The sequence below is a fragment of the Coenobita brevimanus genome, chromosome 57 (assembly GCF_032717465.1).
Source record: "Coenobita brevimanus isolate Jiangsu-jjx chromosome 57, ASM3271746v2, whole genome shotgun sequence".
Taxonomy (NCBI): Eukaryota; Metazoa; Arthropoda; class Malacostraca; order Decapoda; family Coenobitidae; genus Coenobita; species Coenobita brevimanus.
This window is the reverse complement of record NC_137010.1, coordinates 16462674-16737274: the sequence shown is the minus strand read 5'-3', so window position 1 is coordinate 16737274 and position 274601 is coordinate 16462674. Positions and strand designations below refer to the sequence as shown.

The 274601-nt window shown below is 42.0% G+C and overlaps 3 protein-coding genes and 1 non-coding gene across 5 annotated transcripts in view; 3 read left to right on the top strand and 1 right to left on the bottom strand.

Moving 5' to 3' along the window:
- Window positions 1–19268, top strand: part of LOC145402106 (uncharacterized) — a 34226-nt gene extending 14958 nt beyond the window's left edge. Inside the window, exons 2-3 of the mRNA XM_080274223.1 lie at window positions 6545–6657; window positions 19132–19268. Coding sequence (XP_080130349.1) covers window positions 6545–6657; window positions 19132–19255 — 237 coding nt within the window. The 3' untranslated portion in view covers window positions 19256–19268. The remainder of the gene's footprint in view (window positions 1–6544; window positions 6658–19131) is intronic.
- Window positions 19269–32686: 13418 nt separating this feature from the next.
- LOC145402391 (5S ribosomal RNA) lies at window positions 32687–32805 on the top strand. Its single transcript, XR_013897748.1, has one exon. It is a non-coding gene; the product is annotated as a 5S ribosomal RNA (ribosomal RNA).
- Window positions 32806–34085: 1280 nt separating this feature from the next.
- LOC145402103 (E3 ubiquitin-protein ligase TRIM23-like) lies at window positions 34086–109402 on the top strand. 2 transcript variants are annotated; one of them, XM_080274221.1, is made up of 11 exons: window positions 34086–34313; window positions 53121–53283; window positions 53842–53960; window positions 55719–55860; window positions 56591–56724; window positions 78135–78243; window positions 84881–85113; window positions 86682–86855; window positions 100714–100881; window positions 108211–108408; window positions 108827–109402. In XM_080274221.1, exons 1-11 carry the CDS (start codon window positions 34215–34217, stop codon window positions 109007–109009), a joined length of 1722 nt encoding a protein of 573 aa, XP_080130347.1. In that variant the 5' UTR covers window positions 34086–34214; the 3' UTR covers window positions 109010–109402. The 2 variants fall into 2 exon arrangements, with proteins under 2 accessions (XP_080130347.1, XP_080130346.1); XM_080274220.1 differs by having other exon boundaries at window positions 55716–55860.
- A 32526-nt stretch (window positions 109403–141928) lies between these two features.
- Rnmt (RNA guanine-7 methyltransferase) lies at window positions 141929–255122 on the bottom strand. The gene is made up of 9 exons (XM_080274426.1): window positions 254959–255122; window positions 234462–234682; window positions 210589–210729; window positions 199475–199656; window positions 187760–187930; window positions 169102–169219; window positions 160588–160717; window positions 153585–153671; window positions 141929–141970 (listed from the first exon to the last, which is right to left on the bottom strand). The coding sequence occupies exons 1-8, from the start codon at window positions 255014–255016 to the stop codon at window positions 153634–153636; spliced, it is 1059 nt and encodes a 352-aa protein (XP_080130552.1). The 5' UTR covers window positions 255017–255122; the 3' UTR covers window positions 141929–141970; window positions 153585–153633.
- Window positions 255123–274601: the final 19479 nt, after the last annotated feature.

Here is a 274601-nt window from a genome sequence, read left to right as displayed (position 1 = left end):
CGTACTCTCTGCCAGGTCTTCATATTTTCAGATGTGTTAATCTCAAATGCAATCATTTCTACTTGTGAGGGTGTATCTAGTTCTATATCTTTGACTCGTGGATTTTTCTTTGTTAATATTATAATTCCTTCTCCTTTTCGTAAATTTCTGTCTCTTCTCCATATATTGTATGCCACTAAGTTTAAGGTATCGTTTGATATCTTTGGGGTTAATTTTGTTTCAGTTAGGCAAACAATATGCGGTTCCTTTTCTTTAGTACAGTCTTTCATCTCTAATAATTTAGATACCATTCCATATACATCTGAGTACATCAACTTAATCATCCTGTTTACATTTGTCATAGCTTGAGTCTATTACCTTCCTTCTTTTTATTCCCTGCTGGTTATGTACCACTTTCATACCTGCAATCCAATTCTATCTATCTATCTATCTATAGCCCGACGCCCTAATCCCGCAAAGGGTGGCCGCAGACAAAACGCCTCCAAGTCACTCTGTCACCCACCATTTGACTCCCCTCCCCCCAACTCACCCCCCCCTCCCTCATATACCTCTCAACTCCATCCCTCCACCTCATCCTCGGTCTAGACCGAGTAGCAATCCAATTGCTGTGTAAAAAAATTTACCCTTCTTTTCCTCTGATCTTTCCTAGTTCTTTGTTTTTGCTTCCTCCCTCTTCTCCTTTAGTGTTCCCAATTCCTTTTGAGTTAGGCATATTTTTGTCCATACCTCTTTAAATTCCTCTTTTTCCATGAGTTTGTTGGCACTTTTTAATATTTCCTCTACTGTGTTTGTACTTTGGAAGGTTACTTTCAGGGGCCTTGACTTCTCTCATATTTTTCTAGCCTTTTATGTTCTTCTATATCTTTATCATAGATATCCTCTGATACTTGCTTCAGTATGTTCATTATATTTTCCATCTCCTTTTTTGTTCCCTGTGATTGTTTTTTTCTTTCTTCTTCACCTATGCCACTGATTACTATAGATGTGTTAATCTCTGCAGCTTCCCTGACTAGTTTTGGGTTGTTTTTTATTATTTCTTTCACTTCCTTACACATTTTTCTTTTACCTTTGTATCAAAATCATTCTTTACTTTCACCATTTCAGCATACGTAGTTTGTACCTCATCTTTGCAGTTTCTCACCACTTCATTTACCTGTGTTATTTTCTCTTCAGTATTACTACTTTGGTCTATCAGATTGCTTGCTTGCCTGATTTTTTCCATATCGTTTCTGAAATCATCCATAATTCTCTTATGTGTGTGTGTGTTCTTACCTAATTGTTCTTACCTAATTGTATCTTAACAGGAATGAGTCAAGCTCGTACTGTCCCGTGTCTTAAACCATATTTATCGTACATATCCTTAAATTTGTGAATTGTTTTGGCACACACTATTTCATTCGGTAGTGCATTCCATTGATCAACTGCTCTGTTTGGGAAACTTAATGTCCTTACGTCTTTATCACCTCTCTTCTTATGCAGTTTTTTGCAGTGTCCTCTTGCTGATGCTTCTCCATATGTTAAGTAATCATTTATGTCTATTTTCTCCTTTCCTGATATGCATTTATATAGCATTATCATGTCACCTCTTTTCCTTCTCTCCTGTAGTGTTGGTAGATTCAGTTTATTTAGTCTTTCTTCGTAGATTAGGTCCCTTAAGCTTGGTATCCATCTTGTAGCGGCCCTTTGAACTTTTTCAATCTTGTCTATATGCTTTTTGAGATGAGGACTCCTGACTACTGATGCATTATCCAGGGTTGGTCTAATGAATGATGTTATTATCCTTCTTAGCATGTCTTCATTTATGTATGTGAATGCTATTCTCATATTTGCAAGCAGTGTATACATGTTCCGTACCTTCTCGCTGATGTGGTCAGCCAGAGATAGTCTGTTATTGATAATCACACCTAGGTCTTTCTCTCTTTCTGATGTGTATAGGGTTTTATTTCCTAACTTATAATCCCAATCAGGTCTTTTTCCACTTTTACCAAACTTGATTACATGACACTTGTGTGTGTGTGTGTGTGTGTGTACCTATTTTGTATTTACCTATTTGTAGTATACAGGAATTGAGCTAAGCTCATGTTGTACTGTCTCCATATCTACATTTATCTAGTCTACTTTTAAACACATGATTTTTTTTTTGCCTGTACCACCTCTTCGTCTGAGTCATTCCAAATACTTATGCTTCTATTCAGGAAACTGAACCTTTTAAGATCATTAAGACATCTACATTTCCTCAACTTGAAGTCATGACCTCTTGTTCTTCCATCATCCATCACAAAAAGATCCTCTCTATCCACCCTTTCCAATTCTCTTACATTTCTAAATATCGTGATCAAGTCACCTCTTTCTCTTCCCTCGCACAGTGTTGGTAACTTCAGTTTTTCCAATTTCTCCTTACAGGTGAGTTCCCTTAAGTTTGGTATCACCCTCGCTGCCATCCGCTGAACCCTTTCTAGTTTATCAATATGTTTCTTCAAATGAGGTGACCATACCACACCCGCATACTCCAGTCTTGGTCTTATCACGGTCACTATCAACTCCCTCAGCATTCCCTCGTCCATATAATTAAAAGCCATTCTCATGTTGGTCAGTAATCCATAAGTGTCTCCAATGATTTTGTTTATGCTTTTCTGGTGACAAGTCATCCTGAATAATCACTCCCAACTCTTTCTCATCTTTTCTTTTACTAATTATCTCATTGCCCATTTTATATGTCCAGTGTGGTCTTTTTTCACTCATCCCCATTTCTAATACATGACACTTCTTGGCGTTAAAATCCATTTTCCAAGTCTCTTTCCAGCTGTGGAGTTTGTCCAAGTCCTCTTGCAGTTTTTTACAACTATCAATACCTTTAATATGTTTCATGATTTTAGCATCATCTGCGAACATACTCATGTAAGTATTCAAGTCCTCTGGCAAATCATTTACATGTACATATATCAGAAACATTATTGGGGCTAAAACAGAGCCCTGGGGTACTCCACTAGTCACGCTTCTCCATTGTGACACCTTGTCTCTTATGACTGTTCTCATCTGCCTTCCTATCAGATAATCACCCATCCACTCTAATAGTTTCCCATGCACCCCTCCAAAGGTCTTCAACATCCACAGGAGTCTCCTATTGGGCACCCTGTTAAATGCTTTCTTGAGGTCAAGATAGACACAATCTGCCCATCCCTCCCTCTCTTGTATGACATCTATTACCCTACTGTAGAAACTTAATAGGTTAGTAACACATGATTTTCCTTCCCTAAAACCAAATTGTCTTGGTGTTATCACTTCATTTTCTTCTAAATGCTTTATCCATCTTTTTCTAATAATTTTCTCGCAGATTTTACAAACAATACTAGTAAACGATACAGGTCTGTAATTAAGTGGATCTTCCCTATCTTCTCCCTTGAAGATTGGCACAAAACTTGCTCTTTTCCAATCTTTAGGTAACTGTCCATTTTCCAGTGAGGTCTTGATGATGATATAAACAGGCCACACTAACTGGTCTGCACATTCATTCAGATTCCATCCACCCACACCATCTGGTTCCGTTGCTTTTCTCACATCCAAATCCCTCATCAGCTCCAGCACCTCATTCACATCAACTGTAATTTCTGCTATTCCTGTCATCCTGGGTTCCATTTCAGGTTCCCTAAAATCCTCTTCCAACACATAAACTGACTGCAGCTTGTTCATTATTTCACACAATTCTTTTCTTTTGTAAGTTTCATATCCATCCCTCAGTCGTATTATACTGTCCTTAACTTTCATTTTACCATTTACAAACCTATAAAATAGTTACGGCTCTTTTTCATATTTAGTTACAATATCTTATTTGTATTTCCATTCTTCTCCTCTCCGCATCCTTACATATTCATTTCTTACCTGCTTGTACTCCTCCCAAGCCCTTTCATGATACCTTTTTCTCACTTTATTCGATGCTCCTCTTCTTGCCTCATGTGCCAATCTACATCTGTTATTAAATCACTGTTTCTTCCTTTCCACAGCTGCGGAAAATTTTATACACTTCTATCAAAAACTCATATTTCTCGTCCACATTTGTGATTGTATTCATTTTACTCCAGTCTACATTTTGGAAAAAGTTCCTCAGGGAAGCAAAGTCTGCCTTCCCATAACTGTATCTATTTTCTCTGTGTTTTTCATCTCTTTCTCCTTCCCTTACACCCACTACTTCCATCTCAATAACCAGGTGATCACTTTTACCAAAGGGGCAATGGTAGGTTATGTTCCTCACATCATTTGGGTCCTTAGTGAATACTAAGTCAGCCTTGATGGTTCGTCGTCACCCCTAATTCTTGTATTTTCTTTAATCAATGGGTTAGCATATTTTTCATCACCAAATCCATTAATTTATTTCCCCATGATTCCTCATTGTTCCCAGCATCCACACTTTCCCAGTCAACTTCTCTACAGTTAAAATCTCCCATTATTACTATTTTATTTCTTCGTTCAATTAACAGCTTTAGTTTAACAATGGATTCTCTTATTAACTGTTCATAATCTTTTGTCCATGCCCTAGTTTTGGGGGGCATATAAAATACTATTACATCTATTTTTGCTCCATAAATGTCCTCTATTTCAATTCCCAAAAGTTCAGCCTTGGTATTTTCAATTTCTATATTTTTTGTTCTTATGTCATTATGGGTTAAAATCATTATACCTCCCCTAAACTTGCTTTCTCTATCCTTCCTCCAGATATTATAATTGTTCCATCCAAACAACTTTGTATCAACATCTTGGGGCAATTTAGTTTCCACCGAGCAAACAATTTCAGTTTTATTTTCATTTATATAATCTCCAGTTTCCCCTTTCTTAGATACTAACCCATCTACATTACTATACATGATACTTAGATTTACTGCCCTGGTTTTATCTTTACTCATTCTTCCCTTTTTCGTATTCATATCCATTCCCCTTGTTTCCTTCACTTCTAGTTCCTCACATTCTATTTCCTTACTTTCATATCCATCACTCATCAAAAAAAGTTTTATATTCTTCCTCTGTCCTCTTGTCATTTTTTTCCTTTACTTGTTTCTTCAAAGATTTTAAAACTTCTCTTTTTCTTCATTCAAATCGTTTCCTACTATAATATTTTCCATCCCTGCCTCTGCTTAGTTTCCAGGTCACTTTGAGTATATCATTTACTACACTTTCTGATGACAACTTAACTCTCATTGATCTTGCATCCCCTTTCTTATATGGCCCTATCCTCCTTACTTCTTCAATTTCTTTTTCCCACTTGCTTCCTTCAGGATCGATTTTGCCCAATATTTTTCTCACCAGATTTGTGTCTCTCTCGAGTCTCATGGATCTAACCTTTCCTTCCTCCTCCCTGTTTCCAAATATTACCATACATCTGTTCCTTTCTACAGTTTCTCTCACTATTTTCTCTTTTTTCTTCAGTATTTTCACAACATTTACTTCCATTTTTTCTTCTTGTTCACTTCCCTTTCTTCCTGAAAGATTTCTCTTAAGCTGACCACTTCTTTCTGTTCTTCTTCCACATGTGCCCACTTTGCCTTTTGCTCTTCTAACACACTCCTCACCTTCTCTGTTTTGTTACTGCTCTCGTTTAGTTTTCTCCTTAATTCGATATTTTCTTGCTTCAAATTTTCGATCTCCTGGTTCGCCGTCTCACTGGCCTGTGTATGTGTGTGTGTGTAAGAACACTGAAAACTCTTTTTTGGACATCGTAATTGTGTGTGTGTGTGTGTGTGTGTGTGTGTGTAAGAACACTGAAAACTCTTTTTTGGACATCGTAATAACAACTGGCCAATTTGATATTCACATAAAACTTCTTGCAAATTTTATTCTTGGCAGTTATTTTTTATTATATTCATTTCATTATATTTGTCACTACTATTACTGCTGCTGCTGCTGCTGCTGTTGCTGTTGTTGCTACTACTACTATTACTGCTGCTGCCATTACTACTACTGCTATAACAACTACCACTGCTACTCCTGCCATAATTATCCTCCACAATGTTGCTCCTTCTTGATATTAGATCCTACTAGAACTAACATTGTTGTTATTATTATTATTATTATTATTATTATAATTATGGTGGTAGGTGGTGGAGACCCATCATCACTCACTTGATGTAATGCTGCCTACTTCTTCCTTAACTTTTATCATTCTTTACTGTGTCTGCCCTCCTCTCTTCCTGTACCTCACATCTTTCCTCTCATTTTCATTAGTCTTCATTCCTTATCAGGTGGCTTTACATTGAGTGACAAGCCAGATGGTTTCCTATAAGCCAGGAAATCATTAACAGCACTGAGTGGTAACCACAAAACCAACCCATACGTGTTCCCTACGTGTCAACACGTGGGTTGGCAGAGAGTTAGTGCCACTCCGAGTAAAACAATTGACTCAGTCAAACAGCCACTCCTTATGGGATTGTGGCATCTGGCTACTGATAGATAGATTAGTAGTAGTATTAGTAGTACCATCAGTATGATCATCAGAATTATTACCACTGTCACCTCTGCAAACTATCACAACACCTTATCATTTTACTTTTGGCAGGTGTGGGCGGCCTGGCTGTGTGTGTGGGTGGGGCGGGCCGAGAAAAATGCTGCCGAAATCTCTGATCCCAAGCTGAGAATGGTGTATGAGCTTATCTACCCTTATTATCAGAGGTGAGACTGTGTGTGTGTGTGTGTGTGTGTGTAATTCACCGGGTCGGTCAGGATCACTTGATGGTCGTGATCGTCAGCTTTTACCCTACCGGAAGGGAGCTGAGAGCTCATATAGTCCGATCTAAGGGCAAGGCTGTGACTTTCACACATGCACACACCCGTCCCCTTGCTCAAGGGGGACAGTAACCACCCACTTCATCAGTGAAACTTTTCGCAACCTGAGCGAGGCGCGAACTCCTGTCTACCAGTTGGCAAGCAAGAACGTTACCACTGCACCAGTGAGCGGTGTGTGTGTGTTTTTACCTAACTGTATCTTTACAGGAATGAGTCAAGCTCGTACTGTCCCGTATATTACTGTAAACCATTTTTATGATGCATATTAAATTGATGAATTGTTTTGGCACACACTATTTTGTTCGGTGATAATTACTCCTATGTCCTTCTCCCTTTCTGATATGTGTAGGGTTGACCTTCCTACAAGATAACTTATAATCCCACACTGGTCTTTTCTCATTTTTATGAAACTTAATTACGTGACACTGTTGTACACATTAAATTCCATTTGCCATTTATTGATCCATTTATGAATTTTATTAAATTCTTCTTCTAGCTCTCTGCAAGAATCTGCATTAGTAATTTTCTTTCGTATTTTTGCATCATCAGCAAACATATTTAGACAGCTTCCATTTCCAGTGTTACTGTCTGTGTCATTTCTATATACTAAAAACATACTGTAATTGGTGCCAGCACTGACCCCAGTGGAACTCTGGTAATCACTTCCCTCCGTGATGAAGAATTACCCCTTAATACTGTTCTCATTTCCCTTTTTCTGAGAAAATCCTGCATCCAACAGTACAGGTTGCCTTGGATTCCTCCTTGATGGTACAGTTTCCATTAAAGTCTTTGGTGCAGTGCTCTGTCAAATGCTTTCTTGAAATCTTGATAGATACTGTCCACCAATCCTTCTCTTTTCTGTAAGGTTTCTATAACTCTATCATAGTAGCTTAATGGATTAGTAACACATGATTTTCCAAGAGAAGGGAAAGAAGTTGTATGTGGCTTTCATGGATTTGGAGAAAGCATATGACAGGGTGGATAGACAAGGATTGTGGAAAGTATTAAGAATATATAGAGTAGATGGGAAGTTGTTGAATGCTGTCAAGAGTATGTATGATGGTGCTAAGGCTGCAGTGCTTGTGGATGGTGAACTAAGTGAATTTTTCTCTCTGAAGGTTGGGTTGAAACAGGGATGTGTCATGTCTCCATGGTTGTTCAATCTGTACATGGATGGGGTAATAAAAGAGGTACAAGGTAGGGTAGTGGATGTTGGAGTGGCCCTGGTGAGAGAGGATAGTGTTTGGAAACTCTCTGTACTGTTGTTTGCAGATGATACTGTGTTGTTGAGTGAAGACGAAGGGGAGCTGCAAGGCTTGGTGGATGAGTTTGGGAGAGTGTGTAAGAAACGGAATCTAAAGGTAAATGTAGGGAAGAGTAAAGTGATGGTCTTTGAGAGAGGTGAAGTCAGTGAATGTACAGCGAGGTTGGGTGGTGTGGAATTGGAAAATGTGAGTACGTTTAAGTACTTGGGTACTGCGATGAGCAAGGATGAAGGTTTGGAGGGTGAAGTGCTTGAAAGGGTACAGCAGGGAAGAAAGGTTGCTGGTTCTTTGAAAGCAGTGATAAGAAACAGGGAAGTGAGTATGGAAGTGAAAAAGTTACTACATGACAGTATTGTGATACCAACTCAAACGTAAGGAAATGAAGCTTGGACGTTGTTGGAAGGACACAAGTCAAGAGTGAGAGCAATGGAAAAGAGTTATTTAAGAGGAGCCTGTGGAGTCATATGGAGAGACAGGCTGACGAATGAGGATATAAAGGAGCGTTGTGGTGTGGATGTGGATGTGATAGGAAGTGTTATGAGGAACACACTGTGGTGGTTTGGCCATGTGGAGAGGATGGAGGGTGAAAGACTGATGAAGAGAGTGTATGTGAGTGAGGTGGAGGGGGGAAGAGGGAGGGGGAGGCCGAGGATGAGATGGAGGGATAGGGTGAAGAGGTATATGAGAGAGGGGGGTGTGAGTTGGGAGCAGGGCAGTGAAATGAAGGGGGACAGGGCGATGTGGAGGCGATTTGTTTGTGGCCACCCCAAACGGGATTGAGGCATCTGGCAATAGATAGATAGATAGATTTTCCCATTCTGAAACTGAACAACCTTTCTGTTATCATACTGTACTCATCTAGATAGTTTACCCAAACTTTTCTTATCAGCTTTTCTGGTATATTACAGCACTGGTCAGTGATACTGGTCAGTAGTTGAGTGGATTCTGTTTATTCCCTTTCTTGAATAGGGGAACAATGCTTGCTTTCTTCCAAATATCAGGTAGTTTATCTCTTCTGCACATTCATATAGCACCCAACCTGAAACTTCATTTCCTTAGTCTGATTTACTTAACTCTTCCTGTACTTCTTTTTCTGATATTTGTATATCTGGTAATATGTATGGACATGCATGTTCCAAATCCTCTCTCACAAAATTATTTTCATCTATAAAAACTGATTGGAAATTTTTATTTAGTGACTAACAAATATCTTTCTCTTGTGTATAGATGATCCTCTCATCTGTTATGGACTGTATTTCGTCTTTAACTTTGGCTTTGCTTTAGATCTAGATGTAACATAGCTTAGGTTGATCACTACATTTACTTATAATGTCTTCTTCCTCAAACTGTCTTTGAGCATCTCTCCTTATTCTTGTATCATCATTCTTTGCCTGTTTATAGTTGCTATATGCCCCCTCACTATTGTGTCTGTTGTATCAGTTGCACAGCAAATCTCTTTTTTTCTATTGATTTTTTTTTACATTCTTTATTTAACCATTTCTTTATTTTCATTTCTGTTTGTTTGTGCTAAGGGATGTAATCTTAGACTCCTATTTAATAAAATTCACAGAAGTTTCTATATACAACAATTAAATCTTGTCCTCTAAGCTCCTTTTCCCTTTCTTTTGATACTTTTTAACATTCTGTATTTAACGATTTCTTTATTTTCAATTCTGTTTGTTTGTGCTGAGGGATGTAATCTTAGACTCCAGTTTCATAAAATTCACAGAATTCTCTATATATAACAATTAGTGTTTGGAAACTCCCTGTACCGTTGTTTGCAGATGATACTGTGTTGTTAAGTGAAGATGAAGGGGAGCTGCAAGGCTTGTTTTTTTTTGTGAGGAAGTAGGAACCAAAGGCCGCAAGCCTGCAAAATTGTTCCTTCCAACAAAAAAACAAAATACAAGAGAGAGCCAAATTCAAGATCCAATCATTTTGAGATGCCTGGACACACTGCGTTTGAAAGACTGGAGATCACAGGAAGCAGGAAATACAGACAGAGGGTGACAGTTCCAGAATTGACCTGTTGCATAAATCAAGGACTGGGAGTAACAGTTAACTCTTGCATTTGAGAGCTGGACAGAAGAGGGATGAGAGTTTGTTGCTAGACGGGTGCTACTCGCTGGTCGTAGAGTTGGAGGAATGAATGCAGAGTGTTCAGAGGAGCAGTCACCATTGATGCAGCGATAGAAAAGAGATAAAGATGTAACAGTGCGGCGAAGAGACAAAGGTTGAAGGGAGTCAGTAAGAGGAGGAGTTAATGAGACAAAAAGCCTTTGATTCCACCCTACTGAGAAGAGCTGTATGTAGGGAGCCTCCCCACACGAGAGTTGTACTCCACACAGGGGCGGATAACACCCCTGCATAGAGTCAACAATTGTGCAGGGGTAAAGAAGGAACGAAGTCGATTTAGCACACCTAATCTCTTGGAAGCAGATTTTACAAGAGATGTAATATGATCTTTCCAAGATAAGTCCTGAGTAAATGAAATCCCAAGCATGTTCAAGGATGATGCAGGATTAAGCTGAATATTATTAAACATTAGTGGGTACTCCTGTAGAAGATTTTGTCAGGTTGACAGGTGTAAAAACCAAGTCTTTGATGCATTCAAAACTACCAGATTGTTTTTACCCCAGTCAGAGATATGAGCCAAGTCAGACATTAGGTGTGCCATAACCTCATCCCTTGTTTGCTGGAGTAACTGTTGCGATGGACGTTGCGGGAACCGAATGGAAAGGTGAAGGGTGGAACATCAGCGTCTGAGTGGATAGGGTTAGATGTACAGCTTAGGTCATTGATGAATAAAAAGAAGAGAGTTGGTGATAGGACAGAGCCCTGAGGAACACCACTGTTAATAGATCTAGGAGAAGAATGATGGCCGTCTACAACACCGGCTACAGAATGACAAGAAAGGAATCTAGAGATGAAGGCACAGATAGAAGGATAGAAACCGTAAGAGGGCAGCTTTGAAATTAAAGATTTATGCCAGATTTGATCAAAAGCCTTTGAGATGTCAAGTGCAATGGCAAAGCTTTCGCCAAAGTCCCGAAAGGAGGATGACCAAGAGTCGGAAAAGTAGATGAGAAGATTGCCAGTGGAGTATCCCTGATGGAACCCATACTGACGATCAGAAAAGATAGAAAAGATGCCTTAAAATTTTTCTATTAGGAATTGACTCAAAAACTTTTGAGATACAGGATGTTAAAGCATCCTGTATCTCAAAGGGCTGGGAATAGTCACCCTTCTTTGGGACTGGCTGAATGAGAGCAAACTTCCAGCAAAAAGGAAAGGTACAAGTTGATAGACAAAGACAAAAGAGTTTGCCTAGGCAGGGTGTATGCACAGAAGCTCAGTTCTTGAGGACAACAGGAGGGACTCCATCAGGCCCATATGCCTTGTTAGTATTGAGGCCTGTGATGGCGGAAAATACATCAGCTGAAGAAATTTTAATGTCAGCCATGAGGAAGTCAGAGGGGAGAAGTGATGGAGGAACAGCACCGGAATTGTCTAAGGTGGAACTGGAGGAGAAACTCTGAGTGAAGAGATCTGCTTTATCAGTAGAAGAAATAGCTACAGAGCCATCAGAGTAGAAAAGAGAGGAGAGGATGATGAGTTGAAGTTGTTAGAAAGGTTTTTGGCAAGGTGCCAGAAGGAGCTGGAAGAATTCGAGTTGGAGAGTTGAGAGCATTTAGTACGGATGAAATTATTTATAGCAGAAAGAAGAACAGACTTAGCACGATTCCAGGCAGAAACGTATGATAGATGTGATTCAGGGGTGTGTTGGCTCTGGTACCTTTTATAGGCCCTCTCCCTGTTGCGGACAGCATTAGAACAAGCGTGATTAAACCAGAGCTTTCTTACATTAGTCAAAGGATATGAGAAAGGAATGTATGCTTCCATACCTGACAGAATAACCTCCATAATGTGCAAGGCACACTCAGATAGCTCCCGGCCATGGAAGCAATAATCATTCCAGGGAAAATCAAAGAAGTACTGCCTGAGGGCCTCCCAATCTGCAGCTCCAAAGTGCCACAGACGAAGTTTCTTTGGAGGGTCCACAGGCCGTACTGGAGCGATAGGACAGGTTAAGGTGATAAGGTTGTGATCGGAGGAGCCCAACGGAGAGAAAAGATTAACAGTGTAAGAAGAAGGACTAGTTGTAAGGAAGAGGTCAAGTATGTTGGAGCTCTCTCCAAGGCAGTCAGGAATACGGGTAGGGTGCTGTACAAGCTGCTCTAGGTCATTAAGGATAGAAAAGGTGTAGGCTTGTTCACCAGGTGGATCAGTGAAAGGAGAGGAGAGCCAAAGGTGGTGGTGAACATCAAAATTTCCTAGGATGGAGATTTCAGAGAAAGGAGAAATGGATAGAATGCATTCCATCGTAGAAGTAAGATAGTCATAGAAATTTTGATAGTAGAATTAGGAGATAAGTAAACAGCATAGATATATTTAGTCAGAGAATGACAGGAAAGCCAAAGCCAGAGTGTAGCTACTTCAGAAGAATCGAGTTCAGGAACACGAGAGCAAGATAAGTCGTTGCGTATATATACACAACAGCCACCTTTGGTTCGAAATGAGTATAGAGAAAGTAGGAGGATACAGAAAGGGTCTGCCGTCAGTTGCCTCAGACAGCTGAGTCTCAGTTAGAAAAAGAAGGTGAGGTTTAGAGAAGGAGAGGTGGTGCTCAACAGAGCGAAAGTTAGAGGAAAGGCCGCGAATGTTGCGGAAATGAAAGAGTCTGACAGTGGTTCCGGGCAGCTTGAGTCGTCACTGGGAGAGGGACGGAAGGTGGGGGCATTTATGGTCCCCCCCCCCCCCCGGGAATCCAAGGCCACATGTTGTGCTGCTATGATTTTTTTTTTTTTTTTTTTTTTTTTTTTAAAGGAAGTGTGGCGTGTACTGTGCATGTAGTTTGGTGTTGATAGTTAGAGAAACTTGTATTGGAGAGCATGCTAGCCTACTCTCTGTGTTACTGAGACACTGAAAAAGTTCACCAAAGGGGGATGGTCAGGACCTAGTCCCAAGGGCTGATGAAACGGGAGCTCCAGCTCTTCCTGTCATCAGCTTTCCATCCACCTTGGGAGTAGGCCTACTGCCCTGCTCAACGGGTGCTACAGTCTACTCCTCCTAATGCTTCCCATCACATCCACATCCAGCGTGTAAGAAATGGAATCTAAAGGTGAATGTAGGGAAGAGTAAAGTGATGGTCTTTGAGAGAGGAGAAGCCAGTGAATGTACAGTGAGGTTGGATGGTGAGGAAATGGAAAATGTGAGTACATTTAAGTACTTGGGGAGTGTGATAAGTAAGGATGGAAGTTTGGAGGGTGAAGTGCTTGAAAGGGTACAACAAGGAAGAAAGGTTGCTGGTTCCTTGAAAGCAGTGATAAAAAACAGGGAAGTAAGCATGGAAGTGAAAAAGTTACTGCATGACAGTATTGTGATACCAACTCTAACATATGGAAGTGAAGCTTGGACGTTGTTGGAAGGACACAAGTCAAGTGTGAGAGCAGTGGAAATGAGTTATTTAAGAGGGGCCTGTGGAGTCACATGGAGAGACAGGCTGACAAATGAGGATATAAAGGAGCGTTGTGATGTGGATGTGGATGTGATAGGAAGTGTAAGGAGGAATACACTGAGGTGGTTTGGCCATGTGGAGAGGATGGAGGGTGAGAGACTGACTAGGAGAGTGTATGTGAGTGATGTGGAGGGAGGGAGAGGGAGGGGGAGGCCGAGGATGAGATGGAGGGATGGAGTGCAGAGAGAAGGGGGTTTGAGTTGGGAGCAGGGTAGTGAAATGGCGGGGGACAGGGCGATGTGGAGGCGACTTGTCTGTGGCCACCCAGTGAGTGATTAGGGCATCTGGCAATAGATCTATCTATCTATCTATCTATCTATAGCCCGACGCCCTAATCCTGCAAAGGGTGGCCACAGACAAAACACCTCCAAGTCACTGTCACCCACCATTTGACTACCCTCCCCTCAACTCACCCCCCCCTCCCTGATATACCTCTCAACTCCATCCCTCCACCTCATCCTCGGTCTACCCCTCCCTCTCCCTCCCTCCACCTCACCTACATACACCCTCTTAGTCAGTCTTTCATTCTCCATTCTCTCCACATGTCCAAACCACCTCAGTGTATTTCTCCTAATCTTTTCAACGATATCCACATCTACCCCACAACGTTCCTTCACTTCTTCATTCGTCAACCTGTCCCTCCATGTCACTCCACATGCTCCTCTCAAGTAACCCATTTCCACTGCTCTCACTCTTGACTTGTTCCTCTCTTGCAAGGTCCATGCCTCGCTTCCACACGTCAGGGTAGGGATCACAATACCATCATGCAGTGACTTCTTAAATTCCATACTCACCTCCCTATTTCTCATCACTGCTTTCAGCGTACCAACAACCTTCCTTCCCTGCTGTACCCTCTCACGTACTTCATCCCCCAAAGTACCATCCTTACTCATCACACTACCCAAGTACTTGAATGCACTCACATTCTCCATATCCTCACCATCCAACCTCACTGCACACTCTGTGACTTCATTCCTCTCAAACACCATAACTTTACTTTTGTTTATATTAACTTTCAGCTTCCTCCTCCTACACACTGTCCCAAATTCATTCACCAAACCTTGCAACTCCTATTCATCTTCACTCAACAATACTGTATCATCAGCAAACAGCAACACAGGAAGCTTCTAAATCTCACCCTCATTCATTAGGGCCAGCCCCACATCCACTGCCCTACCTTGCACCTCCTTTACAACCCCATCCATATATATATTTAACAGCCATGATAGATAAATAGCCATGATAGATAAAACAGTTAAATCATGTCCTCTAAGCTTCTTTTCCCAATCTGTTTCTAAGTACTTCTTTAGGTCATGGTAGTTGCCCTTTTTGTAGTTTAGGCTCATTTTGTAACTCTCTTTACTGTTAACTATGTCATATGCAATCCTGATGTTGCAATTTCATACTGCATGGTCACTTTTGCCGAAGATGGAAGGTGATACATTATACTGTCAATATCATTCTCTTGCCTAATAAATATAAGATCTAATACTGATGGATCATCAAGTCCTCTTTTTCTGGTGTTTTCCTTTACATGTTGTGTTAGGAAAAACTCCTGCACAAGATCCAGAAGCTTTTGATCCCAACAGTGTGTGTGTAATTCACCGTGTCGGTCGGTCAGGATCACTTGATGGTCGTGATCATCAGCTTTTACCCTCCCGGAAGGGAGCTGAGAGCTCATATAGTCCGATCTAAGGGCAAGGATGTGACCTTCACACATGCACACACCCGTCCCCTTGCTCAAGGGGGACAGTAATCACCCACTTTGTCAGTGAAACTTTTCGCAACCTGAGCGAGGCGCGAACTCCTGTCCACCAGTTGGCAAGCGAGAACGTTACCACTACACCAGCGAGCGTGTGTGTGTGTGGTGTGTGTGTGTGTGTGTGTGTGTGTGTGTGTGTGTGTGTGTGAACTCATCTACCTGTACTGGATAAAAGAGTTACCAGTACTCTCAGACAGCGTTGCCAGATTCCCAAGCCCATATTATCGTACAAGGCATGTTAAAATGTTTTTTTTTTTTTTTTTTTTTTTTCAAAATTATCGTTCACTGTGAACTACAGCTTTTTCACCAAATTTATCTTGTCTGGCCATATTACCACTACATATACACACATGAATAATGCACACTGGCTATGTAAATTTACTTAAGGTCTAAATCATATAGGTTAATGACCTATGCTTAGCCTGCAACTTAAGGCAGTACCTATTCCTCCTCAAGAGGCTAACCCATCTTGAATAACTACAGTTGCACACTGGTTATAAGTATTCATTATATGCAAATTAGCCTTTCTTTCACATGAATGAAATAAATAATAGCATACATTAGGCCTGCCAAAACACTTGAAAGCATATCCCCACAAAGAAAAAAAAAAAAAAAAAGCCGTGGACTAGAGAACAATTCAGTATCTCTGAAAAGGAAACAAACTTCAGAAAATGACAAGAGGGAAGGTGAGTGCACAGTGATGTAATGGAGAAGACAAGAAGTCAGTGGAAGCTAATAAATAAGCCTCGACTTGAATCGGCCATGGTAAAACAGCCCTTATAGACATGACTCACGGAGCCCAGTGCTCCCACAAGACGCGGGCCAATGGGAACTGAACAGAGGTAGAACTATGATGCTTACACAGAGAACGATACACAGACAGGAACTCGACGTGATTTGTGTCTGTAGTACACGACACATTTGGCAGTTACCCTCATCGGGATCTCGTCATATGTTTATGAAATGTTAGACAAATAAATAATTTTATGAAAATCCTCCAAAGTCTTAATTAATTAAACAATATTGCATTATTTGAATGAACTATTGCACAAATAAAAAGATTATCACATTATCGTATGCACATATCGTATATCGTACACAGTGCCAAATTATTGTATAAGATAATTATCATATATCTGGCAAAGCTGCTGAGAGAGAGAGAGAGAGAGAGAGAGAGAGAGAGAAAGAATAATAAAAAATCAAAATATTAAAGTGCCTGAACCAGAAAAGATAAATTAAATTTTTTAATTATAAAATCAGAAATACTACCAAGGTTTGACTTAAGTTACTAAAATACCCGCTGCCGGACCACCCACCCCGCCACCCCCCACCCCACCACCGGCCCACTACCACACCATCACCCCAGGAGGACACAACGGTGGGGCTAGTGACCCAGGTCAAGAGGGTCACCAGGACACTACTGTCCTGAGTCCCTTTTCCCCGCAACTACCCCAACACCAGGTGACCGGAAAAAGGCAACGACCTTGCGGGCGGGACAGCCATCGCCAGAATTGGGGTGGGACTGAACAAGATTCAGTCCCAGGTAACACCGTGTCGACAGCTATTGTTACCACCTCAAGGGCAGGAGGCCCAAGGGCAGGACGCCCAAGGGCAGGAGGCCCAAGGCTACAGCCAGAAGTGTGCACCAGGGTAAGGGGACCCTCGGCTATGGCCTTAGTGTACACTGGGGAGGGTGTTGCCTCTGTGCATCCCTCTCCTGCTGTTCTATCCTAAGGGAGCAACACCGCGCCGACGGCCACTGTACATGGTGGAGAAGGAGCGGCCACTGTACGCCCTTCGGTTGCTTCTCTAAGGGAAGATCAGCTCCTGGCTACGGCCAAAGTACGTACCAGGGTAGAGAGGCCCTTGGCTACGGCCTCAGTACGTACCGGAGAGGGCGCGGCCTCTGTGCACCCCTCCCCTGCTTTTGCCTACTACGGGAGCAACACCGTGCCGACAGCCACTGTACGTGGCGGGGAAGGAGCGGCCACTGTACGCCCTTCAGTTGCTCCTCGTACGACGGGTAGGCTTACGGCCACAGCCGCAGTACGTACCAGGGTAAGGCGACCCGAGGCTACGGCTTCAGTACGTACCAGAGAGGACACGGACTCCGTGTATCCTTCTTCTGCCTTTTCCCCCTGTGGGAGCCCTTCGTCACCATCCGGGAGTGTTGCCCTGGAGGTGTCGCCAGAGTGCTGGCAAGGCCCGATACCGGACCTACCTCCTACCCCTGGGAAATCTCTGTTCCTGCCAGACACCAGACAGAGACGGTGCCGCAGCCCAACCCTGTCGGCGCCTCTCCCTATAGGCAACCGCAGTCCCAGGACCCCCAGGCCTGACCAGCAGACTCCAGACGAGGGCAATCCAGGCCCCCTCACCCCACGGAGCCAGAGGCGACAGGCCTGCCTCCTCCAGCTGTTTGGCCCCAGTCCCGAGGGCCACCTCTCAGGTCGAGGCCCCCAGACAGGAGGGCCTTCCTGCACCCCACCAACGAGGCTCCAGTACGAGGGCCTCCTCTCAGGTCGAGGCCCCCAGACAGGAGGGCCTCCCTGCACCTCACCGACGACCAGGACCCGGGCAGTGTATTGCCCTTTGCAGGCAGGGTCCCCCTAGGGCCCTCTCCTCACGCCCGTACTACAGAGTGATCTCTACCCAGGAAACACGGGTAAATGGTGACACCCCTTGTACCGAGAACAAACCAAGGGAAATAACAGTGAACAGTGGCCGAGTGAAGACCAGTGTAAAGCCAGTGACAGTTACTATTAGTCTATAAGAACCTGATACCCGGCAGAACAGAAAATAACTTAAACCCTCGGTAAGAGAACTTATAGTAATTGTGCGAGTCCCAAATAAAAGAACTTTCAGTAACTGTGAACGGAGACTAGGGTGCGCAGGCGAGTCAAAAGTCTGTGTATAAGTGCCGCTGCGACTAAGTTACTAGATCAAGTGTCGCGATCCGCACCCTGTCCTATTTATAGTAGCATTCCCCCCACGGACTCTTAATCTTGTTCATTCCCCTTGCATCCAACTAAATATATATTCTCCCTAAAGATGAAATACGGGTATCGATACATATAGTTCATAACATTAGTGTACATGCATTATACCGTGTGTTAAGTGTGACTGTGCATTGTGGTGTCAAAGGCTAACTCTGTGTCCCTGTCTCCTGTATATCAAATATCACTCTGTGTTGTATTGTAACAGTGTAGAATTAAGGCAATAGATGTGTTAAGGTATACTGCCTGGTTTTTATGTCCTGTTCCTTTGTGGGTGCTTTACTTCCGGTCCGGAAAGAGGATCCCGCTCAGTCGCTAGTGTTTTTAGGACGAGAAGTCGACCTAAAAACACTCAGCATAACGGTTACCCTTGAAAATTCTTCAGTAATATTGCAAATTTAACTCTAAATCCAGGATAACAATTTTAATATTTTATCCTTGCTACTATCAAAGTTTTATTTAGATGAGATTATTCGAACTGGGCTGGCTGGAAATATCCGTCACTCTCTTCACTGCAACAGGTCCCTCCCTAAGTTGAATAAAACTGGTTGTAGAATGCTCAACCGTAGTGAAGGGGTTAAATTTAAACTGGCAGCGGACCTAAGTGTGGGTACGTGCAGGTAGTTAGGATGTAACTTCTACTTCATTTGGCTTACATGCTCAGCAACAGTTATTTGAAATGCATAGGTGGTGATGTGCAGTCTTTGTTTACATGGTATTTTAAGCTCTTTGGATTTACATATCTGTTCTCTTCCTCAGACCGCGCTATCGTTATCCCTTCTACGATCACCATGGCAACGGAGAGCTCCTGTACGGTTATGGAGGGAAGAAACTCTACAAATATTCTGTTTTTAAGCCAGTGGAGGGTTATCTTAGGAGGTAGAGAGAGAGAGAGAGAGAGATGCAATAACTTCCTCACTCTGGAAAACCTTACACTAACAAAGAATGAAAAAGTACAAAGACTCATGAGATCTGATAGACCCAAGGGAAAAGAAAAGAAGACAAAAGGAAAACAAAAGGAAAGAAGAGGGAAGTTAAAAGTAAGGGAGTGTGTGTGTGTGTGTGTGTGTGTGTGTGTGTGTGTGTGTGTGTATATATATAATATATATATATATATATATATATATATATATATATATATATATATATACAGTAAATGTCCATTAATCCGAATGGCAGTGGACTAAGAATCATTCAGACTTTCAGATTTTTCGGATTTTGGGGTGGGACCCCTAAGACACTTAATTCCAGGCTTAAACTGAAATTTTACCAAATGGATCACTTTTCATTCATTCATAATACAATATGGCACATATTAACATTACGTATTACACATTTTTTTTTTATTTAATAATGTATTACTGAAGACACAAACTGTAACTGGTAAATTATGAGATGTTATGGGTTGTTTAACTCACCAGTAATGCACTGTGTTGAAAACAGCAGTTGCAGGCAGGTAAATCCAATTAGAGAGAGTAAGTCCAGTGTTAATAATATGCACGTACAGTATTGTAAAAGCACAATTCACTATCAAACAATTTGCCATCAAAATATGGACAATTCCCCTTCATTTATTTACACACCAGTTTATTTAGCAAGTACACTAGTTTTCTAATACTTGTACCTCCTCAAAGTCACTTTAAAATATACCCAGGATGTTGCAGTCCCAATGGAAATTAATGAAGACAGCTATGGGTAACACTAGAATATAATTCAAAGTCAACTACAGCAAGGTAGAAACAAGTTAATTATTGTATAAAAGTGCAACTTATAAATGATATCCAAAGCCTACGCTATTGAATGAATATAGACTTTGATTGATCCTCCTGAAAATTAGTTATTAAAGTATCAATTAATCAATAATAATGTTATGCTGAGTGTTTTTAGGTCGACTTCTCGTCCTAAAAACACTAGCGACTGAGCGGGGTCCTCTTTCCGGACCGGAAGTAAAGCACCAACAAAGGAACAGGACATAAAAACCAGGCAGTATACCTTAACACATCTATTGCCTTAATTCTACACCGTTACAATATAACACAGAGTGATATTTAAGATACAGGAGACAGGGACACAGAGTTAGACTTTGACACCACAAGATACAGTTACACTTAATACACGATATGATACATGTACACTAATGTCCTGAATGATGTATGTGGATACCCGTATTTCACTTGAAGGCAAAACATATACTCAATTGGAAACAAGGGGAATAAACAAGATTAAGAGTCCTTGGGGGAAATACTACTATAAATAAGACAGGGTGCTGATCGCGACGCTTGACGCATTCACTTAGTCGCGGTGGCACTTCACACAGGCTTTTGATTCTCCCGCGCACCATAGTCTCCATTCACAGTCACTGAAAGTTCTTTTACTTGGGGCTTCGTACAATTACTCTAAATTCTCTTACTGGGGGTTCAAGTAATTTTCTGTTCTGCCGGGTATTGAGTTCTTTTAGACTAATAGCAACTGTCACTGGTTTTACACTGGTCTTTACTCAGTCACTGTTCACTGTTCTTTCCCCTGGTTTGTTCTCGGTACGAGGGGCGTCACTTATTTACCCGTGTTTCCTGGGTGGGGTACACTCTGTCGTCGGGGCGTGAGGAGAGGGCCCTAGTGGGACTCTGCCTGCAAGAGGCAACACACTTTAACACACTACCCGCAGGGGAGTTACTGCCTGGGTCCTGGTCGTCGGTGAGGTGCATGGAGGCCCTCCTGTCTGGGGGGCCTCGACCTGAGAGGAGGCCCTTGTCTTGGGGCCTCGTTGGTGGGGTGCAGGGAGGCCCTCCTGTTTGGGGGCCTCGACCTGAGAGGTGGCCCTCGCCTTGGGGCCTCGTTGGTGGGGTGCAAGGAGGCCCTCCTGTCTGGGGGCCTCGACCTGAAAGGTGGCCCTCGGGACTGGGGCCAAACAGCTGGAGGAGGCGGGCCTGTCGTCTACGGCTCCGCAGGGTGAGGGAGCCTGGGTTACCCTCGTCTGTAGTATGCTGGTCACGCCTGGGGGTCCTGGGGTTGTGGTAGCCTGCTGGGAGAGGCGCCGACAGGGTTGGGCTGCGGCCTCGTCTCTGTCTGGTGTCTGGAAAGAACAGAGATTTCCCAGGCGTGGGAGGTAGGCCCGGTTTCGGGCCTTGCCACCACTCTGGCGACACCTCCAGGGCAACACTCTGCATGGTGACGAAGGGTTCCCACAGGGGTACAAGGTAGGAAAAGGATTCACGGAGTCTGTGTCCTCTCCGATACGTGGGGAGGGAAGCACAGAGGCGACTCTTTTCCTGGGTTTTCTACAGCCGTGGCTAAGGGTCCTCTCACCCTGGTGCACACCTCTGGCTGTAGTCTTGGGCCTCCTGCCCTTGGAGTGGCTAAGGGCCCCCTCGCCCTGGTGCACACTTCTGGCCGTAGCCTTGGGCCTCTTGCCCTTGGAGTGGCTAAGGGCACAGCCGCCCTGGTGCACACTTCTGGCCATAGCCTTTGGCCTCTTGCCCATGGAGTGGCTAAGGGCACAACCGCCCTGGTGCACATGTCTGGCCGTAGCCTTGGGCCTCCTGCCCTTGAGGTTGTAACAATGGCCGTCGCCAAGACATTACTTGGGACTGAAACTTGTTCAGTCCCACCCCAATTCTGGCGATGGTTGTCCCGCCCGCAAGGTCGTTGGCGTTTTCTGGTCACCTGGTGTTGGGGTAGTTGCGGGGAAAAGGGACTCAGGACAGTAGTGTCCCGGTGACCCTCTTGACCTGGGTCACTAGCCCCACCGTTGTGTCCTCCTGGGGTGGTGGTGTGGTAGCGGCACGGTGGTGGGGTGGGGGGTGGCGGGGTGGGTGGTCCGGTGGCGGGCATTTTAAATAAGTATATTTATAGAATAACAGGGAATCGTCCAGGGTGCAAATTGTCCTGACAGCGAATTGTCTTGTTATTGTTGTGATGGCAAATTGTCCTGAAACCATCAGTGGATTTACCTGCCTGGTTGCTCATGCACTTCAGCCAGTCACGGATATCAGCCTGACTGACAGCCTGCGCACATTTCTTGTAGCGTTTCGCAAAATATGGAAATTGATCACCTCAGCCCCATTGTAATGATTATTTTGTTCAACGAAATGCACCATTTCATCAAAGCATACAGAAGCTTCCTTCCATGAAACTTCCATGACCACACCGCTCAGCACTTCGGTGCATTTGGAGCCCAGTTTGAATGTTTTAATTTTGATTTTTTTAACTTTTGGAGTTTTTGTCAGCCTTCTTCAAAATTTCGGATTATTGGGATTTTCGAATTATTAGTGTTCGGATTAATGGACTTCTACTGTATAGAGAGACAGAGACAGAGACAGAGAAAGAGAGTGAGAGTTTTAAATATGAGTGCAATATTTGATGTAATGGATATAAGTGGACAGTTTAACTTATACATGAAGAAAAAGTGACAATTAGATCAAAATTAATGTACAAGGGAAAATGGAGATAAGGCTATTGGAAAATGGAAGTGTACATTTATTAAAACAAAAGGAAGGTGGAAGATAAGAAATTACAACTGGTGTAGAGTACATGGAGATATTTAACTTCAGGGACAATATACAATAACAGCTGAAAGATTAAAGGGTTTTTGTTGCTATGGTTTGATTTCTCACCAACACTGCATTATACCACTGACATTTATGGAAAACCAAAATCTATCTATCTACTGACAAACGTATTAATCCAATACGGGGTGATCACAAACAAATCGCCTCCATGATGCCCTGTCCTCTACAATTTGGAGAAGAACATGGAGGCTTTAGGAAGGGAAGAGGTTGTGTATATCAGATATTCATTCTTAGATCTTTAGTGGAAAAGTTTCTAGAGAAGGGAAAGAAGTTGTACGCGGCTTTCATGGATTTGGAGAAAGCATATGACAGGATGGATAGACAAGGATTGTGGAAAGTATTAAGAATATATGGAGTAGATGGGAAGTTGTTGAATGCTGTGAAGAGTATGTACGATATGTGCGAAGGCTGCAGTGCGTGTAGATGGTGAACTAAGTGAATTATTCTCTTTGAAAGTTGGGTTGAAACAGGGATGTGTCATGTCTCCATGGTTGTTCAATCTGTACATGGATGGGGTAATAAAAGAGGTACAAGGTAGGGTAGTGGATGTTGGAGTAACCCTGGTGAGAGAGGATAGTGTTTGGAAACTCCCTGTACTGTTGTTTGCAGATGATACTGTGTTGTTGAGTGAAGACGAAGGGGAGCTGCAAGGCTTGGTGGATGAGTTTGGGAGAGTGTGTAAGAAACGGAATCTAAAGGTGAATGTAGGGAAGAGTAAAGTGATGGTCTTAGAGAGAGGTGAAGTCAGTGAATGTACAGCAGGGTTGGATGGTAAGGAATTGGATAATGTGAGTATGTTTAAGTACTTGGGTAGTGTGATGAGTAAGCATGGAGGTTTGGAGGGTGAAGTGCATGAAAGGGTACAGCAGAAAAGAAAGGTTGCTGGTTCTTTGAAAGCAGTGATAAGAAACAGGGAAGTGAGCATGGAAGTGAAAAAGTTACTACATGACAGTATTGTGATACCAACTCTAACGTATGGAAGTGAAGCTTGGACACTGTTGGAATGACACAAGTCAAGAGTGAGAGCAGTGGAAATGAGTTATTTAAGAGGAGCCAGTGGAGTCACATGGAGAGACAGGCTGACGAATGAGGATATAAAGGAGCGTTGTGGTGTGGATGTGGATGTGATAGGAAGCGTTATGAGGAACACACTGAGGTGGTTTGGCCATGTGGAGAGGATGGAGGGTGAAAGACTGACGAAGAGAGTGTATGTGAGTGAGATGGAGGGGGGAAGAGGGAGGGGGAGGCCGAGGATGAGATGGAGGGATGGGGTGGAGAGGTATATGAGAGAGGGGGGTGTGAGTTGGGAGCAGGGCAGTGAAATGGCGGGGGACAGGGCGACTTGGAGGCGATTTGTTTGTGGCCACCCCAAATGGGATTGAGGCGTCTGGCAGTAGATAGATAGATAGTCATAGCACTTCTTTATGATCATCCCAAGCGTCTGAGAAAAACCGCGCCAGCATTGGTAACTGTCTTCTGAGTCACCCAGAATGGGTGAAGCGATCTGGTAGGCCTGTGTCATACACCCTAGGAAATGGACAGTATATGTTAAATGGAAAATAGTGCCCAAAGGGCCAAGAGTTGTCCGGTAGGCCCATGTGGTTTTTCCCATTTACCAGACGGTATCCGATATGTACAACGGTTTGTCCGGGGGTCCTTAAAGTGTTTGTTAAATTTGATATTCAGTCTAGCTGGGTACAGTAAGGCAAGAGTTTACTGTATAAGTCTTTCCAATAAGCATGGGTCTCTCATGTAAGCAGAAACTTCAAATAACACTCCAGCATAGTTTTAACTACCTAGCTACAATATATACTGTATAGCCTTAGTTACATGTCATTATATCTGAAAATTTTCTCACACAAATAAAATAACAAATAAGATTCATATAACAAGAGATTATACAAAGTTTACTAAAGGCAGTAAAATAATCATAACAATTCTAAATATAGTTTTTGTTTTGACTGCGGGGTTCAAGATAGCAGATGATGCAAACTACTCAGACAACCAGGGATAAACTACTGTATATAGCAAAAAAGGAGACTCTGGAATTTGGACAGTGAAGGTAAGCGTGGATGTCCACAAATGGGTTTGGTAGCGGAACATGACTCATCCACATGTGACAGTGAAAAGTGGTCATGTTGTGGAAAGCAGTGGTATAATGGCATTGCCAGAAGAGATTATTATTCATAATGTTCCTGTCTATTGGGTGATGTAGGATCTTGAAATTCCTGAAAATGTCCTGTGGATGAAGAGAGGTATGGTTGGTAAAGGTACAGCTTATTGCTCTGTTATCAGTGGAGATTCCAGACAGAACAGTGGGGCCTCCAAATATGTGGAGTCTCAATATGCGAAACATCTAATATGCAAGTCTGACTCAGGAAAAAAAAATAGATGTTTTAATATGTGAAATGAGATTCTAAAATGTGAATCCACTGTCTGAATGCACGGGAAAAACGGCGTTCCAACTCAAAATTGTACTATATGAAGCCACCACCAGATGGCTGGTCATTTTCCCGTCCTTTCCCTCCCTCATGGCATCTCCCAAGCCAAGTCTCAAGACTCTCAGTCTGTGTCTGCCTATGCCATGATCGTACACTATGGTGTTTTCAGCACTGTACAAGAACTGCTCTTGCTCACCTGTTACATCATGGCCCCACCGCTTCAATCCAGTAATAAGAGGATCACTTTGGAGCTGAAAATGAAGGTTACAGAGTTGAATAAGCAAGGTAAAAGGAACTCAAACATTGGACGTGAACATGGCTTAGGTGAATCAACAATGAGGAACATTTTCAAGGACATAAGGCAAATTTTATGAACTGTCAAGACTTATGGGGCTTAGCGAGTAGATGGGTGCAGTAAGATTGCTATCCCCTCAGTTATTAAAATGGAGTGCTACCTGGCACAGTACATTCACAGTTCTATTATCTTTCTTTGAGCGAAAATCTTTCTTAAAATGATAGTCAATAATGGGGAAGTACTGTTAAATGACAAAGACAGGGTGAGGTGTTGACCATATACATTTATTTCTATTGATTCAATGGTCTCTAATATGAGAAATTTCCAATATGAGGCATAGTTTGTTGACCATATTCTCGCATATTGGGTGATCCCACTGTATTCATCACATCATGGGATATTGGAAGGATGCATGCTGTTTTGGAGGCTGATCTCTGCTACCACTGTAGCAGGTTGGGACACCTGGCACTGAAGTGTAGTGCAGCACACAGGTGTCATTTTTGCGTCGGGGAGCACAATGCAAACATCTGTTGAGGAAAACATCAAAAGATGCAAAAATTTCACACCCAAGTGTTGCAGCTGTGGAAGGGAACATAAGGCCCACTCATCCATGTCTCCCCTTCCCAAACCACAGTTGATCCTGGCACCATGACACACTGCAGACCAGGCCCCAGTAGCACAACCACAACTGCCACCACAACAAATGTCTGAGAGGTCTGTTTACAGGCTTCAGACTTCCCACAGCTGGGGAAAGTACCAAGTCTACTGCTGCATCTGTGCACTCAGCCACCAGTATGACCAGCTGAATCCCTGGCAAGTCAGTCTCCAGGTTGCAATTACAGCCAGCTCAAAAACAATATACAGGACGTCCTTAGGGATCTTCATCTGACTGTTAAAGACCTTTCCCTGAGTCTCCAGCAAGTTAAGATGCAGTTGCAGCAACAGGAGGACTATATTATCGAGTCTGGCTTAAAAAGAGAAACTTCTGTAGTTATGTGCGAAACTGCTAGGGGTTCCACTCCAGAGAAGAGCCTGTAAATGGACACATGAACAAGGAGGAGACTTGCGCAAAGCAGAGCAAAGAGGAAGACTCTGATAACTTTCCACACTTGGGTTGACAAGATTATTGAAGGTAGGATTGATGACTACACCCTGAGCTGGCATGAGTTATAACTATACTGGGGAAGTTTAGGGAGAAATTGCCTTCCAATGGCTAGCTTCACTTATAACTTTCTGACCTGGAATGTCAATGGCTTGCAAACCAGACTTACTGACCTACCTTCTTACGTTATAGTACATAACCCAAACTCAGTCATCCTACAGGTGATAGGATGTGATATGCCACATCTAGAGTTTACAATGCTTTCACCTTTGATCAGGAGGAAGGTAGCTCAAGGGGCTTGGCAATGTATGTTAAGTCAGCGAATATTATGTCACATTACATTCCTTGAAAACATGTTCAAAATGAAACACGATATATAACTGTGTGCCTGCATCTTGATGATCTACTTGTTTATATTAAGAATATGTGTGTTCAAGCTAGCTGCTTTCATGATGTGTCACTTCCTGCCTGTATGTTTGAAGAACCATCTTACTTGGTGACCTTAATGACCAGTGTCTTATGCACAAAGTGACTTTATGCAGGAAGTTTCTGTTCCACTAAGTGCGCATGCACCAAGTGCCCTTTTAGTTGCTGTGCTAAAGGTATTTGCATGTAATCTCAAGTATTGTACCATTTATCAACAACAGTTTATGAAATATATGTGTCATGGAGATAGCCGGATGTCTTCTCGACCTGTATGTAACTACAGGTCGATATATAGATATATATAAATAAATATACACGTATGTTACAGGCAGACTGTGAAATCAGTCATTTCGTGAAGTATGGTTAGTTTAATTTAGGTTTATTTAGGTTAGGTTGATCTAGGATAAGGTTAGGTTAGGTGAGTTTAGGTTTGGTTAGGTTAGATTAATTTAGGCTAAATAGAGAAGGGAACGGTAACTTCCTGCATAAAGTCACTCTGTGCATATTGCACCCAAGGCGAGTATAAAGAGAGGTTTGTGCATGTGGGGCCCAAGGAAATTGACTTGGCAACTTTTGCTCAGGCCGCCCTGGCCACGCCCCCTTACCACAGCCTATCTGTACACACACACAGGTATAAAATGCCGGTAGCTTCCTGGGCAAAAAACCTGGCATAAAACTGATACTGCGCTTATATTAGCAAAGTTAATACCCAGTTTAGGAACCTATAGTAATCTGGTATGCTTAAAAACAAAACCAACCGAAACTAAGGGGGAGAAAAACGTCCTAAATAATCCTCACTCCAACATGCCCAATGGTCATGCCTTAATGTAATAAATACGAAGCGTAATCTGAAAGACTTTATCTTGTCAAACTTCGCGATAAGGAAGACAAAGGCTAAGGCATTACTGATATGAACCTTGATTATATAAGAATTTAAATGACAAAACCAACTGCTGTTAATTACACAGTAGCAAATCCATGTTACTATACAGGGTGTCCAGCGAGTTTGTCATTAGCAACTGGTTATGATTATTCAAGACTTTCTAAGCCAAAAAAAAAAAAAAAAAAGTTCTATTAACACATGTTTTTTTGCAAGTCATACACAATTCTTCCGTACTGTTATTCATAAAAAACTATCGTGTAAACAAAGAAAACTTAAATATATTAGAAAACTAATGTAATATTCCATAAGTACATTATTTCATACATTAATGACAAAACTTGCTAAACAACCTGTATATTCAGTAGCTCATTCTGTGCAATGAAAGCAATAATCTAGTCTGATGAAAATACTGCACTTCCACAGCAATGACAGCAAAATCTAGAAAACTATCAAGTAATGCTGAAACTAAAAGAAGTATTATCATAGCATCACTTAATGGATAACTGAAAAGGTACCGAAAGCTTAAATCCCTTATTTCCAATAAAAATCTAATGTTCTGAAAGCAAAAAGTCAGCATTGGTAAAATACTTACTTTATGTGATCCTCATACGACACAGGATTGCGAATGTTGTTTCCTAGTCCTGGTAGATTTAAGGCAGAGCACAAACTGTGCTTTAAAGAGAGCTTGACATTGTTACATGACAGGTGAAAGTTAAAACACTTGGGGGGAAAAGGCATGAGCAAATGAAATGCCATGGTTTGACTTGCTTGACGTGTGATAGATCTTTTCTTTTGCAGGCATCTATAGCCACTTTCATGTTGGTTTCGCGGAAAAACATAAAAAGATGCAAACTTCTTTCTCTTTCTCGAATTAACTCTGAATGTAGCAACAGCACAACACAAAACTGCAACAAATATGTAGATCGTAAATGCAAAAAAACCGCTTTCCCGGCAGGACACGTGTGGTAAGGGGGCGGAGCTAGTGACATCATATTAGCTAGCCAATCAGGACACAGATGGGACTGCCACATACTGCTATATAGAGAATTACTGTTATTATTTATTTGGTGTTAATAAAAGTATCAGGAATAACGAAGTGTTTAATCTACCACGGAAGAGATAGGCGCAGCGTGTGAGGCGGTTTGTGGTGTGAGGAGGAGATGCAAGGGTGTGCAAGGGACAGCATGGTGGAATGATGAGGTGAAACAAGCTGTGGAACAAAAGAAGAAGGCATATAGTGAATGGTTAGCGAGTAGAGGTAGGGGAGAAGATGAGAGAGAGAAGAGAGAGGTATATGTGAGCAGGAGAAGGGAGGTTAAGAGACTGGTGAAGGAGAGTAAAAAGAAAGTGGATGAAGAGTTTGGGAGGAATCTGAGTGTGAAATGGAGGGAGAGTAAGAAATTGATTTGGAAGGAGGTAAAGAAATTAAGGCAGTGTGAAAGGGGAAATAGTAGGGGAGTGAAAGATAGGAATAATAGATTGTTGGTGGAGAAGAGAGAGAAATTGAGGAGATGGAAGGAGCACTTTGAGGATTTGTTGAATGTAGAGAGTGAAAGCAGTGCGAGTATAAGTGGTTGGGGAATGGCTGGGAGAAGAAGAGATGAGAGGAGGGAGGAAGAGATCAGTAGGGCGGAAGTAGTGGAAGCGACGAAGAAGATTAAGTTGGGAAAGGCCCCAGGAATTGATGGAGTGTGTGGTGAAATGCTTAAGTATGGGGGTGAGATTGTTGTGGAGTGGATATGGAAGTTGTGTAGATTGGCTTGGGAAGAGGGAAGGGTTCCAGAGGACTGGAAATCAGGTATAATTGTTCCTTTATACAAAGGAAAAGGAGAGAGAGAAGTATGTGGTAACCATAGGGGTATTTGCCTACTTAGTGTGACTGTTAAAATATATGGTAGAATACTCATTGATAGGGTTAGGCATATGACAGAGGAGCTAGTTGGCGAAGAAGAAGGGGGATTTAGGAAGGGAAAAGGGTGTGTAGATCAGATATTTGTTCTAAGATGTTTAGTGGAGAAGTATCTAGAGAAGGGAAGGAAAGTGTATGCTGCCTTCATGGACTTGGAGAAAGCTTATGACAGAATAGATAGGCAAGGTATGTGGAAGGTATTAAGAATATATGGAGTGGAGGGGAAATTGTTGAGTGCTGTGAAGAGTATGTACGAGGGAGCTAGGGCTACGGTGCGAGTGGATGGTGAGCTGAGTGAGTTCTTTGATCTCAATGTGGGACTGAAACAGGGTTGTGTGATGTCTCCATGGCTGTTTAATATATACATGGATGGGGTTGTAAAGGAGGTGCAGGGTAGGGCAGTGGATGTGGGGGTGGCTCTAATGAATGAGGGTGAGATTTGGAAGCTTCCGGTGTTGCTGTTTGCTGATGATACAGTACTGTTGAGTGAAGATGAATGGGAGTTGCAAGGTTTGGTGAATGAATTTGGGACAGTGTGTAGGAGGAGGAATCTGAAAGTTAATGTAAACAAAAGTAAAGTTATGGTGTTTGAAAGGAATGAAGTCACAGAGTGTGCAGTGAGGTTGGATGGTGAGGATATGGAGAATGTGAGTGCATTCAAGTACTTGGGTAGTGTGATAAGTAAGGATGGAACTTTGGGGGATGAAGTGCGTGAAAAGGTACAGCAGGGAAGGAAGGTTGTTGGTACACTGAAAGCAGTGATGAGAAATAGGGAGGTGAGTATGGAAGTTAAGAAGTCACTGCATGATAGTATTGTGATCCCTACTCTGACGTATGGAAGCGAGGCATGAACCTTGCAAGAGGGGAACAAGTCAAGAGTGAGAGCAGTGGAAATGAGTTACTTGAGAGGAGCATGTGGAGTGACATGGAGGGACAGGTTGACGAATGAAGAAGTGAAGGAACGCTGTGGGGTGGATGTGGATGTGGTTGAGAAGATTAGGAGAAATACACTGAGGTGGTTTGGACATGTGAAGAGAATGGAGAATGAAAGACTGACTAAGAGGGTGTATGTAGGTGAGGTGGAGGGAGGGAGAGGGAGAGGTAGACCGAGGATGAGGTGGAGGGATGGAGTTGAGAAGTATATGAGGGAGGGGGGGGTGAGTTGGGGGGAGGGTAGTCAAATGGTGGGTGACAGAGCGACTTGGAGGCGTTTTGTCTGCGGCCACCCTTTGCGGGATTAGGGCGTCGGGCTATAGATAGATAGATAGATAGATTAATCTACCATTAAACCTTAAAAAGTCAATGGGAAAAAAGTAATTTTCAAAATGTGTTACTACAGAGCTCAATGAGAATGAAGACACCTCTCTTTATACACACCTTGATTGCACCGGTATACAGACCTTAGCAGTGTTAAAACATCAAATGGTAATGGTATACGTTGGAAGAATTTTCTTGATGCCTTCTTCATTATTATCCTTGTCTTATTCTACCGGTGTCATATTGACAGAGCGACTTATGCTGGAAGTTATCGTTCTGCTCAGTGCGCATGCGCCGAGTGCCCTTTTAGTTGCTGGCTAAAAGCATCCACATATTATCTCAAGTATTGTGCCATTTATCAACAATATTTTATGAAATACATGTGTTAGGGAAATAGCTGGATGTCTTATCGACCTATAGGTAACTATAGGTCGATATACAGATATATATTGCTTACTTGAATTACTTGAAGAAGTCTAGAGGCCAAGGCCTCACAGTCGTGGTGGTCCACCACTGCACCCCAGTCCTGTGTCCCTTTGTTTGAAGTCCAGTTGGTCTAGGATAGAGTTTGAGGCTGCCCTGCAGAGTTGGGTGTAACCAGGGACAGGAGGTTCGTCTGGTATCTCCCCCAGGAATCTGTCCAGAGCTCTCTTGAAGACCTCTACCGAGCAGCCCTTTTTTTCTCTCAGTTCTTTGGGGAGGCAGTTAAAGATTTTTGGTCCATTTATGTTGAAACTGTATCCTAAGAGGGTTTTAATCTTGTGTGGTGCCTGGCTGGGTGGTGCTCTTCTTGCACACTGCTGTCCAGCACGGTCACTTGGATGTAGAACTATTCCTGATGGATTTGGAACTAGTCCCTCCAGGATTTTCCAGACATAGATGGCCATATATCTCTCTCTCCTTCTCTGCTGAGAGTACATTTTCAGGGATTTTAGCCTGCTCCAATAATCAAGTGACTTCATTCCCCTGATCTGGCATGTGAAGAGATGCTGGACAGATTCTTGGGCTTGAATGTCAGCAACCTTATGGGGTGACCAGAGCTGGATGCAGCAATCCAGGATGGGTTGGACAAGTGCCTTCCATAGGATTACAAGGCATTCCGCTTCTCTTGTACCGAAAGTTCTTAGTATCCACCCAGCTACTTTGTTTTCTTTACTGTTTCTTGAATGTGGCGCTGAAAAATTCCATCTTCACTAAGATAAACTCCCAGGCATTTGACTTCACTGCTGGTGCTTATGGCTTGTCCATCTTCAGTGTAGATATCCGTAGAGCTTTTTAGATTTTCCAAGGGACCACATCTGAGCAGCTCAAATTTATCACTGTTAAAGACCATGTTGTTTTTCCTTGCCCAGCTATATACAGTATTCAGATCCTTTTGTAGTTCCTTCACATCCTCTAGTGATTTGACATTTTTACTAAGGTTTGTTTCATCAGCCAACGGCCATACCACGTTGAGTACACCGCTTCCCGTTCGATCAGCGAAGTTAAGCAACGTTGGGTCTGGTTAGTACTTGGATGGGTGACCGCCTGGGAACACCAGATGCTGTTGGCATCCCTACGTCAAGTGGGGTTGGTGGAGGATTAGTGCCCCTCCCTGTAAAACAATTAACTCTAAGCCCTTGGCCACCCTGTCTGAGATACATGGCGTCTGGCAATGAATGAATGAATGAATGAATGGTTTCATCAGCAAATGATGAGTGTAAGGTGCTGAATCTCTTCATCAATGTGCATCATCAGACAAGGAAAAGAAGTGGCCCCAATACTGAGCCCTGCGGTACTCTGCTAACTACTGGTCTTTCTGATGATGACACTCCATTTGCTTTGACAGTCTGGCTTCTGGAGGTCAAGAAGTCATGCAACCAGATGCCAAGATTACCAGTGATTCCCAAGGTTCTCAGCTTGTGGAGTATTCCATGATCAACTTTGTCAAAGGCCTTGGCAAAATCAAGGAATACCACATCAATGTTACTGCCAGCCGCCAGTTGGATTAATAGGTGATCGTGATGTAGCAGCTGAGTGACATGACCTCCCTTTACAAAAACCATGTTGACTATTGTTTATTAGCGTTTGGTCCTCTAGGTAGTCAACATGGTTCCTTACAATCTTTTCAAATATTTTGATTATGTGGGATGTTAAGGCCACTGGACGATAATTTTTGGAAAGACCTCTTTCTCCCCCATTTAAGTATTGGTGTCTGTTATACAGATTGTGAAATCAGTCATTTTGTGAAATAAATTTAGTTTAATTTAGTTAGGTTGATCTAGCATAAAGTTAGGTTAGTTTAGGTTTGGTTAGGTTAGATTAATTTAGGCTAAATACAGAAGGGAACGGTAACTTCCTGCATAAAGTCACTCCGTGCATACGACACCGGCAACTTTGGTATACCAGCTGCCTAGCATTGACCAACTCCAGTTATCCTCCGTAATGTTGTTGATATTGCTATACTTACAGGTGTTAATGTTTTATTCATGTTCAAGAAGGTGTTTCTTATCCTTGGGCTTGACTATGTTTAGTCGCATATCCCTCCTAAACAGACAGCCAATAGGCTTCATGCTTTTGTTTACGTTCCAGTCGATGACGTACAATACTTTCAACGACGTATAGTCTTGTAAAGTAAGGTACCTACTGTCTTCTCTGATATTAATTTTCTCACTTAAAATAGCAAATTGAAATAGAATTATTATATTACGTATATAATGGCAGACTGTGGTTAAAAATATAATTTAATAGTATACTGAACATGAGAAGAAAATACTCTGCCTCATAGGGTTCTAAAGTTGTTATTGTTGTCTGCGCAGCTGATGGGGTTGTGGGTTGGTGGGTGGGGGAAAGGCAGACTGAGGATGAGGGGGTAGGAGGGAAAGGGAAGAGGGTTAGGAGAGCAGAGAAGACGACGACCAGTCCCGTGGAGAAGAAACCCCAGGGTCGTATGAGAGGGAGAAGTGCAGTGAGACAGGCGTGATGGCAGACGAGGCCCTCATGTCAGCCGCCCCCGCCAGATCACAATCATTTCACACCTTTAATTCTCCACAGACTTCAGCCAGCAAGAATGGTAACAATGTAAGTAATTTTATATCAGGTAAACAGGCCTTTGTTCAGTTAATGTACAGAAAAGGCAAAAATACGACAGGCGTAGGCCTCTACACTGTTCTTGGTGAGAATAAGGTAAATTTTCGTATTTACACCCAACTCCCAAAGAAGCTTAAACTTATATTTTTCCGAAGGATTTTAGTGTTTTTCGTTTGAATCTAATAATAATTTCTGTCGGAAATCACTTTTTATTGCGGTCCCTCCCCCCACAAGAATAATGGGGACCTGTTGGGAAGCGGGGTTTTGGGTGAGGGAAACACACAAAAACGAGCAATTTCTGACTGAAACTGGTATCAGATTCAAACGAAAAACACTAAAGTCCTTTGGAAAAATATAATTTAAAGCTTCTTGGGGAGTTCACGTTTTCTAACTGGGGGGCTTTGCCCCCCAGCCCTGGCCCTGCTTCCTAACTAGGGGGCTTCACCTCCCATACCCCCTATGACATTAACCAAACCTCATCTAACCTAACCTAACCGGTAAATACGAAATAATGCCTTTACGTACCAGTTTAGAGTTCCTGAAGTAGTTAACTTTGCAGCCTTCACTGTTCATGGCTGGAGACGAACTGACTTTCAAATCCTGCGGGCCCTAGCGTGAGGCATTTGAAATCCTGCTTTGTGATTGGCCGAATCATGTGCGACGCATGCGCTTTATCCACCCACACAACGCACAAACAAACACACACAACTGTCTGACCACGGCAGGGGAAATATGGCTGTCTCCCATTGAAAATAATAACAATAGATATTGCATAATTCATCAACGGTTGATTTACGACGGAAGTCCCATAGAAGAAAAAAGGCTTAGAATTGCGTAATGTATAAGGTGAGTTAGCCCATTTTCTTGTCAGTGAGTGAAGTAGAGGGACTGTAAGAAAATGTTCAGGAAAGAGATGATGAGAGTAAGACAGGGCGGAAGTGAAATTAGCAGGGGAGTAAAAGATAAAAATGGTCGATTACTAGTGGAGAAGGGAGAATAAGTGAGCAGATGGAGAGAACACCTTAAAGAATTGTTGAACATAGAGGATGGAAGTAATGTGAGTATAAGTGGCTGGGAGAAGGAAGGAGGTGAGAAGACAGGAAGAAATCAGTAGGATAGAAGTTGTGGAAGCAATGAAGAAAGTTAAATTAGGGAAAGCCCCAGGAATTGATGGAGTGTGTGGTGAAATGCTGAAGTATGGGGGAGAGATAGTAGTAGAATGGATGTGGAAGATGTGCAAATTGGCCTGGGAGGAAGGTAGAGTCCTGGAGGATTGGAAGTGAGGTATAATTATTCCCTTGTACAAAGGAAAAGGGGAAAAAGAAGTGTGTGGTAATCATAGGGGCATTTGTCTTCTTAGTATAATAGGAAAAGTGTATAGTAGGATACTCATTGACAGAGTTAGAGAAAGAACAGAGGAATTAGTTGGAGAAGAACAGGGAGGCTTTAGGAAGAGAAGAGGTTGTGTAGATCAGATATTCCTTCCGAGATCTTAGGTGGAGAAGTTTCTAGAGAAGGGAAAGAAGTTGTATGCGACTTTCATGGATTTGGAGAAAGCATATGACAGGGTGGATAGCCAAGGATTGTGGAAAGTATTAAGAATATATGGAGTAGATGGGAAGTTGATGAATGCTGTGAAGAGTATGTGGGATGGTGCTATGGGTGCAGTGCGTGTGGATGGTGAACTGAGTGAATGTTTCTCTTTGAAGTTTGGGTTGAAACAGGGATGTGTCATGTCTCCATGGGTGTTCAGTCTGTACATGGATGGGGTAATAAAAGAGGTACAAGGTAGGGTAGTGAATGTTAGAGTGGCCCTGGTGAGAGATGGTAGTGTTTGGAAACTCCCTGTACTGTTGTTTGCAGATGATACTGTGTTGTTGAGTGAAGACGAAGGGGAGCTGCAGGGCTTGGTGGATGAGTTTGGGAGAGTGTGTAAGAAACAGAATCTAAAGGTGAATGTTGGGAAGAGTAGAGTGATGGTCTTTGAGAGAGGTGAAGTCAGTGAATGTACATCGAGGTTGGATGGTTAGGAATTGGAAAATGTGAGTACGGTACGTTTAAGTTCTTGGGTAGTGTGATGAGTAAGGATGGAGGTTTGGAGGGTGAAGTGCTTGAAAGAGTACAGGAGGGAAGAAGGGTTGCTGGTTCTTTGAAGGCAGTGATAAGAAACAGGGAAGTGAGCATGGAAGTGAAAAAGTTACTACATGACAGTACACTCAACCCTCGGCTATCACGGGTTCCGCTATAGCGTATCTCGCTATCATGCCTATATAAAAAACTACCCAAATACCTTTATCACGCACTAAATGCCTGCTATTGCGCACCGGAAATGCTCGAAATTTTCAAGAAGGCCTGGCTCCGGTGCTCCGCCCAGCCAACAAAAGCTTCACTCCGTGATTGGTCGTGTGACGTCAGCGCCAGCCAAGCGCTGACTGGCCGCCCGACCGAGTCTCCTGCCCGCCAAACCATTCAAGTGCCACCCTCAGACCGTGAACAGTGACAGCGAGAACAATAACCTTTTTTATGATATGGCCCTCCCTGTCCCACTACCATCACCCAACATAATGCTGCGGCACATGGCAGGGAAATAAAGAAAAGGAGGAACCTAAGTTATGCAGATAAACTGGAAATGTGAAACTTATAGACAATGGAGAGACCAAGCGAAGTGTGGGGAAGAAATATAACATCAGTGAATCAACTGTGAGGGGTATTTATAAGAATCATGATCACATCATAAAACATGCTCATTTTTGGACTGTTGTATGTTAATATGTGGTACAAAATGGGTATCTTAGGGGTAAAGATTGAGGTCATGGCACCAATTAGAATTATTTCCATAAGTTCTTCAATTCGGCTATCACGGTTTCGGCTATAGCGCAGCCATAGCAGGACCAATTGGGAGTGATAGCCGAGGGTTGAGTGTATTGTGATACCAACTCTAACGTATGGAAGTGAAGCTTGGACTTTGTTGGAAGGACACAAGTCAAGAGTGAGAGCAGTGGAAATGAGTTTTTTAAGAGGAGCCTGTGGAGTCACGTGGAGAGACAGGCCGACAAATGAGGATATAAAGGAACATTGTGGTGTGGATGTGGATGTGATAGGAAGCATTAGGAGGAACACACTGAGGTGGTTTGGCCATGTGGAGAGGCTGGAGGGTGAAAGACTGACGAAGAGAGTGTATGTGAGTGAGGTGGAGGGAGGGGGAGGCCGAGGATGAGATGGAGGGATGGGGTGGAGAGGTATATGAGAGGGGGGTGTGTGAGTTGGGAGCAGGGCAGTGAAATGGCGAGGGACAGGGCGACGTGGAGGCGATTTGTTTGTGGCCACCCCGAATGGGATTGAGGCATCTGGCAATAGATAGATAGATAGAGTTGGGTGTAAATAGGAAATATACCCAGAATAACAGGCTCCAACAAGTTATTTTTCATATTTTGTTTTGGTGAGTAGATTATACCTTATTTCTGCTATAGGTTTAGTTAGGTTATGTTGGAGTTACTTGCTTGGTTAAGCTAGATTCCAGTAATAGGATTAGTAGATTTGAATTGTTAAGCTGGTGAAGTTAGGTTTCGGGGGTTGGGGTTTGGATAGCTACAGTAATATTGGGAGATAGATTAGGGGAACAGTTTTCATGATAATTGGGAGTAACTCATCACTTGGTATCCTGATGTTGTTGCATAGCGTCACACATGGTTTAACCTGTATTGGCATATGTGTTGCTCGGCAATTACACAATCAGCATTGGAAAAAACAAAAACATACCATACCTATTTCACAGGACATATTCTTCATTGCAGATCTGTGTCTTAGTGTTTATATGTAAAAGCTGTTTAATTCTGTCTGTATGTATCTTGGTGTTGACTGTAGGGCTGTCACCACCTGGAGGCCTGGAGCCCACCCAGAGGCTGATGAAGAGAACTCGAGCTAAAAACGGTGGAGGAGTCCAGATCTCCTGAGGAAGACACATGTGGCGTAAAAGTGGGTGCCGTTGCTGATGGCTCAGGCCCACTTCACCAAGGAGTATTGGGAGAGAGAAGTCTGCGATTCCAAGGACAGCTAGATGATCTGTCAAATTGATGCAGGTGAAGTAGAAGTGAGGGCAGTACAGTGTGAAGTGGGCTGTGGTCTACTCTTGGTTTCAGCACCTCTGGCAATAAGGGTCCAGGACTAGTCTGAGTCAGTGGAGATGAGAAGCCAGGCCTACGTGCTCAGTGCACAGTAGGATAAGTGCGACATCCAGGACATAGGAAGATGCTCAGACCCAAGGGTGATTTGACGAGTCCGTACAATATGGCAGGAAGACAAACCTCCAGGTCAGCATCCCAGACTGCACTGCAGGCTGCTACCAGATGATGATGTGTAGCATTTGTGAGAGGCAGAGGCTCTGGGAATGAAGACAAGACCATCCATGCTGTGGTATCTGCGATCTCACTGCCCCTTATGCCGACTTGGGAGGGGACCTACTTAAAGTAGACCTCTCGGCCCCTGCTGAGAAGGATGCGAATTAAGGCGTGGATATCATGAATCAGATGTCTTGTCAAGTGAGGTCATGTGGAGACAGTGAAATAAAGAGCTGCCAAACAGTTGGTGTAGAATACCGCTTTCTGAGGTTGGAGGTGGGAGTTGAGGAAATCAAGGGCCTTAAGAAGAACGGACTTCTCATGGTGGATCCAACCACCAGGTTTGGCAAATGGGAGACTTTGCTACATAGGCTACACTGCTGCTGCTGATGCCACAGGGGCCAGGGAGTGGAAGCCGTCCGTGTAGATTTCCAGGTGTCCTGCATAGGTGGTGGATGCCAGCTCCTGGTAGACGTGGGAGGGTGAAATGTCCATTTTGAGACTTGAAGGACTTGCTGAGTTGAAATGAGACCATGGTTGAGAGGTCCCACCAAGGAGAGAGAGGAGGCACTGACACCAGAGGTTGATGAAGAGGTGGCTGGAGTGATAGTGTCTGGTATGCTTCGAGGGCTTGGACTAACAAGGGCCGTCTGGACCTGATGGGCCAAGTCAGGTTTGAAGAGTCAAGCACCGCAGCAGCATGGAGAGCTGGTAGTGGGTGGTGAGGGGTAGACTGTTGGATGACTAAGAAGTGTCTGCAGGTAAGTTTCACCCTCGTGAGAAGGGCAGAGGGAATACCACTTTCACCCATCAGAGACACAGCAGGGGAAGAATGAAATGCCCCAAGTGCTATCCTCAGTGCCATTTTTCAAATAGGATCTAGCTTCTGGAGTTGGATGTTGGAAGCCGAGCCATAGAGTGCAGATCCGTAGTTTAGCTTGGCTAGTATGGTGGTTCTCTAGTGGGCCAAGAACAGGTCACAACTGGCACTCTGGTGTGACCCTGCCCACCTCTTCTTAACATCCAGCCGCTTGATGCTAAAATTCCACAAATATATACTCTACATGTCAGCTCCAGGCATGTTCCCTGACCACTGGCACCACCTCTGATCTGATCTTGACAGCTGGTTGTGAAGGCAGGCGGCACAGCATAAATGCCATCATTGCACTTTTGGGGACAGTTACCTCCATATCCCACCTGTGGCTCTGTTCCTCGAAGCCAGACCTGCTAATTGCAGACATCACTCGGCCTGCCTCAGCAAGGGTGGCCACTTGCCTGACAGTGGTGACATCCTCAGAATAAATTGGGTGGCATCAGAAGAGCAAGGCAATTATGACATCAGGACTTTGAAGATGAGGGGATTGAGTGGTGATCCTTGAAATACCCCTTGGCCAATTGGGTGTGGACTGTAGGGGGCCCCACTAGTTAACACCCTAAAGCTGCATTTCGATAGGTAGTCACAGAACCATGCTAGAGGGGAGCCAGTGACCCCCAGTCATGAGAGCCTCAGGAGAATACCCAGGTTAGGGGCCAAGTCAAATGCCCCCTTCAAGTTTATAAAGATGGTGATCATAAATAACCCTCTGCATTGTCATGAATCAGGTGCTCCATTTGGCACGTGATGTCCATGGTATGATGATGAGGGTGAAATCCACACTGTTCCTCTAAGAGAAGTGACTGGGATTCCAGTCACCATGAGAGATGACACCACCATCTCCTCCAGCAGCTTCCCCACACAGGAAAGCAGAGCTATGTGCCTGTAGGATGATGGGGTAGTAGGGTCTCATCCTAGTTTGGGGATGGCAGCAGCAAGGTTTCTTTCCAGTCCCTTGGGAACACATCCTGACACCAGCTGTGGTTGAAGATGTCCGGGAGGCTGTCCAGTAGTTGAACTCAGTGGCCACTATGTCTTGACCCACAGCCCAACCAGAAGGTAGGGTGGCCAGCGCTCTGGCCAGCTTAAAAGTTTGGAATGGGCAACCTACATCAAAGGCAGTTGGTGTTGTGGTACTGTACTCCACTGAATTTCCTCTTCATAGGTGGATGGTGAGTGCAAGGCAGGCAGGAAGCTAAACCAAGTTCAGCATCCAGGCAGTGATACTGTTCCCTCAGAGTCTTGCATGGGTGTCAGCTCCAGGCTTGATGACAGGCTTTGACCGCGGCAGCACATGCCTTCGTCCACCATGGGACTCCCACTTGCTGAAGCAGTGACAAGATGACCACTGAAAGACCTACCCCCATGCCTCCACTAACAGTTGAGAAATTTCCTGGATAGTCAAACCTGGAGGGTCCCAGCTATCCAGGAAGCATCCAGATACCTTGGTCACATAAGCAGTCCATTTGTCACCCTGCAGCTTCCAGCAGGGCTGACTTGCCCTGGATAGCTTTGGCAACTATCTACACCAAACTACATGCACAGTACACACTACACTTCCTATTCAAAATTCAACAAAAATGGCGCCTCTTCATCAAGCCTCGGAGTCCCCAGGGGGGGGACCATAAATGCCCCCACCATCCGCCCCTCTCCCGGTGATGACTCGAGGTGCCTGGAACCACTGTCTGACTCTCTTCTTCTTCATTTCTGCAACATTCGCGGCCTTTCCTCTAACTTTCGCTCTGTTGAGCACCACCTCTCCTCCTCTAAACTTCACCTTCTGTTTCTAACGGAGACTCAGCTGTCTGAGGCAACTGACAGCAATCCCTTTTCTGTATCCTCCTACTTTCTCTATACTCATTTCAAAGCCAAAGGTGGCTGTTGTGTATATATACGCAACGACTTATCTTGCTCTCGTGTTCTTGAACTCGATTCATCTGAATTCTCTACACTCTGGCTTCGGCTTTCCTGTCATTCTCTGACTAAATATATCTGTGCTGTTTACTTATCCCCTAATTCTACTGACTATCAAAAATTCTTCGACTATCTTACTTCTACGATGGAACACATTCTATCCATTTCTCCTTTCTCTGAAATCTCCATTCTAGGAGATTTCAATGTTCACCACCACCTTTGGCTCTCCTCTCCTTTCACGGATCCACTTGGTGAACAAGCCTACATCTTTTCTATCCTTAATGACCTAGAGCAGCTTGTACAGCACCCTACCCATATCCCTGACCACCTTGGAGAGAGCTCCAACATACTTGACCTCTTCCTCACAACTAATCCTTCTGCTTACTCTGTTAATCTTTTCTCTCCGTTGGGCTCCTCCGATCACAACCTTATTACCTTAACCTGTCCCATCACTCCGGTATGGCCTGTGGACCCTCCAGGGAAACGTCGTCTGTGACATTTTGGAGCCGCGGACTGGGAGGCCCTCAGGCAGTACTTCTTTGATTTTCCCTGGAATGATTATTGCTTCCATGGCCGGGAGCCATCTGAGTGTGCCTTGCGCATTACGGAGGTTATTCTCTCGGGCATGGAAGCATACATTCCTTTCTCATATCCTTTGACTAACGCAAGAAAGCCTTGGTTTAATCACGCTTGTTCTAATGATGTCCGCAACACGGAGAGGGCCTACAAAAGGTACCGTAGCCAACCCACCCCTGAATCACATCATCTTTACATTTCTGCTCGGAATCGTGCTAAGTCTGTTCTTCGCTCTACTAAAAATAATTTCATCCATACTAAATGCTCTCAACTCTCCAACTCAAATTCTTCCCGCTCCTTCTGGCACGTTGCCAAAAATTTTTCTAACAACTTTACCTCATCATCCTTCCGTCCTCTTTTCTACTGTGATGGTTCTGTAGCCACCCACCCACACATACACACTCACCCACACATGCACACGCTCACCCACACATGCACACGCTCACCCACACATGCACACGCTCACCCACACACACACACGCCCACCCACACACACACACACTCACACACTACATAACTCCTCATCTTCAAGTTACTTCCAGCATCTCAACACATCTGGAGGAAGTGAGTTATCCGTATTTTGTTGATCTGTATATTGGCCTATTTCTATAGTTCAATATTTTTACACAAATAAGTAGTGTTGTTTACATACATACATATGAGATGGAAGAAAGTTCACCTTCAGTATCAGAACCTAACAAAAAGACTAGTGGTCATGTCAAGTTTCTGACAGCACTATCAAAAACCTTATGATATTTTACATGTATACTTTGAGTAAAAAAAGAAAATAATAAAACATAACGAGCAAAAATATGTAGCCGTGGGTGAGGCAGGGAAAGAATGTTTTTTATCTCACGTGTGGGTGAGGAAGAGTATTCAACGTTTGTCGTCCAATTACTCCAAAACTATTGGATGTATCGATTTCCCGTAAGAATCATGATAAAGAGCAGTAAATTCTACGTATGTTCATTTGCATAATATAAGCCTCTGGGAGCATTTTCTGTTGGGAAAGTTGGGGGAACAGAATGTTTCGGTAAAGTCGAAAGCTCTCAGAGGTGTAATCTCACTTTGTCAGCCAATTACTTGAAAACTATTGGACGTATCGATTTCCTATAAGAACCATGATAAAGAGCAGTAAATTCTATGTATGTACAAGACATATCAATGTAATATCTGTGATAAGAATTCGTTGTTACGTAGGCGGGAATATTGCGCTGTGCACACATCACGAACGTGACATACGGACGTGAGTTCCCAGTTGTTTTTGGCGATTTACTCGAGAATTATGAGGTGTATCGAAACCAGTATTAGGTCATTAGAAAGTTAGTGAAATTCTGCATAATATTATGCAATAAAAACATAATGTGCGAGAAAAAATCAGTTTTAGATCTTGATTTTTTTCAAAAATGGCTTTCAGTTTTTGGCTATTTTCTCGAAAACTACAAATCGTATCACAACCGGATTTGTCTCTTCAGAAAACTGATGAAATTCTCTATCAAAAGTTCTAATTACATTTTCCTGTATGATGGAAAACATTCGAATGGTGATGTTGGGAAGTGAACGTGACGTAGCAAAAAGTTTATTCACGGCTGCCTAATGTTGTTTTATTCGTGTTTTCCTGTTTTTTGTGGTGCTTATCAGCTAACAAACATCGACGAATAAGATGATGTAGGTCTCATGGCAGTATATTGATGTTTGGGTGGCGAAAATAAGGAGAGAATACGTGTTATTTTGCCGTGCGCGGGCAGCTGGGCCAGGCAGCTTCGCAGAAAAAACCGTGCGCCGGAAAACTTACTGAAACTTTCCGTGCGCGAGAGGGTTAAGATTAGACTCCAAAACTTTGGGACACTGGATGTTAAAGCAATTGGGCAATAGCTAGAGGGTTGGGAATGGTCACCCCTTTTTGGGAGTGGCTGAATGAGAGCAAACTTCCAGCAAGAAGGAAAGGTACAGGTCGATAAACAAAGGCGAAGGAGTTTACCTAGGCAGGGTGTAAACCCAGAAGCACAGTTCTTGAGAACAACAGGAGGGACCCCTTCAGGTCCATATTCCTTGTTATTATTGAGGCCAGTGGTGGCAGAAAATACATCAGCTGAAGAAATTTTAATGTCAGCCATGAAGAAGTCAGAGGGGGGAAGTGATGGAGGAACAGCACCGGAATCATCTAAGGTGGAATTGGAGGAGAAAGTCTGAGTGAAGAGATCTGCTTTATCAATAGAAGAAATTGCTACAGAACCATCAGAGTAGAAAAGAGGGGGGAAGGATGATGAGGTAAAATTGTTAGAAGGGTTTTTGGCAAGGTGCCAGAAGAATTTGAGTTGGAGAGTTGAGAACATTTAGTATGGATGAAATTATTTTTAGGAGAGTGAAGAACAGACGTAGCACGATTCCGGCCAGAAACATAAAAAATATGTGATTCAGAGGTGGGTTGGCTCTGGTACCTTTTATAGGCCCTCTCCTTGTTGCGGACAGCATTAGAACAAGCGTGATTAAACCAAGTCTTTCTTGCGTTAGTCAAAGGATATGAGAAAGGAATGTATGCTTCCATGCTCGAGAGAATAACCTCTGTAATGCGCAAGGCACACTTAGATGGCTTCTGGTCATGGAAGCAATAATTATTCCAGGGAAAATCAAAGAAGTACTGCCTGAGGGCCTCCCAATCTGCTGCTCCAAAGTGCCACAGACGACATTTCTTTGGAGGGTCCACAGGCCGTACCGGAGCAATATGTGTGTGTTTGTGTGTGTGTGTGTGTGTTTTCAGGTTTCGACGGACATCATCTTGTGTACTAGAGAAGGACAGAGGCCATCTTACAATACCATTTTGGTGCTAATATACCTTCATCAGTGCTGGTTTTTCAAAATATAATCCAAATTATAGTGTATTATAACATAGCCTCATTTATTCTGGCCTTCCTATAGCTTACCTAATTTACCTAAAGCTTATAACCAAAATTTTCACAATTTAACCCATTTACCACAGCTGAACCTTATCTAACATAGCTTTGCTAATCTAACTACCTAACCAAACTTATACCCTAATCTAATTTGCCCTAATCTAACCTAACCTAATCCTAATCTGTTGGTTTCAGTATTTATAAATTTGTGATGCCATTACAGTGCAGAACAGGAGGTTAGGTCCTTTATCACTTTTATAAATCTTATTTTCCTTGTTTATCAAGGGAATCACCTTATACACAAAAACCCACTTCTGTACACATTCACAAAGTCACTGAATTTATCCAAAGGTTTGGTAGGTAAAAAATTTTGCAAATGATTAAGAGGTGGTCTCACATCTTGAAGTATACAGTACCATTAGAGGGAAATAGTTATACAGAACTTTGACAAATGTTACTTCGAATGACATGGCCTTCACAGCGGGTTAGGTAAGGTTGGTTCATTTTAATGATAAATGTAGGTACAATAAAAAACGGAGACAGGAGCTGAAGAAATACCCCCCACACACATAGTTTATTTGCTCAGTGCACTATGTTAAAAATCATTTGCAACAGAAGAGAAAGTGTTTAGAATCACTTAAGTTCCATAATGAGTATATTAATTTCAGTACCCATTAGTTGGGTGCAGTTCCAAAAATTTGCCCATTATTCAATGGTAATCCCACACAGGAGTGCTGCCTTGATTGCAGATTCATGTTTCATGGTCTCCACACATTTATCTGACTACCACTAATTTGAGTCGTATTTGAGTACTTGCTGTACATCTCCATCTCCTTCACCTGATGTTATTGTATAAGTAAAACAAGGTCTCAGTGGCCCAGTAATATAGAAATACATTTTGGAGGAGCTAGGAGAATGATTTTTTTATAATCCAGCTCAGCCCTGCTGAAGAGCTGGGTTCACAGGAGATCATGGATTCTGCTGAGTTTTGACCAACAAATTCATGATTCTGGGTTCAGTGGCCCAAATAGAACATCATGTGACTATAGATCTGTAGAGTGATTTATGATCTGAAACAGATCCTTGCAAATAGAAGAGGCTAGCTGATTTTACTTTTCATTTCTGTCAGCTACCCAGTATTGCTTTTGTAGGCTGTGGGTAAAGATGTAGTGTATGGGCATAACTTGCCTATTAGCCTTTGAATTGATTTTTTTGCCTGATTGTCTTATTTGTTTGTCTTTTTTTGTTTGTGATGAGTGTTTCTATTTGATATTATTATCCTGATCAGTTTTTACATACCGTGCATTCAAACAGAGAAAGCTGTTGTTGTGATGATGATGATGATGGAGCCCAACTAAAATCATCCAGAGAACCTGTACTCATCATTTGATTTAGGTTAGGATAAATTGGGTCTCTGCATGATTGATCTTATTTACAATAACATTTAAACCAATCATAGATAGATGGAAGGTTCTGAATTAGTCCTTTGTGTCTGTCCATCTATTGCCAGACGCCCCAATCCCTTAAGGGGTGGCCACAAACAAATCTTCTCCGTGTCGCCCTGTCCAATGCCATTTCACTTTCCTGCTCCCAGCTTGCACCCCCGTTTACCATATACCTCTCACTCCATCCCTCCATCTCATCTTCGGTCTCCCCTTTCCTCTTCCCCCCTCCACCTCACTCCCATACGCTATCCTCAATAGTCTCTCACCCTCCATCCTCTCCCCATGACCAAACCGCCTCAGTGTATTTCTCCTAACGCTTTCTATCACATCCACATCCACACCACAACGCTTCTTCACTTCCTCATTTGCCAGTGTCTCTCCATGTAACTCCACATGCTCCTCAAAAATAACTGATTTCCACTGCTCCCACTCTTGACTTGTGTCCCTCCAACAAGGTCCAAGCTTCTCTCCCAAACATTAGAGTTGGTTTCACAATACTGTCATGCAGTGGCTTTTATGTCCATGCTCACTTCCCTGTTCCTTATCACTGCTTTCAAAGAACCAGCAACCCTTCTTCCCCGTTGTATCCTTTCAAGCACTAAACCCTCTGAACTTTCATCCTTACTCATTATACTACCCAGATACTTAAATGCACTCACATTTTCCATTTCCTCACCATCCAACCTCAATGTACATTCAGTAGCTTCATTTCTCTCGATGACCATAACTTTACTCTTCCCTGCATTCATTTTTGGAGTCAGTTTCTTACTCACTTTCCCAAACTTATTCATCAAACCTTACAGTTCCTCTTTGTCTTCTTAACAATACAGTATCATCTGCAAACAACAGTACAGGGAGTTTCCAAACACAGCCCTTTCATCAGGGTCACTCCAACATCCTCAGCCCAACTCCATACCTCTTTTATAACCCCATCCATATACAGAGTGAACAACCATGGGGACATGACAAATCCCTGTTTCAATCCAACAGTAAAAAAATTCAGTCAGTTCACCATCCACACACACTGCAGCCTTAGCCCCCTCATACATACTTTTCAAGGCATTCAACAACTTTCCACTTACTTCATATATCTTTAATACTTTTCACATTCCTTCTCTATCCACCCTGTCATCTGCTTTCTCCAAATCCATGAAGGCTGCATACAACTTCTTATTCTTCCCTAGAAATTTTTCCACAATAGACCTAAGAATGAAATCTGATCTACACAATGTCTTTTCTTCCTAAAACCTGCCTTTTCTCCTCCAACTAGCTATTCCCTCTGTTATTTCCCTAACTCTGTCAATAGGTATCCTGCCATATACTTTTCTTATTACACTAAGAAGACAAATGCCCCTATGATTATCACACACTGCTTTTTCACCTTTTTCCTCTGTGCAGGGTAATAATTATACCTGACTTCCAATCCTCTAGGACTCTTCCTTCCTCCCAGGCCAATCTGCACATCTTCCATATCCATTCATCTAGTATCTCTCCCCCATGCTTCAGCATTTCACCACATACTTCATCAGTTCCTGGGGCTTTCCCCATTTTGACTTTCTTCATTACTTCCACTACTTCCTACTGATTTCTTCCTCTCTTCCCATCTCCTTCCTTCTCCCAGCCACTTATACTTGCATTACTTTCATTCTGAATGTTCAACAATTCCTTAAAGTGTTCTCTCCATCTGCTCACTTTTGCTCCTTTCACCACTAGCAATCTACCATTTTATCTTTCTTTCCCCAACTTTATTCTTTATCACCATGTCTAACCTCTTTACCTCTTTCCAGAACATTTTCTTACATTCCCTCCACTTTACACTCAGATTCCTTCCAAATTCCTCCTCCACTCTCTTCTTAATCTCTGTTACTAATCTTTTTACTTCTTTCATCCTCTCTTCATATATCTCTTTCTTCCCTCTCTCAACTTCTTCCACGCCCATCTGTCTCATCCACACACTATATGCTTTCTTCCTTTTCACCACAGCCTGTCTCACCTCTTCATTCCACTATGCTGTTCCTTGCACCCCCTTTCGTCATCTCTTCGCCCCACACACCACCTCACATGCTGCACAGATTTCTTCTGTGAATATCTTGCACACACCTTCCATGTCCCCCATCTGCTCTAAATCATATTTACCCAGTCACTCATCTGTTTCTTATATTTTCTGCCCTTTTTCCATCCTATTGCAACCATTCTACCCTCCTTGTAAGAACTACTTCCTTCTGTCCTTCCGTTCTCCTACTCTTACATTTCATTTGAACCTTGACTTTCACCACCACCAAGTGGTGGTCAGAAGGTCCACTCCTTCAACATCTGTATGCTCTTGCATCCATTACACAGCTTCTCATTCTGTCATCCACACACACATAATCAGTCATTGCCTTCCATTCTCAGTTCACCGGTATTTTTTGTGATCCCCTTAAATTTCAACGTTACCTCCTGTTGTTTGATGAGACTCAGACTAGTGTTCAAATCTGGTCACTTATCTAGTGTTCAGGTACAGTATGTGGATATCATTAGAAACCAAGGACATTATCCACAGTTGATGTACTGTGTCTGGAAGATATCAGACAAGCACTGTGTCACAATGATTGACTAGGAAGGTTCATTTTAAGTGTATGAAGTCTGTACATTATTATAGACTCAAAACTATACCTATTGCCTGGTAAGTTTTGCTTTAAAATAGATGTGTTTTTTGCCAGTCCCAGAAAGTTTCATGTACTGTAGGTAGATAAATTTTTATACTGTAAGTCGGTAAATTCTTAGAAGTAATAGGGTATGGATGTTATATATTACTAAATTTGAAATAAAAGGTACTGTATTAAGCTCATGTATTTTTGTGATGCCATGTTTATGTTATACAGTCTGGTCTCGTTGTACGATAGGGTTACATCAAGTGAAAACCTACTGTATAACAATTTATCATATAGTGCGGTTGATGAAACATTGGTTCAGTAGGGTTAGAGAGGGTGCTTTTGACCATGAAACCTAAAATGCCCCAAAAAACCTCTGCCATCCACCTGTTTCCCCCCCCCCCTCTGGGCAAAGGCTTCAGGGCCTATATCTCGGGGGCAGTAGCCTATCCCAAGGTCCAGTAGTCCTCCTACACCTCCACATGTCACCACTTTGGCACTTATGCCCACCATCCATATTGAATACATGCTAGGGCTCTCATACAGGACTGGCGTACTGGTATTAGCGGGGGTATTTTTACGACATGTCGGCGAATCATCTGGTAGATCAGGAAAGTCTGCTTTTTAGGAAATTCAAATCCTTAAACTGTTCCCTACCTCAGCTGGGATTTGAACCTGGGTCCATGAGGACTGCAGGCCGCCTCTCTACTGATTCAGCCACCGCCTCCCCAATTGCCCTAGACTGGCCCAAGTCATCTGTAAGGGTCCCCCTTCAGGCTGGGGAACAGCTGGAGGGCCTGGATGATCACTCCAGGTCCTCAGGAGGAGGTGAAGAGAGATGGGGAGAGCAATGTGGTGATGCCAAGGGAGAGTGATGCACTGAGGTCAATGGAGAGTAATGCAATGAGGCCGATGGAGAGTGATGCAATGATGCCAATGGAGAGTGATGCAGTGAGGGCAATGGGGAGCAGAGCAATGTGGGTGAGGGAGAGTGTGGCGGTGTGGTTTACAGGTGTCCCAGGCGACAATGAAGATGAGGCAGACATAACAGAGGCAGGTGGTGCAGGATGTTGCATTTACACACCACTTGTTGGCCTTGGCTTATCCTTGATGCTAATAGCAGGGGAGAAGGTGATGGTGGTCTGCCATGCTGCCTTTTTTCTTAGCTGCCAGGAGCTTCCTGAATGCCTTCAGGCATTGTTCGTTGCCATGTGTTGATGGATCACTTCTTCCCCAGTTTGGGTCCTTGTCCTGAATGAATCCATTGCTCTTGTCCATTATCGTAAGGAACTCCGTCAAGGTTTTAATATCGAGAACATGAAGATGCCTGTCCTCACCACCTTCCTGTGCCTCCCCCTGTCCTTCCCTGAGCTCAGTGGGCTCCTCTGTGGACACCTGCTTGGTGTGGCAGTCCAGGACCTTTTGCACATCTTCCTTGTCAACCTCTTCAAATCCCACCTAATGCGAGAGGTTGATGATGTCTCATTGGATGTTCTCAACTTCTGGGAACCCCTTGAAGGAGTACACACACTTTGCACCAGATGGCATTTTTCATTGTGCTCTCCTGCATCTCTTTGCATGCCACCGTTATTTTGTCGATGAGATGCATGATGCTGAATTTCCAAAAGTGCCACAATTTGTCGCTTGCCCCAAAGTCACTCACTCTCTTTAACTGCTTCATGATGTGGTGGAGGTAGTACTTCTTGAAGGATGCAATGATCCCCTGATCCATCAGTTGGAGCAGTGATGTTGTGTTGGGGACAGGTGCACCACTCTGATGTTATCCATCTAGTCCTCCATGCATTCAGGGTGGCTCAGGGCATTGTCGACGAGCAGGGTGAAATGGTTGGCAAGGTTGCTGACGCTGGCATAGTCATGTAGGCATGGGAACAGTTACCCTGCTATGTACGACTGGCAGAAGGCGAAGGTCAACCAGGTCGTGGAATTACTCCTCCAAACCCCAGGGTTCTCCTTTATGAACCCTGCCAGCTGTCAGAGGTTCTCCCAGTGGTGCACTAGTAGCAGATTGAGCTTCAGGTCTCTGTCTGCATTGACACCAAGGAGGATGGTGAGATGGTCCTTTGTGACCCTGAACCCTGGAACCTGTCGTTCTTCGTGGCTGATATAATATAGGCGTCTAGTGGCAGAGTGACGTATGCACCAGGGGGTTACTTTCGAGTAATTGAAGCTTAAATTTGAAGAATGTGTACATAAAAGGTATAAAGAAAAAACTAATGATGTTTTATATCAATGTAATGCTCTCAAAAAATGCAAGTTAATGAATCCATTGTTTAGAAAAAATAACAAAAAAAAAAAAAGACAAAACCAAACACACAAATGCACACACCCCTATTGGGGGTCATACACAGAATATTAACATGGGTTATAATTATGTCATCCAAATAAAAATAAACAAAAATTAATAAATTGTGAAAGTTTTATATTAATAGTGCAATTTCTTTATTTTTGATTAATTTTTATATTGTAAATTTTTAATTAAAAGCATTCAAAGCACTCAAAATAGGCAGAGGACAGTGCAGCCCATCAACCATGTGCGAGGTTTAGGGGGACACTGGTGGGGGACTGGCTGAGGCTGGGGGCTAGTACTGAGACGCGGCCTCCCAATGGCTAGCTGCTCGTGGCCTGTATGTCCTTCTGCCATGTGGGAGCAGACTTCCTCTATGGGTTTACAAGGCCTAAAACACGCAATGCTTCCCCATCTGCCAGCCAGCCATAAGAGTTCTGTTTGTATGTAGCTAAACAGGGAGGATCTAGAAGGCTCCACCTACATATTGGCGGGAATAACTCGCCATCAGCCATTTTGGCGCATACGTCACTCTGTCGCTAGACACCTCATATTTCTTCTTTGATATTCAGTTCTGAAACTGGCCTGTTTTGTCAAAGGTTAAGACCTTCTTTGGAGAGTATTCCCTCCCCTCTATAACTGCCTTCAGCTGCACAGAGAAGGCCACATGGTCTGCACTAGCATGGTCATTCTTAAGGCCAGCATGGGCCTTGAACCACTCAAACCATTTCATGCTGGCCTTGAACTTCTCCTTGGTCTCCAAACGTACCTTATCCGTGAGGTCATACTGAAGATCGAGAGCCTTACTGCAACTGAAGGAGTGGTGAAGAGGCTACATTGCTCATTTCAGGTCATTAATTCATAGAACCAGGAGAGGCTTCATTTCCTCCATGATAGGCTCCCTTGCTCTTGTTAGACATTTTGTGGTCAGGGAAGGGATGTTCTGCAATTCCGAAATTATAGCGTCTGAATGTGACTGATTTTGTGGACTGGGGTAGCTTTATGGCATCAGCAGTATTACTCAGGACCTGCCCCTCCTTATGATGTTTAACAGTGTCTTATTTATATCAAGGGAAAGGCTTTGCCTTTCCCTCGGCAGCATCAGTAGCACCACGCATTCCACAGGGGTCAGCACCTGAAATGATTTCCAAGTTCAGAGTTTCATTTATTTCACACACTTTCTCTCCCCACTTACTATCGCATGCAGTACTATTTTAGCATACTTACACTGTCATTTGGCAATAGTGATAGCATTGTGATGATCTTAAGCAAGTGAGGTTACTGGTAGGTAAGATGGAGAATGTAAGGGAGACGATCACAGACGAGAGACACATGAATGAGTAGGCGAGCGAGACTCAAAGGCTTGGCGCGAAGGCTGTTGCTTCAGACCTGGGATGGAGGTTCTGCACATGTAAATATTGGGTGGCCATGTTGGCTCAGACAGTTGACTGTTGACTTCCGTGTGTCACTGCGTCGGCATGAGATTCTTGGCGATGGCCATTGCAAATATTGTTATAGCAAAATCACGACCAATTTTTAACCATTCTTCTGAACAAGAGTATAACTTTTTCATTATCCCTGTAGCAGTTCATCACATAGCAAACAGTTGTATAATGAGACCTGACTGTATGTGCTTTGTTTAGCGTATGACAGTCTGTAAGAGAATGAAGGTGTTCTGATGATGCCATAGATACCCTATTTGCTATATACTGTATATGTTTTATTCAGCATATGAGAGACCTCAGCAGACAGAAAAGGTTAGGGTTTTAAAATAAGTTTGCACCATATTTTTTATTGTATGTTGGATGCGGTGTTAACAGCAGCTGGAATGTCGGGTGTGTGAGGACGGGTTCAGCTTGGGAGGAGACAAAGTACCGCGGCTGCTGTTCTGTGGCCATACCCTCTGCCACGCCTGCCTTCTCCGCCTCCCCACACATGACGACAACATCCACTGCCCCTTTGACAGACAGCCCACACCCATAGGTACCCAGTTGTTGTTGTAGGTGGTGGAGATGACAGTTGGTATGTTGACCACAGTGTTATCATATTTTTATCACAGTTACTTGTTAGTATTGGTTAACATACTTTAATTATGTTTGCCCTTACTGAAGCTTTTAACTTTTAGTTTTAGTTTAAATTCACTAGCTGTTGGCTTGTTATTGAGGTTGTTGTTATTGACGTTGTGTCCCAGGGCTATCTGGATGTAAACTTGTGGACTGTAGCATGCAGTTACCCTTCTCCTGTAGCCCACCATTCATTTATTTATTTATTTTATGCAGGGAAGAAGAAACTAGAGGCTTTTGAAATGAGGGATTTCCCCAACCATTGGATTCATAGGAAACAGAGTTACTGTGATGAAGGGCCTCAGGAACACTTTTATACTGTAGGATATATAGTCTGTGTTGTTTGCAGTAAGGAATTACTGCAAAAAGTTAGTACTGTACCATACACATACTGTTAGGATAGGTCTAAAGAGGAGTGAGGTGTCATGTATTGTACAGTTTTGCCCTACCCTGTCATGTAATTTCTGGTCCCTGTCAGGTGCATCTGGAGTGTGGGGGCTGAAAAAAAATTTTGCCTTGCTGGAGCTTCTGGAGCGACTGTCCCTGTCTCGCTCTGATGCTGTGCTCTTACCAGAAGTCCTCATCAAACAGCGTGAGGTTTGTTGTCTCACTTGCTGTATTACTGTGCAGGATTTATGTTGGAAGAAATATGCAAACCTTTTACTAGTCAGTGTTAATGGGTAGTAAATTCCTGGTAGTAGTATCACATTCTTATTATTCACACTAACCTCATGAGGCATTTTGACACTTGTAACAGAATATTTTCATACTTCACTAAAACCAATATTCTTAGTGCTTGTAGTCTTCTAACGGCTTACAGCTGTCTTTTTTTCTGTGAAAACATTATAAATTGAACAAGTTTGAAAGCTGAATTGTATGCTGTGAGTATAGGCTGCAGATCCCATCATATCCCTGACATAGTTTGTCATGGAATTTTCACCCCTTTAATAAAGCATACCTGTGCATGAAGGGGTTATTGTATGGATGCAAGGACATGGAAGGGTATGATTACACATTTCAAGAATGGAATGAGTGGAAATGGAAGTGTTAAGGAATGTATGTGAGGTGCATAGATTGGATAGGATATGAAATCTAGAAATTCATGAACGTTGTGGAACAAGTCAAAGCCCAGACGGAATTTCACACTGTCACAGTCTATTGAAACTTCTGAGATATATTTTCTGAAGTTTCTACCGGCTATTTGAAAGTCATTTGCTGGCTTGGGTACTTAGTTAAGCTTTCAGGACCAGGAAAACCTCACTTTTACCATGACTATAGTCCTTCCAAAATATCGAGATCGTTTGGGCGTTGTCCCTCATGGGAATTCCCCTATGCGCGACACTGCCGAATCTGTACCAAAACACACCTCTCTGTCTCATGTCAGCTATTTACTACTTCTAAATGAAATTTATTTACAGTACATGTATATATAATTCTCTATTAAGGCTATATAGTATAAGAAAATGCATATTGTTTTTAATAATAACAATGACTTTATAAATACCTCAACACTTGGCAACGTTGCTTTCCAACGCTGTCACGCTTGTAGGTGAGTCAGTGAGGGTAGGTCAGGTGTTAATCCGCAGATCACTTCCTCTGACAGCCTTTAAAAGATAAGCTCATACCCCTACTACTCGCCGTCGCCTGCTCCACAGTCGAGAAAAAGAGCTTATTTACAGAGTAAATAAGTATTTTTTAGAAGAGAAGGCAAACAGAGGACCTATCCTTCATAAAACCGTATAGACTTTTTACAGAAATAAATCTCCATAAAATGTTGATTTTTTATGCAGGCAGAGAGAGACAGACAGATAAACAGAGTCAGGAGGTTTTTCCTCAAATTCTAATAATTCATAAAACCGTATAGACTTTATAGAAATGAAACTCCATATAATGTTGATTTTATATGCAGAAAGAGAGAGAGAGAGAGAGAGAGAGAGAGAGGTAGTGAGCTGGGAATGTGGGTTATCCCTTGAAGTTTGTCTCTGATTCTACTGTATTTTGTACTCTTTATGACTGAAACCTGCATTTTTTTTTTTTTTTTTAACAAATGTCTGACGGGACTGCCACTCACACACTCATTCACGTAATCACAATAGGCTGGTCTCCTTTTCGCTGCTGATTCAGCGATTATTTCCCCCTGATCCAGGAAGGGCTCTGTCTCTGTCAGGAACCTGCGTGTGTGTGTGTGTGTGTATGTGCTAGAGGGAGAGAGATTTTGATAAGCTGATGGGAGGGTGGGATGAAAGAACAATGGACTTTGTGACTTGAGTTTGTAAAAATTTTAGCAATTTGTGGCTGCAACATTGGAAATGGAGATGACGATGATGTTTGTTTACATTGTGTGTTTGTCAGCAGCTGGGTATATCATGTGATGAGGATGAGGACCACCTGGCTGTGCTGTACTGTACTGTGTGCGCATCTCATCTATGTCTTGAGTGTTCTGAGCGCACACATGCCACACGCACACTTCATAAACATAAGCGCATCCCTCTCTCAGGTGTGTGGCCTTACTATTATATATTGCTGAGGTATGAATAACTTAAGCAGATTTTTTTTTCCCACTTGGATGGCATTGTTTTGTTCAGATCAGGCCAAGTTGGGTTAGGTTAAGTTCTGTTAGATGAGGATGGCTTGGGTTGGGTTGGGTTTGATTAAACAGAGTTGGCTCAGGATAGATTAAGTTGAATTATGATTAGGTTGGTCTCATCAGCACAGCAGTCTTGTCTGCTTTATTCTTTCTGTGGTCAGGTGAGTTTACTCAACTTAGGTTTTTAAAACTGGAGGGGCCAGACATTATATTTATTAACCTCCACATTACATGAGGTCCCCCCCTGTGTTAAATACATTTGTAGGTAACAAGAATTTTATAAAGGAAATGTCGCCTTACTGAAAGGGTTAAGTTATACTGTACTGGGTTGGGTTGGAGTATATTTGGTTGAATTAATTTGGATGCAGTTGGAGTGGGTTGGATAAGGCGAGGGTACTGAATCTTGGACTAAATTATATTTGACCAAGATGGATGAAGCTAGGTTAGAGTTGATTGATTGGCCTAGGTAAGTTTGGTTTGGAAACAGGATTAATCAGACATGGCTGCAATTTATTAGATTTGGATGGGGAAGGTTTGGTTGTATATCATTAGGCCATATTTAGTTAGAGTATCTAAAAATTAATTAGAAAGGACAATAAAGTAATAGTGTGAATAAAACTAACTTCCCACCTTACGATAGAGAAACCACGAGAGAAGCCAAGGTGTGCAGATCACTCCTCTCACCCGGTGGAGTTTGTGTGTCTGGAGGAAGGGTGTCAGTCGGCACCACTTATGTGTTTTATATGCAAGGACTACAAGCATACTAAGCATAAGGTGGGTATGTACACTCGTGTGCACATAATTATGTTCAGTAAATGTAGGTATGTATTTACCTAGTTGTAGTACACAGGATTTGAGCTCAGCTGAATTTGTCCTGTCTCCATATCTAATAATTATCCAGTTTATTAAAAAAAAAAAAATGTTCTTTGCATGTGCCACACCTCTTCCAAATTGTTCCAAGTGTCTGTGCATCTGTTTTGGAAACTAAATTGTTTTGCATCATTTAAGTTTCTACTTAAAGTGTTATGAATATATGGAGCAGATGGGAAGTTGTTGAATGCTGTGAAGAGTATGTACGATGGTGCGAAGGTTGCAGTGCGTGTGGATGGTGAACTAAGTGAATTTTTCTCTTTGAAAGTTGGGTTGAAACAGGGATGTGTCATGTCTCCATGGTTGTTCAATCTGTACATGGAAGGGGTAATAAAAGAGGTACAAGGTAGGGTAGTGGATGTTGGAGTGGCCCTGGTGAGAGAGGATAGTGTTTGGAAACTCCCTGTACTGTTGTTTGCAGATGATACTGTGTTGTTGAGTGAAGACGAAGGGGAGCTGCAAGGCTTGGTGGATGAGTTTGGGAGAGTGTGTCAGAAACGGAATCTAAAGGTGAATGTAGGGAAGAGTAAAGTGATGGTCTTTGAGAGAGGTGAAGTCAGTGAATGTACAGTGAGGTTGGATGGTGAGGAATTGGAAAATGTGAGTACGTTTAAGTACTTGGGTAGTGTGATGAGTAAGGATGGAGGTTTGGAGGGTGAAGTGCTTGAAAGGGTACAGCAGGGAAGACAGGTTGCTGGTTCTTTGAAAGCAGTGATAAGAAACAGGGAAGTGAGCATGGAAGTGAAAAAGTTACTACATGACAGTACAGTAAAAGTCCCATTATTCGGCAGCTGATTATTCGGTAGATCTGACATTTCGGCAATTTTGAGAAATAGTCCCATTTACGAAAATCTTTGATTGTTCGGCAGATGTCCGGAATCATCTCGGCAGTCCAGGAAGTGTTATCTGTGACTTGTAGGCCTAATGTTTCATTACACTTCTGTATGTTCACTAATTTCTATATTTTTTCAGACTCAGGTATAGTATTATATTGATTACAATATTGGATAGTATCATACAGTACAGTAACCACCCCCTCCAAATTAGCGAGGGTTACATTCCAAGCCCCCTCTCTAATTCTTGAAATTCGTTCATTCTTGACGCATTCCTGAAACTGTCATTTACTGGTAATTGCATAGCCCATGAACCACTGACACTGTAATGCATTACCCATAAATAATGGTGCTTGTTAAATTAGTTTCCCCATTGTTTTTAGCTGTAGGGCTGTGACAGCTCTAGTATTTTTATTCCTCAGCATAATGGAGGAAGGGACTGTCCTGTTTAACTAAACCTAATCTAACCGAGTTTAACTGTACCTAATAATTTAACAATACCTAACCTAACTTAAAGTCAGAAAAATACTTAAAAATAAACTGGAGGAATATGAATTGCTAAGGTCTCTCTGATGAAAGTTAAACGTACATTTAGCGCTCCTTCTTTTGTTCGTTTTTGTGTTTAATGTGAAAGAGTACTGATGCAAACAGTAATATATCCCATTAACCCCTTAATAACCTCCGGCACTGAACAACCCTTTACAGTACCGATGTCAGTGATATCAAGTCAGTGTGAGCTGTAAAGAAAATTGAACAATTATGGGGAGGGAACGAAGGTCACTGGTATGTTTACACGACTCTATGCTAAGATTCCAAGCAGTCAGGCGGTCGGTTAATCTCAGATGTTTTCGCCCATTTGGTAAATGCCCCGTAACTTTATAAGTTTTTCCGTGACTCATAGCGAATCATAGCATGGGTTTGGAAAGCTAAATAACATTGCTAGGTGAGCCAGACAATTATCTTCACGTCTTCAAGAAAAACATATTGATAGAAGAATGGAAGAAACTTACTCTATGTACTCAGAGGGATTAAATTTCTTCCATTTTCTTAAAGATGTGAAGATGATCATCTGGCGCACCTAACAATGTGTTATTTAGTTTCCTAAACCCATGCTATGATTCACCGGAGAAGTTACAAAGTTACGGTGCATTTACCAAATGGGCGAAAACATCTGAGATTAACCGACCCTCTGACTGCCTGGAATCGCATCGTAGAGTCGTGTAAACATGCCAGTGACCTTCGTTCCCTTCCCATAATTGTTCATAGTTTTTTACTGTAATGGGTTGTTCAATGCCGGAGGTTATTAAGGGGTTAATGGAGTACATTACTGTTTCCATCAATACTCTCCCTCTCACATGTAAACAAAAAAAAAAACGAAGAAAAAAATGAATGCTAAATGTACAATTAACTTTCATCAGAAAGACCTTACCAATTCATATTCCTTCACTTTATTTTATGCAATTTTCAGACTATTTTATTTTGTTTGGAAAAAATACTGTATACAGCACTCACTCCAAACATATTTGTAATAACATAAGTAGTGATGAGTTCACCAATACTAGCGATGTACTGAGCTGGTAGGTAATATTACTTATCATTTCGGCCATCCAGGAAGTGTTATCTGACTTGTATGCCTACTGTGTCATTACACTTGTATATGTTCACTAATTTTTATATATATATATATTTCAGATTCAGGTACAGTACTGTATTGATTGCAGTATTATACAGTATACTCTCTCCAAACAATTGTAATACCATAAGTGGTGATGACAGTGTTCACCAATATATTTAAGGTACTGAGTGGGTAGGTTTTTGATTATTCGGTAAATCCAATATCTCGGCATCATCCTGGTCCCATAGATGCCGAATAATGGGACTTCTACTGTATTGTGATACCAACTGTCAAGTGGGGTTGGTGGAGGATTAGTGCCCCTCCCTGTAAAACAATTAACTCTAAGCCCTTGGCCACCCCGTTTGGGATACATGGTGTCTGGCAATGAATGAATAAATGAATGATACCAACTCAAACGTATGGACGTGAAGCTTGGACGTTGTTGGAAGGACACAAGTCAAGAGTGAGAGCAGTGGAAATGAGTTATTTAAGAGGAGCCTGTGGAGTCACATGGAGAGACAGGCTGACGATTGAGGATATAAAGGAGCATTGTGGTGTGGATGTGAATGTGATAGGAAGCGTTATGAGGAACACACTGAGGTGGTTTGGCCATATGGAGAGGATTGAGGGTGAAAGACTGACGAAGAGAGTGTATGTAAGTGAGGTGGAGGGGGGAAGAGGGAGGGGGAGGCCGAGGATGAGATGGAGGGATGGGGTGGAGAGGTATATGAGAGAGGGGGGTGTGAGTTGGGAGCAGGGCAGTGAAATGGCGGGGGACAAGGCGACTTGGAGGCGATTTGTTTGTGGCCGCCCCAAACAGGATTGAGGCATCTGGCAATAGATAGATAGATAGATAGAAGTTTCTACTTTTCTTCATTTGATGTTCGTATCAACATCGTAATCAAATCTCTTTCTCTCTTCTCTTACACAACGTTGGTACCTTCAGCTTCTTCAGTCTCTCTTCACAAGACAGTTCTCTCAAACCTGATAGCATCCTAGTTGCCATCCTCTATAATTTTTGCAGTTTTCTTACCATACATGCTTCATTAAAATGCAGTGATCATATCACTGCCGCATATTCTAATTTCAGTCTTGTCATGGACCCAAATATTTCTCTCAACATCTCATCCACATAGCTGAAAGTCATTTTAATATTAGCCATCAGTCAATATGCTCCCCCAGTTATCTTCTTTATATGCATCTTTGGTGATGGATCATCCTGTATGGTCACTCCTAGATATTCTTCCTCCCTTGCTTTGGTGATCCCCTGTCTTCCTAGAACATGCCCCCCCCCCCACCATTAAACTCCATTTTCCAAGAGTGACTTCTGTTCTACAGCTTCCCTAAATCAGTTTGCAACTCCTCACAGTTGTCGCCATTCTGGATTTGCCTCTTAATTTTTGCATCATCGTTTTGTTTTGTTTTGTCATTTTGTTTCTGAAGGCTCCAACATGCGTGCTTGTGTCAGCCTTGGTCACCAGATGGCGGCTTTCCATGCTGCTTGAGCTCTGGCAGCTTCCCAGTTCACTCCCTCAATCAAAGAGGTCACACTCATTGACTTTGTCCGAGGTCTTTTTTTTGGTCAACCTCATGCAACCCTACCCCTAACATTAAACAACCCTGACACTGACAGAGGGCTGGTACTACAGTCCCAAACAGTTAATCTTTTCACCTTCAACAGTCTCCATCAACATACCCATATCCTACACCAAGCCCTCTTCCTCCCATTATCCCTAGATATCACCTTTTACTTCCCAAACCTCATCCCCACAACATCCTGGAAAGTGGCCAAAGCACTTGGCTCTGACCACCTCCTGATCATCATCACTACCAAAACCAGAATCACCCCAGCGGGCCACAGACACACATACACTAATTATAAGGAGGCTTTCACATCTGAAACAGAACAACACTTTGAAACATTAAACAGTACACTCATCACAAACATCAGCATCACTGTGCACACTTTCAGTACAATTATTCAAAACACAGACATATGACATCCCTAGAAGCAACAGAAAGAGACACAATCCCAACTTCACACCAGAAATTCAAGGCCTTATCAATCAACAAGATGCACTTCAACACTCCCCAACACCCCATACACAAGACACCGTACAACAAATACAAGCACTCAACACTAAAATCAACAATAACATATCCAAACAGCAAACACTAAATTGAAATAACTATCTCCAAACACGTGACCACAAAAAAAAACACCAGCAAACACTACAAAACTCCAAACAGCATCACACTCTCCAGCAGCAACACTATACAATCACATGCTGCCATCACAACAACAGACACCATACCCTCAAACAAACAAGCAAACACTGTCATCATTTACTTTTCACACATCAGTCAACTAAACCCCCCAAACACTCTCATCAATTACTTTTCACACATCTGTCTATCTGTCTATTGCTAGACGCCTTAATCCCATACAGGGTGGCCACAGACAAATCGCCTCCACGTCGCCGTGTCCCCCACCATTTCACTGCCCTGCTCCCAACTCACACCCCCCTCTCTCATATACCTCTCCACTCCATCCCTCCATCTCATCCTTGGCCTCCTCCTACCTCTCCCCCCCTCCACCTCACTCACATACACTCTCCTCGTCAGTCTCTCACCCTCCATCCTCTCCACATGGCCAAACCACCTCAGTGTGTTCCTCCTAATGCTTCCTATCACATCCACATCCACACCACAACACTTTTTGATATCCTCATTTGTCAGCCTGTCTCACCATGTGACTCCACAGGCTCCTCTTAAATAGCTCATTTCTACTGCTCTTCCTCTTGACTTGTGCCCTTCCAACAATGTCCAGGTTTCACTTCCATACATTAGAGTTGGTATCACAATACTGTCATGTAGTAACTTTTTCACTTCCATGTTCACTTCCCTGTTTCTTATCACTGCTTTCAAGGAACAAGCAACCTTTCTTCCTTGTTGTACCCTTTCAAGCACTTCACCTTCCAGACTTCCATCCTTACTCATCACACTCCCCAAGTACTTAAATGTACTCACATTTTTCATTTCCTCACCATCCAACCTCACTGTACATTCACTGACTTCACCTCTCTCAAAGACCATCACTTTGCTTTTCCCTACATTCACCTTTAAATTCCATTTCTAACACACTCTCCCAAACCCATCCACCAAGCCTTGCAGCTCCCCTTCGTCTTCACCTAACAACACATTATCATCTGCAAACAACAGTACAGGGAGTGTCCAAACACTGCCCTCTCTCACTAGGGCCACTCCAACATCCACTACCCTACCTTGTATCTCTTTTAATACCCCATCCATGTACAGATTGAACAACCATAGAGACATGACACATCCCTGTTTCAACCCAACCTTCAAAGAGAAAAATTCACTCAGTTCGCCATCCACACGCACTGCAGCCTTAGCACCATCATACATACTCTTCACAGCATTCAACAACTTCCCATCTACTCCATATATTCTTAATACTTTCCACAATCCTTGTCTATCCACCCTGTCATATGCTTGCTCCAAATCCATGAAGGCCGCATACAACTTCCTTCCCTTCTGTAGAAACTTTTCCACTAAAGATCTGAGAATGAATATCTGATCTACACAACCTTTTCCCTTCCTAAAACCTCCCTGTTCTTCTCCAACTAATTCCTCTGTTATTTCCCTAACTCTGTCAATAAGTATCCTAATATACACTTTTCCTTTTACACTTAAGAAGACAAATGCCCCTATGATTACCACACACTTCTTTTCCCCTTGTCCTTTGTAGAAGGGAATAATTATACCTGACTTCCAGTCCTTCGGGACTCTACCTGCCTTCCGAGCTAATCTGCACATCTTCCACATCCATTCTACTACTATCTCTCCCCCATGCTTCAGCATTTAACCACACACTCCATCAATTCCTGGGGCTTTCCCCAATTTGACTTTCTTCATTGCTTCCACAACTTCTATCCTACTGATTTCCTCCTGTCTTCTCACCTCCCTCCTTCTCCCAGCCATTCCCCAGCCACTTATACTCGCATTACTTTCATTCTCTATGTTCAACAATTCCTTAAAGTGTTCTCTTCATCTGCTCACTTTTTCTCCCTTCTCCACTAGTAATCTACCATTTTTATCTTTCACTCCCCTACTAACATCACTACCACTCTGTCTTACTCTCTTCACCTCTTTCCAGAACATTCTCTTACAGTCCCTCCACTTTACACTCAAATTCCTTCCAAACTCCTCATCCACTCTCTTGTTACTTTCTCCTACTAATCTTTCCGCCTCTCTCTTCCGCCTCCCAACTTCTTCCACGTCCCTATTTCTCATCCATTCATTGTATGCTTTCTTCTTTTGTGCAACAGCCTGTCTCACCTCTTCATTCCACCATGCTGTTCCTTGTACCCCCTTTTGTCTTCTCTTCACCCCACACACCACATCACATGCTGCACATATTTATTCTGTGAATATCTTGCACACACCTTCCATGTCCCCCATATGCTCCAATTCATATTTACCCAATCGTTCCTCCACTTCTCTCTTATATTCTACCTTTTTCTCATCCTCTTGCAACCTTTCCACTCTCCTTGCAACTACAGTACTCCTTCCTCTCATCCTTCCCTTCTTCTATTTCTCCATCTTACTTGGATCTTGATTCTGGCCACCACCAAGTAGTGGTCAGAAAGTCCACTCCCCCAACCTCTGTAAGCTCTTGCATCCATTACGCATCTTTGCATCCTCTCATCCACACACACATAATCAATCATTGCCTTCCTTTCATTCAGTTCACCACCTACCCTTCTTATCACTCGCCATGTATACCTGTGGATCATTTTGTGCGTCAAGAGGGCATTGGCTATCACCAACCCCCTCCCGGCACAAATGTCCACTAACGCGCTGCCATTCTCATCTGTCTCAGCAGGCACACCCCACTTACCAACTATTCCATCCACCTTCACATTACGTACTTTACCATTCATATCACCAATCAAAAACACTCACTCATTCCTTCCAAACTTTTCCAAGCACATTTCCACATTTGTCCAGAACTCTTCTCTCACTCTGCTCTCACGATCTTGCGTTGGCACATACTCGCACACAATCGCCCACATTTGTATTCCAACTTTCAATCTTACCCACACAATCCTTGAGTCAACTGATCCATACTCTCTTATGTTCCTCTTCCATCTTTTACTCACAACAATACACACTCCTTCTTTTGCCCTCTCATTCTCATCCACTCCTGCACATACCCCATCCATACTCCCATTCTCTCACACTCTCTCCTCTCCATTTAGTTTCAGTTACTCCACATACATCTACTTTTGCACCCTTAAACATCTGGGCAATCTCTCTCTCCTTCACCTCATCATTTGCACCCCTTACATTCTACCTCGCGATCCGTACCATGTCCTTTGTCCGGTCCTTGGTCGTCATCTTTTGGTCAGTTGTTGTCCGAGGCTTCTTGTTCACTATTTTAGTTAGCTGTTTTCAGGGGAGGGGCACTGACCCTCCTCCAACCCTTTTAGTCGCCTCATATGACAAGCAGGGATACTGGGGGAGTATTCTTGAAAACCCCCCTACCCCCCATCGCGATGACCAACGTGTCATCCGACGCAAGGGACAGTTCCCCACAGACCCAGACTTTGCACACTTCACTTACAACAAGACGAAGCACATCATTAGCATCCTTAAGCACTCATCGGCCTGTGGCCCAGACAGCATAAGCAACATACACCCTAAACATCTTGGGCCACAAGGCATACAAGGAATCACCAACATATCAAACCATAGCTACATACACAACATAATACCCAACATCTAGAAACATGGTGCTATCCCCAAACCTAACAAAGACCCCACTTTGCCTTCCTCACATCGCCTCATCACACTCCTCTGCACCCCTTTAAAGTCACTGAATGACTAGTATTGCAATTAGTAACACCTCACATCCCCCTAGCCCCACCACAACATGGTTTTAGGCTTCTACACTCCACAAACACCCTTCTTACATAGAGTTTTTGATGGCTGATGGCATCAGTTCAGCTAGGCCACCACACAGGACACTTCTAGTCACACCAGACATTAGCAAAACTTTTGATGCCGTCCCCTGCCATAACCTCACAGACAAAATATTCAACACAAACATGCACGATAACACAAAAAGATGGCTGGCAAACTATTTAGCAGGCAAGTGTGTGCACATGTAACATTTGCCGGTCAGTCACTGAACATCAGAAACTTCACAAACGGCGTCCCTCAAGGATCTGTTTTGTCCCCTACACTCTTTAGCCTGTATTACGTGCATGACATACCCACATCCCACACACCACAGATACACATAGCTTCCTATGCGGACAACACAACACTTGCATGTACACACCAAAATGCAAACAGCCACACATCCTCCAGCCATACCTCAATACATTAACCCCTTAACTGCAGGGCGTCACTTTCGTGACGCTTGGGAGCAAGGGATCATATCGCGGGGCGTCACTTATGTGATTCTGTGTTATTTTGAATTCACCCGGGCTTTCAAGTGGTAGCTTGTATCATCTATCAGTACTGCCAATGTCCAACACTAGTCAGCGCTCCTAATCTCATCTGTACTCCCATCCATTGTTGACAGTTTACCCATTTCTCCCCATTCTTGGCTCCCCTCTCTACCCCTCCTCCATTACCTATCCTCTCGCCTGCCCGGCCGTGCTACGCTAAGTAAATCATCCCTGGAATTTTTCACTGATTTCATCCATTGAAATAAGCCCTGTGCCCTATTCTTATACCAAATAATATATACAAGAAAGAAATAAGGTAAGTGAGAGTGCCATACACCTAGAATTGGCTAATTATCACCTGACAACACCTCACGTGCACTCGTTCGCTAATTTTCGCTGTTTATTTCGCCTTGAAATATGCCGTATAATCTATTTTCGTAATAAATATACATATAAGGAGGGAAGGGAGAAGCCTAAGTGATATTTACATTCACCTGGAACTACCTAATTTATAATGTATTGTCTAGATTTCCTGCCAATCATTTCACTGTTATATATTAGCTTCTGTCAAGAGGTTGATGTTGGCAGTAATGCATTTCCCTAGGTAGGCCACCACCCCGGCCCACCCTTATCAGTTCACTGTCATCTTCCAATGTGAAGGTATGTCTGTTTGCTCCTGCTAACTTCAGCCACTTTTCACCCCCATGCAAAGGGCCCTGTGACCTTTACCCCCTACTAAACCTCGTGTGGAAAGAGGTAAAGGGCTGACAATTGATAAAAGAGTGACTACGATCTTTCTATTGAGTAAAACAGTGCAAGTGGAATTGTAAATAATGTGTAAGCAGCAAGTGAAAGTAATGAATGTAATTTTACGTGAACAGTGGAAAATAGTTTTATAAGTTACTTCAAGTGACAGTGCATAACACAGTGTAAATAAAATAGAAATGTAAATAACGTAAATAAAATAGAGAACGTAAATAGAAATGTAAATGAGTAGTATTATAAGAATACGAGTATATACCCTAGGAGGAATGAAAGTGAAAGTTTCACTCTAGCATGTATGAATACTATGAGTTATGAGAGTGAAGGTGAAAGTGACATTCACTCTCAATGCTAGTATACAGGATGAGAAAGTGAATGCTACGCATTTTACTGAAAGAAATCGAATCCCTACAGTGACAATAAACTAATACTACTGAAGGAAACTTATGGATAAAAACTGTAGATATATGTAAGTGTTATATAGTAATAGAAATACAAAGTGTGAGGGGTTTTATGAATAATAAATGACAAAATACGAACAGCAAACTAGCACAAGTGGGAAGGTCATACGCGCTCGTAATTTTCATTGCTTTCACAGTGGGTTTTTTTTGGAGTATGGATCCCAAACTACTTGATAATCATAGAGTAGTGTTTATAGTGTTAATATCTGGGTGTGGTAATCATATTATGGGTTGTTGGGAAGTGTAAAGTGGAAACTTCATTACCCAACTTCAGAGGTCTCCACAAGTCCTACGGTAATCGACGAAGGCTCAACAAACATCCCAGGAGAAAGCTGAAGGTATGTGCCATATGCATATGTAATTTTAATATTCTAGGACTAATAACTGATTTTTGGCAAATATTTTTCGAGAGTCTGTCGGAGCCCGAATAACCCCGCGGGACACGCAAAACATTGGGAAACATGCCCGCAGTGTAAGGGTTAAACGAATGGTTCACCACAAACAGACTCAATATAGCCTCAGCCAAATCTACAGAGACCCTTCTCACAAACTGGACAGCAGAACATAGTCACATTCCACACCTCACCATAAACAACAACTACCTACCACACACACACACTCCCAAAATCTTTGGTGTGTCATACAATACATCAGTGTCATTTAAACAACACATCAGAGACGTTAACAATAAATTAACACCAAGACTCAGCACCCTAAGATCACATGCCCATACAACATTCGGACACAAGAAAGAAACCGCGATACTATACAGACTCCGTATATTCTTAACACTTTCCACAATCCTTGTCTATCCACCATGTCATATGCTTTCTCCAGATCCATGAAGGCCGCATACAACTTTTTTCCCTTCTCTAGAAAGTTTTCCACTAAAGATCTGAGAATGAATATCTGATTTATGCAACCTTTTCCCTTCCTAAAACCTCCCTGTTCTTCTCCAACTAATTCCTCTGTTATTTCCATAACTCTGTCAATAAGTATCCTACCATATACTTTTCTATTACACTAAGAAGACAAATGCCCCTATGATTACCACACACTTATCTTTCCCCTCTCCCTTCATGCAGAGGAATAATTATACCTGACTTCCAATCTCCGGATCTCTACCTTCATCCCAGGCCAATCTGCACATCTTCCATATCCATTCTGCTACTACCTCTCCCTCATGCTTCAGTGTTTCACCACACACACCATCAGTTCCTGGGGCTTTCCCCATCTTAACTTTCTTCATTGCTTCCACAACTTCCATCCTACTGATTTCTTCCTCTCTTCTCACATCCCTCCTTCTCCCAGCCATTACCCAGCGACTTATACTTGCATTACTTTCATTCTCTATGTTCAACAATTCCTAAAAGTGTTCTCTCCATCTTGTCTCTTTTTCTCCTGTCTCCCCTAGTAATCTTCCATTTTTATCTTTCACTCCCCAACTAACTTCTTTGGCACCCTGACTAACTCTCATTACCTATTTCCAGAACATTTTCTTACATTCCCTCCACTTTACACTCAAGTTCCTTCCTAATTCCTCATCCACACTCTTCTTACTCTCTCTTACTAATCTTTTCACCTCTCTTCCTCTCTACATATAACTGTCTCTTCCTTCTCTCTACATCTTCCACGCTCCTGTTTCTCATCCACGCACTGTATGCTCTCTTCTTTTGTAACACAGCCTCTCTCACCTTTTCATTCCACCATGCTGTTCCTTGCACCCTTTTTCGTCTTCTCTTCTCCCCGAACACCACCTCACATGCTGTACAAATTTCTTCAGTGAATATCTTGCACACACTTTCCATGTCCCCCATCTTCTCCATTCCATATTTACCTAATCGCTTCTCTACTTCCCTCCTATATTCTGTCTTTTCTCCATCCTCTTGTGCTTCTACTGCGTAAAGTAAAGCATATGTTTAGCCTCCTCAATTCCTGTGAGTTCAGAAATTTGCGTGCTCCCTTGGCTGACCTCTGGACCATTTTTTCAAAGTTCTAAAATCAGTGTCTTTTTCTTACAGATGTGAAAAGACTTGTCTGATGCACCTGGCTTTTTCTTCCCCTTCCCTAAACCCATCCTGTGATTTGCTATGATTCATGAAAGAATTATTAAATTAGGATGCATGTTACATTAGCATGTAAACATATGGGCGAAAACATCTGGGATGAAGTGACCATCTGACTGCTTGGGATGATAGAGTAGGATCATGTGAACGTGACCAGTGACCTTTGTTCCCTTCCCATAATTGTTCACAGTTTCTCATAGCTCACCCTAACTCAGTGTCACTGACACTGGTACAGTAAAGCGTTGTTCAAGGCCTGCAGCTGTGAAGGGGTTAATGGAATACATTATTGTTTTTATCAGTACTCTCATACACATAAGAATGAACAAAAGAATGAGCAGTAAATGTACACTTAAGGAGGAGAAATAACTGTATGGATAGTTTGTCTGAAATGTGTTGGGAATCACGATATTGAATGAAAAATATGGGACTGAATGCTAACTTACGAGAACACGTGGGACAAAAGGGTAATTTTGTTCGGATTAGCAAACATTTTTGTTCCATTTCGTCCCCGAAAATTGTGAAACCCACAAATTTTCATCTAAGCATACAGTCCAAAGACCTTAACAATTCAGTTCATATTCCTGTAGCTTGTTTTCTGACAATTTTTAGGGTGGTAAATTACCTTCTCTTGCTGAAAGATTTCCTCCCTCTTATCATCATCATGTTCCATAAGCTGTACCTACGATTGTTTCCGGCATAATGGAAGGAACTTACTCACCATACTTAAAGGTGGAGTTCGTTTCCCAATTTCCCATCTGGAGCCAAGGTTAGGGTAGGTTTAATTATTAGGTAGTTAAGCTAGTTTAGGTTAGGTTAGGTTGTCAGTCACCTCACCAAATTCCGCCCCATCAGCCTTGCAATCGAGTTGTGAGCAAGAGGCGTGAATGGGGGTAGACTCGTGCTCGTTTACCTGTGGCTCACTTGCTAGCAACCAGATGCTTGCTGTTTAAACTGGAACTATCGTATGGATAATTTTATGTATTGCCGTACCACTGAACCATTGTCATGACCTGGATATACCGAAACCTGGACTGAGCTTTCAGCTTCCAGTACCGCATCTTTGTAGACCTTCTACTTTCAATGTATTGATTCCTTCTTTGTGTTTGAATTTTGCCATTGACAAACCTCTAAAACAATTTAGGTTCCTCCTTACATTTGTCAATTATATAGTATCTCAGAGTTTCTTTCTTTCTCTCTTTGGATTCTTGTATATTCATTTCTAGTTCTTTTGTATTCATTCTTTGTTCTGTTGTTACCTCTTTCTCCATTTGTTCCATGCTACATCCATTTCTCCTTTTGCTATCACATACCTTCTGTTGAACCAGCCCTTTTTCCAGTTCTCTCTCCCACTTACTCTTGGCACATATTTTTCCACATCCGAGTTGTAAAAGCCTAGAAAGATACTGGGTATCCCTTTTTTTTGTGTCTCTCTTGTTTCTCTGATTTTTTGGTAATCGACTTCTTCAAGAAATTTCCTCAGTCCTATAAAGTTTACATTCCCAAAATTGTATCTTCCATCCCTGTATAGCTCATCTCTTGGCGCCACATTCTTCTGCCATTTGGAACTCAGTTACTACGTGATCACTTTTTCCTTCAGGACACAGATATTTCAGAGATTCAATTACATCAGATTCTTTGGTTAGCAGTAAATCTATTCTTGCTGGTGTGTCATTACCTCTAAATCTTGTCTCTTCTTTGATCCACTGGGTCATTACATTATTCATCCATCCATCATCCAATCCTACATTGCCCCGTGAGGAGCGTAGGAGCGCGGGGCTAGGCAGTTGGTCCCGACATTTAAAATGAGAATGACCAGCCTCACCTATCCCTGAGTGGCATTACATGAGCAATCAACCCCAACCATCCCTTGGATATAAACCTTCACCGACTCAATCCGATTGGAGTGCAATAATTACCCACTAAACCACCAGGCGCCCAAATTTGGTTATATGGTTACCACCCAGCGTAGTAAATGGTTTCCTGGTGCACAGGAAACCATTTGACTTGTCACTCAGTGTACAGTAGAGTCACCCACAGGCTGAAGGAAGTGGAAAGAATGAAGGAAAGAAAGACAGAAGTGGGAGTGTAAAGTCACCCATAGGCAGAAGGACAAGGAAAGAATGAAGGAAAGAAAGACAGAAGAGAATGGAAGGAAAGAAGGATGGAGAGGAAAGGGCAGACACCCGAGAGCAGCACTACGTCGAGTGAGTGGATGGTGAGCGCCCCCACCTACCACATATTCATTGCTATATTTAACTGTACTATGTAATGCTCCACGAATCTTCACTATTTCCTGAGGCCCACTCCTCCTAGTTCACCTCTTTACAATTAAAGTCACCCACCAGGATTATATTGTTGCTTTTCTCATTCACTTTACAGCTCTGTAGGTATTTCACCATGTCTGACAAAGTTTGGTATTCAGTCACATTCCATGCCCTTTTCTTAGGGGGGACATATGCTACTGTGATGTCTGTAATATGCTTTTTCACTATTATGTTGTCTGTATCTAATCCACAGCAAATCTCTTCTCTTTTGCTTTTTTACATTCGCAAATAAACCATTTATTTATCCGTATTTCTGTTTCTTTGTGCTGTGAGAAATAATTTTGGACTTCTGTTTTGCTAAAATCACAGAATTTTTTGTATATAACATTTGTATCTTGTCCTCTGAGCTCCTTTTCCCAATCTGTTTCTATAAAACATTTCTTTAGGTCATTATAGTTACCCTTTTTATAATTTAGCCTCATTTTGTAATTTTCATTATTGCTGATTATATCATATGCCATCCTGAAATTACAATATACAGTAAAACTGCATGGTCATATTTTGTGTGTGTGTGTGTGTGTGTGTGTGTGTGTGTGTGTGTGTGTACAGTGGTCTCTTGTCCAGTTCAGAACTGTAATTAGATGAGACATCACCACCATACTGGACTAATTCTGTGCTGAACAAATATTGAACCTTGTTGTGAAAATTATTTAGCTTTGATGAGACTGATTTAAAGCGCAAGACCCCCTAGAATATTGTAAATAATGGTAGGCAATCACACAAAATTGCAGTTTGGCATGATGAATAAGTGCAGGTATTAAAACACACACACACACACACACACACACACACACACACACACACACACACACACACACACACACTGGCACTGTGGAGCACAGTGTTTTCTCGTTAGCATGCCGACGAGCACGTGGAGACTGATGTCTCTGACACTCTGTAACATCACCTCTCCCAGCCAGTGCATGTTGTCATTGACTTTTGCACCTCTCATTTTCACAGAATAACAGACCCCTCACCAAAACTCCTCAGATTTCATACACATCCTTGTAAGCAAACCCTACTAATGTAAGGTTTCTGTACTAAACCTTATATATATATATATATATATATATATATATATATATATATATGTTGTTTGCAGATGATACTGTGTTGTTGAGTGAAGACAAAGGGGAGCTGCAAGGCTTGATGGATGAGTTTGGGAGAGTGTGTAAGAAATGGAATCTAAAGGTGAATGTAGGGAAGAGTAAAGTGATGGTCTTTGAGAGAGGTGAAGTCAGTGAATGTACAGTGAGGTTGGATAGTGAGGAATTGGAGAATGTGAGTACGTTTAAGTACTTGCGTAGTGTGATGAGTAAGGATGGAGGTTTGAAGGGTGAAGTGCATGATAAGGTACAGCAGGGAAGAAAGGTTGCTGGTTCTTTGAAAGCAGTGATAAGAAACGGAAGTGAGCATGGAAGTGAAAAAGTTACTACATGACAGTATTGTGATACCAACTCTAACGTACGGAAGTGAAGCTTGGATGTTGTTGGAAGGACACAAATCAAGAGTGAGAGCAGTGGAAATGAGTTATTTAAGAGGAGCCTGTGGAGTCACATGGAGAGACAGGCTGACGAATGAGGATATAAAGGAGCGTTGTGGTGTGGATGTGGATGTGATAGGAAGCGTTATGAGGAACACACTGAGGTGGTTTGGCTATGTGGAGAGGATGGAGGGTGAAAGACTGATGAAGAGAGTGTATGTGAGTGAGGTGGAGGAGGGAAGAGGGAGGGGGAGGCCGAGGATGAGATGGAGGGATGGGATGGAGAGGTATATGAGAGAGGGGGGTGTGAGTTGGGAGCAGGGCAGTGAGATGGCGGGGGACTGGGTGACTTGGAGGCGATTTGTTTGTGGCCACCCCAAACGGGATTGAGGCATCTGGCAATAGATAGATAGATAGATATACATACATATATATACTGTATATACAGTATATATATATATATATATATATATACACACAGTGGGCTCGCCTACTGTGCGAGCTCAGAGTGCGCGAATCGCATTGTGCACGAGTGACCAAAAGAGTGCACGAATCTCATTGTGCATGAGTGACCAAATATGATAACCAGCAAGCTTGATTGTGCAAGTTTACCTCACAAAATGCGAGGTAGAGGCAAGGAGTGACTCAAAAACGCCATTTTCCATGAGTATGCGACCCCCACCCCCACACAACGTCACAATAGTGACCTAGAGGCTTGTGGGGAAGGTGCTTAAGAGGGGTCCACAGTAAGATCTCGCCAGTAACAGCTTCGACAAAAACGTTTTCGGCAATAACAGTTAGTTAGAATAGATAACTAGTTTCTATAATAATGATAGTTATTTTGTGAATACCAAGTTGTTATACTGCCAATACGTCCATAACAAGATGACGAATGAAAAAAACAAGCCAGAAGAGATGAAGGAAATTGCCAAAGATGTGAGCAGTAGCGAGGAGGAGAGGGAGGATCCTCCCCTCACCACCTCCCCTGACTCGCCTGCCGCCATCCCCTCCTCCTCCACTGCCCCACTTGACTCACCAGCCGCCTCCCCCTCCACCACCACAGCCCCACCTGACTCACCTGCTTCACCTGGCATACCTGCAACCCTCACCATAATGACTGTTGCTGCATCCTGGAAGAAATGTAATATTCGACGGGCCGTAAATTTCTTCGTCCAAGCCAGGAATAATACAACATTGGCAACCGTTAAAAAAGCGTGGTGCGGCCCTGGTGGTGGTGGGGGGACTCTAAGTGTGTTGCCGTGCCTCGGAACCCCTGTTATTCAAGTCCATCAGGCCTGTTGTCTACTGTTGTTAAGGTGACTGCCCATAATTTTGTTATTGTTGCTATATCTGTAGTATAATGTCTGAAAAATTTGACCTTAATTATGTCTTTAAGGGCCAAAAAATGTCCAGGTATGAGGGGGTACTGCCCATATGTTATTTTTCCCATAAGGTTATGTATTCTCAGTGAGTGATTTCACACTGCACGAGGACCAGGACCACCCAATCTCTCACGTACTGTGTGAGCCCACTGTATATTGTTATGTCCTCACCTCACACTGCCACAAACTCCAACAGCAGTAGTTCAGTACAGGAAGGACATTGCCTAGTGAGTTGTTCTTCCTATGGTCAGCCTTAAGGTGTACAGTACACAAGATCAGCTGAGGCGTTATAAATAAACACATGCTACTTAAAGTTCACTGTCTTTATTTTCCAAATAATTCCACTTAAGGCTTTCCAGCTTCTCTTTACTACTCTCACAGGCACTGGAGCTATACACACTTTACTGATTGCAATTACACTTAATGTTTAACAACACTTTGCAGTTTTTCACAAGTACTGAAAATAATCTTCAGTGACAGTAATTGCACTTAATGCTTGCCAGCAACACTTCACAAACTTTATAACAACACTACACTCAAACTGGACCAAAACTGACTGAACTTCCCCCAAACTGAACTGAAAACCAACAAAACTTATTCTAGTCTCTTATCCATCCTTATATAAGCTTGCATTGTTCGAGAACCATCTACTTCTCCACAATTCTGGAATGTGCTGGTCTTGCATAACAGCTCCTAACAACAGTTACCCACCAGGAGACATCAAAACATGTCAGAGTTTTCCTAAATTACATAACACTCTAAATCATTTACCATATGAACCTGAATTACATAATTTAACAAGCAGTCACTTAAAACATTATAAAGAAAAAGAGCACAAAAATTAATGTACATCTTACGAAATAACCGCTCACAAACAGCAGGCTAACTGGCAACTCTGACTCATACCGGAACTAGCTACCATAAATATCAGGAAACATGAAGAAAGATCTTAGCAACTTAACTGGCAAATCTCGCTTCTGAACAATATATATAACCAGTATTATGAGTGTCTGCCATACTAAAGGCAATTAGTGCTAAGGAAATACATGTTGTAAGTGAGGCCACTCTGTATGTTCATTGTCACAGGCAGATGTGAAATTATGAATTAACAATGCTGGATGTTTCTTGAAAATAGAGACAAGGAATTGACTTGTGAAAACCAAGCAGTAAGTTTTAGTTTATGCCGGCTTACTTTGTCAATTCTCTAAAGATGAGAATTTATAAACTTTCTCAACAGTACACAGCAGAGACTAATTACTCACGAGTGCTGTTTGTAGTACCGTTAGCCTCTCGAGAAAGTGACTCCACCCCTGACAATCAATAACTAATGCTAATAATAATAAACAGGTTCTTGCCGGTGCTTAAATCCTGGCTGGCACAGTGGATTTAAATTTGATACAAAAGAACTGGCCTAAGTACCAGTTAAGGATAATGTAAAGAGTTTGTGCAAACTAGGAGCAGGAACTAAAATAAGCTTAATGTGGAGAAATAAAACACGAGTCTAATTACACTAAGCTCAAAGAAAAGAACTGTAAATTTATTGATTACAATGAAATAAATTTACGTTATATGAATCTCAAAAATGAATTCAGAATAACAAGGAGAATACACTTACTTGCTCATTCAAAAGCTAATTAAACTTAAGCCAAGAAAAACAAACAGAAATACTGGTCAGTGAAGGGGAGCCGAAACGATGGTGTGGGCGTCTGTGATGAACATCAAAACTCTGCTGTTCGCTGTAAGCCTGCTTCACCAATTCACTGTCTAGGTGGAGATTCAGGATCTCGCTGTACAACGGAGGCGCTGCTCTATGCTGGGCACAAACGGTCCTATTCTCGAGGCGACTCAAAGCTGACTAACTTCAAATTCGGAAGGGAGGTACGAGCTGGCCGTATTCGCAGGAAGTAGGCGTGGCCTAAGTTCAACGGTCAACGGAAAGAAGGTGAACGATAGAGGCTGACAATAAATCACTTGGTGAAAGCACTAATGTCGTGGATAAGAATGGTCACTTGTGAAACAGTGACAAATGTTCTGAAAACCATCCCGATCAAAGTGAATATGAGGACGGTTGAACTGAGTGATACCCAGTGGGAATTCCACTAGAGTTCGTGGTTTTCTGATTACAGTACAATGTCACGAATTTATTTGAATTCGCTCGCGCGAATTCGTGAAACTCCCTCCTTCCCTTCCTGCAGGTTACAAAACCCAAATACCACCATCATCATCATCATGAACATCATTATCATCACCATCCAGACTTCCTTTGCCACCGTAGGGCACGATGAGGAGTACCATCTGTGAATAAAACTATACAAGCATATTGCATCCATAAATGTGTAGTGTCTGGGGCATTTTGTTTTGTGCTTTTCTCTGTTTCTGTAACCCTTTGACCAACTGGATTTCTCTTGGGTGAACAGGATCATCTGGTTGTAGCTCTGATAAGATTCATATGTGTACCAGTAGCTGAGTGGGATTATTCAAAAAAAATTTTTTGAAGCTTTTAACCCGCCGTGTGCCAGTGCCGTTTTAAAACGGTCTGACATAATGCCGCGGCCAGTGCCAGTGCCGTTTTAAAACAGTCTAAAATAAAAAACTTCACTGTGACTGCATTTTTCAAGATTCGCGGGTAAAAATTGGCAGGCATGTAAGGTAACTGTTCCTCTGCCATCCCCCAGGCTGTCAAGGCCATACATTCACTTGCTCCCCCCCTCACGTTCGCTCTGCCTCACTCTACCTGTGTGCCTCACCCAGTGCTGTACATAGTGAAGGCATTTTGTAAATATTTTCATGTACAGTACGTGTAAGTTGTAAATATTTTCTTGTAAGTGTAAGGACTATATAGTGAAGTCAAGTTGTAAATACCTTCTTGTAAGTGCCAGGACTGTACGTAATGAAGTCAGGTTATACCTATCTTCAAGTAAGTATAAGATAGTGGATTCACAGTGAGAAAGACATACAAATTGTGATAGATGCTGAAGTAATAAGTAATCAGAAAAGTGTACTGAACATTGCTATACCTTCCCAGCATAAATACCTGAGTATACTTTACATAGAAAACGGCTTTCTCATGTACGTGGTGAGCGTGAGAGAGTGGCTATACCTGTACACGAGTATGCAGGACTCAATAAAACTCATTTTCGAGCCTCAGTGAGCATTTTAATGGCGATATTCATTGTTTCCACATCAAAATCTATCATTTTAGCCGAAAAAAAAAGGTCGATAAATGGCCAGCACTGGGGTGACCCAGAGGACTAAAAATAGCTGGCATGCAGTGGGTTAGTTGCCAGGATTTCTCTTAAGTTGAACAAAATATTTTAGGTGTTAGCCTGAATATAAGACCCTGATATACCAGCTGTAGTGAAAGGGGTAATATTCTAGCATTTTATTGTTTTGTCAGTGAGTTATGGTAATGATGTGTTTTATTGAAATGTTGACCAGTGTTAATACAGTCACTTCTTTCCATTAATTTGTAATAAACTACAGAGGAAGAGAGGGGTTCCATGGTCATTTAGGTATACTGTACTACTGAATGGGAGTGATCCTCATCCAGCCCTGATGATGTGCTGTGTACTACAAGGGGGTTCTGAATCACTACACAGTGTATGTACGGGGTAATGTACCGTACATATAAGACAACCCCACAGAAGCAGTTGCTTACTTGTATTTGGCAGATCTGCTCATCCAGACACTCGATGGGTTAAGCAGCAACAACTGTGTGATGAGTTCTTAATCACAGGCTTGGGGAATTTTTAGGAAAATGGGAGGTGTCAATTGAATGGAGCAGCTTTAATTATTTAACAGTTAACCATAGCTAATTCTGTATGCATGTGGCCACTTAACCTGCTTTTATTACCATGCTGTACTACTGATGCTATGGTAATGATTAATATTACCCACACCTTGCAGCACATGCTGTTGGAGCAAGAGGCAGAGCGTGTACGAGTGACAGTAACGACAGCACTCCAGCATATTAAGAGAGTGGCCCAGGACCTTACTGACTCTGCACACAAGCTAGGTCAGTCTTCATTCCACAGACGTATTCTGGAATCTTGTGTCAGGGTAAGATGAGGGTATTATGATCCAAGGGCTAATTGGGGTGTTCAAGGTGGTGGTGTTCTGACAGGGAGACAGTACTGTATAGTAAAGAGAAAATGAATGCCTGCCATATATATATATATATATATATATATATATATATATATATATATATATATATATTTAATAACAGAGGAAGGAAAAACATATGAATAACAAAAATAATCCATACACCAGACTACTGGCATCCTCCATTCATAAAATGTCTGTAACAGTTGGACTTGAACAGCTGTAGGTTGAAGTTTGGGGGGAAACAACTCAGGAAGTGAGTTCCAGAGAGATACAGTTTGGGGAATAAAAGAATTCTGTTAGGCGGATGTTCTGCAATATGGCTGAGTGACATTCCAGTCTTGAGTGCTACCAGATGTCCATGTAGCACTAGGGAAGGCATGGAGAGGTGGCACAATGGACGCAACTTCGTGTGAGCATTTGTCATAAAAGTATCTGTAAAATAATGCAAGGGTGGCAACATTCTTACTTGTAGGGGAGGTAGTTTATGTATAATATCAGGGTTATTAATAATTCCAGCAGCTTTGTTCTGAATTTCGTCTAGTTGTTTTAATGCAACCTCTCCACATCCATTCCACAAGGGTGAGCAATATTCAAGCTGAGAGTGCACATGACTCTTATAACTTATAGCTAACTGCTCATCAGTGAAGAAGTTACGGGCTCTGTACAATAATCCAAATTTCTTTGAGGTGGTTTTAGCAAGTGATCTGACATGAGAGGTCCAGCTGAGGGCACTGTTGAGACACCGAGAATTTCGGTACTTTTGGAGATGGGAATATTAGTAGCACTGAAGGTAATATACAAATCTGGCAATAACTGTCTATTATAGTCGCGACAGCGAGAGGTTGCGGAGAAGCTCATTCCACTCTCTTCCCACTGGAATGTCTGTGATTGGTGGATGGTGGGGTGGGAGGTGCGTGAGTGAGGTTAGGAGTCCATTTGATGACCAGTACAGGTGTACCATCTAATCTGGAAAGACATCTTCACCTGCCGGGCGCTACTCTCTCTCTGTCTCTGTCTCTCTCTCTCTCTCTCTCTATGTATGTATGTATGTATGTACGTTTTTTCTAACATTTCGTTGTGATGTGTTTTCATTATATTTTATAATCTCTTTTTTCATGGTCTTGAAATACAAAGGAAAATACTGTATTTATCATGCTGTACGTATGCAGTCAGTATCCCATTGTAAGGCTCATTAAGTCATCCGTAATTCATTGCCGTATTTAATAACCTTAAATGTACTGCACCAGCCTCCCCCCTTCAACCCATCTCTGTCTGTCTGTCTGTCTCTCTCGAGCGAGCGAGCGAGCGAGCGAAAAAAGGAAACATAAGAGGGGTATTGATAAAGGATTTGATGTAGAGATAAGTTTCATAATACATAAAGAAGAAGGAAGTTAAAATGAAATGCAGCCAAGAGTGTGTGTGACCTGAGGAGGGAGGCTAATTCTCAAGGGACAATATATTCTGGTGTGTGTGTGTGTGTGTGTGTGTGTGTGTGTGTGTGTGTGTGTGTGTGTGTGTGTGTGTGTGTGTGTGTGTTGTGTGTGTGCGTGCGCCCCTCTCTCACTATCATACTCCAGGACTTGTACACTTTGTTCCACGTCAATAAAGTCATTACCGGTATATGCAATCCCTCCACGTATATACTGTATATATATATATGTATATACGTTTTTGCTTACATTTTGTTGTGGTGTGTTGAGAGAGAGAGAGAGAGAGCAAGGGCAACATAGGGAAGAAAGGGTTAAGGAGTGGCAAGTATGGACAGGTGGATCTTGCGACCTGTGATTCCCTTCAGCCCTCCATGACAATCCCCAGGGACGTGAACGCAGTGTGAACCTCAGAGAATGTTTGTCTTTGTTTCCTCTGTATTTTGCATCATGACTCTTCACCTCACCTTCCAGCTGCTTTGTCTGCTTGTCTGACAGAATGCACTGCTTTTAGCTTGGGATTATATTGTATGGCCTTTCTAATGCTTTATTCTAAAATATAAACTTAGCATACCTGCGTTCAATCGATCAAAAAAAAAAAAAAAAAAATCTTGACACAGGTCAACAATGTTTTCACAGTGAGCGATGCTCCTGTTCGTGTTGGTTTAAGCCAGTTTATTCTCTCTCTCTCTCTCTCTCTGTACTGTATATATATATATATATATATATATATATATATATATATACACAGTAGAACCTCTCTCATTCCGACTATATGGGGGGAAGGGTTGTCCGAATTAGCAGATTGTCCGGACCATCAGGGTAATCTCCAGTTCGTACAAAACACTATCTACATATGGTATGTTTGTTAATTATTAACATATATGGCATATGTCAACCCTACGTAACTGCAAAAGATGAAAGGATACTAAAATAACCAAACTAATCATGTACAATAGTTTTGTGTTGCATAATTTACAGGTAAGGCATAATTTACAGGTAAGGCCATGACAAGAAACTAGCCTACATTTTAAATTGTAGTAAGTGACTAAGGCCCATGTAGGCAAAAAAATTAATTAATTAATTAACTGTAATATTTGGAATAAAAATAAAACCTATGTAGGCAAAAAATACGTTGTCATCTTTGGCATATTGATAATGCCCATATGGGCAAGAAGCTAATGTTTGATGTACAAGTAAGGCACATTTAAGTACAAAAAATAACCTATGGTAATCACTAAACACTGCAGAATATTCTGACCCATTTTTGTGTAAGCAAATTCCTCCTTTTAACACCTTTATTCATTGCAGAAGCTACACTTGCATTAAGGGGCCTGGTAAGGAGGATTAACTTTTGAAATACAGCGTAAAAATATAAATGGTTGGTGAACTAGTTGATGGAATGAATGCTAGTGTGTGTTTAAACAGGCGCCCATGTTGTGACGTAGCGTGATCCGAGACTAAACGAATGATGATCGCTTTCCGCGCCGATACTGAAAATGACTTTAGAATTACTTTCAACATATTTTTGGAGCTTATTATTTTTAAATTTTGTCCGAATTAACAGAAATCCGGATTAAAGGGGTCCAGACCAAAGAGGTTCAACTGTATATATATATATATATATATATATATATATATATATACAGTATATATATATATATATATGATGCATGTATATACTGTATGTATCAATATATGTCTGAATGCATGCATGTACGCCCTCCGGAGCGACGGGGTAGGGGAGAGAAGAAAGGGGCTTAGGAGTGACAAGTATGTCCCGGTGGACCTGATCTTGTCATTACCACTCCCTCAAAGCACACGTGTTTCTTTTTCTGTATTCTGCTCTCTCTCTCTCTCTCTCTCTCCTTCTCTGATTTTGGCTCATGGTGAGTATTATCCTATCCCTTCTAATGTTTTACTCCTTAAATGTTTTTGGCTGGACTTTCATATTCTAGAATATCAACATGCACACCTGTATGTACTGTGATATACCATAGGTAATAGTCTGTGTACACGTATTAACTGCTGTAGCAATAAATAAAGCTTCGAACCTTGGCGATCAATTTGGTGACGGTACTATGAGGGAAATATAAGCACTCTCACACCTCCCCATTCTGCCCATCACCGTAGACCAATCAGGGACGAGAGAAGGAGAGCCTTTTCCTCACTCCTCCCTGAGGGAGGTGCTTCTCTGCCACCTCTTGCTGTTGCGACTATAGTAAATTGTATATATTTGGTTTTACTAGCATTAAATGAGATCCCCATTCATTGATCGTAGATAAGTCTTGATTTATGGAGATGGCTGTACTGAGTTGAGAGTTAGAGATATTAGACTCTGTAAATGGGTGTTTGAGTGTGAATGAACTGTGAAGTGTTGAGTCATCTGCATTTGAATGGATGGGATTGTGGGTGACACATTAGAGATCATTAATAAGAACCAGGATCAGGGTTGGCGCCAGAACTGATCCCTGTGGCACACCGGTGTTAATAAAGTGGAGATTGGAATAAACATCATCTACTTTACTCTTATATTTCTGTCACTGAGATATGAGAAAAGCAGAGGAACAAAGGACATCAGTCCATAGCAAGAGAGTTTAGACAGCAGGGAACAGTGCCATACTCTGTCGAAGGCTTTAGAAATATCAAGGGCTACTCTGTGGGTTTCTCCATGTAGGTCAGTTGATTGATGGATGGTATGAGTCAGGAGATTGAGTATGTCAGTGATGGATCTTTCTTGGTGAAAACCATATTGTCTATCACTAATTAAGTTGTTGGATTCAAGGTGTTTAACTATGTGCTTATTAATTAAAATTTCAAATACTTTACCAAGAGAACATGTGACAGCTGTTGGTCTGTAATCAGAGGGGTCAGAGGAACTTCCTTTCTTTGGAATTGGGTGGATATTGGCTTCTTTCCATGAATTAGGGAATGAAGAAGTACGTATGCATAGTCTGAATAATTTAGCTAGAACAGAGGCAAGTTCTGGGGAACACTTTTTCAAAACAATTGGAGGAATTCCATCTGGGCCAGAGCTTTGTTGGTTGGTAAATTGTCTAGGATGGATTTTACACATCTTGTCTGTATTTTAAGTGGAACAATTTCGGGAGTCATGTTCTAGTACTGGGACGTTCTGGCTGACCTCCTGTAAGGTAGAATTTCCAGCAAACGTACTGGCAAAGATACTTGCTATCCCATATGGGTCATTTGTAATGTTGCCATCTGAAGATTTTAGTGGGGGAATGGATGATGAATTGTTAAAGTTATTATTGAAAGAATTGAGAGTTGACCAGAATTTTCTCAGTAGGGTTGTTAAGTAGTTTTGATGCTTGATTTTGAAGAAAGTTTGATTTAGCAAGATTTATTACAGCTTTTGCATGGTTTTATGCAATTTTAAATTGACAGAGTGATTCAGATGTTTTTGATTTTAACTACGAGTTATATGCTAATGACTTTTGGTGCATTTATTGCCCACCAAACATTTATCTACCTTTCAGTCAGTAGGTATGTGCTTAATCTCAAGGGAGTGGCCACAAACAAATTGTCTCCATGTCATTCAGTCAGTTTCCATGAGGCTGCCCCATCACCAGCTCACACCACCTATATACAGTTGTGTTCACATCCACTCTCCTCATTCATTTTCTGGATATTGCATGTTGTGATGCAGAGGTTTGAGGTCATATGATCAGCCAATCCCATTTTGTTTAATATAAACATGAGTGTAGAGACCTGGAACTAGGCTAGTCACTCAGTCTCAACATTTAAGGAAAGGGTGATCTGCCTCACTTGCCCCTGAATGGCATTATGTGAGCAGCAAACCCCAACCACCTCGAAAATGGAAAACCTTACAGGCTTCGTCCAGTTGGATTACTTTTACCCACTAGACCACCAAGTGTCATTTAGTTACATGGTTACCATTCAGTGCAGGAAATGGTTTCCTGCGTTACAGGATTCCATTTTCCACGTCATCGAGTGGAGAGAGAGAGAGAGAATGGATGTTGAGTGCCCCCTACCTACTATGAAGCTTCTCCATTTTACTTGTGATTAATTTGTTGCAGGTAGAGGTTTTAAGAGAAAAATGGGTTGAAGTTGCAATTTTTTAACATGGAAAAATATTGCTACTCCTCACCCTGCCTTAGGGTGGGAAGGGAGGTCCAGATGATGATGATTATAATGGAGAAATATCTCAGAATTTATTGGAGTATTGAGAACATTTGATTGTATTAGATAAAATGAGTGCAAATTAAGCTTGAACATTTATAGGCAGTCAGATATAGATATTGAGATACAGTATACTTAGTCATATTGGTGATAGCTGGTGACACCTCCATTTCGCATAATGTAGTACTGCCTTCTTCCTTCATATTTATTTTTTTTTTTATTTTTTTTCTGTGTCTGCCCTCCTCTCTTCCTATTACTTCCATCCTTCCTATCACATTTCATTACTCTTCTTTCCACTTCATGTGACTATATTGAATGACAGTACTAATGGTTTCTCATAACCCAGAGAACTAGTTACAATGCTGGGTAGTAACCATATAACCAGATAACAGGGTAATGTGGACCCTGCTATCGTGCCCCTGTTAACTGGTTGGAGAGACACAAATGTGGCATCCATCCAGGAACCACTCTTCTCAGTAACTTGCTTTGGTGAGATGCTGTTCACCACAAGAACATCAGTTCACTGCACAGGATAGCCATGCATGGACAGTTGCTTGCCTGCTGTTGATGGGTCTGCTTAATCAGACAGACCAGGACTGTTCAGCAGCAATAATTACCTAATTACTTAAGCAAAAACAGTAAAATGTAAATAATTAAATAAGTAAATGATCAGTTTCTTTTAATACAAGTAAATAATACTGTACAAGTAGTTCTTGTTATAAGGCAAGGTGTGTTTCAGTATATCACATTTTTTTCCCCTGCAACTGTTAGCTACTGCAAATTTGTGGAAACTGGCAAATCAGCTTTATATTGTGTGTAGCCTTAAGCCTTTAATAGGCTATCGCCTGTAATGAAATGTGGACTTAATAGCAGACATAATGTTGTAAGGGTGAATTATAATGAGGACTTGCTTTACTTTGGAAAAATCAGACTTTTGCTTACATTCTCCAACTGCAGAATGTGTTGCACGGATGATCGAAGGTTCAGGTGGGGACGGGGGACCAGGGGAGCCAGAGAGCAGAGGGACAGGTGAGGAGGCACGGGGTCGGGTAAGACAGTACTTCAGTCAACTCCGGGAGCAGCTGAATCGGCAGGAGGCTCAGGCCATGACTGCATTGGATGCACACATTAGGGAGCGACTATGTTCCATACGACAGCAGCAGGAGGACATGACCACACTGCTGTCACAGGTACAGATGTGATAAGAGTGCATAGAAGAAATAAAACTGTGAAAAGATGAAAAATGATTGCAGGAAGAAAGGAGAGAAGTAATAATGAAGGGGTATGTTGAAGAATGAAGAATGAAGAGATGGATAGGAAGAGGGAAGGGTCCATAGAAGGATGAAGTGTTTGATAGAGTACTCTGGGAACAAGAGAACTAGGAGGAAACACACACACACACACACACACACACACACACACACACACACACACACACACACACACACACACGAGGAAGCAGCTGTGTTTCATGTGTTGGCAGGAAGAGGACATGAACATTGTACCTTCATAGCTACCCTGTGGGTGTGAAGGAAGTTTATGTAAGGAGAGTTAGAATGGTGAAGGGATGAACAGAATGATGAAAGGGGAGATGAAAGAATGAAGAGAGAAGAACAAAAGGATAGACAGATAAACAGATGAAGGATAAACTGAAGGAGAAAGGGAGAGAGAAAACCATGAAGGGATGGATAGAAAAAAGAAGAGGTGGGTAGAAGGGTGAAGGATCCATCCACCATCCAATTCTACATTGCCCCATGAGGAGCGTAGGAGCCCGGGGCTAGGCAGTTGGTCCCAACATTTAAGATGAGAGTATATATTGAAGAAAAAAGGAAGAGAAAAATGAGGAAAGAGCTTGGAAAAGAATGAAGATTTAAAATGAAAAAAGAGATGGGTAGAAGAATGGGAAGCTAGATTGAAGGTTGAAGAGATTAATAGAGTTACGACTAAAGGTGCATTATTGGATAAGTTGATAAAGAGATAAACAGAAGATTTAAATGATTGACAAAGAAATGGATCAAGGATTTATGGTGGACAATTAGAAGACAGACAAAAAGAAGTATCTGTTCTGTAAGAAATGCAACTGTTTCTGACATGTGGTTGAGGAGACAGAAGTATAGAAATATTCATTCTCACTTTGTAGCAACTTTTCAGTGAGTAATGGAGAAATTAAGTGAAAATACAATGTGACAGCTGAAGTGAAAACAGCACCAAAAGTAAATCAAAACAGAGTAAGCAACAAAGAAGCATCAGTTGTGTTGTGCCCTGAGAACAATAACAAATCATCATTGCATTGTGTTTCAGCGTATTTGATAGTTCAAGGATGTAATTATGGGTAGAGATTTGTTTGGGGAGTTTTTCATGCTAAAATAGTATTTTGAACCTTGGAGTGTTTTTCATTCCTGCTGGATCAATGAGATAATAGGGAAACCTCACTTAAGCTTGGATATGATACTTAGCTAACTAGTCACTAAGCCTGTCATGCCAGGAAATGGAGGTTTTTATTCTAAAACCTGCCATTTTCTTTCTGCTGTCTCCATATTATATTATTCGGCGTAGGAGACACTTCATGTGAAAGATTTTGCAAGTATCTCCAGTCAGTCATTTCAGTCCAAGAGCTCCTCCATAAGCCAAATAAACTACACTGACAAACATCATTTGGTTGAAGGGGTTAATTAGCTGCTGAGAACAAAATGGTGTTAAACAGCATTATGTAGAGAATATGCATAATATTCATTAACAGCAAGCATCACCATTGCAGATGGTGGCAGTCGTGGTGGACGGAGAGAGGGCAGTACAACAAGATGATGGTCGTGTGGTTGGGGCAGGTCGGGAGCTTTGTGCCCGTCTGGCAGCACTCACCACACAGGAACAACAGCTGGCGCACCTCACTGCCCTTGTACCAGACCCAGCCATACCCATCACATTTACTAAGGTAAACATGCATGCATTCATGCAAACATATGTACACATGGATGTACACAGGCACACATATGCATTTTTTCTGTTCTACTGTAATGCTACAGGCACTGTACACTTAATCAATTTCTTTCAAATTGCCCAAAATAACAGTGCCTCCATGTCTCCAGAGGGGAAAACCATAAATAATCCCTACAGGGGCTCCTTTCTTTGTTGTGATAACTATGCTTTCTTTGTTATCCTCTTTCTTATTACTGTACTCACTCTGTAGTGCAGTATTTCCATCCCCTGTCCAAGACCATCCTTTCTGTACAGTTTCTTCTAGATTGATATACAATTTAGTACTCATTTACTAGTCATTTAAAGTTACCGTATTTTACTCTGTCTCAGCAGTGAGTGGATTGCTTATTAGTCTACGTTATCCAGATCTCTCATCAAGCTTTATCCGTTTCATACACTTTTTCACTCTCTTTACCATCCTTTTCTCAATAAATTATATCCACATCCCTCATCCTTTTGAATCCTTTTCCTGTACCTTCCTATTCTACTGAGTCTTCTAAATTTCTGCTGTTAGGTTTGTCATTTAGGTAGAACCTCCACCTGTATCAATCTCCATTACCTTCATTTACACCATTATTCATATCTGTCCACTTAGCTTCCAGTCTTTTTCACTCAAAATCTACCTTGCTTGTCATAATCCTCAGCCTATTCTTCTTCTATCTATTCAGCTTCCACAATATTTTCTAAATCTACCCTATAATTCTTTGCTATCCATCTTAATCCCCAGTCAGAGCTTCTATCTGTTTAATATTTCTCACAGTATGAAATCCTGTATTAGTCTCAGTCATTAACTTGTTCCTCTGTTCACTGAAATACTGCTCTGGTTGACCTCTAAAATACAGATTCCATGGGAGGTTCATACTGTAGAAAGTTTTAAACTTTGAAAGGGTTCTCTCTTTCTATTTATCTATAGTCAGATGCCATAACTCTGTAAGGGGTGGCCGTTTGATTTTGAGTCAGTTTTTTATGGGAAGGGGCACAAACCCTCTACCAACCGTCTTGTTAACACACAGGGAACACATATGTTTGGTTATGTGGTTACCATCCAGCATTGTAAATGGTTTCCAGGCGTACAGGAAACCATAGGCTTGTTACTCAATGTAAAGCCACCTGAAAAGAAAAGAAAAGTAATAAGTGACAGGAAAGCTGGGAGAAATATGAGGAGAGGGGGCAGACACAGAAAAAGAATGATAAAGGTGAAGGAAGAAGTAGGCAGCACTACATCAAGTAAGTGGATGACAGTCACCACCACCAACCACTGAGTAGAGTCTAGAGTTTGCTTATCTGTATAATGTACAGTATTTTGTTGCTACCTTTTGTATAAGGTACTTTTTCTCCATTAAATCATTATTAACCCCTGAAGACCACATTTTTCTGAAGCTATGTTCCACCCCAGTTGCACTTCAGGGTCGATTTTTTGGCTTTTACCAAGGTAAAATTTTTTCTTACAGATTTGAAGAGCTTGAAGTTACACACCTGAAAATGCCAATTTCAGTCCCCTAGGCCTAATGGTTACCGCAAAAGTGCCCATCAAAGATTATAAAAGTCCCCCTCACAGTAAGAGAGAAAACAGGTAAACACCGGCAGAAACCTAATTTTTGCCAGAGAACCTTCCAAAATCAATTACAGGGGTAATTCAATGTAAAATATGTTTCTGTTGATGAAACCAGTTGTAGGAGTCAGCATGAGAGAGAGAAAAAAAATCCAAACTGGGAAAATTTGGCAAAAAACTAATTTCCGCTAAAGAACCTCACCGGAATCAATGAAAGCAATGTAAAATATGTTTCTGTTGGTGAAACTAGGTGCAGGGGTCAGCAAGAGTTAAAAAAAAAAAAATGGTGAGAGTAGATAGACACAGACTGATCATGACAAGGAAATTACTAAGTCATATTCGGGACAAAGCATAGGGAGGGAGGAAGGTTGAGGTGGGGTGGGGGGTCTCTGGTTGGGGTGATGGGTGGGTGAGACACGCTCCCAATGTGGGGGAGGTGGTGTGGGGAATATTATGGTGGGAGGAAACAAACACAAAACAATCATAGCAGGGAAATTGCTGTGTCATTCGATATAAAAGGGGGGGTGGAGGAGAGGGGGCATGAGACATCCCTTCGTGTGATGTAGATGTGGTATAGATGTGTAGTTTGGGTGGGAGGGGACAGAGCAGGCTGTATTCAATCAGCCAGAGGGAGGTGAAGTGGCTGGGGCATGGGGGGGTCCCCACAGACTAGTGAAAAGGTGGGATCTTCCTTCCCACCACCACCACATCCCATAGTTCTGGTTGGCAAGGAACCGTTTACGTCATAAAAGGGGCTGGTTTAGTGCTCAGCAGTTTTTGACAGACCTTCTACGATCATTAGTCATAGGACTCTATTTGGCAAACTTGCAAACTGACGATCGTCAGTCATAGTACTTTAGAGGTTAACATCTTTCTTGAATGTGGATAACAAAATTCATTTCGTTGAAAAATGCAAGGTAAGCCTAATTATGGCATCAAGCATTGTGCTTAAAATATGAGGACATTTAATAGGCATAGTTTCCATACATAAACACTTTATTCAGCATGATTTGGCATGCTGAGATTAAGTTCTTATAAAATAAACTAAACCATTTAAAAATATTCCTAAGCAACATCACTCATTATTGTACAGTTGACATTATTGTTCATTAAGTACAGGCCTACCCCAGTTTAATGATGCATTTGGTTTAGTAAAAACCCATCGCAAGGTGGGGTATTGTATCTTGGGGTAGATTTAACATGTAAAGTATAGGGATGCCTTTTTTGAGTCTTGGGTTTCCCCGCAACCAAGTCCGAAACCCACCCAAATGAGTCCCCCAAAGAGATTAAAGTCAGTCTAAATGGCCTAACAGCTGTAAAAGAAGCTAACCTAAGCCTTAAATCAGTGCCCATCTCACTTGTAGCCAGTCAAGGTCACTGGAGAATGTGATCTCCAACTCGTATTCAAACTCGGTAGAGAAGAAGCAGCAGCACTGTATACAGTTCCACCATCAGACGGTCCCGGGATGATTAAACATCTGTTATGCATAATGACAGTGTATGAATGATGCAGAATCATCTAAGGAATGAAATGTTGTGACAGAGAATCATCGTTGTTTTGACAGGGAATTCTCTTGATCGGGAATGCGATCGATGATGCGATTGGGATAGCGTTTTCAACGACCCCTCTTTATGTCGTTTTTGTTACTGTTCTGATGGCTGAGCTCCTTTATTTTATTCTCTTGCATTTTCTAACATTTATTTAGAAATTTCTTTGTATTTTCAAAGCGTTTTCCCTTGAACAGCCCAAATGTAAACACATGATTTATCTGTCAGTGATGCAATCAGGATAGCCTGTTCAAAGGCCCCTCTTTATGTAGTTTTAGCTACTGTTGTGGTTGCTCAGTTCCTTTATTTTCTTCTTTCTTATTTTCCAACATTTATTTATTGTATTTTCAAAGTGTGTTTCCTTGAATGGCCCGAATGTAAACACATGAATAATCGATGTCAGTTTTCATCAATGTGTGAAATATTTACCAAGGTTTTCATAATTCTATCTGTCTATCTGTTGCCAGACACCATAATCCTGTAAGGGGTGGCCATTTGACGTTGAGTTATTTGTTTTACAGGGAGGGGCACTAACACATAGGGAGCACATATGGTTTGGTTATATGGTTACCACCTAGCATTGTAAATGGTTCCTTGGCTTACAGGAAATCATTTGGCTTGTCACTCAATGTAAAGCCACCTGTAAAGGAATGAAAAACAATAAGAAGTGACAGGAAAGATGGGAGAAATAGGAAGAGAAGAGGGCAGGCACAGAAAAAGAATGATAAAGGCTAAGGAAGAAGTAGGCAGCACTACATCAAGTGAGTGGATGATGGTTGCCACCACCTACCACTATTGATAGTTATTTTAAAAAATTTTGTTTATTCCATGATAGGTTAGATGACAGTTCAGTGGTCAGACATGAAATATTCATTGAGTCACCTAGTTGCCCACTCTGTTTTGTACTTTGTCTGATGGGCAAGAATCTGTACCCAAATGACAGTGTTCACTCCACTTATGACTAAAACACATTAATCTAAGCCTAAAAGCAGTTTATAAATCAACCAGAACACAAAATTTAAGTCTAAAATATCATCCAATTCAGTATAAAAAAAAAAAAAAATCAGAACCCATCACAAAACTGGAGGTAGGCCTATGATAGATGGGGTAGGGTGGTATTTCTACCCCTATCACTATACCGGGGTATAATATCTAGGGGTATCGTAAATCGGGGTTTGCCTGTATGCATCACTGAATGTCAGTAAATATGTTGCACTGTGGATGAAACCGGAAGCCAAACTTCTTCTGCTCAGAGAACTTTAATGGCAACATACATCAGTACCATTCATGTGCTGCCATTCACATTACTTAGGCAATACCACCCCTGTCAGTGTATTTTCTCTCATTATTGTTCTTTAATGTGAATAAGTATGGTTCTCAGAAAGCTAAATTGAAATGATGAATGAGAGAATATTCAGATGTACAGTTGTAACCTAATCAAAATCGTGACAGACAACACTGCTTATGGATGTTGCACCACTGCATATAAAATCCTGTTTATCCACCACAAAATCTGGTGATATTTACTTGGCCCAAATGTTAAATAACACATGTACAGATTATGAAGGGATTCATAAAATATCAGGTAATGGTGTATGTTTTGAACATTAGGACACAGTGTATGAGCCTCAGTGTCATGACGGTACACTCGCATCACTTGACTTTATTAACCCCCTTAATCCCAGGTGATGACCATAGTTTCATTTCGTTTCGTTATTAAAGGCTCCAACATGCTTGGATGTGTCGCCTTGATCACCTAAATGCTGCACGATCCATTGCAGCCTCCCTGTTCAGTCCCTTAACCCTGAGGTCGCACTTAATGACCTTGTCCCATGTCTTTCTCGGTCCACCCCTCATAACCCCACCCCCAATGTTAACACGTCTCACCTCCTGCACCCAGTTGTCATTCCCCATCCTCTCCACATGTCCAAACCATCTCAATCTACCTCTCCTCATCACAACGCCAATACACTCCAGTCCCATCCTACCTTTCAACTCTTCCATCATAAACCCAGCCCCCCCAGACCTTACACGCAGGGGCGCACTACACATCCACCCAATCATTGTCATTTCTGTATGTCTGAGCTGGTGAATATCCACCTCCTTTACTACCCAGGTCTCACTACCATACAGCATTACACTCCTAACACATTTTTTTTTTTTTTTTTTTTTTTTTTTTTTTTTTTAAAGAAGAAGAAGGAACCAAAGGCCATGAGCCTGCAAAACTGTTCCTTCCAAGAGAAAAACAAAATACAAGAGAGAGCCAAATTCAAGTTCCATTTATTTCGAGATGCCTGGACACAGTGCGTTTGAAAGACTGGAGATCATAGGAAGCAGGAAATACAGACAGAGGGAGACAGTTCCAGAGTTGACCTGTCGCATAAATGAAGGACTGGGAGTAACGGTTATCTCTTGCATTAGAGAGTTGGACAGAAAAGGGGTGAGAGTTTGCTGCTAGATGGGTGCTATGTGCCCGTCGTAGAAGTGGAGGAATGCATGCAGACAGTTCAGAGGAACAGTGACCATTGAAGCAGCGATAGAAAAGAGATAAAGATGCAACATTGCGGCGAAGAGACAGAGGTTGAAGGGAGTCAGTAAGAGGGGGAGAGTTAATGAGACGAAAAGCCTTTGACTCCACCCTATTGAGAAGAGCTGTATGTGGGGAGCCTCCCCACACATGAGGGTTGTACTCCACACAGGGGCGGATAAAACTCCTGTATAGAGTCAACAATTGTGCAGGGGCAAAGAAGGAACGGAGTCGGCTTAGCACACCCAATCTCTTGGAAGCAGATTTTACAAGAGATGTAATATGATCTTTCCAAGACAAGTCCCGAGCAAATGAAACCCCAAGCATGTTCAAGGATGATGCAGGATTAAGTTCAGTATTATTAAACATAAGTGGATATACCTGTGGAAGATTTTGTCGGGTTGATAGGTGCAAAACTGAGTCTTTGATGCATTAAAAACAACCAGATTATTTTTACCCCAGTCAGAGATACGAGCCAAGTCAGACATTAGGTGTGCCATAGCCTCATCCCTTGCCTGTTGAAGTAACTGCTGAGATGGACGTTGTGGGAATCGAATGGAAAGGTGAAGGGTGGAGTCATCAGCGTATGAGTGGATAGGGTTAGATGTACAGCTTAGAAGGTCATTGATGAATAAAAGGAAGAGAGTTGGTGATAGGACAGAGCCCTGAGGAACACCACTGTTAATAGATCTAGAAGAACGATAGCCGTCTACAACAGCGGCTATAGAATGACCAGAAAGGAAGCTAGAGATGAAGGCACAGAAAGAAGGATAGAAACCGTAAGAGGGCAGTTTGGAAGTTAAAGATTTATGCCAGACTCGATCAAAAGCCTTTGAGATGTCAAGTGCAATGGCAAAGCTTTCGCCAAAGTCCCGAAAGGAGGATGACCAGGAGTCTGAAAGGTAGGTGAGAAGGTCGCTTGTGGAGCGTCCCTGACGGAACCCATACTGATGATCAGAATGAAGGTTGTGGTAGGAAAGATGCTTTAAAATTTTTCTATTAAGAATAGACTCAAAAACTTTTGATATACAGGATGTTAAAGCAATTTGGGCGATAGTTAGAGGGTTGGGAATGGTCACCCTTCTTTGGGACTGGCAGAATGAGAGCAAACTTCCAGCAAGAAGGAAAGGTACAAGTTGACAGACAAAGGCGAAAGAGTTTGCCTAGGCAGGGTGTAAGCACAGAAGCACAGTTATTGAGGACAACAGGAGGGACTCCATCAGGCCCATATGCCTTATTAGTACTGAGGCCAGCAGTGGCAGAAAATACATCAGCTGAAGTAATTTTAATGTTAGCCATGAGGAAGTCTGAGGGGGAAAATGATGGAGGAACAGCACTGGAATCGTCTAAGGTGGAACTGGAGGAGAAAGTCTGAGCGAAGAGATCTGCTTTATCAGTAGAAGAAATAGCTACAGAGCCATCAGAGTAGGAAAGAAGAGGGAAGGATGATGAGGTAAAGTTGTTAGAAAGGTTTTTGGCAAGGTGCCAGAAGGAGCGGGAAGAGTTCGAGTTGGAGAGTTGAGAGCATTTAGTGCGGATGAAATTATTTTTAGCAGAGCGAAGAACAGACTTAGCACGATTCCGGGCAGAATTGTATAAAAGATGTGATTAAGGGTGGGTTGGCTCCAGTACCTTTTATAGGCCCTCACTTTGTTGCGGACAGCATTAGAACAAACGTGATTAAACCAAGGCTTTCTTGCGTTAGTCAAAGGATATGAGAAAGGAATGTATGCTTCCATGCCCGAGAGAATAACCTCCGTAATGCGCAAGGCACACCCAGATGGCTCCCGGCCATGAAAGCAATAATCATTCCAGGGAAAATCAAAGAAGTACTGCCTGAGGGCCTCCCAATCCGCAGCCCCAAAGTGCCAGAGACGACGTTTGTTTGGAGGGTCCGCAGGCCGTACCGGAGCAATAGGACAGGTTAAGGTGATAAGGTTATGATTGGAGGAGCCCAACAGAGAGAAAAGATTAACAGTGTAAGCAGAAGGATTAGTTGTAAGGAAGAGATCAAGTATGTTGGCGCTCTCTCCAAGGCAGTCAGGGATACGGGTAGGGTGCTGTACAAGCTGCTCTAGGTCATTAAGGATAGAAAAGGTGTAGGCTTGTTCACCAGGTGGATCAGTGAAAGGAGAGGAGAGCCAAAGGTGGTGGTGAACATTGAAATCTCCAAGAATGGAGATTTCAGAGAATGGAGAGATGGATACAAAGATCCCCTTAGCATGTAGGGAGAGTCCTCTCAATGTCAGGAGAGGCAAGAGCTCCCTGAACTTCTCCCAACCACATCTCACCCTAGCCACAGACCAAGCTCCAGCCCCACCTCCAGCACACAACATGTCTCCCAAATAACAAAACTCTTCCATGCACTCAAGAGATTCACCAGCAAGTTCAATCCTTTCATGCCTGACAATCTCCACCTGCTCTCCCTGACACGCAGTACACATAAAATCAGCATTATCTCTCAGCCTACCTCTGATACCACTACATCTCTTGTGCACCCATTTATCACAAACACCGCACAAGATAGAATTACTTCCCACACCCTTGAGGCAAACTGCACATGGCCACTCTCCCTCGTCTTTGACAGTACCACCACCAACCCTGGATATCATCACTTTTGTTTTATCTGGATTTACCCTTAAGCCCTTGTGCCCCATACCATCTCTCCACTTCCTAAACCTTTTCTTCGCCTCCCTTTCGTTCTCTGCAATCAACACCAAATCATCAGCATATAACATTTCCCACGGGAGTCCGTTTCTAAAGTCATGTGAGAGTGCTTCAAGTACCATGATAAACAACATGGGACTCAAAACTGACCCCTGATGCTCACCAGCATTCACAGAAAACTCATCACTCAAATCTCCATTCACTCTTACCTGGGTGCGAGCACCCACATACATAGCCATAACCACCCTAATCAGCCACTCCTCCAAGCCAAGCTTTTTCATTGCCCACTTCACCACCTCTCTAGGGACTCTGTCAAAGGCCTTTTCCAGATCAACAAAAACAAAATACAGGTCCCTTCTCCTACCAATATATTTTTCCTAAAACTGTCGAACAGTGAATATGGCATCAGTTGTCCCCCTACCTGGCATAAACCCAAACTGCATCTCATCAATATTCATTCTTTCTCTAATCATACCTTCTAAAACTCTCTCCATTACCTTCATTATCTGATCTAAAAGCTTTATACCTCTATAATTTCCTCTTTCCAGGGCATCACCCTTCCCTTTATACACATTTACAGTTACACTCTTCAGCCAATCATCTGGGACAACACACTCATAAGTAATCATATTTATCAGGTCAGTGACTAACCTCACCCCTATATCTCCCGAGGCCTTCAACATTTCGGCAGTCAACCCAGACACACCTGCTGCCTTCCCCACCTTCATCCTGTCTATCCCCTCACTCACAGTAGCAGCATCAATCAATGGCCAAGGGCCAAACACTGGATCTGCTGGCTTCAAACCTTCCCTGTCCCAGTCAAACTCCTCATTCAACAACCAGCTATAATGCTCTCTCCATGCATCTTTAATATCCTCATTGTTCACTGCTACCCTTCCTTCATCATTCTTCACACACTGCTCACCTATAATATCCCAATTATCCCTCTTCATCTGATTTGCCACCTTAAATATCATATTTTTCCTTTCCCCATGATTTAGGTTATCAAGTAAAAGACCCTGTGACTCAGACTTCGCCCTGTATACCTCTCTTCTAGCCCTACGCTTGGCAGCCAAGTATTCCTCCTTGCTACCATCCTGCTTCCATTCCCGGAAAAGCCTTCTTTTCTCCTTAACTGCAGCTTCTACACCCTCATCCCACCACCAGGTTACTTTATGTCTTGGTGGGCCTCTTGTCCAACCGCATGTTACATCAGTAACTCTAAAGAGATTGTTCTTGAGGGCTCTGTACTGTTCATTAATGCCTCTGTCTACAGCTCCCTGTTCAGCCACCATTCTCCTCATCTCGCAATAGAAGGTATCCCTTACTACTTGGTTTTTCAGCTTCCATATTTTCCTCCTAGGTACATAAGTCCACTTTTTCATCTAGCAAAACATGCACTACACCCCGGGTGACCACTATAGTCGATCTAGTGTATACTGAAAAATCATGGGTGTTTTCCTCCCCTCTGCCACCCTCCACCCTCACAGTTAGTAACATGTCTTAGAGAATAGTATATATATATATATATATATATATATATATATATATATGAATACAGTATATATATACTGTATATATACAGTAAAATCTCAAATTTCGATGGATATATTTACCCAAAAACCGCATCTAAATTCAAAACATCGAAATTTAAACTGAACCTCTTGTGGGAAAAATCAGTTTGGGTCCAGGGCCTCCCAACTTCAATATGTAAAATCATGATTTTTTGCCCACACTCCCTGTAAACTTTATGAACTGTAAATGTGGTTAAGTGACTGTAGCTCTGCACTGTATTGCCATACTGTACTGTAGTGTAGAATACAGTAAAATTTGTTACAGTTTGTCGGTATCCTGTCACAGTTTTTATTACAGTAGTTACAGCACACTGTACAGTACAGTACTAACCTTAGGTTATGGAATATTATCACCTGGCTGGCTGGTGTTTGTGGTGTGTGCCAGGGGTGGACTACTAAGTTGAAGTAGCCTTCTCTGTAGAGGTATCCAACTCAAACCCCACAAAATCAAAATCATCCTCGAGTATCTGGACATCTGCAGTGTCGACATCTTCCTCTTCACCCTCTTGGATGGTTATGACGCTAATACATTTTTTCTTTTCACTATGTGGAGATGAATTATAATAATGGTATTTAAGCACTAAATGGCAGATATGTGCTTAATTTTTATAAAATAAATGGTTGTATGATAATCTAAGCGAGAATACTATAATTTTGGCCACAATGTACGATAACCTCAGATCCGAGAATTTCCATCCCTGCCTGAGAGCATTGAAATGCACGACTTTCTCTCGAAACGTGAGGTAGGCAGACCACTCGAAAATGCATCAAAATTTGATTCATCGAATTCTAAGCTGTCGAAGTTTGAGATTTTACTGTATATATTTATACAGTGGTTCCTCGTTTTTCGCACTAGGATGTTCCGCCAAAACCGCACGAAATGTGAAACGTCGAAGTATGAAGTTAAGATTTAATGGGAAAAATAGAGGAGCGTTCCGGTGGGACATGTACCTACCCTATCAGAAAGTACTGTAACACCAAACAGGCCTTACCCTCCCGTGATGCCACCAACCCCACACCAGGCGCTAAGGGATCTACACACACACACACACACACACACACACACACACACACACACACACACACACACACACACACACAAGAGAGAGAGAGAGGTAAAGATGATCACACACACACACATACACACACACACACACACACACACACACAAGAGAGAGAGAGAGGTAAAGATGATCACACACACACACACACACACACACACACAAGAGAGAGAGAGAGGTAAAGATGATCACACACACACACACACAAGAGAGAGAGAGAGAGAGAGAGATTAACCTCTTAACCGCGGGGCGTCACTTTTGTGACGCTTGGGAGCAAGGGATCATACCGCGGGACATCACTTTTGCGATTCTGTGTTATTTTGAATTCGCCCGGGCTTTGAAGTGGTGGCTTGTATCATCTATCGGTACTGCCAATGTCCAACACTAGTCAGCACTCCTAATCTCATCTGCACTCCCATCCCTTGTTGACAATTTAGCCATTTCTCCCCGTTCTTGACTCCCCTCCCTACCTCCCCTCCATTACCCTCTCCTCTCGCCTGGCCAGCCATGCTACGCTAAGTAAATCTTCCCTGGAATTTTCCACTGATTTCATCCATTGAAATAAGCCCTATGCCCTATTCTTATACCAAATAATATATACCAAAAAGAAATAAGGTAAGTGAGAGTGCCATACACCTGGAATTGGCTAATTATCACCTGACAACACCTCACGTGCACTCGTTCGCTAATTTTCGCTGTTTATTTCCCCTTGAAATATGCCGTATAATCTATTCTCGTAATAAAAATATATATAAGAAAGGAAGGGCCTAAGTGCTATTTACAGTCACCTGGAACTACCTAATTATTGCAGGCCACCACACTGTATTCTATACTAAGTAAATCATCCCTGGAATTTTCCACTGATTTCATCCATTGAAATAAGCCCTATGCCCTATTCTTATACCAAATAATATATACCAAAAAGAAATAAGGTAACTTATAGTGCCATGCACCTGGAATTGGCTAATTATCACCTGACAACACCTCACGTGCACTCGTTCGCTAATTTTCGCCGTTTATTTCCCCTTGAAATATGCCATATAATCTGTTCTCGTAATAAAAATTATATAAGGAGGGAAGGGAGAAGCCTAAGTGATATTTACATTCACCTGGAACTACCTAATTTATAATGTATTGTCTAGATTTCCTGCCATTCATTTCATAGCTATATAATAGCAGCTCTCACGAGGCTGATGTTGGCACTAATGCATTCTCTCTAGGTAGGCCACCCCGGCCCACCAATATCAGTTTACTGTCTTTCAAGGTGAAAGTACGTCGGATTCGCTCCTGCTAACTTCCGCCGCTTTTTAGCCCCATGCAAAGGGCCCTGTGACCTCTACTCCCTACTAAACCTCGTGTGGAAAGAGGTAAAGGGCTGACGATTGATAGAGAGTGACTACAATCTTTCTGGTGAGTAAAACAGTTCAAATGGAATTGTAAATAATGTGTAAACAGTAAGTGAAAGCAATGAATGTAAATATAAGTGAACGGTGGAAAATAGTTCTGTAAGTTACTTCAAGTGACAGTGCATAACACAGTGTAAATAAAATAGAAATGTAAATAATGTAAATAAAATAGAGAATGTAAATAGAAATGTAAATGAGTAGTATTATAAGAATACGAGTATATATACTAGGAGTAATGAAAGTGAAAGTTTCACTCTAGCATGTCTGAATACTATGAGTTATGAGAATGAAGGTGAAAGGGACATTCACTCTCAACGCTAGTATACAGGACGAGCAAGTGAATGCTACATATTTTGCTGAAAGAGAAATTGAATCCCTACAGTGACAATAAACTACTATTACAGAAGGAAACTCATGGACAAAGACTGTAGATATATTCTGCTTATGTAGAATATATTCAAACTCAGCTTGTATTTGAAGTCTGTAAGCTTGAATTTGACAGTACAGTTGACTCTCAGTTTTGCGGACCGTGAGACAACGGACTTTGGATTTAACGGACATCATCCGTAGGTCCATTACCACTGTGGACCCACGGACAAAATGGCAGCTGTGTACGCTGCTTCACAAAGCATCTGCTAGGTGGCCGTTAGCATGCTGCCAATCTATTTGCCTAGCTCATCGGTACCAGTGTGACAGTCATTGTGTCACCATGCCTCCCAAACCTGAAAAAAAAAAGTGTGAACCTCAGTGTAGCTCAGAAGTTAGAGTTAATTCGCAGACTTGAAAATGGTTTGTCGGTGGCGCATGTATATGAGGAGTTCGGAGTGAAGAAACAAACTGTTATTGATATAAGAAAAGCAATGCCCAAAGCAATTGAATATGCTTCTAAGTTTTGTGTTGATGGCTCTTCAAGCAAAGATGGTGATGTACAGCCACAGAAACACATGAAAACTGGCCATGAATCACAGTTGGACTCAGCTGTGATGAAGTGGTATGTGCAACAGTGAGCGAATGGTGTAATGGCGAAGTGTCATGGTGAGTGGGTGGTTAAAAGTACAGTACGTATATGTTTTACAGGAACGGACTTTCTGCGGGAATGGACTGGTCTTCTCCCTGTTAGTCCACAAAATTTGGGGTCAACTGTATCTCTATCTGTAAATATAACACATTATTTTTTTATGCATCTGTGTGTACACTGCAATTCTTATCTGTCTGCTTATTTTCTGCTTTTGTTTCTGAATCAATTATGTCACCTCCCTTTCTTTCCAGTACCGCTACCTTCTCTCAGCCAGTCTTATCCACTTTCTTAACCCTCTCCTTTCTCAAGTTATTCCGTACAGTTCTGCTTTCTTCCTCTCTGAGTCAACCACTTCTACATCTTTATCCATTTCAGTCCAGCTGTTCATTTGTCCACTGGAATTTTACTGTTCTCCTCATTCATCTCACTCCTTGTATATTCACCTCACTCCCTACCCTCAGGACAACCGTATCCACATTGGGGCACGGATAGAAATGCGTGTGGTGACTCTTGGACTTGATGGAGCAGGGAAAACATCCATCCTTTTCAAACTCAAGCAGGATGAGTTTGTGTCAACCATCCCAACAATTGGGTTTAATGTGGAGACCATTGAATACAAGAATTTTAAGGTTTGTGAAATTGTTGATTTTTTCCTGTTTCTAAATTTTTTTACGCACCTCTGTGAAAAAAGTTGATAGTGATAGTGATAGTTATGATGATAAAGAGGATTTTATTGTTGTCATTTCATGTATTATATAACTGTAGATGAAGTACCCATATTCTTTGGCTGTATGTTACTTTACTGAGATGAGGTCTTGACCCAAATAGCTTAATCTAAGTCAGATTAGCTTAGGTTAGTCCAGGGTTACTCAACCTGGGGTTCATGAACCTTCAGAGGTGTGCACTAGGGTTTCTAGAGGGTACTTAGATGGCTGATGAAAATGTATGAAAATCTACTAAGAGAGAGAAAGAGAGAGAGTGAGAGTTAATTTAGTTAGTTATATGTGCGTATCAATGGTTGTAGGTGTTTGCGTATCAGGTTAATTCACATTCAGACAGCTACCCTGAGTGAGGATGGGGGGTACTGTCTCATTACAGTCAGTGTGTTGTATGCCACAGAGCTTTATTACTGGTGTGCATGAAACCAAGCTTTCTCAAGCAACATTTAAACAGATGCCATCCAAATCTGAAAAGTAAGAACACTCTCCTCAAGTAATGCGGACAGTAGGGACTGGACAAGACGCGTGCTACTCAAACCTGTGTCACTCACACAGTATGTTTGCATGTATAATGGTATAATATGTTCTGGCGACTTTCCAAAACTCTCACTTTTACTCCTTCTTACCACCTTACCCCACGTATATTACCCCCTGTTTATACCCACCATCAGTTAAAACACTGAAAGAGATATAACTGTTTTAATTAAGAACATCATGGGTATTAAAAACAGCATTAACAAAAACAAAAGTTGGGCTGAGTACCCTTGTGTTGGTGATGTGTAGCTTCCCGGCACTACCCCCGCCCCCACCCCCTTCGTTGTTTTTGTCATAAAGTTTCGCCTTCTTTTGTATCATGTGGCCTTCGCTAGGCACGTTAGGCCATATGCTTAGATGAAAATTTATGAGTTTCACAGTTTTAGTGGACTAAATGAAACGAATATGTTTGCTAACCAGAAAAAATTACTCTTTCATCCAAGTGTTCTGGTAAGCTAGCATTCAGTTTCACATTCTTTGTTCAGTTTTGCACTTCCCAACATATTTCGGACTGACTGTGCATATGGCTAGCTGTTCTTTCTCTGATGCTCCACGTAAAGCCCTAGAAGCTTCTTGGTGACAGACAACATTATCAACTTTCACTGCTGCCAGGTTTGCATCCCACACACGATCTTCTTGATCTTCTCCCAGTCCTTACAAATCTTTCTGATGGTGCTTTCATTCATGCCTTGCTTTTTTGCCCTTTCTACCTGCCTCTTTCCCTGCTCTAACTCCTTTACTATCTCGTACTTCTGGGGATAATTTCTGCCTGCCTCTTTGCCTGCTTTAACTCCTTGACTGTCTTATACTTCTGAAGATGCGTTGCTTTCTGGGTGGCTGGGGCTGATTACATGGCATGACTGAGTCAGTGTCCTCACATGACACTCAAACACACACACACAAAAAATCTTGCTGCACAGTGCAGGTAGAACCCAGTCAGGCTCAAGAAAGGACTGATAGCCATATGCTAAGTCATTCCACGATGTGTTGGGAAGCACAAAATCAACCGAAGAATGAGGAATTGAATGCAAACTTATGAGAGCACATGGATGAAAGAGTAATTTTCTTTTTGATTAGGAAACATTTGCATTCCATTTCATCCCCTAATATTGCAAAACCCACACGAGCATGGGGTAGAACTCGGTGAGATGCGAGAAACGACTGATTGCTGTATGCTCAGTCAGTCCGAAATGTGTTGGGAAGCACGAAATTGAATGAAGAATGTGAAACCAAACTCTAATTTACAAGAACACATGGATGAAAGTACAGTAAAACCTCGATATAACAGACGTCAGTGTACCAGAATTCACACTTATCAGACTCGAGGAGCCGACTGGACTAAATTCTTATATATCAGGAAAAGTCCGATAAAGCCCAAAGTGGTTCGGACTGCCTGACCTCAGTAATAGTAAGGTAAATAAAAGACATGTTTATCTGTGTACAGGAAAGTATTATTATATATGGTATATTATACCATTTGATTATTGTTATGAATGTATACAGTAGTCCCTCATTTATCCAGATGCTTAGTATCCGGATGTGTTCATTATTTGGATGCTGGACATTAGCTCTATTAATCCATTACCCGAATTTACTTGCTATTATTCTGACATAAAGGTCCCCAAGAACTTCGGCCGGCCAGCCGACACGTTCAAACATTCGGTATTATGACTGCTGGGCTCGAGCCATGAGCAGGAAGTACAGGTATACCTTGGTTTAACGATCCAATTGGGTAAGTAAAAACCCATTGTTAGGTGGGATATTTTATCTTGGGGTAGCTTTAACATGTAAAGTATAGGGATGTGTTTTTGAGCCATGGGTTTCACCCCCAGCCAAGTCCTAAACCCACCCAAATGAGTCCAAAAGTAAGTTTAAAGCCAACCTAAATGGCCTAACAGCTGTAAAACAAGCTAACCTAAGCCTAACACCTGCAAATAACTCACTAAAACCAACAAATTAAATCTGAAAATCATCAAATATAAGTCTGGACAAAATCATGCTTGTAAACTGTACCCCAAAATGACAATGTTCACCCCACCAGTGGCTAAAACACATTAATCTGAGTCTAAAAACGGTTTATAAATCAACTTAAACACACAATTTTAGTCTATAATTTAATCAAAATTGGTTAAAACAAATAAATAAACACCCATTGTTAAACTGGGGTTTGTCCATCATTAGGCAGGGTATGTTGGTATTTCTACCCCTATCGTCAAGCCAGGGTATCGTATCTAGGGGTATTGTATATCGAGGTATACCTGCAGTCTGTAACCCACAACCAGAGCTAAAATGTCTGTCCACCCCTGTACTGAATGGTCAAAGTCGCGTGCTCATCCTATCACTCCCAACGAACCTCCAGCACCCGAGTAATACAACTGTAATCCGCAAGCGGTGTCAAAGCGTCCTTATGCATTCTGCAATGAATGTCCAATATTTTGTTGCCTTAGGGCTAAGTCTTTCCCAATCGCCACCTCCATCGAACATAGACCACAAGTCATGAGTACATGTTTGGCAACAGCGGCAGTCTGCCTCTCTACCGAACGTTGAAAGTCCCCTAGTCATGGTGAGTTGTGTTTCCGCATGGCCACTCAGTGTCTAACAGACCGCAAGCCACGAGTAAACGTACAGTAAAAGTGCCCGCTTGCCTGTTGACAGAAGGGGGAGAATCCTGCCCACAGCCTCGCTTCTTTCCCCCTCCTGTCCCTCCTCCATACCCTCCCAGTTCTCTCCTCACTCCATCAGTCCTTACCCTCCTTCGTGGTGATAACACTGACTCATGAGTTTTCAAATTTTTTTGCAATTCATTTGACAACTATTGGTTTTATCGAAATTCCGAAATGACCACAAGAAAGCTCATGAAATTCTGCATTTAGATATATGCTTAATCCATGGAAGGTGGTGGCAAAATTTTGCACCAGGATGGTGGGAAGTTATATGTTGGTAAGTTTTACTCCTGAATGCTTTATTCTTTGCCGAATTACTGTACTCTTACTTGTCAGTTTTATGTGTTTTTATTAGCTCTTATAGGATAAACACCAGTAAAGATGAAGGTATACAATTTATACCAGTATAACCAATATCCGGTGACATATTTGGTCGTGGAATTTTTTTTGAGCCCCAGGAGCAATCACTCGTCACAGACAACAGATTTTCAAACCGATCAGTTTTGTGTGTGTGTGTGTGTGTGGATTTTTTTGGTTTATGCATTGTTTTCATGATGTTTAGCATTAATATGGATAATCCTATGTATGTTTTGTTGTCTCAATGTGGCAGAATGACCTGAAAACTGCTGAAATTAGGTGGGGGCACTGTACATAGAGGAGTGTGTGGTTTTCAGTTTTTTTTTCTTGGTTTTCTTGGTCTTTAGCATCACTTTGGATATTCCTATGTGTGTTTTGATGTCTAAATACAGCAGATTGACTTGAAAACAGTGTCAAAATTAGGAGGGATACTGTACATACAGTGGTGTATAGGTAGGGTGTTTTTTGGTTTTCAGTGTCTTTTTGGCATGGTTTTGTCGGTGTTGAAAATTATTTTGGATAATCCTATATATGTTTTGATGTCAAAATATGGCAGCATGACTGGAAAACACTGCCAAAATAAGGAGGGGTACAGTACATACAGTAGTGTTTAGGTGGGGTTTTTTAGGTTTTGAGTGGTTTTTCTGCATGGTGTTCTTGGTGTTTAGCATTACTTTGGATATTCCTATATGTGTTTCGATATCTAAATATACCTGAATGACTGGAAAACATTGCCAGATTAAGCATAGCTACTGTACAAATAGGTTGGGCTTAGGTTGGAGGTGAGTATAGGTAAGGTCTGGGTATGGTAGGGGAACAGTGTTCATTATCCAGATGTTGCCACTACCCAGACATGCCTTTGGCTCTATTATGTCCAGATAAATGAGGGATTACTGTAGTACAGTACAGTACTGCAATGGTAGTGAAAACAGTTGGTGATGCCATGGTGATAAACTGTTGGTGCTATCAGGACTAATGTCTGATATATCAGAAAAAGTCCAGGCTAGCAGGGGGGGGAAGTCCAGATGTCGCTTTTATCAGACTTTCACTTTTTTTGGACTGGCTTGGGCCTCAAATAGTCCGTTATAGTGAGGTTGTACTGTATTTTTTTTTTTTTTATCAGCATACATTTTCGTTGCACTTCGTCCCATAAAATTGCAACCCGTAAATTTTCATCAAACCATACGGCCTTGAGTATGCCTAGGACAGGTACTTGGATGTAAGCTGGCCAATCATGGCGAATCTGGCTGGTGACATTACTGTGCACAACTGTCAAATTTCATAGCCAGGGCAGCTGACTTCACCATGTGAGCTCGAGTTTTTCTGCATGTTGTTATGACCTGACACATTATCCTGAGTCCGTTAGAACAAAAACGTGTTACTCGAGGATTGAGAGAATGGTGCCATCTTCAAGCAGAACAAAAAGGGACTGAAGTGAGCACCCATTAATTGTTTGGGACAGTTAAGTCAACTAAAAGAATCAGGGTTATGTGCATTGTACATGGTATCACTGAGAGTAACACAAGAAAAAAAACAACAACATTGCAGAGAAGTTAATTGTCCCTTGCCATAAAGATATAGTCTGCAGTGTTACTGGATATGATGTTGAGCTGAAAGTCACATCAGCACCTCTCTCAGATGATACCGTTCATTGATGCATATTTGATCATGTCTGAAGGTATCAGAACAAGTGATTGCTGAAATAAAAATGGCATCTTTAGGCAAATTTCCAATCTAGTTTGATGAATTAGCTTATATGGGTGCTTGTGACCACCTCCTTGTGTTTGTATGATACATCAGTGGTGGAGATTTGAAGGAGGATTTTTTGTTTTGTTATGCTTTGTCGATTACAAGGACTTAAGGACTCTTAAAATAATATATATGCGTGTACAACTGATGAAGCACCAATAATGCTTGGCCATTGGTCTGGGTTTCAAGGAAGAGTGAGGCGAGTCCTGAAACAAGGGGTTTTCACTGTATGCTTCACAGATATGCTCAGGCATCTAAGACTCTCTAACCAGAATTTAGATTGGTACTTGATGATCGTGTGCGCATGGTAAATACCATCAAGTGCCCCAGACACACAACTCTTCCACCTACCGTGCCAAGTGTTTGGAACCAATGAAGAAATTTAACTCTTTCACACCAAGGTTTGCTGATTGTTGCAGGATCACAGGGGAATGTGGTATCGAAGTAAAGTCACTGAAGGGGGAGCTTTCTGAATTAATCAAATGTGATAATAAGACAGAGTCATTTGATTTCACCAAAAAATTGTCAGATAACCAGTGGCTGCAAAAGCTGGCCTACTTGAAGGACACATTCTTGCATCTAAACTCGTTAAACTTATCCCTCCAAGGCTGTTTTACCACAAAGATTGATTTCATGGGCAAGGTGAGGTAATTCAACATGAAGCTGGAGCTGTGGGAAGGGAAGGTCATAGATGAAAATCTTAGCATGATTGAACACCTTAGTGAGGCACTTGAAAAAACAAAGGTACTGAAAAACTAGAGTTGGTGCACTGTGTACAAACACATCTTCTTCCCTGTGGATGGAGTCCCCTGTGGATGGAGTTGCAGTATTATTTCTCCAAACTAATGAGTTGGAATAAAAATTGCTTAGAAACCCATTCATTGTTAATGTGCACCTTCTCCAAGATAACATGCAAGAAGAATTCCTAGAGTTGGTGAATGACTCAGTTGTAAATAAAGCAAACACTTCCTTTGACCAAATTCTGGTCTAAAATGAGTGAGCTTTACCCTGCTGTAGCTGATGCTGTTGTGAGATCTTTGCTGATGCTTGCTATTACTTCCCTATGTGAGCAAGGATTTCCAATGCTGTTGAACATGGAAATAAAACACCGAGCACGGCATAATGTAGAGCATGAACGTCAAGTATGTCTAGCTAATACTGCTCGTCGAATTGGGAAACTTGTATGCACAAAACAGGCACAACCTTCTCACTGAAGTTTAATACTGGTTGTCTCATTTCAAATGTGGTGTTAGTGCTTACCTTCTAAATGAAATAATTATAATTTTGTTAGTCTCACAAGAACTGATATGGTACCATTCTACACGGAATTAGTGCTAACGTTTATTTTTTTCCTAAAGTAACTTTCAGTAGTTGGTTTAGTATCATTCTACACTGAATTAGTGCTAATGTTTATTTTCTTCCCAAAGTGACTACAGCTTCACTTTTGTGATGTCGTTGTACATTGACTATTATGTTAATGCATAACTGCATAATAAAGTCATTACAGTTTCAATCATTTGGTACCATAACATCCATTGTAGTACCATTGTATATTGAATTAGTCTTACCATTTTTTATTCAGTGTCAGATTGATGGGAGCGTGGGTTGATGATCTGATAACCCAGGGGATACTTTGTGGATAAAAGGTTAAGAGCCTCTGAGCTAGTCTAACTAAACCTAACCTGATGTAATTTATTCAACCCCAGCTTATCCAGATTAACCTAACCCACTTCAAACTAGGCCACACCAAAACTTCATAACCTGACCTGTTCATGCCATGAATAGCTTATCTTAACCTAAACTTATCTGATCTGATTTAACGTATCCCAGCCATACATAACATATCTCAGCCAAACCTGCCTGCCTGCGCCAGCTCAGCCTAACTTAATGTGATCCAGCCTAAGCTAGCCTGATAAATGGTCTCATCCTTGAACAGTTCACAGTGTGGGATGTGGGTGGTCAGCCCAAACTTCGGCCTCTGTGGCGCCACTATTACTTCAACACACAGGCTGTCATCTTTGTTGTTGATGCCACGGATGCGGAGAGACTGACAGAGGCTCAGGCGGAGCTCACCAAACTTATGACAGAACGTGAACTTAAGGATGCATCGTTGTTGATATTCGCCAATAAGGAGGTATGTGACTTCTGTATTACCTTGAACTGAAAGCTCTTTTCATTGAGGACATTTGGATTTCACAGTTCAGCTGAGTGTGTGCTGTTGCTGGCATTGTTGTTGAGCATAAATGATATTCCAGTCTTGTGGGAAGTACCATTGTTTTCTGTACTGTACAGTATTATGATGCATCTCAAGTTTTCATGCCAGCTTTGACTGGAGAGTGTCCAGGGTTGAGAAGCCCTTTGCAATACTGTAATTTTTCCTTTTATAATAAAATAAACATCATAACCATATCCAACATTATAACTCATGGTTTTGTAAAAGTTGATAGATCTATTAGTGTTTGCTTGTATTTGTATTCCCTCATTCTCCTTTATTCAGAACACCTCAGATGTAGTGTCTGAAATGTTGTGATGATGCCTGTGATTGTTTTCAGAGTTGGGACGGAGCATTGAGCATGGGAGCACTAACGGACAACCTTGGACTGCATAAGCTGTGTCTTGGACGATCATGGCACATCCAGCCATGTGACGCCCAGTCTGGCACTGGCCTCCACCAGGGCCTTGACTGGCTGGCCCGGCAACTAGTCCCCTCAGAGGTCCTTAATTCGGCTGCTTGAAGTGTCATGTTTACTGTCTTGCTCTACCTGATGCCACAGTTAAGGCTTACACACACACACACACACACACACACACACACACATATATATGGGGTCTGTCCAAAAAAAAGTTTATAAATAGCACACCAACTGGCCAGGATAGCATGATTGTGATGGGAGTACTGTGTAATGGTAGCTTTGAACTTTAGCTCAACACTAGCTGCATCATGTCACATCACTTAGTCATTGAGATACATGCGCTTGAGTGAATATGTGTTTAACCAGATAGCTGCAACATACATCATATGATGGAAAACTTGTAGCTTTGACATATATCATATGATGGAATTTTTTTTTCCACTGGGAGGGTAGACCAAGAATGCCTTCATTACTTCACCATGGCTGAACTAAATGATGAACTCAAATTTGTTTTTCTTATCTTTTTCTATGCACTTTTTCATTTCATCCATCCATCCATCATCCAATCCTATGTTGCCCCCTGAGGAGCGTAGGAGCCAGGGGCTAGGCAAGTTGGTCCTAACATTTAAGATGCGAGTGACCATCCTCACTCATCCCTGAGTGGCATTACACAAGCAATAAACCCCAATCACCCCTTGGATATAAACATGTACTGGCTCAATCCGATTGGAGTGCCTTAATTACCCACTAAACCACTAGGCACCATAATTTGGTTATATGGTTACTACCCAGCATAGTAAATGGTTTCATGGTGTCCAGGAAACCATTTGGCTTGTCACTCAGTGTAGAGTCACCCATAGGCAGAAGGAAGAGGAAAGAGCAAAGGAAAGAAAGACGAAAGAGGGAGTGTAAAGTCTCCCATAGGCAGAAAGAAGGGGAAAGAATGAAGGAAAGAAAGACAGAAGAGAGGAAAGGGCAAAAACTCAAAGTAGCACTACATCGAGTGAGTGGATGGTGAACACCCCCACCTACCACCATATTAGAAAAAACCATTTTTTGGGTGAAAAAAAAAAAAAATTCTTTATGGGAGTGAGTAGACCAGGAAACTTAATGCTGCAGTTGTCAGGTTAAAGTGCACTTGGCGAATTTTCTTGTGGCTCTTCTGTTGTCTGATATTGGCAACCTTACAGGGTGGATTTCAACTCTGGGAACAGAAGAAAGTCCACAGGGGCCAAATTCAGAGAGTAGGGCAGCTTGGGGATAATAGTCATCTCATATTTTGCCAAAAAGTCACAAGTATGGAGTGATGCATGAGCAGGTACATTGTCAAGGTGCAGCATCCTGGTTTTGTTTGTCCATGCCACAGGCCTCTTCCTTCACACTGCCTCTCTCAAACACTTTAGGTTGTTCAGGTAAAACTCCATTGACTGTATGACCTCGTGGAGCAAGCTCATGATGGATGATGCCCTTGCAGGAAAAAAAAGACAATCAACATCACCTTCACGTTTGAGTGATTGACGTGCTTTTTTTGGTCGCAGTGATGATGTTCCCACCCCCTGTGACGATTGCCTTTTTGTTTTGACGTCTTAGCTGTACACCCATGTTTCATCACGTGTTAAAACATTTTTCAGAAAGTTTTCGTCAGCATTGGAACAGTCAAACAGCTCCTGATTGACAGTGACATGGTTCTCTTTTTCCTCATCTGTCAGCAGTTGTGGTACAAGTTTTGCAGCAACGCAATGCATCTTCAGTTTTTCAGTTAAAATTGTGTGGCACGAAATTTTACAGATGCCTGCTTCTTCGGAAACTTCACGGACAGTCAGGCAATGACTTTCACGGATCACAGCACACACTTTCGCAACGTGATCGTCATCTCTTAACATGAAAGGTCGTCCAGGTGTGGGATCATTGTCGGTGGATGTTGTTCCTGATTTGAACAGCTGGAACCAATTGTGACATTGCTTGTGGCTCAAACAATCCTCCCCATATGCCTGTTGCAACATTTGAAAAGTCTTCATAAAAGTTTTTCCCAATTTGACAGTTTCACACAAACATGATGCTCTTCAAGATCCATCAGTGTTCTGCTTGCGGCAAATTGCCAAATACACTAAGTGCATGTTCACTCCAGCGCATGTACCTCGATGACTAAGTGATGGGGCATGATGCAGCTAGTGCTAGACTAAAGCTCAAAGTCATTGCTACACAGCATTCCTGTTACGATCATGCTATGCCAGCTAGCTGATGAGCTATTTAGAAAGTTCAGTTTCTTTTTGGACAGACCTTGTGTGTGTGTGTGTGTAATTCACCGGGTCGGTCAGGATCACTTGATGGTCGTGATCGTCAGCTTTTACCCTCCCGGAAGGGAGCTGAGAGCTCATATAGTCCGATCTAAGGGCAAGGCTGTGACCTTCACACACGCACACACCCGTCCCCTTGCTCAAGGGGGACAGTAACCACCCACTTCGTCAGTGAAACTTTTCGCAACCTGAGCGTGCGCGCGCGTGCAGGCATCCATGCATGCGTGCATGTTTGTGTAAAGTAAGATACAACTTCAGGTCATATCAAAAAAGGAAAAATTATTGGTAAAGTTGTGAAGCACTATTAAAGATGAGGGGAGTAAAGGTAGTCATACTGGTCTTTTGGCTGGCATTGTGGTCAGTTCAGAAGTGTAGTTAAGACTCAATCTGACATCATGGTGTAGACCAAAGTATTATGAGATAGGATACAATAGTATTTCATCATATGAAAAGCACCACTGGTCAGTCACCACATATGTGTTTTAGCACATGTGGATGAGTGTAGAGGTTTCTACTTTGGTCTCTGTTAAGTAGTGATACCATTGGTTGAGAGGTGTCGTGGCAGTAGATGTGATGCTAAGATTATTGTGAAAGTTCAGTATGTCATGTTTTTGGGGATTGGGTGGCTGGTGTTTTGAGGCTATATTCTCTTGAGTTTAGGAGACTTCCTAGCACCTCACCCTTACCATTTAATTTCTGCATCTGGCATGTTAGGATCCAATTGTATATCTTTCATCCAAACAACAGTATACTCCTATTACAGAGATGTGCTGGAAGATCAGACACACAAAAGAATAATGAACCCCCATGACTACATGTACTTGAAAAGCACAGGCATGTCTGGTAAAAGGATATTTCAATTACCATAAATTTTAGGAGTACAGTACATGTACTCCACCTGTAACCACCTGGAGAACAAGCATGAGAGTACCAGCACAGTACAGTCGCCCCAAGAAGTGATGGTAGAGTGTCAGATTGCTTTGGTCACTTTGCACTGCTATACGTTCAATGAAAACTTAGTGAATGTAAAGTAAAAAATCTATGCCTTCATCACATCATATCAAATAAAATATATATTAAATTATGCTAAGAATCATGTAAAATGAATAACATGGGACAGCAGTATATTAGATGTTAACATTTAGATACGTTTCCCGATTTGAATGAATGTGTAATGTATTACTCCGTGTGCGTCATGCAGTTCCTGATGTATTTGCTTCCAGGATTTTAAAGACAAATGCTCTAGTTTCGAAGACCAGTCAAGGAAAATTCTCGTGACTGCAATACACTACCCTATTTTCAATTGCTATGGTGATCATATAGCAACATGGATACATCCATCCATCTATCCATCATCCAATCCTACATTGCCCCATGAGGAGAGTAGGAGTCTGGGGCTAAGCAATTGGTCCCGACATTTAAGATGAGAGTGAGCAGCCTCACTCATCCCTGAGTGGCATTACATGAGCAATCAACCCCAACCACCCCTTGGATATAAACCTTCACCAGCTCAATCCAGTTGGAGCGCAATAATTACTCACTAAACCACCAGGCGCCAAAATTTGGTTATATGGTTACCACCCAGCGTAGTAAATGGTTTCCTGGTGTACAAGAAACCACTTGGCTTGTCACTCAGTGTAGAGTCACCCACAGGCAGAAGGAAGAGGAAAGAATGAAGGAAAGAAAGACAGAAGAAGAAGTGTAAAGTTACGCATAGGCAGAAGGACAAAGAAAGAATGAAGTAAAGGAAGACAGAAGAGGATGGAAGGAAAGAAGGATGGAGGAGAGGAAAGGGTAGACACCCGACAGCAGCACTACATTGAGTGAGTGGATGGTGAGTGCCCCCACCTACCACAAAACATGGATACAACAACAATGAATTTATTCTTAGTAATGATACCCAACCTGCGGTAGCAGCAGGACCTTTCTGCCTTTTATTCTTTGGTTTCCCCTCACTTATAATAATCATAATTAGTTACAGTAATACCCTGATATATAATACCCCGGCTTAACGATGGGGGTAGAAATACTGTACCACCATACCCCGCCTAACGATGGCCAAACCCGGGTTTAACGATGGGAGTTGACATTTTTTACCGATTTTGATATTTTAGTCTAAAATTGTGTTTAGGTTGATTTATAAACTATTTTTAGACTTAGATTAATGTATTTTAGCTATAGGTTAGGTGAACGTTGTCATTTTGGGTTACAGTTTACTAAGCTTGATTTTTTCCAGACTTATATATGACGATTTTCAGATTTTATTTGTTGGTTTTAGTGAGTTATTTACGGGTGTTAGGCTGAGGCTAGCTTCCTTGACAGGTGTTAGGCCATTTAGATTGGCTTTAAACTTGTTTTGGGGTTCATTTGGGTGGGTTTGAGGCTTGGTTTGGGGGGAAACCCAAGGCTGGTAAATGCTCCACATTGCTTTATATGGTAAAAGTACCCCGATATACAATACCCCACCTAACGATGGGGTTTTATCTAACCAACTTCATCATTAAACCGGGGTATGCCTGTACTTCATCTCCAGTTGATGCTAAAGTATTTTCGGTTGTAAGGAGTTATGACATATTTTACTCTTTTCTCTTACACTAGGCAATAAAGAGGACCAAAACATGAGAATAAACTCATGCAACATTCATTTTAAATCAACCACTGTCCTGCTAAACTGAAAATGCTGATTTGGAAGTTTTGAACTCAGTGATTTGATTATGAAACTCTGAATTTTATCACTCTTGTCAATCGTTTATGTACTGAGGATATTAGGCTGTGACGCAAGTTGGCATTCTTCAAGGAGTTCCAACTTGGCAAATTTTCAAGTTTTTTTTTTTTTTTTTTTTTTTTTTTTTTTTTTTTTAATGCGAGGAAGAAGGAACCAAAGGCCATGAGCCCGCAGTAATAGTTCCCTCCAAGAGAAAAACAAAATACAATATAGAGCCAAATTCAAGATCCGATCATTTTGAGATGCCTGGACACACTGCGTTTGAAAGACTGGAGATCATAGGGAGCAGGAAATACAGACAGAGGGAGACAGTTCCAGAGCTGACCTGATGCATAAATGAAAGACTGGGAGTAACGGTTAACTCTTGCATTAGAGAGTTGGACAGAAAAAGGATGAGAGTTTGCTGCCAGACGGGTGCTACGCGCCCGTCGTAGAGGTGGAGGAATGCAAGCAGACAGTTCAGAGGAGCAGTGACCATTAAAGTAGCGATAGAAAAGAGATAAAGATGCAACAGTGCGGTGAAGAGACAGAGGTTGAAGGGAGTCAGTAAGAGGAGGAGAGTTAATGAGACGAAAAGCCTTTGACTCCACCCTATTGAGAAGAGCTGTATGTGGGGAGCCTCCCCACACATGAGAGTTGTACTCCACACAGGGGCGGATAAAACCCCTGTATAGAGTCAACAATTGTGCAGGGGTAAAGAAAGAGCGGAGTCGGCTTAGCACGCCCAATCTCTTGGAAGCAGATTTTACAAGAGATGTAATATGATCTTTCCAAGATAAGTCCTGAGTAAATGAAACCCCAAGCATGTTCAAGGATGATGCAGGATTAATCTGAATATTATTAAACATTAGTGGGTATACCTGTGGAAGATTTTGTCGGGTTGATAGGTGTAAGAACTGAGTCTTAGATGCATTAAAGACAACCATATTATTTTTACCCCAATCAGAGATACGAGCCAAATCAGACATTAGGTGTGCCACAGCCTCATCCCTTGCTTGTTGAAGTAACTGTTGAGATGGGCGTTGCGGGAACCGAATGGAAAGGTGAAGGGTGGAGTCGTCAGCGTATGAGTGGATAGGGTTAGATGTACAGCTTAGAAGGTCATTGATGAATAAAAGGAAGAGAGTTGGCGATAGGACAGAGCCCTGAGGAACACCACTGTTGATAGATCTAGGAGAAGAACGATGGCCGTCTACAACAGCGGCTATAGAACGACCAGAAAGGAAGCTAGCGATGAAGGCACAGATAGAAGGATAGAAACCGTAGGAGGGCAGTTTGGAAATTAAAGATTTATGCCAGACTCGATCGAAAGCCTTTGAGATGTCAAGTGCAATGGCAAAGCTTTCGCCAAAGTCCCGAAAGGAGGATGACCAGGAGTCTGAAAGGTAGGTGAGAAGATCGCCAGTGGAGCGTCCCTGACGGAACCCATACTGACGATCGGAAAGAAGGTTGTGATAGGAAAGATGCCTTAAAATTTTTCTATTAAGAATTGACTCGAAAACTTTTGAAATACAGGACGTTAAAGCAATTGGACGATAGTTGGAGGGTTGGGAGTGGTCACCCTTCTTTGGGACTGGTTGAATGAGAGCAAACTTCCAGCAAGAAGGAAAGGTACAAGTTGACAGACAAAGGCGAAAGAGTTTGCCTAGGCAGGGTGTAAGCACAGAAGCACAGTTCTTGAGAACAACAGGAGGGACCCCATCAGGCCCATATGCCTTGTTAGTACTGAGGCCAGTGATGGCAGAAAATACATCAACTGAAGAAATTTTAATGTCAGCCATGAGGAAGTCAGAGGGGGGAAGTGATGGAGGAACAGCACCGGAATCGTCTAAGGTAGAATTGGAGGAGAAAGTCTGTGCGAAGAGATCTGCTTTATCAGTAGAAGAAATAGCTACAGAGCCATCAGAGTAGAAAAGAGGAGGGAAGGATGATGAGGTAAAGTTGTTAGAAAGATTTTTGGCAAGATGCCAGAAGGAGCGGGAAGAATTCGAGTCGGAGAGTTGAGAGCATTTAGTATGGATGAAATTATTTTTAGTAGAGCGAAGAACAGACTTAGCACGATTCCGGGCAGAAACGTAAAGATGATGTGATTCAGGGGTGGGTTGGCTCCGGTACCTTTTGTAGGCCCTCTCCTTGTTGCGGACAGCATTAGAACAAGCGTGATTAAACCAAGGCTTTCTTGCATTAGTCAAAGGATATGAGAAAGGAATGTATGCTTCCATGCCCGAGAGAATAACCTCCGTAATGCGCAAGGCACACTCAGATGGCTCACGGCCATGGAAGCAATAATCATTCCAGGGAAAATCAAAGAAGTACTGCCTGAGGGCCTCCCAGTCCGCGGCTCCAAAATGCCACAGACGACGTTTCACTGGAGGGTCCACAGGCCGTACCGGAGTGATAGGACAGGTTAAGGTAATAAGGTTGTGATCGGAGGAGCCCAACGGAGAGAAAAGATTAACAGAGTAAGCAGAAGGATTAGTTGTGAGGAAGAGGTCAAGTATGTTGGAGCTCTCTCCAAGGCGGTCAGGGATACGGGTAGGGTGCTGATAGTCCTCTTGCTAAGTTAAACCTTACAGAGATTTTTCTTGATGGAAAGCTGGCCAGATGCAGTGTGATAACTGCATGCCTTTGAGTAAAAGTTGTCTTCTTTCGTGCATGTTGATTGAACCATTTAAAATAGCCTACTAACTTCCGCTTCCCGAGAAACTGAAATTAATGACTTTAAATTATTCCATAGTATTTTAATGGGAATTATTTTATAAATAATAATGACTGATTTTAATTGTTTATTGAAACTCTTTCTTTACAGTTTTACACCACTAAAGAATTATTGCTTTTTACCATACTAGATTTCAACTCCGTAAGTTATTCATGACTCTCCCTGAGCGACAGTTCTAAAATTTCAATTACTGTAGTTCCGTTTAGGATTTCCTATTGTTGTAAGGAACGTTGGATCTGGTTAGTACTTGGATGGGTGACCGCCTGGGAACACCAGATGCTGTTGGCATCCCTACGTGTCAAGTGGGGTTGGTGGAGGATTAGTGCCCCTCCCTGTAAAACAATTAACTCTAAGCCCTTGGCCACCCCGTTTGGGATACATGGCGTCTGGCAATGAATGAATGAAAATGAACACACTGCTTCCTACAGTTTTAAAATATAACGGTTCTCTAGCACGTACTTGTTGTTTTCTGTAACAGTTTTACGTAAAGAGTTTCACCCTGACAAGATATAAGGAAAAGTGTGTGCATTAATGCTGACCGAAATCTGGATGCTCTTCTGTCACGTCATAGGCTGACTGTACTTGTAATTAAACGGTTAATGTGTTAGTGTGCAAAATGAATTAAAAAGGAAGAGGTGCAAGGAGCACATGATGCCAAAAAATACAGCATTTGTTCAGTTAAGAAACTAGAAAGCACTCTGAGAGTGCATATCTCCTCCAATGCCATTGCAGGATCTGGATCCATATCCGCCTCAAAATTTGATAAATTTGTTCTCGGCCCATGGCCCACCCTTCCACAAAATTTCATTGAAATTAATGGAGAACTTTTGGAGATTATCGTGTGAACAAACAGAAAATTCCTGGATCCGGGTGATGATCCGGATCACTGCCAAAATCTAATGGATTTTTCCTTGGGCTGTACCCTTCCCCTCCAAGAAATTTCAGCTAAATTCGTTGATAACTTTTTGAGTAATCCTGCTAACAGACAGACAAACCAACACTGGCAAAAACATAACCTCCTTGTCACAGGTAATAAAATTAGATAACAGTGAAGGCTAAAATATAAATGAATACAACACTTTCTTGAGGGTATAATCTCACTAGACTGGAACATAGGGTTAGGTAGAAACCTGACTGATGAGTGGACGGATGTGTGGCCTGTTTCAATGGCCAGTGGAGCTTCTACTTTCGTGTTTCCCTTTTGTTATTGTTGATCATATTTGCCCTCCTGAAAATGGAGGAAGATGGTTTAGGATGATAATATAAGAGGAGGGGACAATGTGGTTGTTTTAACATGCTGGTAAAAGGAAACTAATAATATGAGATATAATATATCCGTAGTTAACAGATGAAAAGAGCAAAATTGGCAGTGACAGAATTAGTGACTCAGGTTATTTTTTGAGCTGATGTTGTTTTAGATATGGAGTAACAAAGAAACAACCATATTAGTCTCCCTTGCTATGTACTGTGGTTGGTCAAATGACACTGCAGCAGTAGAATATGTCAGTAGTAATAAACAGTGGGAAATGTTGGAGTGGGGAAAGTAACATTTCATTTTAGTCTCTGGTTAGTTGTTTGGATAGTTACAGGATGTAGCAGCCATACTGCAGTGTGGTTAACCTCTTCACTATAAGAAGTTTGCTAGTTGATTGATAGCAAAACTAAAATAGAGAAAATGCCTTGGTACTGAAGGGGATATAAGTGGTGGCAGTGGTAAAAGTGCCAAAGGAAAAGTTGCAGGACACTTCAGATGTGGTGGAATATAGAAAGAGCCACATTGGTCTTGACTGGCTGATGTTTTAGTTTGTTATGAGATGTAGTGGTTGGGGTTTATTGCTCATGTAATGTCACTCAGGGATGAGTGAGGCTGGTCACTCTCATCTTAAATGTCAGGACCAACTTGCCTAGCCCGGAGCTCCTACACTCTCATGGGGCAACATAGGGTTGCATGTTGGATGGATGGATGCATGCCCTGACAATGTAACAGTCCACTGATATTAAGATTAGTGAAAAAGCATTACTGAAGAAGTTGTGAGGTGTTTTAGGTGTATGACAGTTTGTGGATAATTTTAGTTTATATTAGGTCAACTGAATTGTGTTTACCATGGGGATGGAGCAAGAATTTTCCAGGGCCATAATTTTGCTGGCTACTCATTTGACTTCTGTTGTCATGTTTTCCATTTCTTAGTGATCTTTCACATTCATATATTTTTATAAGAGGCAGTTAGATGACAGTGGTATTAATAGTGATCTTGGAATTAATGATTACAACTCCAAGTATGAATGATGACCTACCATAGGACTGATCCCCAAAAGGTATTTGGAGACTTTTCGGTTGTGTAATATTAACATGGGGAGTATGCAGGTCATCTTCCCTTAAATATACTAGACTGTGGTAGTCTAGCCTATGGCTCCTACACTTTAAAGGGAGGTAAAATGAGACTGTTGCCACTCTCCTTTGTTGGCTGTTAGGGAACTCCAGTGAAGCACTAAATATTAATTTTATTTTTGGGAATTCAATGTCGCAAGCATCTTTCATTTCTCTGATTAGATGCATGGCAGTACAGATATAGGCAAATGAATTTTAAATATATTGTATGTAGTAGGTAATGAAATAGGTTAATTGTGAGTACCTGTCAGAAATTTTATACATAATAAGCTTTAATGTGATTTGAAAGATGCAGAGTGAGGAAGTTTGTGGACATCAGAATCAAAGAGAGTGTACTGAGATGATTTGGTCATGTGGAGAGAATGGATGACAACAGAGTGGTGAAAAAGATATTTCTGAGTGATTATGAAGGAGGGAGGAGGCAAGGTAGGCCAAGAAGGTGGAGGGATATGGTGAATGAGTATGTGAGGGAGAGAGGTATGGAAGTTGGTGAGGCTAGGGGACTGACAAGAGACCAAGCTGGCTGGATGAATTCTGTGTGGAGAAGCTCATAACCAGGGATTTGGCACCCCTTTTTAATGTGACAGCATTCTGATTGACTCAATCAGATAGGTATATATGAAGCTACAGAACGTGGTGAAATTTTTGGGGGGCCTCTGATGGAGCTAGGTTCCCATGGGCTTGAATGATGAGTGAATGGAAGCATGGCCCATTGAATTGGACAAACTTAGGCTGTCTGGATGTTGCTACTCCTCACCCTGCCCCAGTGTGGGAAAGGAGGTCTGGATGATGATGATGATGAATAAGCTTTAAAAATGCAGTAGTGTATATGATATTTTAAGCCCTGAATTATTCCAGTAAATTATCCAGCAGTGCTGTACAGTATAGATATGTAAGATTATTGACAGTTCTGTGTAACTATTACACTTGCAGTAGGGAGAAAACAAAAAAAATGAACTTGGGCAGGCATATTGGAGATTCAAGTGTCCTGCCAAAAATTTGATTTCCAGACTAAGGTTTGGATATACAGTGGGCTCACCCAGGGGCACACCCGGGGGGGGGGGGGGCAGGCCCTGGCACATCCGGGGGTGGGTGGGGGGGGGCAGGCCTGCCCTGGGCCCCCCCCTTAGCTCCCTGGGTCCTTTAAAAACTTGTATATATTTATTTCGATAATAGCAAAACATGAAAAACTGGCAAGGACAAACAAAGAGTAACACATGAACCAGCAGCTCCCTGACTCTAAACCTGCATGTGACCTCCCTGTAATTATCGGATTACCTGAGCTCACCTCAATACGGGGCCCCCCCTTAGAAAATTCCTGGGTGCGCTCCTGGGCTTACCGCTTATGCAGTTAGTTGGAGGTGTGGGGGGTAGACAAGTTGCGTGAACAACAACCATGTAAACGGTACTGTAAGAGTTGGTAAGACCCATCATAATATGGCTAATGGTGGGGGGAGGGGAGAACTTGAAAATTTTTTACATAATCCCTGTTATGGCCCAGTTGAAAGCTGTACCACCACCAGACACATTCACATACACTCACTAATTATCATTATGCATGTTAAATATGGACTGTACAAATAGGCTGTAACACCAGCCAATCTGAGTGGTGCTCCCATGGGGAACAGGAATGCAGGTGATGGGAGAGCTGGAGCTCCTGTTTCACTATACTCGATTTTTTTCCAGCTGATGATCCACTTCCGTGAATGTGGCACCTGCGCACTCCTGACGCGTGATTGGTTGGTTTCAATTTCATACCTGAAGTATCATATTTACAAAAAAACAATTGTATCTTATATTCCAGTTCTCATAAATGCTGTTTTGCATTGTCATTGTATTGTACAAACAGACATGAAATGAGTATGTATTTGTGCTTCACCCAGATGGACAAGGAATTTGAGGAAGTTGAATTGGAATTGAAATATTTATTGTTGTAAAAGGTTAGAGTTGTTGCACATCCCTGTATTTTTTAAAATGAATGCATTTGGCTGGGTAAGTGCAAATAAAAAGTATCTTAATACTTAGGCACTTGTTACATTAGACACTAGTACCATTTTAAGTAAATTAGCAGTTTTGTCAGTGATAAAGTGGTGGAAGTGGGGAGGCGAATGGAAGTCCTTACGAAGGAGGGGGGTTGGGGACAAAAGAGACGGCGAGGCAGGAAAAACAAATTACTGTATCTCGTCTCACAAGATGTCAGACTTTATTATGGATCACACCTACTCCATTGCTTCGATACCTTTGCCCATATTGTCCATAAGTATATATATTTATTTATTTGTTAAAGATCCAGCAACTCTGTACCTTTTACAATAATTATTTCAATTCAGATTCAGCTTCCTCAAATTCATTGTCTGTTTGGGTGAAGCACAAATACATACTCATTCCATGTCTGTCTGTACAGTACAATGACAATGCAAAACAGCATTTATGAGAACTGGAATATAAGATACAATTGTTTTTTGTAAATATGATACTTCAGGTATGAAATTGAAACCAACCAATCACGTGGCAGGAGTGTGCAGGTGCCACATTCACGGAAGTGGATCATCAGCTGGAAAAAAATTGAGTATAGCTACCAGAATATCTGACCATCCCCCTTCCTTTTCAGTGTGACATTAACATGGAGAGTAGACCAGCATACTTTTCCAAACTCTCCTCTGACTATCTCATGCACTACCCTACATGCACTTTACATATCACACAACGTACCTCACTACGCAACAGGGGTTGATGCCAGCAAGGGCACGCTGCCAAAAAACTGCCCTCGCTACCTAGTAGCGGACCAATTGAGGGGAGGTGTGATGCGGACTCCACCAGCATAGTTTTGGGGGCTGGGATGGTATGGGGCTCAGATCTCTGCTAGAGGGTACAGGGTGTTGTGGTTTTCCAGGTTGCCGCTTACACTCAATAGAGAGGGGCCTGAACTGGGGAGCAGTGCCCGAGGAGGCTACCCTATCAGTGAGTATGTAATGGCGGGCTCACAGTGCCAGGGCACGCTTGGAGGGTGTCCCTGCAGCTGTCCTGGCAGGGTCCACTGGTCACATCTAGTGGGATATGGGTCCTGGGTTCCATGCCTGGACTTGGGACTCTGCTGGTGGGTGGGGCCTGTGTTCTCTCTCTCTCTCTCTGTTATTTTGTTACCAATTATGACAAAAAAGGAGAAAAATCAAAGCAAGCCTGAGGAAACTTTCATCTCCCAAGGGGATCAGAGTGGCTTCATGGAATGTGGGTAGTTTGAGGGGTAGGGTGAGGGAAGTGGTTGAGATGTTGAGTAGGAGGTGGATGGATGTGGGATGTGTGCAGGAAGTCCATTATAGGGGAGGATCAGCTAGAATGATTGCCGGGAGGGATTGTCGATACAATATATTTTGGCAGGGTAAGGCAGATGGATATGGTGGTGTGGGTGTGTTGGTTAACCCCTTAAGCGCGGGCATGTCGGAGGCGGTCTGTGCACCTCGCGCGGGGATATTCACGGTCCAACTGACTTTTTAAAAATATTTGCCAAAAATCAGTTATTACTCCCAGAATATTATAATTACATATGCATATGGCACATACCTTCACCTTGCTTCTGCGATGTTTGTTGAGCCTTTGTCAACTACTGTAGGACTTGTGGAGACTTCTGAAGTTGGGTAACGAAGTCTCCACTTTACACTTCCTGACATCCCGTAATATGATTACCACAGCCTGATATTATCACTAGAAACACTATTCTATGATTTTCAAGTGGTTTGGAATCATACACCCAAAAAAAAAAAACACTGTGAAAGCAATGAAAATTACGAGTGCGTACGAGCTTCCCACTTGTGCTCATTACCCGCTGGTATTCTGTCATTTATTATTCATAAACACACTCACACTTTATATATGCCTATTACTTTATTACACACACACACACACACACACACACACACACACACACACACACATATATATATATATATATATATATATATATATATATATATATATATATGTGTGTGTGTGTGTGTGTGTGTGTGTATACAGTATTTATCCATAAGTTTCCTTCAGTAATAGTAGTTTATTTTCACTCCAGGCATTAACTTTCTCTTTCAGTAAACTAGTGTAGAGAGCAAAGCTTTCACTGTCATTACTCCAAGTATTTGTACTCATATTCTTATATTAGTAATTATTTACATTTCTGTTTTATTTACACTATTTTATACACTGTCACTTCCAGTAACTAAGGGCTCCTTTCCCCTTGGAGCCAGGATGAACTTGGGACACTGAAGCACTCGTAGTTTATCACCATTTCCTCCACTGGCTCATCACACGATTCACCAGAAAGATTGTAGTCACTGTCCATCATTATCATGGATAAATTAGCCAGTTCATGCTCTGCAGCAGAGTCACTTAGTCCTTTACCCCTTCCCACACGAGGTTTAGTAGGGGCAGAGGTCACAGGGCCCTCTAGAAGCGGCGGAAATGGAGGGGCGCAAGTGCTACGTGCTTTCATCTCAAGAGACACACTAAACTGAATGACAAGGCGGATATGGGGCCGCCAAGGGTTGACAACGTCAGCGAGGTGACAGCTGCTAATTTATATGCTGTGAAATGATTGGCAGGAAATTAGGTAGTTCCAGGTGAATGTAAATATCACTTAAGCTTCTCCCTTCCTTTCTTATATATATTTTTATTATGAAAACAGGTCATACAGCATATTTCAATGGGAAATAAACAGGGAAAATTAGCGAACGAGTGCACGTGGGGTGTTGCCAGGTGATAATTAGCCAATTCCAGGTGTATGGCACTATCAGTTACCTTTTTTCTTTTTTATGTATATTATTTTGTATGAGAATAAGGCATAGGGCTCATTCCAATGGATGAAATGAGTGGAAAAATCCGGGCAAGATTTGCCTAGCACAGTGCAGCTGGGGCAGGCGGGAGGAGAGGGTAATGGAGGGGAGGTAGGGAGGGGAGTCAAGAACGAGGAGAAATGGCTAAATTGTCAACAGTGGATGGGAGTACAGATGACAGTAGCAGCACTGACTATTATTAGACACTGGCAGTACTGACATGATACAAGCAACCACTTCAAAGCCCGGGCAAATTCAAAATAACGCAGAATCGCAAAAGTGACGCCCCGCGGTATGATCCATTGCACCCGAGCATCACGAAAGTGACGTCCCGCGGTTAAGGGGTTGAGGAGAAATGGGTGGAATATGTCATGAATGTATTTAGAGTGAGTGAAAGGGTAATAGAAGCGAAGATCTTGTTCAGTGGGATCACATTTTCATTTATATCGGCATATGCTCCACAGGCTGGATTAGATGATTTAGAAAAAGATAGAGTCTGGGATGACTTAATAATGTGTGGTAAGTGGTACTGGGGATGATGAAATTGTAGTTTTAGGAGGGGACAGGTGAAGCAGCTCAAGGATATGAAGGGGTACATGGGGGATGTGCATATCGTACAAGGAATGAGGAAGGAGAAAGGATACTTGAGTTTGGAAGGCAGTGAACATGATTGTGTGCAACACACATTTTAGTAGAGAGGGAGAGTAGGTTGATTACGTATGAGTCTGGGGGAAATAGTAGCAAGATAGACTATATCCTGGTCAGGAGGCTGATAGGAGGTTGTTGAGGGATGTTAAAGTTATAGGGAGCGAGGAGTGTGTGCAGCAATGCAAGTTATTGATATGTGACATGGTGCTTAAGGAGTGAATGATGAAGAAGAAGACTTATGCACCTCGGAGGAAAATATGGAATTTGAAAAGTCAGGCAGTAAGAGATGTCTATAGCAAGATGAGTAGAGTGGTGGCTGAACAGGAAGCCATTGACAGAAATATTAATGAATAGTACAGAGCTCTCAAGAACAATCTCCTGAGAGTTACCCTTTCAGTGTATGGATGGACAAGGGGTCCCCCAAGACATAAAGTAACTTGGTAGTTGGATAAGAGTCTAGAAGCTGCATTTAAGGAGAAAAGAAGGCTTTTCCAGGAATAGAAAAGGGGTGGTAACAAAGAGGAGTACTTGGCTACCAAGCATAGCGCTAGAAAGGAGGTTTACAGGGCAAACTCTGAGTCTTAGTGACTTTTACTTGATAACCTAAATAGTGTGGGAATTAGAATCTGATATTTAAGGTGGCAGATCAGATGAAGAGGGAAAACAGGAATATCATAGGTGAGCTGCAGTGTGTGAAGAATAAAGAAGGAAAGGTAATGGTGAAGTGGGAATATTAAAGATGCTTAGAGAGAGCATTACAGCTGGTTGCTGAATGAAGAATTTGACTAACAGGGAAGGTTTGGAGCCAGTAGATCCGGTGTTTGGCACTTGGCCTTTGATTGTTGCTGCTACTGTGAGCAGGGCAATTGATGGGATGCAGGTGGGGAAGGCAGCAGGTGTGTCTGGGTTGACTGCTGAAATGCTGAAGGCCTCAGGAGATATAGGTGTGGGGTTGATTACCGACTTGATAAATATGATTATATATGAGTGTGTCGTCCCAGATGATTGGCTGAAGAGTGCAGTTAGAAATGTGCACAAGGGGAAGGGTTATGCCCTGGAAAGAGGAAATTAGAGAGGTACAAAGCTTTTGGACCAGATGATGAAGGTAATGGAAAGAATTCTAGAAGGTATGATTGGAAGAGTGAATATTGATGAGAGGCAGTTTGAGTTTATGCCAGGCAATGAGACCACTGATGCCATATTCATTGTTTGACTGCTTCAGGAAAAATATTTAGGAAAGAAATGGGAACTGTATTTTGTTTTTGTTGATTTGGAGAAGGCCTTTGACAGAGTCCCTTAGGACGTGGTGAAGTCGGCAATAAGAAAGCTTGGGATTGAAGAGTGGCAGGTTAGGGTGGTTTCGGCTATGTATGTGGGTGCTCGCACCCAGGTAAGGGTGAATGGAGATTTGAGTGATGCGTTTTCCGTGAATGTTGGCGTGCATCTTGAGCCTTTGTTGTTTATCATGGTACTTGAAGCCCTCTCACGTAACTTCAGAAGTGGATTCCCATGGGAGATGTTGTATGCTGATGATTTGGTGCTGATTGAAGAAAATGAAAGGGAGATAGAGGAAAGATTTAGGACGTGGAGAGATGGTGAGGGGTAAAAGGGCTTAAGAGTTTCATTCATTGCCAGACGCCATGTATCCCAAACAGGGTAGCCAAGGGCTTAGAGTTAATTGTTTTACAGGGAGGGGCTATGCTGATAAAACAAAAGTGATGGTACAGTAAAATCTCTACAACTTGGCATAATACATGTGCAAGCCTTGGTGAGTTAGCCTATTTGCTGAGTTGTAGGGATGAACTTTAAGTTCCCCCCCAGCACACACACACAAAAGGAAAAAATGAAAAAAAAAAAAAGGAAAAAAATTGAAAGTTTTTACAATAAACAGTAAAAGCTGCCTTACCATGATTCCATGCAGTTGTAGGGTGTATTCCAGGCATGGAGGACGACTTTTAGTAGTTTTTGGAGGTGTTAGGGGGGCTCAAGATCACTTTTGGGCACACCTTTACTGTACTGTACTTGACACTGTACACGGTGTAAAGCACAGTTAACACTATAAAGGCCATTACTGCAACGTATTTATCATTTGTACTATACTGGAGAACTAAACACTAAACACTTAAACATTACTGTACAACTCGGCATCTTACCGAGTTGGGGGGATTTTTGCCGACTCTCTTCCTCTCACGTGCGTTTTTTGGGGTATTTTTGAATTTTGATTTTTTAAATGAATATTTTGGAGCCTTCCCGAGTTGTAGAGGTTTCCGACTTGAAGCATGCCGAATTGTAGAGGTTTTACTGTATCTAGGTCAGGTGGCAGTACACTCAAACCTCGATTTAAGGAACTAAATGGGGAATCAACTTGTCCCTTACTTGAAAATGTCCCTAGAAAATGTCCATTGTTTTACCACATATAAAGACAATCTTACTTGTTCCTTACTTGAAAATGTCCCTTGAAAATGTCCATTGTTTTACCACATATAAAGATAATCTTATTATGAAATGCCATGATTGTTTCACTTTTCTTACTTATTTATATGATTATAAATATTATTTTATGAGTACTGTATAAAGAAACATATTAATGTGTATAACCTAGACATTACATATCACTTTTGAATGGTCTTGTCCATTTGTCAGATAGAATATGGAGTTCCTTAAATCCGAAATCCCTTAAATGGAGGTCCCTTAAATCGAATTTTGAGTGTTCTGTCAAAGAAGAGGGAGGGTGGCCATGTGCGATTTGCCACAAGGGTGTGGAAAGCTAATTCCATCTTGTGCAGTGGTTGTAATAAGTGGGTGCATAAGAAATGTAGTGGTATTAGTGGTAGAGTGTGAGATAATGCTGATTTCATGTGTGCGGTGTGTTGGGGAGAGCATGTGGAGATTGCCAGGCATGAAAGGATGAAATTTGCTGGTGAGAGTCTTGAGCGCATGGAAGAGTTTTGTTATTTGGGAGACATGTTAAATGCTGGAGGTGAGGCAGGAGCTAACTCTTTGGCCAAAGTGAGGAATGGTTGGAAGAAGTTCAGGGAGCTGTTGCCTCTTCTGACATTGAGAGGGCTCTCCCTCCATTTTTAAGGGATCTTCGTATGCAGCATGTGTTAAGAGAGTAATGCAGTAAAGAAAGAGGATGTTCATAGGTTCAGACGTACAGAAATGACAGCGATTTGGTGGATGTGCAGTACATCCTTGAGTAGGAGGCGTGGGGGAGCTAGGTTTACGATGGAGGAGTTGAGAGGTAAGGTGGGACTGGAATGTATTGGAGTTGTGATGAGGAGAGGTAGATTGAGATGGTTTGGGCATGTGGAGAGGATGGGGGATGATAATTGGGTGCCAAAAGTGAAAAGTGTTGACATTTGGGGTAGGGTTGCAGGAAGCAGACGAAAAAAGATGTGGGATGAGGTCATTGAGTGTTACCTCAGGGATAAGGGGCTTAATAGGGAAGCTGCCAGAGATTAAGCAGCATGGAGAGCTGCCGTTCGGTGACCAAGGCTGATGTATGCAAGTATGTTGGAGCCCTCAAAAACGAAATGAAGAGGATGAGGTAATTGAGTTTGACCTCAGGGATAAGGGGCTGAAAGGGAAGCTGCCAGAGATCGAGGAGCGTGGAGAGCTGCCATTAGGTGGCCAAGGCTGATGCATGCAAGCATGTTGGAGCCTTTAAAAATGAAACAAAACAAAATGAACAAGATTAATAACAGTGAAATTTAAACTCTTCTTGAGAGTGTTGGCTAAGTTGTGTTGGGAGGGGGGGGGATCTAAGTTATGACGGCTCTTTTTGTAATAGTTCAGATTTATGACGTTATAATAGTTAGGAACCAATTTACATTACACCCAGATGATATTTGTATTTACAACGAAATGTCATCATGCAAAATTAAGTAAAAGAAATCACTATAACATGAGTTCCACCATTAATGGCATGTATTGCATCATCCAGTCACATTGGTGAAGGATGCAGGTGGTGGTGAAGGATGCAGATGGTGAAGCAGTCCAGATCTAACCCTATCAAAGCATCACATGAAGAACAGCATTGCACATCACAGATTACTGTATATACAGTAACATTAACCCGATAACTACTGCATTAGGTTTCCTGGTCAATCCCCCCATGCGGGGGGGAAAAACAAAAAAGAAAAAAAATTTTCCCCCAAAATAATTTTTGCTCATATGAAATGAAAGAGTGCATGGAAAAGTACAGGAAAAACATATATTATTTCATAATTATTTACCTTAGCTCAGCCATGGTGAAGTAATGAAGTTGCACATCAGACCTCTCCCGTCTAACTTGTAATGAGATACTGATGATCCCTGGGTAGTAGCAGGACATGCAGGTGGTGATGGAAATAGCTCAGTTGAGATGCCAGACAACATTAGAAATGCACCCATTAGGAAAAAAAAAAAAAAAAAACTTGCTCATATATGTAGCAGCTACACGTTTTCTGTCATATGAAGTACGTAGCAGCTATCGGGTTAAAAAGCAGTGGAATAGAGATGTATAAAGAGGTCAAGCAAATAGTTGTGCAGCTACCAGCTGAGTGCATTCTGTGTATCCTTTCCTTTACACTTTAGTCCTGATCTAGTCCTCACAAACAATGTGAAGAGCACTATCACATGTATACAATATACAGACAACAGAGTATTAAAATGAATGGAATAAATACATTGAGTGAATGGTTGTTTTGGTACCGTCTGTGTATTTTTTCTGCCCCTGCCAAAAACAACACATGAAATAGCGGCATTGTATATCACACATTACATCATTTATGGCCTATGTAAAATTGATAATGAGTGTATTAAAGACATCCAGTGAACAGCTGGGCAGTTACTAGCTATGCGTATTCTGTGTGTTCATTCACTTACAACAAAATGTGTGTGTGCTATCAGATATGAACCAGGATGAATGATCTCAAGGCAGTGGATAGTGACTGCTTTCAAGAGGGTATGAATAGAATAATAATTGAATTATCTAGCCCAGCTGTCACTGAAAATTATTATGCTTGACGACAAGAACCAAAATAAAAGAAGATTATGCATGATAAATAAAAAGTACAAAACAGAGATATGACCACACACACCAGTGATCGGTCATTGACAAAAGCAGCAGGTGGGAGGTTCCAGTATGCTCCAGCTGATGAAGTCCTCCAGCTTCCTTTCCCCCCCCCCCACAGCATGACTACTTATATGCTGTAATTAACAATTCAGTGGAGAGTAATTATTAATTTGGAAATATTTTGGAGGGGAAATCAATGTTTGCAGGGTGGACAAGAAAGGTTGGGGAGGGACACCAAGAGCAGTGTGCACATGTGCCTAGCCCCCTGTCACCACTGCATCACTGCATGGGTATTATGTATGTTAATCATGGCCTGTGTAGCCATGTAAACCATGAAAATTTCCCATGCAATTGCTTAATGTGCAGTGCCTCATGTTGCCATGTAAAGGGCAAATAGTACAAATGATGAATGCATTATCGGCGAGTCCACTGTATAGCTTTATTAAGTATTAATTTAGTTTACTTGTGTAATTGTTTAAGAGATGTTGAAAAGCTGCATAATAGGTAACTATTATTCTTAACCAGGTGCGTCCCTCAGCTGAAAGAATTATCTGATAGTTGGTAGAATCAGCCCCTGAAGTGTCCTATCCAGCATAATATTGAGGTTATTGGTTAATGCAAAATTATTTTGTCACTATAATTTTGTTAAACCAGTGATGTAGAGGAGGATAAGGTGAGTGAGGGAATAGTAAGGGAAGTGGAAGAGACTGTGTCATGGATGGTCTGGTAAATCAGTTGTCTCATAAGACGTCATCTTTTTATTTTTTATTTACATTTTTATTTATTTATTTATTTTTTTGAGAGAGAGAGAGATTTGAATATACAGAAGGCTTTGAGAGTGAAAGTTTAACAAAGTGTATGGAAACCAAGCTAATTCGAAATGAACAGAAAAACCATGACTCGGGTGAAAAGGTTGGAAAGCTGGAATGAATATACAGGCCATTATTAATGTTTAGGTGTTTGCAAGCAAAATATTACTTTAAATGATGGAAGTGCATATACTGCACTTCATATTTAAGTGATTTCTGAGTAGGGACAATAAATTTGTTAAATTGCATTGTAAAGGCCACCCCACGCAGATTGTGGAATCAACCACTACTGTAAATTTAAAGTTTTGCGGCTGCAGTATACCAGAGGTCTCAGTAACAGTATTTCACTAGCTGTCCAACCCAGTGAAGGGGTTGCTGGGTCAAATAATGAACACAATGAATTAAGGCTGGTCTTATGGCAGGTTTGAAATTTATTGGGGTGAAGAGTGGTAGGACTGCCTTGATCATACTTCTGGATATCTTCAGGTAATATGGCTGACGTATACCTGTTGGGGATGGAGGTTTAGGTGTGCTTTCAGTCACCTTGGGGTTTTACTATACAAACTACAACCAGTTATTTTGTATGTGATTTTTTTCCCACCGTACTAGAGTGGTACATAAAAGTAGGAGACTTACATCTTGATTCCTCATGCACTCATATTCACAGTGAAATCTTACTACAGTATTATGCATAAGGTTTAACAGTCCATAATCATGCTGTTAAATGAATTATAATGTACAAATTGGAGTATGTTTATTCTGTACCATATAATGATAATACTGTACTTCTGGGTAGCTTAAAAATGAGATGAAAGCCTGATTTTGGCAGAAGATATAAACATTTCAACTGGAACCATATTTTAAGACTGATCAAGAGTAATGTGAGATGTAGTATATACATAGTTTGATACTGGAGACTGGTGACAGTATGCTGTAAAATCAGTATTAGACCATTTAGGGCAGGAATTTTTAATTAAAAAAAAAAAAAAATGTGAGAACTGATTTCCTTCAGTGTATAGTATACATGCCTTCTAAACTTCAGTATTGCCACAGTAATAATCAAGCCTTCCCCACTTAGCCCTTAGAGTTACCAATGATGACCTGGGTCGTCATGCATTTGTCAACCTCTGACGTCAGTATGACGACTTTGCCTGTCATCCGATGTAAGCTCTAAAGAAATATTTAGGGAGTCGTCATTTTTGTTGGATGACGAGCAAAAGTGGGTGGAGCCAAGCCTGCCACAGCTGGTGCATGCATGCTCACTTGGTTTGCTTGGCTCAGTGTGGTGTGAGGATCCTCACAGCAGGATGTACACTTCTTGACTTCCCACCAAACACTTATGCTCCTTTTTCCCATGTATATATGTGGCATTATTATTGAAGAAATTACAACAAATGATGCATTATTGGAAAGGAAATTTATTCTGCTACATATTGAAGCAAAAAATATTATTACTTCTTGAATAGTTTTTTTGGGGCGAATATTTTTTTAAAGGACAGTTTAACTCTTTAGCATGTCATCTAACTTCTACTCACCTTTTTTGCATTTTATTTTGTATATATTGTCTTTTTTAACAATGTACGGCAGAGCAAAAGTCTTCATCTTCAAAATGAGACCAAAGTGGCCTTTCTGTGATGAATAGTAACTTTCCTATGAGCGTTAGAAGTAAAATATCTCTATGCGACTGTTCTGAAAGCTCTCGTGCAAGAGTTACGTGCCACAGCCAGAATTTACGCTCACCCCTTTACAGGATAGGGTTAACATCAGAAAGGCATGCAGGAAAACTACTACTTTAATTGTTGATATTGTTGTCTCAGGCTCCAGTAGATGTGAACCCCATGGACTGCAGGCTGAAGTTGCCCTTTTTTCTTTTACATTTCAATATTCTCCTTTTGGGGATGGAGAGAGAGTTGGCTGCTTGCATAGCCTGGCAGCAGAGCTGCCCAGTTATATTGGTGCCACAGCTTGAAAGCATTCCCCTCCAGCACCTCTACTTTAATTAAAACAACTTTTGTGTGGTGTACAGTACATGTGTCTGGCTGATGGTTGTGTTGATAAACATTGAAAACACTCATTTTGTAACAAAATAACTTTTTCAGAAATCACAAATAATTACAGTTGAAAACTTAACAAATTTATCAGCTGCTTAACAAGACAGCAGCTTTAAGCAAAATGACTAAAAAAAGAGAGGCGCACCTTTCATTGTTTTCTACGAACGCTTTGATAGAAAATAGCTGTGTAGTCAAATTATAATCCTTGTTGTTGTATATGAAAACTGATATTTTGATATGCATGCACACCTTATTGCTGAGTTTGTAAATATTTAAAAATATGTGTGCACTTGATCATAAATTTTCTCTCTATGCTTTTGATAATCATTGTGCATTCTAAACATATGTAACCATTTGTAAATGTGATAGTTACTTTCATTCCCACATGTTGATTAGGAATTCAGGCACTGAAACATATCACACACATCAGGGAGCTGCTTGTCAAGGCCAGACCCTACACTACAGTTGCCATTTATCAAGGATGCGACTTTTTTATCCTTGAGGCTTATCAGGCACCCCCTCCCCCCCTTCATTCTGGGTATTGCATATACTTGTATAGTATTGGTAGCCACTGATTGCCTTATTGCACTTGTCAAGGATCTAGGTATTGCATTTTTTAAAGTGTCTGCAGTAGCTTCACATGCTTTTATTATCATACATCGATACTGCCGTGCAGTTTTTATTTTAACTAGTTTTAAGCTCATGATATACCCACCTTAAATGTACATGAGGAAATGGGTTGGGTTGATGATTTTCTCTCCTTATTTTAGCTGGTAAAAGGTACCTGTCTCAGCTCAGTGAATGACAGCAGCAGCCTCCCAATGTCATAATATTTCTGTACAGTATACATATATATATATATATATACACACATACACACAGTAATCCCTGCACTTTCTGGGCGTATATATATATATATATATATATATATATAATACACACAGTAATCCCTGCACTTTCTGGACGCCCACTTTCCGGACTCCCCACTTACCGGACATTGTGGGTCTGGACCTTCAGAACCCCCCAAAAAAATAAAAATTAAAAAAAAAAAAAAATAAAAAATCCCCCAAAAATCCTAATTTTTTCCCACCCGTAATTTGGAATTGCCGCGCGGCACCACGCCGTGCCAAACAGCTATTTACACCATGGCCCCTTCACCCCTTCCTTCCTCCCCAGTCACGGTTGCCATTTGGTAGCTTTCATTACCAAATGTGGGCCAATTTGGTACTGAAAAGTTCATTTTTTAGTTAATCAGCATGATCCATTGCCAAACAGATTTTTCACATGTATAAAGATATAGAGAATGGAGATGGTGGACTGTCTGCTTTCTTTGATTAATCTGCTAGCATACATAGCGCAAAAATAAACATGCTGCTTATTATAAGGAGAGTGATTATTTCCATTGTACATATAATTAGTGAAGAATAAATGCTTCCTTTAAGAATTTGGTAATGAAAATTGAGGAGTTTGGTAATACGGCCGAGTTCAGATCTGGCAACCCTGTCCCCAGTAACTGCCTAACCTTCGTTCAGGGAAGACGTCCATCGTAATGGATGCTGCACGTGCTTGTTTTTTATGAATAAACAGTGAATAAACTGTAATACCTTGCCACTAGACCACATGGGAATTTACAGTGTTGTGCAGTGTTAAGAAATTAGAATTTAGAGTGCAAAGGATTAAGTGTGGAGTGAGTGTGAAGTGCAAAGTGGCAGTTGAAACTGGCTTGGTTCAATTAAGAAGAATGTGCAGTGTTAAACAATTATAACTCACAGGGCCAAGAATTAAGTGTAGCACAACAGTGGATTACTGTACATGCATCAAGAGCATTTTCACAACTACCAGAGCCTTAGAGAGTTCGAGGAGATGGCCACAAACGTGCTGTAAGTACAGTCCCCTGTACACAGCTAGGCCTAAGTATTTTCCATACTTCTAATTCCTCATTCTCTGGTTTCTTTTCATTTATTTCATGCTTTATGTCCATTATTGGTGTGAATAGGGTCTTTAATACGTTTAAATAAGTGCCATGCATGTCAGGTAGGGAGTTATTTAGGTGGCTTTCAAAGTTAGGCTGGGTTAGGGTCATAAGTACCAGTCCAGCAGTCAGTGGCCCACTTTCCGGACATGCCTTTGGCTCTATTACATTGGATAGTGGAGGGATTACTGTATATAAGCAAGAGTACAGAACAGTACATTAATATTTTATTATTTAAGGCCTTTTGAAAGATCTTGAATTCTTGTCAGTGCTACAGAAACAGTAGACCTTAAAATCAGTTTTGTTTTTGCATCATACAGAGACTGCACGTTCATAATACAATACCCTTATGTCCAAGACTGTAATATTGTCGCCTTGGGGTCCCGTCTAGGACGAAAAACGTCTTGGACCAACACAAGACCTTATGGAAAAAATTAATATTGTCACAAAATCTTCAAAAAATGCCCCTAAAAACATCAACCTAGACTTGTTTTGGTACCTAAACAAATTACCAGTACTCACCTTGAAAGTATGTGTTTCTGAGCTTATCTCCAGCTTAGTAGCTCAATTATCTCCAGCATAGTATCCTGAGGTAGATGGTGGTGCTTCAAGGGGCTAGCAGACGGTTTCCTAGGCATGGTTACGTAAGGAGAGGCAATAACCTAGGAATGGGAGAAATGGAGTTCCCCCGAGCTAAGCCCTGTATTGGACTATATAGCCCCGCTAGGGTTACAGGAGGGAGCTACCCCTCCCGGCACGGCAGCCCGGGCGAGGCTCGAACTTGCAATCCCCCGATCACAAGTCCAGCACGCTACCACTGTGCTACCGTGCCCCCCCCGATAACCTAGGAGCAATTGCTGAATGAAACACGCGGTGTGTCCATGATGCTCTGGTGAGAGACAAAAGCAAGCCCTGCTTGCTCATCACGTGACCAGATGCCAATATTTTATTGGACAACATCGCAACCATGTTACTTTCCTGGGCGCGGGAACTGTGTTGGACCGGGTGAGACCGTCATAGCTGTATTCTCCTCAGATTTGGGCCATTATGAACTGTTGGTTCTGTATTGGATGTATGCAACCTTATTACAGCAATATTTTGGATTGTTATTTATGGTCTCCGTCTTGGACGCGAGGGTACTGTAATTAGAAATAGGACTAGAGAGAAACTGTACAGATAGTACAGAAAGTCAGTTTGAATAAAGCACTCCCAGTAGATATATAATGAACCCTTGGATATGTGTGCTGCATACGGGATAATACAGTACTTCCTTATTTACTGGTCTGGTGTACTGTATATTATCAGAAGCAAACACTCAAAGCTGAAATAACTTAAGCAAAGGTTATATTCCTGCAAGAAGTCTTTAATGTTTAAGATTAAAAAAGTATAAGTATATATCTAAATATGTCATGAGGTTTTCCTGTACACATGATATGTACTGTACTGTATACATTATATGGATTTTGTTATTGTAGAGCAACCCTGATCTGTCTGCTCAAGCAGGCCCATCAACCACAGGACAGCCATTGCACCTGGACTGTCCCATGAACAGATGTTTCCTTGCATTACACAGCACCTCATCACTGTGAGGCACAGGGAAGAGTGTGGATGTTGGGTTCCCAGATGGACACTACATTTGCATTTGTTCATCCAGTAGCAGTAGTTGTTCCCTAGGCAGTCTGGCTGAACAACCCTGAATCCCTAAGGAAGGCCACGGCTGAGACTGGGCTTTCCCATAGAGCTCTCAAGGAGTGTATGTTGTGTTGTTGGCGCAGGCAGTTGTGTGTAATGCTGTCTTCCATAATGTGCTTAATAGTATGGGGTGCTGTGTTGCATCCCAGACAGGCATCAGCGACGGAGTCATCCAGCCTCTTCTGATAACTCAAGAGGTCTGGATGATGCCCACATCTCAGCCTGGCCAGGTGGACCCTGTCCTCACGAGGGAGGTAGGATTCAGAAGGGTGGATATTAGGAGGCTGTGCATGCATCTGTGTGTTGTCTTTAAGTGACTGAATGGAACAGTGAGTGATTTGAGCTTGGATAGGCATCTGGAAGCTGGTTTGAGGTGGGCAAGTTGGGAGTGATGACAGTATTTGTGTAAGATATTGTGTGCTGGGTGTTGTTTTGATGACCCTTGGTGTGTGTGGATGTGCTGCCATGTAGTGTAGTGATTGGTGTGGGTTTGTGGAGGCTGCAGCAAGAATTTGCATGCCTCTCATGTCTAGATGATCTTTGACTCTGAGGACTTTGTTTTTTTGGTATAGGTGGTCCGTGGGTGTTGTAGCAGTGCAGCTTGTGATTATTTTTAGGGCCTTGTTCAGTATTGTCTGTAGGGTGTTGTAGTATGTTTGAGTGAGGTTAGAAGCCCAAGCAGGGCTTGCATAATTTATCACTGGACATGTACAGTATATTGTTTGTATACTGTGGTGGTGGTTTCTTTGTTGTGTCCGAATGTTGTATGGGCAAGTGACCTTAGGGCATTGAGTCTTGGTGTTAATTTATTTTTAATGTTTGTGATGTGTTGTTTAAATGACATTGATGTATGTTACACCAAGGATTTTGTGTGTGTGTGTGTGTGTGTGGGTGGTAAGGGAGTGTTGTTTATGGTGTGGTGTGGAATGTGACTATGTTCTGCTGTCCAGTTTGTGAGATGGGTCACTGCAGATTTGGCTGGGGCTATTGTGTCTGTGGTGAACCATTTGTGTAGTGTGTTGAGGTAAGGTTGGAGGATGTGTGCGGCTGTGTTTGCGTTTTGGTGTGTACATGTAAGTGTTATGTCGTCTGCATAGGAAGCTACGTGTATTTGTGGTGTGTGGGTACGTTGTGCATGTATAAGTTAAAGAGTGTAGGGGACAAAACAGATGGGGGGATGCCGTTTGTGAAGTTTCTGATGTTCAATGACTGCCCAGCAAATGTTACACATGCACATCTGCCTGCTAAATAATTTGCCAGCCATCTTTTTATGTTATTGTGCATGTTTGTGTTGAATATTTTGTTTGTGAGGTTGTGGTGGGGATGGCATCTAAAGCTTTGCCAGTGTGTAGTGTGACTAGGAGGTGGTGGCTTAGCTGAATTGATAACATCAAAAATGCTCTGTGTAAGGTCTGTGAGAAGAGTGTTTGCGGAGTAAACCATGTTGTGATGGGCTAGAGGGATGTGAGGTGTAACTAATCGTAGTGCCAGTCGTTCAGTGACTTTGGAGGGGGTTCAGAGAAGTGTGATGGGGTGATGTGAGGAAGGTAACATGGGATCTTTGTTGGGTTTGGGGATAGTGATGGTAGTGCCATGCTTCCTGATGCTGGGTATTACGTTGTGTGAGTAGTTGTAGTTTCATACATTGGTGAGTGCTTGTATGTGTTGTGGTCCAAGGTGCTTAAGATGTATGTTGCTGATGTTGTCTGGGCCACAGGCAGATGAATGCTTAAGGTTGCTAAAATGATGTGCTTCATCTGGGTGTAAATTTGCACCTCTTGTGTCGGATGACACGTTGGTTGTTGCGATGGGGGATGACTGACGTGTGAAAAGTGATTGATGAGAGTGTTTACATGTTTGTTTGAGGGTATGCTGTCTGTTGTTGGGATGGCAGCGTGTTATTGTGTAGTGTTGCTGTTGGAGAGTACAATGCTGTTTAGTGTTTTGTGTAGAGTTTGCTGGTGTTTGGATCAAGTGTTTGGAGATAATTATTCCAATTTAGTGTTTGCTGTTTATATTATTGTTTATCTGAGTGTTGAGTTCTTGTATTTGTTGTATGGTGTCTTGTGTGCGGAGTGTTGTAGTGTGTTGCGTTGACTGGTAAGGCCTCAAATTTCTGGTGTGAAGTTGGGGTTGTGCCTCTTTGTGTTGCCTCAAGGGATGTGTCTTTTGTCTGCATTCTGAATAACTGTGTTGAAATTGTGCACGGCGGTGTTGTTGTTTGTGATGGGTGTACGTTTAATATTTCAAAGTGTTGTTCTGTTTCAGCTGTGAAGGCCTCCCAGTTGGCTTTCTTATAATCAGTGTATGTGTGTCTATGGCCGGCTGGGGTGATTCTGGTTTTCTGTCTGCCCAGTTAACAGGGGTATCATAGTAGGTTCCACATCACCCCATTATTTGGTTATATGGTTACAAACCAGTGTTATAAATGGTTTTCTATGTAACAGAAGAAGGCACAAACAAATTCTAGCAATAAGGACTGATTCATTAGAGTACTGTAATCATCAGTATCAGTCATTACAACCACTACATTTCACTACACGGCTTTTTTGAGAAATTAAGATATATGCAGTACTGTGCTTCTTGATTTTCTGTATGTGTGTATGGGGGGGAGGGCTGAGAACTTTAAATTATAAATAAGAGTACAGAGGAGATGGTGTACTACTGTAGAAGAACATGTGTGGGTTTGAGTTGCTGCAGAATGAAACAAAATAATGTACAGAAGTGCTCATTAGCCTTAGTAACAGTAAACAGAAAAATAACATATAACAGTTTTATTGCTACCTGTACATTACAGTTGATTTGCATGTGTTTTTAAATTAGAATCAGTTTTATGAAAAAAAAAAAAAAAAAGTGCTCCTTTGGAACACATCCCTGACATGTTAAGGACTGCCTCTGAGTGCGTGTGTGCGTACATGCATGCACGCACGCACGCACATCACAATGTCTTGCATTTGTATTCTGTATTCTTATAAATGCTGCACTGTATTTTTATGACCATATTTAACTTTGTGTGGAGTGAAGATGACAAAAATGATAGAATGATACCTGTATTTTAGTTGCCATTATGACATACTTTATATCTGTGGAAGTTTAATCACTCACTACTCTTTATGGTAGTTAATCAAATGTCAGAATATTTTAATCACTGTGAAGGTTCATCAGTCTTCATCAAATAATATTATGCAAATTTCCTTGTTACAGAATAATTGTTATGTTGAAAGGAGAGGATGTTAATCTCATGCAGTTGATGTGTATCATAATGTTAGTTGAAATTACTGTAATTGTGTCGTTGTGTTAGTCGAAGATACAGTAAAATTACCATACCACGACCAGTTGGGGTTGAGTTGGGGTATATTGGAAAAGTTAAGGTAAAATACAGTAGGGCCTCGTTACAAGTCATCTTCATGTATTGTTTGCTATAAAATCCAAAGTAAATTGCAGAAAAATTGCCTGTTGAAATTACAGTAAGACCTCACTATAACGGACTAATTGGGGCCCAAGCCATTCCAGAAAATGCAAAATTCCGATGAAAGTAACATCCGGACTTCCCCTTGCTAACCCAGACTTTTTCCAATATATCAGACATTAGTCTGGATTGCACCTATGGTTTTTAAACTGTCTTCACTACCACTGCAGTACTGTACTGTGTTATAACTTCACTACAATAATCAAATGGTATAATATATATAATAATACTGTAGTGTACACTGATAAACATGTCTTTTATTTACCTTTTTGTGGTGAACATAGCTGAAGTGGTCAGGCAGTCTGGACTGCTTCTGGCTTTATCGAACTTTTTCCAACATACAGGAATTTAGTCCAGTAGCTCCTCGATTCTGATAAAAGCAAATTCCAGTCTATTGAAGTCCATTATATCGAGGTTTTACTGTACAATGCTACTAATAAAGATGATTTGCCAGTTCCCCAATTTACAGCACAGTACCAGTTACATGAAAGTTGACATTTTGAAATATTCCTGATTTATAATAAGAACTGCCTGTAGAGTGTTTTCCTAAGTCTATTATGCACCTTGGCTGTTGTATTCTTTTATGGAAAACTGGCACTACCACTTCTGCTAGTGAGAATGATGCTGAGTATATATATATATATATATATATATATTTTTTTTTAATGGCTGTTTAGGATTACCCCGTAGTTAATCCATATCATTATCATATTGGTTACTCTAGGAAAGGTACAGCATGATACCTGTTAGTTCCCCTCCCAGCATTTTGCTGTTCCAATAATTTATTTGTCACACTGTATCATTCTGGGTTTGCTATGCATTTGGTTGTTGAAAATAATATATAGAGGTATAGTACTTATACATACTGTACTGTAATTAGGAAAAGTAACCTAATATAACAACTGTAGTGATCAGTAGATTGTACCGAGCTGTGAGTCAGGATGCTCATATATTCTGTGCCATTATGATGAAAAGTTTCCCATTTCTTCCCCACTGGAAAATGTTGCATGAAAAATATATTATGTATGCAGTACTTGTAGGGACCTATCAATGAACTTTACTTGTGATGGTACAGAAACACTGCAGTTTACACAAATACCTATTTACTTGGAATCGCTGCACTGTTATCAGAATTAATCCTTTTAGTTTCATTTTATTCTTGCTGTTGCTAGTCAGCATTTTTCAGATTTGGGGTTATCTTTCGTAATGAAGAGGTTAAGATCAGGCTTCATTAACTTCATCACTATAGCAAAACCTTTCATACGATGAATATCATCCATCTGGTAATAGCAAGAATCAGTTAAGGAAGGTGTCATTTTATTGAAAGAGTTAATGTTCAGATTATGTCTGATTTTATGTATGAGTGTGGGTATACTGCATGTATACATTAAGCCAGTTGTCATTTTGTTTATATGATAAACCAAATCTTACGGGCAAATCAATAATTTTCTTGTAGGTCACCTGTAGATAAATTCACACATAAAATTTGTATTTCTGAAACAAGTATGCATCACTTAATGAAACAATATGCTTCAGCAATACTCAGAAGTGTTACCATAATGTGCCAATGTTGCCCCCCAAAAGCAGTATTCAGCAACCGCTCCCCCCAAAATATGAAGTGGAAAGTCCTATGACATCACATTTTTTTAAGGTAGCTATATCATAAGGCATGAGAGTCAAAAGTGCAACAGGTGTGTCCAGTGATACATCTTGTATTGTGTTGCACCAAAGGTATTTTATCTCCTGGGCAAGGCTTCACAAAGTATGTAATTAGTGTATGTGACGTTACACAGGCCACAGAGGTTTTCAAAGACAAGTTGCTAAATTGCATGTTTAATTTTAAATGGTGTAGATGGTTATGGAAAAAATATTGATTTTTCACTTGTCATAATGACAGTACACCATAGATAAATAACAGTATCGGATCCTATGCAAACTTATATTTTTTATTCTTACCATTGTAATTTGGTAGTAGGAACAATATTTTACACTTATACTCCTCTATTACTCTAACACCATTATATATTCTTTACTAAAATACCATACTATTCTTGTATCTGGTTAATACTTTACATACCATCATATCAATTTTTCAAGTTACCAGTCTATTTCATGCTATCATCCTCATAATAAACCCACTAACTTATCTTGGAAATATGATTGAACAATCTTGTATCCACCTTACATTTTAAAGTCTATTTTTCCTGAAAGTATGAGTCTATTTTACATTCATATCCCTTTCTATATTTTTCTATGAGTATTAAATATCTGACAAATACTGTGTATGGTTATTTAAGCTTGTAGAGGTATGCCACTTAAACAAAGTTATGTCCCATACCACCCACTGAGAGGTGTAGGGGAATGATAAGTTGCTGAAGTCTTGTGCTGTGTCCCACTTGGCATCTCCATCTGTCTAAAAGATATACTTTAGTTCTACTGTAGAATGGTATCCACCTCATATATATATAAAATACTAACTGTATCTAACTCGACACTGATGCATGCAAGCTTGGAGGAGCCTTTATAAACGACATGACACGATACAAGTACTGTATTGTATCTACATATTATATATTTATGCAAGATATGGAACAACCTATTATGTGCACTGACCTTATTACTGTGCATAAATATGCAGCAAAGGAGGTGAGTGAAGCAAGACAAGAACACATCTGATTCTCACCCAAGGCTCACCTAATCCTATCTCAAAGTCAGTGAACATAAAACTTACAATTAAGCCATTATTTGTAAAATAAATTATCAAGTAGAGATCCATTTAACAAAACAGAACTGTTCTTGATACTCTCAGTGCTGCTTAACCCCTACACTTTTATTACTATTATTGCTACCATCAGATGATTTATTCAGCTATGGAGAGACTTTAAACAATAACAGATATAACTTTCATTACCAACTTCACCAAAAGTACTAGAGGTCTGTCCAAAGCTGAATAAAATGGTCTGCATGTATCAGAAACTAAATATGACAGGATTCAAAGGATTAAATTCTGAGCAGCCTTAACCAGCATCAGCAATTTCAACCATGTTCATGATTTACAATTATTTTCAGTCTGCCAACTTCAGTATGTCAAGTACACTTTACTTTTTGCAATCCCTGATGATTTTAATCAGCTTTGGACAAACTTTTCAAACGGGAAGGGTTAGATACAATCTTAATGACCCACTCCACTATGACAGGCCATTCTTTAACTAAATAATTTCCTTTGGCAGCAGGAAAAATACTGCAAATAAAAAAGAAGTCAGCCAGATTCATGTGGCTGAATAATGTCAAGTATGAAACATAAAAACAACTAACGAATAGGATTTCCACTTAAATCGGCCACGCAATCACTCATATGTCATCCAAGCCTTCAAAATATTGGCTCTACCTCACAAGACCTGCCTTTTTTTTTTTTTTTTTTTTTTTCCCCCCGCAATGCAGTCATTAAGTCTGCAGTCACTTTAATAAGTATAAACCTAACAAAAGGGCTGAACCTCTGGCACATGTATCCCTCGGTAATTTCTCCATTCATCCATCCACTTCCATCGTAGGATTGGATGATGGATGGATAGATATCAATTTCCTAGGCTCAAATCTTTTCACTACCCTACTGGTGCTGAAATGGGATCCCTCCCTTGGTGGTACTAATACACCTGGTGGGTCTGCTGCCTGGTTACACAAATGGCCCTCAACTCCTTTCCAATCCTCTGAAAGGAAGATAGTGGACTGCAGGAGGTCAGTTTCAGCTTGCAGTCCACTGGGTTCATATTCTGTGGAGCCTGGGGTTGAAACAACAGCCAATTATTTATACCTATTTTCTCAGTACGACCATAAAATCTTTGCCAACTCTCTTCTTCTTACTGAACAGATATCGCTACTCCACATATTCTCTGAGTCTCTACGTTTGTTATGTAATCCAGTTCACAAAACCTATACATATTTCTTACCAGTCCCAATCCTGCTGCTCTTACTACAGGTATAACCCTTTATTCAAACACTGTATTTGCTATCCACAGATTCACTTATATGGCATTTAATTCTGTGCATCCTTTCACCATTTAAAAAATTCTACCCCATTTACATACAGTGCATACATACATACATCACCTAATCCTATGTTTCCCCACGAGGAGCGTAAGAGTCCTGGACTAGGCAAGTTGGTCCTGACATTTAAGGTGAATGACCAGCCTCACATCCTTGAATGGTATTATGTGGCAATAAACCCCAACCATCCCTGGGATATAAACCTATGCAGGCTCCATCCGGCTGGAGCGCCTTAATTACCCACTAAACCACCAGGTGCCATAAGATGGTTATATGGTTACCACCCAGCATAGTAAATGGTTTTCTGGTATACAGGAAACCATTTGGCTTGTTACTCAGTGAAGAGTCACCGATAGACAGGAAGAGGAAAAAAAATGCAAAGATAGATAGAAGAGGAAGGAAAGAAAGATGGAACAAGGAGAGAAAAGGGCAGCCACACTAGAGCAGCACTACATCAAGTGACCCTAGAGCAACACTGCATCGAGTGAGAGGATGGTGAACAGGCCGAGAGAAGCTCATCTCAGCGTCAACAGCCCAATGGGGCTTAATTTTTCTTAGTACTTGCTTATAGGTTGATGTGACCCAGATAATGCATATTATCAGATGATGTAATAGTATATATATATACTGTATATATATATATATATATATATATATATATATATATATATATATATATATATATATATATATATATATATATATATATATATATATATATATATATATATATATATATATATATATATACTGTATATATATATATATATATATATATATATATATATATATATATATATATATATATACATATATATATATATATATATATATATATATATATATATATATATATATATATATATATATATACTGTATATATATATATATATATATATATATATATATATATATATATATATATATATACATATATATATATATATATATATATATATATATATATATATATATACTGTATATATATATATATACTGTATATATATATATATATATATATATATATATATATATATATATATATATATATATATATATATATATATATATATATATATACTATATATATATATATATATATATATATATATATATATATATATATATACTGTATATATATATATATATTTGTTCACTGCACGAGATGACTTGACTATATATATAGCGGAGTCTCTACTATACGGCAGAGCTACGACCATATATATATATATATATATATATATACAATATATATGTTATATATATATATATATACTGTATATATATATATATATCATTTGACCTGTATATATATATATATATATATATATCTGTGGATAGATGATATAAATATATATATATAGTATATATATATATATATATATATATATATATATTCTGTATTTATATATATATATGGTTTGTGTATATATATATATATACGTCACCAATATATAAATCATGTATATCATCACTCTGGTTTTGTTGGCCATCATATATATATATATATATATATATATATATATATATATATATATATATATATATATATATATATATATATATATATATATATATATATACTGTATATATATATATATATATATATATATATACTGTATATATATATATATATATATATATATATATATATATATATATATATACTGTATATATATATATATATATATATATATATATATATATATATATATATATATATATATATACTGTATATATATATATATATATATATATATATATATATATATATATATATATACTGTATATATATATATATATATATACTGTATATATATATATATATATATATATATATATATATATATATATATATATATATATACTACTATATATATATATATATATATATATATATATATATATACTATATATATATATATATATATATATATATATATATATATATATATATATATATATATATATATATATATATATATATATATATATATATATATATATATATATATATATATATATATATATATATATATATATATATATATATATATATATATATATATATATATATATATATATACTGTATATATATATATATATATATACTATATATATATATATATATATATATATATATATATATATATATATATATATATATATATACTGTATATATATATATATATATATATATATATATATATATATATCTTTTCATTCATTTTTAAAGGCTCCAACATGCTTGCATGTGTTGGCCTTGGTCACCTAATGGCGGCTCTCCATGCTGCACAATCCATTGCAGCCTCCTTGTTCAGTCCCTTAACCCTGAGGTCACACTTAATGACCTCGTCCCATGTCTTTCTCGGTCTACCCCTCGTAACCCCACCCCCAATATTAACACTTCTCACCTTCCTCACCCAATTATCATCCCCCATCCTCTCCACATGTACAAACCATCTCAATCTACCTCTCCTCATCACAACACCAATACACTCCAGTCCCATCCTACCTCTCAACTCTTCCATCGTGAACCCAGCCCCCCCAGACCTTGGATGCAGGGACGCACTACACATCCACCTAATCATTGTCATTTCTGTACGTCTGAGCCGGCGAATATCCTCCTCCTTCCCTGCCTGGGTCCCACTACCATACAGCATTACACTCCTAACACATGCTGCATACAAAGACCCCATAGCATGTGGGAAGAGTCCTCTCAGTGTCAGGAGAGGCAAGAGCTCCCTGAACTTCTTCCAACCACTTCTCACCCTAGCCACATTATATATATATATATATATATATATATATATATATATATATATATATCAACCCCCCAAAGACAGAGAGAGAGAGAGAGAGAACGCAGTGTAAAGTATAACGGCTGAGAGATGATGGCTTGCATAAGAGTTTTTCTTGGTCTAGTGTTTGTAAGTTTACCAACCTCTTCATATTTATGAAAGTAAAATCACAGAATGTGGTACAGTACCAGGAATAAAATTACAGCCAATGACTAAATGTTTACATTCCTTTCATTCATTCATTATCTAATCTACACAGCTTAAAAACTTGTTCTCTTTCCTGACATAAATGTTTTCCTTAAAACCAGTATTTTACTGGACCTGAAAACAAAACTTATGAAAACTTCCACTGTATGCTTCTATGTTATGTACATGTTTAATCTGTTATCAAGTACAAACCCAAATGCGCAAGAGAAAGTGTCTGTGGCCAGACCAATGAAAATGTGGGATTTAGATCCTTACAGGAATACAGGAACTTGGCCAGAATGCTGCAGGAGACCATGCAGCTTGGAAAGTATCCATCCATCCATCATCCAATCCTACATTGCCCCATAAGGAGCATAGGAGCCAGGGTCTAGGCAGTTGGTCCCGACATTTAAGACGAGAGTGACCAGCCTCACTCATCCCCGAGTGGCATTGCAATCAACCCCAACCATCCCTTGGATACAAACCTTCACTGGCTCAATCTGATTGGAGTGCAATAATTACCCACTAAACCACCAGGCACCAAAATTTGGTTATATGGTTACCATCCAGCATCCACCATATAAAATACAAAAATAAATAAAATAACGCTGACTCACAGAGGCACTAATCACTGCCTTACAAGATACATGTAGAGTGTAGTAAAGTATATCCACTTATAATTTCAAAACCAACAAATCTTGGAGGTGGTACACTTGCCAGACTATTCTTTGCATACTGCTGCCCGAAGTAATCCCTACTTAAGTTTTCTGGAATGAAAATGTATCATATTTCACTGATATACAGTAGACCCTTTCTCTATCAAATCAATTGGGGAAGACCAATCCAATAAAGTAGATACAGTACTCTGATAAGTCCGATGGTCCCCCAAGAAGTGGAATTTCAAGCACATAATGAGAAATAAATGAGTAAAATAATTTCTTCTAGTACTAAAAATGAAAACTATACCCATTTACACTAACCACCAATAATTTCACACCCTTGTCATAGTACTACATGACTAGCCCAAATGGGTGGGAAAAAAATGCTGCGGGCATTGGTAAATTGCATTCTGACTCACCCCTCATGCGGTAAGTGATCCAGTAAGCATGTGTCATATGCCCCATGTAATGGAAAATATTCATATATGTCAAATGCAAAAAATGTTTATTGGACCCAGAGCTGTCCAGTAGGGCCAAGTGCTTTTTCCTCAATTATCGAAAGGTATCCAATATGTACTGTATGATGGTTTGTCTGGGCCCTCAAAATGTTCATCAAATCCGATGACTGGTCTAGCAAGGCACAGTAAAGCATGGGTCTACTGTACTGTAAATAAATGAAACCAATTATGAACACCATTGTTTCTGATGACTGCTTCGTGAGTCATGACTGATAACAGATTCCTTAATTTTTGTACCTGTTCTTCCTGCCTCAAGTAGCATTACATTTAACACTTTGCTAATATATAAGTGCATGTAAATCCCATCAAGGATGTAGGTTGCTCTCCTACCCTTAAATGTTCTGAATTATGGTAGCCTAGCCTCAGTCCCCTGTGCTTCAAAGGGGATAAAATGGAATTGGCAGTTACTGTTTACCATTTTTATGAAATGTCACTGGGTCTTCTGAATGATCAGTGACAGCCGTATTAACAGTAATTATATCCCCATGCTGTTTTATGTCCCAGACTGGGAACAATTCTGTGTCCTTTTAAACGGCATCCCAACAGTTCAACATCCGACCATCACTTCAACGTGTATTTACCTATACAGGACAAAGAAAAAGAGCTTTGCTATTTGTAAGAATTCATAGAGTTCACAGCACCAATACACCAGAATACCACCCCTGACACTGCCAATGAGTCCATGTGTGGTGACACCGTGCACTCTGGATGGAGCTAAGCAGCCATGACGTCCATTTGAGAACCAGGCCTCATATTTCCCTACATCTCGCCCTGAGGAAGGATCTTGGCTCGACCATGGTGAAGCACTGTCTACCATAAGGGGGTCCCGGTTCCCTGCACAGTATCCCAAGCATGGGCAACCCTTCTATGTCAGTGAGCTGAATTATGATTCTGTAAAGGCAACTTTCCTTCGGAATGATTCTAACGATGTTTTTACTACAAACTACTGTACAGTACATGCATGTCAGTGAGTTGATTGCCATTATTTCAGTAATTATTACAGCAGCATAACAACTATAAATCTATCTATCTATCTATTGCCAGACGCCATAATCCTGTAAGGGGTGGGCACCTGTCTTTGAGTTACCTATTTTACAGGGAGGGGCACTAACCCTCCACCAACCCACTTGTTGACATGTAGGGAGCACGTATGGGTTGGTTATATGGTAACCACCCAGCGTTGTAAACAGTTTCTTGGCTTACAGGAAACCATTTGGCTTGTCACTCAATGTAAAGCCACCTGTGAAGGAAAGAAAAGCAATAAGAAGTGACAGGAAAGATGGGAGAAATAGGAAGAGAGAAGGACAGACACAGAAAAAGAATGATAAAGGCTAAGGAAGAGGTAGGTAGCACTACATCAAGTGAGTATGATGGTCGCCACCACCTACCAGATTATTACCCAAGTGCTAAAATATGTGCTGATCTCAGTGATGTGCCTTGGAAATGATGCTGGTCAGTAGTACTGTACTTTTGTCTTACCAAGTTTAGGAAATATCATTCATCCATCCATCACCCAATCCTACGTTGCCCCATGAGGAGCGTAGAAGCCCGGGCCTAGGCAGATGGTCCTGACATTTAAGATGAGAGTGACCAGCCTCACTCATCCCTGAGTGGCATAACGTGAGCAATAAACCCCAACCACCCCATGGACATAAACCTTCGCCAGCTCAGTCTGACTGGAGCGCAATAATTACCCACTAAACCACCAGGGGCCAAAATTTGGTTATATGGTTACCACCCAGCATTGTAAATGGTATCTTGGTGTACAGGAAACCATTTGGCTTGTCACTCAGTGTAAAGTCACCCACAGGCAGAAGGAAGAGGAAAGAATGATGGAAAGAAAGACGGAGGAGGGAGTGTAAAGTCACCCGACGGCAGAAGGACGAGGAAAGACTGAAGGAAAGAAAGACAGAAGAGGATGGAAGGAAAGAAGGATGGAGGAGAGGAAAGGGCAGACACCCAAGAGCAGCGCTACATCGAGCAAGTGGATGGTGAGCGCCCCCAACTACCACAACAACTATGAATACTAATAATATTTTGTTTTGGTTCATTACATTATATGTATTGTATCAATTAACTTTTTTATTTGCACTGTGATACACTACAAATAAAATCTTACCCTTGCATTGTAAAATCCTTACTGCATGATCAAGGGTTATGTAAAGGTACAATTGTTTACCCATGATCATTCATACTAAAAATATAAAAGAATGAAGATGTATTCCACGTCACTCAGTACTGTATTACTGTTTTTTAATGAGACACCTCTAACAAACCAGTCAAAGCTTGAAGGAATAATTAATGTGTCAACACTGATATTATTTTTTGAAGTTCAACAGGAAACAGATCTGTAGCTGGTCTGGAACAACCTCATTTGCAAAAAAAGCTATAAATACATGCTGCCAAATAGGGCAATCTTCTTCCTTGTAAATGCAGTGAGGCTTTGGTATTTATCACTTAGGAATTCCGCGTCAAATTTAGTGAACGTCATATCAAGTGTACTTATGACAGCTCAAAGTACCAAATTTGGTAACATCGGTACCCAAAAGGTTCCACTGCTTGCATCTTATTTTAGCTGCGAGCAAAAACTTGCGTTACTGATCATATAGTTCAACAAGCCACATTGAGGATGCATCTGGCCTGCAGGTTACTCATGCCTGTGCTGTACTGAATCTGAAGGATGGCCGCAATTGTCAATGGGTCAGCTCTGCCTGACATATTAATGTTAAGCAACAACAACAACAATATATTCCCTGTGAATAAGAGGGTATACCTGTGCCATATTGACTTTTTAAACTTAAGCCATACCAGTCTCACACCCAAGCATTAACATCTTCAACAAGTGGTTTATTTTTTATCTGCGTATGTACAGATTAGTCAGCCTGGAAGAGAGACTTTTCAAGCTGAATGAGTTTCATATAGCCTCCATTACCTCCTTCACTACAAGACTTCTAAAAGCTGAATAAAATCATTAGGTAGCAAAATGCAAACACTACAAAATATCCTCAGACGAAAGTGGTTCATGTGGTTCCAAAATGCCTTTATGTAATCCTCTCGCATCCTCCAGACCCAATCCTCTCATTATGCATACCTTCTACTGCATTGCATTTTCCCACCAACTTCTTTTTAGTCATTACCTGATCTACACTTTCTTTTGGTAATAAATTACCTGCACTTCCTCTACTTGAATTAAGGTCCCACCCATTCTTTGTGGGTTGGTAAGTAAAATGTGCACCTTCAGAAAAACCTAAGGGAGGTAAATGTGGTAACCGGATGATGCAGTGGCCTTGTATCACAGGACAATGAAAGAATAACCTGCTGAAAGTTCAAAGACCTTCCCCACTTGTAATTAGCTAGCATGGGAAGGGTTAACTCAGGCTATCATTCTCCCATTGAGGACTAAAAACATGTCCTGCACTGGACCCCATATGTACTGATACAGACAGAAATTACATAACTGAACTACAATTTCTTAAACCCCTTGAATCCAAGTGATATCTACCAGACATTTAACTCAGGAAAGGCCTTGCATACTGAAGAGGTTTGCTTTAAGTATTCCTATGCCACCAGTTTCAAGTCAATAAATCTCTGAATAAAATCATCAGATGCTTGCAAAAATAAAATTATAATGACATCCCAAGTAATTAAATGATTCTTTTTTCATGGTAATGGTAACAGATAAGGATAACATACAATATCTGTGAGTTAAAAAATGAGGTTTACATACGTGTCCACTATTCAAAAGTGTAGTTTTCATTTTTTTTTTTTACCACAGTATTCAAATGACAGTTGGTATGAGATGACAATAAGATAGTATAACATGCACAGTATATAAAATGTAAATGAAAAAAGACATCAACTAAATCTGACTGAGATACAGAGTATTTGTGGACATAATACTGTATACAGAACTTATGACTGTATATACACTTAATATGTGTGAAGATGTAACTAAGACACTTAATTCTGACAGTTTTTTAAGGAACACGTAATCATTTGATGATCTCTCTCTCTCTCTCTCTAAGTGAATCTACATTGAATGACAAACACAATGGCTTCCTGAACCCAAGAAACCATTTACTATGCTGGGTGGAAATCGTAAACCAAATGACACCTGATGGTCTAATGTGATAAGGTGCTCCAACTGGATGGGGCCTGTAAAGATTTCCATATGAGGGGTTGCTGAGGGTTTCTTGCTTGCATAATGCCACTCAGGGACCAGTGAGGCTGGTCATCGTTGCCTTAACCCGTACCACACTAGCAACGTAGATATAAATCCCCAACTAAAACGCCAGTGACATAGATCTATGTCACACAGCTTTAAGAAGTCATTGCAATCAACAGAAGTAAAATGAAAGATAATACCATATCTTGCTAACATCAGACATTTCTCTGCTACACTTACAACACTGAATTAGGAGTGCGGGAGGCAAGTGACTGTTCACGGGCTCACACCCGTTCTGCTCTCTCAGTAACCTTGATGATTTCAGAGGTAGAATGGCACCAACCAGACTTGATTCAACCAACTTTCTGGCTTTGGTGATTACTATTCTTAGTGTCAGGGATCTGATATTGATGTATTAAGCCCATTTAGCCAGGGGAAAGAAAAAAAAAAAAAAAAAAAAAAAAAAAAAAAAAAAAAAATGACCAGCACAGAGGAGTATAAGTATTCCCCCCCCCCCCAGCATGGTATGGGTTAAAAGTTGTAACTGAGTAGCCTGGGCCCCAAGCCCTGACATTCCTGTTTATATGGGGCATACTGGAATGGGATGATTAAGATTATGATCAGCCTGCATTCCACATTACAGACTGTAGTTAGCAACAATGCAGGAGAGTCAGCAACACTATCATCACATGCTTCAGAAATTACTGTAAAAAATCAGGGGCTTGTCCACACCATCATTGTCTAAGTTTTGATAATATGGCCTGAAATTCACATGTGAGTGCACGTGCGCACACACACACACACACACACACACACACACACACACACACACACACACAATAAATAACTTCCCTCTTCTAACAAGGATTTTTGTAAGTACAAGAGACATAGAAAGATTCTGCATACGCCATTCACTGCCATTCCTGCAAATGTAAATCAGTTACGAGATGGAATTTATGACAAATGTGTTTGCAAATCCAAGCTCATAAAATTAAAATTTAGGAGATCTGGAACTGTACTGTATTAACCTTGCTGTGGACACACCCAGATATTCTAATCCAGCTAACACAGTATGATTTCTTCAACTTAGAGCAAATTTAGCAGATACATGGGTGCAAATTTCCTATTAAAAAAAAAAAAAAAAAAAAAAAAAAAATTACTTTGGACAAATCTATGTATTGCATTCCCACCTAACATCACAGGATTTTACTCCAGCTAATGCCTGATATATATATATATATATATATATATATATATATATATATATATATATATATTTTTATCTGAACAAAATTTTATTTTAAAAAAAAAAGAAAAAAAAAAAAAAAAAAAAAAAAGCATTTTCAATGTCTTTTTGCTTGTACACCTGAATGTCTGATTGAACTGATACCTCAGTAAAACACTTGGTGCTACGACAGGGATGATGTGATGCTGCTGTTAAGAACACATTTAGGGTAACATCAAATTACTGACCAGTACGTCAGGTGAAAGAAATCCATCCAATCCAAGGTTAAATCCATCTCAATTAATCCTTTCACTTCTGTGGATGCATTCAAGCACTGTAATAAAGCAAGTATAAAATCTGTTACTCAGCTGGGAAAAGTACAAGCATACAAAGGATTAAAGAAAGTTACACATAAAACAAAATAAATACCTATGCCTTCCCTTCACCAGTTAATCTAGCGAACAAACTTGTGGGTGCTTCACCTGACCTTCCTGAAGACCCAGGCTTGATATAAACCTGTGGGACAAAGGGATACAGGTGGTGAGATGGCTGAATAAAAAAAAAGACTGTGTGTGTGTGTGTGTGTGTGTGTGTGTGTGTGTGTGAAAGGCTGTATAAGTGAGGACATAACTGATTGTCTGTTATACTTTGTGTGGTACTGAAACTGAGACATATGATATGATCATCACCCATCAAAAAATCAACCACAAAATAATCTACTGCAATGTCAATGTAATGCAAGTCAAAACGTCAAAACACAGTGACTTCATGCACCTCACTTTCACAACATAGATAACCCTTCAATTTAACTTCAAAAGAACTCTGTGGGTGGCAGAATAAAGTGGCTGGTGTTCTGCAGTCTACCATTTTCATGTGTGGATAAGCCTGGGGCATCATTATCTGCATCAATGGTAGTCTTTCTTCAGACCCCTACACCACAAATAAGGTAATGAGAGTGGATACTGCTTTTTTTTTTTTTTTGGTCACTACATCTATCTATCTATCTATTGCCAGATGCCTCAATCTCGTTTCGGGTGGCCACAAACAAATCGCCTCCAAGTCGCCCTGTCCCCCACCATTTCACTGCCCTGCTCCCAACTCACACCCCCCTCTCTCATATACCTCTCCACCCCATCCCTCCATCTGATCCTCGGCCTCCCCCACCCTCTTCCCCCCTCCACCTCACTCACATACACTCTCTTCGTCAGTCTTTCACCCTCCATCCTCTCCACATGGCCAAACCACCTCAGTGTGTTCCTCATAACGCTTCCTATCACATCCACATCCACACCACAATGCTCCTTTATATCCTCATTCATCAGCCTGTCTCTCCATGTGACTTCACAGGCTCCTCTTAAATAACTCATTTCCACTGCTCTCACTCTTGACTTTTGTCACTACATAATTACATATATATATATAATATATATATATATATATATATATATATATATATATATATATATATATATATCTCATCATCATCATCATCCGGACCTCCCTTCTCACCCAAGGGCAGGGTGAGGAGTAGCAACGACCAAACAGCACAAACTTGCCTAAATCAAATAGGCCACACTTCCATTCACTCATCATCCAAGCCCCTGGAATCCTGGCTCTACCGGATATGCCAAAAACATTCACCACATTCTGCAGCTTCATATAAATGTATCTAATTGAGTCAATCCGGAAGCTGTCACGTTAAAAGGGGTGCCAAAATCCCAGATCATGCACTTCTCCTCACAACATTCTTCCAGCCAGCTCGATCTCGTCAGTTCCCTGGCCTCACCGACTTCCAAACCTCTCTTCCTCAAACACTCATCCACCATATCTCTCCACCTTCTCTTTGGCCTACCTCACCTCCTCCCTCCTTCAAATTTGCTCAGGTATACCTTTTTCACCACTCTATTGTTATCCATTCTTTCCACATGACCACACCATCTCAGTACACTCTCTTCAATTCTGGTGTCCACCGACTTCCTCACTCTACATCTTTCACTAATCCCATTATTTCGTATCCTATCCACCCTCTGTACAGATACATTCTTCAGCAGTCCCATCTCCACTGCTCTTACTATTTTCATTTTCATGCCACACCATAGTCTCACACCCATATGTTATAGTTGGCACCAACACTCTCTCATGTAAGCCTCGTGCAGCTGCAACACTCAAGCCTCTGTTTCTTATCAAGGCCTTCATTGCACCAGCTACTTTTCTTCCTTGTGTCACTCAACTTTCAACTCCTTTTGCACATTTTCCTCTTTTCTATCACTGTACCCAAGTATTTGAACTCTCATCAATTCCAGTCTCTCTCCATTCACTGTGACATCACACTGGGAGTCACCTTCTCTCTCAATAACCATCACTTTACTCTTCTCTATATTTACTCTCAAGGCACGACGCTCACAGACATCAGCAAAACTCTGCACTAGCTTACCAAGTTCTTGTCCGGTACTTGCAAGCAGTACTGCATCATCAGTATACAACAAATTTGAGATACTCCTCTATCACCAATCATTACCAACGCCATCCCTCTCTCCATCATTTGCGTTTTTACTTCTCTCATCACCCCATCCATATATATATTGAACAACCATGAGGACATCACACAACCTTGTCACATGCCCACACCGATCATGAACCATTCATTTAAGCTGCCCATTAACCCTTACACATGCTTCGCTACCATCATGAAAACTCTTGACTGCACCTAGCAGCTTACCATCTACACCATACATGCGCAAAACTTTCCACAATCCCTCTCTGTCTACTTTGTTGTATGCTTTTTCCAGATCCATGGATGCCATAAACACCTTATGGTCCTTCTCACAAACCTTCTCTGCTGTCTCACTGCAAATACTTGATTCATACATCCTCTGCCATTCCTAAAGCCACCGTGTTCATCACTCACTAGGACTTCCCATATCTCTTTTCTACTTTCTCAATAATAATTCTTCCATATACCTTCCCTACAACACTCAACTGACTTATGCCACGATAATTCTTGCACTCACTTTGCTCACATCTAACTAAAAAGACGAAAAAGAAGCCTCAGACAAGGACTGACCAAAACATGACGACCAAGGACCGGACAAAGGACATGCTATGGATCGCGACATAGAATGTAAGGAGTGCAAATGATGAGGTGAAAGAGAGAGAGATGTATGTGGTGTAACTGAAACTAAATGGAGAGGAGAGAGTGTGAGAGAATGGGGGTATGGATGGGGTATATGTGCAGGAGTAGGTGAGAATGAGAGGGCAAAAGAAGGAGTGTGTATTGTTGTGAGTAAAAGATGGAAGAAGAACATAAGAGAGTATGGATCAGTTGGCTCAAGGATTGTGTGGGTAAGAATGAAAGTTGGAATACAAACGTGGGCAATTGTGTGCGTGTATGCGCCAACGCAAGATCGTGCAAGCAGAGTGAAAGAAGAGTTCTGGACAAATGTGGAAGTGTGCATGGAAAAGTTTGGAAGGAATGAGAGAGTGTTTTTGATTGGTGATATGAATGGTAAAGTAGGGAATGTGAAGGTGGATGGAATAGTTGGTGAATGGGATGTGCCTGCTGAGATAGATGAGAACGGCGATGCGTTAGTGGACATTTGTGCTGGGAGGGGGTTGGTGATAGCCAATACCCTCTTCAGGCACAAAATGATCCACAGGTATAGATGGCATGTGATGAGAAGGGTGTGTGGTGAACTGAATGAAAGGAAAGCAATGATTGATTATGTGTGTGTGGATGAAAGGATGCAAAGATGTGTAATGGATGCAAGAGCTTATAGAGGTTGCGGGAGTGGACTTTCTGACCACTGCTTGGTGGTGGCTAGAATCAAGATCCAAGTAAGATGGAGAGACAGAAGGGAGGGACAGGAGGAAGGAGTAGTTGCAAGGAGAGTAGAAAAGTTACATGAGGATGAGAAATAGGCAGAATATAAGAAAGAAGTGGAGGAACGATTGGGTAAATATGAATTGGAGCAGATGGGGGACGTGGAAGGTGTGTGCAAGATATTCACAGAAGAAATATATGCAGCATGTGATGTGGTGTGTGGGGTAAAGAGAAAATGGAAGGGGGTGCAAGGAACAGCATGGTGGAATGAAGAGTTGAGACAGGCTGTGGCAAAAAAGAAGAAAGCATACAGTGAATGGATGAGAAATAGGGGCGTGGAAGAAGTTGAGAGGTGGAAGAGAGTTATATGTAGAAAGGAAGAGAGAGGTGAAAAGATTAGTAAGAGAGAGTAAGAAGAGGGTGGATGAAGAATTCGGAAGGAATTTGAGTGTAAAGTGGAGAGACTGTAAGAAAATGTTCTGGAATGAGGTGAAGATAAGACAGGGTGGCAGTGAAGTTAGTAGGGGAGTGAAAGATAAAAATGGTAGATTACTAATGAAGAAGGGAGAAAAAGTGAGCAGATGGAAAGAACACTTTAAGGAATTGCTGAACATAGAGAATGGAAGTAATGCGAGTGCAAGTGGCTGGGGAATGGCTGGGAGAAGAAGGCAAGAGAGAAGACAGGAAGAAATCAGTAGGAGAGAGGTTGTGGAAGCAATGAAGAAAGTCAAATTGGGGAAAGCCCCAGGAATTGATGAAGTGTGTGGTGAAATGCTAAAGCATGGGGGAGAGATAGTAGTAGCATGGATGTGGAACGTGTGCAGATTGGGCTGGGAGGAAGGTAGAGTCCCGGAGGATTGGAAGTCAGGTATAATTATTCCCTTGTACAAAGGAAAAGGGGAAAAAGAAGTGTGTGGTAATCATAGGGGCATTTGCCTTCTTAGTGTAATAGGAAAAGTGTATGATAGGATACTTATTGACAGAGTTAGGGAAATAATAGGGGAATTAGTTGGAAAAGAACAGGGAGGCTTTAGGAAGGGAAGAGGTTGTGTAGTTCAGATATTCATTCTTAGATCTTTAGTGGAAAAGTTTCTAGAGAAGGGAAAGAAGTTGTATGCGGCCTTCATGGATTTGGAGAAAGCATATGACAGGGTGGATAGACAAGGATTGTGGAAAGTATTAAGAATATATGGGAAGTTCTTGAATGCTGTGAAGAGTATGTATGATGGTGCTAAGGCTGCAGTGTGTGTGGATGGTGAACTGAGTGAATTTTTCTCTTTGAAAGTTGGGTTGAAACAGGGATGTGTCATGTCTCCATGGTTGTTCAATCTGTACATGGATGGGGTAATAAAAAAAGAGATACAAGGTAGGGCAGTGGATGTTGGAGTGGCCCTGATGAGACAGGGTAGTGTTTGGAAACTCCCTGTACTGTTGTTTGCAGATGATACTGTGTTGTTAAGTGAAGACGAAGGGGAGCTGCAAGGCTTGGTGGATGAGTTTGGGAGTGTGTGTAAGAAATGAAATCTAAAGGTGTATGTAGGGAAGAGTAAAGTGATGGTCTTTGAGAGAGGTAAAGTCAGTGAATGTACAGTGAGGTTGGATGGTGAGGAAATGAAAAATGTGAGTATGTTTAAGTACTAGGGGAGTGTGATGAGTAAGGATGGAAGTTTGGAGGGTGCAGTGCTTGAAAGGGTACAACAAGGAAGAAAGGTTGCTGGTTCCTTGAAATCAGTGATAAGAAACAGGGAAGTGACCATGGAAGTGAAAAAGTTACTATATGACAGTATTGTGATACCAACTCTAATGTATGGAAGTAAAGCTTGGATATTGCTGGAAGGACACAAGTCATGAGTGAGAGCTGTGGAAATGAGTTATTTAAGAGGAGCCTGTGGAGTCACATGGAGAGACAGGCTGACAAATGAGGATATAAATGAGCGTTAGGAGAAACTCACTGAGGTGGTCTGGCCATGTGGAGAGGATGGAGGGTGAGAGACTGACAGGGAGAGTGTATGTGAGTGAGGTGGAGGAGGTGAGAGGGAGGGGAAGGCCGAGGATGAGATGAAGGCATGGAGTGGAAAGGTGTATGAGAGAGGGGGGTGTGAGTTGGGAACAGGGAAGTGAAATGGCGGGGGACAGGGCGACGTGGAGGCAATTTGTTTGTGGCCACCCCGTACAGGATTAAGGCATCTGGCGATAGATAGATAGACTTTGCTCACCTTTATCTTTGTACATGAGCACAATCACAACCTTTTTCCAGTCTACTGGCACAGTTTCACTCATCCATGCCTTCTTACATACATCTCACCAACACCAGCTGCTTTCTTATTTTTGAGCCGCTTCACAGCAGTCTTCACCTGTGCTAGTGTCACGTCTCCTGGCACTGCATTCCTTCTCTGCACACCCCCAAAACCAATCATGTATACAGCCACTCTGTCCTCTCCATTCCCATTCATCAGACTTTCAACATATTCTTTCCATCTGGTCCTTACTTCATCCTCATGGGTTTAATAATCTACCACTTACATCCCTCACACTTTCACATTTCTTTCCACTGTCACTTTTACATTTCTGCACCTCCTTTCAGAATAACTTCCTATTTTCAGAGTAATTTGCATTCATTTTTCTTCCTAGATCATCAATTATTTCCTGCTTTTTCCTCTTCACAACTCTTTACATGCTTCTTGCTCTCAATATATTCAGTTTTTATTTCAACAGAACCACTGTCCTGTAACCACTTCTTCCTCTTTTCCTCCACTGCTCTCTTAACCTCTTCATCTCACCATGCTGTACCTTTCTTCTTCTTTGTTATTCTTGCCACACCACACACCGCTTTAGCATTCCTTACTAAGCAATCCCTATATGCATTCCACAAGTTGTCCAGATTCATTTGCTTCCAGTTCACTGATTTACTTTTCTGAGATCATTGTCTCGTTTCCATTTCTCCATAAAATATAAAGACCTATGTAATGCTCTTTTATTTGCATGGTAATTCTCTTTCCCACTCACAAACTATGAAGGGCCTAATGTACTTGCATAGTATGTAACCATTCCAAGGAAAAATAAAAATCTTCCCCAAAAAGCTGCCTTGAAGGGATGTAAGTCTCTTTTCAACAGATTCCCCCTCCCCCTTTAGGGATGATGTAGTCACAGATAAGTCGGATTTGGTGTAGTTAAGATAAATCTGATTTGGCTGAATTTTAAAGATGTCTTACTGTATACATCATTAAATGAAAGAGGTGCTAAAATGCAAGCCAAACAGATTATGCCCCAAGTCCAACTCATCAAACTGTAAATACCTCAAAATGGTTGGTACGATACTAAACAGGAAAAGGAAAACACAAAATCAGGATAGTCTGTCAACAGTGGCCCATGAAATCAGGGCTCACATCCATTGATTCACTATCATACAGGCCTAAAAATTTAAGCACAGTATAAGATTAACTGCAAAACTCAAATATTTTACTTAAAATCAATCACATTTAGAGTTCTACTACGTGTCCCTAAAAAAGTTATTAGTTATTAGGGGAGGAAAGGGAGGAGAAAACAAAAAGACTATGAAAAATAGTAAAAGCAGATTGAGAGAATACCAGACACAGCAGGTGATATACTAACAGAGAGCATCCCACTCAGATTTAGTTATGGTGCGGATGTATGTGCTGTCCTCTTTGTCGGCCAGGTACTCCCGGGCATGGCTATACTCCTCCTCTGTTTCCGTCACCTGCTCATCACGGTTTGGATAATTCTGTGGCAAAGAGACAGATAAGGGTTACTCAAAACTCAGCTTATGTCATTTTGGACTGGCTTGGGTTAACTTGGACTGACTTAAGAATACGTTAGGAAAGGTTTGTTTAGGTTGATAAGCTATGTAACAGTACATTAAACCCCCATGACTGCAGTCAATTGGTTTGCCAAACTACTGCCATAACCAAATTAAACAATAAAAGGGTAATTATGTAACTGGTTCAGAGCCCACAAGTTTACAGTCACTTTTTGCCAAATACCCAAATAATAACCCCTAAACAGACTGGGGGAACTGAGTCAGTGATGTCTGCACCAATTCTGCTACTCTCCATTGTGAACAAGACAACCCTTTTCTCTCATATTTCTCATAACTAACTTTGTAAGCCAGCAATCTTAACAATATATTTTGTCTATCAATACGAAATTCTCATGAGTAACCATTTCTAACCATCAATTTCTGTTCTTGTGAATGACATTTCTCATAACATTTATTCTTTTAGTTAAGGTTACCCTTTCATATTACATCACCACATCAGTTTATTCACAATTACTACCACTGTCAAATCAAAAGGTTATTTCCATCATTAACGGCTATCTACTGAGGCAAATCACAAGTGAGTGTGGAAGAAATAAGTGTTATTATATTTTGGGGTTGTTTGCATGTATAAGCCAATCACTGGGAGGGATATCGTTAGGGCAAAACAGGGTAATGTCGCCATGAATGGTGGTTTTTGCTAAATACAAACTGCCACATACAGCATACTGACATTTTTATTGTTCTATATATAATCAGCCCTTCTGCTAAAGATACCTATAGCCCAACTGTTTGTTTAAAATATATAAAAATATATATATTGGGGGGAGGGGGAGTGTCTCGCAGCAAAATTATCTCACCTGACAGGGTAATTTCAAAGCAACCTATTTGTTATTATTATTGTTATAATATTTATCATTAATATTGTTGTTACTGTTACAATATCACACTACATAACATATATAACTGATTATAACTAGGCTTAGGTAGCCTAGGCTACCATACAGTATGGTCTATGTCAAGTACTGGGCAAACTTTATGTCGATGGCAATCATCATTGTTTCACTGATTGTTTCAAGGCTGGTAAGTTGGTTGGGGGCCGAAGAGGGGGGACCATGGCACGAGTGCATGGCAGGGTACTGTTTTGGTGTGTGTGTGTGTGTGTGTGTGTGTGTGTGTGTGTGTGTGTGTGTGTGTGTATTTACCTATTTGTAGCACACAGGAATTGAGCAATGCTTGTGTTGTCCTGTCTCCATATCCACATTTGTCTAGTCTACGTTTACACACACGAATGTTTTTCCCCTGCACCACCTCTTCATCTAAGTCGTTCCAAATACTCATGTACAGTATTTACCTAATATACCTAATTGTGATATACAGGAAATGAGCTACGCTTGTGGGATCTCATCTGTGTTTCTCAGTAAGTCAAATTTAGCTTTAAACTAGTTTAAGTTTTTAGATTGGATGATCTCTCTGTCCAGGCTATTCCATACATCAACACTTCTATAAGGAAAACTATATTTCTAGATATCCTTCAAGCAGCTTGACTTCTTCAATTTCATTCCGTGTCCTCTTTTTGCTCTCTTATCCCATACAAACAGATCTTCCCGGTCAATTTTATCTACTCCCATCATGGTCCTAAACACTGCAATCATGTCTCCCCTCTTTCTCCTTTCCTCTAAGGAAGGCAAATCCAGCTTTTCCAGCCTCTCTCTGTGTGACAGATCTGCCAGACTGGGGACCATCTTGGTTGCTGTTCTTTGTATTCTCTCAATCTTGTTTATATCTTTGTTTTTGCGTGGGGATCACACTACCGCTGCATATTCTAACCTGGGGCGGATCATGGCCACTATCAATTTTTTCATCATCTCCTCATCCATATAATGAAATACTACTCTTACGTTAATATGTTTTTCAAGTGACAAACCATCCTGGACCAGCACTCCCAAATTTTTCTCTTCTCTCACTTTTGTGATTGATTCATTACCCATCAAATAATTCAGTGATGGCCTCTTGGTACTTTTACCGATTTCCATTATTTTACATTTCTTTGGTGACGTGGAGGGAGGGAGAGGGAGGGGTAGACCGAGGATGAGGTGGAGGGATGGAGTTGAGAGGTATATGAGGGAGGGGGGGGGGTGAGTTGGGGGGAGGGTAGTCAAATGGTGGGTGACAGAGCGACTTGGAGGCGTTTTGTCTGCGGTCACCCTTTGTGGGATTAGGGCGTCGGGCTATAGATAGATAGATAGAAATTTCATTCCCCACATCCAGCTTCAATCATGTATCCTATCCAGATCCTCCTGCAGCATTTTACAATCCTCCTCAACCTCTACATTCCTGAAGATCTTTACATCATCAGCAAACAGACTTGCATAACTGTTCACTCCGTCTACCATATCATTTACGTAAATCAGGAACATTACTGGCGCCAACACCGAGCCTTGAGGGACTCCACTTGTTACTTCCTTCCATCCAGATATCCTATCCTTTATTACTGTCCTCATTTGTCTGTCTCTCAAAAAGTCTCTCATCCATTCCACAAGTTTCCCCTTCAGTCTTCCTATAAGCTCTAGTTTCCACATTAGGCTCTTATGGGGTACTTTGTCGAAGGCCTTCTCCAAGTCTAAATACACGCAATCCACCCAACCGTCTCTTTCCTGTACCACATCAGTCGCTCTCGAGTAAAAGCTCAACAAGTTGGAAACACATGACCTTCCACTTCTGAATCCAAACTGAAATTCAGCCAAAATATTCATCTCTTCTACATATTTTATCCATCTGTCTTTCAGGATTCTCTCACACAATTTTGCGACCATGCTGGTTAGAGACACTGGTCTATAATTCAGGGGTTCTTCCCTGTTTCCTCCCTTATAAATTGGTACCACATTTGCCCTCTTCCATTCTTGAGGCACTTTCCCCTCTTCCAGAGAACACACAATTAAACTGTGAATTTTATCTGCCAGTTGTTCTCTGCATTTCTTCAGTACCCAATTAGAAATTCCATCAGGTCCTGGGGCTTTCCTTGCATCTTGAGTTTCCAGTAATTTATACACTTCCTGTACCTCCACTTTTATATCTTTTATCACTGGTACATTTCTGATCACCCTCTCCCCTTCCACAAACTCATTTTCATTAGTGAAAACCGATTGGAAATATATGTTCATTATTTCAGCTTGCATTGCCACATCTTTACAGACCTCTCCTTCTACTTTAAGTTTGGTGATTCCTTCCTTTTGTTTCAGTTTGCCATTAACAAATCCATAAAACAGTTTGGGTTCATCCTTGCATTTGTCTATTATACCTTTTTCAAAATTCCTTTCTTCTCCTCTAGGTATTCTTGTGTATTCATTTCTAGTCCTTTTATATTCTTCCTTTGTTCTGTTACTACCTCTCTTTCTCCAGTTGTTCCATGCCTTATCTCTCTTTTTTTTTGCTATCATACACCTTCTATTAAACCACTCCTTTTTCCTGTTTTCTTTACCCCTTACTCTTGGTACAACTTTTTTCAATCCCAAATTATAGAGGTCTGGAAAGATATCCCACTTCCTCTGTATCTCTCTTGTTTCTCTGAATTTTCTCCAAACTGCAATTTCAAACAATTTTCTCAATCCCGTAAAATTTGCTTTCCCAAAGTTGTATCTTCCCTGACTATAAAGTTCATCTCTTGGCTCGACGTTCCCTATTATCATCTGGAACTCAATGACCACATGATCACTATTTCCAATTGGACACAAATATTTCAAAGATTCTATTACATCGGGTTCTTTGGTAAACAGTAAGTTTAATCTTGCTGGTGTGTCCTCACCTCGGAACCGTGTCTCTTCTTTGACCCATTGCGTCATCACATTATTCATTGTTATATTTAATAATATAGTGCCTCACGAATCTTCTCTGCCTCCTGAGTCCCATTCCTCTCAGTTCACCTCTTTATAGTTAAAGTCGCCCACCAAAATTATATTGCTGCTTTTCTCAATTATTTTTTGTAAATAACTAGCCATATCTGAAAACATCTGGTATTCATCATCATTCTATGCTCTTGTCTTAGGGGGAACATACACTACCACCATATCTCTCTTGCCATTCTCTCCAGTTTCAAATTTCATATTTATCACTTAAGCCCTGCTTTCTCCCATTTCCACAGTATCTACATTTATGTTGTTCTTCACTGCTATCATCACTCCTCCCGTTTTTTCTTTTCGGTCTCTTCTCCACAGTTTGTATTTACCATCTCTCATATGAACATCAATATCTTCTCTTAACTTGGTCTCTACGAAGCACATGACATCAGGTTCATGTACCCTCAAGAAATCGTTAATTTCAAGCCTTGCCGATATTAAACCATCAACATTAGTACTGTATATACCACCTTCAATTTATTTTTGATGTTTTTTATACCCTCTTCACTCTTACTCTCCGTCAGTACCACTTTCTCAATTTCTGATCTACAACTCTCCAATAACTTCTCTTTCTCATATTCATAGCCATCCCCCTTAGTTTCCTTCACTTCTTGTTCCTCACATACCACTTCCTTACTTTCATATCCATCACTCCCCCCAAAAAAGTTTTACATTCTTCCTCTGTCCTCTTATCATTTTCTTCCTTTACTTGTTCCTAAAAAGATTTTAAAGTTTCTCTTTCTTCTTCATTCAAATCTTTTCTTACTATAATATTATCCATCTCTTCCTCTTTGCTTAGTTTCCAGGTCACTTTAAGTATATCATTTACTACACTTTCTGATGACAACTTGACTCTCATTGTTTCCCCTTTCTTATAAGGCCCTATCCTCCTTACTTCCTCAATTTCTTTTTCCCACTTGTCTCCTTCGGGGTCAAATCTTGCCTAATATTTTTCTCACCAGATTCGTGTCTCTCTTGAGTCTCACGGATCTAACCTTTTCTTCCTCCTCCCTGTTTCCAAATATTACCACACATCTGTTCCTTTCTACAGTTTCTCTCATTATTTTCTCTTTTCTCTTCAGTATTTTCACTACATTTTCTTCCATTTTTTTCTTGTCCATTTCCCTTTCTTCCTGAATGATTTCCCTTAAGCTGACCACTTCTTTCTGTTCTTCTTCCACATGTGCCCACTTTGCCTTTTGCTCTTCTAACACACTACTCACCTCCTCTGTTTTATTACTGCTCTCTTCTAGTTTTCTCCTTAATTCGATATTTTCTCACTTCAAATTCATGATCTCCTGGTTCGTCGTCTCACTGGACTGGATCAGACTCTGTATAGTATTCTTGGTATTTTCAGACATGTCCTTTAACACTAAATTCTCCACTTTCTTTTCAAGTTCACTAATCCTCATAATCAATGTTTTAACCAAATCCATGACATTAGTTTCACTATCAAATCCTGGAAATTCAAGTCCCTTGATGTTTACATTATCGGCCATATTTGAGGTTGATTACAGTACCAAAACAGCTGTTACCGAAAATACTGCAAACATTCATGTATACTCTCTGCCAATAACTCTTTACATTTTTGGTAGTCTATATTAACTTACTGTATTTTAAACTTAAAACAAGAGCAAAGGAGACAAGACAAACATAATTCCTGAAAACTACTTAAGGTTTGCAGCAGTGGCTCTTGTGTGTGTGTGTGTGTGTGTGAACAATGCAAGCTATTCTGAACAACTTTTAATCTGAAACATGTAAATAATGGGTAAATAAAATGTTCCCACCCCATTTTTACTTATGCATAAATGCTGAATATTTTTGGCAAACAATTTCGTTTCTCCGTCTCCCCCCCCCCCCCAAATGGCTTAAAACTTCACATGGCCTTGTTAGGCCTAAGCCCAACAGAAGTCAAATCCACGTAATAGTTTGGGAGCTATGGTCTTTTGAACTGGAACTATTGACATCGTGGCGAAATTACCCAGTTTTACCCTACAGTACCATATTAACCAATATGCAGCTACACAGTAACCTACTGCTTGGGCTGCCTGTATTTTCATGTATATTTTCATTCCCCCATCTAACCAGAATGCTGTATTAACAGCTATTTGGGGGGATTTACTGCAGTATTACATTTTCATTACACTAAAAACAATACAGCACTTTCATTGGTCTTTGTGGTGTTAAATGAACCAATAAATGTTGCTTATGGTTATTAGAGGTAATACTGTAATACCTCAATATACGATACCCCGACTTAACGATGGGGGTAGAAATACCACCATACCCCGCCTAACAATGGCCAAACCCCGGTTTAACGTTGGGTTATGATTTTTTTTTTTTTTTTTTTACCGATTTTGATGATATTTTAGTCTAAAATTGTGTGTTTAGGTTGATTCATAAACTGTTTTTACACTTAGATTAATGTGTTTTAGCTACAGGTGGGATGAACATTGTCATTTTGGGGTAAAGTTTACTAAGCTTGATCATTTCCAGACTTACATTTGATGATTTTCAGATTTCATTTGTTGGTTTTAGTGAGTTATTTACAGGTGTTAGGCTTAGGTCAGCTTCCTTGACAGCTGTTAGGTCACTTAGATTAACTTTAAACTTGTTTTGGGGCTCATTTGGGTGGGTTTTGGGGAATCCCAAGGTTGGTAAACGCTCCACACTGTTTTACACGATAAAATTACCACGATATACAATACCCCACCTAACGACGGATTTTCACCTAACCAATTACATCGTTAAACTGGGGTATGCCTGCATATTTTTTTCCATTATATGTGAAGATACAAATTGTGAAAATGGCCCATATGATGGAGCCAGGATTTCAAGAGCTTGAATGATTAGTGAATGGAAGAGTGGCAAACTGAAGTGGGCAAAATTTGGCTGTCTGGACACTGCTACTCCTCACCCTGCCCTAGGGTGGGAAAGGAGGTCTGCATGAAGATGATGATGATGATGATGATTTAGAACTTTCACTGCATGTAGGAGCACGGTATTTCTGTGGCTCTTTCATTTCCCTCAATTTTTCTCAAAGTTTAACTGCGATCAATGCAGTTTTTGCCACAATACTGAAGGTAATGCATTTTTTCACAATACAACAATCAGGAAGAACTGCAATAACAAAACCTGCAAACAATAAGGTCTGACTGTATATTACAGTGAGATTCTGGGTTAGGCTGGACTGTGTTATGTTGTATTTAGATGGAATGCAATGGAATGGAATGGAATGGGATGGGATGGGATGAGTCATGATGGGATGGGATGGGATGAGAAATGATGGGATGGGATAGGATGTGACATGATGAGATCGGATGGGATGAGACATGATGGGATGGGACAAGATGAGACACGATGGGATGGGATGAGATGAGACATTATGGGATGGGATACGATGAGGCATGATGGGATGGGATGGGATGAGACATAATTGGATGGGACGGGATGAGGCATGATGGAACGGGATGGGGTGAGACATGATGGGATGGGACAAGATGAGACATGATGGGATGGGATGAGATGAGACATTATGGGATGGGATAGGATGAGGCATGATGGGATGGGATGGGATGAGACATAATTGGATGGGACAGGATGAGACATGATGGGATGGGATGGGATGAGACATGATGGGATGGGATGGGATGAGACATGATGGGATGGGATGGGATGAGACATGATGGGATGGGATGGGATGAGACATGATAGGATGAGATGGGATGAGACAAGATGGGATGGGATGGGATGAGATATGATGGGATGGGATGGGATGAGACATGATGGGATGGCATGAGATGTGACATGATGGGATAGCATGGGACTTAACGGACTGTACTAGAATGGATTGGGTCCATTTGGATTTGGTTAAGTTAGGTGGGGTAAGATAGGGTAGTACAAGGTAGGATATGGTTAGGATGGGTAGGTTTGGGTTAGGTGAGAGTAGGGTAGGGCTAGGTTGGGTTGCTTAGGGCTGGGTTAGGCAAAGGGGCAATGTTGTGAAGGATGAACTTTGCTGTGTTGGGAATGACTGGGTGCAACTTTAATCTACATATAACTATTAACCAGGTATCAATCATGAGGATCCCAAGGACATTTTTGCTTCTGCTGGTTTGCTTTCCCCACTTTCATTACCTCCTACTATCTCCTCTAACTTTATTCATTATACGAAGATGTACATCCACTTAATGAAAATGAGATTATCATGAAGATACAACACTTTCTGGGTCAACCTGGACACTCCAAAAGGTCAAAGTTAGGCTGAAACTGTTGTTTTAAAATCAAACATAATTCATTATGTAAGTATAACTTCTACCTGAGCAATGAAGTCAAGAAACTCTCTCCATTACTGTTAATATTCTCCCTCTCCTTCCTTTAATTCCTGTCTTTCACCACTTCTTATATCACCTTATGTCCTTCCTCCCTCAATTCCCTGTACTGCCACCACCTCACCTCCAATACATGCATGACTGAGAGAAGCCGCTGTGATGCCGAGTCCTTGAGTGCATCATTATATACAATGCTGAATGGTCGGTTCCACTCCACCTCCAAACCCCACTTCTTCGCCAGTCTGTGGGCAGATAACAGTCTACAGTGAAGCTCCAGCAGTTCTATTTTCATAACCTGAACTCCTACATTTCAATGACAGTTTCTACAATATCATTAGGATATCACTAGTGATGTTATGAACTTCTTAGCAAAAATGCTTATGTTTCGTTATTTGGGTAATTACCAGAGGTATACATTATGTTATTGCGTTCCATATACTGTATCATTAATTGCCAAGATTTGGCTTTGTTTTCAGAAGTTAAAGTACTGTGTTTACTATCTGTCTAATGAGTGAGTGTTACTTACTTTTAGGGTAACAAAATTGATGTTATGTTTTCTATTACAGGTAACTGGCCAATGATGATACTTTCAAGTATTAATGTGTCTTAATAACCTTTTAAATTATAAAGGTACAGTATGGTAATAACTTATATCATCATCATCCTGACCTCCTTTCCCACCCTAGGGCAGGATGAGGAGTAGCAACGTCCAGACAGCCAAAGTTTGCCCAATTCAATGGGCCATGCTTCCATTCACTCATCATTCAAGCCCTCAAAATCTAGGCTCCATCAAATGGGCCAAAAAAATTTCACCACATTCTGGAGATTCACATATACATATCTGATAGACACAATCTGAATGCTGTCGCATTAAAACGCGGTGCAAAATCCCTGATTATGCACTTCTCCGGACAAAATTCATCCATTCAACTTGGTCTCTTGTCAGTCCATTAGTCTCCCCGACATCCATACATCTCTTCCTCACACACTCAGCCACCATATTCCTCCACTTTCTCCTTGGCCTACCTCACCTCCTCCCTCTTTCATATTTGCTCAGATATACTTTTTCACCACTACTGTTATCCATTCTCTCCCCATGACCATACCATCTCAGTACACTCTCTTCGATTCTGGTGTCCACAGACTTCCTTACTCCATGTCCTTCACAAATCACATTATTTTGTATCCTATCCACTCTCTGTACTTCACATACATTCCTCAGCAGTCCCATCTCCACTGCCCTCACTTGACTTTTCATTTTCATGCCACACCATAGTCTCACATCCATATGATAAAGCTGGCCCAAACACTCCTTCACGTAAGCCTCATGCAGCAGCAACGCTCAAGCCTCTGTTTTATAACAAGGCCTTCATTGAACCAGCTACTTTTCTTCCTTGTGTCACTCTACTTTCCACTTCTTTTGCACATTTCCCTTTCTTTTCTATCACTGTACCCAAGTATTTGAACTCTCAGACCAATTCCAGGCTCTCTCCATTCACAGTAATATTGCACTGGGAGTCGCCTTCTCTCTCAATAACCATCATTTTACTCTTTTCTACATTTATTCTCAAGGCACAATGCTCAAAGACATCAGCAAAACTCTGCACTAGTCTACCAAGTTCCTATCCGATATTTGCAAGTAGTACTGCATTATCGGCATGCAACTAATTTGAGACATTCCATCTAACACCATTCATTACCAACGCCATCCCCCCTCTCCATTACTCGTGTTTTTACTTCTTTCATCACCCAATCCATATATATATACTGAACAACCATGGGGACATCACACAACCTTGTCGCATGCCCACACAGATCGTGAACCATTCACTTAGATGACCATTAACTCGTACACATGCTTTGCTACCATCGTACATATAATTATACAATATACAGCTACTGCAAATTGACTTAGGACCTCCCCCCACAAGGTACTAAAAAACACAGAAATAATAGTATATCACAATGTTTGTTCATGAAATGCCATTCATCAATATGAAACCTTGTTTTCCTTGTTTTTCAGGACCAATTGGATGCGTTTTGGCATGGAATCACTTAGATCCCTAAAGCAATCTACTGAAAGGTCATTTCTTTGCACCAAACATCTGTCAGGTCAGTCTTGAGGTTGTCCAGATTGGGTGTCTTCTCTGCCATGATTTTCTTCATCTTTGCCCAGCAGTTTTCTATTGGATTTAGATTAGGACTGTTGCCAGGCCAGTCGAGGACCTCAATCCGATTATCCTGAAGCCATTTTGCCACCTTGCTTGACTTGTGACATGGAGCTGAATCGTGCAAGAAAAAGTTGCACCCATGAATAGCAAAAAAGCTTAACAAATGAACTTTCAGAACTTGAATGTACTGGCCACCATTCATCATCAAGTTGTTATGAAGAAAGTTGAAGCCTCCCCTTCCCATTTCACCTGAGAAACACCCCCATACCATTACTGATTGTTGGTGCTTAACAGTCGGCACCGTGTAAGCAGAATCATATCGACTACGGGAGGCAGGGCGACGAACCTTGGCAGAACGCACCCGGAACACTTGAAATGTGCTTTCATCGGAAAACATAACTTTTCTCCACTCATCCAATGTTCAGGGTGCATACTTCTTGGCAAACTGAATGCACTGCTTCTTCATGCAGTCAGTGAGAAGTGGTTTCTTAGCTGCAGTGCGGCTTGGCAAACCCAGCTCCTTCGGCAAGCGGTATTGGATAGTTAGAATTGAGACGTAACAGCTGGGGATGCATTCTCTTCAATTCTGCTGCAGTCAGTCGAGGATTCTTGATTACTTCCCTCTTCAGAAGAGTATCTGTACTCTGGAAGTCGTCCTCTTCTTTCCATCACCATGCTTGTGCTCTGGTACGACATCAGGTAGCAGGCCATGTGCCACAGCAAGAATCTTCATGACGGTTGACTTTGCGCATCCAGTACATTCACAGATCATGTTGATAGGGACATTATCCTGCCTCCATGCAATGATACGGACCCTCTCATCCCTTGAGCAGTACTTTCCGGGCATGACAACTCGACTCTAAGAAAATACCAGGGCAAACAGCAATGCATACGAAAAAAGAGGGAGGTGCAAGCTCAGAGCGATGGGAACATATACCCCCACTCTCGCTTCTGGGCATGCACTGACGTGCTGAGTGTTTTACCACCTCCCGCCAACACCAGAGGAGTTCCCAGTTACTTCTTGCCCCCAAAATTCACTTGGTTGAGGTGGAAACACAAAGCAAAGACTGATAACTCTCCCATAGCAATTCTGTGTTTAGGTCCTAAGTCAATTTGCAGTGGGTTCGTTTAGTTTCATTTCGATTTTAAAGGCTCCAACATGCTTGCATGTGTCAGCCTTGGTCACCTAATGGCGGCTCTCCACGCTGCACGATCCACTGCAGCCTCCCTGTTCAGTCCCTTAACCCTAAGGTCACACTTAATGACCTCGTCCCATGTCTTTCTTGGTCTACCCCTCATTACCCCACCCCCAATATTAACACTTCTCACCTTCCTCACCCAATTATCATCCCCCATCCTCTCCACATGTCCAAACCACCTCAATCTACCTCTCCTCATCACAACACCAATACACTCCAGTCCCATCCTACCTCTCAACTCTTCCATTGTAAACCCAGCCCCTCCAGGCCTTGGACGCAGGGACACACTGCACATCCACGTAATCATTGTCATTTCTGTACGTCTGAGCTGGCGAATGTCTTCCTCCTTCACTGCCCAGGTCTCACTGCCATACAGCATTACACTCCTAACACATGCTGCATACAAAGACCCCTTAGCACGTAGGGAGAGCCCACTCAATGTCAGGTGAGGCAAGAGCTCCCTGAACTTCTTCCAACCACTTCTCACCCTAGCCACAGAGCTAGCTCCAGCTCCACCTCCAGCACACAACATGTCTCCCAAATAAAACTCATCCACACACTCAAGAGATTCACCAGCAAGTTCAATCCTTTCACGTCTGACGATCTCCACCTGCTCACCCCGGCACGCCGTACACATAAAATCAGCATTATCTCGCAGTCTAACTCTGATACCACTACATCTCTTATGCACCCATTTATCACACACACCGCACAAGATGGAATTACTTCCCACGCCCTAGTGGCAAACTGCACATGGCCACTCTCCCTCGTCTTTGACAGCACCGCCACCAACCCTAGATATCATCACTTTTGTTTTATCTGCATTTACCCTTAAACCCTTTTGCCCCATACCATCTCTCCACTTCCTAAACCTTTCCTCCGCCTCCCTTTCATTCTCTGCAATCAACACCAAATCATCAGCATACAACAACTCCCACGGGAGTCCATTTCTAAAGTCACGTGAAAGGGCTTCAAGTACCATGATAAACAACATGGGACTCAAGACTGACCCCTGATGCACACCAACATTCACGGAAAACTCATCACTCAAATCTCCATTCACTCTCACCTGGGTGTGAGCACCCACATACATGGCCATAACCACCCTAACCAGCCACTCTTCCAAGCCAAGCTTTCTCATTGCCCACTTCACCACCTCTCTAGGGACTCTGTCAAAGGCCTTTTCCAAATCAACAAAAACAAAATAAAGATCCCTTCTCTTACCAATATATTTTTCCTGAAGCTGTCGAACAATGAATATGGGATCAGTGGTCCCCCTACCTGGCATAAACCCAAACTGCATCTCATCAATATTCACTCTTTCTCTAATCATACCTTCTAAAACTCTCTCCATTACCTTCATTATCTGATCTAAAAGCTTTATACCTCTATAATTTCCTCTTTCCAGGGCATCACCCTTCCCTTTATACACATTTACAATTACACTCTTCAGCCAATCATCTGGGACAACACACTCATAAATAATCCTATTTATCAGGTCGGTGACTAAACTCACCCCTATATCGCCTGAGGCCTTCAACATTTCGGCAGTCAACCCAGACACACCTGCTGCCTTCCCCACCTTCATCCTGCCTATTGCCTCACTCACAGTAGCAGTATCAATCAAACGCCAAGGGCCAGACACTGGATCTGCTGGCTCCAAACCTTCCCTGTCCCAGTCAAACTCCTCATTCAACAACTGGTTATAATGCTCTCTCCATGCATCTTTAATATCCTCACTGTTCACCACTACCCTTCCTTCATCATTCTTCACACACTGCTCACCTATGATATCCCGATTATCCCTCTTCACCTGACCTGCCACCCTAAATATATTTTTCCTTTCCCCATGACTTAGGTTATCAAGTAATTGTCTCTGTGACTCAGACTTTGCCCTGTATACCTCTCTCCTAGCCCTACGCTTGGCAGCCAAATATTCCTCTTTGCTACCACCCTTCTTCCATTCCCGGAAAAGCCTTCTTTTCTCCTTAATTGCAGCTTCTACACCCTCATCCCACCACCAAGTTACTTTATGTCTTGGTGGTCCTCTTGTCCAGCCGCATGTTACATCAGTAACTCTCAAGAAATTGTTCTTGAAGGCTCTGTACTGTTCATTAACGCCTCTGTCTACAGCTCCCTGTTCAGCCACCATTCTCCTCAACTCGCTATAGAAGGCATCCCTTACTACTTGGTTTTTCAGCTTCCATATTTTCCTCCTAGGTAAATAAGCCCTCTTTTTCATCACTTGTTCTTTAAGCACCATATCACAAATCAATAGTTTGTGCTGCTGCACACACTCCTCACTTCCTATAACTTTAACATCCCTCACTAACCTCCTATCGGCCCTCCTAACCAGAAAATAATCTATTTGACTGCTATTTCCCCCAGACTCATACGTAATTAACCTACTGTCTCTTTTCTTAAAATATGTGTTGCACACAATCATGTCCATTGCCTCCCCAAACTCGAGTATCCTTTCCCCTTCTGCATTCCTTAGACCATATGCACATCCCCCATGCACTCCTTCATAACCTTGTGCTGCTTCACCTACATAACCATTTAAGTCCCCTCCCAAAATCACTATATGATCATCCCGCATACCACCCACTACACGTATTAAATCATCCCAAAATCTATCTTTCTCTGATTCATCCAATCCTGCCTGTGGAGCATATGCCGATATAATCACAGCTATCTTTCTTCCCAATAGAATTTTCACTACCAATATCCTATCGCTTACTCTCAAAACATTCATAACATATTCCACCCATTTCTCTGCAACCATCACACCAACACCTCCATATCCATCTGTGCCCCCCTGCCAAAACAACTTATAGCAACAGTCCTTCCCAACAATCTTTCTGGCTGATCCACCCCTGTACCGGACTTCCTGCAAACACGCCACATCCACCCACCTCCTACTGAATGCCTCAACGATTTCCCCTGCTCTTCCCCTCAAACTTCCCACATTCCATGAACCCACCCTCATCCCCATGGGTGATTTACTGTCCTCAGGCTTGCTTTGAAACCTTTTTTGTTTTGTCATCTTCAGTATTAATAAATGGGGACAGACACAGCACAGGTCCCACTCACTGCACAATCCCAGGTCCAGGCAATGGATCTGGGACCCCTAGCCCACCAGCTTACCAGTGGCTGTGGTAGCGGCCTCAGGGCACCCTGCCAGGACAGTTGCAGGGACACCCTCCAAGCGCGTCTTGGCACTGCAACTATCCCGCCATTATACACCCACTGATAGGGCAGCCTCCTGGGACGCTACTCCCAGGTTCGGGCCCCTCTCTACTGGATGGAAGCGGCAGCCTGGGAACCGCAATGCCCTGTACCCTCTAGCACAGGCCCAAGCCCCATCTCGCCCTGGACCCATGATCTATGCCGGCGGAACCCCCGCCACGCCTCCCCCCCAGAAGTCCGCCACTAGGTAGCGGGGGCAAAGTTTTCTGGCCGCATGCCCTTGCTGGCGCCAACCCCTGTAACGTAGTGGGATACGTTGTGTGAAATGTAAAGTGCATGTGGTGTAGTGCATAGATAGTTAGAGGAAATGTTTGGGAGAGTATGCTGGTCTACTCTCCATGTTACTGTCACACTGAAAAGGTCAGCAAAGGGGGATGGTTAGATAGCTAGTGAAACAGGAGCTCCAGCTCTCCCTATCACCAGCATTCCCATTATATATATACAGTAACCCCTCCAATATCCGGATCAATAGAGCCATCGGTAGGTTCGGTTATTGGTTTCGTCCGGATATTGGGCCCCAGCTTATGGACTTGTACTTATGGACCCTAACTCAGAGAAACACCTATACAACTCCCTCCGGACATGCATAGCACCTATTTAACACCCAAATCACACCAATAAGGCACATAAATGACTGAAATAAATGCAAAAGAAACAAAATGAGGGTTTAGAAGTATGTTCATACATTAATAAACATTCTGGTACTTATGGACCCTAACCTAGCCTAACTCTGAAAAACACATTCCTACTGCACATGCATGAGGTAAGTATAGTATGGAAAAAAGTACAGTATGAAACATTCTGGTAAGTATTGTATGGAAAAAAGTACAATATGAAACATTCTGGCTACTTACAGCAAGTCCCTGGCCACCTCGATGAATAACCACCTCCTCTCAGACTCTGACAGTAAGAACGATTTCCTGAAGCACTTGCAGTACACTCTTCCTGAAGTCTTGCACTGAACTTAGTCAATAACACACAGAAGTCCGTTCTCTTCACAGTGTTCACTTTAGTCCAAATAATGTTCCAGTTAACTTTAGTGTTGCACATAAACTTTTCCCAATCTTTTCAATTTCTAAAGCTAGAACAAAGAAGGTTAGTTACGTTAAATTTTGTTTCCACTGAGTCTTTTCTCTCATTTCGAAAACCTTAACACAACACACCGTTTTTTTCACTGCACAACACTCAAAATTCCCGTGTGGTCTAGTGGAGAAGTTCTTGCTGTTTATTCACTGTCAGAGTCCGAGAGTATCACTGGCAGGCGACCAAGGGGTGCATCAGTGGGTCGTGGTGATGGCGTACCGACTACAGAAGACTCTGAAGAAAGCCGCAAACTCACATCGAGCGGTGACTCCACTGTAGCTGATGTGCTGGGCTGTGGCTCGGAGCATGAGGGCCTGTCTTGGGGAGGCAACGGAGTGGAACCAGGGCTTGGCACAGCGGGGGTCACGGGCCTGAAAAAGCTGTCAATCGTTGATTGACGCAAGGAACAACGATTTTGATGATTTATGATGCGCTGCCTGAAGTCCCAAGGGCCCCAACTCCCTGTCGCAGTCCGGGTGTTCCAGGTAGTCGAGAACGAACTCTAGGTGTTCCCGGAGTGCGCTCAGTTTGGGGATGGCTGGAGTTGTGTCATGCTGAGAGGAGTCCGCATCATCGTCGCCGTCCTCATCGGAATCTTCAAGCTGGGTACTGACACCTGCAACTGAAGATGCGATCTCGATATCAGACAAGGTCTGATACCTAGGATCGCCCTCGTCGTCATCTAACCACTCACACACATTGTCCACATCAACATTGTCGCCATGCGTACATAGACGTGCATGGAAGTCATCCACGTCAAAACCTAGGAAATCGTGATCCATATCCGTTCCGAGAAGCAGACACGACCAACCATTTTCTAGAGTCTTGACAGGGACTTCCTTCCATGCAGTGGCCCAGTTGTAGATTCCAGACTTGATGTTGTAGCGGCGAAGGTTTTCCAAAGTCTGCTGGCCTCGCGTGTCCCGTCCCTCCCTGCGCTCGTCCTCGTCCTCGAGAACAACCATCACCTCGTCCAAGAACTTCCGGGGGTATACGTGCTTTGTTGTCACGATCACTCCTTGGTCCATTGGTTGGATGAGAGCAGTCGTATTAGGTGGCAGAAACATGCACCTAATCCGGCCATTCTCAGCCACCAACTCCTTGTCGCACCGGTGGGCAGGTGCATTGTCGAGGAGAAGGAGGGCCTTTACCTGGTCACGTGGGATTCCCAGTGTCTCCGTCTGGTAATGTATGACCTCCTTGACGAAGTGGCGGTGGAACAAGTCCTTGAAGATCTTGGCTGTAAACCATGCCTTCAAAGAATGGTACCAGACGACAGGAAGGACAGCCATCAACCCCACGAAGACACCGAGGCTGCTTTGCACGGCCAACAATAACGGACTTAAGCTGGTGCATGCCGTTAGCATTGGCACAACACAAACCAGATATCTGTTGCTTGGAGAGCTTCTCCGTCTCCTCAGCTAGAGTGTTCGTTGGCAAAGAGCAATAGAATAAACCAGTTTCGTCAGTGTTGTAGACTTGACCAAGAGTGAGGCCCTCCCTGTCGATCAAGCCCTTCACCTTGTGCCGAAACTCGTCAACTCCATCCTCGTTAGCGTCCAAAGCTTCGCCATGAGCTTTACGGTTGGTAAGGCCATGCCGTAACTTGAACACGAAGAGCCAACCCTCGGATGCCTTGAAGTCTAGGGCGTCGTGAAGCCTGGCAAACTTCTCAGCAGCAGCCTTCAGCTCCGTATCACGTACCATCACACCAGCAGCATGTTGCTGTCGATACCAAATCAACGTGGAGCGGTCGACTTTAGCAAACTTGGGAGTAAACATCACCTTCCTCTCCACATTGCGTTTGCTTCTCGATGAGAAGTCAGCCGTGTACTGCATGAGTTTGTCTCGGGATCTCTTAATATCAAAAAAAGTAGATCGGGCCAGGTTGAACTCGCGGAGGATGCGGGAAGAAGACCACCCCGCATCTATTTTCTCCAATATCTCCCGTTTCTTCTCCAGTCAACACCACTCTCTTCCTCTTCTCAGGCAGCAGGGCCATCATCACACACACGAAGGAGAGGCACGAGAGCAGCAGGAGTGCCTGCAGCAGGTAAGGCACCACCACAAAAGCGAGCACGTGGGCAGCCATGACGACGAGCGTTCACTTGCGACCAGAGACAGGCGGAAAGTGGGGAGGATGCAGGGGCACTCTAGCGGACGTCAGAGGAATGACACACCACAACAAAGCTGTCCCACGCCCTGCGCGCCAAGTTCAAATTACGGGTGGGAATTTTTTTTTTTTTTTTAGATTTTTTTGCGGTTTTCGGACCATTTTGGGAATATTGGATCCCGGGACGATTATGTCCGGTTAGTGGGGATGTTCGGATATTATGCGTTCGGATATTAGAGGGATTACTATATATATGGAGCCTCTGCGGTACAGTGACAGAGTGTGCGTTTCGCACACTGGTGAGCATGGGTTCGCCTCCCACCAGAGTTGTAAAAACTTTGGAGCGTTCACCTAGCCACTTGCTACTTTGACGGACACAAGGGGTGCTGTGGTTGAACCAGTGTCGCATACCAGTATGCTTGCACCCAATCAGCTTAAGGCAGGCAGATTACACTTGGTTCACAGACTACACACACATCCAAAGCCATTAGAACACAATAATCACACTCACAAGCACTTCTCACCCTACATATAGTCTCTACCAGACAGCCTAAGCCACTGGGTGGAGATACATTGGCTGTATTGTCCCTGCTTCGGTAGGGATAGGCCGGTCCTGCAGTGGACCTCAACAGCTAATGATGATAATGATATATATACATATAAGTAATCCCTATACTATCCGGACGCCCACTATCTGGACTCCCCACTTGCCAGACATTGTGGGCATGGACCTTCGGAACCCAAAAATGGCCAAAAAGAGAAAAAAAATCGCCCCCAAATCCGAATTTTTTCCCACCCATAATTTGAAATTGCTGTGCAGCGCCAAACAAGCCAGCTGTGTTCACACACAGCTCTTTCACCCCTTCCTTCCTTCTCCCCAGGATTGCCATCTGGTATTTTTCAATACCAGATGTGGGCCAATTTGGTAATGAAAAATTCGTTTGGTAATAAATCAGAATAATGCATTACCAAATGGATTTTTCACATGTATGAGGATACACAGGATGGAGAAGGTGGATTGTCTGCTCTCTCTGATTAATCTGCTAGCCTACATAGGGTGAAAATAATCAAGATGCTGTTAATTATAAGGAGAATGATTAATATTCCACTTCCATATATAATTAGTGAAGAATTAATGCTTCCTTTTCATATTTGGTAATGAAAAGTTAAATTTGGTAATGAAAATTGAGGAGTTTGGTAATATGGCCGAGTTCCGATCTGGCAACCCTGCTTCCCCCTCACCACCAGTTACCACCTAAATGCGATCATGAGTAGATGCTTATCACGATGGATGCCGCACGAGCTCGTTTTTGTGAATAAACTGTAATATCTCGCCACTAAACCACACGGGAATTTACAGTGTTGTGCAGTTTTAAGAAATTAGGATTTAGAGTGCAAAGGATTAACTGCGGAGTGCAAACTGGCGGTTGAAACTGGCGGCTAAAACTGGTGTGGTGCAATTAACAGAATGTGCAGTGTTAAATAATTATAACACACAGTGCAAAGAATTACTGTAAGTGCAGCACAACACTGGATTACTGTACGTAATTCAAGAGCATTTTCACAACTGCCAAAGCCTTAGAGAAGGCGGCCACAGACGTGCTGCAAGATTTTTCTTTTTATGCAAGAAAGAAGGAACCAAAGGCTGTGAGCCTGCAATTATTGTTCCTTCCTAGAGAAAAACAAAATACAAGAGAGAGCCAAATTCAAGATCCGATCATTTTGAGATGCCTGGACACACTGCATTTGAAATACTGGAGGTCAGAGGAAGCAGAAAATACAGACAGAGGGAGACAGGTCCAGAGTTGACCTGTTGCATAAAAGGAGGACTGGGAGTAACGGTTAACTCTTGCATTAGAGAGCTAGACAGAAAAAGGATGAGAGTTTGCTGCTAGATGGGTGCTACGCGCCCGTTGTAGCAGTGGAGGAATGCATGCAGACAGTTCAGAGGAGCAGTGACCATTGAAGTAGCGACAGAAAAGAGATAAAGATGCAACAGTGCAATGAAGAGACAGATTTTGAAGGTAGTCAGTAGGAGGAGGAGAGTTAATGAGACAAAAAGCCTTTGACTCCATCCTACTGAGAAGAGCTGTATGTGGGGAACGTCCCCACACATGAGAGTTGTACTCCACACAGGGGCGGATAAAACCCCTGTATAGAGTCAACAATTGTGCAGGGGTAAATAAGGAACGGAGTGAGCTTAGCACACCTAATCTCTTAGAAGCAGATTTTACAAGAGATGTAGGCTAATATGATCTTTCCAAGATTAGCCCCGAGTAAATGAAACCCCGAGCATATTCAAGGATGATGCAGGATTAAGCTGAATATTATTAAAAATTAGTGGGTACACCTGTAGAAGATTTTGTCGGGTTGATAGGTGTAAAAACTGAGTCCTTGATGCATTAAAAACAACCAGATTATTTTTACCCCAGTCAGAGATACAAGCCAAGTCAGACATTAGGTGTGCCATAGCCTCATCCCTTGCCTGTTGAAGTAACTGCTGAGATGGATGTTGCAGGAACCAAATGGAAAGGTGAAGGGTGGAGTCATCAGCATATGAGTGGATAGGGTTAGATGTACAACTTAGAAGGTCACTGATGAATAAAAGGAAGAGAGTTGGTGACAGGACAGAGCCCTGAGGAACACCACTTTTGATAGATCTAGGAGAAGAACGAAGGCCGTACACAACAGCGGCTACAGAACGACCAGAAAGGAAGCTAGAGATGATGGCACAGATAGAAGGATAGAAACAGTAAGAGGGCAGTTTGGAAATTAAAGATTTATGCGACTCGACTGAAAGCCTTTGAGATGTCAACTGCAATGGTAAAGCTTTCGCCAAAATCCCGAAAGGAGGATGACCAGGAGTCTGAAAGGTAGGTGAGAAGATCGCCAGTGGAGCGTCCCTGACGGAATCCATAGTGATGATCAGAAAGAAGGTTGTGATAGGAAAGATGCATTTTTCTATTAAGAATTGACTCAAAAACTTTTGAGATACAGGATGTTAAAGCAATTGGACGATAGTTAGAGGGTTGGGAATGGTCACCCTTCTTTGGGACTGGCTGAATGAGAGCAAACTTCTAGCAAGAAGGAAAGGTATAAGTTGACAGATAAAGGCGAAAGAGTTTGCCTAGGCAGGGTGTAAGCACAGAAGCACAGTTCTTGAAAACAACAGAAGGGACTCCGTCAGGCCAATATGCCTTGTTAGTACTGAGGCCTGTGATGGCAGAAAATACATCAGCTGAAGAAATTTTAATGCCAGCCATGATGAAGATAAGGGGGGAAGTGATGGAGGAACAGCATCGGAATTGTCTAAGGTGGAATTGGAGGAGAAAGTCTGATCGAAGATACCTGCTTTATCAGTAGAAGAAATAGCTACAAAACCATCAGAGTAGAAAAGAGGAGGACAGGATGATGACGTAAAGTTGTTAGAAAGGTTATTGGCAAGGTGCCAGAAGGAGCAGGAAGAATTCGAGTTGAAGAGCTGAGAGCATTTAGTACAGATGAAATTATTTTTAGAAGAGCAGAGAACAGACTTAGCACAATTCCGGACAGAAACGTACAAAAGATGTGATTCAGAGGTGGGTTGGCTCTGGTACCTTTTATAGGCCCTCTCCTTGTTGCGGACAGCATTAGAACAAGTGTGATTAAACCAAGGCTTTCTTGCATTAGTCAGAGGATATGAGAAAGGAATGTATGTTTCCATGCCCGAGAGAATAACCTCCGTAATGCGCAAGGCACACTCAGATGGCTCCCGGCCATGGAAGCAATAATCATTTCCAGGGAAAATCAAAGAAGTACTGCCTGAAGGCCTCCCAATTTGCAGCTCCAAAGTGCCACAGACGACGTTTCTTTGGAGGGTCCACAGGCCGTACCAGAGCGATAGGACAGGTTAAGGTGATAAGGTTGTGATCGGAGGAGCCCAACGGTTAGAAAAGATTAACAGTGTATGCATAAGGATTAGTTGTAAGGAAGAGGTCAAGTATGTTAGAGCTCTCTCCAAGGCAGTCAGGGATACGGGTAGGGTGCTGTACAAGCTGCTCTAGGTCATTCAGGATAGAAAAGATGTAGGCTTGTTCACCAGGTGGATCAGTGAAAGGAGAGGAGAGCCAAAGGTGGTGGTGAACACTGAAATATCCTAGAATGGAGATTTCAGAGAAAAGAGAAATGGATAGAATGTGTTCCCATCATAGAAGTAAGATAGTCAAAGAATTTTTTATAGTTAGTAGAATTAGGAGATAAGTAAACAATGCAGATATATTTCGTCAGAGAACGACAGGAAAGCCAAAGCTAGAGTGTAGAGACTTCAGAAGAATCGAGTTCAGGAACACGAGAGCAAGATAAGTTGTTGCATATATATACACAACAGCCACCTTTGGCTCTGAAATGAGTAAAGACAAAGCAGAATGAAACAGAAAAGGGTCTGCTGTCAGTTGCCTCAGACAGCTGAGTCTCAGTTAGAAAAAGAAAGTGAGGTTTAGAGAAGGAGAGGTGGTGCTCAACAGAGCGAAAATTAGAGGAAAGGCCGCGAATGTTGCAGAAATGAAGAAGAAGAGGGTCAGACAGTGGTTCCAGGCAGCTTGAGTCATCACCAGGAGAGGGGTGGAAGGTGGGGGCATTTATGGTCCCCCCCCCTTGGGGACTCTGAGGCCACATGTTGCACTGCCATGAATTGTGTAATTCTGGAAAAGGAAGTGTGATGTGTACTGTGCATGTAGTTTGATGCTGATAGTTAAAGAAACTTGTATAGGAGAGCATACTGGCTTACTCTCTGTGTTACTGAGACACTGGAAAAGTTCAGCAAAAGGGGATGGTCAGGACCTAGTCCCGAGGGCTGATGAAACGGGAGCTCCAGCTCTCCCTCTCATCAGCTTTCCATCACCTTGGGAGTACTGCCCTGCTTGACTGGTACTAGTCTACTTCTCACTGCTAAATATTTTCCATAACCACTTCTAATTCCTCATTCTCCAGTTCCTTTTCATTTATTTCATGCTTTATGTCTATTATTGGTGTGAATAGGGTCTTAAATAGGTTTAATAAGTGCTATGCATGTCTGGTAGGGAGTTATTTAGGTGGCTTTCGAAGTTAGGCTGGGTTAAGGCCCTTAAGTACAAGTCCAGGAGGCTGGGGCCCACTATCCGGACGGGACCGCTTTCCAGACATGCCCTTGGCTCTATAACGTCGAATAGTGGAGGGATTACTATGGATGGATGGATGGATGGATAGATAGATAGATAGATAGATACAGCATATGGTTGGTGGGGGTGCTTACTATCCATTCACTCAATGTAGTGCTGCTCACGGATGCCTGCCCTTTCCTCTCTTCCTTCTTTCCATCCTTACTCTTCTGTCTTTCCTTCATTCATTCTTTCCTCTTCCTTCTGTCTACACTAAGTGACAATCCAAATGGTTTCCTGTACACCAGGATACCATTTACTATGCTGGGTGGTAATCATACAACCAAATTTTGGCACCTGGTGGTTTAGTGGGTAATCATGGCATTCCAATCGGATTGACCCGGTGAAGGTTTATATCCAAGGGGTGGCTGGGGTTTACTGCTCATGTAATGCCATTCAGGGATGAGTTAGGCTGATCACTCTCATCTGAAATGTTAGGACCAACTTGCCTGGCCCCCGACTCCTATGCTCCTCATGGGGCAGTGTAGGATTGGATGATGGATGGATGGATGGATTGATGTATATAATATACAGTAATATATATATATATATATATATATATATATATATATATTATGATTTTGATGAGCTGAGAAGTGATGAGAGCACAAGGGAAAAGTTTCGGTGGGAATGTAGGAACAGGTTTCTAGTCCTGCAGACTTTGATGGAATCTGAAGACAATGATATTAATCAAATGTGGAGAGAGGTAAAAGAGGTTTTGCATGAGAGTGCTAAGGTTACTATTAAGAAAAAGGGAAAAGCGAGAAGGAAAAAGTGGACGTCAGATGAAACATGGAATGCAATTCAGAAAAGGAAAGAGGCTAAGTTAAGAAGTGAAGAACAACATGTTGATGGCCAGGTAGTTGAAGTACAGTACTTAGAGCAAAGTACTGGAGTTTACATTCTGAAGTAAAAAGACTCGTTACACGTGATAAGGAGACTGTATGATGAAAAGGCGACAGAGACAGAAATTAAATTAAGTAAAAATGACGGTCAGAGCACAAGAGCAGCGTATCAGGCCATAAAGGAGTTAACTGGGACTGAAAAGAGAAGGAAGGAAATACCTGCACGAGATAGAAATGGTAATTTGATGACTAAAGATTTGGATGTAAAAGGAAGGTGGAAAGAGCACTTTGAATCTGTTCTAAATAGACCAATCCCAGCTGAAGAGGACATTTTGTCAACCTAGAGAGATTTGCAGACAGAAACAGGGGATATAACTTTGGAAGAGGTAGCAAAATCTATAAAGGAGTTAAAGAATTTTAAGGCCCCAGGAGAGGATGGAATATTCCCTGAAATGATTAAGGTGGAAAATGATGAGTTGATGAATGCACTTTTGAAACTTTTTAATGTGGCTTGGGATAATGGTGGAATTCCAGAAGGGTGGAAAAATGGAGTGATTATAAAAATACCAAAAAAGGGAGATTTAAGTGCGTGTGGCAATTGGAGGGGAATAACTTTGACACCTGTAGTTGCAAAAGTCTTTTCCAAAATCTTGTTGAACAGAATAGAGCCAGTAATTGATAAAATTTTAAGAGAAGAACAAGCGGGATATAGAAAGGGTCGAGGTTGTAATGATCTGATTTTTATTATAAGGCATCTAATGCAACAAGCTAATGAGATGAAAATGCCACTTAGTATGTGTTTTGTGGATTTTGAAAAGGCGTTTGATAGTGTTTCAAGTGGAGCTATGTTGAAAATTATGAGATTCTAAGGTATACCAGAAAAGTTGGTAAATTTTATTAGAAGCCAGCATGAAGGTACTTTTTGTAAGGTAATGGTGGGTGGTTCTTTGAGTGATCCATTTCAAGTTAGGTCAGAAGTGATTCAAGGAGGAGTTCTTTTGCCATTGTTGTTTGTTTTGATTATGGATTATGTTATGAAAAAGGCTGTAAAGAGAACAGGTGCAGGAATTAACTGGAAAGAAAATAAGAAGCTGATGGATTTGGACTATGCTGATGATATTGTACTGATTTGCGGAAGTATTTACGAGATGCAGAGGGTGCTAGATTGTCTGGTGGAGGAAGGAAAAAAGTGGGATTGGTAATAAATTGTGGAAAGACTGAAATTATTAATATGAACGTGGAGAACCAAATCAATTGTGTAATTGGGAATAATGTGGTGAATGTAGAAAACTTAAAATATCTGGGAACAATTGTATCATCTAATGGATCATTAAACAATGAAATTGAGGAGAGGGTTAGACAGGCTTGGCGAGGTGTTGGAATGTTGAAATCTGTTTGGAATAATAATATGCTTTCAGTACATACTAAAGTGAAAATTTACAAGTCCATGGTTAGACCAATTTTAATTTACGGGCATGAGTCATGGTACAGTACAATTGCAACAGATCAGAAAGTATTAGGATTTGAGAATAAAATACTGAGAAGGATTCTTGGGGTAGAGTGGCAAGACAGAGTTACAAATGCAAGAGTAAGGGATATTACGAGGGTGGAACCAGTTAATGAATATGTGAGACTGTCTCGCTGGAAGAGGCTGGGGCATATATACAGAAAAGAAGGTAGTTTAATACAGGATGTGCCAGAGTGGACTGCTAGAGGAAGAAGAGGTAGAGGTAGGTCGAGGGAAACCTGGTTGAGGACAATGAAAAAAGAGCAGGAGAAGAGTGTTGGTGGGACCTGAAGGAGATGGCAAGAGACAAATATTGGTGGAGAGAGTTCATTGAGGCCCTATGCATCCCATGGGGTGCCACAGGAAATGTCTGATTGATTGATATATATATTTATACAGATAGAGAGATAGATAGATAAATAGACAGATAGACACATGGACATATGTACTGTACATATATATCTATATATTTACACACACTCACAGCCATAGAAGTATCACACACCTTTGTGTCACCATAACACTGACTGTGAAGTACTCCTTAAAAAACATTCCTACTCATACCAATGCTTCATTACCATCTAAAAACTCAAGCATTTAGCAGCTCTCCATCCTCACCAGTATCATCATACATTTGTAAAACCTTTAATAATCCATGCTATATGTATTTTTTGAGGTTTATCAGATCATATTGTTGAGAAGCTGGACTGCTAGCTAGATTGTGTTGGGAAATTCCCAATTTTTCTCGCAGTTCCGCTACACGTTAGAGTTGCCAGTTAGCTTTCTGTTTCTGAGTGTAGTTATTCTGTAAGTTGTACATCAATTTTAATGCTCTTTTTCTCAATAATGTTTTATTTATGTGATTGTTAAATTATGTAATTTAAGTTTATATGCTAAATAATTTAGAGTATTATGCAGTGTAAGAAAACTCTGGCATGTTCTGGATGTCTCCGAGTTGGTAACTGTTGTAACCGTTGCTCCCTCTGGAATACACGAGAACTGTGGAGAAGTGTAGAACACTCTAGGCTACAGGAAGCATATATAAGGATGGGGAAGAGGCTAGTGCAGTTTGTCAGTTTTAATTCAGTTAGAGCAGTTTTCAGTCAGTTTTGAGTGTAGTTCCATGTCACTGCAGTGTCAGTTCAGTTAGTATATCTTCGGTATTTATGAAAGTAGTGAAGCGTTGTTGGCAAGCATTAAGTGTAATTATTTGGAAAATAAAGACAGTGAACTTAAGAAGCCACTGTTTATTTACAATGCACGTCCTGCTCTGTTACTGTACACCGAAAGGCTGCCTTTAGAAAGAACAACTCACTGGGCAACATCCTACCTATACTGTACTACTGCTGTTGAAGCCTGTAGCAGTGTGGGACAGGGAAGTCATAATATGATTGTAGTATGCAAGGTAACAACTCTCTCTCTCTCTCTCTCTCTAGTTCACCTGATGAGAGTAGAAGGATGTACCAGGAACTCAGGGCAGTCAACCACACCCTCCAGGAAAAAGTTATATTTATCTCCAAACAGCAGTGGGGGTTTGGGCCGGTCCTCTGGGAATTCAATCTTGTACACCTCATTACCAAAGCTGCAGCCACCATTGCTCTGTAGCCTGGACCTGGATGGGTTGGAACTTATTTAAATAAATTAGCAATATCATCACCATCATCTCCAATACTTTACAGAGTTTTATGTACTTGTACATTTCAGCTGCAGTTTACTTTAAGGCAGCTTTACAATTAGCAAGACCCTTAATCAAAAGATTATTTTTCAGCATCTCATTCTGTGTTTTCCCAAGATGGCCTTTCTTTCTCCTTCCATCCACATGGAGACTCATACAGATTTTTATCTTTCCACAATCTCTGCAATGTCCATAACAACTCTGCCTACCCCTATGCAAGACGTCACTGATGCATACACTACCTAGCCTGCATATCCATTCTGCACTGGGTGATCTATCACTCAACGACACAGTTAGTTCATCTTCCCTCTGAACTCCCTATACTTCTGTACTGTGCCAAACATCACACTTAATGTACAAGCTGTGTACTTTTGTGCACATATTAAATTGGAGGAAGGGAACTGAAATGTGTCAACGACATGCTCCTGCATGACTGTAACATTGCTGATACTTTCTGGCACACATACTAGTTCCTGCAAACGTGTGGAGAAAATGAGATCACGCTCCGCCCAGACAAATTCTGCTTCTGCAGGAGAAGCATGACCTTTGCAGGTTATCTGCTCGGCTGGGAGGAGTATCAGCCTAGCCAGGACTTGCTAAGTTGTATAACCAATTTCCAGATGCTGCCACGCCCCTCCCTCACAGATATCCAATTGTGGTTCGGGCTGGTGAATCTGGTGGCGCCATTCCTTGCCATTGCACCACTCATGAAGCCCTTCAGAGAATTATTGAGAAAAACGTCAGTGAAAGTGGTGTACTGGGATGGCCAACTCCAGTCCATCTTCAAGTCAACAAAGGAGGCTATAGGCAAGCTTGTGTCCGAGGGCCTCCAGTATTATGACACCACATGGCCCACAGCAGTGTTCTCCGACTTCATCAGGCTTGGCAACGGTTTCGTTGTCATGTAGCAGTACTGCCAGTGTGTGTCTCAAGAGGTCCCCCTATGCTGCAAGGGCGGCTGGAAATTGGCCCTGTGTGGTACCCGCCATCTAAGAGTGGCTGAGAAGAACTACTCAATGTTGCAGGAAAGGGGGGGGGCCTTGCCGTCACATGGTGCCTGGAAAAGGTATGCCTGTTCCTGTTGGGATGTTCAGACCTTACCTTCATCACAGAGTACCATGCACTCACCAAGATCTTCAAGGAAAAATAGCTGAAAGACATCAGCAACCCTGAAGACACTGATGTACTCATTTTGCATAAAGTACTTGAAGGGGGAGGCAGACCATGCAGCAGACACACTCTCAAGATGTCTCCTGCTATGAGGCGAACCAGACGAGGCAGACCTGGCAGAAGACGAGGCTACATGTGCCATGGTCGCGGCGGAGATGGCCTGCGCCCTAGAAGACAAAGAAGGCGCCATCGTGGACCTCCGTCAAGTGGAGGAGAAAGCACACCAGGACGAGGACTACAGGCTTCTCCATGAGTGAGTGAACGCTGGGGACAGGGCAGATCAGAAGGAAAAGGAGCTGATAGCACTCCACCCATACTACAGGATAAGGAGGCACCCGTCATGCAAGGGGGACACTGTCATGTACACCAGTGACAAAAGGTGACTTATAATTTCCACAGCCCTTCATTGCGTGGTCATAGCCAACCTCCATGAAGGTCACCAGGGCAGGGACTCCATGCTCAGGCATGCCAGACAATGCATGTACTGGCCCGGCATAGATGCTGAGGTCAAGCAGAAGAGGAGACACTGTTAAGAATGCGAAATCAACGCCCAGTCACGACCCTCGGAAAACTTGCTGCCCCCCCAAGTACCTCTTCCAGCAAACAATGGCTGACCTGTTCCAACTGGAGGGAGAAGAGTACATCGCTTATGCAGAAGGTTAACTGGCTGACTGGAGGTGGAGCATATGCCCAGGGGCACCGCCAGCTCCCGGCTCATTACAGCCTTTCATTAGTGGTTCAAAAGGTTCGGCATCCTGGAGGACCTGTTTTGTGACAGGGGTATGAACCTCATGAGTGGGGAAATGAGGGCATTCCTATCCACGTGGTGTGTGCAGCTGAGGGAGTCGTCGGCCCATTAACCCACAGTCCAATGACCGAGTGGAGGCCGCAGTCAAGTCTGCCAAGAGGCTGCTAAGGAACAACACCAGCCCGGGAGGCTCCCTGGATTCGGATGCAGCCGCCAGGGCCATATTGCAGTACCTCAACACCCTGCTACACAACACCGACATGTCCCTAGCCCAGCTGCTGATGGGGCATCACCTGAAAGACTCTGTACCTGCTGCCAAGGAACACTACAGGATCAGCAGGCAATGGACCAGGATGCTGAGAAGCAAGGAAAAGGGCCATGGCCCACACTGGGGATGCTGTGGCCAAGAGATTCAACCAGACAGCACACAACCTCACCCCTCTCAAACCAGGCCAGCGAGTGCACCTACAGAACCAGGAGACAGGGTGGTGGGACCATGTAGGGGTTATTGTTGATACACTAGCCCAAAGGCAATACCTGGTGCAGCTGGACGGCAGTGGGCAAGCCTCCCTAAGGAATCTCTGCCACCTATGCCCCTACGAGGAGACAAGGGAACAGACACCCACCATGCACGGTGAGGGTGGTCCCCGGTGGGAGGCCGACTGCAAAGAGGAGGCCCTCAGCCTCTCCCTCCCCTGGAGAGGCCGCAGTGCACTAGACGTGCCCCAAGAAACCTAGAAAACTATGTACCATGACACTGCAGTGTTTTGTACACCTAGGTATGTTAAGGTGTTTTGCAATGTGTATAACCTGTTACACTTGTACTATTATACCAGAGCAATGGTTGCTCCAGTGCAAATAACTGAATTCCTTATTGTTGTAGCAATTATGCCATACCGAGGTCAGCATATATGTGACAGGTAAATTTTGCCAGCACTGTGTCATGTAATGCCTAATATTAAGTTATGATGAGTGTCAGTACTGCCCAATGTTTCGTTACTGCAGTGACCTCCCTCCTCCTCGACCAATGTGCTTTGTGTCAATACTGCAGGAAGTGGGGAATTCACAGCACTGGAGAGGGGGTGTTGGAGTTTGAATTTGTGTGGGAAGTTTCCCGCCACTGCCCGCACCTGGGGCTTGGTGGGCAGTCTGATTCAGGCAGTCCTAGAGAGGTGATGCGCCATTGCCTGTACTTATTAGAATAAATTTCAAGCTGGCCTCGCTGCTCTTATCTCCCTCTTGCTTCTCACCTCAACAGGAATGGAAGCATACATTTCTTAACATATCCTTTTCATTTTCGTTTTCGTTTTTAAAGGCTCCAACATGCTTGCATGTGTCGGCCTTGGTCACCTAATGGCGGCTCTCCATGCTGCACGATCCATTGCAGCCTCCCTGTTCAGTCTCTTAACCCTGAGGTCACACTTAATGACCTCGTCCCATGTCTTTCTCGGTCTACCCCTCATAACCCCACCCCCAATATTAACATTTCTCACCTTCCTCACCCAATTATCATCCCCCATCCTCTCCACATGTCCAAACAATCTCAATCTACCTCTCCTCATTACAAAACCAATACACTTCAGTCCCATCCTACCTCTCAACTCTTCCATCGTGAACCCAGCCCCCCAGACCTTGGACGCAGGGACGCACTACACATCCACCTAATCATTGTCATTTCTGTACGTCTGAGCCGGCGAATATCCTCCTCCTTCAGTGCCCAGGTCTCACTACCATACAGCATTACACTCCTAACACATGCTGCATACAAAGACCCCTTAGCACATAGGGAGAGTCCTCTCAATGTCAGGAGAGGCAAGAGCTCCCTGAACTTCTTCCAACCACTTCTCACCCTAGCCACAGAGCTAGCTCCAGCCCCATCTCCAGCACACAACATGTCTCCCAAATAACAAAACTCTTCCACACACTCAAGAGATTCACTAGCAAGTTCAATTCTTTCACGTCTGACAATCTCCACCTTCTCCCCGACACGCCGTACACATAAAATCAGCATTATCTTGCAGTCTACCTCTGATACCACTACATCTCTTATGCACCCATTTATCACAAACACCTCACAAGATGAAATTACTTCGCACGCCCTCATGGCAAACTGCACATGGCCACTCTCCCTCGTCTTTGACAGTACCGCCACCATCGCTAGATATCATCACTTCTGTTTTATCTGCATGTACCCTTAAGCCCTTCTGCCCCATACCATCTCTCCACTTCCTAAACCTTTCCTACGCCTCCCTTTTGTTCTCTGCAATCAACAGCAAATCATCAGCATACAACAACTCCAATGGGAGTCCGTTTCTAAAGTCACGTGAAAGGGCTTCAAGTACCATAATAAACAACATGGGACTCAAAACTGACCCCTGATGCACACCAACATTCACGGAAAACCCATCACTCAAATCTCCATTCACTCCTACCTGGGTGTGAGCACCCACATACATAGCCATAACCACCCAAATCAGCCACTCCTCCAAGCCAAGCTTTCTCATTGCCCACTTCACCATCTCTCTAGAACCTCTGTCAAAGGCCTTTTCCAAATCAATAAAAACAAAATAAAGATCCCTTCTCTTACCAATATATTTTTCCTGAAGCTGTCGAACAATGAGTATGGCATCAGTGTGTCCCCCTACCTGGCATAAACCCAAACTGAATCTCATCAATATTCACTCTTTCTCTAATCATACCTTCTAAAACTCTCTCCATTACCTTCATTATCTGATCTAAAAGCTTTATACCTCTATAATTTCCTCTTTCCAGGGCATCACCCTTCCCTTTATACACATTTACAATTACACTCTTCAGCCAATCATCTGGGACAACACACTCATAAATAATCCTATTTATCAGGTCAGTGACTAACTTCACCCCTATATCGCCTGAGGCCTTCAACATTTCGGCAGTCAACCCAGACACACCTGCTGCCTTCCCCACCTTCATCCTGCCTATTGCCTCACTCACAGTAGCAGCATCAATCAAACGCCAAGGGCCAGACACTGGATCTGCTGGCTCCAAACCTTCCCTGTCCCAGTCAAACTCCTCATTCAACAACCGGTTATAATGCACTCTCCATGCATCTTTAATATCCTCACTGTTCACCACTACCCTTCCTTCATCATTCTTCACACACTGCTCACCTATAATATCCCGATCATCCCTCTTCACCTGACCTGCCACCCTAAATATCATATTTTTCCTTTCCCCATGATTTAGGTTATCAAGTAAAAGTCTCTGTGACTCAGACTTTGCCCTGTATACCTCTCTTCTAGCCCTACACTTGGCAGCCAAATATTCCTCTTTGCTACCACCCTTCTTCCATTCCTGGAAAAGCCTTCTTTTCTCCTTAACTGCAGATTCTACACCCTCATCCCACCACCAAGTTACTTTATGTCTTGGTGGTCCTCTTGTCCAACCGCAAGTTACATCAGTAACTCTCAAGAGATTGCTCTTGAGGGCTCTGCACTGTTCATTAACGCCTCTGTCTACAGCTCCCTGTTCAGCCACCACTCTCCTCAACTCACTATAGAAAGCATCCCTTACTACTTGGTTTTCCAGCCTCCATATTTTCCTCCTAGGTACATAAGTCCTCTTTTTCATCATTCATTCTTTAAGCACCATGTCACAAATCAGTAGTTTGTGTTGCTGCACACACTCCTCACTTCCTATAACTTTAACATCCCTCACTAACCTCCTATCGGCCCTCCTAACCAGAAAGTAATCTATCTGACTGCTATTTCCCCCAGACTCATACGTAATTAACCTACTGTCTCTTTTCCTAAAATATGTGTTGCACACAATCATGTCCGTTGCCTCCCCAAACTCGAGTATCCTTTTCCCTTCTGCATTCCTTAGACCATACGCACATCCCCCATGCACTCCTTCATAACCTTGTGCTGCTTCACTCACATGACCATTTAAGTCCCCTCCCAAAACCACTACCTCATCATCCCCCATACCACCCACTACATGTATTAAATCATCCCAAAATCTATCTTTCTTTGCTTCATCCAATCCTGCCTATAAAGCATATGCCAATATAATCGCAGCTATCCTTCTCCCGAACAGAATTTTCACTACCAATATCCTATCGCTTACTCTCATAACATTCATAACATATTCCACCCATTTCTCCGCAACCATCACACCAACACCACCATATCCGTCTGTCCCCCCTTGCCAAAACAACTTATAGCAACAGTCCTTCCCAGCAATCTTTCTGGCTGATCCACCCCTGTACCGGACTTCCTGCAAACACGCCACATCCACCCACCTCCTACTGAATGCCTCAACGACTTCCTCAGCTCTTCCCCTCAAACTTCCCACATTCCATGAACTCACCCTCATCCCCCTGGGTGATTTATTGTCTGCAGGCTTGCTTTGAAACTTTTTCTTGTGTTTAGTCATATTCAGTATTATTAAAGGGGGATAGACATACCACAGGCCCCACTCACATGCAAAATAAAAACTTGGTTTAATCACACTTGTTCTAAAGCTGTCCACAACAAGGAGAAAGCCTACAAAAAGTACCAGAGATAACCCACCCCTGTATCTCATCTTTCTTATGTTTCAGCCCAGAATTGTGCTAACTCTGTTCTTCACTCTGCTGAAAATAATTTCATCCGTACTAAATGCTCTGAACTCTCCAACTCGAATTCTCCCCGCTACGTCTGACACCTTGCCAAAAACTATTCTAACAAATTTACCTCACCATCCTTCCCTCCTCTTCACTCTGATGGCTCTGTAGCTACTGTATTTCTTCTACTGATAAAGCAGAACTCATTGCTCAGACTTTCTCCTCCCATTCCACCTTAGACGATTCCAATGCTGTCCCCCCATCTCTTCCCCCTTCTGACTTCCTCATGACTGACATTAAAATTTTTTCAACCAACGTATTTTCTGTCATCACTGGCCTCAATACTAACAAGGAATATGGGCCTGATGGGGTCCCTCCTGTTGTCCTCAAGAACTGTGCTTCTGTGATTACACCCTGCCTAGGTAAACTCTTTCACCTTTGTCTATCAACTTGTACCTTTCTTTCTTGCTGGAAGTTTGCCCTCATTCAGCCTGTCCCAATGAAGGGTGACCATTCCCAACCCTCTATCGCCCCACTGCTTTAATATACTGTATTTTAAAAGTTTTGAGTCTATTCTTAAAATAATTCTAAAGCATCTTTCCTATCACAACCTTCTTTCTGATCATCGGTATGGGTTCTGTCAGAGAGGTTCCACTGGTGATCTTCTCATCTACCTTTCAAACTCCTGGTCATCTTCCTTTAACTTGATGAGATTAGGACCAATGCCTTGCTTGTCAGTTTCCACTGATCAAGTTGCAGTCACTTTGTCGAGTACAGAACGAACTCTATGCTCACCTAAACCGGGAATGTTGAGGAATGATGATCGACAAACATCATGAGTCACATTAGAACACTCAACACAATAACTAACCGTACGTGACTTGCGTGATTTATGGCCCTCGAGATGAAGCCGCTTCATAGCAACACTTTTCATATGACTGGCAGTGTAATTGTTCTGTCTGTTACAATCTCTCATTGCCAAAAATGCTATAAATAGATCACTCACTTTATCATTGCCCACATTGTTGGAGCAGCCACACTTACATGGAGAAACGATTTTCCTAGCTGGCACTTCCTTTTTTGTGCTATAACTCACGTATGTTTCCCCAGCATTTTGTTTTGCTTAGCAACTGCATGTTTGCATGTTTCCAAGAAGATGGATCATGTTTTCGCTTCCATGTATGATCAGGGACAACCTGGTCGTCATCACTAAGCAAGTCACTCGTATTGCAATGTAAATCACTGTAAATCTGAGGTGAAAATTGTGTAATAAACCAAAAGCACATGTGAGTGGCTCAGAACGTAAACAGAACTGGGAAAGGCAGGATCTGGCCACACCCACCAGCCGACACACCCACAAAACACAGCCACCAACTGGACGTGTGACATCATCATGAGACCCACCAATCATTGGCAGCCTGGAGGAGTGCTTGCTGGCATGTTCGTCTTTCTTCCACTACAACTTTCCCCGGGAGAGACACAGGCCATGTGCACTAACCTGCAGTGTGTTGGGACACGAATCTTCCTTGTTGTATATGACTTTCAACCATGATGTGATGCTGAACATGCCATGAAAAAGTTTCCACTAGATAGAAAAATGGTGGACAAGTGTGATGCAACCTAAATATCAATTTTAGATATTTGGCACATTCATCGTTATTCGACTGAACACCTCATATATACCATATATGTATATCCGGACCTCTGCTACACAGGAATGTAGTGTACAGTAACTGGACCCTCAGAGAAAGCATCTGAAGAACCTGCAACAGGCTAACAATGTCACAAACATCGTGGATGGCCTTCCTGAGATCTTCAAGGATGGTTGCACGAACTTTGGCCACATGTTCAGGAACTGAAATGGTGGAAGGGTGACCAAAACATGCACCATAATCTGTTGATATTCGTCTGCTTTTTAAACGCTTAAGCCAGTCGTAGGTTTGTGTAACCTTCAAAGCACTGTTACCAAATGAGTCTTAAATTTTTATGAGTTTCTGCCATGTTCTTCCTGAGTTTCACACAAAACTTGATGTACACATGTTGCTCTTTCACATCCTCCATTTTTGTGATCACAAAACTCGCAAACTAACCAAAACACAGTGATTAAAAAAACACACATGCAGTGAATGCATCCACCCTGCACATCACCACTTGACACCCTAACAAACAAAGGGTGCGTGCACTGCCACCTAGAATCCACCCATCATACGAAAGCAGTTTCCACCCTGCTTTCAAGTTTCGAGAACTTTTGGGTGGCACCTCATAAATAAAACTATTGTAGTACTCAATACTCAGTACCAATAGTGTAGTAGTAGTAGTAGTAGTAGTAGAAGTAGTAGTAGTAGTAGTTGTTCTATAGGCAGTCTGGCCCAACAGCCCCGAGTCCCTCAGGAAAGCCACTGCCGAGACCGGGCTTTCCCACAGAGCTCTCAAGGAGTGTATGCTGTGTTACTGGTGTAAGTGATTGTGTGCAATGCAGTCTTCCATTTTGTGCTAAATAGTATGGGGTGCTGTGTTGCATCCTGGACAGGCATCAGCAACGGAGTCATCCAGCCTCTTCTGATAACTTAAGAGAGCTGGATGATGCCCACATCTCAGACTGTATTGAGATGCGCTGGTACTGCATCTCAATACAGTCTCAGTCCTGAGGATAATGAAAAATCTTTGGAATAAAAAGAACTACAGCTATCCCTCCAAGATCCAACTTAACAGAGCCAAAGGCATGTCCGGGACTTGGTCTTGTCCAGGACTTGGGAAAACTGACCCTGGACAAATACTTATAGAACCCAACCCAACCTGACTTTGAAAGCCACCTAAATAACTCCCTACCGGACATGCACAGCACATATTTAAAACCCCATGCACACAAGTATGGGACAGAAACCATAAAATAAATGAAAAGGAACCAGAGAAAGAGAAATTAGAAGTGAGTATGGAAAATATTTAACATGTCTGTGGCTGCTGCGAAGATTAACCCACCTCCTCTATGGCTCTGACAGTGGTAAAGTGCATTTGAAGCACGTACAGTAATCCAGTGTTGTGCTACACTTAATCCTCTGCATTGTGAATTATAATTGTTTAACACTGCACATTCTGTTCTTACTTGCGCCACACCAGTTGCAACATGCCAGTGTTGCACTCTGCACTTAATCCTTTGCACTCTGAATTCTAATTTCTTAACACTGCAGAACACTGTAAATTCCCATGAGGTCTAGTGATGAGGTATTGCGGTTTACTCACAAAAGTAAGCATGTGGACAGCCATGGAGATGAGCGTGCAGTCACGACGGTAGGTAGGCGGGAACTGGGGAGGAAGCAGGGGTGTTCTAGCAGACATCAGAGGAACTACACACCAAAACACAGCTGTTTGTCTCCGCACGGCAAATTTAAAGTAGGGATGAACACATATTGGCTCCCCCCCCCCCATTTTTATGTTTCATTTGGCCATTTTTGGTGCCCAAGGACCTGAGCCCAAAATGTCCAGGACTTGGGCATCAGGGTCTTAAAGGGATTACTGTATTCTCATTTTGATCGTACAAGATTGTCCTGATTTGAGGCTCTGAGATGCTTTCTCTCAGTAACTGTAATTTTTTACTAATACCATTTTTGTCACAGAATGACAGTAACGAAGACTGTGCTTTGTGGTACACTCACAGAGGTTCACCTAACCATCCTATGTCGGGAAAATGTTTATCTTACGAAGGCAAGGACAACTTGAACAGTTTGGCCAGTTTAGGTCTTTAATGTGATATTTTGTTGTCTATTTTTAAAAAGGGGTATGAAAGCCATGTATAAAGAGCATGTAATAACTTTTTCCTCAATCCAAGAGTCACCATACAATTTGTAATAATCTTTTGTAAGTAAATCCTGTGTATCTTAAACACTCCCAGTCCTAACCAATTCACTCCTATTTATTGGCCGATAAATATACAACTTACTCAGCTCTAGAATGGAATGGTGCTTAGTTGAGTCAATCTCTAGATGATGGTGTGCGACCAATGGAAGTACCTTGTGCCTTGTAGGATCACATGAGTGAAGCATCCAGGTTTATGTTCTTCTTGCACTCCGTCGTGACAATGCAGGAGGGACAAATTTGGCAGCAGATCCAATTCATCGGGGTTGCCACATATTACTTTGATAATTTACTAATGCAAAACTCCATTTTATTACTTCATGATTTAACAATATAAACATAACTTCATGAACTTACTTTACTTTTATATAAAAACTACCAACAATTTCAGTATTCATGTTACTGGAGCTCTTCCCATCTTCTTACTGGAAAGTTCCACATCCACACAAGCTCATTGGTGAATTTTTAAGCAAGGATTTTACTTCCATGTACAAAAATCATTATTTCATCCCAAATCATACAATTTATATACATTTATGATACAACTGTCTATGACATCAGATGCAGTAGCATCTTATTTTATGGTATTCATAAGGAATCATTAACCAGCAAAGCAACCAGGTCTTGGGTTTAATAACTGCTTTGAACCCTCACTTTCCGGTAAAATTCTCTGCTTCTACCTTACCACAATTATATGTAAGAAGTATGAATTTACTGCTCACACAAGGACCTCTTAATGGGGATAAAGTTTCCACAGGGCATGTGATTTTTGCATTCAAAACATTCCGAAGCAAAATCAACTTACATTTGATGTTCAAATCACTGTTTGAAAAGAGACATACAGTACATCTTTTAAAAAGTAAAAATGTTTTGTGCTGCAAGAAATTTTATGTAGAACTTAAGAGTGAACAAGCTACAAGGAAGACAGAGTGAAAGTGTGTTCATGCATTGGTACTTCGGCTACACAAATGCACATGAGAGGCGGTGGGGGTGGGGGTGTGCACATGCATATATATGTATGTAATATCCGACTTTTTGGCTTTATCCAAACGACACTTTCCTCCGTATAGGCAGGATAATTGAGGGATCATTGTAACTCTTTCCTTACCATACACCTACAACTCACATTATCTCATAGGCGTTGGGTATGGTGGCCACAAAGTATCCACCACGCTTCAGGTTTTCAGCCACATTCCTGAGCATGGTTTCAGCTTGGCCCACACTCTCGAAGCAGTAATGGAATGCAAACTGACATGATACAAGGTCCACCTGCCTACTGGGGTTTTCAAGCATCAGTTTCAACCGCTTCTGTGGGGTTATAGAGAGTTAGGTCAATTTTTTTTATAAACTTAAGAGATAGGATCAATATCAAAGCTCAAGGAAGACAACAGAGTGCAATGTTCCCATGACTATTCAGTGCTGTACATATAATATATATATTGATGACACAATGAGAGGTTTAAACTCATGTTCTGAAAAGAAGGATGGTAACTGTAAATAAGGGCGAAGGATGGAATATCTCAAACCGGATGTGTACAGCTGATGCTATGTTCCTTGCATATAGTGAAAAGGAGCTTTGCACACTGGTTCAGGGTGAATGTCAGTGAGTGTTCCCCCCCCCCCAGAACAGAGGAAGGAAAAACAAATGAGTAAAAAAAAATAATACATACACCAGATTACTGGTGTCCTCTGTTCATAAAATATCTGTAACAGTTAGACTTGAACAGTTGTGAGTTGAAATTTGGAGGGAAACAACTCTGGGGAAGCGAGTTCCAGTGAGATGCAGTTCGAGGAATGAAAGAATTCTGATAGGCAGAAGTTCTGCAATATGGCTGAGTGACATTCCAGTCATGAGTGCTACCAGATGCCCGTGTAGCACGAGGGAAGGCATGGAGAGGTAGCACCATGGACGCAACTTCGTCTGAGCATTTGCCAAAAAAATATCTGTAAAATAATGCAAGGGAGGCAACATTCCTTCTTACTTGCAGGGGAGGTAGTTTATATGTAAAGGAAGGGTTGGTAATGATTCTAACAGCTATGTTCTGAATTTTGTCTAGTTGTCTTAATGCAACCTCTCCACAACCATTCCACAAGGGTGAGCAAAATTCAAGCTGAAAGCGCACATGACTCTTATAAATTATAGTTAACTGCTCATCGGCGAAGAAGTTACGGACTCTGTACAATAATCCAAGTTTCTTTGAGGCAGTTTTAGCAAGTGATCTGACATGAGAGGTCCAGCTGAGGACACTGTTAAGTGAGACACCAAGAATTTCAATACTTTTGGAGATGGGAATATTAGTAGCACTGAAGGTAATGTACAAATCTGGCAATATCTGTCTATTAGTAAACTGTATATATTTAGTTTTACTAGCATTAAAAAAGACAAGGTTATTTTGTCCCCATTCACTGATGGGTGTGAGCACCCACATACATAGCCATAACCACCCCAACCAGCCACTCCTCCAAGCCAAGCTTTCTCATTGCCCACTTCACCACCTCTCTAGGGACTCTGTCAAAGGCCTTCTCCAAATCAACAAAAACAAAATAAAGATCCCTTTTCTTACCAATATATTTTTCCTGAAGCTGTCAAACAATAAATATGGCATCAGTGGTCCCCCTACCTGGCATAAACCCAAACTGCATCTCATCAATATTCACCCTTTCTCTACCTTCTACAACTCTGTCCATTACCTTCATTATCTGATCTAAAAGCTTTATACCTCTATAATTTCCTCTTTCCAGGGCATCACCCCTCCCTTTATACACATCTACAATTACACTCTTCAGCCAATCATCTGGGACAACACACTCATAAATAATCATATTTATCAGGTTAGTGACTAACCTCACCCCTATATCTCCTGAGGCCTTCAACATTTCGGCAGTCAACCCAGACACACCTGCTGCCTTCCCCACCTTCATCCTGCCTATTGCCTCACTCACAGCAGCAACATCAATCAATGGCCAAGGGTCACACACTGGATCTGCTGGCTCCAAACCTTCCCTGTCCCAGTCAAACTCCTCATTCAACAACTGGCTATAATGCTTTCTCCATGTATCTTTAACCCCTACACCGCGGGCATGTTTACCGATGTTTTGTGTGTGCCGCGGGGTTATTTGGGCTCCGACCGACTCTCAAAAAATATTTGCCAAAAATCAGTTATTAGTATTAAAATTATATATGCTTATGGCACATACCTTCAGCTTTCTCCTGGAATGTTTGTTGAGCCTTCGTCAGTTACCGTAGGACTTGTGGAGACCTCTGAAGTTGGGTAACGAAGTCTCCACTTTACACTTCCCGACAACCCGTAATATGATTACCACAGCCAGATATTAACACTATAAACACTACTCTATGATTTTCAAGTAGTTTGGGATCCATACCCCCAAAAAAAAAACACTGTGAAAGCAATGAAAATTATGAGCGCGTCTGACTGCCGCACTTGCGCTAGTTCGCTCTTGGTACTCTGTCATTTATTATTCATAAAACCCCTCACACTTTATATTTCTATTACTATCAATCAATCAATCATTTCCTGTGGCACCCTCGGGGATGCATAGGGCCTCGATGAACTCACACCACCACATCCTATCTTGTGCTAACTCCTCAAGATCTCCCCAACACTCATCTCCAGCTTCCCGTCTCATTGTCCTCACCCACGTCTCTTTTGGCCTTCCTCTACCTCTCCTACCAGGTGCCACCCACCCTGGTGTACCTCGTACTATTCCCTGTCTCCTATACACATGTCCTAGCCACTTCCATCGTGAGAATCTAACATATTCATCGATCGGCTGCACTCCCGTTATTTCTCTAATTCTACTATTTGGTATCCTTTCCCACCACTTAACTCCTAATATTCTTCTAAGTGCTTTATTTTCAAACACCAAGAATTTATTTTCCATAGTCACTGTGCTGTACCAAGACTCGTGTCCATAAATTAAGATACTCCTAACCATTACCTTATAAAGTTTGATTTTTGTATGCACAAAGAAATTGTTATTATTCCAAATATTTTTAAGCATTCCCATTGCCTGATTAGCCTTCTTTAACCTTTCCTCGAATTCAAAGTTCAAAGAACCATCCTTGGCTAAATAAGTACCAATATATTTAAACCTATCAACTTGCTTTACAACCATACCTCCAATTACACATTCCTGCGCATTTTCCATATTCATATTGATTATTTCAGTTTTTCCACAATTAATAACCAAACCCATCTTGCGACCTTCACTCACCAAACAGTCCAACACTCTCTGCATCTCTTCTGGCCCATCACAAATCAAAACTATATCATCTGCATAATCTAAATCCAAAAGTTTCCTGTTCTCTCCCCAAAGTATACCTGCACCGGTTTCTGTTCCAACACGTTTCATAATGTAATCAATGACCAATATAAATAGTAAAGGCGATAGAACACCACCTTGAATTACTCCGGACTTGACTTCAAACGAATCACTCAGACAACCATCAACCATCACTTTACAAAATGTGTCCTCGTGCATGTTCATAATGACCCTCACAAACTCCTCTGGTATTCCATAATGTCTCATAATCTTCCCCATAGACTCTCTCGAAACACTATCAAAAGCCTTTTCAAAATCAACAAAACAAAGACTTAACGGTACTCTCACTTCATTAACTTGCTGCATCAAATGCCTAACTATAAAGATCTGATCACTGCAACCACGTCCCTTTCTAAAACCAGCCTGTTCATCCCTCAGAATACCCTCAACCACCGGCTCCAACCTATTTAACAACACTCTACTGAAAACTTTCAAAGCTATCGGTGACAAAGAGATTCCCCTCCAATTACCACATTCACTCAGGTCTCCCTTCTTCGGAACTTTAACAATTACACCATTCTTCCAAACTGATGGTAGTAACCCCGTCACCCATATCTTATTGAATAGCTTGGTCAAGATCATTATTAATCTATCCCCCTCCACTTTAAACATTTCCGGAAATAAACCATCCTCCCCTGGTGCCTTATTATTCTTTAACTGTTTTACTGCTTTCTCCACTTCTGCAAGCCTCAACTCTCCTGTATCTATATTTAAATCTTCCTGAGCAGACGGTATATCCTCTTCTGGTGGTATTGGTCTATTAAGAACTGTCTCAAAATGCTCTTTCCATCTATTTTTAATATCTCCATCTTTGGTCAATAAATTTCCTTCCCTGTCTCTAATTGGTATTTCCTTGCGTTTACCTGCATTACCACTCAGTTCTCTAATCGATTCATATGCTATTCTTTGACTCTGTCCATCATTTTTGTTTATTAGGATTTCAGTCTCTGCAACCTTTTCATCCACACATCTTCTTTTATCTCTCCTAGCTAACCTTCTTACTTCTGAATTCAAACTCCAGTACGCAGCTCTTGCTAATTCAATCTCTCGTTCATCAACGCATTGCATCTCACTCCTCAGTTTAGCGTCACCTCTCTTTTTAATCATATCCCACGTTTCCTCTGATATCCATTTCTTTCTCCTGAATCTATGTCTCCTTCCAATCGTACATTCAGCAGTCTCATGCAAAACTTTGTTCACATCCTCCCACATCTCATCTACACTTCTCTCCCCCTCTTCCAACGTTTCCAACACCAAAAACCTATTTCTGCATTCTAATCTGAATTCCTCCTTTTCTTCTCCTTCCCTTCTAAGCTTAACAATATCGTATCTACCAACACCAGATTTTTCCTTCTTCTGATTTTTAAGTTTAAACCTTATTTTTGCAATGCTGAGTTGATGGTCACTACCAATATCCGCTCCCCGTTTAACATGAACATCTAGCAGAGAACTTCTATGCCTCCTACTGATAGCGATGTGATCAATCTGATTTTTATATTTTCCACACGGCGACACCCAAGTTGTCTTGTGTATATTGCAATGCTGAAAGAGTGTGCCCCCGATGACTAAGTCATTTGCCAGACAGAAGCTTCCAAACCTCACTCCGTTTTCACTCATCCTACTACCAACTCCCATCTTACCCATACATGCCTCAAATCCCTCATTTGAACAGCCCATTACTGCATTAAAGTCTCCAACGCAGATCAAAACATCATGTCTAGGTACCCTTCCTACTCCTTCTTGCAACTTTTCATAAAATGTGTCTTTCCTTTCATCGAGTGCATCATTAGTAGGTGCATAACACACAAACAGACTGATGTTGCCATGATTTGATTTAAACCGTGCGTATAGCAATCGCTCATCTACAGGATCCCACTCACATAGTATTCTTACTATTACTATATAACACTTAGTATTCTTATAATACTACTCATTTACATTTCTATTTACGTTATCTATTTTATTTACGCTGTTTACATTTCTATTTTATTTACTTACTATTACTATATAACACTTATATATATCTACAGTCTTTATCCATAAGTTTCCTTCAGTAGTATTAGTTTATTGTCACTGTAGGGATTCAATTTCTTTCAGTAAAATACGTAGCATTCACTTTCTCGTCCTGTATACTGGCATTGAGAGTGAATGTCACTTTCATCTTCACTCTCATAACTCATAGTATTCAGACATGCTATAGTGAAACTTTCACTTTCATTACTCCTAGGGTATATACATACTCGTATTCTTATAATACTACTCATTTACATTTCCATTTACGTTATCTATTTTATTTACACAGTTTACATTTCTATTTTATTTACACTGTGTTATGCACTGTCACTTGAAGTAACTTATAAAACTATTTTCCATTGTTCACGTATATTTACATTCATTACTTTCACTTGCTGTTTACACATTATTTACAATTCCACTTGCACTGTTTTACTCAATAGAAAGATCGTAGTCACTCTTTTATCAATTGACAGCCCTTTACCTCTTTCCACACGAGGTTTAGTAGGGGGTAAAGGTCACAGGGCCCTTTGCATGGGGGTGAAAAAAGGCCCTGAAGTCAGCAAGAGGATGAGCCTTACCTCCTCTTCGGAAGATGAGAGAGAACTGATAAAGGAGGGCCGGCCCGGGTTGAGGCCTACTTAGGGGTTATTCAGTACTACCAACGTAGCTCTTGAAACAGCTATGTATTTCACTGAAATGATTGGCAGGAAATCTAGACAATACATTATAAATTAGGTAGTTCCAGGCGAATGTAAATATCACTTAGGCTTCTCCCTTCCCTCCTTATATGTATATTTATTATGAAAATAGATTATATGGCATATTTCAAGGGGGAAAAAAACAGCGAAAATTAGCGAACGAGTGCACGTGAGGTGTTGTCAGGTGATAATTACCCAATTCCAGGTGTATGGCACTCTCACTTACCTTATTTCTTTCTTGTATATATTATTTGGTATAAGAATAGGGCATAGGGCTTATTTCAATGGATGAAATCAGTGAAAAATTCCAGGGAAGATTTACTTAGGTTGGCACGGCCGGGCAGGCGAGAGAATAGTGTAATGGAGGGGGGGTAGGGAGGGGAGTCAAGAACGGGGAGAAATGGCTAAATTGTCAACAATGGATGGGAGTACAGATGAGATTAGGAGTGCTGACTAGTGTTGGACATTGGCAGTACTGATAGATGATACAAGCCCCCACTTGGAAGCCAGGGTGAATTCAAAATAACACAGAATCACAAAAGCGACGCCCCGCAGTATGATCCCTTGCTCCCAAGCGTCACGAAAGTGATGCCCCGCGGTTAAGGGGTTAATATCCTCACTGTTCACCACTACCCTTCCTTCATCATTCTTCACACACACTGCTCACCTATAATATCCCAATTATCCCTTCTGTGAATATCTTGTACACACCTTCCACCTCCCCCATCTGCTCCAAATCATATTTACACTGTCACTCCTCCACTTCTCTCTTATATTCAGTCTCCTTTCCATCCTCTTGCAACCTCTCTACACTCCTTGTATGGGCTACTGCCTCCTGTCCTTCCCTCCTCCCATTTCTCCATTGCACTTGAACCTTGACTTCCACCACCAAGTGGTGTTCAGGATGTCCACTCCCCCAATCTCTGTATGCTCTTGCATCCATTACATACCTTCTCATTCTCTCATCCACACAAACATAATCAATTACTGCCTTCTGTTCATTCAGTTCACCACTCATCCTTCTCTTCATTTACTACGTGTACCTGTGGATCATCAATGCACGTAATGTCGATAATAACTGTTGTGATATGTCACATCCTGAAAACAACTAAAGAATGTGATTCTTCATATACAAGTGATTCAATCAGCAACAAATAAGATGTGCAGATTTACATGCTGTGGCACAAAAGAAGAAAGCATACAATGAATGGATGAGAAATAGCGGCGCGGAAGAAGTTGAGAGGCGGAAGAGAGAGTTATATGTAGAAAGAAAGAGAGAGGTGAAAAGATTAGTAAGAGAGAGTAAGAAGAGAGTGGATGAGGAATTTGGAAGGAATTTGAGTGTAAAGTGGAGGGACTGTAAGAAAATGTTCTGGAAGGAGGTAAAGAGAGTAAGACAGGGTGGAAGTGAGGTTTGCAGGGGAGTGAAAGATAAAAATGGTAAATTACTAGTGGAGAAGGGAGAAAAAGTGAGCAGATGGAGAGAACACTTTAAGGAATTGTTGAACATACAGGATGGAAGTAATGTGAGTGTAAGTGGCTGGGGAATGGCTGGGAGAAGGAGGGAGGTGAGAAGACAGGAAGAAATCAGTAGGATAAAAGTTGTGGAAGCAATGAAGAAAGTTAAATTGGGGAAAGCCCCAGGAATTGATGGAGTGTGTGGTGAAATGCTGAAGCATGGGGGAGAGATAGTAGTAGAATGGATGTGGAAGATGTGCAGATTGGCCTGGGAGGAAGGTAGAGTCCCGGAGGATTGGAAGTCAGGTATAATTATTCCCTTGTACAAAGGAAAAGGGGAAAAAGAAGTGTGTGGTAATCATAGGGGCATTTGTCTTCTTAGTATAATAGGAAAAGTGTATGGTAGGATACTTATTGACAGAGTTAGAGAAAGAACAGAGGAATTAGTTGGAGAAGAACAGGGAGGCTTTAGGAAGGGAAGAGGTTGTGTAGATCAGATATTCATTCTTAGATCTTTAGTGGAAAAGTTTCTAGAGAAGGGAAAGAAGTTGTATGCGACTTTCATGGATTTGGAGAAAGCATATGACAGGGTGGATAGACAAGGATTGTGGAAAGTATTAAGAATATATGGAGTAGATGGGAAGTTGTTGAATGCTGTGAAGAGTATGTATGATGGTGCTAAGGCTGCAGTGAATGTGGATGGTGAACTAAGTGAATTTTTCTCTTTGGAGGTTGGGTTGAAACAGGGATGTGTCATGTCTCTATGGTTGTTCAATCTGTACATGGATGGGGTAATAAAAGAGGTACAAGGTAGGGTAGTGGATGTTGGAGTGGCCCTGGTGAAAGAAGATAATGTTTGGAAACTCCCTGTACTCTTGTTTGCAGATGATACTGTGTTGTTGAGTGAAGACGAAGGGGAGCTGCAAGGCTTGGTGGATGAGTTTGGGAGAGTGTGCAAGAAACGGAATCCAAAGGTGAATGTAGGGAAGAGTAAAGTGATGGTCTTTGAGAGAGGAGAAATCAGTGAATGTACAGTGAAGTTGGATGGTGAGGAATTGGAAAATGTAAGTTTAAGTACTTGGGTAGTGTGATGAGTAAGGATTGAGGTTTGGAGGGTGAAGTGCTTGAAAGGGTACAGCAGGCAAGAAAGGTTGCTGGTTCCTTGAAAGCAGTGATAAGAAACAGGGAAGTGAGCATGGAAGTGAAAAAGTTACTACATGACAGTATTGTGATACCAACTCTAACGTATGGAAGTGAAGCTTGGACGTTGTTGGAAGGACACAAGTCAAGAGTGAGAGCAGTGGAAATGAGTTATTTAAGAGGAGCCTGTGGAGTCACATGGAGAGACAGGCTGACGAATGAGGATATAAAGGAGCGTTGTGGTGTGGATGTGGATGTGATAGGAAGCATTATGCGGAACACACTGAGGTGGTTTGGCCATGTGGAGAAGATGGAGGGTGAAAGACTGACGAAGAGAGTGTGTGTGAGTGAGGTGGAGGGGGGAAGAGGGAGGGGGAGGCTGAGGATGAGATGAAGGGATGGGGTGGAGAGGTATATGAGAGAGGGGTGTGTGAGTTGGGAGCAGGGCAGTGAAATGGCGGGGTACAGGGCGACGTGGAGGCGATTTGATTGTGGCCACCCCAAACGAGATTGAGGCGTCTGGCAATAGATAGATAGACAGATTTACAAGCTCCGACTGCAAGATGAAAACGGTGTGTTATGCAACATGACCGAGACAGAAAACACTGCATGGGATGTTTGCTTTTTTCGTAAAAAAGAATTACAGAAAGTGCAGCTGGGGTTTCTGACTTTCATGGAGCCTAAGGTCCCAGACATCAATCTCACATTTACAGAGTAGACTGTTTTGAAACCAAAGAAACCTGAATTTGTGAAGTGGAGACTCATACAGTAATCCCTGTACTATGCGGACACCCACTTTCCGGACATTGTAGGCCTGGACCTTCAGAACCCAAAAATGGCCAAAAACAGAAAAAAAATCCCCCCCAAATCCAAATTTTCCCACCCGTAATTTGAAATTGACGCACGATGCCGAACAACTGGTTTACACCATGGCCCCTTCACCCCTTCCTTCCTCCCCCCTCCCTTGTCAAGGTTGCCATTTGGCACTTTTCATTACCAAATGTGGGCCAATTTGGTAATGATTCAGAATAATGCATTACCAAACGGATTTCTCACATGTATGAGGATACACAGGATGGAGATGGTGGATTGTTTGCTCTCTCTGATTAATCTGCTAGCCTACATAGCATGAAAATAATCAACATGCTGTTAATTATAAGGACAGTGATTACATGTATTTCCACTTGAATATATAATTAGTGAAGAATAAATATTAGCTTTACGAGTCTGGTAATGAAGAGTTAAATTTAGTAATGAAAATTGAGGAGTTTGGTAATGTGGCTGTTGCGATCTGGCAACTCTGTTTCCCCATCATCAACAGTTACTGCCTAACTTCGATTGTGAGTAGATGCTTATCGCAATGGAAGCCACACGTGCTCGTTTTTTGTGAATAAATTGCAATACCTCGCCACTAGACCATGCGGGAATTTACAGTGTTATGAAGTGTTAAGAAATTAGAACTTAGAGTGCAAAGGATCAACTGTGGAGTGAAGTTGGCAGTTGAAACTGGCGTGGTGCAGTTAAGAACAATGTGCAGTGTTAAACAATTATAACTCACAGTGCAAAGAATTAAGTGCAGCACAACACTGGAATACTGTACGTGCTTCAAGAGCATTTTCACCACTGCCAAAGCCTTAGAGAAGACGGTCACAGACGTGCTGTAAGTACCCTGGCTGAGGTACAGTCACTTCTAATTCCTCATTCTTTGGTTCCTTTTCATTTATTTCATGCTTTATGTCCATTATTGGTGTGAATAGGGTCTTAAATAGGTTTAAATAGGTGCTACGCATGTCCGGTAGGGAGTTATTTAGGTGGTTTTCAAAGTTAGGCTGGGTTAGGGTCCTTAAGTACCAGTCCAGGAGCCAGAGGCCCACTTTCCGGACATGCCTTTCGCTCTATTACATCGGATAGTAGAGGGATTACTGTATTTAATTTTGGACTGTATGCTAAATATTGTACTCTTTGATGTTTATATATTTTCATTACACTTAACTTTGATTCTGTGTATTTTACAGGATTTTCAAATATTTCACAATGTTCTGCTCTATGCACTATGATTTTCTAATATCTCACAAAGTTCTGATCTCACCAGCATTAAATGTTTGTCTGAAGGTTTAAGTACCAATGGGAAAAAGCGTTTATGCACGAAAATCTTTAATTTTACACTGACTGGTGCAATAACTTCAAAGCATGGGACAATTGCACCATCATGTTTTCCCGTATATCAGTGAAATTATTATTCTGTGCATCAACTGCTTTCACAGCATAATTTCCTCATATATATACTATAACTTTAGGCAACAAATAGAAGTAAATTGTACTTCTACCTGAATATAAAAACAGCAAAAGAAAAAAAAAAAAAATGGTGCAATTACCCCACTCTACAGTATGTAAAAATTAAGTAACTATTAAGAGATAAAATTTATATTTAAAAAAAAAATATATCATACTGAATGGGTAAACAGAAACTGTTTAGCCTTTCAGTACTGAGGGCCTATCCTAAGCTGAATAAGTATATCAAAAGGTAAGAGGACTAAATTAAACTTAAAAGAAGTAACTTAACGCAAGTGGTTAGACAGGATACCTTGGTACAGTCAGCCACAATGAACTCTGCACTGAAGCCTCCCCCACCACGGTTCCTCTTCATTGTATTATTGTAGCGCTCACGGCACTGCTCCATCGAGGTTGCTGCAATATCTGCACATACCAGGTGACGGATGTTGCCCTGTCCAAGGTAAAACATGAAATGTGTCTTGATAATGTCCAGTAAATATTCTGACATAATATTCTGTCTTAGGAACACTTAATCATTACCTAGTTTTAGACCTTATATGAGGCACAATGAAGGTCTGCACAGACCATGCCACAAGCCTCATCTGAGGAACAATTTACACTGGTTGCAAACAAATGACTCGCGGAAGTAAAATACCTTACAATGAATCAGCCCAGCAGGGGTTAAAATCATACCTTTTAAGGTACAGGACTTTGGAAGCTTCAAATACAAAGTGCTATCCAAAAGTTTCAGTAATTTGAATATTGTAGGAAAATGAGTTACTTTACCTCCTAGTTCTCACTGAGCCTTCGATGCAGTCCCCTTGGGCATGTATACAGTGGTGCCAGCGTTTTTTCCGTGAGTCCACGCATCTCTGGAAGGCTTCAGGTGTGATGGTCTTGAGCACCTCCTGTGATTCTGTCTGCATCTCCCCAATCGAGTCAAACAGACGCCCTTTCAGTCGTAATTTCAGCTTGGGAAACAGGACTACGTCGCAGGGGATATGGTCAGGTGAATAGGGTGGGTGGGGAATGACAATCGTGTTAGTGAAAGCCAGGAACTGACGGACAACAACTGATGTGTGAGCAGGGGCGTTGACATGATGCAGGACCCAGTCCTTGTTCTTCCACTGTTCTGGACGTTTGCGGCCAATGTTCTCCCTCAGACGCTGCAAAACCTCACAGTAAAACTTTCCACTGACAGACTGATCGGGTGTGACGAATTCCTTGAGAACAATCCCTTGGATATCAAAGAAAACGATCAACATTGACTTGACACTGCTGCGCCATTGGTCCGCCATTGCAAAACCACCAAACCACCTACACACCACGTTACAATAGTAACCGTAGCTCAACAACACGTCTGCTCACAGACACGGCCGGGGCCACACTGACGCACAAGGCGTGCTGCTAACTCCTCCTAGCGGCAAAAGGCAAAACTGCAAACGGTTGGCTCCCTCTGTTCAATTTACTGGAACTTTCGGGCAGCATCTCATATTTAACAGCCAGTGCTGCTTCATCAGATTTACTGCTTTGTGACTGTCAGTGGGTATAATTTTTGGTTGCACATTTTCACCATACATAAACCTAATACAAACAGTGATCCCTTGGTTATGGCACTTGGTTACACCAGTTTCTGTCATCAGTGTTAAATGAAAATCTGCACTCCTGCTGTTATCTTGCACTTTTTGGCTTAAAAAATTTCATTGCCGTGCACCTGAGCTGGTTTCTGCTGACAATAATAGTGCAAAACCTATGGTTTCTGATAGGTTTGAGAGACTGAGAGATATGAAAAAATTCAGTGCAAGACGAAGTTCACACGAAATTCATGCCCTTGCCCTCTTATCACTTGCCATGACAATGTTTACATGAGACAGGCACACGATTCTGGCCTCTGTACAGCTGTTACTTGTTTTTGTTCTCTCTCTCTCTCTCTCCTTTCCTGCTCCTGTTACTTCTTTTGCTCGCTCCTTTCCTGCTCTTGTTACTTCTTTTTCTCTCTCCTTTCTGCTCTTATTACTACGTTCTCTCTCTCCTTTCTTGTTCCTGTTACTTCTTTCTCACTCTCCTTTCCTGCTCCTGTTATATCTTTCTCTCTCTCTCTTTTCCTCCTCCAGTTATTTCTTTCTCTCTCTCCTTTCCTCCTCCTGTTACTGGTTTTTCTCTGTCTCTTATTTTTTAATCAAATCAAAAAGTTTTTAAACATAACAATAAGTGAAAATTCAGTAAAAGAGGATGTACACAAGGCTTATCAAAGTTTTCCTCTCTCTCTCTTTTCCTCCTCCTGTTACTGCTATTCTTCTTTCATACTCATTTTCGAGTCACATCCAAAGGTTATAAAAGAGAATAAGAGAAAATTAAGTAAAAGAGGAAATTTGTTTCACAGTGTTCCATTTATAAAGGCTCCATCATGCTTGTATGTTAGTCACCTAATGGTGGCTCTCCATGTTGCTCGATCTCTGGACGCCTTCCTATTTAGTTCCTTATTCCTAAGGTCACACTCTATGACCTCGTCCCAGGTCTTTTTTTATCTGCCTTTCGCAACCCTATCCCTAATGTTCACACTTCTTACTTTCCACACTCAACTGCCATCCTCCAACCTCTCCTCATGCCCAAACCATCTCAATCTACCCCTCCTCATCATAACACCAATACATTCCAGTCCCATCCTTCCACTCAACTTTTCAGTCATTAACCTAGTCCCCCTACACCTCACATTCAAGAATGCACCAATATCCACTTAATCACTGTCATTTCTGTATGTCCACATCGATAAATATTCTCCTCTTTTGCTGCCCAGGTCTCATTACCATACAGCATTACACTCCTATACCTTATACCAATTAATCTGGCCAGGCATGTATGGCAACATTGTTCCTGCCGAGATTCTGATTGGCTGGAGGTATTTGTTCGATTTCGTTGTTGCTAACACTGATACTCTTTTTATTATCAGATGTGATACTAAGTTTGTCGACAATACAATCGTCAAAAGCAATACGAAATCCGTTATATACTTATCAACAACGAATTTTTCGTAGGAAGATGGAGATATGAGTCAACGAAGTATTTTAACAGTCCAAGTCAAGGTCAGGATTCGAACAATTCCTATAAATCTCTGACACTCCGTAATATAACAGAAAATTAAGGAAACCTGCTTAATCTAAGCGTTGGTATAACACATTTAAATTTTACGATCAGTCCGCACTGTGATAATAGAGGATATACAATGAAATAGTTTTCCTTTAGCTTACTTTGATTTTTTGCAATTTTTTCAAACCTCCCTCCCCGCAGAACTCGTCTTTTCATTAGAATTTTTAATTATTCAGAGTTGTGGCATGATTTAAGGGTGCGGTCTGATCTTAAAATTTAAATGTGTTATACCAACGCTTAGATTAAGCAGGTTTCCTTAATTTTCTGTTATATTACGGAGTGTCGGAGATTTAAAGGAATTGTTCAAATGCTGACCTTGACTTGGACTGTTAAAATACTTTGTTGATTCATATCTCTATCTTCCTACGAAAAATTCGTTGTTGATAAGTATATAACGGATTTCGTATTGCTTTTGACGATTGTATTGTCGACAAACTCAGTATCACATCTGATAATAAAAGAATATCAGTTTTAGCAACAACGAAATTGAACAAACACTTCCAGCCAATCAGAATCTCGGCAGAAACAGTGTTGCCATACATGCCTGGCCAGATTAATTGGTATGAGGTATAACACATGCCACATTCAAAGATTCCTTAGCATGGAGGGAGTGCACTCTCAATGTCAGGAGAAGTAACAGCTCCCTGAACCTCCTCCAATCACTCCTCACTCTAGCCACATAACATGTCTCCCAAATAACAAAACTCTTCCACACACTCAAGAGATTCACCAGCAAGATTAATACTTTCATGCCTGACAAGCTCCACATGGTCTCCTTGACACTCTACACACATGAAATCAGCATTTCTCACAGTCTACCTCTAATACCACTAAATTTTTTAAGTATCCACTTATCACAAATACTGCACAAGATGGAATTACTTCCCATGCCCTTGTGGCAAACTGAACATGGCCACTCTCCCTCTGCTTTAACAGTACTGCCATCAGCCTTACACACCATCACTTTTGTTTTATCTGCATATACTCATAAGCCCTTGTGACCCATAACATCTCTCCACTTCCTAAACCTTTCCCCTGCCTTCTTTTTATTCTCTGCAATCAACACCAAGCCATCAGTACACATCATCTCCCACAGGAGTCCATTTCCGAAGTAACATGAGAGCTCCAAGCAACATGACAAACAATAAGGGTCTCAAGATTGACCCCTGATGCATGCCAACATTCATGGAAAACTCATCACTCAAATCGCCATTCACTCTCACCTGCATGCGAGCATCCACATACTGTACATAGCCATAACCACAGTAACTAGCCACCCCTCGAGCCCAAGCTTTCTCACTGCCCACGTCACCACCTCCCCAGGGACTCTGTCAAAGTCCTTCTCCAAATCAACAAATACACAGTACAGATCCATTTTTCCTTAAATTTTTTTCCTGAAGCTGTCAGATAATGAATATGGCATCAGTGGGTCCACTGTCCAGCATAAACCCAAATTACATTTCATCAACATTAACTCTTTCCCTAATCATATCTTCTATGACCCTCTTCACTGCCTTCATTACACAGCATGGTCCAAAAGTTTCATGCCTCTTACAATTTCCTCTTTCCTGGGTATGACCCTTTCCCTTGTACAAATTTCCGGTTACACTCTTCAGTCAGTCATCTCGGACAATGCACTCATATATAATTGTATTTATCAAATCAGTAACTAGAACCACTCCTACATCTCCCATGGCCTTCAGCATTTCCGCAGTCAACCAAGATACACCCGCCACCCTCCCCAAACTACATCTTGTCTATTGCTCTGCACACAGTAGCAGCATCAATCAAGGGCCAGGGGCCAAACACTGCCTCTGCTGACACCAAAACTTCCCTGTCCCAGTCAAACTCCTCATTCAGCAACTAATTATACTGTAATGATCTCTCCGGGCATCTTTAATATCCTCATTGCTCACCACTACCTTTCCTTCATCATTCTTCACACTCTGTTCATTTATGATACATGTATCCCTATTTTCCCACTTCATTTGATTTGCCACCTTAAACATATTTTTCAATACAACACTAACTAAGTTATCCAGTAAAAGTCGATGAGATGCAGATTTTGCCCTGTATACCTCCTTTCTAGCCCTACACTTAGCAACCAAGTAGTGTTCTTTGTTACCACCCTTTTTCCATTCATGGAAAAACCTTCTTCTCTCCTTAACTGCAGCTTTGACACCCTCATCTCACTATCATGTTACTTTTTGTCTTGGAGGGCCACTTGTCCATCCATATAATGAACCAGTAACTCTCTGGAGATTATTACTGAGAGCTCTGTACTGTTCATTAACACCTCTGTCAACAGTTCCCTGTTCAGCCATATCTCTGCTCATCTCACTACAGAGGGGATCCCTCACTGCTTGGTTTTTCAACACAAGAAAACTGTATCCTTCACCCACTTGCTGAGACATGTTTACATAAGTTCTGGTAGGCAATTCTGGCCTCTATCCAACTGGCAGAAGCATGGTTTTGCTCTCTCCTTCTCTCTCTCTCTCCTCCTATTACCTCTATGTCTTTCTCATATTCACTTTGTGAGTCACATCCAAACATTATAAAACAAAGCAGTGGCAGTATCGTAACCAATGAGGTCTTGCCTAAGTGACGTATATGCTGCTGCTATAAAGCTCAAATTGGGAAAAGTTGTCAATACCATCTCAGCACTTTTGCGGCACCTCGGTTTGGGTTACCTTTCCTAGAAGGGTAGTCAAGTCGTACCCCACCTGCTCGTGGTGACCTCGCAGACACCCTGTTTTTTTTTTTCCATTTCTGTTCTTTGTGTTTTATTTCAGTTTTATTTTTTCTCCTAAATTAGGGTGACACAAACAGGGGCGGCACTACCCGGGTTTATCCCGGGTAGTATTGTATATATTTTTTGCTGTTGTTGTTGTTATTCTATTTTGTTTCGTGTTCTACTTTATCATGAGCAAACAACACCAGTGCCCTCGATGCAGTAGGTATGTAGCGAAAATTGCACAAGCACTGAAGTGAGCCTACTGAAGTGAGTGGGTTTACATAGCTTGTGAAAATTTGGACACAGGCAACTATCCATTTATGAAGAAGAGCCTCCAGCTGGGCTTCCGCTGGCTGCGTAGCCAATGTGTTGCACCAGCGGATGAGGTCTTCGCTGGTGGAGGAAGTAGTACCAAGAAGGAGTTTGAAGATAAAGTTATTGGGCCAATCTTTCAGGCAATCAGAGACATTTCAAATAGACTGGAGGCACTAGAGACCAAGGTCTCATCACCCATGGCAGTCACGCAAGATCAGGCCAAGTCGTGCTGTTCGCGAGTCTCTCATGGGGGAGGGGAGGGATCTGCCTGGGGGTGTGGTGGAGATCAGTGCTCATGGCCAGAAAAAAGCCATTCATAGTCAGCATGTACTGATTGTGAAACCAAAGAGTGGTGCTGATGCCCGGACAAATCAGATGGGACCAGAAGACATCAGAGGTGTACTTAACTCGGTACCAGTTGATAGCTGTCTTAAGACCAAGTCTGGTAGGTTGGTAATGAAGTTTCCTTCAGCTGAAGCCAAGGGTGAAGCAACTGGGGTGCTGAGTGATCATTTTGGCTCTGAGGGCACTTTTTACATATCAGAGCCAAAGAAAATGTTGCCTAAAATGACTGTGAGAGGCTTTTCCTCTTCCTTGGGCGACTCTGACATCATCCCAAACATTCCGAGAAAAAACAATAAAATTAAGATGCTCGTTGATCGAGGTTGTACCCTCAACCTTCTCTTCACAAGAACAAGGAATGACACCAAAACTGCCGTCTTGATGTCGCCAGAGGTGAGATCCTCCATTGTAAAACAGGGAAATTACATCTATGTGGATCTTACAAGATGCTGCGCATTCGATTGATTCTGGGTTACACAGTGTCATCACTGTCAAGGCTTTGGTCATACATTTGAGAGATGTTCTAGGAAAAATGATCAGAGATGAGGGGGTCAAATAAGTCAACCTCCACATCTGATACATGCCTGCAACCAACAGGGGACAATACCAAGTCAGGGACATGTCCTGAGACATGAGTTGGATTACTCACATAAATCTAAGGATTGTAGTAACAGAAATTCTCCCAAATGCATCAACTGCTCTTCTTTAAGACATCAAGATGCTAATTCAAATTCACAGTCGGTTGCCCATTTTGCATCAAGTAGAGACTGTCCAATTATGATTTCTCACAGGAATAGATTGACTGAAAACACCAATTTTGACCATTCAAAAAACTGACTACGTCCCTCTTGAACCAGTTAAGGATGGGTCTTTTAAATATTCGTTCTATCCGAAATAAGACAGACTATAGTAATGAAACTTTAAATCAGCATGAGCTTGACATTTTGTGCTTGTATAAAACCTGGCTCTATGAGTCTGATATCGATATTATTCGTAATGCTTTGCCTAAGACACATTCTATAATTAGTATTCCCAGGCCTGCTGCTGACTATCCAGGAGGAGGTGTAGCACTCATCTACTCGGCAGCACTTGCAAACGTTTCTCTCATTGACTCAGACCTGACCCCTTCTTCATTTGAATTTATAGAAGTATTAAATTTCCATCAGAATACCGTTAGAATTGCAATTGTCTATCGACCAGGTCATCCGAGCAGAGATCGAGGTTTTATGGAGGAGTTTGGGCAGGTTCTTGAAGAGTTTTCTCTTAAACCTGGAGGACGTCTAGTCTGTGGTGATTTCAATTATTGGGTTGACAGTCCAGAGTCAAAACCATTTTCTTCAGAATTCCTTGAGTTGATCACCCAGAACAATTTTTTCAATCACGTGAGTAATCCAACTCATGTCTCAGGGCATGTCCTTGACTTGGTCTTGTCCCCTGTTGGTTGCAGGCGCATATCAGATGTTGAGGTTGACTCATTTGACCCCCTCATCTCTGATCACTCTTAGTTTTCATGTCCCAAAATCCCCTTCATATAAAAAGGTCATTAGGTTCAGATATTACAGGAATGTTGACCGCCAGTTGATGTGTCTTGAAATTGATCAACGTTTAAACTCCATTGATTCTTCCGGTTGGGTCTGGTTAGTACTTGGATGGGTGACCGCCTGCGAACACCAGATGCTGTTGGCATCCCTACGTGTCAAGTGAGGTTGGTGGAGGATTAGTGCCCCTCCCTGTAAAACAATTAACTCTAAGCCCTTGGCCACCCCGTTTGGGATACATGGCGTCTGGCAATGAATGAATGATTCTTCCGGTCTTTCTTCTGATGAGTTGGTTGATATTTACAACAACGAGCTTAGGTCAGTTTTTGACCATTATTGTCCTGAGGTAGTAAAAACAATCACTGTACGTGACGATTCTCCGTGGTATGGTCCATCCATTAATTCTTTGCATTGACAACGTAGAAGGGCAGAACGTGTGGCGCTTGCAGCGGACCAAAGTAACTCGTTTGCGTTATGTTTTTGCGAGAAGAGCAGTTGTTCACACTGTAAAAGCCCAAAAGGCTGGGTATTATCAAAATAAAGTTAATTCTTGTGGTGGTGATAAAAAAAAAAAACGGTCTGCAGTTGTGAACAATTTGGTTGGCCGGAGGAGTGTAATTGTTGAACCCACTTCTGCATCTGATACCCAACTGGCTTCTGATTTTGCTTCATTTTTTACAAGTAAGATATCTCACATTAGAAATGATTTAGACGGTAGTTCTCCTAGTGAAGCGTACTCAGTTGACTTCCAGCCACAGTGCACCAGGGATCATTTGCTTTCAACATTTCATTCGCTGAATGTAGACAAAGTCAAATGTTATATCAGAGAACTTAATAAAACATTTTGCTCACTCGATCCATGTAACATGTCACAACTACCTGATGTGTATGAGCACGCTGCAGACTTTACCTGCAACATAATAAACAGATGCTTCTTAGAAAGTAATTTTGTGCAGTCTGAGAAACGTGCTTTGCTTAGGCCCCTAATTATGAAACCTGGCCTTGATGTTGAGAGCATGACAAATTATCGTCCCGTCTCAAACCCGTCTTTTTTATCTAAGATCATTGAGCGGGCCATACTCGATCAACTCGTACCTCTACTGGAACACAACAGAGTTGTTCGTGTTGTTCAATCAGCATACAGAAAATACCATTCAACTGAAACTGCACTAACAAGGATTCAGAGTGACTTGGTGGCAAACACTTGTAGTGGGATGTCCTCTCTCCTAGTTCTGTTGGATCTGTCTGCAGTTTTTGATACAGTAGATCATAAACTATTGTTGGACGACCTGTATTTTTATGGCGTTCGTGATAGTGCCCTCTTGCTCCTTAAGTTGTATCTGTCGGACAGATCTCAGAGAGTGGTTGTTGATTAAGCTAGCTCTGATTCTGCTCCCTTTCTATTCGGAGTCCCTCAGGGATGAGTTTTGGGTCCAATTCTATTTACTATCTACATAGTTTATCATCTCTACTTGATGCTCATGATGTGTCCTATCATTTTTATGCTGATGACACCCAGCTCTATGTTAAGATGTCAAATATCAATGATACTAAGACAAAGTTTGAATCTCTAATGTCTGATATTAAGATTTGGATGGCTAAGAGGAAACTTAAGCTGAATGATGGTAAAACTTAGATCATCATCGAGGAAACAGAAGGGGTGATGACACTGACAATGCCCTGGCTTTGAACATTGGCGTGTCACAGCTTCACCCAGTCAATTCTGTTTGAAATCTAGGTGTTTATTTTAATTCTAAATTAAATTACAAAGAACATATTAATCAGGTTGTGAGAGGGTGTAACTTGCATATCAGAAATCTATACTCTGTGAGAAAATTCCTGAATAGACAGTGCCTCTTAACACTGGTCCATGCAGTTGTCTTGTTGCGTGTTGATTATTGTAATTCACCGTGGGTTGGTCTTCCAAATAATATACTAACAAAAGTTCAGTCTGTGTTGAACAGGGCAGCACGGCTTATCTTTGGTCTCCCCCTGAGAACCTCAACTATCCCCGTTTGTGACTGAGTTGCATTGGTTACCAGTAAAGGCTAGAATTGAATTTAAACTGTGTCTTACTACATTTAAGGTTCTTAAGTTTGGTGAAACGAAGTATCTTGCTGAATTGATACTCCCGTCGCCACGCCCGGGTGTGATGTTACGCAGTGAATATAATTCCTTGCATCTTGATGAGCCAGGAGCCATCCACCAGTCATCTTTCTCTGATCGTTCTTTTGCGTATAGCGCCCCTAGATTATATAACAGATTGCCATTGTCCATAAGACAACTCTCTATCGTTGGACAGCTGAAAGCCTTTCTTTTTTCAAAATGCTATGACCTGGAGAGAGGTACTATGATGGATGATTATAGGGTTTAATTATTGCCACTTTCATGTATATATGATGTAGCTTGTATTATATACAAGACATGTCACAATTCTTGTAACTGTAAAAAATAATGTATGGGTGTCGAGCGCTAGTGAATTCCCAAAGGAAGAACTGGCGCTTCTGAGAAACAAAAGGCCCGATTATTATTATTATTAAAACAAGAAATGTACAAGACAACTTCAACCCTCATCCACTGGCCAAGAGATGTTTAACAAAGTTCAGCCAAGATATTTTAGCCTTTATCCGAATGGCCAATTAATGGTTTTGCCCTCTTTCTCTCTCTCTTCTCCTTTTCCTTCAACTGCTCGCTCATAATCATATTTGACTCACATCCAAAGGTTATAAAAGAAAGCAACAGGAGAAAATTAAGTAAAGGAGGAAATGCACATGAAAACTGCATCCATAACCCATTTGTTTACCTAAGCCTAGGAAGGCAGTTTTGGCTTCCATCCAACTGGCAGAAAAACTGTTTTGCTCTCTCTCTCAATCCAGCAGTGGAGGAGCAAGTGGAGTGAAATTTAAGGGATTTTTTTTTTTTTTTTTTTTTTTATGAATGGAAGAAGGAATCAAAGGCCAAGAAGATTGTTCATTCCACACACACACAAAAAAAAAAAAAAAAAAAAAAAAAAACAAGACAACAGAGGGTCAAATTCAAGATCTGTTCATTTTGAGGAGCCTGGGGACACTGCGTCTGAAAGACTGGAGATTATAGGTAGTAGGAAACACAGACAGAGGGGGACAGTTCCAAAAAGAGATGAGAGTTTGTTGCTAGACAGATGGTACGTGCCTGCTGTAGTAGTGGAGGGATGCAAGCAGATAGTTCAGAGGAGCGGTGACCACTGAAGTAGCGACAGAAAAGAGATAAACATGCAACAGCACGGCGAAGAGACAGAAGTATGAGAACGAGAGAAAATGAGACGAAAAGGCTTTCTCCACTTTGTTGAGAGGAGCTGTATGTGGAGAGCCTCCCCATACACAAGGGTTGTATTTTACACAGGAATGAATATAACCTAAGTATAAAGTCAACAACAGAGCAGGGGTAAAGAAGGCACAGAGTCAGCCTATCACGCCTAATCTCTTCGATGCAGATTTTACAAGTGAGGTAATATGATCTTTCCATGATAAATTCAGAGAGGATGAAACCCCAGGTATGTTTAAAGTCGATCCAGGATTGAGTTGGATATTGTTATAAATTAGATGATGCTCCTGCAGAAGATTTTGACGAGTTGAAAGATGTAAAAACAAAGTTTTTGAAGAATTAATGACAACAGCATTACTTTTACCTCAAAACAGATACATAAGCCAAATCAGACATTTGGTGTGCCATAGCCTCATCCTCTGTTTGTTGAAGTAACTGCTGAGGTGGACACTGTAGGAAGCAAATGTAATGATAAAGAATGGAGTCATCAATGTATGAGTGGGTAGGGTGAGATGTACAGCTTAGAAGGCCATTCATGAATGAAAGGAAAAGAGTTGGCAAAAGGAAAGAACCCTAAGGAACATCACTAGTGATAGCTCCAGGAGAAGAACGATGGCTGTCTTCAACAACAACTATAAAATGACCAGAAAGGAAGATAGACATGAAGCACACATAGAAGGATAGAAACCGTAAGTGTGCAGTTTGGAAATTTAAAGACTTATGCCAGACTTGATCAAATTCTTTTAGATGTCAAGTGCAATGGCAAAGCTTTCACCAAAGTCTCAAATGGAGGATGACCAGGAGTTTGAAAGGGAGGTGAGAAGATCACCAATGGAGGGGCCCTGGTGGAACCCATACCGATGATCAGAATCAAGGCTGTGATGGGAAAGGTGCTTTACAAATTTTTGGTTGAAAATTTATTTTTAAAAAAATTTGAAAAACAAGATATTACAGCAACTGGGCAACAGCTAGAGGGCTGATAATGGTCACCCTTCTTTGAGACAGGCTGAATGAGAACAAACTTAAAGCAAGGAGGAATAGTACAAGCTGACAGACAAAGGTGAAAGAGTTTACCTAAGCAGGGTGTAAGCACAGAAGCACAGTTCTTGAGGACAACAGGAGGGACCCCATCAGGGCACTTGCCTTGTTAGTACTGAGGTTGGTGAGGGCAGAAAATACATCAGTTAAAGAAACTTTAATGTCAGCCATGAGGACATCAGAGATGGGAAATAATGGAGGAACAGCATCGAATCGTCTACGGTGGAAATGAGTGAGAAAGTTTTAGCAAAGAGTTCTGCGTTCTCAGTGGAAGAAACAGCTACAGAGCCAACAGAATGGAAAAAAGGAGGGAAGGATAATGTGGTAAAGTTGTCAGAAAAGTTTTTGGCAAGGTGCCAGAAGGAACGGGAAGAATTTAAGTTGGCCAGTTCAGAGTATTTAGTGCAAATGAAATTATATTTAGCAGAGCGAAGAACAGACTTACCATGATTCCGGGCTGAAAAATAAGAGAGATAGGATTCAGGGGTGAGTTGGCTCCGGTGCGTTTGGTAGGCTCTCTCCTTGTTGTGGACAGCATTACAACAACCACGATTAAACCAAAGATTTATTTGCATTAGTCATAGGAAGAGCGAAAAAAACCTATGCTTCCACGCTCACGAGAATAACCTCCGTAATGTGTGAGGCACACTCAGATGGCTCTCGGATGAGGAAGTACTGTAATAATCATTCCAGAGAAAATCAAAGAAATATTGCCTGAGGGCATCCCAACCAGCAGCCCCAAAATGCCAAAGCTGCCACTTCTTGGGAGGGTCCACATGCCTTACTGGAGTGACAGGACAGGTTAAGATGATAAGGCTATGATCAGATGAGCCCAACGGAGAGAAAAGATTAACAGACTAAGCAGAAGGATTAACTATAAGGAGGAGGTCAAGTATGTTGGAACTCTCTCCAAGGCAGTCAGAGATACAGACGAGGTGCTGTACAAGCTGCTCTAGGTCATTAAGGACAGAAAAGATGTAGGCTTGTTCACCGGGTGGATCAGGCGGATCAATGAAAGAAGAGGAGAGCCAAAGGTAGTGGTGAACATTGAAACCACTTAAAACTGATAGGATGGGTTCCATCTTGGAAATAAAAGGGTCAAAGAATTTTTCACTGTCAGTAGAATTAGTGGATCAGAAAACAGCACATATATTTAGTTAGAGAATGACAGTACAGCCGAAGCCTTTCAGTACAGAATTCAGAAGATTCAAGCTCAGGAACACAGGAGCAAGATATGTTGTTGTGTACATATGCACAACAGCTACCTTTGGCTTTGAAATCAGTATACAGAAAGTAGAAGGACACAGAGAAGGGTTTGCTCTCAGTTGTCTCAGACAGCTGAGTCTCTGTGAAGAAGAGAAGTAAGGTTTAGTGGAGGAAAGGTGGTGTTCAACAGAGAAAGAAAGTTAGAGGAAAGGCCACGAATGCTCCAGAAATGAAGAAGTGAGTCAGATGGTGGTTCCAGGCATCTCACTTGCTCGTCACCAAGAAAGCGAAGGATGACGGGGGCTTTTAAGCCAACCCCCCCCCCCCCAGGACTCCAGGGCTTGCTGGATCGATGCCATTTTAAAGAAAATTTTGAAAAGGAGGCGTAGTGTGTAAAGTGCATTTGGTTTGGTGTCGACAGTTTGATGAACCTGTAATGGAGAGCATGCTGGCCTACTCTTCGTGTTACTGAAACACTTAAAAAGTTACGCAAAGGGGGATGGTCAAGAAGCTAGTCCCGAGCGCTGATGAAACAGGAGCTCCAGCCCTCCCTGTCATCAGCTTTCCATCCACTTGGGGAGTATGTTCGACTGGTGCTACAATCTACTTCCTATGGGTCCACCATGATTCTTTGTCAGAATATTATGGGTGATGATGATCTAAGGGAAATCATTGCATGTTGATCCCATCACCATGATTCTTTTTCAGGAGATTATGGGTGATGATGAAGACATAAGGGAAATCCTTGCATGCTGATCCCATGTATAATGAAAGGTACAATGTTTTTTTTTTTTTTTTGTTTTTTTTTAATGAAAAATACATTAAGTGAACTGCACACATTTCAAATTGCCAATGGTCAGACTTTCAGAACAGTGAAGCAAGCAAAGTCCAACAGGATGGTTTTCCTGGGTATGTCCCCTATTCTGTATCATCAAATGAGAAAATAGCCAGCTTTTGATTCATCAATTTTCTTTTTTATCTATTTATTTTTTAAATGTAAGGAAGAAGGAACGAAAGGCAAGGAGCCCACACACCATTCCTTCCAAGAAAAAATCAAAGCCAATACAACAGAGAGCCAAATTCAGGATCCGTTCATTTTGAGATGCCTGGAAACATTGTTTGAAAGACTGAAAATCATAGGAAGTAGGAAATACAGACAGAGGGAGACAGTTCAAGAGCTGACCTGTTGAATAAATGAAGGACTAGAAGTCACAGTTAACTCCTGCATTAGAGAGTTGGACACAAAAAAGATGAGAGTTTGTTGCTAGATGGGTGCTACGTGCCTGTTGTAGAGGTGGAGGGATGCAAGCAGATAGTTCAGAGGAGCAGTGACCACTGAAGTAGCGACAGAAAAGTGATGACGATGCAACAGTGTAGCGACGAGACAGAGGTTGAAGGGAGCCAGTATGAGGAGGAGAATTAATAAGACAGAAAGCCTTTGACTCCACCTTGTTGAGAAGAGCTGTATGTGGGGAGCCTCCCCACACGAGAGTTGCAATCTACACAGGAACGAATAAAACTCATGTATAAAGTCAACAACTGAGTAGGGGTAGAGAAGGTGCGGAGTCGGCTTAGCACACCTAATCTCTAGGAAGCAGATTTTACATGAGATGTAATATGATCATTCCAAGATAAATCCCAACAGAAGGAAACCCCAAGTATGTTTAAGGATGATGCAGGATTGTGCTGGTTATTTTCAGATATCAGTGGGTACTCCTGTGGAAGATTTTGTCGGATTGATAGGTGTAGGACTGAGTCTTTGATGCATTAAAAACAAGATTACTTTTACCTCAGTCAGAGATACAAGCCAAGTCAGACATCAGGTTTGCCACTCCCTCATCCCTTGTTTGTTGAAGTAACTACAGTAATGAGAGGGACGTTACAGGAACCAAATGGAAAGGTGAAGGGTGGAATCATCAGCGTATGAGTGGATAAAGCTAGATGTACAGCTTCGAAGGTCACTGATGAATAAAAGGAAGAGACTTCATGATAGGACAGACCCTGAAGAACACCACTGTTGACAAATCTAGGAGAAGAACTGTGGCCATCTATAACTCCACCTATAGAATAACCAGAAAGGAAGCTATAGATGAAAGGCACAGACAGAAGGATAGAAACCATAGAGAGCAGTTCAGATATTAAAGATTTATCCAGACAGAAGGATAGAAACCATAAAGAGCAGTTCAGATATTAAAGATTTATGCCAGACTTCACTGAAAGCCTTTGAGATGTCAAGTGAAATGGCAAAGCTTTCACCAAAGTCCCGAAAGGAGGATGACAAGGAGTCTGAAAGGTAGGCGAGAGGAGCACCTGTGGTGTGTCCTTAATGGAACCCATACTGACATTCAGAAAGGAGGTTGTGATGGGAAAGATGTTATAAAATTTTTCTGTTAACCCCTAAAGTGCTAACAGGATCGATCAATCCTTTTTCAGGATTACGCAAGATACCAAGTGTGATAGACAGAAAGGTTTTTGGGAAAAACTGCAGACACTAGGCTTCAGTCTGACTATGATATACTGTATATCAACGCAAACCAATGAGAACCAAGTCCTGAGTAAGGAGGAGAGAGGATCTGGGCCCGTACGCATGGCAAGGGGGGGGGGGATTCCCCCACTGCCCTCTCCCCACCTTCCTCTACCCTAATACCTCTGTTCACTCTCCCCCTCCCTCTCCTCTGACTGCCTCCAGCTCCCTCCCTTCCCCTCCCCCACCATCCTCCATCACACCACCATGGTTCACTCCTCCCATTCTCTCCCCTCCCTGTCTCCCTAGGGAGGGTTATATCCTCCCTACCCATCCTCCACACCCCTGTACTCCTTCTTTGCCTGTCCTCTTTGTCTTGTGGTCTCTGTCTCCCACTCTATACCCCAGTACCGCCCCTCCAGGCCTCTCCCCACCCCACCCCAAATCCCCCACCCCCTGCAGTATGCCATCTGCTTAAAACTCACCCCCCCCCAGAGCATTATACATCACTGTTACTATTCATGTCGTGTGTTTTCATTCAAAAACAGATTATTGTTTGTTTAACTGTATACGACGACACACGAAACATAGAATATATGTTTTTCCGTAATTTTTTATGAATCTCTGTGTATACAGGCCTTCCTCGCTTTATTATCAGTATGCGTTCCTAGAAAGGCAATCGTATACTGAAATATCGTATAGCAAACTTAAGGTTTAATGAGAAATACAGGGATGCGTTCCTGGACTCGTACATAAGAAACCCAACACCCCTACAAGTGATCTAATAGGCAATAATAAGGATGCTTTATGTATTGTAGTGCATCTGAATCACATACAAATGTACATTTGCAAACATAAAGACATGGCTGCTAAATAACAGCCTCGGAGACAAGGGGGGGGAGAGACCATAAATGCCCTGACCTTCCGCCCCTCTCCTGGTGATGCCTCAAGCTTCCTGGAACCATTGTCTGACTCACTTCTTCTTCATTTCTGCAACATTCATGGCCTTCCCTTTAACTTTTGCTCTGTTTAGCGTCACCTCTCCTCCTCTAAACCTCACCTTCTTTTCCTAACTGAGACTCAGTTGTCTGAGGCAACTGACAGCAGACTCTATTCTGTATCCTCCTACTTCCTCTATACTCATTTCAAAACCAAAGGTGGCTGTTGTGTATATATACGCAACAACTTATTTTGCTCTCATGTTCTTGAGCTCGATTCTTCTGAATTCTCTACACTCTGGCTTCGGCTTTCCTATCATTCTCTGACTAAATACGTCTGCGCTGTTTACTTATCTCCTAATTCTACTGACTATCAAAAATTCTTTGACTATCTTACTTCTAAGATGGAACACATTCTATCCACTTCTCCTTTCTCTGAAATCTCCATTCTAGGAGACTTCAATGTTCACCACCACCTTTAGCTCTCTTCTTTCACCGATCCACCTGGTGAACAAGCCTACACCTTTTCTATCCTTGATGACCTACAGCAGCTTGTACAACACCTACCCATATCCCTGACCACCTCAGAGCGAGCTCCAACTGCAGCTCAGTAATAACTGACATTTGGGCACATTTTGATTTTTTTTTTTTTTAATCCCTTCATGTATCATTTCCCAAAGTTATGCCCTTTCCTACTGACACACACACACACATACACACACACACACACAAGGATATCAAACAATGCCCTAAACTTAGAGGAATACAATATATGGAGAAGAGACAGCAATTTATGAAGACGAGGAGAAATTATAATATTAAAAAAGAAAAATCTACAAGTAAAAAAAAAATAGAACTAGATATAGCATCACAAGTAGAATTGACTGCAGTTGAGATTAACACTCTGAAGGGAAAGTTTTTGTGGCTAATTTATACAGTACATGGCACCCAAAACAAACACTTAGAAAAGAGGTGATTATGAAGACCTGGCACAGAGTAAAATTCAGAGTTTAAGAGCATTACTACATAGAATGGAAGAGATATCTGAAAGTATTATATTAAATGGAGATTTCAATACATATATAAATTGGAATACTGCAATCTAGACGTAAGAAGCCAAGAAAGGTGCTGGGACCTAAAGCTCCTGGATCTTGTGCAGGAGTTTTTCTTAACACACCATGTAAAGGACAACACCAGAAAAAAAGGACCTGATGATCCACCAGTACTACATCTTATATTTACTAGGCAAGAAAATGATAGACAAAATAATGTATCACCCTCCATTCGGCAAAAAGCAACCATGCAGCATTAAACTGCAACTTCAGGATTGCATATAACATAGTTAACAGTAATAAGAGTTAAAAAAAAAAAAAAGAGACTAAACTAAAAAAAGGGCAACTACCATGACCTAAAGAAATCCATCCATCCATCATTCAATCCTACGTTGCCCCATGAGGACCATAGGAGTACGGGCCTAGGCAAGTGGTCCTGACATTTAAGATGAGAATGACCAAAACCTGGGAGCAGCATTACATCAAGTGAGTGGATAAAGAAGTATTTCTTAGAAACAGATTGGGAAAAGGAAATTAACGACATGATTTAAATGATGTGTATAGAAAATTCTGTGAATTTTATGAAATATGAAACCAAAATTACATCCCACAGCACAAAGAAACAGAAATGAAAATAAAGAAATGGTTTAATACAGAATGGAAAAAATCAAGTGAAATATAAGACTTGCTTTGGAACAGATTACAGAAGACACACTAGTGAGAGGGCATACACCTAAAAACAAACAAGAAACGATTATACAAGGATAAGGAGAGAAGCTCAGAGACAGTTTGAGGAAGACATTATAAATAAAAGTAGCGATCAATCTAAGCTATTATACAGCTACATTCAAAGCAAAACCAAAGTTAAAAATAAAATACAGTCCATTACGGATGAGAGGCTCATCTATACACAAGAAAAAGATATTAGTAAAGTACTAAATAAAAATTTCCAATCAGTTGTTACGGATGAAAATAATTGTGAGAGACATGATATGGAACATGCATGCCCACACATATTACCAAATATACAAATATCAAAAAAAGAAGTCCAGGAAGAGTTACGTAAATTAGACAAAGGCAAAGCAAATGGTCTTGACGAAATTTCAGGTTGGGTGCTACATAAATGTGCAAAGGAGTTAAATAGACCAATATATCTAATATTCATGAAATCCTTAGGTCAAGGTAAACTACCTGATATTTGGAAGAAAGCAAACACTGTTCCCCTATTCAAGATGGCGAACAGACAGAATCCACCAAACTACCGACCAGCACTACTAACCAGTGTTGTAAGATACTAGAAGAACTGATGAGAAAAGTTTGGGGAAACCATCTAGAACACAATATGATAATAGAAAAGCAGTTTGGATTTAGAAAGGGAAAATCATGTGTTACTAATCTATTCAGTTACCGTGATAGGATGACAGAAACATTACAGAAAAGAGAAGGATGGGTGGACAGTGTCTATTTAGATTTCGAGAAAACATCTGACATAGTCACTCTCATCTTAAATGTCAGGAGTAGACTGTAGCACCAGTCGAGCAGGGCAGTACTCCCGAGGTGGATGGAAAGCCGATGACAGGGAGTGCTGGAGCTCCCGTTTCATCAGCCCTCAGGACTAGTTCCTGACCATCCCCCTTTGCTGAACTTTTTCAGTGTCTCAGTTACACAGAGAGTAGGCCAGCATGCTATCCAGTACAAATTTCTCTAACTATCTTCACCAAACTACATGCACAGTACACACTACACTTCCTATTCAAAATTCACCAAAAATGGCGTCGATTCATCAAGCCTCGGAGTCCCCGGGGGGGGGGACCATAAATGCCCCCGCCATCTGCCCCTCTCCCGGTGACGACTCGAGGTGCCTGAAACCACTGCCTGACTCTCTTCTTCTTCATTTCTGCAACATTCGCGGCCTTTCATCTAACTTTCGCTCTGTTGAGCACCACCTCTCCTCGTCTAAACCTCACCTTCTTTTTCTAACGGAGACTCAGCTGTCTGAGGCAACTGACAGCAAACCCTTTTCTGTATCCTCCTACTTCCTCTATACTCATTTCAAAGCCAAAGGTGGCTGTTGTGTATACATACGCAACGACTTATCTTGCTCTCGTGTTCCTGAACTTGATTCTTCTGAATTCTCCACACTCTGGCTTCGGCTTTCCTGTCATTCTCTGATTAAATATATCTGTGCTGTTTACTTATCCCCTAATTCTACTGACTATCAAAAATTCTTCGACTATCTTACTTCTACGATGGAACACATTCTGTCCATTTCTCCTTTCTCTGAAATCTCCATTCTTGGAGATTTCAATGTTCACCACCACCTTTGGCTCTCCTCTCCTTTCACGGATCCACCTGGTGAACAAGCCTACATCTTTTCTATCCTTAATGACCTACAGCAGCTTGTACAGCACCCTACCCGTATCCCTGACCGCCTTGGAGAGAGCTCCAACATACTTGACCTCTTCCTCACAACTAATCCTTCTGCTTACTCTGTTAATATTTTCTCTCCGTTGGGCTCCTCCGATCACAACCTTATTACCTTAACCTGTCCTATCACTCTGGTACGGCTTGTGGACCCTCCAGGGAAACGTCGTCTGTGGCATTTTGGAGCCGCAGACTGGGAGGCCCTCAGGCAGTACTTCTTTGATTTTCCCTGGAATGATTATTGCTTCCATGGCCGGGAGCCATCTGAGTGTGCCTTGCGCATTATGGAGGTTATTCTCTCGGGCATGGAAGCATACATTCCTTTCTCATATCCTTTGACTAACGCAAGAAAGCCTTGGTTTAATCACGCTTGTTCTAATGCTGTCCGCAACAAGGAGAAGGCCTACAAAAGGTACCGGAGCCAACCCACCCCTGAATCACATCATCTTTACGTTTCTGCCCGGAATCGTGCTAAGTCTGTTCTTCGCTCTACTAAAAATAATTTCATCCATACTAAATGCTCTCAACTCTCCAACTCGAATTCTTCCCGCTCCTTCTGGCACCTTGCCAAAAATCTTTCTAACAACTTTACCTCATCATCCTTCCCTCCTCTTTTCTACTCTGATGGTTCTGTAGCTATTTCTTCTACTGATAAAGCAGATCTCTTCGCACAGGCTTTCTCCTCCAATTCCACCTTAGACGATTCCGATGCTGTTCCTCCATCACTTCACCCCTCTGACTTCCTCATGGCTGACATTAAAATTTCTTCATTGGATGTATTTTCTGCCATCACTGGCCTCAGTACTAACAAGGCATATGGGCCTGATGGGGTCCCTCCTGTTGTTCTCAAGAACTGTGCTTCTGTGCTTACACCCTGCCTAGGCAAACTCTTTCGCCTTTGTCTGCCAACTTGTACCTTTCCTTCTTGCTGGAAGTTTGCTCTCATTCAGCCAGTCCCAAAGAAGGGTGACCACTCCCAACCCTTCAACTATTGTCCAATTGCTTTAACGTCCTGTATTTCAAAAGTTTTCGAATCAATTCTTAATAGAAAAATTTTAAGGCATCTTTCCTATCACAACCTTCTTTCCGATCGTCAGTATGGGTTCCGTCAGGGACGCTCCACTGGCGATCTTCTCATGTACCTTTCAGACTCCTGGTCATCCTCCTTTCGGGACTTTGGCGAAAGCTTTGCCATTGCACTTGACATCTCAAAGGCTTTCGATCGAGTCTGGCATAAATCTTTAATTTCCAAACTGCCCTCTTACTGTTTCTATCCTTCTATCTGTGCCTTCATTGCTAGCTTTCTTTCTGGTCGTTCTATAGCCGCTGTTGTAGACGGCCATCGTTCTTCTCCTAGATCTATCAACAGTGGTGTTCCTCAGGGCTCTGTCCTATCACCAACTCTCTTCCTTTTATTCATCAATGATCTTCTAAGCTGTACATCTAACCCTATCCACTCATACGCTGATGACTCCACCCTTCACATTTCCATTCGGTTCCCGCAATGCCCATCTCAACAGTTACTTCAACAAACAAGGGATGAGGCTATGGCACACCTAATGTCTGATTTGGCTCGTATCTCTGACTGGGGTAAAAATAATATGGTTGTCTTTAATGCATCTAAGACTCAGTTCTTACACCTATCAACCCGACAAAATCTTCCACAGGTATACCCACTAATGTTTAATAATATTCAGATTAATCCTGCATCATCCTTGAACATGCTTGGGGTTTCATTTACTCGGGACTTATCTTGGAAAGATCATATTACATCTCTTGTAAAATCTGCTTCCAAGAGATTGGGTGTGCTAAGCCGACTCCGCTCTTTCTTTACCCCTGCACAATTGTTGACTCTATACAGGGGTTTTATCCGCCCCTGTGTGGAGTACAACTCTCATGTGTGGGGAGGCTCCCCACATACAGCTCTTCTCAATAGGGTGGAGTCAAAGGCTTTTCGTCTCATTAACTCTCCTCCTCTTACTGACTCCCTTCAACCTCTGTCTCTTCGCCGCACTGTTGCATCTTTATCTCTTTTCTATCGCTACTTTAATGGTCACTGCTCCTCTGAACTGTCTGCTTGCATTCCTCCACCTCTACGACAGGCGCGTAGCACCCGTCTGGCAGCAAACTCTCATCCCTTTTCTGTCCAACTCTCTAATGCAAGAGTTAACCGTTACTCCCAGTCTTTCATTTATGCAACAGGTCAGCTCTGGAACTGTCTCCCTCTGTCTGTATTTCCTGCTGCCTATGATCTCCAGTCTTTCAAACGCAGTGTGTCCAGGGATCTCAAAATGATCGGATCTTGAATTTGGCTCTCTATTGTATTTTGTTTTTCTCTTGGAGGGAAATGTTACTGCGGGCTCATGGCCTTTGGTTCCTTCTTCCTCGCATTAAAAAAAAAAAAAAACTTGCCTAGCCCCAGGCTCCTACGCTCCTCATAGGGCAACAAAGGATTGGATGATGGATGGATGGATCTGACATAGTACTGCATCAAAGACTTTTATAGAAACTGTACCATCAAGGAAGAATCCAAGGCAACCTGTATTGTTTGGATGTAATATTTTCTCAGAAAAAGGGAAATGAGAACAGTACTAAGGGGAAATTACTCATCATGGAGGGAATGACTAGAGGAGTCCCATAGGGCTCAGTCCTGGCACCAATTATGTTTTTAGTATACATAAATGACACAGACAGTAACACTGGAAACAGAAGCTATCTAAATATGTTTGCTGATGATGCAAAAATACAAAGGGGAATTACTAACACAGAATCTTGCAGAGCACTACAAGAAGAATTAAATAAACTCATGAATGGCGCAATAAATGGCACACAGAATTCAATGTGGACAAGTGTCAAGTAACTAAGTTTGGTAAAAGTGGAAAAAGACCAGACTCGGATTATAAGTTAGGAAGTTCAACCCAAGACATATCAGAAAGTGAGAAGGACCTAGGAGTGATTATCAATAACAGACTATCTCCAGCTGACCACATCAGTGAGAAGGAACAGAACATGTATACATTGCTTCCCAATATGAGAATAGCATTCACATAAATAAATGAAGACATGCTGAGAAAGATCTAACATCATTCATCAGACCTACCCTGGAGTATGCATCAGTAGTCTGGAAGCCTCATCTCAAAGAACACATATATAAGACTGAAAAAGTACAAAGGGCCACTTCAAGATGGGTACCAAGCTTAAGGGATCTAGGCTATGAAGAAACTCTAGAAAAACTGATTCTACCAACACTACAGGAGAGAAGGAAAAGAGACATGATTATGCTATATAAATGCATCTCAGGAAAAGAGAAAATTGACATAAATGAGCATATAAGCTACGGGGAAGCATCAGCAGAGGACACGGCAAAAAACTACATTAAAAGAAGTGATACAGACGTAAAGAAATTCAGTTTCCCAAATAGGGCAATTGATCAGTGGAATGCACTACCGAATGAAATAGTGTGCCAAAACAATTCATAAATTTAAATATATGTAAAATATAAGTGATTTACTGCATGGGACAGTACAAGCTTGGCTCATTCCTGTTAAGATACAATTAAATAAGAAAAATTCGGTAAGTGAACGCGCACACACACACACACACACACACACACACACACACACACACACAATTATATATACATCTCCTTGTTCTGGAGGGGTAACCCAGTGGTGCAACAAACCTTCTGCCACTTTAGTAGATCCCCCCCCTTGCCACAGCCAAGATCAAGCACGGAAACTGGGTAGCCGTCCACCTGTCGATCCCGGATCTGGTCCAGGCAGTAGGAAATGAGGTGACTTTTGATCCAATTGTTGGAGTTGCGCAGGTAAAAGATCCGGCTCCGAGACCTCTCCTTCAGACCTTTCTCTTCAATACTGTTATAGTGACTTGCCACCACCGAACCTAAGGTAACAATATTGGTCAGTTCTGCTATAATCATATCTTAGAGTCATATCTCACTAAACATCCATACCATGCATGGACAAAAATGCTAGTTTTAAGTATGGCAATGCAAATCATTTTTGCTTCTGTTTGAGGAGCTATCAGCACAAACCAACAATCATATCTGACTTCACGGCAACTGAAGAATTCATCAGGAGGTTCCAAGTACAACTATTCATTAACTTATCAGAAACTGAAAACCAGACAACTAAGTGATGTGCTGCATTTGAATTTATATTTTCACTGACAGTAATAACTGAGGCAATGCTGGAGAAAACCCTACCCTTTTTCAATTCTTCACTCCCTCCATTCTTTTAGCTTACCTTCTTCCACATCCCCTTTTTCTGTATCCCTAATGTGCATTCCCATCCTGTTCTCCAACAGTCTGTTCTATCTTCTTCCATCTTTCTTTCTTTTGTTGTTCTTTCACCAAATCTGACTCTTAAGTACTGTGTCTAGGTGGCATATGAGACTTAAATGCATCTATTCATCAGACTTTTATTTACATAATACAGTACACCTTTTCATCCAAATTCATGTTACTGCAACAAACTACTGTATGTCAGTTCTAAAAATATAAAATCAAGGTGTATCCATCCATCCATCATCCAATCCTATGTTGCCCCATGAGGAGAACCAAAGCCCATGGCTAGGCAACTTGGTCCTGATTAAGATGGGAGTAACCAGCCTCACTCATCCCTGAGTGGCATTACATGAGAAATAAACCCCAACCATCCCTTGGATATACACCCACACAGGATCAAACTGATTGGAGTGTCTTAATTACCCACTAAACCACCAGGCGCCACAATCTGGTTATATGGTTAACATCCAGCATAGTAAATGGTTCTGTGGTGTACAGGAAACCATGTCTTGTAGAGTCACCTATAGGCAGAAGGAAGAAGAAAGAGTGAAGGAAGGAAAGATAGAAAAGGGAGTCTAAAGGCACCCATAAGCAGAAGGAAGAGTAAAGAATGAAGGAAAGAAAGACAGATGAGGAAGGAAGGAGGAGAGGAAAGGGCAGACACCCAAAGCAGCACTACATGGAACGAATGGATGGTAAGCGCCCCCACCTACCACCACAAAACCATGGTGTAATACATATTAAAACATTCCTAAGAAACAGAGTTACAAAGTATTCTATGCCACTTAATATACAGCCCATATCTAAACAAAAAACTTATCTAAAATACATAGTTGTTCAATATATATATATATATATATATATATATATGGATAGGGTGATGAGAGAAGTAAAAACATGAGTAATGGAGAGAGGGAAGACATTGGTAATGAATGGTGATGGATGGAATATCTCAAATTTGTCGTACGCTGATGATCCAGTACTGCTTGCAAGTACCGGACAAGAACTTGGTAGGATATGCAGAGTTTTGCTGAGGTCTGTGAGCATCGAGCCTTGAGAGTAAATGTAGAAAAGAGTAAATTGATGGTTACTGAGAGAGAAGGTGACTCCCAGTGCGATGTTATAGTGAATGGAGAGAGACTGGAATTGGTGAGTTCAAATACCTGGGTACAGTGATAGAAAAGAGAGGAAAACGTGCAAAAGAAGTTGAAAGTTGAGTGACACAGGGAAGAAAAGTAGCTGGTGCAATGAAGGCCTTGATAAGAAACAGAGGCTTGAGTGTTGCAGCTGAACGAGGCTTACATGATGGAGTGTTACTGCCAACTTTAACATGTGGATGGGAGACTATGGTGTGGCATGAAAATGAAAAGTCAAGAGTGAGAGCAGTGGAGATGGGACTGCTGTGGAATGTATGTGGAGTACAGAAGGTGGACAGGATACGAAATAATGTGATTCGTGAAAGATGTGGAGTGAGGAAGTCGGTGGACACCAGAATCAAAGAGAGTGTACTGAGATGGTATGGTCATGTGGAGAGAATGGATAACAATCCAATAGGCCACGCTTCCATTCACTCATCATTCAAGCCCCTGGAATCCTTGCTCTATCAGATACGCCAAAAACATTCACCACGTTCTGTAGCTTCACGTATCGTATCCGACAGAGTCAATCCAGACGCTGCCACGATAAAAAGGAGTGCCAAAAATCCCTGATCATGCATATCTCCTCACAAAATTCATCCAGCCAGCTCGATCTCCTGTCAGTTCCCTAGCCTCACCGACTTCCAAACCTCTCTTCCTCACACATTCATCCACCATATCTCTCCACCTTCTCCTTGGCCTACCTTGCCTCCTCCCTCCTTCAAATTCGCTCAGATATACCTTCTTCACCACTATACTGTTATCCATTCTCTCCACATGACCATACCATTTCAGTACACTCTCTTCAATTCTGATGTCCACCGACTTCCTCACTCCGCATCTTTCACGAATCACATCATTTCGTATCCTATCCACCCTCTGTCCTCCACATACATTCCTCAGCAGTCCCATCTCCACTGCTCTTACTCTTGACTTTTCATTTTCATGCCACATCATAGTCTCACATCCATATGTTAAAGTTGGCACTAACACTTCTTCATGTAAGCCTCGTGCAGCTGCAAAACTCAAGCCTCTGTTTCTTATCAAGGCCTTCATTGCACCAGCTACTTTTCTTCCTTGTGTCACTCTACTTTCAACTTCTTTTGCACATTTTCCTCTCTTTTCTATCACTGTACCCAGGTATTTGAACTCTCTTACCAATTCCAGTCTCTCTCCATTCACTGTTACACTGCACTGGGAGTCACCTTCTCTCTCAATAACCATCACTTTACTCTTTTCTACATTTACTCTCAAGGAACGACGCTTACAGACATCAGCAAAACTCTGCACTAGCCTACCAAGTTCTTGTCCGGTACTTGCAAGCAGTACTGCATCATCAGCATACGACAAATTTGAGATATTCCATCCATCACCATTAATTACCAATGCCATCCCTCTCTCCATTATTCATGTTTTCACTTCCCTCATCACCCCATCCATATATACATTGAACAACCATGGGGACATCACACAACCTTGTAGCACGCCCACACTGATTGTGAACCATTCACTTAGATGCCAATTAACCCTGACACATGCTTCACCACCATCATAAAAACTCGACGGCACCTAACAGCTTACCCTCTACATCGTACATGCACAAAACTTTCCACAATCCTTCTCTGTCCACTTTGTCATATGCTTTTTCCAGATCCATGAATGCCATAAACACCTTATGGTCCTTCTCATGAGCCTTCTCTACTATCTGTCTCGCTGCAAGTATTTGGTCTACACATCCTCTGCCACTCCTACAGCCACCCTGTTCATCACTCACTAGGACTCCTGATATCTCTCTTACTTTCTCTGTAATAATTCTTCCATATACCTTCCCTACCACATTCAGTAAGCAAGCTTATGGCATTATAATTCTTACACTCACTTTGTTCACCTTTATTTTTGTGCAGGGGTACAATCACAGCCTTTTTCCACTTTGCAGGCACAGTTTCATTCATCCATGCCTTCTTACATATCTCCAATAAGCACTTCATTCCACTCTCTCCACTACACTTAAGCATTTCTGCATACACCTCATCAACCCCAGCTGCTTTCCCATTTTTCAGCCATTTCACAGCGTTCTTTACCTGTGTGAGTGTCACGTCTCCTGGCACTGCATTCCTTCTCCGCACACCCCCAAAACCAATCATGTTTACAACCGCTCTGCTCTCTCTATTCCCATTCATCAGGCTTTCAAAATATTCTTTCCATCTGATCCTTACTTCATCTCCATGAGTTAGTAACCTACCACCTGCATCCTTCACACCATCACATTTCTTTCCGCTTTCACTTCTACATTTCCGCACCTCTTTCCAGAATAACTTTCTATTTTCAGAGTAGTTAGCATTCATTTTTCTTCCTAGATCCTCATTTACCTCCTCCTTTTTCCTCTTCACTAGTCTCTTTACGTGCTTCTTGCTCTCAGCATATTCAGTTCTTATTTCAACTGAACCCCTATCCTGTAACCACTTTAGCCACTTCTTCCTCTTTTCCTCCATCGCTCTCTTTACCTCCTCATCCCACCATGCCGTACCTTTCTTCTTTGTTGTTACTCTTGCCACACCACATACCACTTTAGCATTCCTAACTAAGCAATCTCTATATGCATTCCACAGTCTGTCCAGATCCATTTCATTCCAATTCAGTAATTCTAACTCGTCCTCTACTTTGGTTCTGTATTCATCTGCCATTTCTTTGATCCACAGCTTCTCAACTTTCAGTCTTTCTCCCTGACTGCTTCTCTCTCTCCTGATCCACCTCACTCCTTTCAGTTTGATCTTGCATACCACAATCATATGATCTGACAGACCTCCACATCGTCCTCTCACAGCCCTCGTATCAGCAACCATTCCCATCATCGACCTCTCTACGAGCACGTAATCAATCAGGCTTCTTTCAACACGATCCCCGTTCCCTCTATACCATGTATATTTATTTGCATCTCTGTTTGAAATACAAGTTACAAATGCACAACCTCCTCTCTTGACACCTATCTTTTAGTCTTTTCCCATTATCATTTTCTCCTAGTACTCCATAGCAACCCATTATGTCATCCTCAAGACCAGAGCCTACTCTTCCATTCATATCCCCCATCACAAACACTTTATAGCTCCTGGGCATTTCTCCCACTACTTCACCCAGCTCATCCCAAAACCTGTCTTTCTCTCTCTCACTCCTGTCCTCACATGGTGCATTTGCTACAATCACTGCCACTTTCACCTTCTCAAACTTGAACTCGACATACATACATCTCGCACTAACACATTTGTAGTCTCTCATTCCCCTCTGCCACACCTCATTCATCAACAAAGCAACTCCTTCCTTGCATCTTCCTCACCCATTCATTCCCGATTTTACACATTTCACACCCTCCCACTCCTCCACTTCACACCCTTTCATCTTTGTTTCACACAATGCCATCACAGCATATCTCGCACTCTTGAACACATTCACCACTTCCACCCTCTTGCTCTCCTCATTCACACCTCTCACATTCCACATGGCCACGGGAGGCTGCCCACTTGGATGGGGCCCTGGGCAGGTATTGGGCCCTCCGAGGCTCTCTGAAACAACTGCTATGATTCAGTGATTTTGGATAGGGGAATCTGGGGGACACTTATACCTGCCAGACACCCCAGTTATATCGTTACCACCCAGCGTAGTAAATGGTTTCCTGGGTACAGGAAACCATTTGGCTTGTCACTCAGTGTAGAGATCATATGGCATCTCTACATTATATATATATATACAGGTAACTCGCACGGAACACGTGGGTTTCGTTCCTACCGTGCCGTGTTAGGTGCGAAATCGCGTACAGTATATTTAAACTACTCCGTATTTTGCTCCCTAGACCCCCCAAATGTGTTGTTTTGCTGTTATCTGTCACTGGTAATCACTAGAAAGCACTTTAAGTGGTTAGAAGGTTTATTTAATGTTATAACTCACAAATACAGTACTCCAGAGCAAAACTGCAACACACAAATACTGTACGTAAACACAAGGAAACATTCCGACGCCGATCATAGGTAATCATATAAATCAGGTTAACTGGTACAAGTGCTTTAACTTACAAGTACATACCAGAACAGTACATATTTAACTTAGAAATGCAGTACTGTGATATCGAATGATTTCAGTACATAATCTGTTAGGAATGGCTGGAAAAAAAAAAATGTTATGAATACATTTTCACCTTTTTGATATATGTTTATGGTAGTTTCGAGTTATTTTTTACGTTATCGTTGTGCCCATGCTTGGAAAAGGGAGCGAAAGAGTTGAATTTTCAGTCCTAAATGAGAAAACTGCACGTCCTCCAAGGCTAGACTCTGCCACGGGAGAATAAAGTGGACGGTCAGTCCGATTAGCAATAAGGAAGTTGTCACAACTTCCAGCTCCCACACCACGAGAATGGCTAAAAATAGAATCGTAATGCAATTTCAGAACTAACAATAAGTCTAATTATTACGAATACAGATACAAAGCAGAAATAAATACGTTTACAGACGGGGAAAACGTACTTCTTCCGTCATAACATGTTCATCTTTCTCTATCATTGTACGTTCATCTTTATCATTTTACCTTGTTATTTTCGCAATATATATTGCTGTCTCATAAACAGGGTGGTTGTTTGTGTTTTGCAAGGGAGGAAAATGATTGTATTTTCTGTTTGGGTCGAGATAATGGGTGTAACTATGTGTGGTTAGGCATGGCCACGAGCGAAAAAATTGTACATCCACTCATCACGATAGCAGGTGGTGAACTGACAGATGATACATGAGAGGGTGAAGTCAAGGTCAGTCTCATGTCCCAGATTTTCGTTCACTTCCCGAAAGATTTCATAGTTTTCTACAAGTTGCATTGCATCAAATGATCCAAACCATTACAGCAAACCTGAGCAAATAGGTAAAGATACCAAGACACATAATGTATTTTTCTCTTATTATAAGTCTTTAACGAACAAACAAAAAAGGCAATATTCCGACGCCGATCATGGGTAATCATATAAATCAGGTTAACTGGTTACAAGGCTTTATTTAATGCTTTAATTGCTTACAAGTACATACCAGAACAGTAAATATTTAACTTACAAATACAATACTGTAGAAAAGCAGTACAGTAAGAGTTTAACGAACAAACAAAAAAGGCAATATTCCGACGCCGATCATGGGTAATCATATAATTCGGGTTAACTGGTTACAAGGCTTTATTTAATGATTTAACTTTATTTAAGTGCTTACAAGTACAGTACATACGAGAACAGTAAATATTTAACTTACAAATACTGTACAGTACTATGGAAAAAACGAACAAATAAAAAAGGCAATATTCTGACTCCTATCAGGTAAACTGGTTATAAGACTTTATTTCTTGCTTTAACGTTATTTAATAGTACTTTAAGTTGCACATAAACTTACCAGAACAGTACAGTACTGTAAATATTTAACTTACAAATACTGTGCTACTGTACTCGGGAATGTCTCACTCACTGAATAATTTCCCGCCTAGATCGTCACGTAATCAAAGCAAACCACGCGCTGCGGTGACGTTCGAGGATTTGATCTTTCAAAGGCCTCTCCTGCGTTAATTTGTAGTTTTCATAATGGTTTTTTAATCTTATGTTGCCTTATATGTATCCCAGCCCTTACCGTGTATACTGTAATTGCGAGCGCATTCCGTGAGATCGTGTTCCGTGCAAGTTACCTGTGTATATATATATATATATATATATATATACACAGAGATAGCCCGATTATCCGGGCTATATGGTGTTAAGGGATGCCCGATTAGTCCGAAAGCACGATTAATCCGCCGGAAACAAAACACAAGTACTGTACTGTACAGTTTGACTGATTTATTTACCGGCAAATGTACACTTTAAGTACCAGAAAGACCTTTCCAGTTCAAAGTATATTCCTGCAGCTAGTTTCAGAATTTTTCAGACTATATTCAGTTTGGTAAATTACATTTTCTTACTGAAAGATTTCCTCCCTGTTATTATCGTCACGTTCTAAAGCTGTACCTACGACTGTTTCCAGCACAATGGACGAAACTCATCGTACTCATATGTGGACTTTGTTTCCCAACTTCCCAACTGAAGATTAGGTTAGCTTAAATTATCAGGTGCAGTTAAGCTGGGTTAGGCCAGGTTTAAATACTTAGATTAGAATAGTGTCTTCTGCCATTACGTTAACGAATCAAACAAAGAGTTGTCACACCAGGACAGCTAAAAACAGTGGGGAAACAGATTTAACAAGAAATGTTTATTTACCAACCCAGAAATAATCAGAAAAATATAACAGACTATCAGGATGAACTGATTTGGTAAGGTGCTTTTACTGCTTACAGCAAAGCGTATGTTTACCCCCCCTCAATATTTGTGAGTTCAGAAATTTGTATGCTACCGTGGCAGACCTTGGAACCATTTTTTCAAAGTTATAAAGTCAGTTTCTTTATCTTACAGATGTGAAAAGACTCGTCTGGTACACCTGACTTTTTCCCCTCCTCCCCAAACCCATCTTGTGATTTGCTATGATTCGTGAAAGAATTAATAAAATTTGGGAGCATGTTACATAAAATTAGGGTGCATGTTACTTTAGCATTTAAACATATCGGCGAAAACATCTGGGATGAAAGGACCGCCAGGCTGTTTGGGATGGTAGGGTATGGTCGTGTAAACATACCAGTGACCTTTGTTCCCTTCCCATAATTGTTCACAGTTTTTATGACTCTCCCTAACTCAACGTCACTGACATCGGTACAGTAAAGCATTGTTCAAGGCTGGCAGCCATGAAGGGGGTTAATGGAATACATTACTGTTTGTATCAATACTCTCTCTTTCACACATACACAAACGAACAAAAGAATGTGGAATAAATGTACACTTAACTGTAAGAAGCAGAAATAACTGTATGCTCTGTCCGTCCGAAATGTGTTGGGAAGAGATATCGAACGAAGAATGTGGAATTGAATGCCACCTTACGAGAACACATGAGATGAAAGTATTTTTTCTTGTTAATAAACATTTTTGTTCCATTTTGTCCCCTATCATTGTGAATCTCATAAATTTTTGTCCAAGCATACACCCTAATAACCTTACCAATTCAATTCATATTCCTCTAGTTTGTTTTCTGTATTTTTCTGTCTATTTTGAGGGTGGTACATTACCTTTCGCTGAAAGATTTCCTCTCTTATTATCATAAGTTCCTTAAGCCTTACCGACGATTGTTTCCAGCATAATGGAAGAAACTTACTCATATTTAGGGTGCATGTTACATTAGCATTTAAACATATCGGCGAAAACATCTGAGATGAAGTGGCAGGCCACCTGACTGTTTGGGATGGTAGAGTAGGGTCGTGTAAACATACCAGTGACCTTCGTTCCCTTCCCATAATTGTTTGCAGTTTTTTATAGCTCTCCCTAACCCAACATCCCTGACACCGGTAAAGAAAAGGATTGTTCGAGGCTGGCAGCTATGATGGGGTTAATGGAATGCATTATTGTTTGTATTAATACTCTCTTTCACACATATAGTACACTTAAGAACGAACAAAAGAATGAACAGTAAATGAGGAAGAAATAACTATGCTCTGTCGGTCCAAAATGTGTTGGGAAGCGCGATATCTAATGAAGAATGCAGAACTCAATGCTAACTTATGAGAACACATGAGATGAGTATTTTTTTTTTTTTTCTGATTAGCAGACATTCTTGTTCCATTTCGTTCCCTAAAATTGGGAAACCCAGTACTCTTCGTCTAAGCATACTTCACCAATTCACTTCATATTCCTCCAGTTTGCTTTCTGTGTTTTTCTATTTTGAGGGTTGTAAATTACCTTCTCTTGCTGAAAGATTTTCCTTTTTATTATCATGTTCTTTAAGCCGTACCTACGATTGTTTCGAGCATAATGGAAGAAACTCATCATACACAAAAGTGGATTTAGTTTCCCAATTTCCCAACTGAAGCCATGGTTAGGTCAGGTTAGGTTAAATTATTAAGTAGTTAGGCAAGGTCAGGCTAGATCAGGTGTATCAGTTGCCTCACCAAATTCCACCCTACCACCCTTGTGATCGAGTTGTGAGCAGGAGGTGTGGGTGAGGGCAGGGTGAACATACTCTCTCTGGTTTACCCATGCCTCACTCCCTAGCAACTGGATGCTTGCTGTTTAAACCGGAGCTATCATACGGATAATTCGATGTATTAACTGTACCACTGAACCATTTGGTCATGGCACGGATATACCAAAAGCTGGATAATCGAGCTTCCATCCATCATCCAATCCTACATTGCCCCATGAGGAACGTCCACTGCATATATATATATATATATGTATATACATACAGTGGAACGCCGGAATTCGTACGCCTCTCTACTCATACAACTCGGTTTTTGTACAGCTTTTTCGCCCAAAAATTGCACCAGTTTTCGTACAGTGACCCGTTATTCACACTAAAAGATGCGGCGTCGTAGGTGCCACGTGGTCGCCAGTCTGGCTTTGTCTTCCGCCAGCTATGCATCAGTCATACAGGCTCAATTAAACTTTGTGATGACTTACATATTTTCGTTAGAAAATTGTACATTATCATGGGCCCCAAGAGATTAGTGAGTCAGCTGCAGCTAAATGTAATGCAGTGAGAATAACAACTGAGCTGAAAAAAAGAACTTATTGCAAAGTTTGAAAGTGGAACCCGTGTCTCCGATCTTGCCATTCATTATAGTATGGCGAAATCTACCGTTTCATCCATACTAAAGAACAGATTAATGCGAATTACATAGCTTCATATGGGAAAAAAAAAATCGGTTTTCAAACAATTCGCAACTCGTGCAGCCTCCATGAACGAATTGTGTACGAATTCAGGGGTTCTACTGTATATATAGAGTAATCCCTCTAATATCCGAACGCCCAATATCTGAACATCCCCACTAACCGGACATAATTGTCCCGGGATCCATTACAGTATTCCCAAAATGGTCCGAAAAAAAAAAAAAAAAAAAAAAAAAATGGGGGGGGGGGAAACCCCCCCCCCCCCGTAATTTGCATTTGGCACGCGGGGTGCGGGACAGCTTTGTTGTGGTGCGTCATTCCTCCGACGTTCACTAGAGCACCCCTGCATCCTCCCCACTTTCTGCCTGTCTCTCGTCGCAAGTGAACGCTCGTCGTCATGGCTGCTCACGTGCTCGCTTTTCTGGTGGTGCCTTACCTGCTGCAGGCACTCCTGCTGCTCTCGTGCCTCTCCTTTGTGTGTGTGATAATGGCCCCGCCGCCTGAGAAGAGGAAGAGAGTGGTGTTGACTCTGGAGAAGAAACGGGAGATACTGGAGAAAGTAGACGTGGGGTGGTCTTCTTCCTACATCCTCCGCGAGTTCAACCTGGCCCGATCTACTTTGTTTGATATTGAGAGATCCCGAGACAAACTCATGCAGTACACGGCTGACTTCTCATCGAGAAGCAAACGCAACGTGGAGAGGAAGGTGATGTTTACTCCAAAGTTTGCTGAAGTCAACTGCTCCAAGTTGATTTGGTATCGACAGCAACGTGCTGCTGGTGTGATGGTACGTGGTACGGAGCTGAAGGCTGCTGCTGAGAAGTTTGCCAGGCTTCACAATGCCCTAGACTTCAAGGCATCCGAAGTAAGGCATGGCCTTACCAACCGTATGGCTCATGGCGAAGCTTTGGACGCTAATGAGGATGGAGTTGACGAGTTCCAGCACAAGGTGAAGGGCTTGATCGACAGGGAGGGCCTCACTCTTGGTCGAGTCTACAAAGCTGACGAAACTGGTTTATTCTATCGCTCTTTGCCAACGAACACTCTAGCCGAGGAGACGGAGAAGCGTGTACCTGGGAGCAAGCTCTCCAAGGAACAGATATCTGCTTTGTGTTGTACCAATGCTAACGGCATGCACCGACTTAAGCCCGTTATTGTTGGCCGCGCAAAGCAGCCTCGGTGTCTTCATGGGGTGATGGATGTCCTTCCTGTCGTCTGGTACCATTCTTTGAAGGCATGGTTTACAGCCCAGATCTTCAAAGACTGGTTCCACCGCCATTTCATCAAGAGGTCATACATTACCAGACGGAGAAACTGGGAATCCCATGCGACCAGGTAAAGGCCCTCCTTCTCCTCGACAATGCACCTGCCCACCCGTGCAACATGGACTTGGTGGCTGAGAATGGCCGCATTAGGTGCATGTTTCTGCCACCTAATACGACTGCTCTCATCCAACTAATGGACCAAGGAGTGATACTGGCAATGAAGAGGCTGTACCAAAGGAAGTTCCTGGATGAGGTGATGGTTGTTCTCGAGGACGAGGACGAGCACAGGGAGGGACGGGACACGCAAGGCCAACGGACTTTGGAAAACCTTCGCCGCTACAACATCAAGTCTGCAATCTACAACTGGGCCAGTGCATGGAAGGAAATCCCTGTCAAGACTCTAGAAAATGGCTGGTCTCGTCTGCTTCTCGGAACGGATGTGGAAAACGATTTCCTAGGTTTTGACGTGGATGACTTCCATGCACGTCTACATATGCATGGCGACGATGTTGATGTGGACGACGTGCGTGAGTGGCTGGATGACGACGAGGGAGATCCTGGGTATCAGACCCTGTCTGATATCGAGATAGCATCTTCAGTTGCAGGTGTCAGTACCCAGCTTGAAGAGTCCGACGAGGACGGCGACGATGATGCGGACTCCTCTCAGCATGACACAACTCCAGCCATCCCCAAGCTGAGTGCACTCCGGGAACACCTAGAGTTCGTTCTCGACTACCTGGAACACCCGGACTGCGACAGGGAGATGGGGCCCTTGGGACTTGTGAAGGAAGTGCGTGCTTTCAGACAGCGTATCATTAACCGTCAGAATCGTCGTTCCTTGCGTCAATCAACGATTGACAGTTTTTTCAGGCAGTGCATCATTAACCGTCAGAAATGTCGTTCCTTGCGTCAATCAACCATTGACAGTTTTTTCAGGCCCGTGACCCCCGCTGTGCCCAGCCCTGGCTCCACTCTGTTGCCTCCCCAAGACAGGCCCCCATGCTCCGAGCCACAGCCCAGCACATCAGCCACGGTGGAGTCACCACTCGATGTGAGTTTGCATCTGTCTTCAGAGTCTTCTGCAGTGGGTACGCCATCACCACGACCCAGCAACGCACCCCTAGGTCACCTGCCAGTGATACTCTCAGACTCTGACAGTGAATAGACGCCAAGAACTTCTCCACTAGACCACATGGGAATTTACAGTGTTGTGCAGTGAAAAAAACAGTGCATTGTGTTAAGGATTTACAGTTGTGAGTGAAAAGACAAACAATTTTTGGACTAAATTTAACGTAAATAGACTTGTGTGATTTTGCTTTAGAAAATGGTTTGAAGAGTGGAAAGACTTAAAGTGCAGTGTGCAACACTTATTATGTTACAATGGAGCATAAGTTAGACAAGAGTGCACACTGTGAAGAGAATGGACTTCTGAGTGCGAATGACTAAGTTCAGTGCAAGACTTCATGAACAGTGTACTGCAAGTGCTTCAGGAAATCCTTCTTACTGTCAGAGTCTGACAGGAGGCGGTTATTCATCGAGATGGCCATGGCTTGCTGTAAGTAGGCAGAATGTTTCATACTGTACTCTACTGTATTTTCCATACTATACTTACATCAAACACCACATTTCACTCTTTTATGTCCCTTATTGGTGTGAATATGCTGTGTCTTCGGTGCTATGCATGTGCAATAGGGAGGTGTTTTTCTGAGTTAGGCTAGGTTAGGGTCCATAACTACCAGTCCAGGAGCCAGGGACTTGTAAGTACCCAGAATGTTGAATATTGTATGAACCTACCTCAAAAACCTTTTCATGCTTCTTTTGCATTTATTTCAGTCTTTTATGTGCCTTATTGGTGTGATTTGGGTCTTAAATAGGTGCTATGCATGTCCAGAGGGAATTGTATAGGTGTTTTTCTGAGTTAGGGTCCATAAGTACAAGTCCATAAGCTGGGGCCCAATATCCGAACAGGACCACTATCCAGACCTGCCTATGGCTCTATTACGTCGGATATTGGAGGGATTACTGTATACAGTATATATACTGTATATATATATAGATAGATAGATAAATAGACAGATAGATAGATAGACAGATATATGTAATGGTTGCTGATATTAGGGCCGTGAGAGGACGATGTGGAGGTCTGTAAGGTCATATGATTGTGGTAGGCAAGATCAAGTTGAAAGGAGTAAGGTGGACCAGGAGAGAGAGGAGCAGACAGGGAGAAAGACTGAAAGTCGAGAAGCTGAGGATCAAAGAAATGGCAGATAATTACAGGAGCAAAGTAGGAGAGGAGTTAGGATCAGTGAATTGGAATGAAATAGATCTGGAAGCCTGTGGGAGTAGTGATTGGTTAATAAGGAATGCTAAAGTGGTGTGTGGTGTGGCAAGAGTAACAACAAAGAAGAAAGGTACAACATGGTGGAACAAAGAGGTTAAGAGAGCAGTGGAGGAAAAAAAGAAGAAGTGGCTAGAGTGGTTACAGGACGGGGGTTCAACTGAAATAAGAACTCAATATATTGAGAGCAAGATGCACATGAGGAGACTAGTGAAGAGGAAAAAGGAGGAGGTAAGTGATGATCTACCAAGGAACATGAATGCACACTACTCTGAAAATAGGAAGTTATTCCACAATGAGATGCAGAAAAGTAGATGTGACATCAGAATGAAATATGAAAGTGTGAAGAATGCAGGTGGTAGGTTATTAGCCCATGGGGATGAAGTACAGACTAGACGGAGAGAATATTTTGAAAGCCTGATAAATGACAACAGAGAGGGCAGAGCGGCTGTAAACATGATTGGTTTTGGGGATGTGCAGAGAAGGAATGCAGTGTCAGGAAATGTGACACTCACACAGGTGAAGAACACTGTGAAGCAGTTGATAAATGGGACAGCAGCGGGGGTTGATGAGGTGTATGCAGAGATGATTAATGCTAGTGGAGAAAGCAGAATGAAGTGCTTGCTGGAGGTAGGTAAAACGGCATGGATGAGTGAAACTGCCCCAGCAGTGTGGAAAAGGTTGTGACTGTACCACTGTACAAAAATAAAGGTGAGCGTAGTGAGTGCAAGAATTATCGTGGAATAAGTTTATTGAGTGTGGTAAGGAAGGTATATGGAAGAATTATTAAAGAGAAAGTAAGAGTGATAACAGAAGTCCTACTGAGTGATGAACAGGGTGGCTTTAGGAGTGGTTGAGGATGTGTGGATCAAATATCTGCGGTAGGACAGATAATGGGGAAGGCTTGTAGCTCCTGGGCATTTCTCCTATTACTTCACACAGCTCATCCCAAAACCTGTCTTTCTCTCTCTCACTCTTGTCCTCACACGGTGCATATTCTACAACCACTGCCACTTTCACCTTCTCAAACTTGAACTTGACATACATACGCCTCGAGCTGACACATTTATAGTCTCTCATTCCACTCTGCCACACCTCATTCATCAACAATGCAACTCCTTCCTTGCATCTTCCTCACCCATTCATTCCCGATCTTACACATTTCACACCCTCCCACTCCTCCATTTCACACCCTTTCATCTTTATAGATATATCTATATATATATATATATATATATATACACATAGTAAACACTCTCTAATTCGGATTAATTGGGGGGAACCCCCATGTTGAAATATCCGAAAATCCGAATTATCAGAGCTCATGCCTGCCCTTGTCCCACCACGCTCACTAAAACATGGCTTTTTCACAAAAACACAGAACAGTACATTATATCATTCTCTTTATACTAAAACAGTGCAAAATAATATAAATAAAATACAGTAAGACCTCACTATAACGGATTAATTGGGGCCCAAGCCATTCCAAAAAATAGGAAATTCCGATAAAAGTGACATCCGAACTTCCCCCTGCTAACCCGGACTTTGGTAGAAAGATAGCTGCGATTATATCGGCATATGCTCCAAAGGCAGGATTGGATGAAGCAGAGAAAGATAGATTTTGGGATGATTTAATAGGTGTAGTGGGTGGTATGCAGGATGATGAGATAGTGATTTTGGAAGGGGACTTAAATGGTCATGTAGGTGAAGCAGCACATGGTTATGAAGGAGTGCATGGGGGATGTGCGTATGGTATAAGGAATGCAGAAGGGGAAAGGATACTCGAGTTTGGGGAGGCAACGGACGTGATCGTGTGCAACACATATTTTAGGAAAAGAGACAGTAGGTTAATTACGTATGAGTCTGGGGGAAATAGCAGTCAGATAGATTATTTTCTGGTTAGGAGGGCCGATAGGAGGTTAGTGAGGGATGTTAAAGTTATAGGAAGTGAGGAGTGTGTGCAGCAGCACAAACTACTGATTTGTGATATGGTGCTTAAAGAACAAGTGATGAAAAAGAGGACTTATGTACCTAGGAGGAAAATATGGAAGCTGAAAAACCAAGTAGTAAGGGATGCCTTCTATAGCGAGTTGAGGAGAGTGGTGGCTGAACAGGGAGCTGTAGACAGAGGCGTTAATGAACAGTACAGAGCCCTCAAGAACAATTTCTTAAGAGTTACTGATGTAACATGCGGTTGGACAAGAGGACCACCAAGACATAAAGTAACTTGGTGGTGGGATGAGGGTGTAGAAGCTGCAGTTAAGGAGAAAAGAAGGCTTTTCCGGGAATGGAAGAAGGGTGGTAGCAAAGAGGAATATTTGGCTGCCAAGCGTGGGGCTAGAAGAGAGGTACTGTATACAGGGCAAAGTCTGAGTCACAGAGACTATTACTTGATAACCTAAACCATGGGGAAAGGAAAAATATGATATTTAGGGTGGCAGGTCAAGTGAAGAGGGATAATCGGGATATTATAGGTGAGCAGTGTGTGAAGAATGATGAAGGAAGGGTAGTGGTGAACAATGAAGATATTAAAGATGCATGGAGAGAGCATTATAAAAGGTTGTTGAATGAGGAGTTTGACTGGGACAGGGAAGGTTTGGAGCCAGCAGATCCAGTGTCTGGCCCTTGGCGTTTGATTGATGCTGCTACTGTGAGTGAGGCAATAGGCAGGATGAAGGTGGGGAAGGCAGCAGGTGTGTCTGGGTTGACTGCCGAAATGTTGAAGGCCTCAGGCGATATAAGGGTGAGTTCAGTCACTGACCTGATAAACAGGATTATTTATGAGTGTGCTGTCCCAGATGATTGGCTGAAGAGTGTAATTGTAAATGTGTATAAAGGGAAGGGTGATGCCCTGGAAAGAGGAAATTATAGAGGTGTAAAGCTTTTAGATTAGATAATGAAGGTAATGGAGAGAGTTTTAGAAGGTATGATTAGAGAAAGAGTGAATATTGATGAGATGCAGTTTGGGTTTATGCCAGGTATGGGGACCACTGATGCTATATTCATTGTTGGACAGCTTCAGGAAAAATATACTGGTAAGAGAAGGGATCTTTATTTTGTTTTTGTTGATTTGGAAAAGGCCTTTGACAGAGTCCCTAGAGAGGTGGTGAAGTGGGCAATGAGAAAGCTTGGCTTGGAGGAGTGGCTGGTTAGGGTGGTTGTGGCTATGTATGTGGGTGCTCACACCCAGGTAAGAGTGAATGGAGATTTGAGTGATGATTTTTCCGTGAATGTTGGTGTGCATCAGGGGTCAGTCTTGAGTCCCATGTTGTTTATCATGGTACTTGAAGCCCTTTCACGTGACTTTAGAAACGGACTCCCGTGGGAGTTGTTGTATGCTGATGATTTGGTGTTGATTGCAGAGAACGAAAGGGAGGCGGAGGAAGATTTAGGAAGTGGAGAGATGGTATGGAGCACAAGGGTTTAAGGGTAAATGCAGATAAAACAAAAGTGATGATATCTAGGGTTGGTGGCGGTACTGTCAAAGACGAGGGAGAGTGGCCATGTGCAGTTTGCCACAAGGGTGTGGGAAGTAATTCCATCTTGTGCGGTGTGTGATAAATGGGTGCATACGAGATGTACTGGTATCAGAGGTAGACTGCAAGATAATGTTGATTTTATGTGTACGGCGTGTCAGGGTGAGCAGGTGGAGATTGTCAGACATGAAAGGATTGAACTTGCTGGTGAATCTCTTGAGTGTGTGGAAGAGTTTGTTATTTGGGAGACATGTTGTGTGCTGGAGGTGGGGCTGGAGCTAGCTCTGTGGCTAGGGTGAGAAATGGTTGGAAGAAGTTCAGGGAGCTCTTGCCTCTCCTGACATTGAGAGGACTCTCCCTACGTGCTAAGGGGTCTTTGTATGCTGCATGTTAGGAGTGTAACGGTGTATGGTAGTGAGACCCGGGCAGTGAAGGAGGAAGATATTCGCCGGCTCAGACATACAGAAATGACAATGATTAGGTGGATGTGCAGTGCGTCCCTGTGTCCAAGGCCTGGAGGGGCTGGGTTTACGATGGAAGAGTTGAGAGGTAGGATGGGACTGGAGTGTATTGGTGTTGTGATGAGGAGACATAGATTGAGATGGTTTGGACATATGGAGAGAATGGGAGATGATAATTGGGTGAGGAAGGTAAGAAGTGTTAATATTGGGGGTGGGATTATGAGGGGTAGACCGAGAAAGACATGGGACGAGGTCATTAAGTGTGACCTCAGGGTTAAGGGACTGAACAGGGAGGCTGCAATGGATCATGCAGCGTGGAAAGCCTCCATTAGGTGACCAAGGCCGATACATGCAAGCATGTTGGAGCCTTTAAAAACGAAACGAAACAAAACGAAACTGGATGATCTCTTTGTTCTGGCTATTCCATAAGTCTATACTTCTGTAAGGAAAACTATATTTCTTGATATCCTTCAATCAGCTTGACTTTTTCAATTTCATTCCGTGTCCTCCTGTTGCTCTCTTATCCCATACAAAAAGATCTTCCTGGTCAATTTTATCTACCCCCATCATGGTCCTAAACACTGCAATCATGTCTCCCCTCTTTCTCCTTTCCTCTAAAGAATGCAAATCCAGCTTTTCCAGCCTCTCTCTGTATGACAGATCTGCCAGACTGGGGACCATCTTGGTTGCTGTTCTTTGTATTCTCTCAATCTTGTTTATATCTCTCTTTTTGTGTGGGGACCATACTACCGCTGTATCATCTAACCTGGGGCAGATCATGGCCACTATCAATTTTTTCATCATCTCCTCACCCATATAATGAAATGCTACTCTGATGTTAGTCGGGAGTTTATACGACTCTCTAACTATCTTGTTAATGTGTTTTTCAGGTGACAAACTATCCTGGCCCAGAACTCCCAAATCTTTCTCTTCTCTCATTTTTGTGATTAATTCATTACCCAACAAATAATTCAGTGATGGCCTCTTGGTACTTTTACCCATTTCCAATATTTTACATTTCTTTACATTAAATTTCATTTCCCAAGTCCAGCTCCAATCATGTATCCTATCCAGATCCTCCTGCAGCATTTTACAATCCTCCTCAACCTCTACCTTCCTCAAGATCTTTACATCATCAGCAAACAGACTTGCATAACTGTTCACTCCATCTACCATATAATTTACGTAAATCAGGAACATTACTGGCGCCAACACCAAGCCTTGACGGACTCCAATTGTTACTTCCCTCCATCCAGACATCCTATCCTTTATTACTGTCCTCATTTGTCTGTCTCTCAAAAAGTCTCTCATCCATTCCAAGAGTTTCCCCTTCAATACTCCTATTTATTCTAGTTTCCACATTAGTCTCTTATGAGGTACCTTGTTGAAGGTCTTCTCTAAGTACACACAATCCACCCAACCATCTCTCTCCTGTACCACGTCAATCGCTCTTGAGTAAAAGCTCAGTAAGTTGGAAACACATGACCTTCCACTTCTGAATCCAAACTGACATTCAGCCAAAATATTCATCTCTTCTAAATATTTTATCCATCTGTCTTTCAGGATTATCTCACACAATTTTGCGACCATGCTGGTCAGGGACTCTGATCTATAATTCAGGGGTTCTTCCCTGTTTCCTCCCTTATAAACTGGTACCACATTTGCCCTCTTCCATTCTTATGGCACTTTCCCCTCTTTCAGAGAACAGACGATTAAACTGCGAATTTTATCCACCAGTTGTTCTCTGCATTCCTTCAGTACCCAATTAGAAATTCCATCAGGTCCTGGGGCTTTCCTTACATCTTGAGTTTCCAGTAGTTTATACACTTCCTGTACCTCCACTTTTATATCTTTTATCACCGGTACATTGCTAATCACTCCCTCCCCTTCCACAAACTCTTTTTCATTAGTGAAAACCGATTGGAAACATTTGTTCAATATTTCAGCTTGCATTGCTGCATCTTTATAGACCTCTCCTTTTACTTTCAGTTTTGGTGATTCCTTCCTTTTGTTTCAGTTTGCCTTTAACATATCTATAAAATAGTTTGGGTTCATCCTTGCAGTGTGTGTGTGTGTGTGTGTGTGTGTGTGTGTGTGTGTGTGTGTGTGTGTGTGTGTGTGTGTGAGAGAGAGAGAGAGAGAGAGAGTTTACCTCTGGAACCTTCACATTCATTTGGCCTTCAAAGTATCACAAGGTCTATACACTTTTCACCTGGCCTCAAGGCCAGAGCAAATAATGGAGATTGAAGATAAGGACTTGAAAATGTAGCCTCAAGGCTGAATCAAGGCTTCAGCCCCATGCCTGGTACCATGACGCAAAATCTTGAGTGTGATATCCTGGACAAACCAAAGCAGAGAGCATGGTAGCAATGCTATACAAAGCCTGGCAGATGTCAGACTTGTACAGGAAAAACAGAAAGAAAGAATGAAGGAAACTCTTACCATAATTATCCTTGGAAGTTTTAATGCCCTTGCTTGAGTAAGATTCAGATTCAGCCATTGTGTCTGTCACTGCTTTACTAGGCTGGATGATGAAGTCTGTGGATGTCTGGCAGCTGGAGACAGCGGTGAAACGATGACTATATATCAATATTTCATGCAAGGAGCTTCACATTTACACATGACCTGAAAAAATAATAAGTTGGTAATTTTAAGAGTTGCATCACACTGTAGCACTCTGGTGGCTAAAGTTCTACAATCTTTGTGTCAAACCATCCAATGAACTTGGATGACGTGATCTGCTTAGCAGAGGAAAGTTATCAATGAATTATCACCAATCATAGGCACTAGCTAGCCAGAAATTCCTCCTGGTCTCACCTGAAGGCTGTCAGCCAAGGGAGTTGCCTAGTGCTACCATGGCTGCTGATTGCCTGGTGTTTTCTGTCATCCTTTTGCTGAACATCACTGTGACCATACCATCCCAAGCAGGCAGCTTTTGAATTTCCCCTTTTTTGGTCTTTTCTGCCTGTATATCGGGATTTATAAAACCCAACCAAATCTCTCTGGAAAGATATTTGCAGTAACACAAATTTTTCAGATCTTTCTTAATGTACTTCCTAAGATTTTATCTCCATTTCCATTAGAAATATTTTATTTGCCAATAACACTGGTTTACAAAAAATTTGAGGCAAGCATGAAATTAGGTGTTCTAACCTAATTTTGGGGTGCTGATTTCAGATTCAAAATCTGTTTTCACTCATCACCTCTAGTTTTTGAGATATACATGTATACATGTATGTACTTGTATACATACAGGCCTAGACCCAAAATATTCATCAAAAATCCATTTACTGTCCTATTTTCTTGGAACTTAGTTTAAAATGCACGCCACAACAAGCTCAAACATGTCAAGCACTACACGCAGAAGGACTGGGGGTCTAGGAGCACTTTCATGCCTGGGAAACACAGTGCCCAAGAAAATCCTCTGATGGACATGAACAAGATGCTTCTTCCCCCTCTTCAAATCAAGCTTGGAGTTATGAAGAATGTCAAGAAGGCCATGGACAAGGATGATGCTGCATTCCAACATCTGTGCACTCTGTTCCCAGCTCTCAGTTCTGCTAGGCTCAAGGAGGGCATTTTCATCGGACCTCAGATCCGGGAGGTGCTGAAGGATGAGGTATTTGAGGGGAAGCTCACCTTGAAGGAATTGAGAGCATGGGAGGCATTTAAGGTAGTCTGCCATGGCTTCCTTGGTAATACACAGGCACTAGATTACCAAGAGCGTGCCGAGAAGTTGTTGCAGGCTTATCAGGATATGGGGTGCCGAATGTCTCTCAAGATTCACTTTCTCCACTCCCACCTCAACTTCTTCCCCCAGAACCTCGGAGCAGTAAGTGACGAACATGGGAAAAGGCTCCACCAATATATTACTAAGATGGAGGGCAACTACCAAGGCACGTGGAACCCCAGCATGATGGGAGACTTCTGCAGGATGCTCCTGCGCGACATCCCGGAGGCAAAGTACACCAGATCATCCAAAAAAACTCACTTCTGACTGTCTGTAGTACTATGGTGTGTATATATGCTTATATCCAAGTAATGGTAATATTTAGTTCTGTCAGTGTTCTGTGTCTGTTTTGTTTTGTTCTGTAATATGCCATTTTAATATATGAAATAAACTCATTATATTATAAATACTGTATATGCATTATAATAAAAAAGGTATATGTGAAAGCAAAAAAACTAGAGGTGATAGGGCAAAACTGTTTAGAAATTTGAATTAAGCATATCTAAATTAGTCAAAAACACCTATTCACATGCTTGCCTCAGTTTTTTTTTTTTTTTTTTTTTTTTTTTTTTTTTTTGTAAACCAGTGTAATTAACCTACAACAGCATCATTATCCAAGGCCAGTATGGCAGCCTCTGTGTATGGCAGACATGAATTGTTGAACACAGAGAATGAAAATGATGCTAGTGTAAGTGGCTGGGGAATGGCTGGGAGACAGCTATGTGAGAAGAAAGAAAGAAATCAGTAGGATGGAACTTGTGGAAGCAATGAAGAAAGTCAAAATGGGGAAAGCTCCTGGAATTGATGGAGTGTGTGGTGAAATGCTGAAGCATGGGGGAGAGATAGTTGTAGAATGGATGTGGAAGATGTGCTGATAGGCCTGAGAGGAGGGTTGAGTCCTGGAGGATTGGAAGTCAGGTATAATTATTCCCCTGTACAAAGGAAAATGGGAAAAAGTATGTGGTAATCATAGGGGCATTTGTCTTCTTAGTGCAACAGGAAAAGTATATGGTAGGATACTTATTGACAGAGTTGGGGAAATAACAGAGGAATTAGTTGAAGAAGAACAGGGAGGTTGGAAGATGTTGTGTGGATCAAATATTTATTCATAGATCTTTAGTGGAAAAATTTCTAGAGAAGGGAAAGAAGTTGTAGGCAGCCTTCATGGATATGGAGAAAGCATATGAAAGGGTGGATAGACAAGGATTGTGGAAAGTATTAAGAATATATGGAGTAGAAAGAAAGTTGTTGAATGCCGTGAAGAGTATGTATGAGGGTGCTAAGGTTGCAGCGTGTGTGGATAGTGAACTGAGTGAATTTTTCTATTTGAAGGTTGGATTGAAACTAGGATGTCATGTCTCCATGGTTGTTCAATTTGTATATGGATGGGGTTATAAAAGAGATACAAGGTTGCCAGTGGATGTGTGAGTGGCCCTAGTGAGAGAGGGCAGTGTTTGGAAACTCCCCATACTGTTGTTTGCAGATGATACTGTGTTATTAAGTGAAGATGAAGGGGAGCTGCAAGGCTTGGTAGATGAGTTTGGGAAAGTATGTAAGAAACGGAATCTAAAGGTGAATGTAGGGAAGAGTATAGGTATGGTCTTTGAGAGAAGTCAGTGAATGTAGAGTGAGGTTGAATGAGGAGGACATGGAAAATGTGAGTGCATATAAGTACTGTACTTAGGTAGTGTGATGAGTAGGGTTGGAAGTTTAGAGGGTGAAGTGCTTGAATGGGTACAACAAGGAAGAAAGGTTGCTGGTTCCTTGAAAGCAGTGATAAGAAATAGGGAAGTGAGCAAGGAAGTGAAAAAGTTACATGACAGTATTGTGATACCAACTCTGGCATATGGAAGTGAAGTTTGGACCTTGTTGGAGAGACAGAGGTCATGAGTGAGAGCTGTGGAAATGAGTTATTTGAGAGGAGCATGTGGAGTCACATGGAGAGACAGACTGACTAACGAGGAAGTGAAGAAGCGTTGTGGTGTGAATGTGGCTGTGATAGGAAGCATTAGGAGAAACACACTGAGGTGGTTTGGCCATGTGGGGAGGATGGAGAGTGAAAGACTGATGAGGAGAGTGTATGTGAGTGAGGAGGAGGGGGGGAGAGCGAGGGGAAGGCCAAGGATGAGATGGAGGGATGGAGTGGATAGGTACATGAGAGAGGGGTGTGAGCTGGGAACAGGGCAGTGAAATGGAGGGGGACAGGGCAACATGGAGGCGATTTGTTCGTAGCCACCCCTTACAGGATTTAGGCGCCTGGCAATAGACAAACAGACAGAATTAAAAGTTGATGGAATTATTACCAAGAAAATACAATACAGATACCAGTACTGAACTTAAAACACACCCAAAAACTCTGAGTGCCTAAGGCTTAAAATAAATAACTAAATAAACAAATAGACAAATTTCAGGATAGTACCATACATTCTTGGGTTTCACCAATCTTACCTGATTCATAAACAGCACACCAAAATATGAAGCTTTAACTGTATCAGTAAACATTTCTCTCAAAGGTCATTCTGAGTCAAAAATGGCCTCCTGAGTATGGGATGCCAGTGTAAGCAAACAAAATATTCTAAAGAATATAAAGTTGAGTTATGAGACAAGTTAGAAGTAAAGCATGGTGACTAACATAACAAAACACAATAGACAAGCTATGGAATCTGAGAGTGGACTGTCCATATAAAAAAAAAAAAAAAAAAAAGTGATGTAACTTGCAATACTTTGGTGATAGAAACTCCGTGTACAAACAGCTAGATAAGGAGTTTATTACGAGCTCACAACAAAATAGTCTGCCCGTCTTGGCTGTCTGCTATGAACTGACGCAATAACGCCTTCGCCCAGGCTTGGGCTCTGGGAAAGCGTGCTAGGTCAGCAAGTTTAGTGGGGGCATGTATGCACTGGGGGGGGGACATATATACATCGGGGGTAGACATATTGTGGAGGGGGTACAGTGAGAAAAATGCCTATATACAGTAAGGCTCCAAGATTTGCCTAATAGAGATTGTGAAAAGTGCCGCCAAAGTTGATTCCGCTAAAACTGGGGCACTGACCTTATGGGAAATAAGCTAATAAGGACCGGGCCCATCAGAAAACTCATCCCCCTAGTGGATTTCCTACTTTAAATAGGTCCTAAAGTTACCTGAAATAGGTGAGCCTGGTCTTGAATTATGGGCCCTGACACACCAATGCTTTCCTGGGTCCTCCTACTGAACCATTGTAGCAAATTAATAATGTTCAAACTCTAGCATAACTGAACTGTGCTCAGTCACTGTTATCACTTGTCTACCTCCGGCGCCTGGTTCAAAATACTTCTCTGCAAGGGCTGGATTGGCTGTTTTCTCATACTACATGCAGTTGATTTTGGTACAAAATACATTCTGCATATTTCAGAGATACGAACACCTTTCTCCATTTCCGCCACGACTGTATTTTTTAACTCGTCATCATACTGCGTTTTTTCACCCCCCTTGCAGTAGTCACCCTTGGCCTTCTCTTTACCACCTGCTGTTCCAGGTTCATACCTTCTTACACCATTTCCACTATCACCCGGTCCACCTCCAGCTCCATTTGAAGAACATGATGACATCTCCATCAATTACGGTACTAATCAAGGACGCAAGAGTGTAACACTCAACTTCGGACACACTGAACACATCCGGTAAACAGGCTGAAACTGAGTGTTGGTGCTGGCGTCGCCGTGGCGAGAATCCAAAACCTGTGGTGCCGGAGGATGCAATAGCTCATTTTTCAGTCACGAATGTGTATTCAGGGGAATATTTCAAGGCTGCCACCCAATGTGCATTTTGCCAATTTGGACGCCATGGAACCTGGTGCCTTACTGTATACTAAAAACTCCTCACCTGGAATATGATCATGATCTGGTAAAATTGTAGTTTAGGGACATCACCAGATGGAGCTTACCAATCATTCCCATCTCTTTAGAGATTTCTTCTAGAGCCTTTCAATATTTTAAAGTAGCAAAATTCTTAATTTTTGAGAAAAATTTTCTACAATAATCATACATAACCACTCTTACCTGACTTTGTCAGCACCATTTGTCACAGATATTCTAAACAAATCAATCTCTTTTGGCATTTTTTGTTCATATACCGTACAATGAAACATATTTGCATGTTGCCAAATCCTTAGCTGTATCTGTATTCTTTCCTTTTATGATAAGATAACTTGGGTGGGTCAGACTATGATATGAAATGATAGCAGGTCAAGCTAGGTTATGTTGGACTGGTTTTCCAAATAGTTTTAATACAGGTACCATTTCTGGCATTGTGTTTTTGGGAGGAAGAGATTAAATGAATATCTGGTGTAATGGTGCTCTTTTACTTAAGAACACATCATGATACCATATGAAAATCATGTGTCTTTAGTATCTGTGGTGGGCATGATATCAGTTTGAGAGGGGTGGTCAGATCCGAATACAGTACTGTAATATTTAAAAATCAGTTGCTCAGTGTCATAATACTGAATCATAAAATACACTGTTATTCATTTATAGGGATGAGTGAGGCTTGTCACTCTCATCTTAAATGTCAGGACCAACTTGCCTAACCTCGGGCTTCTACGCTCCTCATGAGGCAAACGAGGATTGGATGATGGATGGATGGATGGATGGATTTGGCAATAGCATATTGCTTTAAATATTCTGTTTATTGAAAATTATTTATCACTCTGAGGTTATATAGCATCCTTTGTATTTTGTATTAATGATTTAGGTTTGTATTCTAATTCTGTTTATTGGAAAAGATTAATCACTCTGAGGTAATACAGATTCCTGTGTGGCGAACTTCTCAGCAGCAGCCTTCAGCTCCGTACCACGTACCATCACACCAGCAGCAAGTTGCTGTCGATACCAAATCAACGTGAAGTGGTCGACTTCAGCAAACTTGGGAGTAAACATCACCTTCCTCTCCATGTTGCGTTTGCTTCTCGACGAGAAGTCAGCCGTGTACTCCATGAGTTTGTCTCGGGATCTCTTAATATCAAACAAAGTAGATCGGGCCAGGTTAAACTCACGGAGGATGTGTGAAGAAGACCATCCCGCATCTACTTTCTCCAATATCTCTCGCTTCTTCTCCAGAGTCAATACCACTCTCTTCCTCTTCTCAGGCGGCGGGGCCATTATCACACACACAAAGGATAGGAACGAGAGCAGCAGGAGTGCCTGCAGCAGGTAAGGCACCACCACAAAAGCGAGCACGTGGGCAGCCATGGCGACGAGCGTTCACTCGCGACGAGAGACAGGCGGAAAGTGGGGAGGATGCAGGGGCGCTCTAGCGGACATCGGAGGAATGACGCGCCACAACAAAGCTGTTCCGTGCCCCACGCACCAAGTTTAAATTACTGGTGGGAAAAAATAGTTTTTTTTTTCTAATTTTTTGCGGTTTTTGGACCATTTTGGGAATAGTGGATCCCGGGATGATTATATCCGGTTAGTGGGGATGTCTGGATAGTGGGCGTCCGGATATTAGAGGGATTACTTTACATTTATCTATATTATGTTTACTATATAAATTGTTTACACTATCACACACACACTTTTTCAGTACTCCTCCGTCATGTGGTAATTTGTGAAGCACTGAGGAAAGCACAGCCCATTATCACTCAGAGGCTGACACATCAAACAGGCAGGACCCCTACCTGCCCCCGCCTATCCCCCTTCTATACTGGTAGCATTAGCCAGAGTCTCTTGTGTCCCGCCCTCCTGACCCTGCCCACTCACCCACCGGCCCGAGTAGGATGAAGGAAGCCACAGCCTTGCCGAGCCAGTGTCAGGTAAACATGTCGTGCGTTCTCGCTAATCGAAGCAACAAAACTTTTACTTAACCCCTTAACTACAATGATATCTTTTCTATTTAACTAGGAAATATGTTTTGTAGTAATGGATGTTGGAAAAAAGTACCAAGGAACATCATTGGCCTGAAAGGATTGTAAAGAAACGAAAGTTCCCTCTATGAAAATAAAAAGGTATAGATTCTACAAAGAACTTAAGTGTTTTGACTTTTTGCCTTATATTTGGTATACACACACACACACACACTCTCACAAAACCCTTTTCCCTCTATAAGATTTCAATGACTTCACGAGTCTAGAATCAAATTTCTTATACGGCATTGTTGGTATAAATGATTATACTGCACTGAGTAGGCAAAGCCAGTGACATTTCGTTTTTCTACTTCTGTATTCTAATTTTAATGAAAATAATGAAAGAAATAAGGAAGGTTACAACATGGTTATGATACTGTGGTAGCTTACCAAACATGACAGACAGATGACTTATATAATATGTTTAACCCGTACAATCCCGCCATTGGCATGGGCATGGTGCTTACAGTAAAAAAGTCTCACTTAATCCCACTGACGTGATGGTGCCGACAGCAAAATTTGAGCCCTGTAGCGTCTCAAATTGCTTCAGTCTAGCTAATTTTTTGCTAAGGAGTACCTTAATGTAACGGCAACACTGTGCCCAAGCACTTGTAGCACTGAGTTTGGTTCTGGGTGGGTGGGTAACATCAGTTGGCCACTCTGTCATAGTGTCAGGATGTTGCAAAAAATGTCTAGGATTGGGTGGGTATAAAATTGCAAAAACGCCTGGGATAGTACGGGTTAATAGTCATAGCAGCACAGCTGCAATGTGTTACTGTCAAGCTCCGAACTTTCTTGGTGCCAAAATTGATCTGCAGTCGTGGGAGGAGGCAGGGTAGGTCTTTTCAAACTGATTTTGATTAAGTTAGCAAATTTTGGTGCCTCCTTTGTCATATAGAAATGAATTCAAAGTAAAAGTAAATAATACGATACTATTTCGTAGGAAGGCTCATTATTTTATCAATAAGAAGAATATTTATCTCAGCCAATCAGCAACAAGTAGAGCTGGAATAGGGCGGGGCACAAGAGACTCTACCCACCGCTACCTGTATAGTCATAGGCAATGTGGAGGAAGGTGTCTGCTCTCACTTTCTGCTAGGCAATTAGGGTGGACTGCATAAATTTTGCATAAATGTCTGCAAAACTGAGTCCATACCACGTACAGACCTGGCACGGTTGGCCATGTTTGATCGTCCATACCAGGTACAAACCAGGAATGGCTGGCAATGTTAGGTTGTCTGTACCAGGTACCGTACGAACTTGGCAATGAACAGGTTAAGGAATTATTACCAGTACTGGGAAATAACTGTAAGTGTTGCCATTACTCTATCATAATTCATAGACACAAAATTTGCATTTATCTCCACACGGAGCATTATTATCTCACCAATTCAGCCATGACCGATCAACTTTTTCAGTTCAGGTTTAAACAAGTATTCATTTCAAGTAGCATCTACATTTATACTGTATCTCATTCCCATGTCATTGTTGGCTGTCGTTTGTAATGTTTACAGGGGACACTCTTGGCTGTCCTTGTTGCCCAGTGCTATGGCACATCCTTGTGCTTGGGACTACGTAACCCAGCCTGATTCTGAGACAGGACCACTTTCAACCAGTTCCAACCAGTCTACTTTCTGTCTAGCCAGAACAGCCATGAGACTAGTCTAGTCTCGTTTAGACTGGTCTGAGAGACTCAAAATATGTGGCCTTTTGTCTTTCACTGGTTACTTGTTATGCTTCAGAGAACGGTAATCCTTGAGATATGAGATCACCTTATTTTGCACTTTTTTTGTTTGTTTTTCTTTATCTTACCTCTTCAAGGGACTCTACGCATTTTCTGATTGCGTTTTCAAGTTCCGATGTATTTTTGTTCTTTTCTTTTAAGTGATGAAATACATTTTTAAAAAGCACTGTTTACGGATGCATGCTACCTTGTGGTGCATGGAGACAGATGGGCACAATCTGAGAATGCCATTCTTTAACAACATGACTCTTATCAGTGCCTATTTATCCAAATCCAACCTAAATTTTGGCAACTTTACCCAACCTTATTTATTCGGTGAATTTTTACAAGTTGCCAATACACCCCCCAGGTTGTGCTGTATTTTTTTCTTTTAGTTTTTGATGAGGTTTGACCTTCATTTTTGTCGGAAATTCTTCATTCTGCCTCTTTTCCAATCATGAACTTTGACTGGAAGAGGAGGTGAAATGAAGAATTTTCAACATAAAACAAAGACAAAAATCACTGAAACTACATCAAAAATCAACAGAAAAATATAATGCACAACCGGTTAACCTAACCAAACAGACCTAACCTAATCGACAGAAAACGAAGGTAAAAATCACTCAAACTGCATGAAAAACCACTAGAAAAATATGCTGCACAACCGGTTAACCAAACATACCTAACCTAACCAATACAAAATGAAGTAAAAAAAAAAAAATCACTCAAATCACATAAAAAACCACCAGAAAAATATACTGCACAACTGGTTAACCAAACCAAACAGACCTAAACTTACCAAACCAAACCTAACCTAACGTGCTGCAGTGGAATGCTAACCTTAGAGAGACAATGGTCCAGGTTGTGCAGTGTATTTTTCTGGTGTTTTTTTAATGCAATTTGAGTGATTTTTGCCTTCAATTTCTGTCGAAAATGCTTCATTTCACCTCCTCATCCAGTCAAAGTTCATGATTGGAAAAGGGGCAAAATGAAGCTTTTCAAAAAAAAAAAAAAAAAAAAAAAAAGTCAAAATCACTCAAATCTCATAAAAAACTACCAGAAAAAATACACCGTGTTTTCTCAATAACTCAATGGTTTCCTCTGGATCCGAGTGGAAACGCTTATTAATGCATCTATCTATCTATCTATAGCCCGACGCCCTAATCCCGCAAAGGGTGGCCGCAGACAAAACGCCTCCAAGTCACTCTGTCACCCACCATTTGACTCCCCTCCCCCCAACTCACCCCCCCCTCCCTCATATACCTCTCAACTCCATCCCTCCACCTCATCCTCGGTCAACCCCTCCCTCTCCCTCCCTCCACCTCACCTACATACACCCTCTTAGTCAGTCTTTCATTCTCCATTCTCTCCACATGTCCAAACCACCTCAGTGTATTTCTCCTAATCTTTTCAACCACATCCACATCTACCCCACAACGTTCCTTCACTTCTTCATTCGTCAACCTGTCCCTCCACGTTACTCCACATGCTCCTCTCAAGTAACTCATTTCCACTGCTCTCACTCTTGACTTGTTCCCCTCTTGCAATGTCCACGCCTCGCTTCCATACGTCAGGGTAGGGATCACAATACCATCATGCATAAATAACCAATATTACACAAAGTGGACAGATCACGTCTTTCTTCTTCAGAAGCCATGAGAAAAAGGATTTGAATTTTCCACCCAGAAGGAATCAAAGACTGCACTTCAAATTGACTGGTAGAATACCATCACATGGTTTTTTATGTGATTTAAGTGTAAAGTGGAGGGACTGTAAGAAAATGTTCTGGAAAGAGGTGAAAAGAGTAAGACAGGGTGGAAGTGAAGTTAGCAGGGGAGTGAAAGATAAAAATGGTAGATTACTAGTGGAGAAGGGAGAAAAAGTGAGCAGATGGAGAGAACGCTTTAAGGAACTGTTGAACATAGAGGATGGAAGTAATGCGAGTATAAGTGGCTGGGGAATGGCTGGGAGAAGGAAGGAAGTGAGAAGACAGGAAGAAATCAGTAGGACAGAAGTTGTGGAAGCAATGAAGAAAGTTAAATTGGGAAAAGCCCCAGGAATTGATGGAGTGTGTGGTGAAATGCTGAAGCATGGGGGAGAGAGAGTAGTAGAATGGATGTGGAAGATGTGCAGATTGGCCTGGGAGGAAGGTAGAGTCCTGGAGGATTGGAAGTCAGGTATAATTATTCCCTTGTACAAAGGAAAAAAGGAAAAAGAAGTGTGTGGTAATCATAGGGGCATTTGTCTTCTTAGTATAAGAGGAAAAATGTATGGTAGGATACCTACTTATTGACAGAGTTAGAGAAAGAACAGAAAAATTAGTTGGAGAAGAACAGGGAGGCTTTAGGAAGGGAAGAGGTTGTGTAGATCAGATATTCATTCTTAGATCTTTAGTGAAAAAGTTTCTAGAGAAGGGAAAGAAGTTGTATGCGGCTTTCATGGATTTGGAGAAAGCATATGACAGGGTGGATAGACAAGGATTGTGGAAAGTGTTAAGAATATATGGAGTAGATGGGAAGTTGTTGAATGCTACGAAGAGTATGTATGATGGTGCGAAGGCTGCAGTGCGTGTGGATGGTGAACTAAGTGAATTTTTCTCTTTGAAGGTTGGGTTGAAACAGGGACGTGTCATGTCTCCATGGTTGTTCAATCTGTACATGGATGAGGTATATAAAAGAGGTACAAGGTAGGGTAGTGGATGTTGGAGTGGCCCTGGTGAGAGAGGATAGTGTTTGGAAACTCCCTGTACTCTTGTTTGCAGATGATACTGTGTTGTTGAATGAAGACGAAGGGGAGCTGCAAGGCTTGGTGGATGAGTTTGGGAGAGTGTGCAAGAAATGGAATCTAAAGGTGAATGTAGGGAAGAGTAAAGTGATGGTCTTTGAGAGAGGTGAAGTCAGTGAATGTACACCGAGGTTGGATGGTGAGGAATTGGAATATGTGAGTACATTTAAGTACTTGGGTAGTGTGATGAGTAAGGATGGAGGTTTGGAGGGTGAAGTGCTTGAAAGGGTACAGCAGGAAAGAAAGGTTGCTGGTTCTTTGAAAGCAGTGATAAGAAACAGGGAAGTGAGCATGGAAGTGAAAAAGTTACTACATGACAGTATTGTGATACCAACTCTAACGTATGGAAGTGAAGCTTGGACGTTGTTGGAAGGACACAAGAGTGAAAGCAGTGGAAATGAGTTATTTAAGAGGAGCCTGTGGAGTCACATGGAGAGACAGGCTGACGAATGAGGATATAAAGGAGCGTTGTGGTGTGGATGTGGGTGTGATAGGAAGCGTTATGAGGAACATACTGAGGTGGTTTGGCCATGTGGAGAGGATAGAGGGTGAAAGACTGACGAAGAGAGTGTATGTGAGTGAGGTGGAGGGGGGAAGAGGAAGGGGGAGGCCGAGGATGAGATGGAGGGATGGGGTGGAGAGGTATATGAGAGAGGGGGATGTGAGTTGGGAGCAGGGCAGTGAAATGGCGGGGGACAGGGCGACTTGGAGGCGATTTGTTTGTGGCCACCCCAAACGGGATTGAGGCATCTGGCAATAGATAGATAGATAGATAGACATAAAGTATGCCTATGAGTGGGTGAAACAGACCTAGCAGACACAAGCACAGTCGACGGAAGGAGAAACACACGTACAAACGCATGCATTTTTTACACGGACTGGCCAAGTCAAGATCCAAGGTACGGTTTTCATTATCTCTGAAAATATTGATTTCCAAATGGGGTTATGGGGGTTCATTAGCATTCATTTATTCTAACCTAACCTAACCTGTTTTATGCCAGCCCAATTTTATGCTAACCTAACCAACTTATGCTTACCTAACCTAACCTATCCCTTAGGTAATCATACTTTCCTTGTTCACTGATGATCCTCTTCATACTAGAAAATGTACTTCTGTAGACCGTTGCGAAGTCAGTGAACCAGATCCAATGTACCGTAGGAAAAACATTTTGTTAATTTTTAAAAGGTGGTTCTGTCTCCTTAAGGATCACCCATAGAATACCACAGATACCAGGCATCTATTATTTACCTGTGGGAGAAATATGAAGAGAGGAGGGTAGACACAGAAAAAGAATGATAAAGGCTAAGGAAGAAGTAGGCAGCTCCACTCACTTGATGTAGAGCTGCCTACTTCTTCCTTAGCCTTTATCATTCTTTTTCTGTGTCTGCCCTCCTCTCTTCATATTTCTCCCACCTTTCCTGTCACTTCTTATTGCTTTTCTTTCCTTTACAGGTGGATTTACATTGAGTTACAAGCCAAATGGCTTCCTGTAAGCCAAGAAACCATTTACTACGCTGGGTGGTAACCATATAACCAAACCATACTTGCTTCATACGTGTCAACAAGTGGGTTGGTGGAGGATTAGTGCCCCTCCCCATAAAACAAATAACTCAAAGTCAAATGGCCACCCCTTACGGAATTGTGGCATCTGGCAATAGATATATAGAAATACATAAAGGTTTCTTTAATATCACACAGACTGTCACCAGGACAAAGTTACTTGTATCACCATGGGCAAAGCTTGCTGTCAAATTCTTCAAATACAAGTGTTAATTTTTGCATAGTATCAAATTCCTGACCAAAGATAGAAATGGATAATCTGATATTAAGTCTGGATAGGTCATATTATAACAGATTGGGTTATGATAACTTTGATTAGGTTTAGTAAATTAGGATTCAGACTGGAATTTGGCTAGACAGGTATTCTGAGGCTCTCTAGGCAATCCTGTGGTTAAATCAGGGGGGTCTGGGGGTGAAGCCCCCTGTTAGAATAACCTACCTTTGGAAAGGTTGGATTAAGCTGGATCATTAGGATTCCCATACATTTGAATGTGATCCACTGACACGTCCTCTTGGTGGTATCATTGGTAATCAACGCATCCAGTTTGTAAACAAGCTGCCACAGGCAGACTGGCTTCTTCCTTAAATATCACAAAATAGGCATGTTTTATTTTTCCTCTACACTTTTTGTCGTCAAAAATAACCAGATGCTGTATACTGTAGTAAAATTATGGTACTTTCCTGAAAACAGTGGCTTTGTACGAAGAAAGTTGTAATCGCTGCACCCACTCCTTTTATGTTCCTTTGACTACAGGCCTGTGAGCCAACTATTGACCTACCCACACTACATATCACCTACCCATTGGTACAGGTTACTGAATTGGAATTACCTGGTACTAACTTTGCGGCATCGTGCTACACAATCCTCACCAAACTTGGTGGTTGCTAGATGCTTTTGTCAGAGTCTCAAACCAAAATTAAAAGAGAAAGCTAGCAGAAGAAAAACAGTGATGTCACGGTAAAATGTATATAAGATATAAATAACAGAATCGGCCGTAACTCGTACGCCTGTGTGGTACAGATGTTCACAATACCTGCCGCTGGCGGGCTCAGCAGAGATGCCACTTTCTACAAACATACAGGCTCAATGTACGAGAAAAAAGTGGTGCAACGTAAATTCTACGAATCATACTTCACTGAGTATCAGCACTAGCTTTGCAGGTGCTAACAATAAATAAGTCAAGCTCCGGTCTGATTAATCTTCCTCGACGACCACATTAGAGACTGAAGGATTTTGTGGGCTATTACCCGATTTCATTAATTCTTTACCAGACGGTTACCACAGCTACTAGATACTTTTATAAACTTACCTATGAAAGCTATGAGAATTTAGAATGCGTAAATATTTCGTCATATTTAACGTTCCTAACGCGCAATTTTAAATTTGAAAGCTGGCTGACAAACGCAAATAAGGTTAGGCTGGATTAGGTTCGGTTTGGTTAGGTTAGGTTTCCGGTCGGTGGAATGTTCGATATACAACGCGGCTGCGATTGGAGAGAGATCGGTAAACGTTGTCGCAGGCGACCTGACCGCTTCCTTAGATATCCCTGAATGGGTATATTTAGTCTTTTTCCAATCACTTCTTGGAGTCACAATGAAACAGTTAACTGTCTGTGCTGCTGAAGTACCAGAATTACTTACCTTGAGATCGGGAGTTTGGTATAGGTGGAATCGATTCCCAGAGCACGTTTGGCAAGATGCCAATATCTTTGAAATACCCACCCCAGCGGGAGACCACGGAAAGGGTGGCGCAACACCCACACCATGGAGGAACTACGGACAGGATGTCACAACACCCACCCCAGGGGGAGACTACAGGGAGGCGCATAGGACGCGCGAAGGGCCCAGTCCAGACGGGCCTATGTCCCCCTCTACCTTGCGCCCCTCTTCCCCTCAACGGAGCCAGACTGAAGAATGCCGCCCCAGCAAAGTACTCTCCAGCCGGGCCAGCACTCGGAGGTTCGGGGTGGGACTTGAAGTCATACAGTCCCAGGTAGCGCTGCAACGACGGCTGTCATCTGCATCAGGGAGAAGTCGGCCACCGTATGCTTCTCAGCTACTACCCCCTGCAGGATCGCGGCAACAGCCACCATCCACGCCAGGGAAGGGTTGGCCACCGTACGCCCTTCACCTGCAGCCTCCGCTGGGAACAGCATTGTGGAGACAGCCACCGTACACACTGGGGAGAGACCTGCCACCATATGTCTTTCGTTTGTGACCCCAGAGAAGGGCGGAACCGCGACAATGGCCACCATCCACGCCGGAGAAGGATCGGTCACTATCCGTCCTTCATGTGCCACCTTCATAGGGAGCAGTAATGTGGTGACGGCCATTGTCCACACCAGGGAAGGGACAACCACCGTACACCCTTCACCTGCTGTACCAGGGGCTAGTGGAGCCAAGGCGATGGCCACCATCTGTGCCAGGGAGGGATTGGCCACCGTACGTCCCTTGTCTGCTACCCCTGTGATGCCCCCCCACGGAGGGCATTCCTTGCTTGCCTCACCCATACAGAGGCCGAACAGGACACCCTTCTCTCCCCACAGAGGCAGTTCCCCGATGGAGCTGCACCTGGCGGAGATCTGGTGAGGCCCCATGGTGAGTCTGGGGATCCATGCCCTGCAGCCAGCTCCCCGACAATGCCCCTCGCTGTCACACTCAAGGAGGAAGGGGCGCCACAGGCAGCCCCTGACGGCAGCTCGACCTGAGCGAGACCTCAGCCCTCAGTAACCCAGGGGCACCCCCAGGACTCTGGGGTGTAATCTCCCCAGCCCCATCGGCAAGCAGTTCTGCTCCAGGAGCGGGTGCAAACAAGCGCTCCAGCTTGCTCTGTTTGGCCCCAGTCCCGGGGGCCGCACTCCCCACCGAGGCCCCGTAAGGGAAGGGCCTCCCTCCACACTACCCAGGAGCCCACTCTGGATGACCCGGCCCCTAGCAGTGGTACTGTGCCTCCTGCAGGAGGGCACACCTGACGAAACCCCTTCTACACCTGGACGAGACCTGCGATAAGCCCAAGTCTCCAGCAGGCCAAACCAGAGTCCTCCTGTCTTATTGTGCATTTAATCTGTACAGTGTATTGTGTTGATATTGTACTAAGTACTGTGTTAACTCTAAGGCAAAATATGTGTAAGGTTGGTTGACCCGAGTTTAAATGCCCTGTTCTTCTAGTTGCATGCTCTAGACCTGGTCTCGAAGGGAACCCCAGATCAGTCCTTCGTATCAGGGGACAAGAAGTTGACCTCTGAACATGTAGCATAACACTGGTGGCTAGTGGTGGTTCTTGATCCGGTCAGAGAGCAGCAAGGAACATAAGTTAAAGTTCAGCAAAATGGTGGCCAAACCACACGTGCAGTTGCCAAAGTTCGACCCCGAACAATACGATATTAACACATACTTGTCCATGGTTAAGCCACTGCTAGACAAGAGTCAGCCACAACAGGGAGAAGATAGCAGTTACCCTGCCTCAAGTATTGCCACCAAGATCGTCCCAGAGCTGACATGGGCACAATTCACCCAAATCGTGATCCAGTCAGTCACGCCATCCTTGGGGAAAGTCATAGTCTTGTCACAGCTCGACATCCTCACCTACGATGGCAACCTGAACGACACACTCATCTAGGCCAGGCGACTTGTCATTGCTGCTTACCCGGAGACCGACGCAGCCATCCAGGAACAACATATATTTAATATGCTGTTGAGGATCCTCTCCAGCACCATAAGGGAGCACTTCATGATACATGACCCGACGGGAGACCTCGACAAAGACGTCCAGCTTATTAGATGCCTTCTAGCCACCCGCTCCACCCGACAGCACATCGGCACAGTCAGTAAATCCCCCACACAGAGGACGATGCCACACCACAGGCCATGGACGCCCCCCACCCATGCAAGCCCTCAGTGACACCCACGATACCCAGGGCACTCCCTACCAAAAGACTTCCCACCCCCAAGGAAAATACTAATGTCATCTCCATCACCCCGTAGGAATCCTCTGTCTGCGCCACAGATGCCCTATCCACGACATCTGTGAGCAGCTAAAAGCTGCCTGACACAGGACAGCCACCCAAGGGCACCGAATATTCTCCTCCCTAGATGACAAGAGCGCTGAGGATGATGCCTCATCCACCGACAACGCTGACCCCATGGAAGTGGAGCCCACAACAGCTGGATTATCAGGACCACCTTCCCAAGGTGGCAGGGGCCATCTCACAAAAATACCACCCCCCCAGTCTACGGTGAGACTGAATGGGGTAAAAGCGAGACTACTGGTCAACACAGGAGCGACCAGGTCCTGTCTCTACAGCCACTTCAACTCCCGCCACATCTTGGCTTTTGGCCCGCTTCTCCCCACCTCAGCTCACTTTGTAGATGTGGGGATGGCCCCCTGCCAATACGTGGGGAAACCTGGGCCATGCGTGCCAAAACCCACCAGCAAGTACACACCCAACACAAGTCCATCATTTTTGACTCGACCTGCCATGCCCATGATGGCTACTGGGGGCTGGACCTCCTGTAGAAGTTACATACCAGCATCGACCGTCAAAAGCGACGTCTCCACTTCCAGAAGCCTCCAGCCCCCCCTCCCAGCCACTCTACACATGCACATCCTCACTTCCCCACTCACCCTACACCCCCCGCCATGTCCTGCACCCTGCCCCTACCCCTCCTACCCCCCCAATCCTCCACACCCCACCTTCCCCTCAACCATCGTCTCCGCCCTTACCATCCCCCCTCAGCATTGCCCTGGCTACACCTGAAGGCCCACCGGGACCGCCGTCCTGTTCTTCCCTAGCCTATCATCTGGAACTGTCTCCTCCTGCCTACTGTCCCCCACCTTCCTTCCCCCTCACCTCAGGGCAGTGCGTGTCGCCAACATCTCCACCACCTCCCTCACCTCCCCAGAGGATTAGTGGTGTTAGAAATGGAGGAAGCCAAGCCTTGTGCACCTCCCCTCCTTCCCTGCCACCCTTCCTCCCCTAACTGAACACCTCTCGCCACACCAGGCTGACTGTCTCCGACGCCTCCTCCTGGACTTCCAAGACCTCTCTGCATCAGGACCGGCAGACATCAGCCACACCATGTACCTGACACATGAAATCCACACCACAGGACCACCTATTCACCGACCATCATGGCAGAAAAACCCCAAACTACGGGCTAAGAAAAACTGGCAGGTCCAGAACATGCTGGATGCTGGCATCATATCCCCATCCACCAGCCCTTGGTCCTCTCCAGTCGTCCTGTTTAAAAAGAAAGATGGCACCATGCGCTTCTGTGTGGATTATTGACGACTGAACAACATGACCACAAAGGATGCCATCCCCCTACCCAGGATAGACAACTGCTTGACTCCCTATACAAAGCATCCTGGTTCTCCACCTTAGATCTACAATCAGGATACTGGCAAGTCCCCATACACCCAAAGGATAGAGGAAAAACAGCCTTCTTCACCAGTAATGGGAAACACTATGAATTGAACGTCCTCCCATTTGGACTCTGCAACGCCCCCGCCACATTTTTCCCGACTAATGGAGTCAGTCCTCAGTGACCTCATCTGGGAAATCTGCCTGGCATACCTGGATGACGTAATCATTTTCGGCTGGACATGGGCCAACCACCTCCAGTGCCTCAAGCAAGTCTTCTTGCGCATCCGCCAAGCGGGACTTAAGCTCAGACCATCAAAGTGCGTCCTGGCTAAATGGTCCGTCTCCTTCCTGGGACACATCATCTCTACAGAAGGCAGGCATAGCACCCGACCCTGACAAGCTGCATGCTATCGCAGACCTCCCCCTACCACGAGATGTCCACGAAGTTCGCACCTTTCTTGGTCTCACATCCTACTACCGGCACATTGTAAAAGGGTTTGCCAACATCACAAAGTCCCTCCACGACATGACTAAAAAGGGCGAGCCTTTCATATGGACCGACGATCATATCACAGCATTCCATACCCTCAAATCCAAACTCATCACTGCTCCGATCGCCGCATTCCCCGACTACACTCTGTCCATTCACCAATACACCGACGCATCGCTAGTGGCAATCTGCTCCGTCCTCGCCCAGGTCCAAGAAGGGCAAGAGCACGTAATTGCCTGTGCCAGCTGCACCCTCAACCAAGCCAAGAGAAAATACGCCACCACCAAACGAGAATGCCTGGGCATCATATGGGCATTGGAGCACTTCCAAGCCTACCTCTCAGGCACACACATCACCATCATAACCGACCACCAGTCTCTGCAATGGCTATGCCAGTCCCACACCCAGCTGATCAGGTGGAGAGAAACTCTCAATGAATTGGAATTTGAGTTCTCCTATCGACCCGACAAGTTACACACCGATGCCGAAGCCTTGTCGTGACTGCCAATCAACCCAGTCAACTCCATCAGTGCCACCTCCAGCCTCCT

Coding starts and splice junctions, on each gene's coding strand:
- LOC145402103 (XM_080274220.1), top strand. CDS start 34,215: ATGGCAGACGAGGCCCTCATGTCAGCCGCCCCCGCCAGATCACAATCA. Junction 78,244..84,880: donor TGACTCTGCACACAAGCTAG/GTCAGTCTTCAT, acceptor CTCCAACTGCAG/AATGTGTTGCACGGATGATC. Junction 86,856..100,713: donor TACCCATCACATTTACTAAG/GTAAACATGCAT, acceptor CCCTACCCTCAG/GACAACCGTATCCACATTGG.
- Rnmt (XM_080274426.1), bottom strand. CDS start 255,016: ATGGCTGAATCTGAATCTTACTCAAGCAAGGGCATTAAAACTTCCAAG. Junction 187,931..199,474: donor CCCAACGCCTATGAGATAAT/GTGAGTTGTAGG, acceptor CAACCCATCCAG/GTCCAGGCTACAGAGCAATG. Junction 169,220..187,759: donor CATCCTTCTACTCTCATCAG/GTGAACTAGAGA, acceptor ATCTGCCCACAG/ACTGGCGAAGAAGTGGGGTT.